The sequence below is a fragment of the Podarcis cretensis genome, assembly GCF_951804945.1.
Source record: "Podarcis cretensis genome assembly, chromosome: 12".
NCBI classification, from domain to species: domain Eukaryota; kingdom Metazoa; phylum Chordata; class Lepidosauria; order Squamata; family Lacertidae; genus Podarcis; species Podarcis cretensis.
In genome coordinates, this window is record NC_137181.1 from 59,554,163 (window position 1) to 59,808,338 (window position 254,176).

The window sequence follows — 254,176 nt, forward strand, 5'->3', positions numbered from 1 at the left end:
CCGGGGAATACCAATTAATCATGAAGTCCCACGTGTGTGAGAAACTACAAAAGGAAAGTGGCTGACTGCCTGAATTCCAAAAATACAGGTCTTGGTTCACTACCTAGTCAAAGGAGCCCCTGGCAGAGTTTAAAACTGCAATGTATGTAGCATTGGCAAAGCATGGAAAATATAGGCTGTTGGATATCCCCATATTAAGCGCTCACAGTGCGCTCCCTGCTTCTACCCCTCTCACAGTGAATAGACTACAATGTAAATTACTTACAGTAACCAGAGGTCTCATTGATGCACCATTTAATGCTACAGCAAAAGTAATACAGGTAAAAACTTCTTCAGTGTAAAATACAAAAATTATATTCAAACATGGAGCCTGGATCTCAGGAGCATCAGTCTCAAGCCTCTGGTCAAGAACATGGTTCAAAGAGGAAAGGGGGGAGAAGGGGAGGAACAGGAAACAAGCCTTCCTCCCTCCCTGAAGGTGAGATGGCGTGACCTAGCCAAACCTTCTCTAGCAATTTACAGCTCTGTGGTCCTTAACCCCTTCATGTACTAACTAGCATAGACATCCATTGTTAGGCTTAATTGCAAAATCTCCCACAGCATCAACAGGTAACATCCTCAGTCAGCTGCCTTTTCTGGCACTCTAATAATACCATGTGGCTCCACTGCATTGTGGGTAGTCAGAGTCAACCCCTCCATTAGTCATAGTGAGCCCTTTGTCTCAGAGGGTGGATAGGGAGAGGTGATAGTTCTGGATGCTATTTCACTCACTGCGGTCAAGCCCATCTGTCCTCACCCCATCCCCACCACCCACTGTGGAGTAACCAGAAGGGCAGCTGCCTAACACTCTTCAGTAACACTGGGTTGTCCTTCTGAGGAAGATATTCTGGGCTAGGTGAGGTGGCCCAAGAGAATGCCTGTGCCCACTTTGTTGCACTTTCAAGCTTAATGATCTGCTGTTGTCAAACTTTAGACAGCTTTTGCCACTGCTGGCAAACTTAGATAGCATCTGCCAATAACAACATGCAGAAGCCAACCATGCAATTAAATCCAGCTCCAGTCTATTCAGGTGCAGTGCAGGTACATGACACAGTGGAGGTCACTGTGCAAAAGTTAATAGAGTCAAGTTAGAGATGACAATCACCTGATGCTGGGTACTTCTCACTTCAACTTCTTGCTCATGTATTTATTCACACATACTTAATGAACCCCAATAAAGCAAAGTGCTTCTTCGCTGCAAAGCAGGATCAAGCCCTGAAGCATAGCTTGTGGCATGTTGTGAGCTACAGATGCTCTTCAAAGCCCTTTGCAAACTTCACAGAAATGAAGGCAGCTTATGCCAAGAAGATGCTTTGCGTTTCTCAGCCTATGACTGGATTCCTGTAATATGTTTTTCAGGTTTTAGAAATCGTCAGCAGCTTCGTTTAGCCCACCACCTTGCACCCCCCCCCCCATAGAGAACTAGTGATAAAGGGACACAGGAGGCAGTCCAGGTCTCCCACTAAGGGGCTTGCTTGTCTCTAATTGGGTTCAGAACAACTCATGAACTACCAAGAACCTTTCATGAAAAAAGGACTTTGGGAGCTGGAAATGAAGGACTCAGGGGAGAAATAAGGAAAGGAGGCTTGCATTTTGTCACCAGTCTTTATTGTTCTATTTTCACTCATGAGAATGAGCAAAAAGAAATTGATTACTGTAGCTCTTGTTACATAATTTATTGAGCTGAAGTGTGTTTGCATGTAGGGTACTCACCACTGCAACATTTGGTGACGTCCACTACTTTAGACACACACAATATTAGATGATTCTTAGATTGTTAATGTTGAGGGCAGGGACCTCTAATTTTTATTTGTCTATAAGAAATTCTGATCACTAGACAAATTCCTGGAGCTCAAGCCTATTAATGATTATTAACAGAACAACTAAATTAAACATCAAACAGCAACTTATTGCCTTTCTCTCAGAGGTGGGGGACTTTAATTACCGTATTATGCTCTTCTGCAGGCCACACACTTCTGCCTGGCTAAAATGCACCCCTGAACTGTGGCATTGCCTCATTTGCTTGGATGGAGAATGAAGAGAGATATAGGACAGTGTATGTGTACATAGAAATGTGCGTGGCTGGATGCTATGGCTATTTTTGCCTCTGGCCTCACACACCGCAGGCATATGGCTCCCGGAATATTGCCTATGAGGAGATATGGCCCTCAAGCTGGAAAAGGTTCTCCAACCTTTGTTTTGGAGCTTTCTGGAGGTGTCTGACTGCTATTGAAAACCGGATGTTTAGATGGACCTTCACCAGAACCAGCTTACAGTTTGTTTGCGGAGGGCAGATTTTAACCAATACTCATTCTACATGCAGTGCATAGCCAGACAATGGGATTTGCTCCCTCAGAAGGCAGGGATGGCCACCAACCTGGATCGCTTTAAAAGGGGATTAGATGAATGCATGGAGGAGAGGCTTGTTCATGGCTACCAGTCATGACGGCTCCTTCCACATTTGAAGGCACCCCTGCTTCTGAATACAGTTGCTGGGAGCCACAGGAAGGGAGAATGCGCTTGTGCGCATGTTCTGCTCGCTGGTTTCCCACAGGCATCTGGTTGGGCACTCTGAGACCAGGATGCTGGACTAGATGGGCCAATGGCAGGCTATTCTTATGTCCTTAGACTACAGCCTAAAATCTTACTCTTGTTAGATAGTAGCACTTTTCTTATACTTATCCAGAGCTGATTGTCTTCTTCCAAAATTCAGTAGGGGTATTGGCATTGGCAGCATTCCTTGCATAAGTGTTGAAATGAAAATGTATGAAGGCAGTAGGGGAAATTGTACTTGCAGCTATAAATTCAGTGCAGAAATACTTGCATATTTTGTGCATGCATTCTGAGCCTTCAACAGACACTGCCCATGGACTTTCAAACTTTTTTTTGGTATGCACCAGAGATTTAAAAAGAAATATACTAAGGAAAAAATAGAAGCTGGCACCCTCAGATAGAAGAATTCAACACCAGATTCTACAAACTACCAGCACTGGCGGAGGAAGGGGGTGCGGCGGGTGCGGCCTGCCCCGGCAGTGGCGGAGCTTCATGCAGGTGGGGGCGGAGAGCAGGTGGGGGCAGGGCTGGTGCGTGTCCTGGGGACGTGGCACACCACCTGCAGGTGCGCCCTGGGTGTCATCCCTGAGGCGGGTGACATCGCCATCTCCCTGGGACACTCATCATGGGCAGCGCCCCCACGGGTGGCTAGCCTGCCCCCAGGTGCACAGCATGTTGGTCCCCTAAATATTCCCCTTCCTAAAGTCTGGGAAGCTTCCACCCAGCTTAGGGAGGGAAGTGTGATGGTCATACATGTAACTCCCCCCCCCCCCCGTTGCCTTTGCAAGCTGGCACCTCTGGCTGTAACTGTTCCCCTCCAAAAAATTCAATGAATGCTACTGCAGCACATCATCTAAAGAAGCTGGGTTAACTGAAAGCGCGTCTTTAAAAAAAGGGATTTATCAATCTGGTTGAATGAATGAAGCGACAAGGGTAGAGTGAGATTTCTTATTGGGGATGGTGAGAAGGAATTTATGAAGTTATTCAGCACGAAACAATTTACACTGATCATATTAATATTGTAGTCTCTGAAGCAATTCTATTCCGGAGAGGAAAAAATATTCAATGATTGAATAAATTATGTGATGCTAATGTAGTTCAGGACACAGCTCCTTAATAGCAGCTGGCAGGGCTGTGGCTTCTGAAGCTGTTTTTTAATGTATTTACTACTGAATAAGTAATAGATTCTCCAACAAAAATCCACAACTCTTCTCAATTGAGACATTATATTTCATGAAGAGGCCTTAATTTATTGAAATTATCTGCTACCATCTCTTTCTCTCCCTTCCCCTCTACCTACCTCTCTCATATTAATTAGTATACTGTCTGTATGCGTGGAAGTGTTTCATCAAAGCCCCTGTGGAAATTAGAAAGATAATATCATTGAAATAATATGAGCTGCTGTTGTGAAATGCTGGAGGTTGTCAGCATTTTGAAAGGGAAATTTTTAGGTCAAATCTGTTCTCCCACCCCACCAACTGTACCTTAATTATATACTCTATTGATCCAATCTTGTATTATCATGGATGAGAAAAAAAATCCATTTCCATGATATTGTTTTCCCCCCAAATTTAACAATTTTAAAAAGAGAAAGAAATATACAAAATCCGAGCTCGCTGCCCCTGTCTGCTCCAGGATGGATCAATCTAGTTAAGTTTCCACAGTCGAATCTGTGATTTTGGTAGTTTCCATTCTTCAGGGTTATCAGAAAAGTATTATATAAAAGGATGCCATATTTCAACAAAACTGTCTACATCATTTGTATTATTCAACGTATGCAATCTCTTTGTTAATTTTCCTGATACAGCAATAGACCATACATTCCATTTTCCAACAAGAGATACAAAGATGTTCCAGTCCATTCCAATTCTGTGCCACTAGAGAACAGGGAACCAGACAGAGGGCCTTCTCGGCAGTGACGCCCGCCCTGTGGAACGCCCTCCCATCAGATGTCAAAGAGATAAACAACTACCTGACATTCAGAAGACATCTTAAGGCAGCCCTGTTCAGGGAAGTTTTTAATATGTAACGCCATACTGTTTTTAACACTTGGTTGGGAGCCATCCAGAGTGGCTGGGAAAACTCAGCCAGATGGGTGGGGTATAAATAATAAATAATTATTATTATTATTATTATTATTATTATTATTATTATTATTATTATTATTAGAAGGTGTGCTGCTATTAAAAGAAGAGTAGTTAGTTATTTGTGTGTGTTTGTGTGTTTCAAATTCATTTACTCAAGGCCAGCCCAAGACATTTTAGAACCTGAGATGAATCACAAAATGGTGTGTGTGTGTGTGTCCCCCACACAACCCAGGAAGTGGAGTGTGTGTGTGTAAAGATCTACATGGGGAACAGGAGGGCAATCAAATCAAATCAACCTTATCCAACTGTTGACCAGTGAACAAAGTCATTTGTTGGACATCTCTTCTGCCCTCTGTTCGTGAGCAACCTTGGCAGAAATGAGTTTCATACACATGTGTGACGGACAGCAGAGCCAGACCAGAGTCTGGTGATGCAGTGCCTCAGAATTCCACTAGTGGGCTGGAGCCTCTCTCTGATTGGCTACCAAGGCAGTCAGTCAGAGGGGGGCGGAGACAGCACTTTGGGCGGGAAAATAAAAGGAGCCGTTACTGACCAAGAGGTCACATAAGGAGATAGTTTGAGCAGGGAGCTTGAGAGAGGAGAGTTAGAGAATTGGTTCTGATCTGTGGGTGAAACACCCACTCTGAGGAAAACATCTACAGCTAGAGAAAGGAGTCTCTGAGCTTTGATAGAAAGACAATGTGTAGTGTCTAGGGGAAGTGTTCAGACAGGAGTGAACTGGAGGGCTGAGTTGGAGCAGGAGAAGTAGAAGCTGTGAGGATGAAGTCTCCTTGGGTCTCCTTCCAGTCAGGAGGAGAGAGATCTTTCAGAAAGAGAAGACTCTCAAGTCTCTTAAGAGGGGTGGGGGGATCCCCTGGGTCTGTTATACTGCTAGAAGTACCTCAGCAGAGTGAGTGAGAAAAGGTTGGGAAACTGACAGAGGAAGTACCGCCTTAAAAACCAAAGTATTAAGCTGTAACACTGCAGCAACTTGAACAATTTCAACAATAACTTGAAATAAGCTAAGCATTTACCATCCAGTCTAGAAACCTGCAATATCTAACTGAAGAGTAATAGCTGAAATTAAGCAACAGAAGTTTTAAAGCTGTACATTTACTACCTTGCTTAGAAGCCTGTACCATCCACTAGATTTAGCATAATTATAAAGAAGTTAACTGTTTCCTGAAAGAATCATCTCCTGACACATCTTTTGTTTTACCAACTTTTTCCTGTAAAATAAATCTTTCTTATTTGTTCAACTGTGTCTCCAAGAATCAAAGTTATACCTCGCACAAAAACCCTAAGCGAACCTGAGGTTATAGAGTTATAGAGAGGTGGGGTCTGCCGCAATTGGTGGCAGTAGGGGGATCCACCGCAACATGCAGAACTAGTTCTGCCCATGACTGGTGGGCCTCAGTAATTTTCAAGTGGGCCCAGAGGGTAGAACATTTCAGGGAGAAATTAATTTATAGGTTGCATGGGGCTGACACTTTAAAATTTGAACTTCTTATTTGGAAAGCTAGTGTGTGTTAACTCCTCTTGCTGCATGCATTCAGAGGATGAAAATAAAGCTTCCTCAATCCCATTCATATACACGGTCTATTGCTAACATAATGAATGATAGAAACAGTTCCATTAAAAGTAAGATTTGGGTCTCTCTGCTTCCATCCACAGTGTACTTAATGCTTGCTTATAATAGTGCAGCAATTCTAGTAAGGGTGTGTGTGTGTGTGTGTGTGTGTGTGTGTACGTGCCCCCCCCCCATCTCAAAATTCACTTTCATTGATACAAAACAAGAGCAAAGGAAGCGAAATGACACCAGGCATGTTAAGTGTTGTCATCATGTGTCACACTCTCCGAGGAGCACAGATGGGGCCATCAGCTGCGGCAGGTGCTGCGAAGACAGATCACAACTCAGGCACGGAATTATTGTGAATCATCTGTATGGGCCTATTGTCTGGGGGCCTCTAACTCAGTCACATGCGGCACGAGAGGGTGATGGCGCCAACAGGAGCTAATTGAATCGCTGCTTTTCATTAGGAAATGACAACGTTGGCTTTCCATTTCTGCCTCCCATGATGAGGACGACGTGGTGCTCACATATATAGCTCAAGCTGGCTCCATCTACAGTCAGACTTTGCTTGCGTACAAAGGCGTTAGGAGGAAAGAGTGTCAGGAATAGATCGATTGTTCTCCTCTCTATTATATTTGCTAACCTCCCCCTATGAGAGGATCACTGCACATTTACCGTATTTTCCGCTCTATAAGACGCACCAGACCACAAGAGGCACCTAGTTTTTGGAGGAGGAAAACAAGAAAAAAAATATTCTGAATCTCAGAAGCCAGAACAGCAAGAGGGATCGCTGTGCAGTGAAAGCAGCAATCCCTCTTGCTGTTCTGGCTTCTGGGATAGCTGCGCAGCCTGCATTCGCTCCATAAGACGCACACACATTTTCCCTTACTTTTTAGGAGGGAAAAAGCGAGTCTTATATGGCAAAAAATACAGTATATTGAAAGTGAGCCAGGGCTTGAGAGTAGCTGCTGTTATTTTGCTGGCTGTCATCCAAACACTGTTTGGGAGTATGATAATTAAATGTGGTTCTGACAAAATGTTGCAGAACTATTGTGTGCAGCAAAAACGCATGCAAAAAATGGACAGAAGAGTTCAAATGATAACGTGAGGCCAACTGTTACACGGGAAATGAATCTTATAAAGAAGGTCAAACCTGATGGATTTAATAGGCCTGAATTTATGGTTAAGGAGCTGTGCCTGTGAAAATACTCAAAAACTTCAGTGTAAAGAAATGAACTGTGGAGAGCAAAATACCAGATGCAAGGAGGTTTCAGCAGCCTTTATCTGCATGCTCTTTTGCTGTTAGGATGGCAGCTGCCCTACTTTACAGAGGACCGTCTCTTGTTTGAGGACAGACCTCGCTATTTGAAGGGTTGCTATTTGAAGGGAGTAAGTTTCAAAGGCAAGAAGCAAGAGCAGAGACCAGTTAATATCTGGAGAGTGGAAGGAGCAGGATCACAGATCATTTGGTGGCAATTTTCTCTATTATGGTGAGACATATGGTATTTCTAATTTATATTATAATAATTGTTTCTAAATTTGCATCTATACATATAAATTAGCATATATAATATTATGCTAAGATGTTGTTATTGTCGTTTAGTCGTGTCCAACTTCATATTATTGAGTGATGCATTTCTTCTTTTTGCATAAGTGGCCACCCTATTCACTGTTGAAATAAGATCAAACCCCCCCCCCCCCATTGCTAGTTCCAGGCTTAACCCTCTGTTGTGTTGTTGCTTTTGTATCTAACCTTGACTTGGAGACTCTGTAATCAGAGCCTTTCCCACATAGTTTCTTATTATATAATTAATTATACACCAATTTAAGAAGTATTCTGATGTTGAGGACTGCTTTGTGATAACCCTATTATATCATCAATCTAGTTGGCTAGGAAAATGAATTTTATTTAATTTTAAAGATTTCTATTCTGTCTTGCAAAAAAGCTTCCAAGACAGCTTGGAAAGATTCTAGATAGCCTCTGATGACTGGCAAACTCCACCTGAAAACATATTTGCAAGACATCTTTAAAAAGCTGATGTTAGCCTAACCTAATCTGAAAAGGATATTGGTTATATAGCTCGGAGGCATAAGGTTTTTGTTCTCTCTTAGTGGCAATGATTATTATAGTTGTGGATTGCTTGTGTATCAGTAATGGGGAGGTTAAGAATCCATCACTGAAAAAATACATTTTGAAAAGCTGGGTGACTTCTTGTTATAATCAATCCCTCATTATTTACAGCATCAGGGCTCCCTGGTTCACAGCTCAACCCCTTAGCCATTATAGAACACCAACTGTCAAGAATGAGGAACTTTGAAATTTATATGTTACATTTGCACCCACCTTTCTTCAGCTAACTTAAAGTGAGATACATAAAGTTTTCCAGGTGGACCCCTATTTTGAAACTAGACACTGGCTTATCTTCATCAACATCGCTGCAATTGTGCATCATGTGACTTCAGACCACAGCCGTGCCCCAATGTGGAAGGATAAGTGGGAATTGCCTAGTTAGAACACCTTGGTTTAAAAAGCCTGCCTCTGCAGTGAACTCACTGCCATGACTTGAGACAAGGTAAAGGTACCCCTGCCCGTACGGGCCAGTCGTGTCCGACTCTGGGGTTGCGCGCCCATCTCGCTTAAGAGGCCGGGGGCCAGTGCTGTCCGCAGACAGTTCCGGGTCACGTGGCCACCGTGACAAGCTGCATCTGGCGAGCCAGCGCAGCACACGGAAATGCCGTTTACCTTCCCGCTAGTAAGCGGTCCCTATTTATCTACTTGCACCCGGGGGTGCTTTCGAACTGCTAGGTTGGCAGGCGCTGGGACCGAGCAACGGGAGCGCACCCCGCCGCGGGGATTCGAACCGCCGACCTGATGATCGGCAAGTCCTAGGCTCTGAGGTTTTACCCACAGCGCCACCCGCACAACAGAAGTTAGGACATCATTTAAGTAATTTACAGTGGTAAATTACAGATGACCAATTACAGATGTGTGTGTGGGTGTTACACCTTTCCTGAAAAGCGGGATCACTGTATCACAGAAACCCACCATTTGTTTGCCAGCCTAAATGCCTGATGAGGAGTCAGCTAACAAGCTCTGCCTATCTGCAAGTCTTGAGAAAGGCAGCCAGGCATCCAGAGCTGTCCTCAGGGAATCAGTCAGTCAATCCAGCGTTTAGGCCATCCTGCGGGATCTGCCATTCATTCTCAGGAGATGCTATTAAAATTCCACTAATAATGAGGCAGCTTGTTAACATTCCTGTTGCTCACAATTTTTACTCATTTGCATGTTGGATAAAAATAAGTGTTAACAGAGAGATTCCCTGCAACATTTATTTTGTATTATTAATATTATTTACATAGTTGTATTTCGAAAAGGCTTAATTGAGATGTCCGTCAAGTGACATGTTGATCAAATGACATCATTTGAACTGTTAACAAGAAGCAAAGTGATAAAAGCACAGAAATCTTATAGAAATCTTTTATATATGGGGCGTAAGGCTGCAAGTAGCCACTTAACTGGCAGAGTTAGTTGACTAAAGCTTTAAATACAGGTTGTGTTCCATTTTTGTCACAGAACTAATGCTTATCATGCAGAAGATCCCAGGTTCAATAACTGTTGTGTCAAAGGGGCATCCTTCAGAGCTGCTGCCACTTTGTGTAAATGATTAAGCTCGATGGACCAATGGGCCACTTCAAATGTTCCCATCCAATTTAACAGGCTCAAAAAAGAAGCAAAAGGTCTGGAACTCAAGGCTGCTGTGCAGCGGCATGGGAGGGGGGCAGCAGAGGGATCACGGCCCCGGTTGTGAATTTTTGAGGGGGCACGAAGCAGGCACCCCCATACAGATACCCCCAGTGCAGCCCGGCCCGATGCTCCAATGCTCGTGGAGAGGAGCACCGGGTTCACGCCCACCAAGTGCCTCGTTGGCTGGCCAGGCTCCCCACTGCTCGACTCTTGTGTGGGGTGAGGTTGCTCCTCAATTGATTATTTAATAAGTGTCGAAACCAACCATAATACACACTCATCCATCTACTCAGACCACACATTATATTCTTTCATTGTAGGCTTTCTTTGTTTCTGGGAGGTCGAGACAATCCAGCTGTTAGACACATCTGCTTTTCATATGACAGTATTGGCATGTGTCCATCTCACAACAGACCTTCTCACACTGACTCTGTGTACTTTATGAGCAGAAGGTCAATCCCAAAGTTCCTTGATCTGCTCAGTGAAGCCAAGTGCAAACACTTTGTAGTGAGCAACATTAACATCTGGCATGAGTACCCAATTGCAATGGGCCAGATCTGCAGGCAGTTTAAATATGTGTGAGACAGACATCAATGGAACTGCACAGATGGCACTAACTGAGGATGTGGTTGATGGGATGTTATATCTTTACCACTCTTCAGTACAATATCATTGACTGTGATTTTGTGGCAGATGGAAGGTCTAATTTGAACCAGGGTTGTTTGCTCAGCTTTGGAATATGCAAAGTTGCAAAAGTGAATGCCTCTGGGTCACTATTCCTTTGTCACTAATTAAGCACACCCTCCTGGCTCATTTCCAGTCCCAAAACCCAGCTGAGAGAATAGTAATTGGGAGGGATGGCTGCTATGGGAAGTGTCCAGTACCACTTCATCCTCATAAATCACCTCTCCACCACTGTTTATCTTCTTTGTTTGGGAAATGGATTCTTCTGGATTGCTTCCTGCAACCCAACTACTGAATAATTTTCCAACTGACATGGATCATACCATTCATATTAGATACCCTTTTAAATTCAAAACACCACATAAAATGGCTTACTGAGTATTGCTTTCTGCTGAACAAGACAACTGAGAGAAAGAATCAGTGTGATCAAGAAGCAGAACTCAGAGCCATGCTATGAAGGGAAAAGCAGGCTTGATTCTTAGGAAAGTCAGTATTCCATGAAGCATCTGGAATGTCCTCATCTGCCTTGGTCATTCCGCAGTGCTTATTCTCCTCCTGTTCAACACCTGACCAACAGTGGTCAAATAATGTCAGGAACTGGCTAGATGAGGAGGAGTGGGGGAGACTACCTGGCCAAGAGGCGGGGAGAGATCATCAGGGGGGTTGGGCTGGGTGTTCACCAGTATGTGGATGATACCCAAATCTACCTCTCATTTATATCAGAACCAATGAAGGCAGTGAATGTCCTGTGTGAGTGTCTGGAGGCAGTTGGGGAGTGGATGGGGGTTAACAAACTGAGGTTGACAAGACAGAAGTACTGTTTCTAGGGGGCAGGGGGCAGGTGGGTGTGGGGGACTCCCTGGTCCTGAATGGGGTAATTGTGCCCCTGAAAGACCAGCCTGGGGTCATTTTGGGCTCACAGCTGTCCATGGTGGCACAGGTCAATTCTGTGCCCAGGGCAACTGTATACTAGCTCCATCTGGTATGCCAGCTAAGACCCTACTGTCTGCGCACTGTCTCACCAGAGTGGTACATGCTCTGGCTATCTTCTGCTTGGACTACTGCGATGTGCTTTACCTGGGACTACCTTTGAAGGTGACTCAGAAACTACAACTAATCCAGAATGCAGCTACCAGACTGGTGACTGGGAGCAGCTGTCAGGACCATATACCAGCGGTCCTAAAGGATGTACATTGGCTCCCAGTACATTTCCGTGCACAATTCAAAGTATTGGTGCTGACCTTTAAAGCCCTAAACAGCCTGGATACCTGAAGGAGCATCTCCACCCCCATTGTTCAGACTGAGATCCAGATCTGAGGGCCTTCTGGTGGTTCCCTCACTGAGAGAAGTGAGGTTACAAGGAACCAGGTAGAGGGCCTTATTGTTGTGGCATCCACCCTGTGGAAAGTCCTTCCATCACATGTCAAGGAAATAAACAAATATCTTACTTATAAAAGACATCTGAAGGCAGTCCTGTATAGGAAAGTTTTTAATTTTTAATTTTTGATGTTTTATTGTTTTTTATATTTTGCTGGAAGCTACCCAGAGTAGCTGGGGCAATCATTCAGATGGGCAGCATAATAATAATAACAATAGTTTTTATATACTAAGCAGTGCTGAAATGGTCTTAAATAAATAAACAAAACATTTTGGGCACCACTGTGTCTTACCAGACTTTAGACCTTATTTACCTGTTTGCCACTTTGTGAACTTTATTAAAGTTAGATTATCATTATGACTCAGAAGGTACCTCCTGGAATGCAAACTAATAAGCATCAGATGAAAACCAATATCCACTTCTAGTGCAGGCTGTAGTCCATTAATTGTCTTCTGCAGCATGACCGCAAAGCCTACAATAGCTCTTCAGATTCCAGTTAAGAGTTTTCCCTACTATGGTTTGACCTTGAATGAGGTGAACTGTTTGTTCTGTGGCTGCTGCAAGAGCAGCAGCAGCAGCATAGATTGCAATTCCTTAAAGTTGCCTACCCAGTGCTGAATTGAATGAAATATCAATGAAGTAAACATAGGTAAATGTTATCATTTTTATGGGGGTGGGGATCCAAAAAGGTAGTTTTGTGTTGTTGTCTTTTCTGATGCTATGGCAAAATATGTTTCCAACTTGGCTTGGTGCATCTCATTTCTGACTGCCTAAGCAATATTTGGGCAGCTTTGTCAGCAGCAAAACCAAGGAGAAGTTTAGCATTGACTATTATTGGTGGACACCTCTGGTTGAGAAAAGTAAACAGAATCTGTCTGTGACCTTGTGAATTAAAGGCAGTGCTCCTGATCTCTAAAACCAATCTTTACTTTCTGCACTGGAAGCTCTGCTTGCCATTGAGAGCAAAATGCAACACGCAAAAGCAAATCCTTTAATACGCTTCAGGTTACATACGCTTCAGGTTATAGACTCCACTAACCCAGAAATAATACCTCGGGTTAAGAACTTTGCTTCAGGATGAGAACAGAAATCACACGGTGGTGGCACGGCAGCAGCAGGAGGCCCCATTAGCTAAAGTGGTGCTTCAGGTTAAGAACAGTTTCAGGTTAAGAACGTAACCAGAGGTACCACTGTATTAGAACCAAATATTGGTAATGGTCAAAGAGTTAACAAAAGCTAGGTTCTCTTACAAACTGAGGAGATGGCATGTCTGCCTTTCCTGAAAGTTAAAGGTAAAGGTAAAGGTACCCCTGCCCGTACGGGCCAGTCTTGACAGACTCTGGGGTTGTGCGCCCATCTCACTTAAGAGGCCAGGGGCCAGCGCTGTCCGGAGACACTTCCGGGTCACGTGGCCAGCGTGACATCGCTGCTCTGGCCAGAGCCAGAGCCAGAGCCAGAGCCGCACACGGAAACGCCGTTTACCTTCCCGCTGGTAAGCAGTCCCTATTTATCTACTTGCACCCGGAGGTGCTTTCGAACTGCTAGGTTGGCAGGCGCTGGGACCGAGCAGCGGGAGCGCACCCCGCCGCAGGGATTCGAACCGCCGACCTTTTGATCGGCAAGCCCTAGGCGCTGAGGCTTTAACCCACAGCGCCACCTGCGTCCCTAACGCCACCTGCGTTAGGGTGTTAGTAACTCCTGAAAGTTACTTTGCTTTTATCTTGTGGGTTGTTAGATTGAATAATTTGTACCTAGTCATCCTGTCTAAAGGTGTTGCCCTAAGAAATGCATGGTTTTGGTCTGCTTCTTAGGTAAACACCCCCCCCCCCGCCGCCCCGCTGCCAAGTGAGCTTCATCTCTGAACAGCGATTTGAATGAAGTCTCCTTCATCCCAACCCTGACCCTCTGCATCCCCGGTGTGAATATTAACAAAACCTTTGACATCACACTCACTTTATTATGGAACAAGTTTTTTCATCCCCTCCTCGGTGTGAAAACACCAAGAATCTCTTTCAGAGTGCTCTCACTTATAACCGTCATCTGCTGATTTTGATGCAGCTTTAAAATGAGAGGGTGGAATAGGACGACTTTGCCACCTTCAGAAGGGCTGCTTTGAACTGTGTCACACTAGAGAAGCCTCTCAGTAGGAGGTGATCAAGCCGCAGAAGCATTTAAAGTATTTAGCTCCCTTCAGTCATTACCTCATAATTGTGCAAATACTATAATTGGGTCTTAGTTAACAATAACATTTTAAGGATTGGTCTACTGTAGACATTCCCAAATGGTGTGTCCTGAGAAATTAATTAATTGCCTTTGTAAGCACAAAATGCCCACAAAGGATGCTGCCTGCTGTAAATGTGCTGGTCTGGCTTTACCTCTTTCTTTTCAGCCTCTGCTGAAGGTGAATTATTCTACTGCATCTCTACACTGGATGCTACACTGTTCTGTATCCCACCAACCTACCCTGACCTTCATGAGACCTCAGCAGGACCCTCTTGCTGGCCCAAATACTGATGGGGTTGCAGAGACGTTAGCAAAGACCAATAACCCTTTGAAGACCTCCCCTGAGAAGATATTCCACTTGAGGAGGCCTCCGGTTTGGAGAAATCCCAACCCCCTGCTTCATTCTATTCCCTCCTATCAAACCCAGCAAGTTTACTCCCTGGGCTTCACGTGGCAGTGTGTGCAAAGCTGGAGTCAAAGTGCCCATCCAGTAGTTCAAGGACAGCTCCTTCTGAACACTCCTTGTAAGGAGGATGCCCAATTCCTCAAGTGCTGTGGGTCAGGGCAAACGAGGAAGCAGCATGAACTTGAAAGCTGCCAATTTTGAACCTAACTAGTGCTGAAGCAACCTCTAAACTTGTGGTGCTCCTTGTTGGACTGCTCTTGTAGTATCCAGAATCCCCTAATATTTGACTCACTAGACATGGCAAGATTTTGAGACTCATTGCCAGGGGCAGGATTGAGCATAAGAATAACTTTCAGAATGTATAGCAGTAAAGTGTGTGTCCTGCAGTAACAATTCTCAGGATTCATGTTTTCCTTAGTAAACCAACAGATAAACATTTTTTCTGGATGATTAAGGTTAAAACAATTTACACAGCTATGGACCAATTGCTCCAGGAAGAGTAATCCCTTTGGCAACTGCTTTCTCTGCTTGTCCTGTTCAGAGGCTTCTCTAGCATAGGCACCAATGCCTAGGGGCCATGGGGGCTTTGGCCCCCGCAATGAAATATTTGAGGGGGGCAGGCCCCTACAAAGTTGATGGGCATTTCCATTCAAATGGTGTATGTGCACTCCATCATGTGATCGATTATGCGGGGCAGAGCTTAACTGGGCCCCCATAATACTTTATTCAAATTGGCACCCTTGTTCTCTAGGATCACATAAAATGGTAACATATTTACGTACAACTTTTAAAGTTATTGTGCTATCTCAGTGTACCTTTAGATTTTAATTCAGAAAGGGAAAGGGCTTCGCCTGCCAGGTGTTTGGGAAATACTGATCTACAGAAATTTCTGTCCAGAGGGTGGTTCCTAAAATTATGTTGCAATCAAGCACTGACTTTCCATCTTTTCAAAAAGATTTCTCACTTTCGAACATAGGGCACTGTTGTAAAACCAGGATTCCGGATGAAACTAGATGTGACATTTTAGGTTATTTTGTTCTTGTTCTATTATGTATTTTGTGTTTTTATTTTGTATATTTATGCATCTAAAGATACCCCAAGATCTTCAGATGAAGAACGGTATACAAATTAAATAAATAAATAATTTAAATAGTAGTCACTCACTGGGAAGCCTGAGCCGTCTCAGAATCATGGGGCATAGGAGGTTGTAACTTCCTTCCCTGCTCCCAGAAAATTGCATCAGAATCTTTCATTTGCATTTTTCATCAATGGGAGCTTCCTTTAAACATAAGCCGTAGCTTATCAATAGACTGTGGCAGAGAGAAAAAGAGTTAAACCCCCCTCCCCTAATTGCAGTCACACAATTAACATCACATCTAGTTTGGCCGTTGGTTACGAGATATATATATATATAAATACATACATACATATATATATATATATATATATATATATATATATATATATATGATTTAGGAATGAGTGCATCTTTTTCTCAGATACTTCATTAACACAGTTCCTGCTCCTTTACACAAGTTGTAACAAAAAACCTATGCACCCTGTTTTAAAAGTTTTCACCCAAAGTGTTTTCCATGAACAGCAAAAACAGATGGTCACATGTGCCTCCAGTACTGTGCCTAACGCTCTTCCACTGAGCAGGTCTTACGTCTGTAGTGGCCTCACACTTTAGATGCATAATATATGGAAATACAGTTTATAAATGACATTGAAACTCCTAGGAATTGAGACTGCTTTTGGAGCAGTAACTGTGTCTTTGTAAAGGGGAGGGAATGTCTAGGCAGGAAAGAAGAGAAGGGGCATACATTGTGGAGAGGGAAGGAGCAATGTTTTTAAGGAGAAGGAAATGAGGCAGAAGTGGAAGGAGGAAGAGCTGTTCCCCTGTCCCTTCTACCGGCCCTCACATATATTAAATGCTGCCTTGGAAAATAATACGGCAGTTGTCTTAAAAATGCTGTGGATATTCCCATATAAACTGGGGAGCAGCTAAAATGGCTGTTGAGATAGGAGCAAATAATAATCAGAGAACTTTAGAGTTGGAAGGAACCCTGAGGATCATCTAGCCCAACCCCCCTGCAATGCAGGAATCAATATCAATCAAACCTTTATTGCATTAGCATACAGCCATAGTGTAGCACCCTGCTTGTGGTTAACGCTTAGCTGGAATGAAATATTCAACGCAGCAATAGAGAAATTAAAATAATAATTTATTTGTCAGACAAATAAATATGAGGCACAGTGGTATATGGTTACCAAGCTCTGGCCTGCCCTCCTGCCATTCTGGCCAGCACTTATATTTCCTTAATCCAGCCCCCTTGCTCCTCCTGTGGCTGCCTCTGTCCAATCAGCCTGGTTGAAATTCCTATTGGCTGTTTGCTAGAACCAATCACAAAAGATACACCCATTTCCTCTTGTCCTTTTATGGGAAACAAAAAGCTATATATTCTTCTATCTATAAATGACAAATAAGTAGTAATATATCTTACATGTGTCTCAACAAGGAACCTTAATTACCAGCTCACCTTGCCCTATTGCCCTCCAAAACAGATGGTTAATCTTAAATTTTTATCTTAAACAGATGTCAAGGATCATCATTGAAAGATCTCCTTCCTTGAAGGTCTTTTAAACAAAGGCCTGACAACCAGTGCTCTAATGATGTTTCCTGCTTGGCAAGGGGGGGCTAGGCTGGTGGCTGATGGCCCCTGTGATCTCTTCCAACTATATGAAATAAGAATCTAGCATAAGGATTTAACATTTCTTAGCTTCTAATTCCTTTGCATAATTACATTTAAGCTAATATATTTAATACATAACATAAATAGCTTTTTAGAAGAATAAACCTTTTCAAAGTAAAAAAGGAAGGAACAGTTTCCAGCCTCAAAAATAGAAAGAAAGAAAACCTCTCTTCTCCAGCCAAGCCAGTTGCCTTTTTCACTGCTCTTGACCTTTCAACCTTAGGAAAATATGGCTCAAGTTTAATGGGAGGCACATGGTTTTATTTTACTATTTACCCACTCTTAATTATGTTTTTCTCTGCTTTTTTATCTTCTGTAATATGTAGGGTCAGTGTAACCTTGGCTGTCAGCCTGTAATTCCCTTTTTACGACTTTGAGAATTGTTTTCTGCTATAAATCAGGGGGCCCCCTTATCCAGGAGAATAAACATCTTGCCAAGGTTCTTAGGCAGCTGGTCTTCTGCCTGGCATGAACATTTGAAAATCTTTAAGCTCATTTTAAGATACAGGCCCTGATCAAAATATAAGCTTGATAAAAATGCAGGCTTATGATTAGATGCCTCAATAGCAGGATAAAAAAATAAAAAAATAAATAAATAAAATGCTAGAGACAAACAACCAAACAAAATTCAAAGCGATATTACTGCGATATTACATACATTGCTGTTAATACAGAGATCTGCAAGATTCTTCAAACAGTTATGTGCAAATACCATACCTGGATCTTCCCTCAGCCTGCCTCCATCTCATACATATGGCAATAGGCTGAACCCCACCTCAACAATGGGAGCACTTACATCTCAGTCTGAAAACAGTCAAACAGATCAAGATCTTGGAGACAATAGCTGGAGCCTTGTGGGCAGGGGAGGTTCACCCAGAGGAAGCCTTTCACCACGGTCGCCTGTAAGTAATTTACAGGGAACAGCAATGTGGAGCATTTGCCCCCGGTACCAGTTACTATAGAGCAACTTCTGGAGAGGCAATGGAGTGAAGGGCAGCAGTTCTTGCTAGAACAGGGCACCCCTAGTGACATTTTAGGTATGCTGAAGTCATTGCACCAGCTTCAAGTTGAGAACCGACGCTTGGAAGAACAGATTAAAAACCTGACTGCTAAAAAGGAACGCCTCCAGCTACTAAATGCCCAGCTTTCAGTTCCTTTCCCAACAATAACCAATACAGGAATCTTTTGCCCAATATGGGGCTCAAACCCACAACCCTGAGATTTTGAGTCTCATGCTCTACCAACCTAGCTATCCCAGGTTGTTACCTCTCCATAATGCTTTGCCTCTGTGGAAATGAACAAGAAGCTATGCCCGTCTGTGTCGTGTCACTCCAAATAGATCTGGGTTTTAAATATTCCTACTCATTGACTATTTGGTAGCAAGAGATTCGATTTTCTGCTCTATTTACCAGTTAATAAGTATTATGAATTGCACCAAAATCTTGATGGTGAGAAGAAATTCAAAATGAAGTTGTTCATTAAAAAAAATAAAATGCAGGTTTTTTGAGCTGCTTTGGAACTGTTATTGTTACCCTATGTATTGCTTTGTGCTGCATTCTGTTTTATTGAATTTATATGTAGCCATTTTACTGCATTTTAATTAATTTTTTAAAAAAATGCAGGAGAGGAAAGGTCTCCCATTCAGTGCAATGGCCAGGAATAAACAGGTGCTATGATTTCCCTGTCGTTTGTTAATGTACATATAATTCTGAGGAGAAGTTTTAGGAGAGGTGAGTAACACTTGCAGCACTCCTAGTTACAACTTTAGGCAGCTGTGATAGTAGAAATTCTCAGTCTCTGATGTTGTAAGGGTGACCCATATATGTACAATTGGAGATAATTGTTGCATGTATCAGGCAATAATGTGATTTAAAAACCCCCCAAATTAAACCAAAAGAAGACAGCTGCCTTTGAAGTCACTGAAATAACTTGTAAGAGATACACTCAGCAAGCTGCCTAAATAGTATTTAAATTTTCCAAACTGAAAGGAGATTTAAATCCTATTTTTGAAGTGAGCTCCCCCCCCCCCCTTTCTTGTGATCTGGTTTAGATGGAGATACATGTCACATGTGTTTTTTGGACGGTTGTTTGGGACACATTCTGGAATCAAGACCCACACTCACTAATACCCATGAGGGAAGTCTGACCCTGAAAGTGTGGCCAAGTGACTTTTGGTTTCTTGATTAATAGAACTTATAATATTCCAATATATACTACATTCCTTGGTCTGCATCTGGAATAATACATGCGAAAGACTCTATGAGGCACACTGGAGGTGTTTGGAGGAATGTGTGTGATGAACTGTGTTGAGGTTATTTTTTTTTACAAATACACACACACACACACACACACACACACAATAAATAAATTTCAGTCAAGTGTGAGACTAGATTTTCTCTTAACTGTGGAAGTGTATACAGTGGTACCTTGGGTTATGAACTTAATTCGTTCCGTTCTTAACCTGAAACTGTTCTTAACTAGAAGTGTGCTTTCACTAATGGGGCCTGCCGCTGCTGCTGCACCGGTGGACCGTGATTTCCGTTCTCATCCTGGGGCAAAGTTCTCAACCTGAGGTACTCCTTCCAGGTTAGCGGAGTTTGTAACTCAAAGTGTTTGTAACCCAAAGCGTTTGTAACCCGAGGTACCACTGTAGACACATGCTATCCAATTACTTCTTCAAGGGATAACTCCTGATGCTAAAAAGCAAGGCAAATACTATATCTATTTTCTCCAATCATCTAATAGTTGAGCTATGCTTATTTTCCGAATTAAAATGAAATGCATTCTCTGTTCTTGCATTTGAAAAGGTTTACTTGGAGAGTATGAAATGGTAATAATTACCTCCTCTCAAGAAAATCCCACCCCATACAATTCTGTTTTAATTACTCTCCTGAACATGCCTCTGGATCAGAAGGAGGTAAGCCCAGAGCAAAAATATGAAAAATTCCTTCAGTACCTTAAAGACTAATGAATTTATTATGACATAAGCTATGTGGACAAAAATCTACATAAGCAGAAGCATGAAGAATTATTCCTAGTTAGTAGTTTTTTAAATATATGGGTATATTAAGTGTTGGTTTCTATTTCCCTCACTGAGCAGCAACTGCAGTCACAAGACATTGTTTTGCATTCCACAGTCAGAGTTACTGTTGGGTTCCCACGGGAATGGGAGACTGGATGTGACGTTCACTGGTTTCCTGTTTTTCACTGTTCTCTCAGTGTTCTTTGTTTCCGAGAGGAGTTGCTTCTCTGCTCTCACAGAGGCAAGATGCATGTTTGTATTCTCTCAGCATAGAACTGTAAATAAAGTTAAGAATGTGGGACATACTGCTTATCCTTCTGCTGTGTGGACTACTCTGTTTGGGCTCAAGATAAGTCGAGCCTGTATCAGCTTCAGATGGACAGAAGCTGGTCAAAATCTCACATTAAGAAGGGGGGTAATGCTATAACTAATGAGGCGAAATAGTAATGTGATACAAAAAGGTATAACCTGAAATTATACAATTAAAGAAAGCAAAATAAACATAGTGATTAAACTCATTTGATTAATCTCTTTTTTAATGGCTGCATGCTAGCACAGTGAGAGGTTCCCAGAAGTTCAACCTAGGGAAAGTGTTAAGTTGTGGGTGAACATATCAGACAACACAGCGATTCTTCAAACAGCTCTTGCTTATTCACAGGCCAGAACAGAACTGAACTGAAGGGTTCAGCCAGCCTGCTTATATAGAGCTCTACTAGAATGCAACAGTAACCATTTTCTGTAACTATCCAATCACTGAACGTCACTTTTGATCCCTTATTTGCATATGTGGACCTGAACTATCTACAGTATCCCCCTGCTGGCCCAGGGTGAGAACTTCAGTACATAACAGAAAGTCTCTATGTTTGGTTTATGAAGCCTCCAAAACAATTGTTCAGATGAGGAGGTGGGGTTTGGCAGAGGTGAGGTTTCCAAATTTCAAGCAGTTCTTACCTGTCACTAGCTGTAAAGGGCTGCACCTCTGCTAAGTGAAACACAGTAATGCTAAGGGCCTGTTTATATTACCAGCTCCTGGCTAATAATGCCATTTTGGGTGTTTAGTGGGAAACAAGCAATCACCCTCCTTCTGTTTCATACGGCACTTGATTATTCCTCAGGAGCATATTTATGTTCAACTAACTGAGCTTAATTAATTGGGCTTATGTACAGGGTAAGCATACCAAGGATATCCATTTCCTTTGCAATCCCTTTGCTTCACCAAAGAAGTGTCTGCTTATCTTGTACTGATATGACTATTGTTGTTACCATGCATGAAAAAGTAACCATAAGAGGAGCTCTCAAAATACTTTCCTTTTCTTTTTGTACACTTAAACCCCTCTACAATTTAGCCATCTAAGTGCACCCTTTGAACTTTTCTGAATTTCAACTTTCACAGACTTAGTCCTCTTCCCCGTATCTTCCCATTACTGCAACAAAAATCTGAAACAGGGCCCCGATCCGGAGATGGTGGTTGCTCGTCATGCTGAGGGCAAGATGCCAATACCATGAGTAGAAGTAGTTGCATGAGGGGTAATGGAGCACATAAGGCTGAGCACATTGAATTAAATAACCATGTGCAGGGGTGTGTTGACACCAGTGTGCACTAGGTTGTTGCCTCTCTCACACACATCTCCTTTATAGATAATTATCATTAGTGTTGCTAGCAGTGGCTGCCACTCTGAGAGCCTACAGAATATGGGCCTACAGGGTTGCATCCAAGCAGGTGGGTTTCATCAGGAGACTGTCCACCTCCAGCTCCAGACTGCTCACTTATGCATGCCACACTGGCTTCCCTTAGGCCAGGATTAAGAACTCTTGTCTCTCCAGAATACACTAGGATGGAAGAAAACATATGTAGAAAGATGAAAGAGCACAGTTTTCTTGGGCCTTTTATTGTTTTCTTTTTCCTCATGATGATCAACTACAACATTTTGCTGTGCCTATCTAGTGAAAGCAAGGAAGAAATGGATGCAATTTCCATAATAAATGCAGAAGGACCTGAAAAGATTAGAGTTCCCTGCTGTTTCAAAGATGTGGTGCCTTCGTATCATTTAGTCCACCTTGGGCAGTGACACAGACATGGTATTATTGAGAAAACAAGCATTCAAAGTGTATTGTTTAATTTCCATAGAAGGTAACTTAAATTGCTGGAAACTGAAGTACAGAATATTAAACTGTTGTATGCACTTCAACGGAGGAAGGTTTTATCCCAGGAGAATAGGGGGCTGTAAAGGCAAGCACAGATGCATGTGGGAGATAGGGAACAATGCAACATTTTAGCCAAAACAAAGATGGATGAGAGAAGCAAATTTAAAATACTTTATGTGTGAAGTTAGTGGTCTTTGTCATTGTTATGCTCAGTGTCTCTATAGCTTAAAAGCATAGATCACTGTCTCCATGTCATTATCTATAATTATTTTTCTGTTAACCCTGAAGAAGTGGCACATGGAAGGGAGTCATGGTGGTTGAAGTTGTACTTAAGCAGCTAAAAATAACAACCTTTATTCTGCAAAGTGGTTAATGTAAATGACTGAGGAATGATGTCATCGTATCTTGATGCAGTACTGGGGGTGCAATCTAAGGAGCTTGTTTCTCTTTTCCCACAGAAATCTGAAATACTGCCATTGCATGGTGATTTGCTAGTTAGCAGGAAAATAATATTTTTTTGCCTCCGCCCACCCACCAATGCTCTTATCATTAACTCAAAAATCCAGTTATTCAGACCAACCCAAACGTCACAACTCTTCATCAAGCAAAGCAGAGGGTGGGAGAATTGGTGGGGCCTGCGGGTGAAACACCTGCAGAAATTAGACTGGGTGTTGCAGCCATGATGCCAGCTTGCAGTCATGGTTTGAAGATGGAGATTGCAGAATGACTATGTCTTCCCAGTCCAAGGTGCCACAGATATAAAGTTACATACCTAAGGATCCTGGGATTAAGAAGCAAACAATGTTCTCCATTTCTGAGAAATTAAAGTCAGGTTTTTAAGCCAGATCTTATTATTAAGGGATAAAGATAAAGATTTCCCCTTCTTAAATCTCCCCTCCAGTCTCCAGAAAACCCCTACAACGTTGGTGGTTTCCTCAAGTGAGTCCTACCAGTCTTGTTTAGTAGGCAGTGTTGGGTTTGAAAATGAGAAAAAAAGATTTACATTCTTGCTCATCTTTTGAAGTTCACTAGGTTGCCTGGGGCAAATGACTCTGTCTCCACCTAGCCTACCTCTCAGAAATACAGTGGGGATAAGATTTGTTGGCACCAAGTGGAAAATCAATATGCAGCTTGAATTCCAACCATGCTGTGATTGCTAGCTCTCCTTCCTATGCAAAAGACCCATTTCCCTCCATGCCAGAATTTTGTAATCACCATCACCCCTTAAAACTACTCTTCATATCAGTAAATGTCAGCATATATTATATTCTTTCTTGCATGAAGCAACATTTGGCATAATCTTTCCAGAAACCAATTGTATAAGCACCCATGTAAATCTACCCTTTTATTAATCAATGCCATGTGCCTAAGAGATGGGTTACTATAAGAACAAGACCAGGAGCTGCAAAATAAAACCACTTCTTTCAAGTCTGCAGCAACTATCAACTCTGTGGATGTGGCAGAAAGTCATTTGATGCATGTCCAGCACTAAGGCCTTTCTCAGAATCATTGCTTTTATGGTGCTTTTCATAGCTTTCTTAAAAGAAGTAACCGCAACAGTAAACAGGCTAGTAATAACTTACAATTATGGTAACTAGTTTTATCTGCCCACAAACCCACTCTTGCATTGGGTCAGAGGCCGCCTGCTTTGCCCTTTCCCGGTGACTGTGCTCCTTTTGCATCCCTGCACATTCCGTTGCCAAACAATTATTTCAGTATTGTGGAGTGGATGCTTCTGAACGTTGGATGTGAATTGCACCAAGGATCTTGGCTGTGGCTAGTTGTTAGGGGGAAATAGTATCTGCTCAGCTTCCTGCTGCTGCACACCTGGTCTACAGGGGGCTTTTTCTCCTTCCCTCAGCTTCTCCTGACTCATTGTGTTTATTTCTTTGTCAAGGATATGAGCATGTGGCCAAGCAGTTTGATGTCCATTTTGGTCCTTCATCAAAAATGGTCATGCTTGTCATGTTGCATAAATGCCTTTATACAGTGGTAACTCGGGTTAAGTACTTAATTCGTTCCGGAGGTCCGTTCTTAACCGGAAACTGTTCTTAACCTGAAGCACCACTTTAGCTAATGGGGCCTCCTGCTGCTGCCGTGCGATTTCTGTTCTCATCCTGAAGCAAAGTTCTTAACCTGAGGTACTATTTCTGGGTTAGCGGAGTCTGTAACCTGAAGTGTATGTAACCCGAGGTACCACTGTACTTTTAAGACAGGGTGGGAAAGATTGTTTGACAGATTGGAAACAGAGAAGGGAATTAATCAGTAATTTCTTTAACTGATAGCACTCAAATTCATCATAAACAATAGGTTGACCACATGAAGCAGTGAGCGAATACCAACAATTTACTTCTGTATCATTCAGTGTAGGTCAGTCATATAGTATTTGAAAATATTTTGAGCAGTGACATTGGTGGGATCTGGCAATTTTGCAAAAAGGACAGCCCAGTCCTACTGCTCTGCCAAAATGGCTACTGCATGCACCTGTGTGTTATCCTGTCTTACACAGAAGCAACTCATAAAAACAAAAACGTCAGCTTTTCTAGTGCATGCAAAAGGGAGAGCAGGACTGCACTGATTACCCCACTCTAAGATGTGGCGCACTGTGTTGGCATCATCCCATCAGTGCCCACACATTTGTGGGCTGTGTGTGTGTGTGTGAGCAGCCAAAGATGCATAGGTGCGCCACACAGTTGGGAGCCCCAATCATGCAGGGCTTCTTATCATGCTTAGGCAACCCTTGCAATATGTGGCACTGAATGTGCCACAGGCTTTGAGGGAGGGGGCACCAGGGGGCATAACATCACGGGGTTCTAGCAATGTGGTTCCACTTCCCTCTTCTCCACACAAAAGTCATATGAATGGGGGCATACAAATACAGTAAGTGGAGCATCAGCAGCAACCATTCTCATGGCTACTATGCAGCTCAAGCCACAAATCCTGATGACACCTGTGTACAACACCTGCAGAAGCTGCATGAAAACCATTCTTCATGGCCACCCATTTCCTTTTCCCTCCCTCCAACCAGTCTGGGGTTCTACAACAGGGAACATGAGCCCTTCTCTCAGTGGTGCCCTGGGCTCATGCAGCTTCTCTGTTGATTGCTTTTATAACAATGTGTAAACAGCAGCATACAAAAGGTTTGCCTGGAAGCTAATGTACTTGCTCAGGAGTGTGAGGGAAGTTGTGACTTATTACAGCAGCTCTTGTCAGAATTTATGACTTGTGAATGCTGACCATTCACACATCCCATGCACAGTTGATGCAATGTAATTTGTTTTCTTTGGTGTAAAGGTGAAAAACTCCAGTTAGGTGTCTTCCCTTAACAGTGGTGGATTTACATTGCAGCACCAGAGAATGAAATCAAGCTCCAAGTGTTAGCACAGTATTCTGCCTTTCACCTTAAAAGATAATCCCTATATTTGTTTATCTGTTATATATAATAAATCACAGGGAGATGGTGTGAAAAGGCCTCAGCTTAGGTCAGTTCAAAGGAGACAGCTGTTTTTCAGTCTAAAGGACAGTAGTTATACAGTGACTTTATGCAGCAACACAAGTATACCACATTTACTCTTGGTACATTGCAACCCTTTTTCTTTTTTAAAGCTTTCCTTCCTCCTGATTAGGACCAATAATTTGAGGGGGAGGGATTATTTGTTTTGTGGTAATGGAGGCCCTACTAATTGGTAACCTTGGTGCTCTCCTGTGGTGTGGCAGGCACAACTGTTGTTCATGCTTTGAGCACCCCAAAATGGTCACAATATCCATAAAAAATAGAAGAATAGATATGGTAATTTACATATGTGAATGTAAATGGATAAATAATGACTATTACTTAAATAGAAATTCAATATGTCTTACCATAGTGTGGAAGACTGTGACCTGGTGACCTATGTAGTTGCTCAGTCAATTAATGTGATTCAGTTTCTCAGTACATTCAGAGTTACTGCTAAAAGAGGCCAGGAAGTTTTTGCTACAAGGCTGAGGGTAAAAGAAGCAAAAGAAAGCAAGGATCAGGAAGTTCCATTGAGGCATCTAATCATAAGCTTGCATTTTTATTAAAGCTTATATGTTTAATCAGGGCTTGTACTTTAAAAAATGAGCTTAAAGATCTTCAAATGTTTCATGCCAGGCAGAAGACCAGCTGCCTAAGAACCTTGGCAATGTTTTTCTCCTAGACAAAGGGGCCCCCTGATTTATAGCAGAAAACAATTCTCAAAGTCGTAAAAAGGGAATTACAGGCTGACAGCCAAGGTTACACTGACCCTACAAATTAAGGGTTGATAAATAGTAAAATGAGCCATATCTTCTTCCTAAGGTTAAGAAGGTCAAGAGCAGTGAAAAAGACAATTGGCTTGGCTGGAGAAAATAGGTTTTCTTTCTTTCTATTTTTGAGGCTGAGAAACAAGAGAAGAAGAGCTGGCAGAAAGAAAGAGAGCATTTTTGGGAAGTCTTTTCTAAAGCTGTTTCTTTCTTAAACTAAGATCCTTTTAAGATTTCTTTTCCTTTTAAAAGGTTATTTATGTATTAAATATATTAGCTTAAATATAATTATGCAAAGGATTTAAGAAATGCTAGATTCTTATTTCATATAGTTGTAAGAGTTGTAACTATCCTGAAATTAAGTCAGCCACCAGCCCCCCTTGTCAGATAGGAGACGCCATCGAGCACTCCTGATATATGGTTGTCAGGCCTTTTGTTTAGAAACCTTCAAATGAAGGAGATCTCTCAATGTTGATGTGAACTCAAAATCCTTGACATATGTTTAAGATAAAAATTCAAGATTAACCATCTGTTTTGGAAGGCAATAGGGCAAGGAGGGCAAGAGGTGAGCTGGTAATTAAGATTCCTTGTTGAGACACATGTAAGATATATTACTACTTATTTGTCATTTATAGATAGAAGAATATATAGCTTTTTGATTCCCATAAAAGGACAAGAAGAAATGGGTGTATCTTTTGTGATTGGTTCTAGCAAACAGCCAATAGGAATTTCAACCAGGCTGATTGGACAGAGGCAGCCACAGGAGGAGCAAGGGGGCTGGATTAAGGAAATATAAGTGCTGGCCAGAATGGCAAGAGGCCAGGCCAGAGCTTGGTAACCATATACCACTGTGCCTCATATTTATTTGTCTGACAAATAAATTATTATTTTAATTTCTCTATTGCTGCGTTGAATATTTCATTCCAGCTAAGCGTTAACCACAAGCAGGGTGCTACACCATAGTATCTTTAAACTCCTTTTGTGAACCAATCTGAACATTATAGAAAAAGGTTAATAATAAATGGTGCATGTAAATCAACATGCCTCTGAACATGCCACTTTGTTATGTGAAGGACCAGATGTGATGGCGGAAAACTCATTCTCAAATCATAGAAACATATTGTTGGAAGGGACCCCGATACAGGACTTGCAGCTAAAGAATCCCTGACGGATCGTCATTCAACCTCTGTTTAAAAACTTCCAGTGAAGGAGACTCCACCACCTTCTGAGCTAGTCTATTCCACTGTCAAATGGCTCTGACTGTTCAGGCACAATCTCCTTTCCTGTCATTTGAATCCATTGGTTTGGATTCTACCCTCTGGAGCAGCAAAAAACAAGTTTGCTCCATCTTCCATGTGTCAGCCCTTCAGATATTTGAAGATGGCCATTTCAGTATATCACCTCTCAGTCTTCTCCAGGCTAAACATTCCCAACTCCCTCAGCTGTTCATCATAAGGCTTTACATTGCTTTAGAAAACTTTAAATCTCCTGACACTAAATTTCTTGACATTGGGTCTTACTTCAACATGATCTTTCACTGTACCTGAGAACAGCAGGCTGTCTAAGAGATGCAGGCCAGGCCATGTGGCACAACAACATCTCACCACCTTTTAGCATCTGCCACCAGAGGCTGACACGTCACACTGTCTAATGGTTTTAAAGGGAGAATTAGACAAAATCATGAAGGCTAGATCTTTCATCGGCTATTAACAATGAAACCTCCATGTTAGACCAGGTGCTGAGGACCAACAACGTGGATGGGCCCTTCAAGCCCTGCTTGAGGGTATCCTATATATAGGCTCAAGCATTTCCTATATTTGTCCACTGTTGGACGAAAGATGATGGAGCACCTGCTGTGGTCTAGGAGGGCTTCCCTTGTATTCTTAGATAATTATTCTTTGTATTTTATAAGACCTAAAATCTCTTCTTACTTTCTTTACGTAATACATTTACCAACCCACCCTTGATACCTCCTTCTGAAGTTCTTCATCTTGATTACTGAGCACTTGCTCAAAAATAAATAATAGCTCTAGTCTTGTATCACAATGGGGCTCTTTTACATGGCAACAAATATTGTGCGAGCTTCAGTACATCATATCACACCATGAGCTTTGAGTTTGGTGAATTTGGACCAAGTCCTCTACAATGTAGAATTTTCTGTTCCAACAGGTCAGTAGGTGCTAATGCCTGCTTTGCTGCTTTGGAGAGCAGAAACTGGATCATAGCTTTCAAGGAGCTTACATCTGGTTAGCTAAGGCAGAATACAATTGCTTCCAACAACCATCTGCGTGCAATGCCTTTTGTAGAGCTGCAGCAGAGAGGCCATTAACACCCAAGGAAATGCAGTGTGCCTGTTGTTTGGCATGATTTCTAAAAGCATATTGCTTACAAAGACCATATATATCTATTCCCAATCTCTGTACGTCAGTGTAATTTGTGCAGTTCCCAATGGAGGGGCAGAAAGCAAGATCATTACCCCTTAGATTTTCAGTAATTCTTAGAGTAAGTCTGCCAGTTATGTTCGAGAAGTGGGCAAGCCTGTTAGAGTTCCATAGCCTTTCTGTGGTCTGCATGTCCTCCTGAAAGCTCTTAGTAATACAGTTGGTTCAAGATTCATTTACAGTCAAAAATAAGACGAGATGTTGTGGAAAGACTCTTCCCTGTCTGAAAACCTGGACAGCAACTGCCAGTCAGAACAGGCAATGCTGGACTAGATGGACAGGCTGTGCACACACCCAAATTTAAAGCACATGGCTACCACCACATAAACCTGGAAACTGTACTTCCCCCAGCCTCCCACAGTGCAAGAATTCCAAGCACCTTTAACAAACTAGGGATCCATGATTCTTGGAGGGAAATAATAATAATAATAATAATAATAATAATAATAATAATAATAATAATAATAATAAATTTATTATTTATACCCCGCCCATCTGGCTGGGTCTCCCCAGCCACTCTGGGCGGTTTCCAACTGAATATTAAAAACAGTACAGCATCAAACATTAAAAACTTCCCTAAAGAGGGCTGCCTTCAGTTGTCTTTTAAAAGTAAAATAGTTGTTTATTGCTTTGACATCTGCTGGGAGGGCGTTCCACAGGGCAGGTGCCACTACCGAGAAGGCCCTCTGCCTGGTTCCCTGTAGCTTTGCTTCTTGCAATGAGGGAACCGCCAGAAGGCCCTTGGTGCTGGATCTCAGTGTCCAGGCTGAACGATGGGGGTGGAGACGCTCCTTCAGGTATACTGGACCGAGGCCGTTTAGGGCTTTAAAGGTCAGCACCAACACTTTGAATTGTGCTCAGAAATGTATCATGTAGTTTAAACAGAGGCAGACTTTGGTATTTCAGCAGCACCCCGTATGAGGCCAAAATTCAGTGTGCCCCCCTCCTTGTCTTCTGTTCTGCTCAATTCACTACATCATCAGGGTGACACTATGCAGAACACCCTACGCTCGGTGCCCAGTGTGGGGAAGCTAGTTACACTGCTCTAAATCTGCCTCTGGCTTTAAATGACGGTGTGTATGCAGCCATAGTCTGTAGTGATTGTGTCACTACAATGGAGGCTACAAGTGGCAGATTTTCAATGAGGGTCTAGACCAGGGGATAGAGGGACTTTTTCTGCTTGTATTTCTGTGCATTTTAAAAACCAAATTGCCAGATGCTTTGGCTTAGGACCCTCAGAGTGGACTGAGGAAACCCAGCCAGATGGGCAGGGTAAAAATAATAAAATTCTTCTTCTTCTCTGTGAAATCAGCATGTGTATTCCACACCCATGCCCTGTCACTTCAAGCATTAGACTTCAGCTCCATTAAAGGTGTAATGTGGAGGTTTTCAACCTTTCTGAGTCCATGGCTCCCTTGACCAACTACATTCTTTCTGCAGCTCCCCTGTGGGGAAACACGCTCCAAGCCTCAGAAGCCCAGTTATGTCACCCCTTGCCTGCAGATCTGGCAACCCCTCACCCCTTTTCAAACACCCTTTCTTGTGATGTGTTCCGTCAGCCTTCTCTTCTCTCCCCTCTCCTTGGGAGTCCTCCAGGCAGCCCCCGCCACTGCCCCTGGTCTCTGAGCCACACCCTTCCCAAAGAGAGGTGCTTCGTTACACCACCCTACCATTGACCATTGTATCCTTCTGGAGTGGCTGTCCGAGTTAGGGGTGGGTGGCACCATTTTGCAGTGGTTCCAGTCTTATTTGGGCAGTTGTTTCCAGAAGGTGATGTGTGGGAGGAGGTCTTTGGCCAGGTGGAACCTTCAGTGTGGGGTTCTTCAGGGTTCAATTTTATCCCCTACGCTGTTTAACATCTGTGTGAAACCACTGAGTGGGGTTCTCCAAAATTTTGAAGTACATCGTCTGGAGGTGCTGGACTTGGTAATGGACTGGATGAGAGCCAACAAACTGAAGCTCAATCCAGATAAGACTGAGGCACTGTTAGATTACCTAAACCAGATGGATGGGAGGTGGCCTGCTCATGATGGAGTTACACTCCCTCTGAAGGAGCTAGTATGTGACTTGAGGGTGATTCTGAAACCTTTGCTGTTGGTTGAAGCTCAAGTGGCCTCAGTAGCAAGGAGTGCCTTCCATCTGCTTCAGCTGGCGTCCCACCTGCACCCCCATCAGGGCAAGGATAACCTAACTCTATGCTCTGGTAACCTCTAGGTTAGATTACTGCAATGTGTTATACTTAGGGCTGCCTCTGAAGACAGCTTGGAAACTTCAGCTGGTGCAGAATTTGGCCGCCAGGTTTCTCACGGGGCAAGTAAGTTTGAGCCTATTACACAGATCCTGGTCCGACTGCACTGGCTGCCAATTAGTTTCCGGGCCCAATTCAAATGGCTGGTTTTGACCTATAAAGCCCTAAATGGCTCTGGACCACCAAAGGTCAAGCACCTGTGATCTTTGGCTGAAGACCAGTATACAAAACAAATAAACAAGGCAAATATTTTCAGCTGTAAATCCTCCACTCTCAAAGCTGCTTTTCATTTTTAAAAATGGAAGAAGCAGTTCTACACCCATAAAGAGCACATGATTCCGCACCAGCCTTTGAAGTGCCTGGAGAACTCTGCTTGATCAGGGATGCTGTGGGTGCTTTGGCGTCAAGAAGGTCCTTTGAACTGAGGTGCAGATTATAATGTTTAGACATACGCCTTGGATTTCTCCTCTGCTCCCACTTACAGTGAACCTTGTTTATAAAAAGCAGTTGTTGTATTTATAGCAGCTTACTATGGTCCTATAGTAGCTTAAGATAGAAAATATGGGGACATGTTTACCCACATAGATTAATATTTTATGCAGATGGAAATGAGCTTGCTGCCAAGTATGGTAATTGCTAACCTCTGTCCGTTCTCCAGTGCATAGGTAGGCATCTCAGAAACAAAAGGAAGTTGGAGGGAAGGAGACTCAAGAGAGGGAAATGTAAAACTGGTGCATTTTCACATAGAAAGCCATTTTTAAAACTAGGCTATGCAAATTACTGTAGCCCTGGGGCTGGAATTAATTTGATCAAGATGGGGTACAGGCTGTCATAATTTAGCACTCTGATATTGCACCCATGCAGCCAAACACTATGTGGAATGAAACAAGGAGATGATATATGCTCCTCACATTGTATTATTTACAGTTCAGGGAAACAAAAAATATATAAGCTGCATTTTATTTTCATTTCCAACATGATAAATGCAGTGTTTCGTCCTTCTCATCCATTCTTTGCATTTCGGAGCCATAAGAAATTTACTGAGCATTGGATAACCTCAATTTCCTCCTTCTGTCTTCATAAATGTTTAATGCTATGTGACATCATGAGAAATGTGGGAATAAGCATTTATTGAATGTGGGAAGAAGTGCTTATTGTTGTTGCAGATATGCTTTCCATACTTATCTGTAGCCTCCAAGGACTGAATGCCACGACATCACGATACTTCCTACTCTTGGGGATGGACTGTGTCTCCATAACATCTCTAACATGCCCATATTTAAACTGTGTTAATCCTGCCATTCAAAAACGTCTCAACTTTGCAAAATAAAATGCAAAATTTGCAACCAGAATAAAATATTTAACTATGTATAATACAGTAGAAATGTGTTTACTAAGTGCAATTTATTCTCTCTTCTGAACTTGAGGTACCTGGGGGTGAGTTAGGAAAAATAGATTCTGTGACAATATTTGATGGGCTTGTTACCCTATATGTCAATGGTATGTGCTTAGAATATCTATTTTGCCTGTGTACCATGTCAAAGAGAGTGACACTTGAACCTTTGAACAGTTTTTACTGCATATCTGCAGTCAATAAGTGTGAAATTTGTGTCCCAGTTCTTTGCTCGAAACACTCCAATTTATTCGCATGCACTTGTTTACGCTCTATAACACATTTTTATTTGTTTCTCCTTCAGCTTTGTTTATCATTTCATTTAACCCTTTTACATGTTAGGGGCCTTAGCTGAGCACAAAGAAGTTTGTAAGATATAGTAAACTTCCTCATCTAACCTGCCACTTCTGAAATAGAACCAGCGTTCTGAGTTGTTTCATCCCAGCCAACCTTTGAATGATCAGCCTTCTCTACTGTACTCCTGGCGAGACAGGATTGACAGATCTTCCGAATTCGAATCTGGCTCTCTGTTGGCCAGTGATCCACATTTTATAACACATACCTCATTAATACTTCCACAGCCACAGATAGAACCAACAATCCTCCAATTAACCCAGGAGGGAGAGGGGGATTGACCGTTAATGAAACACCATGGGACTGTCCCCCCCGCTTGGGGTGCGGTTGGTTGGGTTTTATCTTCTAGGGATACTTACCCTATCAGACCTCCACCTCTTTCCCATACCATTTTGACCCAGGAGTCCTGGCCCAAGGATGACTTGTTATTGAGGGGATGTTACCCATCTATTGGGGAGGCTAGTATGGGGTCTGGGATTTCCACTATTGAAGGGCTAGGGAGGAATGGCGGTGGGGCTAGATATCTCTATTGGCGAAGGGTTTCGAAATGCAGTGATCCTCGAACCCCTTCCAATCTACGCCCCATCCCAAGGGATGAGGGTAGGGAGAGCAAGGATTACACACCTCCGTCATTGGTGCTGTGCAATGCCAGGTCCATAGACAACAAAACCGCCACCATGCGTGACTTTTTTGTCTCGCAGGGGATTGACCTGGCTTGCGTGACGGAGACCTGGGTACGGGAAGGCGAAGTAGTCTCCCTACATGAGATAACACCTCCATCAATCGCGGACTGTGGGTCAGGGGGGAGGAGTAGCGTTGTTATTCCGGGAGGATTGCTCCTTCAGAGCTCTGCCATCACCGGCGATCTCCGGCATTGAATGTGTTGGTCTTGTGTGGGGCACCAAGGAGAGCTTGGCTGTCTGGCTGGTGTACCGACCACCCAGCACACCTGCAGCCACCCTGTCAGACCTGCTGGAGGTGGTGGCAGGCTGGGCCTTGGAGTTCCCAAACCTACTAGTTTTGGGAGACTACAACGTCCATGCCGATGCCACTCCCTCCTCACAGGCTCTGGACCTAGTGACTTCCATGGCAACACTAGGGCTCTCCCAGGTTGTTTTGGGCCCCACTCATCAAGCAGGCCACACGCTGGATCTGATCTTTGGGGCTGGCATAGATGTGATCATGCTCCCTGCTGTGGAAGTGCCATGGTCTGATCACTACGCTCTGAAAGCCAAGATTGACTTCCCGCTCCTCCCCGGCTCGGGTGGCGAACCTATTTGGGCTCGTCCGCGAAAACTGATGGATCCTGATAGATTCCGACAAGCCTTGCGGAACCCTGCTCCTCCTGGCGACTCATTAGATGACCTTGTTGAGGACTGGAATAACCGGCTATTGGCAGCCATAGATGAGATCGCGCCTAAGCGCCCTCTGCGACCCTGTCGAAACCGGGCCCCTTGGTTTACTGAGGAGCTAGAGACGGCTAGAGCGAGTATGGCGACGGACTCGTGACGGAGCCTCAAGAACATCTTACAGGACGCTTATGAAAGTCTATGAGATGGCTATGAAAGCTGCTAAGAAATCTTACTTTGCAGCTTCCATTGCATCCGCTAGCTCTCGCCCGGCACAACTTTTTAGAATAATTAGGTCAATAACGTCCTTAGGAGGACAACCAAATTTAAGCACAAATTCGACCCACAGCTGTGAGGCATTCGCAAGGTTTTTTTTGCGGAGAAAGTCCTGTTGCTCCGCCGTGACCTCCCTGCCAATTTAGATACAGTGACTTAACTGGAGGCCCCTCGATTGACTTCAGATCCAGTGTTGGACCATTTTGATCGGATACTCCCTACTGATATGGATAGATTCCTCCAAGTTGGTAGGCCCACCACCTGCCTCCTTGATCCGTGCCCGTCTTGGCTGATTAGGGAGTGTCCAGATGTTGCGCGGACCCCCGTGGTTGAAATTATCAATTTGTCCCTTGACACGGGGACATTCCCAGGGGAACTGAAGGAAGCAGTGGTGTGTCCGCTCTTAAAAAAAACTTCATTAGATCCCTTAGACCTATCCAATTACCGCCCAGTTTCAAATCTTCCATACCTGGGTAAGGTAATTGAGAGAGCGGTTGCTGAACAGCTTGGTAGGTTTCTGGAGGAAACATCGGCATTAGATCCATTTCAGTCTGGTTTCCGTCCTGGTTTTGGGATGGTTGCCCTAACAGATGATCTTTGTAGACAACTGGATCGAGGCGGGTCAGGACTGCTGATCCTTTTAGATTTGTCAGCTGCCTTTGACATGGTTGATCATGATCTTCTGGACCACCACCTCGCAGACGTGGGGATACAGGGCATAGCCCGTAACTGGTTGTGCTCTTTTATCTCTGGTCGGGGACAGAGGGTGGCACTAGGGAGGGAAATGTCGTCGCGCCATGTGGAGTGCCGCAGGGCACAATTCTCTCCCCGATGCTTTTTAACATCTTTATGCGCCCCCTTGCCCAGATTATCCGGAGCTTTGGGCTGGGCTGTTACCAATATGCTGGTGACACTCAGCTCTATCTGCTGATGGATGGCCACACCGACTCGACCCTGAACACACTGACCAGATGCTTGGAAGCTGTGGCTGGATGGTTTCATGGGAGCCGATTGAAACTAAATCCTTCGAAGACAGAGGTCCTATGGCTAGGTCGGGATGGCATGGGGATGAGGGACCAACTCCCTTCTCTTGCGGGGGCCCAATTAGTGCCATTGCCATCCGTTAAGAGTTTGGGTGTAATCCTTGACGCCTCCCTTTCCATGGAGGCGCAGGTTACAGCAACAGCCAAGGCGACATTTTTCCACCTTCGCCGCATCAAGCAGTTGGTCCCTTACCTTTCCCGCCCTGACTTGGCCACAGTGATTCATGCGACGGTCATCTCCAGGCTTGACTACTGTAATTCGCTCTACGCGGGGCTGCCCTTGAAGCTGTCCCAGAAACTCCAGCGGGTGCAGAATGCTGCAGCGAGGCTCCTCACGGGGTCTCTGCCATGGGAGCATATTCACCCAGTGCTTTTCAAGCTGCACTGGCTCCCGGTGGAGTACAGGGTCAGATTTAAGGTGCTGCTTTTGACCTTTAAAGCCCTTCACGGCCTAGGACCCTCGTACCTACGGGACCGCCTCTCCCGGTATGCCCCACGGAGAGCCTCAAGGTCCATAAATAACAGCACCCTAGTGGTCCCGGGCCCTAAGGAAGTTAGATTGGCTTCGACCAGAGCCAGGGCCTTTTCAACTCTGGCTCCGGCCTGGTGGAACGCTCTGCCTCATGAGACCAGGGCCCTGCAGGATCTGATTTCTTTCCGCAGGGCCTGTAAGACAGAGTTGTTCCGCCTGGCCTTTGGCTTGGAGTCAATTTGATTCCCTCCCTCCCTCTCTCTCTTTTTTTTCTTTTCCTTCTCCTCCTGCAATGAGGCTACATTTTAATATTTTAATGTTCCATTATTTAAATGTTGTATTTTATTTTTGTTTTTAAGTTTGTAATCATTCATCTTGTTTTTATTATTGCTTGTAAGCCGCTCTGAGCCTGGCCTTGGCTGGGGAGGGCGGGGTATAAATAAAAAATTATTATTATTATTATTATTATTATTATTATTACTACTACTATTACTATTACTATTATTATTATTTTAAGTTTTAGGGTTTTTGTTAAATGGCATTGGGATCAGTTATCACCAACTAAATGAAGGAATTTGAAACCTTGTAAATGCAAGGATAGGGGCAGGGCTAAAAGACCCCAACATGATGCAAAGTCTCCCTTAACAGTGCAGTAACTAAAGTAATTAATGAATCCTTTAGTAAGGAGCAGGTTGCGGGGGGTGGGGGCGAAGCAAGGCCATGGGTGGGCCAGGGAGGAAGAGAAATCACTGTACAATCTCGCCAAAGAAAGCAGCGTATGATGCTTGGTGTCCCTTCCAACTCTACAATTATATGATGCTATGACCCTATGGTTTTCTCTTCGCCCTCCTCCTTGATGCCACAGGAGGCAGCTGCCTCACCCCACATCTTTGGTGGACTGGCTCTGTCAGGACACAGGATTTAGGATACAGCCACAGACAAATATGTGGGCATGGTGGACCTGTTATTATTCATATGTTCTGACATGCGCAGACCTCTTTCTACAGCACACACATTATGGGAACCAGGTTAATTGTGTGATGTTGAGTACGTTACTCCATTGCACTTTCTATGAGATGAGAAAATATTACACGACAATGTTGCTTCAATGTGTTATAAGATCCTTCATAACCATCTTGCACCCTTGCTCTTGCCTGGAATAAATACCTCTGCCACCCCATCCTGGTACATGACTGCAGATGGCCCTGTCCAGGAAACCTCACAGGATCCTGCCAGGACTTTACAAAATGGATGGCCTTTTCTCTTTCACCAAGTAGATACATACATACTACCCACTTTTTCTGCAGCAGATGGTTTCCATGCACTGCAAGTCCAGTCTCCAGTGGCAGTCCTCTCCCATTACATTTGGTCACTTGATTTATGAATGAGCCAGTCCACATGCAAAATCTATCGTATCTTTGTGCAGACAATTAGCTTTGGTTTGCAACATATAACTTAACTCCCTCCTGTTTCTATTGGGAGATCCCGGCATTTCTTTTGTTCAAAAATGACAAAATCTTGCGGAGAAAGCAACATCCACAATTGGATAGAAAAGAGGGTGGGTGGCGGTGCATTCTCCCAAGGGAGCAAAGTACAGCTGCGAAAGCGGTAGCAAGACCTTCCTAGACTGCCGTTTCAGAGAGGTCTCTTTGTGTGGGAGAAGAAAATTAATGGCACTGAAATAAAGGACTGGGAGAGAGTCAGTATTGACTGTCTGAAAATCACATAAGTCACACTGGGAGAAAGGAGCTGAAATTGGTGGGATCTCTCGTGATCCACTCTATATCAGTAAAATACCAGAGACTTAATAAATCATCTCTTTCACCACTAAAATTGAGAGGCCCAGAACCAATATAAACTGCAAGGAAAGAAAGAGGGAAATTCTGTTGCTGAACTGTATGCATTGTATTGATTTTCAGGTTTAAGGTTATAAACTCAAGAACAAATGGTTTGGGAGGCAGCAGAGGGGATATTGTGCCTGCAAAAACCGAGGGAAAGATTTTATCTGATATATGTGCCTATACTATATTTGCACTATATTGTCATCACACTGCTTCCTGAAGTTCTAAAAAAAGGGTGAGGACTATTTCCAAAGTACTAAAAAGTCCTGCATGTTTCACCCTATCCCCCTTCTCTCTGTGTGTTTTCTAACTCCTTCATGGCCCTTTTGTAGGCCCTGAAAGCTTTTATTTGAAAGCTGGGCGTAGGAGCAAAAAGCAGTGGGATCGCTTAGCCTGTTACTTCATGGTTGTAGGCCTTTGCAAGGTCCTTGAACAGATAAGAGAGGTCGAGGAGGATGTGTGATGGTGGGGAGAGATTATCCTGGGTAAAGAGAGAACTGTTCTGCTGGGGGGAATAAAATTTCCTGGGTACAGAGAGAGAGGGAAATCTGTGAGATGAGTGGGAGAAAAATATACTATTGGGTAGTGAGGTGGAGAAATGGATCTGTGAGGGTGGGAGAAAGAGATGCTCTTGGGTAAAGAGAAAGGGCTGTGGTGGGAGAAGGCAAGAGATGGAAAGAGAGAGAGATGGAGATGGATCTGTGGCTGAGGAGATGGTCTTGGGTAGAGAGAGAAAAGGAGAGAAGGATCAGTGGGGTGAGGAGAGGAAGTACTGAATGTATGAGTGAGAGGTAGAAGGTACATATTTATGTGTGGCTGTGGACATGTAAAGTGTAGGGGAGAGAGAGTTGTCTGGTCTGTTTGTGTGTGGTGAATGTGTGTGTATCCAATGTAGTGTGAGAGCGTGTGAAGAAGAGAAAATCCAGGTGGGAAAGGGGGGGGGGAGACAGTGGTGTAGCGTGGGTTGTCAGCACCCGGGGCAAGGCAAGTAATTTGCGCCCCCTAACTCGTGCTCTCTCTCCGCACCACACCGCACGCCTGGCACCCCCCCCCCCCCCCACAGTGGGCGGCGACCCGGCAGCTCGGATCGGATTCGCACAGCCAGCACTGCAGTGAGAGAGAGTGAGTGAACCAGGTAGGGGCAGAGAGCTGCGAGTGCGAGCGCGCGCCCCCCAGATGTTGCGCCCGGTGCGGCCGGCCCCCCTGCACCCCCCACGCTACGCCACTGGCGGCAGAGTCCCTCTAGTATCAGATATGTGCAGTCAGGGAAAGGATTCAACATGTGCTTGGGGCTGGGTCCAAATTTTATGCATATGTTTGAGTTGAAGTTTGTATTGAAATAGTTGATATGGCTTGCAAAATGTTATGGTGGGTAGGCATGTGGTCTTCATAGAACAGGGATTCTTCTCTTATGCTACCTTCTTCCTTGTTCCAAGCAAAAGCAGCTAGCTTAATCCACTGAGGCATGTTTATAAGGTTCCTGCTGCCTTTTGGCAGAAAAAAGCATAACACAAATTTTCATCAAACTGTTGGGAAATCTTTGACCTAAAAAACCCATCCCTTTTACTTTTTATACAAGGCATTTAAAGCCACGTTGTGAATCTGAAAATAGAAAGGTCCATGCTCCACTTCAGGGAGGGGAGCTGAAAACTGGAGGGAGGCGGGGGGGGGGGAATCTTCCACCAGATTTGTATTCATTGAAGCTAGACACCCCCCATCTCACACCATTTAATGAGGTACAGCAGTACTGCAAAATCTGTGGGAGGTGAAGACAAAACATAAGTATGGAATATTTTCTTTATTGGAAGATAGTTGGTTAATGTTTAGATGCATTGAACTATATCTTTCATATGTCAGTAGCAACCATTTATGCATGAAGAACTATTAACACAGGAGTTTTAAGAAATATGTTAGGTTACATTATCTTAACAATAAATGAATCCAAAGTGAAAATTATTCAAAGAGAAATGCCAGTATATGGATGGATTTGTGCTGTAGATTTTTTTTTAAAACCCATCTTAGATAAAACTAGTTCAAACATCCCTTCCACCCATTCCAGTACAGTGGTACCTCGGGTTAAGAACTTAATTCATTCTGGAGGTCCATTCTTAAACTGAAACTGTTCTTAACCTGAGGTACCACTTTAGCTAATGGGGCCTCCTGCTGCCGCCACATGATTTCTGTTCTCATCCTGAAGCAAAGTTCTTAACCTGAGGTACTATTTCTGGGTTAGCGGAGTCTGTAACCTGAAGTGTATGTAACTTGAAGAATCTGTAACCTGAGGTACCACTGTACTCAACAAATGTGCTTAGAAGATCAACTGATTTCAAAGATCTCGAGTAACCATGTTTATGTTTGCAGTCTTGGATACAACTAGAAGCAGCTGGTGTGTTCAATTCTAACGAAAGATTATTGTTGTTGTTTAGTCGTTTAGTCGTGTCCGACTCTTCGTGACCCCATGGACCAGAGAACGCCAGGCACTCCTGTCCTCCACTGCCCCCCGCAGCTTGGTCAGACTCATGCTGGTAACCTCGAAAACACTATCCAACCATCTCGTCCTCTGTCGCCCCCTTCTCCTTGTGCCCTCCATCTTTCCCAACATCAGGGTCTTCTCCAGGGAGTCTTCTCTTCTCATGAGGTGGCCAAAGTACTGGAGCCTCAGCTTCACAATCTGTCCTTCCAGTGAGCACTCAGGGCTGATTTCCTTCAGAATGGAGAGGTTTGATCTTCTTGCAGTCCATGGGACTCTCAAGAGTCTCCTCCAGCACCATAATTCAAAAGCATCAATTCTTCGGCGATCAGCCTTCTTTATGGTCCAGCTCTCACTTCCATACATCACTACTGGGAAAACCATAGCTTTAACTATACGGACCTTTGTTGGCAAGGTGATGTCTCTACTTGATTTCAAAGATCTCGAGTAACCATGTTTATGTTTGCAGTCTTGGATACAACTAGAAGCAGCTGGTGTGTTCAATTCTAATGAAAGATTATTACACTTGAGTAATAAAAGGACAAGAGCCTATTCCTTTGCTATAAAGGGGGGGGGGGTTTGCAGCAGAAAAACTGCTTCTCACCTTGGGGTGGGACATTTTTTGGGGAGGGGGGAATGAGGTTCAAGAAGAAAAGTGGTGAGCAAGAAAAGAATTACCGTGAGTCTCTTCTTCCCCTGATGCTTTTTTGTTCCCAACCATTCCTTTCCCATGCTGCTTTATTGGAGAAAAGTGTGTCATCAAGCCTTAATTACAAGTGGAATATGAAGTTAAATCCCACCTGCAATAAAACAATAAAAAATCCTGTAGCACCTAAAAGACACACTTACGGTCCAATCCTATAAAAGCCTACTAAGACGTAAGCCCCACTCTAAGTGGGACTTAAGTCTAGGTAAGTGTACATAGCACTACCGCCTTATTGTGACATACATTTCCCTCGGCTAGATGCCTGAAATTATATCCTTCAATTATATACACTTCAGTAGATGCCTGAAATTATATCCTAAGTCAATGTCTATTGGTTGGATCCAGACATAGCACATTGATTAAAACGGATCACAACTTCAACTAACTTCAGCCAAATCAAACCCTATAAATTCTTAACTGTCTCCCAATGAAATCATTGGCACTTAACTTTGGGTGGACCCACCCTGCAGACAGTAAACCTACAAGGAGACGGGAGAAGAACAAACTCGGGGCTTCATTTATGTCAGGGCTCAGGCCTTAAATCTATTCTCAGTGCTTGGACTCAGCTAAAATATGTGAAGAGTTGATGAAAGTGTTCCTGAGGAAGGACAGAGCCCCGTTCCTCACTGTGGAGTCACCGGAGGGATTCCCCACATGCCAGTGATTGAGAGAGAAACCAGGTTGCCAGAGTGTCACTTTTTAAAGGAAGTACTGCAGAAACAACTCTGTAGCAACAAAAACAAAATAAAGCAAGCTCTAAGCTAATTTTTGCCACCAGCATAAATGTCCCTAAAAAGGCTGAACACCTGGTCCCAGTGGCGTAGCGTGGGTTGTCAGCACCCGGGGCAAGGCAAGTAATTTGCGCCCCCTAACCCTGGATTTGCGCCCCCTAACCCTATCCCTAACCCTAACCCCCAGATGTTGCACCCGGTGCGGTCGGCCCCCCCTGCACCCCCCACGCTATGCCACTGCCTGGTCCATCTCCTCACTTGGCCCTACTTGACATCTCAGATACCAAAGATTTACCTTCTCACTGTGAACTGACTGCTGCTACAGCCATAAGGGCTATATTTTGGAAAGATCTAGGAGGAGCCAATCTTGTTGCATGGTATAATAAAACATTCTATTTAATCTGGTACTGTTTTATTAAACATGTTAATGATGATGCTATAATATGCTCATCCAGCATATTATAGTTTACGGATGATTCAATAAACCAATGCAATGCTATCTTATCTGTTTTCCTCCCCCTTCAATTCTAACTTAAACTTCTTGAAAATGTAATAAACACTCCCTGTCAGTGCCTTCACAGCCTTTGCTTTGCGTCTTGTGTTTTAAAACCTTGTTCACCCCATCTCCCTCCTGCCTCCCTCCAGCTATTTCTCCCACAGCTATTTCTAAGCTACCAGGGCCTGGCATTGGTTATTATGCAATTCTGCGTTTGATCTTTGTGCCAAAGTTATTGTTATTGTTGTATTATTACTACTACTACTACTACTACTACTACTGTATTATTATTTACAGTGCCTGTACAGTTCGCACTGTCCTTTATCCTTTGTTTAAAATAAATCAAAACGATTTACCAAAATGAATGAATGAATGAACGGCCCTTAACCAAAGCACAGGCGGCGAGGTTGCGCGAGATGCTCCGGGTCCCTTTGCGGAGTGAGTGCATCTGCGCCACGAGCGCGGAGAGGCCGTTGGGGAAAGGGCCTGGGCAGGCGAAGGCGGGCCGCCCCGCCCGCCCTGCCCGCCCTCCTCTCCCCTGCCAGCAGCAGCAGCAGCAGCGGCATCGGGTCCCACCCGCCCTGCGTGGGCGGGCGCGGGCGCGGGGCGAGGGGGGGGCCGCCGGGTGACGCTCCTGATTGGCTGGCTCCTGCCTGGTACCCAGAGAGGGCGGGGCGGGGGAGCCGCGGAGGCGTCCGCTTTCCTGCCGTATTCCGCTCCCTGGACCTACGTGGGGCTGCTGCTGCTGCTGCTGCTGCTGGTGCCGCCGCCGCCGCCGCCGCCTCTGCGCGGGGAATTGCCTCTCGAGCGCCGCTGCGAGGGAGGAGGCGGAGGCGCCCGGGCGGAGGAAGAAGGGGCAGCAGCCCGCGGCAGGCGAGGGGACCGAAGGAGCCGCTGCCGCCGCCGCTGCCGCCGCCGCCTCGGCCGAAGAGCATGCTCTGCACGCAGCCCCGCTTTCTCCAGGTGAGGCGCCTCCCCCCTCCTCGACCAGCACCCCAGGAAGCCTGGATTGGGCTTGGGGCATCCAAGTCTCGGGGTCTTCTTGGGGTCCCCTCCGGCCAGGCTCCTCTCGTGCTGGGGCGCCTCCTGGGTGTTGCGAAGTGTAGGCGGGAGGGGAAAGGCGGGGTGACCCCCTGTCAAGCAGAGGAAAAAAGGAACCGGGTTGCCTGTTAGGAGGGACTGCAAGGGGCCTTCCGCCTAGTGAGTTGCACTAATGGACCAGGCATTATCAAGCTATATCCCCCCCCCCCTGCCCAGCCTGCTTTCTTTCATTTCTTGCAGAGATGTATTTCTTCTTTTAAGGAAGGGGTGCAGACAATGGATGGGTGCAGAGTGACAGCAAATGTGTAGTTTTTACTCACCCGCTGGCACATGACTGAATGTGGGGGGGGTGTGTGTTTATGTGTACGATACAGTCTGAGCATCTCTAGACTGTGCACACATTCCCCTTCCTTTAGCCGGGTTGTTAAGGGAACTGGAAGCCCATCCACTATGCAGGATGAGAGTTCTGTTGCTGGGAGGATGGGGAAAGGGGATGTGCATGTTTTCTCTGGATTCAGCATCTAGGTTTGGCTTGGTGCATATATCAATTGGCCTGTTGGTACTAGCAAGAAAATAAGGGACAAAGGTGGGTAGCCTTGTGCTATCTGTAGTTCACATTAGTTTGACAGGGTTTCTGTAATCCCATATTGAGCTAAAAAAATTTTTTCTCTCTGATTTATTTTGCTTACAACAGCCTCTAACTCAATGCAGCAAATTCTTTAATGACAAGTTGTTTGCTTTCCTTTGCTGTCTCCTTGCCTCCTTTCAAGTTAAAGAAAGGCACGTTTCATTGACTCATGCTAAGGACCTTTTCTGTTTTGTTGTCATATGCGGTTGAGGGTTAAGATCAGTGATGCAACCATGAATAATGCAGCTTTTAAAATAATAATCCTTCTCTAGCTGCATAGCACAAGTGCACACACAAACACATAGCCTCCTGCGTTTCAGCTTGCCCATTTCAGCCATGTGTGGTATATCCTCAAATTAAAGCAATTCTTTATTTGGCTTGGGTCTGGCTGTTGACATCCTTCCTCTCTAGAACTGCAGAGGCACCCCTGTCATGCTGCACTCAGCAGAAGCACAGAGACGCGGTACAGCAGTCACTCAAGCTAGAAGGAGAACCCTTTCCCTTGCTCCCCTTCCCCCTTCCCTGTGTTTTTAGTAATCTGTCATATGATTCAGTGGGGCGCATCCCTGGTCTAAGGAGAACAGCATTTGAGAAATGGGAAAACTGCTGTCTGTAAGATGCAACATAGCAGGTGGTCAGCTGTGCCTTTGTTGAACAGCGAACATATGAGGATTCTGGTTATTACAGTAATTCATTTTAGCTTGGGGAGTCATTTGAAAATTTGGATTTTCCACTGAGAAGGGATTATCATTTTTCTGCTGTGTGTGTGTTTGTAAAGAAATAGAGTACAGTACAGTATGTGTCTTGGCTGCAGTCTATACTTGTCTTTTCAGTTTCCTCAGAAATACACACACAATTATTTCTAAAAAGTGTGGTGCTATTTTTATTACTATTCTGAATAGAATTATACTCAGTAAGTGGTACATTTTAGTTAAAATCCTAGCAATGGTTTGAAAAGCCACCAAAGAAATCTAGTTTGAAACAAGCTGAGTTTCCAAAGAGAACGTCTAGTCATTTTCCTTTCCTTTTTATTATGTCTTTTAAATGAATAGTTGATTGAGAAAAAACAACAACTATTTGATTGATGCAGACTGGTGCTAATCATAGCCTAGAAAGTTTGGTAAATGAAATGATTTATTTGGACTTTATATATAATGCAGTGCTTTGAAATGCTCTCACACACTGCAAAGGCATTGCTTTCTTCTTCAGTGATGCTTATGGGTACAATTAATTCTCCCAAGGTCTGTCAGAGCTTTTTCATTAAACATGTGAATTTTACAAAAGACACCACTAAATGCCATGTTCAGTTTTCATTTTCTCATGAACGTTTCCTACGAGCATAAGTGGACCCAGAGGGCAAGGTGAAATGGGTGCTGACTCTGGGTCTCTAGACCTCGCTGCTTACTTTGTGTCCAACAGCCAGAGAACCCCCTCCCTGAGCTCAAGGGCCTCCCTTCCCATCAAACCTGCTCTCCAGTACAGGCAGCGTGCCCAGCCTGAGGCCCTGCAGATGGGACAGAGAACTAGGCGCCAGGCTAGAGGACTGTCACTTTAAGGGGATGCTGCTGCTTGAGAGAGCTAGTTAGACTCAGGAAGTGTAATAAGGGCTCAGGTTGTTTTTTAAAAAATAATTTTTATTAAAGATTTTCTTAGGTTACAAAAGTATGTGCATTACCTCTTTTTCAGGTTGTAGGACCCCCCCCCCCCCAGATCAGTTACATTTGATGTGAGACATTTGTGTTGTATACAGTATAAGGTTGGGAGAGGAGAGAGGGAGGAAACGGGGCTGGTGAGCCCTTATTATTTGACCTCTCACTGCCAAGAAAAAGTAATAAGAGCTCAGTTGAGACCAAGGTCTTTTTAGAACATGCCAGGCTGCTCTTTGGGTTCTGTCCAGGGTTCTGAAAACAGCCACTGTTGTTTTCAGGAATCCTTATCTTTTCCCTTCCCAGACTACCTGCTGGACTTAGACCCTCCTGACCTGCTTGTGGGTTCTGCACCACCAGGATTTGGACACATGTAGGGTGTTGATGTTGGGCAACCCAGTCAGATGGGTGGCATGATGATGACTATGATGACCTCAGAATTTGCCCCAGAATCCTCTGCATTCTCAGATGTTCCTCAGCAGGCAAATTGATTTGGAAAGCATTCCTACAAAGTGTTTAAAATCAACTGTGCTAGATTCAGGAATGCATAACTACATCTGAAGAATCCACCATGTTCCTCAGGGTAAATAAAGTGTGACTGCTTCAGTCAGCTGCCTGATTATGATGCTGTGGCTCTTATAGTGCTAAGGCAGGGTTATTTTGTGCTCCACAAATCCTAAATTGCTGATCAGCAACAATTTTTTTTAACAAGGGCCATCTTTTGAACTGAACAAGGTCTAGAAGGCCAGCAAGCTTGGTGTCATTCATTTCTTACTCTTGTGGCCCATGTCAAAGTGCAGACAGGTGGCTTTTTACCGGCTTCAGCTCCTCTTTGCAAGCAGCAAAAAGAAGACTTTGATGGAGAGCTGCTCACACATATTATTTGCCTGCATCTTGGCTGTCATAAGGGGATTAGATCTGACATGTGTAATGGGAAAACTCTGCCAAAGCTTCTGTTGCTGCTGAAACGATATGGAGGGTGTTAAAGAGCCATTTGTGTGTGTCTCAGCTCATGATGGGGGAAATGGGTGAGGTGCATAATATAAGGAGGTCTTTTTTGGAGTAGGGTCTGTGCTAGATGATGCTTTGGATGCCCTCAGGGAAGTGGATTGAGCCAGTTGCCTATCTGTATTCTAAACCAGACCGAGGCTGGAATCCTAAGCGTATTTACTTATAGTAAGTTGAAATGGAATTAATGAGATTTATTTCAAGGTAAGTACGACTAGGATTTGGGTGTTTGAGTTGTGAGTCACGACATCCCCATTAGATTTTATGTGTGCTTTTTTTTTGTAAGCTAAGTGCATTATTTTAAAGAAAACTTGCTAACGCTGCTATCCCATATAATAGAGTTTTCTCTCAACATAGCAAATATCTTGCTGTCACAAGTATATGAATTTGCCACATATTTTATTAATCTTAGCACTATTTTTTTTTGTTATAGACTGATGTTATAGATAACTCTTGCTATTTCTGTTTTGTTACAATGTGTTTCTGTGGCCTTTTCAATAATAGTCTTTGCACCCATTAATATCTCAGTTCTCTCGTCTATGCCATATGCAATTTGTCAAGGCATTAATGGAACAAAAAAACAAGGAGTAGAAGATTTTGTTTGTTAAAACATTTGTCCCTATTGAAATTCATGTTGTCAATTTGGGGACAGTTCTCCAATCTGTTAAGGTCATATTGAATCCCAATTCTGTCTTCTGTAGCCTTAGCTACCCCTTCTAGCTTGGTGTAATCTGCTCCTTTAGTACCCTTGGGTACAGCTCCTGAGGCCCTGGAGATCATTTAAAGCAGCTAGGTGTTCCTGTACCACCTCTTTTCCTATCTTGGGCTGCAGCTCCCACCTTACAACATTTATTACGTTATCACCAGGTTGGGCATTGCTTTCCTTTCGGGTGAAGACAGAGGCAAAGGAGGTTTTGAGCTGTTCTGCCCTCTCTCTGTTATACAATAGCATTTCTATCTTCTCCACACAAAGGACCTACTACTTGTTTGTTCTTCCTTTTGCTTCAAACATAGCTCAATAAATCTATTATTATTATTATTATTATTATTATTATTAACCTCTCTTGCAAGCCTGAGTTCATTCTAAGCTTTGGTCCACTTGGCCTTATCCCGGCAAGTGTTGGCTACTTGTGTATATTTGTCCATCATGATTTTCCCCTTTCTTTTATTTCTTACACTTGCCCTTCTTAAATCTCAGCTCATCTGTAAGTAATAATAATAATAATAATAATAATAATAATAATGGTGTTATTTGAAAGACCCAATGCTATCTGAAAGACAGCATTACCTCATATGAACCTGCCTGGGTTCTGAGATCTTGAGGGGAGGCCCTTTTCTCAGTCCTGCTGCCCTCACAAGCTTGCTTGGTGGGGATGTGGGTGAGGGCCTTCTCAGTGGCTGCTTCCAGACTTTGGAACTTCCTCCCTAGAGAAGTTACACTGATTCCCTCCTTGTTGTGCTTCTGTCACCAGTTGAAGACCACCTTATTCCAACAGGTTTGGGAAACATTCTGTTTTTATTGTAATTATCTGTGTGTTTTTAATAGAAAACACACACACACACACAGAGAGAGAGAGAGAGAGAGAGAGAGAGAGAGTTTTCATTCTATACATGTTTAATTGTTTTTTTTTAATGAGTGAGGGTTTTTTCTATGTTTTTAGCTGTTCCTATTTTATCTGTACACTACCTCAAGTCCCTCAAAGTGAAGTACAAATAAATAAATCACCACCACCACCATCATCAGTGGATATAATAATAATCAGTGTTACATTCCAGTTTGTTAGTATCCTTAAACTGTGGTGCCCAGAATGGGACACAGTGCTCCAGGCAGAATAGAGTGGTACTATTACTTTCCTTGATCTGGATATTATACTTCTGTTGATGCAGCCTAGAATAGCATAGCTTCTTTTGCTGCTGCATCATACTGTTGACTCATGTTAAGCCAAGTGCCCCCCATCTTATATTTGTGGAGCTGGTTCTTCCTGCCTAAGTGTAGAACCTTCCAACTCTACAGCTGGGCTGGTGAGCATGACTTGACCAAAATGGGCCAAATGGGGAGGCCTGGTGGCCCTCATTAGGCATGCTGGTCGGAGATTCCCCACCTCTGATCTGCCTCTTTACAAGCAGGAGGAGCCATCACACATACATTTACTGGATGCACCTGGGAATGTTTGGAATGCTGGTGCTTATGGGATTTGTAGATCTTTCAAATATGTGCTTCTTATAATTATTCTTGACTGAAGATCTGAACCCTAACCAGTTAGAATAGGAAGGTGAAAACTATTACTTTCCCTTTGTCCTTATCAAAGAATGTATGTATATATGTATGTATGTTTGTTTGTTTTTGAAGTTTTCAGAATTCATTTGTTGTTGTTTAATCGTTTAGTCGTGTCCGACTCTTCGTTAGCAGACCACATTTTCCTACAGTGTTAAAACCAATATAAGGAGGAATTAATATGCTGGAGGACATACTAGGATGCCATTTTCCCCATTAAACAAAGCTTCAGTGTGGTGAAGCGGTTAAGAGCGGTGGACTCATAATCTGGTGAATCGGGTTCGTGTCTCCGCTCCTCCACATGCAACTGCTGGGTGACCTTAGGCCAGTCACACTTCTCTCTCTAGTCTCTCAGCCCCACTCACCTCACAGAGTGTTTGTTGTGGGGGAGGAAGGGAAAGGAGATTGTTAGCCACTTTGAGACTCCTTCGGGTAGTGATAAAGGGGGATATCAAATCCAAACTCTTCTTCTTCTTCACACAAACAAATTGTGAGTCAAATTGGACAGGAAGAATGTTCAATGTAAATCTAAGATGAAACATAGGTCGTCTCCTCCTCCCCTCCCTCATACTGAATACATAGTGTCCAAGAGGCTAAGTAATGGTTTTATGAGTCATTCTTAGAGTTTTGTAACCTTTCTGTGGTTAGGACATAATGCACTTGGACAATGTATTTGTTCCTGAGAGAAGTGTCTGATTTTGCCAATCTGCTATAAAGGCAAATAATCAACTGGCAAGAGTTGCTGCAATGAAAGATGGAGTTTTGTATTTGCTTCATCACCACCTTGAATGAAAGTGGAGACAGTGCTATTCAACACAGAGGACCACCCTGAGAAGAGGATGGAGGATTGTTGGTTTTTTGCACACCTTAACCTGCTCCATTCTTAAAGTGGACTACTGCAATGTCCCTTCCCACCCTGTCCACACACTTTCCTTGCATTTGGTTAGCAACTGGGGGAGGGGACTGTTAGTTGGCACTGGGTCCACTTCTCTCAGGAACAAATTTTAAAATATATACAAATAAACAGCCATGTAAAATATGTAATAATGAGGATTTGCATTGGAGTTTTTGTCTTCCCATAAGTGGACAAAGTTCCTTTCCTATACCAGGCAGTGGCCCATTACCTTCAGACTTGGGCCCAAGTCAAGAGCTCACTCTGTTCGCAGTCCTCTCCTCCTCCAAAGACCCCCAGAGACTGGCACATGATAAAGAGTGTTGGGAAACAGGCAGGGTATCAGCACAGCCCCCAACTTAGCCATTTGCTTTCCTGCTACCTCCAGTGCTCTAATATCCTGTCCCCTGTCAAACACTGACTTTCGCAATGCAGCTGCTGGCTACATTATGGGAGGAGCTAGGAAGGTGCACATTGGGGCTTGCATGTTGTGGTAGGGCTGTTCCAGATGAAACAGCTTTGAGAGTGACGGAGGGATGAGGTGGAAGCAGATGTACTGGAACAACTCCAGGTGCCCCCAAGGTGATGGGATGATCATGCTTACACTTCCACCTAGGTATGTGAGTGAATAAAAGGCGTAAACCCTCGCAGTGGGTGCCAAAAACATGAAAGGGTGAGATGGCAGTGATTTGCCAGCAAAAAGAAAAGGGAATGCAGAACCTGCTGGGGACATTGTTACTTCTATTTCCAGATTCCTCTAGTGTGTAAGAAAATAAAGGCATCACATTGGTTCTTCCTTTCGCAGCCTACTTAATTTCCAACTTCTCAGTATATTTGCACTTTGTAATGGGAATGGACTACTCAGAAATCACAACACAGACACACACATACACATTTTTAAAGGGGAGCAAGAGCATGTTAAAATGAACTCCCTGCTGTCTGACTTTGTGAAGGGTGAATTCCCACCCTCAACTTCCATACCATCCTAGGACAAGCAGCACACCAGTCTCAAAGTTTTAGCTTCATCCAGCTATGAATCTATGAGTCTGACATCAGAAAGGGAAGAAAATGAGAAGGGAAGAATGGGATCTGGACCCTAGACTGACTGCCCTTGGTTGACCTGCTGACCAGTCTAGTAGTGAGCTGTTTAATGATTACTTGCCATTTTCATATGTTGCAGCAGCTAATAAGGTTTATTTTGAACTGTTAAGTAGTTTTGGTCTAGACTATACAATGTCAGATAGCCTGATGATTGAGACCTTGAGTAGCCTTCATTAAAAAATGCTTCAGGCCTTCATTCCTTCACATCCACCAATTTCCTTTGCTTTCTGGAAGCAGAATGGTGCTAAAGGGCAGATGACACACTGCTCCACGTTGTATTATTTCAGCCATTCCACCCTTGAGATTTTCCTCGAAGCTGGCGCATCCTTCTCCGTTCTGTTAATAGCTTTGATACAGAAGGAAATAAGTGGGTAATTGCAAAGTGTCACAGTTATCTGCAACATAGTTCATTATAAATGCAGTAATTTCTAGGTCACAGAATTTTCTTTATGTCTCACACAATGGGAACATAGATTAATAATTTTCTTAGAGTAAGATGTAGTCCTTTTCAGAGCCTGCTAATTTGATGTGTAGGCAAAAAACATAATGTGTATATTTGGACACTATACTAAGACATTTCTAATTTCTGTCCCCCTACCCACAAAAAAAGGGGGGAAGATACTACAGCAAAATTAACTAAATGCTAAAATACTTCTGATTTTAGATTTGTGTTTCTACTTGGGTAAGAGAGAGAAGCAGATACAGAACTGAAAATATTGACTGCTTCACATCTCAGGAAGTGAAAAGTAAGGGATTTTAGTTTTCAGTAAGGTTTCCTTTCACTCATTGCAAGAGTAAGGTTGCCCAGGGAAATATAAATGGAATTTTAGTAAAGACAGAGGTAGTAAAGATAGAGGTAGTTTAGACAGATCTTTTAGTAAAGATCACAGTGCCTCACGCATTGCCCATCCTAAACAAAAAAAATGTAATAGTATTCTTTTTATTTCAGGAAAAATAAAAATTTGAACAGGAGACATTGGAAGAGAACATAAGTAGCTGGGATGCATGTGAGGCTTCCACTTTGACTTCTTTTGAGAGATTAGAGCAATGGCTTTGTCTTCACTATTATTGGCCAAATCCCTTTTGGAGTGTCTGTTATAGAGAAGGTAGTCTCTTCTGAACCTTTGCTTCTCTGAGTAGTCACTTTGCTAGATATATGAGCTTAAGGCCTTCTTCCTTTACTACACCCTTTCCACATTTGTCTTCTAGGGACCTCCTTTATTCCTGCCACAGAACCCATGTTCATTGCAGAGGATTCTGGGGAGTATTTTGAGATGCAGACTTAACACCCAAAAGCAACTGAATGCAGTTCCCTGGGACTCTCTGAACACTCCCCCATGCCTTTGCATCGCAGCAGATGGTTGATAGTGGTGAACAAGGACTTACCCACACCTCCATTTGTGCTGATGTTTTCCCCAGCGCTGAATCAGAACAATCAGCAATCAGGTTTTCCACTGATTTCTGCTTGTTCTGATTTAGTGCTAAAGAGCAGGTTCTCCAGAAGAAAGTGGCGGGCAAAGGCAAAACCACTCAGACCTGTGCCTAGAAAGTGTGGGACGAATGGAAAACTGCTTGGACTTGTGCTTTCTATGACAAGCCCTAAGCTGTGTTTCCGGGAAGTTTGTCTGCTGTTATTGATCATCATATTATGGAACCCCTGCTATAACTTCTGAGAAACCACAGGGTTGCTTGAAACACAGTTTGAAAACCATTGAGGAAGGTGATAATGTGGCTCATTGTGGCTATATGATCACTTCACAAGATCACCTTAAGCATTGAGTGATGTGGTCTAAAGTGACATGTGTGCATATGTGAGTGAACCTTTAAGGGCTAACTACATGTTACTCATGAAAGTAACTTGGCTCCATTGGGGGGAACAGCGTGCTCCGGTGGTGTCAGCGGCTTGCGCGCTCTGGGCACCAGCAACTCATGTTACACTGCTGGGTGGCCCTTGGGTTGTAGGTTGCCTAGACCTAGGTAGTGTTTCTAGGAGCACAGAGTGGAAAGCACTGGGTTAGAAAAAATTCTGTTTGGTGGCTATATATCCATTACTCAGCTTTAGGACTAGCTAATGTGTGAGATATTACGAGAGTGACAGTGCAATCCCATGCATGTTTACATGGAAGTAAGCCCTGTCAAGTACAGTGAGGTGTACTCCTAGGTACATCTGTGGGACATCTGTGATCCTGTGGGACTTCTTCTTCATCTTTTTTAAAGCTGAAGTTCTTTGTGTATATCTGAAATGGATTCAAGGACACTGTATTTAATTTGTATGAGTGTGTATAAAATACTGTTGTTAAAATAAACCTTGAGAGGTATATTTAGCATAGGATATTTTCATTTTTTAAAAGGCAAACTGACGTGGGCTAATTAAAGCTTTTTCAATTTAATAATCAAATTCAAGTGTTTGTTGCCTGTAACTTGAGAGAAATTTGCCTTTGATGTTAAAATATTTTAATTGACATTTATTTTCTTTTAATACATCCTTGCAAAAACAAGCCCTAGCTATTTGCTTGTTTACTGAAAAAGCTTGCTTTCAAGCAATTGTTCTGGTCGTCATTGTTTTGGGAGCTTTTGCTCTTTCTTACACACACACCACAAATTTCAAGCAAGGGAAATATGAAGTCTTAATCACAAGCGAACAATTTTTCCTTTATTTCCCCCAAAAAACCAGGTCGGGGAACAGCGGGATGGTGGTGCTGCGCCTCGCCGCTGTCCCCCGAGCTTGTGGGGCTGCGGGTGTCTTCCCGAAGCGCAGGGCACTCTGCTTCAGCGCCCCCCCCCGCTCCATTCAGCAGGCTGCTATCCGCAGCCTAGGGAGCCCTGCGGGAACTCCCGCGGGCTCCCCAGGCTTGCTGATAGCTTCCTGAAGCCTGGAGAGCGAGAGGGGTCGGTGCGCACCGACCCCTCTCGCTCTCCAAGCTTCAGCGAAAGCCTGCATTCGCCCCATAGGACGCACACAGATTTCCCCTTTGTTTTTGGAGGGGAAAAAGTGTGTCCTATAGGGCGAAAAATACGGTAAGTGAACAGCTCAATTGGGAGGGTAGTCTGGAACCTACTCCATAGTCCTGGTGGAGTACCTGGTAGCACTGCAGAGTGGGAAGTCTGCAAGACAGAAACAAGAACCTCCCAGTCCAGAAAAATACTACTGGGTATGCAAGACAGTAATATAGCTGGACTGACAGGCAATTGCTGGAGTTTAATGAAGCCAAGAAGTGGAACGTAGAGTTGGGCAAGGAAGTCTAGCTGTGGAGCTGGAGGCAGAGCTGGTTGAAACAAAGTTAAATTCTGGTAGAATCATTGTGGATACTCTGTTAGAAGATCACAGGGCTTCTAGTTGGAGGCTAGCCAGGCTCTGCAAAAATACAGTGGTACCTCAGTTTTTGAACGTGATCTGTTCTGGAAGACCATTTGAGGTCTGAAATGTTTCAAAATCAAAAACTCAATAGCCAACAGCTAGGCCTCAGGATTCTGCACTCAGCGGAAGCCGCATGGCATGTTCAACTTCCAAGGCGTGTTCAAAAAATGAAGCATTTACTTCCAGGTTTATGGCGTTTGAAAACTGAAATGTTCGTCAACAGAGATGTTCAAAAACTGAGGTACCACTGTATGTTCTTATTTCTTCACTTACTAGATTCCACTCACCTTCCTCCTCCACAGCCTGTATCAGTGATAGAAAACCTGTGGCCCACCAGATGTTGGATTAAAGCTCTTGTCATCCCTAACCATTCACTGTGCTGGCTGGGGCTGATGAGCGTTCAAGTCCAGCAGTGTCTGGAGGGGCCACAGCCTATCCCCTCCTGGTCTAGATCCCACTTGCATCTTTTTCCAGTAGTGTTCATTCACATTTCTTTCAACTGAGACAATACAGTGTAGCTACTTTCTCCTTTTTTATCGTACGCGTACCTCACAGTGAACCACACTTTCCAAAATGTTTGGTTTGGCTATTAGAATATCACTTTTGCCTTAGAACTGGACTGAACACTTTTTTTGGGGGGGTGAACTGATTTCTAAAATGATAGTATGTGGTTGCTCTATTCAACTGATAAACAAAGTAGAAGTAACTTATAAATTTGTTTGTATGTGTGTCAGGAGGCAAAGATGCCCGTGGTGGTACAGAAACGAAAGTTGGTTTTGAAAGTCTTTAAAGCGTATGCCAGCAAAAGTGCCCCACAGGAAGCTGCTTACTCACATTATTTAGACTCAGCCGAGACCCTATTCTTAGGCTTGAAGCAAGGAAACCATGATGTTATGTGGCTCATTTCTGTGCCCCAAAAGTCCTGGGCTGCCTGGGAGGAGCCCACACAATGGCTGTTCCTCATGCTGGTGTTGCCAATATTTGGCAAACCCTCACCGTGATCAAAGCCCACGTGAAAACTTATGTCACCTCTGTGGAAGGACGTGTGTATCCAGAACTGGCCTCCACAGCCACTCACGGACTCACTGTTAAGGCTGTGTTCATGTAAGGCAAAGAAGAAGCCCAAGCTTGCAGGAAGAATGATTCTGATACAACAGGATGTCTGCAGCTGGACCCTTCCAATGCAGCTCTGGCTTCTGACATTTACCTTTATGGCCCAGGAAGGAGTCATTGCAAATGTGAGAAAGGAGCCTTAGAGCTGTTCCTCTCACGATATAATAAAAGTTCTACTTCCTTCAGCCTGAGAAATGCTGGAATGTTGGAGACTGAAAGACACCTTGGTCTGCATCAAGGAGGGGGAAGCTGTGGCCTTCCAGATGTTGCTGCACTACAACTCCCATCATCCCTGAGCCATTAGCCTTGCTGGCTCGCTGATGGGCGTGAGTCCAAAAGGGTTTGGACAGCCATACATTTGCTGCCTGTGGCCTGCATGGTGAGATTTTGAACCCTTGTTAAGCAGGTATCTTGGGTTTGAAATCTCTCTTGCCTCTTGTCTTACTTGGCTGTAGCAATTCACAGCTGGCAATGGAAGTTGGTATAGCAAGTAGGGGAACAGACGGGAGAATGAAGTGCAGTTTCCCCTTCATCGTTTTGTCCTTTCTGACTGGGCACAGGAAGAACTTCATTGTTGGTGGTATTTTAAAATGTCTGCACTCCTCCCTTCTTTCTTTCTTTATTTACCCTAAGGTTTTTGCTTTTTTGTAACTAACAGTATCAGGAGCAGGTTTCTCAATTAAATACCGACTCACTGTCTTAATCTTTATCCACGGTGTGCCTTATTGTGCCCTTATTCGCCCTTGCTTTAAATTGATTAGTAAATGAAAATGTTATTGCTCCTTTTAAAAAATCTAGCTTTACTAATGTCAGGCAGAAAAGGCAAGCTATCTGCATTGGCGTGTTCAAAATGAATCTAATCAAGAGAGAAATGTACTATTTCGGCTTCTCATTTCCCTGGGAAGTGCAAGCCAGAATTCATTACTATGACAAAGAAAGTAATGGTCTTCACTTTTTTTTTTTTAAAAAAAAGGCCGTTTTAAAAGAGATTCTTTTTCTTTTATCTCTGAATGGTGTTTTTCTTACCTTGCCCCACAAGTCGTTCTTACTATATTATTTTGAGCAACTATTGACATTGCTGAATCTACTGAAATAGTGATGTTGTATGATGCATATTTTCCACAGAAGGCTCATTCATTCTTTCATTCATGCATGCAGTTAAGAGCTTGCTCTTAAGAAAACAATAGGTTGACAAAGTGCAGTTTTAACAGCTCATTGTCACTGAAGCAGAAAAAAATACATATCTGCATTTTGAAGGAAATGTATTAATTTTTTCTTTGAAAAGCAAAACTTCCAGTCACTGCAGTACTGCATGGACTTGACAAACGGATCATGAGGATTTGTTCCTTCCACTCCTTGATTCCAAGCAAATATTTTTAAAAATATTCCCTCTCTCCATCAATTTTTAAAAACATAGACTTGCGAATCCTTTCTAAGTGTGATTTTGATAACCTTTCAAAATCTGATGAGATGTTTTATTTTCTTGTTTCTTTGAAGATAAAGAGGATTTTGTCCCGATAGCCAAACACAATGGGATTGATAGACAAAGGAAGTGCCAGTGGGGTCCGGCTGAAATGAGAAGCAGAGATCATGCAAAAGGATGAATACAGACAAAGAGCCACACTCTCTTTCCCACTTCTCATTCCCACTTCTCATTCCCACTCCTACAGCTAGGAGCCTCACTGATTGCTTCCTGCTCTGCCTTTCCTTCTCTTTGACTTTTGTTGTTTTTAAGGTTTCTCTCATACTGAGTCCCTTTTTTTCTTTCTTAAAAAAATCATATATTGACGGATGGTCTTTCTGCAGGTATCTCTTTGCCTGGATGTTCAATCCACGCTTGTTTCAATGACCATTTTCTACCAGTTTCCTTTCTACATTTTAAACACTTGCATCTTTAATTGCCTTTCTGTTCATGGAAGTCATAATAGGTTAGGTAAGATACATTTGATGGTGAGCACAACTCTTTTTTTAGGTTTCTCTTTTCTCCCACCTGCAAACCACTGAGAAATGCAATAGCGTTCCACTTAGTATTGCACATTCCCAGTAGAAATGTACAAAGCTGTAGCAAAGGACCAAATTCACAATCTTAACAACTGCCCAGAAACCACCTCTTATTGTTCACTTGATATATCAACTCCATAAAATTCAATTTCCAAAAATAAATTCTACCACCAGTTAATGGATAACATGTCAAAACTGCTGTATCTAATTTCCCCCATTTTAGAGGCAAAAGCTGCAAACCCATGTACACTTTCCAAGAAGTAAGCCCTATTAAATGCAGTCCTACTTCTGAGTAAGCATTGATAGGATTGTGCTGTAATGCTTTTCTAACATTAAAAATGGCTACTGCAGCTCCAAGTTATCTATTTTATTAAAATGTGAAGCATATATAGAATGAATAGGATAAGCAGAAGTTATACATTTCCTAAAAAGTGAAACATTTATAGAATGAATAGAATAAGCAGAAGTATAAATTCATCTCCCTACTATGTCCTGGAGATCCCAGGCACAAGTATTCCAGAAAGTCAGCTGTCAAAAGGAATCAGTGGGGTTTTCTGTGCCAGATAGTAGTGGTAGGTAGTGATGAGTCAGGAAGGAACAAAATGTTACGAGGAAAACACAGGATTCCCCTACTGTAAATCCCTCCTCCCATAATGATGGAGTTGGGAGGGGGGAATTTGTGGGCAGCAAGGGAGCTTACCCTCCCCCTCTGATTTCTCCCTGCAAATGCTGTCTCTGGTAGTCAATCTCTCCCCACCCACCCCATCTGAGTTGTGAAAAAGGACGTAAGGGGGGGGGGCGGACGGACGGACGGACGGACGGGAGGCAGACTTTTGAAGGCGGAGTCTGCACATAAGGTTAATCTTCACTCTAGCTGCCCTCACCAATTACACCATGTATTCCTCTTATCTCTCAGCACATAAGCAAATGGGAGCCACATGCATTCACCTTGATAACATCTACTGTATTTTGTTCTTGCCCCCCTTTTTGCTATGGAGAGCAGTGGCTTTCTCCCCTGTAGATGGCTCAGTAGTGTGTGTTCCATGCAGTTACGGGTGTTGCCATGGGTCATACCAGAGCCCCTAGTAAGTCACTGGGTCTTGGGTTTGGAGACTCCTGCTCTTAACGGTGCTATAGCAGCAATTCTCCCTAGGGGTGCCATCTCAATCTCAGCATTGTAGGTGCCTGCTGCCACAACGCAGACGTGCGATGTCACATGAACATGCCTGTGACATCACACACATTACATACAGGCATGTGCATGTGAAGTCACACATCCAGGTTGCAGTGGCGGCTCCTCTTCCTCCTCCTCTCCGTGGGAAGGGGCTCAGACTCAAAGGCAGAGAGAATCTGCCTCTGTATCTGAGCCCCCCCCCCCAAAAAAAGGGTGCCTCGCTTGCTGGATGTGAAGGGTGGAACTGAAATGCCTTTCTCTTAGAAGCAGCGTCACTGCCGCCTGCCAGCTTTTCTCATTGACTGTGTGGGTGCCCAGCACCCACAATTATATTATTGTGGGTGCCCAAGCACCCATGGCCCCTGGAGTTGGCTCCTGCTTTTACATTAAATCAGAATAAATAAACTTTTTACCCCTTCCTTGTGGGGCCCTTTATTGCAGAAGGGAGAGGGCACCCTGATGCCTTTTGGTGAGTTACAACTCCATAACTCGGAAGGGTGAAAAATGAAGTTAAATTGTAAATTGTGCACCATTTCTCCACTTCTAGTTGCCCTCTTGCATAGTGGTTCTTGCGCAGAATGCTCAGTGTGTGCATTAAAATAATAAATTTGTTATCATTGTCTTTCTTCAAAGGCACTTTTTCTTTGAGGGTTAGGGCAACATGGTCCAACTCAGTCTACGCCAACCTGGTGCCCTCCAGATGTTGGCTGTGTTGGCTGGGACTGATGGTAAACATCTGGAGGACACCAGGTTGTCAAAGGCTGCTCTAGCTGATGGAAGAAAGAGTACGATGGTCTCATTTGCCTAGTCAGTCTGCTTCGAAATATACAATGAAATATTCAAATGGAAATAATCCCCCAGTGATGATGCCTCTGGGAAGAGTTAATTAAAAAGGATGAAATTGAATTAAAAATGACCTATTATGGACTGCCAGAAAGCCATCGCAAAACTTAGAAATATTATTCTAATAGCTTCCTTTTTGTGAGAAATTGCTCATTGCACTAAATAGGTCTATTTTGACAATGGGCAAATGACTGGCATTTCAGCTTTAATTATGTGGAACACCTAGGTGATTTCAAAACTACCCATTTTTGAGAATGAGTAGAGAGAGAAAGGGGTACATTATGCAGCTAAGTTTTGAAGTTGTCGTAAGTTTAGGATGACCAGAAATTTTGTATGGGTCAAGATTATAATACTTAAATGCTACTTAAATGCTAGATCACACTTCAAATAAAATCCCGTTCCATAGTTGTGTGTATCACAGATGGATCACAATGACAATAAAGCTTGTTTTCAGACATGTATTGAGTGGTGTGCTTTTCTACTTTTGTGAAGTGAGAGCATGCCCATTCCCCTGACTGTGACTTAGGTAGTATATTTGGAACTGGTGTGCTGGATGGTCCAGTCTGTGTGAGCTCCCCCCAGTTTCTTGAAGGGTGTGTGCGCACAATTTTAGCCTTTGTGAATCCAGGCCTCTATATGAAATTCAAAGTGTTGCTACTGACCTTTAAAGCCCTAAACGGCCTTGGCCTCGTATACCTAAAAGAGTGTCCCCACCTCCATTGTTCAGCCTGGACACTGAGGTCCATCACTCACCCAGGGCCTTCTGGTGGTTCCCTCACTGCAGGAAGTGAAGTTACAGGGAATCAAGCAGAGGGCCTTCTTGGTGGTGGCACCCACCCTGTGCAACACCCTCCCATCAGATGTCAAGAAGATGAGTAGCTACATATCCTTTAAAAGACATGTATATACTGTATATAACCTTTAGAAGTTTTTAATGTCTGATGTTTTATTATGTTTCTGTATGTGCTGGAAGCTGCTCAGAGTGGCTGGGGAGACCCAGTCAGATGGGCAGGGTACAAATAATAAAATGATGATGATGATGATGATGATGATGATGATGATGCATTACATGCTATCGGATGCTCATAGCAGAGAGGTGAGGTTCAGACTCCTCCATGATGCAAGTTGGAGCTCCAGTGTTTGGTAGGACTGAGGGCTGTTGGCGCACTGCCAGTACTAGCTATGCTAACAAGTATATTCAAAGAGACAGGTGTTTCAATAGCAGTGATCACTGCTGTAAAGGGGAGTTATTTTTTCTGCTGAGGAGTCGGGACTCTTGTCAGTTGGTAGTTTTATGTCTGAATTCTGTGTGTGCATTTTTCTTGCTCCTGCAACACTGTTAAGAAGGTGCTTGTCGTACTTTGATCTACCTATCACTTTTACTGGCTGTGGACATACAGCTAAGTGTGGGAATGCAGTGGAAGCAATTACTTTGTGATTGTTCTCTTTAGGTGATTGTTCTCTTTAGGTGTTCTCATTTTAGGTGATTGTAGTGGTTCCCTCTAGCAAACTCTTGGCACAATGGGTCAGTGCATCCGGCTGTTAACCAGAAGGTTGGTAGTTCAAATCCACCCAGGGACAGCTGTTTGCAGGATTCCTGCATTGCAGAGGCTTGGACCAGATGACTCTCAGAATCCCTTCCAACTCTACAATTCCATGATTCTATGATTCCATGGTGCTTTAACTTATACAAATAAGCAAAAAAGATCAAGTTATTTTCTTTTCATTTTTTTAAAGGCGAACACTGTTCTTCTCAAAGTGTCCCATCCTTGCATCTTTCGCAAGTGTAGTTGAGTAGGCATACACTTTTTAAAGTTTTAGTTGTATTTGTTGTATTGTCAGAAAGGGAGCAGGAGAGGTCCACAGTAGACAGCTGCACCCTTGCCTGCTTTCAAAGTCCATTACTGAGTTGGTGTCCTTGGGAGAATTGCTATCAGTTTGTCTCAGTCTGTCACTTGTGAAGTGGTAGCTCAGCTTGCTCTCTTGGTTTTCATTGCAAAAACATAGAAGGTTTGGGGTCCTGGGCAAGAGTTTAGATCAGCACTACTGAGACTTTACGAGAATACATCTGTGCCCCACAGAGCTGAATACCTGGGTCTTCCTCGCCCCTACACTTGTTCAGCTCTTTTGACTACTTCCCTTTGTGTTTTTTCACAGTCCTGCTTACAGTATCACATATGAACCATCCTGCAGTTATTACTTTAGTTCCTGTGTTCAACATGTGACTTTATCTCTGGTCTCAGATAACTGCACCTGCAGCAGTGCATGTCTTCCATCCTCTTTGTTTTGGTAATCCTAGTGGGCAGTGCTATTTTTCTAGAAAAATAGGTGCCAGAACTCACCATGAGCACCTCCCTCGTTCTCTTATCATGGCAATGGCGCCCACCAGAGAGGTGCCAGAACTGAGTTCTGGTGAGCCCTGCTAGTGGGGCCATGTGACCCACATCTTGGAAATCTGAACTACATCTGTTAATAGTTCCATCTCATTACCATTGCCAACAAGGTGTACAAAATTATTTGCATCATTGTTAGTGTGCCATGAACCCCAATCCACCTCCATGGCAAAGCACTGCATTTATTTAGACTGCAAAATCACATTTTAGAGGCTAGTGTGAAGTGGCAGCTGAAAGTACTGGAGTTTTCACTACCCTTTTGCCTTTGACCTGCCTCAATCTTAAGGTCCAACTTCACATGAGGGTGATAGATCCATGTCTTAAAGAGGGTTGCGGGCTGGTGGTGGAGGAGTGTAACTGAAAGCACGAAAGGGTCGTGTGGGTGAGGGCCATTGAATTATCCCCCTTCTGATGGCTCCCCAACCCTTGGCAGTGCATCCCCTGAAGCCATTTTCTCTGAAGTCATTTCCCCTATCTGGGCTTCAGTAATGGAAGTTAAGTCTGTAAGGAGAGAAGCAGCTGGAAGGGGGCGTGCGTCAAGGACATCACCCCTTGCCTGCGTATTCCTTACCCTCGGCTTTACATGTGATTGGGGGATACAGCGCTTGTGCTTGGTTGGGAACATATGTAGCTCTGTGGCTGAGTATCTGCTTTGCTTCCTATAATTCTAAATCATTGTCATGTGTAGTTTAGCACTCAGGTCCTTTATACCTAGGACATGTTTGTTGTTTGTTTGTTTGTTGTACTTCTTACCAGAAGGACCCGGAATGGATTGCAGCATTTAAAAACACAGTGCAACCAGAAAAATAAAAGAACACCCAATACGACCCATAAAATCCCAAAACAATAATTCCATATAGCTCATTACAGGGAGGACACCAAAATGAGTTCTTCAGTTTTCAAAGGCCAGGATAAAGAGATGAGTCTTTACTACCTTTTACTAAAATGAAGATACTGTATACTTTGCAAAGATAGTGTTATTATTGTTGTTATTATTTAAATTTGTATACCACTCTTCATCTGTAGATCTCAGGGTGGTTCACAGTATAAGAATACAAAAAACAACAACACAAAATACATAATAAAAACAACAAGGAGAACAAAACAAACCAATAACCCTCCTCCCCCAGGAGGCAAAATATTCACTTATGTGTATGTGCTTAGGCAGGGCCAGCCCAAGGCATTTGGGCACCTGAGGCAGACCTCCATATGATGCTCCCCTCGCTCCCTATCAGGGAAGAAAAGGTCAGGGAAGATCTACATCAGGAACAAGGTGGGCCAAGAAAGATTGGCATCGGGATTTGCAGCCCTGGTGGACCCTGCTGCCTGAGGCAGTCATTTCACCTTTCCTTGCGGGTGTGTCGGCTCTGTGCTCAGCCATACAAATTCTCCCCCCTCCCAGAGCCCCTTAGGTCATATGTGAAACAGCCCTTACTGGATTTGTTACTATGTCACTACAAAAATTTGTGCTTGGGTTGCTGTTTCTTTCCAGCCTCAGCCTCTGAAGATGCAGTACTGAATTGGACATAGCAATTTCCATGGCAACCCATGTTAGTTTCCATGGCAACTTAAGATTTTCACAACCAAGAGATTACAACTTCACACTATCAAACAGTGGGGAAGCTACGATAGAGGAGAGACTGTTCTAGTCACATGCATTATTTGACTGATGGGGAAAGACTAAAGAACTTAACTTTCCCCATTTAATTCCCTTTTAAAAGATCATGTTCATATTCAGGTTCTCGTTTAAAAGCCATTACATTGGAACAAGCTGCTTTGCTCTGTAATAATACCTTGCCCCACGTGTCCCTGTAAACTCAGCAGACACATAATCAAAGCAAGCTTCTTTGTTTTCAAGGTACATGGGTTAAAACTCATTTAGGTTGGTTTGAAAATAATGTTAGAGAAAACGTGGCTTGCATTGGAATTAAATGGTTTTAAGTTTCCACTCTATGATCCACTCACATATTTCACAGCATACAATTCTGTGGCCAGGCAAGCCAAATGCTCTGCTAAGAAAAGCTTAAATCGGTGACCTGCATTGAGCAAATTTGCATATTTTTCATACTGCAAAATTTATTTTGCAATTTGTGCTCTTTCTGCTTAATTTAATAGTGGGGAAGGGAAGGAAGTCATGGAGAACACCAAAGTCCCAACCCCAACCACTGCAAAAGCTTATCCAGCCCTCTTCCTGTCTCCCTGAGCTTTTAGCACACAATTTCAGTCATCTTGGAACTACAGGGGGCAAAGTCTTGAAGTGATGAATTGGATTCAAGTGCTTAATGTTGATATTTGGTACTGCTTGATACTATGAGCTTTTTTTATATACTGTGATTTACTTGTGGTTTTTGATGTGAGTTGGATCCAGAAGAAGTTAGTCACATTTTTAACTATCCATGAGCATCAGTGATGTCACTGTGGATAAATACTTCCTTTGGTTCCATTTCTGTGGATCTGTGTAACTGATGTTTTGGATATAAACCACATTGAGCAAGGTAGATTAAGAGAGAAAGGAATAAATTGAGAATTACATTTTGCTTTTTGAATTAGATCCTCAGGAAGCCTAATACCACATTCTGCATTTCTCATCCCCTTCTTTGGAACTGAGGCACACATGCAGCCCTCTGAGAAAGGAATATTTATCGAGCACCTAAATTCACAAAGCCTTATAACTGACATTAAGCACTGAGTGTTTAGGATAGGGGAAGGTTAACTGACAGCTGACAACACCATAAAAGAGAAAGATAGTTGTGACAGTTCAGGAAAGTCTGTAAGAAGAAATGGGTTTTGAGGGATGTGTGGGAGGGGTGGCTTGTGAAAGAAAGTGGGTTAGACTGTTCCAAATATGCAAGCCATATGGCAGAAGGCGTGGGGAGGCAAGTTGGAGAGCATCTGCCAACAGCACATGAATTAGGAGCAGACTGAACAAGAAAGGAAAGGTGATACGTGTGGGGCTACTCCTTTTTGAACTCCCCTCAGCCTTGCTAGGTAGGTTAGATGGAAAGGTATCAAGTCAAATCTTTATTACGCCCATAGGCCAGCATAAGGTAAAAGCACCTACAAACACAAGTAGAGACTAGGCAAGAGGGCAACTGTAAAAGTAAAAGGGGTACTCATACTCATTCTCTCAGTTATGATAGACCAGGATAAGATAAAAACACATAAGGTATCTAAGTCAAGCAGAATATAAATGTTTGCAGATGTAAACCTTCAGTTGTGTGGTACATACCATCCTCCGACGTATGTCCATCATAGCAGCACAATATCTGGCGACTGAATATGTTATATCAGGGTTTATATCTTGGAGCAATAAAGAGATATAGAATTGGTCTATGTGTCCTGGAAATTTGTGTATTATTGGCAGAATAAACATGACATGTATATTTGTATAATACTGGCAATGGGGAAAAAACCATGTTCAATTGTTTCTATGTATATGCTCAGAGCCACAGGGACATTTTCTCTCCTCATAAGGTTGTCTTCCTGAAATGACCTTCTGGATGGCTGAGGGGAGCCTTGCAACGAGCCAGGGTGAAAGATGTTTTGTTTCTTCAAGATTAGTTAAATATGCCATTGGTGAGATGAGATATCTACTCGTTTCAATGATAATGAAAACATGCAAAGGTAGTTTCTCCAGCTTCTGTTGAGTTTTATGATGTGTATCCAGGTTCCCCCCTGGGAACAAGTCCAAAATAACAAACTGGCATTTTTTGTTATCCTGTTCACCCACTTCTATATGCCTGTACATGTGTTCACTTGCACAGCTGAACATTGACTAACATGTCTGCCAGTTCATGAAATGTGTTTGCTTAGCCAGCATTTCTTCCTGACTGCCAAGTATTCATCACCAAAGAGCTCCTTACATAGAGGGGGCCATGTTCTGTCTGTAGCTCCACCCTCCATCCTCTTTGAATGAAGCCCCAGCTCACCTTGCTTTCACTGTTGCGCGTCAAGGCCCCACCCCCCACCCCATTTGATGAATAAAACACGTGGACGCCAGTATTTTAGGTTAATGGGCTAATACAGGCCACAACTTTCTTGGTTACAGAATGTGGTATTGGCTTAGGCATTGGACCCAAACCGACTATATCTGACTCCTGGTTACAGAATGTGGTATTGGCTTAGGCATTGGACCCAAACCAACTATATCTGACTCCTGCCCCCTATGCAGAGAGTCTCTCAAGGATTAACCATCAGCAGGGGGAGCCCTGTTGATGTACATCAACTCAGAGCTCCCCTCAGGGTCTACCGGAGAGGTCGTGTCTACCCAGGCTTTGGACAGGAACCACGACCCCTGGATTCCTTTAATGGAATACCCTTAAAGGGGAAGGGCAAGTGATGGCCACAACCTCCCCTCCTGTCCACCAAGCTTTTCCAGTGCCTAACCTCCAAACCTTACAAAGTTGTGACGATTAGCTACGAGGTAGGTGAAAACCAAGTGGCTGGTGCCAATCTGCCAAGTGGAAAAATTCCTACCAGGCCCCCTCAACAGGTGACCAACCAAGATCCGCGGGAGCAGGAAGCTGAAGGAAGAGTTCCCAGCTGTGCAGCTGCTTAAATGCGGCAAACCACGCCCCCCCAGCCAGCCAAATTGGCTGGCTGCAGCTGTGATGCGAGCCAGGACTCCCCAGTGACACGGGGGACTTGACATGCCCCCGCTAAGTGGGAGAGTGCAAGGCCAGCACGCAAGCCCGCCCTCCTGTGCTTTGCATGCAGTACAGGTGGTGCCATGATGAAATTGAAAAAAAATATGTAACAGTGATTATGGTACGTTGCACAGAAGAGCAGATGATAATCCTTTGCTTGATAATAAATGTCTTTAGCTTCAAGCCAAATAACCTCCAGCTAAAAGGATGTGAGGTGACAGGGCAAGGAAGAAGTGTTGGAGAATCTCTGTTGGGGATTGTGCTGGGCCAGGTGAAAAAATAGCCTGACTATGAAATGGTTTTTCTGTGTTCATATAAATGCCAACGCAGTTCAAACGCCCAATTTTTGTTTATGATTGACACCTGAACATGCCACTTACTATACAACTGTACAGTTAAGTTTGCTATTCTGTTCATGCACTGAGTGCGCTGGAAGAATAATACACTCCCCATTCTCTGCTTGTTTCCTTTTCTTCTTTTTCTGTAATTGCTGCTCTTCTCTGTGTTGACGTTTCATGTGGGTTGAGTGTTACAGACCAAGGAGTTGTCAATAGATCTGTTGGAACGAAAGCTGTGATTCAGTGTTTCCATGTGTTGTGAGATGGCAGAATCTCCAAGAAGATAGTAGGCCTGGGCGATATATCAGTATATGTGGGGGCAGACTGCAATGACAGCTTCACTCAGCGGTATATCGCTGGTGAAAACATCACTGCTCTTGAGTCCCTCTGCCTCCAGTGCCCAGTGTGCTGAGGGAGAAACAAACTAGCCGGGAGCTGGAGGCAGAGGGACTAAAGCGGTGGTGATCTCACCAGCAATATGCAGATGGTGAAACCGCCATGGCGCTCTGCCCCAGCAGAGGGAGAATCAAGCTGAATCGGTGAGGTGCCAATACAGCTTGTTCCTTCCTCCACTTCTTGAAACTGTTTGGCTGAGGAGCACGCTGCTGCCCTCACCTCAGCCAAGCATTTTTACGGAGCCCCCAACCCACCACCGACTTGCACAAGCCAGCGGCAGGATGGGGGCTCCATTAAAGTGCTGCCCCTCCCCAGCTGAGAGAGCCTTGACACTGCTCCTGCTTGCATGGGAGTAGGAAAGAGCCCGACCCCTCCTGGCTGCTTTCTCTGGGAGGGTGTGCTGAGCCTTTCCTCCCAGAAAGATGGAGCCCACCTTCCCAGTGGAAGGCAGCCAGGCAGTGTAGGGGCTATTTGATGCTGCTGACAGGCCCAGCACTCACCAGCAGCCTCCAGCAGCCCCCCCCCCACCTCTGCAAGACACGGATAGGTTGGGTTTGCACCCCGTGCTTTGCGGACTTTGCCCAGAAGGGTGGGCTGCATCATTCCTCCTGGGAAACGACCCCCCACTGGAGGAAAGAGCACACTCGCACGGGCGAAGGTGAAGGCAGTCAAACACACGGAGCCTGACAGTTTCTGTGCACTTGGCTACTGCTGCTTGGTCCATGGGGGTGGGGAGGTGCACAAGGCATCTCACCTGCTCCCCACACCAGCGATACACCACAATGTTGAAAACCCAACATTGCCTTGCTCTAGAAGATAGTAAAGTGAGTTATCTCATCTATATGTTTTTTAATAGCTGCTATGCTGCCACAGGGTGTCTGCTCCCACCCGACCTTTGTGTGGGCAGCTGAGGTCACTGCAGTGGAGGCACCGGAAGCAATAAATGACATGACAACATTTGGGGATCAAAAATGGCCACAAGTTTATTGATTACAGATGTCAGTAGGCATTGGCTACGTATCCTGAATCAATCAGCAAGATTGCTGGCTGATTACTTCATCAGGGTCAATCCTAAGATAAAGATTCCCATATGAGGCACATGAAATTCAGGCAACCCCTCCAGGATGCCATCTGGGGAGTTCTAGGGCCCATTGCCCCTGTCTGGGCATACAGACAGAATCCTTTCCCTTGGACCCCTTTACTGGGGTGTCCTGATACTTTGATCCAGAAGAAAAGGAAGGTAAAGCTCCTTCCATTCCACTCGGTTGCCGTATTTGGGGCCAGGGAAGAATTTGCCTGCAGACAAATTGGGCTGGTGTGGTGGTTTTGCCTACCTCATGGCAATTCTTACAACTTGCTGGTGGAAAAGGGCATTGGGTTGGATCCTTAGTCTAATCTGAGTGCGACTGGGCCTGCAACTGTTTAACCCAGGCATAGGCAAACTCGGCCCTCCAGATGTTTTGGAACTACAACTCCCATCACCCCTGACCACGAGTCCTGTCAGCTAGGGATGGTGGTAGTTGTAGTCCCAAAACATCTGGAGGGCCAAGTTTGCCTATGCCTGGTTTAACCTGCTTTGCAAGTGAAGTCAGTCTAATTTAGTGATTAGTCATGTAGTAGTCATTTGAAAAGCTATATTCTAGCCAAGGAATTATTTAGTTCTTGGCAAGGAACCTTCAGAACTTCATTCTGAGGATTCTTTCATATAGAGTTCAATTATATTGCTTATAATTCAACATAACATGTTCTATAAATTCAAGTAGGTAGCCATGTTGGTCTGACGCAGTTGAAATAAATAAAAATTTTAAAAAATTGTCCCGTAGCACCTTAGAGACCAACTAAGTTTGTTCTGGGTATAAGCTTTCTGAAGAAGTGTGCACTCACACGAAAGCTTATACCTAGAACAAACTTGGTCTCTAAGGTGCTACTGGAAATTTTTAAAATTTTTAAATTATGTTCTATAAATGTTCAGTAACACAAACTTCTGTTTCTCAGTTCTATCTCCTTTCTTCTTTCCTTATCTGTATGTACAACAGCAACCCTGTACATAACCCTTTCTTAATCTATTTACCATATAGAGTTCCTGTCTGCATTTTCAAGGGCTGTAATATACCAAAGGGAATATCTGTAATGTTGATCTTGTATTTTTGATGTGATTTTTCTTTGGAGCTTTCCACTAAAAGCCATTCATTGTTACATAATAAAACAATCAATGTTATACTTTTACCCTTCAATAGTGCTAACATAAAAAGTAACTCACTAAGGCAAAAATGTTGGATTGCACCATGGCTCCATATGCTCAGCGCACTCTTTCCTACAGCAACCAAACAAATGTCCATAGGATGCTGGACAAACAGAACAAGATGGAGGCAATTGGTTCCTGAGCACCTTCCACCACCACCCTCCGGCACAAATCCACACACACACACACACACACACATACATTTTTCCTACTAGCCTTAACTGCATTTGTTATACTGGAGCCTACGTTAACTGTTGTGAATCTACCCAGGGTTAGGTAACCCTGGTTTTGTATCCCAGGCAAGAAGGACTGCTACTTCGCATTAACGTAGGTGCCAATATAAATTTCTGTTAAGGCTCATGAGACAGGTGGGGATGGGGGTAGGGGTAGGGTGGGGGGGTGGAGGAATTTGCGAAAGAGAGGAGAGGGTATGGAGGATCCCATGGCCTGTTTGTTAGAGTGCTAGTATTAATACAGTATGAAGTAGAAATTCAACACTGATTTGTCTTGCTCATGAGTCTCATTTTCACAGGTTTGTGGGGAGGAAGGAGTCTTCTGGAGAGCTTTAGAAAAGAAATGGATGCCCTCTAACTAGAGTATCCATGCCCTTGAGCTGTGCTGTAGCCAGCTGGAGCTGGTATTGATTTTAGCCATTAGGTTTTGAAAATGTTCTCAAAATGTTTTCTTTTAGCCATGGGGATCCTCCCCAAAAGTTAATAATACCCCAGAGAGATATCATTGGTGCGTGTTTTGGAAAACAGCCAGTTAGAAAGATGATAAGACTCCCTGGAGGATAGTATGCTGTTTGTCAGCAATAAAATCACATCTAAAGCAGCAATTCTCAAACTTTATGATACACAATTTCACTAGTTCAAGAAAAGAGTCTTTCCAAATCCAGATAAAGATTCATCTGGCAATGATTATTATTGCCCCTGATTTACAGGATGATGTTGAGGAAATGTGCACCTTGCCCCATATAAAGTGCTAGAGCAAAAACAAAAACAACAAAAAAAGCACACACACAAAAAGTTTGGAAATTAAATTGGCAAAATCTGTGGTTGCTATAGTTGATTTTTTACTTTCTCCCAAAGGGTGACACTCTGGTTTTGGCTAATCAACAAAAGCAATTAGCTCTGGAAGAATGCGCACCTCACTTTTTATTTGTAATTTATTTTGCAAAGCTTTCATATTTTAATTAATTCAGATTTCATTCTTTCAATTTCCCCCAGATTATTTTGGGAAATGATTTATTTCAGTGAAGTTCTTAAACACACAAAGAAAGAAAGTCTGTAGCTCCTAAATCAGTGATTTGGATGGAGTCAACCCGCAAGAGGGAGCCTCTTGCCCCAAGTGCCCTTGGTGGGGAAGCAGGCTCCCCCTCCCCCACCATATTCGTGCAGATAGTCTTTCTTTCCCTGGATGCAAACCACTGAAGACTCTGCAGCCATTGTTTTATATTGGGGAGGGGAATCACAGTGCATTCACAAAATGACTAGAGGATGGGAGACCATCCTTGTCATGGACCCTTGGGGCAACAGGGTCTTTTCAGGGGGGGGGGACAGCTTCCCTTCACCAGCTGATTTCATGCATGTACCTTTTGTTTCCCCTAATGGAAAGCAATGGGGACTCTGCAACTTACTTTAAGAGCATTTGAAACATGGTTCCACTGGGCAAGAAGCAATGCAGTGCAAATTGCAAAGTCAGGCAGACTTCACCAAAATGGCACCTGCCTGCTTCCTCTCCAGTCTCATTCCCTCCCCAGTTTTTCCCAGATTTCTTTTCCCCATGAGAGGGATGAAAATGCATCTATTATGATAGCTTTGGGTAGCGGTGAAAGGGGCAAGGAGGCAGTAAAAAGTGAGTGGTTTATCTTTGAGGAGGGTCAGATTCCCTGATACCTCTGTTGCCTCTTGTGGCATAGCTTCCCCTTGTCTCTTTGCAGTCCTCCTGCTTGTGGCTTCACATAGGCATTTGGTTGGCCAGCTGGGCCTTTGGCCTAATCAAGCCGGGCTCTTCTGCTATCCAGCATGTCTCTGACCTACTGTGCATTATCTGCACAGTGTAAGGGATCTTGGAACACCTGGCTTCCTATACTACTTCAGGTGGCTCTTCCTGGCTCTAAGGCTAGGAGGAGAATAAGTGCTGCTTTTTACACCTACTGATAGTTGTAACTATGGCAACAACTTGAACACGTGGTAACCTCAGAGCAGTTGTGATACACTTCAGTCATAAAGATGGTAATTTAAGCACAAACTAGCGCAAAATACAAATAAATATTAGGCTGTGGACTTGCTAAATGTTGTTGGTTCTTTAACTGACATGCTGGAACAGATTACAGACAGTACTGAATGGAGGAATGAGATGCAAAGCGCATCTTCCATTTCAAATATAGACTTGAAACTCGGCTGACAAGTTGGTAGAACTGATGCTACATATTTTAAAGACTGCTTAATATTTACTTTTGGTTAAAGAAAAACCCTCAGGACTGTTTTAAGTCCACTTGGGCAGGATGTAAATGTAAAAAAATAAATATCTAAGATAAACAGAACTGCAGGTAGCTCTAAATACTTCAAAAAATGGGAGAAGGAGATGCTGTTGATGGCTTCTAATTGGCAAGCAGCCGCAGAGTTGCTGCCTTAATTTATTTCAGTTTCCCAGGAATATTAGCATTTTCACTTTAAGGTCTGTATGAAAAAGAAGCTGGATAATGAGACATATTTTTAGCATGAAGTTCTTTTTATCCAGGAATTTTTAATCCACTTTAATACTCAGCATAGTGCTACTTGTTTTTCACTCCTTCTGCACATCACAACGTTGTTTTGTGGCAGTTCAGCGTACTCTGAAGAACTGACACAAACTGCCTAGCAGCAAGGCTGCCGTGAATCTGTTTTTCATTCTGAATGCAACAGATACTTTGCGGCCACAAAAACAGTGTTTCATATGATTGGGAACATAAGCTGAAATGTTGAACCTTGTGAAGCATACCTGAAAGGTTCATCGCCAGTGGACATGGACAATATCAGGTGCACCATGTTCCATATCTCATTCTGCAATCCAGGAAGCCCAGGAGCAGGAAACATGCTCAGAATGTGCCAGGTTTTATTCATATTTAGTAAATCCATGCCGGTTCTGCTTTTGAGAATAAATGTTAGGAAATCTGTGTGAAGAGGTGTTTAACCATGCAGTCCTCTACATGTTAGTAATCATAGTGTGAACTTGCAATTGTGATTGCATTGCACAGAGACTGCAGTTTAAACAAAAGGCAGCAATTCAAGAGGTTAAAAAAAACCCACCCTGAAGAGTTGTACCATTAAAGCTAAAGGAACTTCTCCAATGTAAACAGACAGAAAATGGAGTTTGGAAGGACACATTACATTGTGTGAGAATGTAAGGAAATGAACAATTTTCAAGGTGAAAAATGAACTAAAAATAACTTTTTACAATTTTGTAAAGGATTATAGTACCTTAGTTTTAATTTCTTTTAATATGCCACTGACTGCTTTGGGAATAAACTCAAACTGGGACTGCAAATGCTGTCATTTGCTTTCCCCAGAGCCAGATTGTAATTATCTTATTCACTTGTGTTTGTGCAATCAAAGGTTTCTATTTGTATGCTTTACCAGCCATGCTAACAGGCACATCAGCATAAGATGGCACAAAAACGCTACAGTATTTTTGAGTACTGCCAATTGTAGTAAATGTTGAAAAGACTCAGTAGAGCATTTGCTTGTATCAATAGAAGCAAGGATAAGGAGAAACCTTCAGCATGTAAGCTCCTAGTGATGCTTCTCTAAGCTTAGCGGGACAGGTTTCATTCATTTTTTCTTCAAGGAGCATTACCAAAATAGCAATTACTGTGCTGTAAAGCTGTCCAAGTTCAAATCAAAGGAGTGATTGGAAAACTAAAAAATAGTTTTCGGATTTGTAGATGTACATGCTCCATTGTATTTGTCCCACAGCTCACACAACTCTGTATGCAATTATATAGAACCTCTCAAAGACCAAATATAAAAATAAGCCATTTATATTCCACCCAGTATCTGTTTCTTTAAATATAGCTTTATTAATTATAGCTGTATAATTCAGCATTCCATTGTGGGCCTCCGGGAGAAAAACATTCAAAACAGAGATTTGCACCTGGTGATCTCGTTGCTGGAGTCCTGCTTAGGATTTCACACAGCTGGGACACTGCCACTGCACTTTGAGTGATTGAGAACAAAGCTATAACACTCCCGGGGGTTTGTGGATAGGTTTTTTCCAGCCTGTGGATTATCCTTTAGCAACAAGTATACTTGTAGAAATTCTTTTCTCTTTACTGAACTGAGGAATATTTGGATGGAACTTTGGCTTTGAGACATCCTGTATTGCACTTGAATATGATTTTGGTATTGCATACATTATGTAAAAGCTGTATTTAAAGAAACAGACACTTGGTGGGATATAAATGACTTGTTTTTATTGTGGGATCACTCTTGTGAACTGAAAGAGACCTGCCCGAGTGCTGAAAGAAATAAGTTCAAGGCTCCAGTGAGCCTGAAGCAGTCACCAACAGAATAGGCTGCACGCTGCATCACTACTTTGCCCTTCCTTCCTTCCTTCCTTCCTTCCTTCCTTCCTTCCTTCCTTCCTGTTGTCTTCTGCTGGGAGTGGGTAATTCTGTAACATCTCTGCATCATGTGTGATTTGATCGTACAGCAACATTAAAAACATGTCTAGTTTCAAGGGAGACTGCTCATTGCATCTTTGCCTTAAATCTCAATGTGTCACAGCCCTGGGTTTCTCTCCATCCATTCAGGAGCCATAAAATATATATCTTTAAAATTTGAAATCGTAACATGTTGCCAAGGATCAGCAACAGTGCCCTAGTAGTGTATTCAAATTGATTCTGAAAAACAAACAAACAAACAAACAAACAGCAAGTGACATTGAGGATTTTAAATCTTCCACACCAGAAATATACTTTGTATTTATTGCTTTTGGTCTCTTAGTTTTAAATATAATCTGTTCTCACATTATGTTAAGAAAGCAATTCCCCCACTGTGCAACATGAAGAATTAAAACAAATAAAGGCTGATGAGTGTGCCCATTATAGTTCTGGTTGAGTCTGTGCTTGCCTTCTTCCATTCTGGAGGAATGCCCAGAGCAGCTGCTGACACACAAGCACAGGAGTAGGTTTCTCTGAGGGCAGATCATTTTCTTTTTTCACATTTGAAGGGCCAAACTATATGTGGTCTTTGTCCCTGCACACTTAGAATAACTGAATTGCAGAGCTGGAAGTAGCCCTGACGATCATCTAGTCACACTGCCCTGAGACCTCCGGGTATAGGGCGATATATAAATTCAATCAATCAATCAATCAATCAAATAATACTAATAACCAAACCCTGCAATGCAGGAATGTGCAGCTGTCCCATACAGGGATCGAACCTGCAACCTTGGTTTTATTCAGCACCACACTCTAACCAATGGAGCTTTAAATAAATAGACAGTGTTGGTTGGATGGGGGGAAAGAGAAAATGGATTAGGACCATAGAGTATGGGTGACCCTTTGCCCTTATCCTGATGCAAATTGAGCCCCCATCCCCAAATATCTGCTCTTCTCAACAGGAGGAAAGCTGGTCTGACCTGCGTTTGGAGCTATCCAAGTCCTCCAAGTACTGAGCTCCTTTTAATTCAGGATCTCCAGAATGAACCCCTGGGCCCAAGCTTGCTTCCCAACCTGGCCATGCTCTTTCCTGGAACAGAATATCTTGTCAGCTTCAAGCTTGCTCTGGGGGGCAGGTCTGTGAATACCTTAAAGAGAGCTCCGCCTCTCCACTGCTGGCTTCACTCACACAGGATACTCCCAGGTCTCATAATGACTCTCCTCCCTGGAAGAGAGGGGAGTGGTTGTGGGCGGGAGCCCGAGCACCGCGTTAGCCCCCTGCCTCCACCTCACCTGGCTGGCGCCCACGCCCCCCGGTAGGCATCCAACCAGGTGCCACAGAGGCGGCGTGTTCAGCAGCCTTTTGCTGCAGCGCCAGCCTCTCCCCGGCCTCATTCTTCGCCATCATCTCGTCGCGAGTCACCCACCCTCCACTCCCTTTGAGTTAGGGTTAGGTCATTGGCCTTGCTATGGACCTTAGGTTGGTCGCCCTGGTTGCCCAGGGGGCCTGGTAGGAGTTTTTCCATTTGGCATTAGGCTTTTTGGTTTTTTCGGGTAGGTTAGGCATTGGAATAATGTGTTGTGGTGTGTTGAAGTGCTAGGTGTGGCCATCGCCTATGCCTTCAATTTTTGGGTATTCCGTTAAAGGAATCTGGCGGTCGTGTATTCTGTCCGATGCCTGCTTGGCGGGAGGCCATGGCACGACCCTCGGTGACATCAGGGGTGAGCCTATAGTTGGATTAGCATCAACAGGCTCCACCTACTGATGAATAAACCCACTTGTTTTAGAGATCCAATGCCTAAGCCAATACCTTTTCACTGCTGTAATCAATAAAGTTGTGGCCTTTCCTTGCCCATTAACCTTATATCACATGTCCTTGTGTATTCATTTCACATTGCGGGGGTCGGGTCCTCGAACCACAATGTACTGTCCTCGCGCACCTTCTGCCCCGCCAAAACCATGATGACAGAGGCTTTTGCTTGGAGAGTAAGAAGAGATCTTTACTTTTTTGTTTGTTTGTTTCAGATGGGATTTTAATGGGCTTCGTAAAGCCAAAAACTCAGCACAGGAACTTCCTTATCCATTTCACATACAATGTCTCAAGAGACAGAAAGAAGCATGTATGTTGTGTAGTAGCACACGTATATAAAAATTACATTGGAAAAGGCACTTGTGTCAGTGTTTAGATATTGATTCTTGGTTTTTCTCCTTAAAAATAAAATAAAAATCTGTTATTCACAGACAGTGATGGCATAGATGCAAAATGTCCACCACTGCCATATAAATGAAGATGTTGCTCCCCATAGCATAATAATGAGTTAACACATTTTGCAAACCCAGCATTGCAAGTTTTCTTTTCAAAACATCTGCTATAGCAGAGGGTATTAGGGAAATGAAAGGTTTGTACATAAATCAATCTGTCATCAAGGCACTACCATTTGGAGAAATAAATTTATATTCTAAGAAGGAGGGGAAGGACTACAAATACCTGTTTCTTCTCCGTTATGTGCTCTTAAGTTCAGGGCAGTGCAATGGTGGTGGAAGAGAAGCATCCAAGGTGACAGCTGAGGAAGTCCAGTGGTTAACAGCCTTCAGGGGAAAGCTTTCATCTGCTGAGGAAGCCCCACCTCACTATGATCCCACATGATTTGGGAGTGTTACCTAGAACACACCCCTTATTTTCCTGATGCTGCAGGAGAAGATGGGTAATGATGAATAAGCTGTGTTTTTAGAGAAGATTGTTGTCCATACTACTTTTTCACATAGTTACCCCAGCATTTCCTAGTACACAGTCTGAACATCATGGTTAATTTTGTTTTTCTGATACCATAGCTACAAACTAGTCAGCAGCTAAATTTAGCTGACTGTAACATGTCTCACTTTCTGATCAATATGAACCACTTCAATTTATCCAAGTGCCCAAGCTTTTTTCAACCATTAAAAATTCCAAACTTGGTTCAGAATAAAGTGTTGGTGTGTGAATTTCCGTTTGATACTTTAAAGGTTATTGTAATTTTTAAAAACGGAGCTTTGATTTTTAATGCCCACTGCACAGAAAGAGAGGCACAATTTATACTTTGATATTACAGTGGTACCTTGGGTTACATACGCTTCAGGTTACAGACTCTGCTAACCCAGAAATAGTATCTCGGGTTAAGAACTTTGCTTCAGGATGAGAACAGAAATCGTGCTCTGGCGGCACAGCGGCAGCAGGAGACCCCATTAGCTAAAGTGGTGCTTCAGGTTAAGAACAGTTTCAGGTTGACCTCCGGAATGAATTAAGTACTTAACCCGAGGTACCACTGTAATTGGATATGATGTTTTATCATGAAGCACACTGCTAGAAGGTACAGTGCATTCTGGATCAGATTATCCAGTGTACCCGCTCCCCAGTATATAAAGGGGAAAATATGACAGGGGAGAGAGCAGCACACCAGAGATTAGAGTAATGGGGATTCTATTTACCTCTGCCATAAAGCAGAGTTTGGAGGAGACTTAGCTAGAACCGTGAATGAAATCAGGTGGTAATTTTATCTGGAGGACCCAGTGGCAATGCAGAACATTGACCCACAAGCAGGAAAACAGGTAACGGAGATCACAAGACAGGAATGTGGCGTGAGGTCGGATGTGCATGATAAATAGAAACAAAGTGTCTAGTGATGAGCTGATACCCCAACCTTCCTTAATAAGGAACAAGGGACTTGCCATACCTCCTCTGAAGGAGGATGGGGGCTCTGAGGGTTTCCTAGGTCCTTTATTTTTATTTTTTATGTCTGTGATTTTCAGATGACGAGCAGTATACACATTTAATCAATTATAATCATAATAATTTATTTTTACATTTGTATCCCACCTTTCCTCCAAGGACCTCAAGGTGGCATGCATAGTTCTCCTCCTTACTCTTTTACCTGCACAAGAACCCTGTGAGAGGTTGTAGCACCCTGCTTGTGGTTAACGCTTAGCTGGAATGAAATATTCAACGCAGCAATAGAGAAATTAAAATAGTAATTTATTTGTCAGACAAATAAATATGAGGCACAGTGGTATATGGTTACCAAGCTCTGGCCTGGCCTCCTGCCATTCTGGCCAGCACTTATATTTCCTTAATCCAGCCCCCTTGCTCCTCCTGTGGCTGCCTCTGTCCAATCAGCCTGGTTGAAATTCCTATTGGCTGTTGGCTAGAACCAATCACAAAAGATACACCCATTTCCTTCTTGCCCTTTTATGGAAATCAAAAAGCTATATATTCTTCTATCTATAAATGACAAATAAGTAGTAATATATCTTACATGTGTCTCAACAAGGAATCTTAATTACCAGCTCACCTCTTGCCCTCCTTGCCCTATTGCCTTCCAAAACAGATAATTAATCTTGAATTTTTATCTTATGCATATGTCAAGGATTGAGTTCACATCAACATTGAGAGATCTCCTTCATTTGAAGGTTTCTAAACAAAAGGCCTGACAACCATATATCAGGAGTGCTCGATTGGCGTCTTCTGTCTGGCAAGGGGCTTGGCTGGTGGCTGACTTAATTTCAGGATAGTTACAACTCTTACAACTATATGAAATAAGAATCTAGCATTTCTTAAATCCTTTGCATAATTATATTTAAACTAATATATTTAATACATAAACAACCTTTTAAAAGGAAAAGAAATCTTAAAAGGATCTTAGTTTAAGAAAGAAACAGCTTTAGAAAAGTCTTCCCAGAAAATGTTCTCTTTCTGCCAGCTAGATGCTTTTTCACTGCTCTTGACCTTCTTAACCTTAGGAAGAAGATATGGCTCATTTTACTATTTATCCACCCTTAATTTGTAGGGTCAGTGTAACCTTGGCTGTCAGCCTGTAATTCCCTTTTTACGACTTTGAGAATTGTTTTCTGCTATAAATCAGGGGGGCCCCTTGTCTAGGAGTAAAAATATCTTGCCAAGGTTTTTAGGCAACTGGTCTTCTGCCTGGCATGAAACAGAACATTTTTAAACTCATTCTTAAAATACAAGCCCTGATTAAACATATAAGCTTTAATAAAAATGCAAGCTTATGATTAGATGCCTCAAGGTTAGGCTAAGAGACCATGACTGGCTTAAGATCACCCTGTGAGGGATTTGAACCCTGGTCTCTCAGAGTTAGTCCAACATACTAACCACTACACCCCACAGATACACATAGTCCTTGCTTGATGATCACTTCAAAGGTATTTGGATTTGTCCCTCTCCATTCTCTATCTCCATTGTCTAAATTTAATCCAGTCTTTCCCCCAGTATTGTATGACATTCTGTATTATACAGTACATAAGGGTGGCGTGCTACTTTTTTCATGGTTCACCATTTCTCTAATTTCAGATAAGTACCAAAGCCTGCATTTGGGTGACAACTTTGGATTACATAACTAGTAGAGCGTAACTCCTTGGCATGGAAGACATATGGCAATATTGGCCCCTTTCATTTATATTTAGAGCGGGGGAAAGTACCTTAGAGTACTACCCTGAGAATTCACCTCCACCCCCAAATGGAAGCTTAAGTATGCATAATCATGGATTGAACCAATAAATTTATCTTAAATGAAAATGGTTCTTAATTCTTCTACATTTGCACCACCCTTTACCTGAGAAACAATAGCGTGTTTCCTGAGTTACCCCAATTTAATATGATGCTTGGAAATTTCTCTATGTCTATTAGGTATTAAAGCTCATCTTCATTGAATGGTGATTTATAATAGTGGCAGAACAACACTAGTGCCTACATATTAATTAGTTGGTGAATTAATAATTGAGTGGTGACTTGCATAAGCCATCATAGAGGAAATTCCACAGAGCTTTCAAGTCACCTCACCTGCTTTATTCACATCGTCAAGTGATTACAGGCCTAGACCAAGGCTGGACATAGCATCACCACAACTAGTTCTATTTAGAGGACTGTGGAGCAAGAGTCTGAACCACTGCCATGTTATAAGAGCAGAACAGCACTGACCACCTCTCCACAAAGCGTCACTGCCATCAAATGTGGGGAGATGGGGGGCTCTAGAAAGGTCAAGTCCCTTCACAAACCTGAAGCAGTGCAATCCTCAGGTCAGGCCTTAGCACACCAATCACTGTTCATAAAACGCAAAACTCCATTTGCTGCATTCAGGTCGCTTGCAGGTCTGCTGCCATGTGCAGAGTTCCCTCCAAAAAGTGTACCACTGAAGCTTAAACCTGGCCACCAAAGCAGCACCCCCAAACCACAAGTTGGTTTCACATCTTCTACTGTTAATTTGTACAAACTAGTCTGCCATGTTTGATTACAAAAGAGGACTATCACTGTCACCATACAGGGAAAATTAATTAAGAGAATTTATTCTGAAGTGCCTAATTGTGTGTTCTTCTTTTCTCATTTACACCAAGTTAATGTACATCAACAACCATGGGTGATAATTTTTCTCTTGCCAAAATAATTTGTCACTGACTATGTGTTTTTTGTGAAATTGATTGAAATTAGAGTTTTGCTGCTTCTTTTTTTAAGTGCATTGTGATTTCACATATAGGCCCAGGTGGAAGCAAACCTTATTTTGCCCTCCATCAGAACCAGCAAACCCTGCAGAAATCTGATCCTAGGAGCAAATTCCACTTTTTGATATTGATTTAGGGGACAAACATAAACCATAGTTTGTCGATTCAGATGAAATGGCAAAGTATGCTTTGCTTCCAAGCAGGAAAGGGGGATAGGTTATTGTTGTATGTGAAGAGTACAAGGACTTCACAAAACTCCAAGACGTGGTTTAGTGTTATGTATCAAATATCCGTTTGATACTGCAGTCTCCATAACTACCCATCCCAGTCTTTATTAATTTTCATCTTGGTCCACATTTCATGCACAGCTACATGGCTGGTGATACATCAAATATGCTTTGACAATAACAAGTAGATGGGTACCAGACAGTCACTTTCATTTATTTTCTGTACTCCAAGCCATATTAGGTTCAATCAGTGTTTTCAAAACTGGATTAACTAGGTGATGTGTAAAATTATCTCCTAGAAAAAGAAGAAACATTTCTAAGGGAACAGAAAATGGATTCTGTATAGTTAATGCAGTACCTCTTCAGAGAAGTGGCTATGTTCTCAGCGTCCTGTTGTTGTTGTTTTAAATGATTTAAATTGTATTACTTTGCCATGGAGTGGCATTGGTGATATTTTTTAAAAAATTACATCCTGCTCTTTTTTAGAAAGCTGAGAGTGCCTGATCACCCTCTTACACAGGCTTACATCCACCCAGGGTGAACCATTCAGTGTTTTGGCTATATGTTTGTCAGGATTCAGCTAATGCTTTACCTTAGCATAATGTTGAATTCCTCCCTCTATAAATGAGTGTTGAATAGGCCAAGTTACATTTTCTGTTGCCTTTTTATTTTGCCTTTTGAAGGTATTAGTAAACTATCTGCCAACTAAAAGAAGATGGTAATTACAATTTGCATCCCACTTCATAGTCAAAAGTCGGCTCTTAAAGTTTATCTTCAAAAATATTGTAAAATTAAGGATTGCTAGAAAGATGTTGGGAAAAGAAAATTATGTGGTTTTAGTAGAAATGACATAAAGGATTAAGTAAAAATGAATTGGTGAAAGAGAGAATGTAAAATTATAGTATATTAAGACAAATTATTAAGATAAAAACAAGGTTGGAAGGATTTGCTGAAATAACAATTTGAATTAGAATACAAAAATGGGAGGTTTGAGGAGGTCAAGGGAATAAGTAAAGGAAAGAAAGCTATGTAAAGGTTCGATTTGTTCTTTTTTATTTTTATTTTGTCTCTTTTTTCTTTTTGTAACCTTTAAAATTTGAATAAATATTATTTTTAAAAAATTAAAGTACTGTAAAATTACAACAAAACACAACAAATCATTATAAAATGCTTGAAACAAACAAAACAAAAGTCAACATCAACTTTAAAAAAATTACATTATCACCTGCAAGAGTAAATAGCATACTTTACAAAAGGAGTGGAGATATATATTTATTATTGCTAGTTTTATTAATATTATGAGTTTTATGGCAGCTGTATTATAATATATTTTATTGTAATTGGAAATGGTGTTATCTGTTACTGTGTGCTGGTCACCTTAAATGAGTTTTAACTCATAAAGGCAGCCTATAAATAAAAACCTGGTCCTCCAGATGTTATTGGACTCAAGCTCCCACCAGCCCCAGCCAAAATGGCCAATGGTCAGAGAAGATGAGAGATGCAGTCCAGTAGTTTCCATACCCTTGTTTAAAACATCTTCCTAACTGTCAGGAGAAAGCTAGCTAAGTGGCACCCCCCCCCCCCAGTGTTCCTTGAATTCCTTGAATTCTTCCTGGCCAGTGGTATACCAGTCTAGAAGTCACAGAAACCTGGTGGTCAAAGTTAAAATGAGCTGCTGTGATGTCACAGAATGTCTGCAAACATTCTGGCTGAATTAATAAAGCTTTCTGCAAATGTTCATGTACTTCCAGGTATACATTTTGAATTTTTTATTGTGATATGTGAGTATGGTATGAAACCTTGGGGTGTTGGGGAATCATTTTCATGAACTTTTTGTGTGTGACCTGTATATAATAGCAAGGGAGGTCTTGGTGACTACTTGAAATGTAACCTTCCCAATGGTAAAACTGCAGAGGAGCAGATCAGATCTAGTGGCATAAGTACTTCATGCAAGCTAAACAAGCATCCTGCCCTTAGAATCATAGAATTGTAGGTTTGAAAGGGACCCCCAGGGTCATCTAGTCCAACCCCCTGAAATGCAGGAATTGAAGCAGAATAATCCCTGAAAGACGTATCGACTGAATGGATCCAGCCAGTCAGTTATTTGCTGAACACTCATACCAATTACTATTATCTGAGGCTGGTGTAATTTTTCTTTGCCTCTCCCAGAAACATTGGGAGCAAATGCACATAAAATAGCAAATAGTATTATCATGCCAATTTTATTCCCTATATGGCATTGGCACATATTAACCAGCCCTGTAGATCTTTGCTGGATCAGTAGAGTTGCCAGCTGCTCTTGGGCCAATGCTAGGTCTGGGGTGGAGTCCAGCAATTAGCATAATGCTAGCAAGGAGACTATAGTGCCTGATTCAGTGACAGACCATTGTTTTATAGCACAAAGGCTAGAAAAATAGAGAGGCTCTATCTTTCCAACTCTGCAATTATTTTCTATACCACAGATAATGCACTGAATAGCATAGATGTCTAGTAATTAGGATTGATTTCACCAAAATGTAGATAAAAATTCAGTTGTAGTGGCATCCACTGTTTTGAGCTTTCATTTTTATTGTCTGTGGTGTTTTAGAGCTGTTAATATTTTATATATGAAATACATGCAGCAATTTCATTTGCTTATTGCTGTGTCCTATATTTTAGGACATGGCTCAGTCCTGAATTGAATAAAAGTTAGTGGCACTTGGCAGGCTTTTTTATTGTCTCAGTTGGCAGGTCAAAGGCTTCCAAATTCAGCTGCTTTATCAGACTGAAGGAAGACTGTGTGGAATATGGTTTATTTCACAAATACATATTGCTACTTCTCATAGGAAAAACTTAGGAATCCTCTGTGTGAACATGTGATAATTCTCTTTCTTACAAGAAAGGAGATTCCATCTAAATATCAGGATGAAGTTTCTGACAGTAAGAGCTGTTTGACATTGGGATGGTCTCCTCGGGAGGTGGTGGACCCCCCTTCCTTGGAGACTTTAAAGCAGAAGTTGGATGGCCGTCTGCCATGGATGTTTTAGCTGAGATTCATGCATTGTAAGGGGTTGGACTACATCAGGCATGTCTAGCTTCAAGTAGGCTGTGGTCTACTATCCAGTATCAAAAACTGGCAGTGATCTACCAAACTCTCCCATTGTCATTCTTCAGCAAGCGTTCCCTTCTCCCACCCTCCAAAGTCATTTAAGATATAGATAGATAGATAGATAGATAGATAGATAGATAGATAGATAGATAGATAAATGGATCTTTATTTCACAGATACAGTAGTTATGTTTAGATATCATGATGACAGATCTAAATAGTTACTATATGGACAAGTAACTAAACAAGTGAGAAAAATAAAACTATATTTTTATATTAGTTTACACAGATCTGAGGAGCCAGTTGGAGTGTGCAGGGCTTCTCCTCCCCCTCCCCCTCTCCCAATTGACCAAAATAAATCCCACGATTGACTGGTTGATCGCGATTGACTTGTTGGACATTCCTGGACTAGATGACCCTTGGGGTCCCTTCCAACTCGACAATTCTACAATTCTGTGATTCTGCAGTTCTGTCAATGGTATCAGAGACTCATTCTGAGCTGTTTTGCCAATTATTATCTATCTTGCATATTCATATTCCCTGTGGTGCTGTTTCTCAACCAGTGGCTTCATACTTCAAATGTTGATACCGAGGGCTGAGCCTTTTTTTATGTTTTGTAGAGATTTACCCCCTTTTTTGTGGTGGTTGGCTGTGGAAAGTGGAACTTAAGTTTCAACCAGGTGACTCCCTTTAGATAACTTTCAGGGTGATGACTGGGCCCCAAGGCTTGCTCTCTGGCCTATGGGCATGGGTAGAGCCAAGGGGGGCCAGGGATGGGCAGCTGCCCCCAATCAATAAAAATAAATAAAAATACATAGCTAACTGAGGTTCTGCCCCCCCACAACAAAAGGCCTGCCCCCCCCAACAAAAATCCTGGCTATACCCATGGCCCTGGGGCCCTGGTACAGGAAAGGATCTGCCTTTGAGGTGAATCTGCCTCATCTGCTTGGAGGTGGAGATACAGTCATACCTCAGGTTGAATGTGCTTCGGGTTGAGCGCGTTCGAGTTGTGCTCCGTGGCAACCCGGAAGTAACGGAGTGCATTACTTCCGGGTTTCACCACTCGCGCATGCACAGACGCTCAAAATGACGTTACACGCATGTGCGGAAACGGCAAAACACAACCAGCACACGCGCAGACGCGCCATCGCATCTTTCGTTGCATTCAGGATGCGAACAGGTCTCCGGAATGGATCCCGTTCGCATCCCGAGGTACCCCTGTACTGCATTTCTAACTGGTAGGGTTTTGGTTTCCCTAGTGGCTGCAGTTTCATTGTATGTTCCTACACCAATACAGTGGTACCTCAGGTTTCAGACGCTTCAGGTTACAGACGCTTCAGGTTACAGACTCCGCTAACCCAGAAATAGTACCTCGGGTTAAGAACTTTGCTTCAAGATAAGAACAGAAATCGGGCAGCGGCGGGAGGCCCCATTAGCTAAAGTGGTACTTCAGGTTAAGAACAATTTCAAGTTAAGAATGGACCCCCGGAACGAATTAAGTTCTTAACCCATGGTACCACTGTAGTTGTTTCCCTTGCAGGTGTTTTGATTGGTTTCAACTTAAACACAGTGTTCTAGTTCAACCCAGCCTATGTGACTGCATCAGGTCACAACCCAAAATTGCATACATGTGGTCTCCAAGTGCTGAACAGACTGAAACCTGCTTAGCTCTTTGACAACATTTGTTGGACTTTTATGAAAAAGAATCTCCAAGGGATGGGGGTAGGACAAAGTTTTGAAAACGGTATAGGTGCAATATACTCTCAACAAAAGGCCAAATTAATTGTAAACAACGTGGTAACAGAAGAAATACCTATAGAAAAAGGTACACGACAGGGATGCCCAATATCCCCTTTGCTTTTTATATCGGTCCTGGAGGTTTTGTTAAACATGATTAGAAAGGACCAGTTGGTTAAAGGAGTTCAGGTCGGAGTTAGACATTATAAATTAAGAGCATTTGCAGATGACCTAGTATTGACTTTGCAACAGCCAGACACTAGTACTAAAAGAGTATTAGAATTAATTGAAACATTTGGTCGAGTAGCAGGTTTTAAATTGAACAGACAAAAAACGAAAGTGTTGGAAAAAAATTTAACAATGGAAGAAAGAGAGAGTTTTCAGAATGAAACAGGTTTGGAAATTACAAAAAGGGTAAAATACCTGGGGGTAAATTTAACATCCAAGAATGTGAATTTATTTAAGGATAATTATGAAAAATGTTGGTCAGAAGTTAAAAAGGATTTGGAAATATGGTCAAGGTTGAAACTTTCCTTGTTAGGCCGAATTGCTACTATCAAGATGAATGTATTGCCTAGAATGCTGTTTTTATTCCAGACGTTGCAGATTGTGGACAAGATGGACTGTTTCAAGAAGTGGCAGAAAGACATATCAAAATTTGTCTGGCAGGGCAAAAAGCCCAGAATTAAATTTAAGATTTTAACTGATGCAAAGGATAGAGGGGGGTTTGCCCTGCCGGACTTAAGACTTTATTATGAATCAGCAGCTTTCTGCTGGTTGAAACACTGGCTACTTCTTGAGAATACTGACATTTTGGATCTGGAAGGGTATGACAATAGTTTTGGTTGGCATGCATATTTATGGTATGACAAGGTAAAGGTGTATAAAAGTTTTAAAAACCATATTGTAAGGAAAGCATTGTATAACGTTTGGATTAGATACAAAGACTTGTTGGAAAGTAAAACCCCTAGGTGGGTGTCACCAATGGAAGCTAGGGAAGTAAAAAAGCTTAATATGGATTCTAAATGGCCAAAATATCATGAGATCATAGATTATGATGGGGAAAGGGTGAAACTTCAGAGTTATGAGAAGCTAAAACCTAAGGTTCGAGATTGGTTGCATTACTATCAGATAAATGAGACGTTCAAACAGGACAGGAAAATAGGATTTCAGAAAGAGAAGTCAAAATTAGAAACAGAACTGTTGGAACCCAATACTAAGAATTTATCAAGAATGTATAACTTGCTGTTAAAATGGAATACACAGGATGAAACGGTGAAATCTGCTATGATTAAATGGGCACAAGATATAGGTCATGATATTATGTTTGCTGACTGGGAACAGTTATGGACCACCGGTATTAAATTTACTGCATGTAATGCTTTAAAAGAAAATATTATGAAAATGATCTACCGGTGGTACATGACCCCAGTCAAGCTAGCAAAAATTTATCATTTGCCTAATAATAAGTGTTGGAAATGTAATGAGACTGAAGGCACTTTCTACCACCTTTGGTGGACCTGCCCAAAGGTTAAAGCTTTCTGGGAAATGATCTATAATGAAATTAAGAAGGTCCTTAAGTGGACTTTTCCTAAGAAACCAGAGGCTTTCCTCTTGGGTATGGTGGGCCAAGTGGTGTTAAGGAAGGATAGGACTTTCTTTATGTATGCCACTACAGCAGCAAGAATTCTACTGGCAAAGTATTGGAAGACGCAAGAACTACCTACTCTGGAAGAATGGCAAACAAAGGTGATTGACTTTATGGGACTGGCTGAGATGACGGGCAGAATCCGGGACCAGGGGAAAGAGACAGTGGAAGAGGACTGGAAGAATTTTAAAATATATCTTAAAAATAACTGTAAAATTGAGGAATGCTAAGATGTCAGGGGGTAAGAAGCAAAGAATTGCAGCAGTAAACAAAAAAAAACTTAAGAAATATTTACGAAAAGGAACTAAGACAATGGACTTAAGGGTTGCTAAAGAATTTTTAAACAAGGATGCAGGGATGGGGAGGTATGGGGAAGTCAAAGAAAAAAGGCTATGAACCGATGAGTATGAAGTTATATTGTGTTATACTGTTCTTTATTTTATGTGTGGAAAATTAATAAAAATTATTTAAAAAAAAAAAAAAAAAAAAAAAAGAAACCTGCTTAGCTCTGAGCAGGGTGATAGTCCCATGTGCCTTTAGATCATTGATGGCCAAACTTAGCCCTCCAGCTGTTTTGGGACTACAACTCCTACCATCCCTAGCTAACAGGAGGACCAATGTTCAGGGATGATGGGAATAGTAGTCCCAAAACAGCTGGAGGGCCAGATTTGGCCATCACTGCTTTAGATCAATCGGGGGGGGGGGGCAGTGAATCTATACTTTGAAATGAAAAAAATATGAGAGATGTTAAAATAACAATTTTTAAAAAATAATGGTTCACAAAAAGGCAAAGCATTTCTTTAGGGAGAGTGGAAACATTGTTTGTGAATGGCAGAGCTTTAATTGGCCTACACAAGTCCTTGAGTGATGCAGCAGGGAAGCATTTAAGCTGCAGTCCTCCTATACAACGATGGTGTGGGATATAGATGCCCCCTAGATCCTAGTACAAAGCCATTTCTAATGTGTGACTTTGGGCCTTAATGGTAGGCTTGTTTAAAGGAGAAAAACTTTGTCAAGTCAGATTCTTTTTCAGCTTCAAATATTGTGATTGTTTTTTATTACTCTCAGCATCAGTTGACATCCTGAATCAGTTGCCCAAAGACTAGAACTTTCCAAATTGCCCATCTTTACAATCACTAGTTGGTTTTTCTGTCACATAGCTGCATTTAACACTGTGAATTTAATTCAGAAAATTCATCTTTTCTCTTGCTTATAACTTGCAGTGAGCTGCTTATATTAGCATGTAATTATGACTACATTCCATTTTATTTATTAATAGCCTATCTTAGTTAAACATTTGGTTTCCATATGTGTTACAAATACTCACAGGAGCACAAAAATCCTCAGGGGTTTCTCCCAGATTTTCAAGGATCTCAATCAATTGATTAGAACACAAAATTAGAAGGAAACAAAGTCCTCCTGGTCCAGTTCCCTCTCCCGTACGTTTGGATCAATGCACTGAGGACAGTGCTGGGCCGATGTGAGGTTTGCAGGGTCTTTTTTGTTTTTCCTAGAACCCTGTGACCCACCAACCAGAGATAGGTACAGAAAACATGCACTTAGAATTAAAAGGTTCTGAGCCCAGAGCTCTGTTGTCTGCTTTCCCCTGGCCTAGGCTATAGTGTGTTACAAGCAGAGAGCACAACCTCCTGCTTAGCAGGGGGTTGGACTCGATGGCCCTTGTGGTCTCTTCCAACTCTATCATTCTATGATTCTATGATTCCAGAAAATGCCTTGTGGACAAAAGCAGATCTTCCTGCACTGGACTTTGTCATTGAGAAAATGCATTTGATGCATTTCTTAGGTGATGCCCTACATTATGATGGCTTGAGGTAGGACTTGTTTATTGCAAGAAATTTTGTGTCATAAGATAATTAAGATAGTTACATAGGTCTGATCCATCCAGTGACATAGGTAGAGGGCAGGTTTGACTTCAGTGCAACAGTACTTCCAAGTTCATTGCTTGGAATGGAGTGAGAACCAGTTAATTACATGGAAAAATGTAAACTGGTACACATGTTTAGCATTAAGGGTGTACCAGCTCTTGATGACCCCAGCCATAGAAAATCAAGGCTGTATTCATTTGAGTAGCCCCGCCTCTTTAGCCTCTTTAGCTTCTTTTGTGGTTCTGTGTCTTGGTCACACACTCCTGTGTGACTGAATATTGGGAAATACATTTGGTTCAAAAAAAAATTAGTGGAGAGAGTAAAATGTACAATGTCTGTGTGTCATCTTTACCTGGAAGTCTAGAACCAATAACTTGTAAGCATTATATACCTGGTAATATTCTATGCATAAGAGGAGGAGGAGGGTCTCGTGACATAGAGAAGGCCCCCAACAGTTTTTGCTCTTTTGGTGTCATGGCTAACCCTTGCGGTCCTGTGTCTTGCTGTACCCAGCAGTTCCTGCAACAGTTTTCACTCCCCCTCTCCTGAACCACTTTCCTCCCGTACTTGTTACATCCCTATCCCTTATTCTGCTGCTGCTCTACTTCATTCTCCCTCTTCTCTCCATCCTCTCAGACTTTGCATCTCTCCTCAGTCCTCACCATTATTTTCTTATACTCTCTTCTGCCTTATCATCATAAGTCATTCACACATCCCATAGTTTTATTTCTATCCTACTTTTATTAAAGATTTTATTAAAGATGGGATAACAAAGAAACAGCAACTTGGGTTTTCAGAGGATCTCCTGGGCTTTGTGGCTTTCCCAGTTGCCAAGACCATGTTAAAAACTAGGCTGTGGGACACAGACCGCCAGGAACTAATCTCAGCTGCGGGAAAAACATGTCCCCCCTCCCCTTTATTTTCGACTCTCTTGGGCGCAGGAATTTAATCTTAATTATTTACAAGTTTTGTTCAATCCGCAAGAAAGAAGGGCCTTTTTGCTGGCTAGGTTCAATTCTAATCCTTTGGGGGTAGGTTTGCGGGTTTGGCAGAAGGAGACAGGATCTGCCCATGCGATGCCCACCTGATGGAAACTCTAGCTCACATGGCCCTTAAATGTAAAATGTATGATGATCTCCGCCAACAATTTCTAGACCATCTATGTATTCCAACATGGAAACCAGAAATGGGGGGTATGCACTTCTTATTACAGAGGAGAGACCAGGAGCTCACCAAGACAGTAGCTAAGTTCCTCTATTTTATTTTCTTTCGCTGAAGTATGCTACAGGATCCTGCCCTTGCTGGAAACCCACAGAGATGAGGCGGATTGCTTGCCTCTTCTGCCCTTTGGCAAGTGACTGTGCTGTTGGGGTGGCGACGAGATTGCACTGGCCTATCTATTCTGAATGTATTCTGAATGTTCTTATGTGATGCCAATAAAGGTTACTTGACTTGATTAAAGATTCCATAGAAAGTCCCTTTTTCAGCATGGCAGTTAGGGTTTATGATAAGAGCACATAGATAGACCTGCAACGTGCAATCACAGGTAGGCCCAGAGCTTAAATGCAGATTAAGGTTCACAGTGAGGCTTAAACACAGGAATCCATAATGAGCTGAACTGGTAGTGAAATTATGCTGCAGAAGTCTATCTTTCAAAGACAGTGCTGACTGATTTGTGGTCCTACAGATGTTGTTGGAATGCAGCTCACACGTTGTCTGGGTGTTGCACCTATTTTAGGATAAATGGTATTCTTTAATCTTCTCTTCACCAGTCTTTAAGTTTTCCTAGCATTTAGAAGTTTGGGCAAGGAGAACTGTGTGTGTGTGTGTGTGTGTGTGTGTGTGTGTGTACACACACACACACACACACACAATATATAGAGGCAGGCTTCCTCCAGAATCTACTGAATGTAGCTAAATGGAATTATTTACAGTATATAGCAGCATGTAGCAGAACATTTCAAGCCAGGTTTTCCCTCCACTCCTTTCTGTTTAGATATCACTGTTTTAATTTTATGATATGTTCAATAGCTTCAGCTTCAGTCCACTGGGCATGCTAAGACACTTTGAACCATACTGAGTCATTTTAATGATACAGAGGTGCCTCGCAAGACGAAAAGAATCCGTTCCGCGAGTCTCTTCGTCTAGCGGTTTTTTTGTCTTGCGAAGCAAGCCCATTGACGGCTTAGCGGATTAGCGCTATTAGCGGTTTAGCGGCTTTTAGCGGCTTAGAAAAAAGGGGGGAGGAAAAAAAACCCGCAGGAACTTGCAAGACATTTTTGTCTTGCGAAGCAAGCCCATAGGAAAATCGTTTTGCGAAGCACCTCCAAAACGGAAAACTCTTTCGTCTAGTGAGTTTTCCGTCTTGTGAGGCATTCGTCTTGCGGGGCACCACTGTACTAGCTAGCATTCATACATAATCAAATTCATTGTTTAACACTTAAAGCAGAAAATGAATATTGGATCGCATCCTGATATTTGGAGGAATCTTCACAGACTGAAACGAAATAGCTAGAGAAATCCCATATTCACAATAAGCCAGGACCAGGGACATGCTGCTGAGATGCTGACAGGCCGTCATATTAAATACATGCTCAGCCTGGGAGAGAAATATGAAAGCATCCAGTATGCTTTTAAATGTGTTGCGGATGAGTGTGTTATCAGTTTGTTTTTGTTTTTATTATGTATTTCGTGGTCCCTTGTGCTTTTGCGTTGTGAACCACCCTGGGAACTGTGGATGAAGGGAGGTATACTAAACAAACAAACAAACAAACAAGCAAGCAAGCACAGAACCAGAACCAGAACATTCCAAAAGAGTATGAAAATGGCAGTCGCACCCACAGCACCCCTGGAACTCTACCAACCTTCCCAATTAAGGCCATGCCAGCACCAACCCCTACATGCTGCTCACACCAGGGGTGGGTTTTGGCCTTTCATATTTCAGCAGTGCCCTGTGCAAAGCCCAAATTCAGCGTGCGCGCGCCCCGCCTCTCACCTTCCATGCTGCATGTGCACTATGTCATAGCTGTGACACCCTGCAATGCCTACATTGGCTCACTGCCCAGTGTAGGGGACATGGTTGCCCTGCTCTAAATAAGCCTCTGCTAGCACTTATATGGGGTCACCTCATGCAGGCAAAGCAAAGAGGTTGGTCATCACATTGCCATGCCCCCAATGTGCAAGAAACACAGAGAACCAGTCAGCTGCTGCAGGGGCCGTGAAGGTGCTTCTGTGGCACTGTCTGCTAAAGCAGTGACAGACACTCTCAGGAGTTTTCTGGTTCAAATCCTCCCCAACAGATTTTTATTTTTATTTTTTGCCTCCATCCCACCCTCCCTCCAATGGAAGAAAGGCACAAGCAAGAAACAAGGGAGCTCAGCCTTGCAGTCTGCAAAGCAGGTACAGACACAGGATCAGGCCGTGATGCCACGGCTCAGAAAGTTGCTGGTTCAATTCCACACAGGATTCCCTCCCTTTCCAAGTACCCTTCATTCATTGCAAATGGATAGTCAGTATAATTGCACACACAAAGGTTCCTCTCATGTTCTGGCTCATATACCCAAGCAGAATACATCCTGATATTGACTCGGAAGGTCCAGGACAATGGAAGGAAGTTGCAGGGTGGGGGTGGGGGGGTGGGGAAGCATGGTGGCAATTTATCTTCTTTCCCATCAGTATAGTGGAGCATCTGTTGAATTCTCAGCCAGCAGATCTTGAGTATAGGACTGTACCCTAAGCGGTTAATATCCATCCATTGTGAATGAAGTTTCCTGTAATTCTGCTTCTGTTTCTTGAGTAAGAAAATAAATAATTGCAACAAATCAGCCCTATTTAGATGGGAGAGTTGGTGTGGGTTACAATATATCAAGGTGAAGGTGGTCATCACCACCGTAATTTATGTTAATCTCTTGAAAGTTGTACTTATTTTTTTTGTTCAAATACTGTAATTCATAAATAAGAGTTTTCTAAAGTGTGTATACACAGGGTGATAATCAACTATGTTTTACTCAGAGGAGACCCCTTGCAGTTCATGAACATGACTAAATTAAGCTCATCAATTTCAGCGGGTCTGCTGTGAGTAAACCCGAGCAAACTATACCATAGGGATCAACCCCTTGTATTTGAATGCCTCACCTCACCCCCACCAGTTAATATCAGTGGGTGAAGACTTGCACTGAATTCCTTTAGTCTGAGAGGTTAAATTTAAGTTAGCATGTTACACTGCTACTCCAATTCTTAGCACACTTATTTGGATGTAAAACCCACAGGCATAAATGGAATTTAGGTATTTAAAGTAAAACACTGTTGTTCTTTGTGAATGTAGCATCCCACTCCAAAATATAAAGCACTGAAATGAGCTCCATGGATTTTACTGTAGTGTGCTACATCACAGTGGCTAAGATCCAAAGTTCTGTGGGGCTTCAACATACATCCGAGACCTTAGGTGAGCAGAGTTTGCCTTAATTTTGAGGGGGGGGGGCGGTGCAGCTTTCCTTGCTCAACAACTGTGCAGTTGCGCATGTTGAAATTGCAGTGTCCCAAGCACAGCGGAATGATGAGGAGTACGTGCCACATACTCTATATTACTTTATTTACACTTCAAAGCTGGTAGATTACAGAAAAACATCTTGCCTCTGCCGGAGCAGAGAAAGCATCCTCTCTCCTCTAAAGCACGGAGAGAAACACTGTGTGAACAGTGAAAAACAGGAAACCAGTGTACGTCACATCCAGTCTCCTTTCCCGTGAGAAACTCCAACAGCAACTCTGACTGGAATGTAAACATTGTCTTGTGACAAGCATTTCGCTGCACAGTGAAGAGAGCAGAAACCAACATCCTCCCCCTTTCTGTGAACATCACTGGGCAGCGTGTTCGTACAATATCAGTACAAACCCAACTTCTGCACATAGGTACAGTGTTGATCCCTTGATACAATCTTAGACAATACATCAGCAGGAATTTCATTACCTGGCATATAGGACACTGTTACGAGTCCCTTCTGAATACGTTCCCTAGCATGTTGCACCTTCAATTGCAAGTGCTTCGTGCTTTGCTTACAACCTTCAGAATTCAGCAAAGCCAAACATGCTTTGTTGTCCTGGTAAACCTGGATTGGACATTTGACAGGAATTTTCATGTCTTTGCACAATTGTAACAACCATTCACAATCTTTGAGTGAATAAGACAGTGCATTCAGTTCAGCTTCACAAGTACTTAAGCTAACTGTTGTTTGCTTCTTGCATGACCAATCAAATAGACCCTGATTGTACATGTAGCAAACTCCAGACGTGCTTTTCCTGTCTGTAGTGTCACTTCCCAAACTTGCATCTGCAAATATCTCAAGACCACCAGACTTCTGATTGTTAAATCTCAGTCTGTAATGCATAGTGCCTTTCAAATAGCGCGCTATACGTTTCAGAGCTTTCCAATCCTTAACAGTAGGATTGTTGACTTGTCCGCTTAGCAAATTACAGCTAACAGCAATGTCTGGTCTTGAACATCTGGCAATGAAGTTTAGCTTGCCTAGCACACTTCTGTACAGAGTAGTGTCAGAAAATGCTTCTTCAGTGTCATCTACCTGATAACCTGTTGTCATCGGTGTGTCTACAGGGTTAGCATCCATCAGGTTTAGTTTGCCTAACACATCAGCAATTTTCCGTGACTGGTGTACTAGAATGTTACCATCTTGATCTCTCTCTATTTCCAGAGATAGGTAGTTGTTTACCTCACCAAGATCTTTCATGTCAAAGTGCTTTTTCAGTTGAGCTAGGGCGTTATTGTACATTGTGACATCCTTCCAAAAGAATAAAAGATCATCAACATAAAACAAACAATACAGTTTCTTTTGCCCCTCCTCTTTGACAAATACACATGGATCAGCTTTCCCTTGCTTAAAACCTAGAGAAAACAATACTTCAGTGAGTTTTGTGTGCCAACACCGTGCACTTTGTTTGAGACCATAAAGGGACTTTTTCAGAGCACAAACAAATCCCTGTTTTACCTGTACGCCATCAGGTGGAAGCATATAAAGTGATTCATCTAGAGATCCGTACAGAAAAGCTGTATTCACATCATGGTGACTAATGTGTAGATTCTCCTCTGCAGCTAGCTTGAGCATAAGCCTAATGCTCTCATACCTCACTGTGGGTGAGTAGGTCTCGTGATAGTCTTCACCTGGTACCTGTGCAAAACCGCTGGCTACCAATCTGGCTTTGTGTCTGACTATCTTGCCATTTTGATCAGTCTTCGCTTTGAAGACCCATTTGCTTCCAAGCAGTTTCATTCCTGGAACTACTGGAACAAGTTCCCATGTTTTGTTCCTTTCCAAGGAATCAAGCTCAGCCTTCATGGCATTTAACCATGGCTCAGCTTCCTTTGAATCCAAATCCTGGATTTCTTGGAAACTTGAAGGTTCAAATACCTTCTTGGAGCTTTTAACAGCTGTTACTGCTATCTTGGCAAACTCATCAGCAAATCTCTTTGGAGGTCTGCCTTTTGTTGCTCTTTGTGACCTGCAAATCAGCCTTAAGTCTTCAACACTCTCCTCTTCCTTCTTGGGAGAAAAGTGACCTATTGTGAACAATGGTTCTTCCAATTCTTGATCAGAGCTTTCAGAGGGTCGCATAGAGGCTTTCGCACTCTTGAAATCCTCTGAATCACCCGATTCAGTTTCAGACTCAGAATCAGAACCTTCATCAGTGGGTGTGGGTTGCTGTGGCTGCTTTTGACTATCCTCAGTCTCATCACTGTCATCAGGATAACATTGGAAAATTCCCACATTCTCCCCCCACTTGGCATTGTACTCAACACTTCTTGTGAGCTTAATTGTCTTAGAGTCAGTCATCATTATTCTGTAAGAACCTTTCTGATAACCTAGAAAGATACCATGCAAACCACGCTTGTCTAACTTGGAGTTTTGTGGTGAGTGAACCCACATGTCAGAACCAAAAATCTTCATGTGTTTGATGTATGGTTTCTTGCCAAACATCTTCTCATAGGGGGTACAACCAATCGCTGAAGATAACCTGCGATTATAACTGTAAACAAAACACGAGAGAGATTCGGCCCAATAACTCTCTGGAAGATTGGCATCATGCAGCAAGGTTTTTAACCCTTGAAGCAATGTTTGATTTGCCCTCTCGCAAAGTCCATTCTGCCATGGCGAGCGAGGACTAGACAAATCGTGTTGAATTCCTTTCTCAGACAGAAAAGCTTCAAACTGCTGAGAAGTGAATTCCCCCCCGCGATCAGTGAAAAGAATTTTTATCTTCTTGCCATGCACATTTTCCAACCAAGCACAGAATTCCTTGAACCTTGGAAAAGCCTCTGATTTCTGCTTGAGATTATACACATAAACATACCTGGAAAATGCATCAATGAGAACCATGAAGTACCTGTTTCCACCCAAAGAGGGCGCTAGTGGTCCAACCAAATCAGCATGAACAATTTGGTATGGTTCTGTAGCTTGCCTACTAGACACCTTACCTTTCGCAGCCATTTTCACCTTGTTTGCTGCGCATGCCTTGCACTTCATGTGGTACCTGCAGGGTTTAATAGTCATACCTTCAACCAAGGCAGGCATTTTAGATACTGCCTCAAAATTCAAATGACCAAATTTTGGATGAAAATCATGAATACATTCTGCATGCAAACTTTTGTTAGAACCTGCAATGCAACAAGTGTCATCCTGCACAACATCATCATAATACAAAACATACAAACGATCAACATATTCAGCATGCAATACATAATCATTTTTCTTTGTGATGATGCACCTTTTGTTCTTAAAGGAAACGTCAATTTTCCGCTCATTCAGCTGTCCAACGCTGAGCAGATTATGTTTGGCATCTGGTACGTAAAGCACATCTTTTATCGATAAGTCCAAACTGTGAAGAACAACAGTTCCGTAGCCTTTACTGGGGATTGTGTGGTCATCTGCCTGGTGAATTGCACCTTCCTGTGGTGTAAAAGACACGAACAGTCGCTTATCGTTGCACATGTGATGGGTTGCAGCCGAATCAACAACGAAGAAAGATCTAGATGTCTTCTGGACCTTTGCAACCTTTGGAGTGAAGCGTGAGACCATTGCCTTGTGCTGCGTTGTCCTGGACACCGGACCTTTGCCTCTGCTTTGGCCTTTTCCACGCGATGAGCTTCCGCTGCGCTGCTCTGTCTTGGCCCTGGGATATCTGCATTCCCTCTTCATATGGCCTAGACGTCCACACAAATAGCATTTCACTGCCTTCAAAGCTTTGGCGCCATCTAGTGGTTCCACTGCACTCTGGGATGACGTCTGTGAAGACTCCCCCTTACCCATGCAGCTATCACCCTGGTGGTCTGCTTCATTCTGAATCATGGCAGTATCACAGGCTACTCTGAGCTGAGCATGTGGCTGATTGGCATCAGATTCCCCACGTGCATCAGCCAGCCTTCTGCAGCTAGCCATCATGACTCTGGCATTAGCCTTCTGCGTCATCTCTGCTGCTTTAAATCAAGCTGCTTTATACAAGCTGCGTCTCTGCTGCTTCAAGCCTCATTCCAAAGGCAAGTTCAAAAGTGCTTTCTCTCTGCTGCCTTAAATCAAGCTGCGTCACTGTTTTCTGCAGCTGCTTTATTCCAAAAGCACGTTTAAAAGTTACTTTCGGTTTTCCCCAGCATAGGAGCTTGTTCCTTTGAGCCTTTGCCCGTGCCCGGCAAAATGGCCATTAAAAGTTCAGAGTCCAGCCATAAAGCCATTAATTAGGAGCTGGCAGGCTGCCCGGAGCAAGAGCACATACCTCATCAATCATCTTGACGGCAGATACCGTCCGATCCGTCCCTCTGCATTCTGATCCTTTTGCCGGCATTCTGATTCGAATTCTAAATTCCATTCTCAAGATGACTGCGTTTTCTTCTGGGCCCATAACCAGGAATGTTGAAATTGCAGTGTCCCAAGCACAGCGGAATGATGAGGAGTACGTGCCACATACTCTATATTACTTTATTTACACTTCAAAGCTGGTAGATTACAGAAAAACATCTTGCCTCTGCCGGAGCAGAGAAAGCATCCTCTCTCCTCTAAAGCACGGAGAGAAACACTGTGTGAACAGTGAAAAACAGGAAACCAGTGTACGTCACATCCAGTCTCCTTTCCCGTGAGAAACTCCAACAGCAACTCTGACTGGAATGTAAACATTGTCTTGTGACAAGCATTTCGCTGCACAGTGAAGAGAGCAGAAACCAACAGCGCACTCCTGACTGCAGTGGCCTTGCCTCCACAACCTTCTTCTGATAATTGCTGATAAGCATTCCTCTCCCCTTTTACTGCCTTGTAGCAGATAGTTTCCATCACTGAGCCACCTTATGAATAGCAGTTTACTGTACAATCCTGGCGGGGGGGGGGGGAGAGATCTAAATCCCATTTGCTTCATCAAAGCTTAGAAACATCTAATTTTTAGTGTTTAATGGACTGCACCATCCATCAAGAGGCAAATCTTTAAGAATATAGATTTAAATGAAAAGGTTTTTCTGGTGGTACTTTCAGTTTGGTCATTGTTACAACAATGTTGATTTCGTTATAAGATTTTCTTAGACCAAATGAATAACTTTTAACTGCATTTTCCAATATGTTTTCAAGTTATTTCAAAGCTTTTCTGTTGTTTTTAACAGTGCAAGTTTCATTGGCTTAGCATCCAAGTCTACAGCAATATGTTAACAGGAAAATGATAAAAAGCAACATAAAACACACCAAACATAAATGAATACACATTGGAATGGAGGAGGTATATTTTGGGGCAAAACACAATGTTCTGTTTTCATAAATATATGTCTCTGTATTAATATGTCACTTTGGAATACATACTGAGTTAACCTCATTGAACTTTTCCCCAGGAATTGATGCACTTACAATTGAGGAGTCATTATGCTGCTCCACCTGTGTAGTGTTAAGGTCAGTGTGTTTTTCTGATTATAAAAGCCATCCATGTCATTCCATTATAAATCCACAACCAGTCACAATGGAATGTGCCATAGCCCAGGGCTGGTTGCAGGTGCCCTAGGTAAACACTGTTCAAAGGTCTGCCCAATTCAGATAGTGTGGGTCTGCTTAAGCAAGAGGGGGGAACTTTGGGCCTAGGGGCCAAACTGAACCCTCTCCTGGTTTTTGTCTGTTCCCGTGCAGTTTCCCAATGACTCCTGTTGAACTTTGGTTTTGTTCTGTCCTTGACTCATTTTTAACATCTAAGGGACATGGAAAAGACCTTGCAGTAATAGGCATCTAGGTAAGACATGTATCTAGTTAAGGAAGCCTCATTTATAGCAGGGGGTTACCACTTAAATCGTAGTTTGAAGCCAGCCACAAATTCAAAAGTGTGGTGAATTTGACATGCGTTTCCTGCTCGCTGAGGCATTTATTTCCACAGCAGACAATGACCCAGTGGCTTAGCTCACAGCACCAGAAGGACTGGAGGAGGAGCAAAGAAGCCACAGTCTCCTCTGTGGGAGCATCCATGCTAAGGCATGGTTTGGCTTAGTATTGTGTACAAGCTAAGCATTCATGTGCCTCCAGTATCTAAGCTATTTGTGAGTGCTTCCCCCACGAACATAGAGCACTCCTACATTAGGGAAGTGATATAACTGGTGCAGATATGCACAACCTCTTACCTTCTTATTTAAAATACTACTCCCACTAAATGGGGGGGGGCGTTCTGAGATTACATGCCCTACAAACATAAATTATTAAAACTGCATCAGTGCATGCATGTGTATGGGAGAGTGTGTGAAACATCATATAAAAATCCCTATGCAACTTTTTCTAAGGGCAGCCCAATTAACCAATTTTAAATTGGCTTTCCGGGTAGCCCTTACACTGAAAGATCAAAAGAGGGTAGAGCAGTGCTAACAGGTTACACTCCATTTGCACAAAAGTCACAGGCTTCTACCCTGCCTGCCCACAGAGGCAAGCAAATGGCATTATTTGAGGGTGCATTCGAGCCAGGCAAAGCCCCTTGAGGAGGGTGCAGAGCAAAACTGGTGAGGGGGTGATGCCTGGGAAGAGTCCCATAGGTGGGCTGGGGGGGGGTGGCTGCTTGATTTGGCCCTCAGGCTTGTGGTTCCTCACCACTGCATACGGAAGCCTAAAGAGTGTTCCTTTTGAAATGGCATCCTCAAAAGTCTACTTAGCTTAACTGCATGCATGTCCTTTTTTCAGTGTCTTCCCATAAATCCTATTTTTGAAATCTAGCTATGGCACTTATAAAACAAGGAGCAGTGTGCAGCTTGAGCATTGCAGCTGATCATATTCATAGTGAGCCAAACACAGACAGTGCACCTGCCACTCATGCATGTGGCGTTTCTCTAATTCATAGAATCGTTAACCTTGACTTGATTCAAAGTCATTACAGCGCATAAATCAGCCATCATCATGTGCACGACATATGAAACCTGAAGTATATAAAGCACCTCAGTAGTATATATTTGAGAATCTTAAAGATGCTGAGCATGCAGTAGATTCTTGTTCCTATATACACAATTTTGCTGAGCTTAGTCCTTCTAAATTACTATGTGTTTGTACAAAATCAGAACATGTGGCAGTGTTTTCCCTGGTGCTATTTCTGTCTCTGAAATAAATAAATAAAGTATTTTGGGATTTGCTTCTCACTCCATTCTACTTTGTTGCTGAATCATAGAACAATTTCATTGCCTACTAATACAGAGATTTCCAAGTGCTGCATGTGTTTTGTACATATGAAATTCCTGTTATGTTCTTTAATTTCATATGGGCTTTAAAAAAACCCTCGAAAGTTATTTCTGTTGTTGAGAAAATGTTTACAGCTAATTGTCTGAGGGAGGAAAACAGTGCTGCAAATTGTTGAAGAAATGCATGAAATCATTTTACGATTATTGTATTTATATGTTTCCTAAATTTTGCACTGTTCTCATCTTTGCTAAAATGAAAGGATGTCTGTTTGGTCTTTTGAAAGTACATAGAAATGAAAAAAACTACATAGGTGTAAAAGGTGCCCCAGTTTAAGTGCAAACCCTCCTCTTTCATTTTCCAGCAGTGGCCAATATGTGTGCTGGGAAGTAAAAGGTTGCTGCTCTTGCAAATTGACCTGAGGGTACTCTAAATTCTTACCATCAGTAGTGCAGGCATCATGTGCACTAAGCAGGCACACATCTACTTAATGAGTTGGTAGTGCCCAATATGGGTTCCTGACCTCGTGGCTCATGCTTACAAGATGCTAACCTAGCAGCTTCCTTGGGTCTCCCACAACCTTGTGATGTTCATTGGTAATCAACGTTGAGTCATCCTCCTCCTTAGTCACCACTCAGTAGTGATCTCTTCCATCCTAGAGTGCCATCTCAGTCACTACAACTGGTGTTCTCATCTTCTTTCCACCTTCAACATTTCTTACCTACCGCTTACTAACACAACAATACCTCCATTTTACCTGATACAGCCATCTGCTCCTAGTTTTGCCATATTTTGAAGAACAAAAAAGAGGACACATTTGCCAACTTCTATTTTTAACTCTGGATCTCTATGATGACTCTCATTTTTACATATCCATGAAAAAGAGAATGTGTCCTGGAAAAAGAGGACAAATGCCAAGCCTAGTCCTGCTTACCCACAAACTCCTTCCAGCTGCCCCTCTTTCCTTGGAAGATCTGCCCATCTCCAAAGAACTCCAAATACTCCACAGCTATTTCCTTATCTCTCCTCAAAGCCTCTCGTATCCTTGCAATTTTGATGTGCGCATTCTAATAGATCAGGGCCATCTTTCCTACATGTTCAAAGGTAGCCATGGGCTCAGAGAACAGTACACCTTCCGCAGCTTAGCCATGCCTTCCAGCACCACCCGCGTCCCTTTCCAGCTAATAACAGCTGGAAGTAAATGCCTCTAAAATCAGTGGAACTTGCTTCTGGTTGTGAAACTACTGCATTAGCTGGCTATAATATATTATAGACAAGAAATATTAAAGACAAGAAATTGTGTCATGGACTGGCTGGATACAGAGGAGTGGTGGGAGGCACCAGCTGGGGCATCCCCCAAGAGAAGAAGGTTCAAATTTGATAGTGGTTTACTGAACTGCCTTCAGTCGACGCTACCAATTCATACCAGTTACAAGTGACTTCAGCTACCGCGTCTCTCACACACTGAGCCCTAAGAGATTTTATTTCTGGGATGGGGTGGGGGCCTTGAGCAATGAATTCTTGGCATCTTCAGATAATTACCGTTCATAGAGTTTGAGATGAGGCAGACACAGCTGAGGCATTGGGGAAGAGAAGAGAAATGGATGTCCTAAGTTGTATTTCCCCCCAAGCAAATTAAACAAAGACCAAATACATAACAACAATCTGGACTTGCTTCCAGTGACATCCAGCTCTCCCCCCAGAATCCATGGAAGCCAGTGCAAGGAGAGGTCTACATGCGCAAGGCTTTTTTGCCTCAGACGTTCACACTAGCTCAGCTTCTGCTGTGCTTGCAGAAGGTCCAACCCTCAGTATATCTAGGCAGGCCTGGGAATGTCCCCTCCCTGAAACTAGCCTAGAGAGCTGCTGCAAGTCAGTGTAGACAATATTGAGCAAAGTGAAGCAATGGTCTGACTCAGTATAAAACAGCTGCCTATGTTCCATTAGCAGGTCAGTGGCAGCAGCTGGGCAGAATGGGTGCGGAGGAGCCACGCACTGCAGAGTCCTTTCACACAGCTAATGCGTAATGGGGGCGCCTGCCTAGTTCAAGGTCAGGGGGGAATGTGATTAAATACACAAGTTTTACTGTGTGTACTTGGCTGCCTTGATTCATAGTGCCCATCCAGATCTTAACATGCAGACAATAAGCCTTCTGTTTATAAAGCCAGTTAGAAGTTTAACAGTGTAGCTCCTTAGCATATAATTTAGGAAAACCCTAATGCAAGCATTTAAAGTGAGTAAACAAATAGCTAAGGACATCATAAATCTTTTACTGGCAGCGCAAAAAGCAAAAGTGTTGCTATTTATCAAGCATAAAGGGAAACATCTCCTTTATCACAATGGAACACGGCTCTTGAAAGAAGACGTTCTTTCTCACTGAACTGTCTGATGTAAATTGGGTTGCCACCCATCAAGATTATCCACATCAGCCCAGAAAGCACTGTGACGATCAAGAAAAGTACTGGGATTGTTATGCTGTACAAGAGCCACTTGCCGTCCCTCCCTTTTCCCTGCTCAGGAGAGCAAGTGAGCTAATTTGAATACTTGCTACTGCAGCCTATGAGCCGTAAGACACAGCTGGTGCACCCAGGGTGAGAAGGATCCGTCTCACCTTGCCCCTCCCTTGGCTCCGTCCTCCTTATAGCCTTGCGCTATCACACATTTTGTGGGGAAGGTGTGTGGACTGGCCATGACCTGTGCACCTTGAGGCATCTCTGCTGCCTTCTCTGAGAAGTTTTGAATTTTGGGGGACATTTTCTCCTTCCTCTGCATTAGAGTAGAACCCGTATGACATTTGTCTTGCTTCACGAATCAAAGACACTCTTGTACCAACCCAGCTTGCACCTGTTAGCTTTAAAGAATTCCAAAGGAGAACTTAGGATAGAACTATGTATTTGTGTCTTCAAATGTGAGCTTACTCCAAACAACCATAAAGTGGTGGAGTGAATGGTGCAGTTCTCATCAGAGAAGTAATGGACCAAAGAGGGTGAATCTTTCACCTGCCTGTGCCTTATTTCATTTGTAATCCTATCTCTCAGTCTAAGGGTTTCAAAGTGGCTAATGGAATTTTTAAACACAAAAGTCATTAAAATCACAGATGCTAATAAAACAATAAAATACAGTAACACACAGCAGAAGTAAATTAAATAAAATACAATTAAAAGCTAGAGAACATTTAAAATGTCTTAGAATCATAGAACCATAGAATTGTAGAGTTGGGAGGGATCCTGAGGGTCTTCTAGTCCAAGCCCCTGCACTGCAGGAACCTCAACTAAAACATACCGTACATTACAGTTAATCGTCTAACTTAAAGATGTATGTCCACCACCTTTTGAGGGAGTCCATTCCACTGTTGAACAGTTCTTAGTATCAGAAAGTTCTTCCGTATGTTTAGTTGGAATCTCCTTTCTTGTAACTTGAAGCCATTGGTTCGAGTCCTGTTCTCCAGAGCAGGAGAAAACAAGCTTACACGTTCTTCCATGTGACAGCTCTTTAGATATCTGAAGATGGCTGTCGTATCCCCTCTCAATCTCCTCTTTACCAGGCTAAAAACATACCCAAATCCTTCAACCATTCCTTTGGTGTTCAGACCCTCAATCACCTTGGTTGCTCTCCTCTGCACACAGTCCAGCTTGTCAATATCCTTAAATTGTGGTGCCCACAACTAGACACACAGTACACTGGGCACTCAGCTACACAGCTGCAATTATAATGTTATGTGTGTTATAAAAATGTGACACAGGGTGGCGCTGTAGAGCTCAAAGGCAAATTGCATATATATGTTTTATAGCATTTCTTTTATAGCATTTTCATAGTGTTTTTTATATATCTGTAGATCCAGCCCAGGTGTGGTCTGACCGAGGCAGAATAGAGTGGGACACTATACTTCTGTTGATGCAGCCTAGAATAGCATGGGCTTTTTTGCAGCTCCACCACACTGCTGACTCATGTTAAGCTTGTAGTCTACTAAAACCCCTAGATCCTTTTCACATGTAGTACTGGCAAGCCAAGTGTCCCCCATCCTATGGGTGGACTTTGGTAATCTTTTGTAATGTGGCATCCTATGCAAGGCCAAAATTTGGATCTTCTCAATTCTGTGCCCCCTTGGCTTGGTGCCCTCGGTGTTTTTTGCAGGAGGGAGAAGCAGCTGCTCATCTTATATTTGAGCAGCTGGTTCTTCTTGCCTATGTGTAGAACCTTACATTTGTCTGTGGATGTAGTTGTCTGATAATCCCAAGGGCAGAGAGTTCCAAAGATGAGGAGCCACAATCAAGAAGGCCGTGTTCTGCAAGATCACACTACTAGAGGGTATTAGTAGGAAACCTCTGTAAGGGTTAGCATTTGCATATTGAAGCATATTGAAGTCCTTCCACTCCATCAGGGCTTTAAAAGCCAGAAGCGGCATTTGAATTGTGGCTGGTAGCAAATTGGTAGTCAGTGAAGCTTTTAAAACACTGGGAGGCTGTAATCTCTCTATCAGTTAAAAGATGCTGTTTAATAACAACAATACTCTCCCCCCGCTTGCTCATGAGCTCCCCTGGGGTGCTGGGCAAACAGTCTTGGGCAGTGGATACTACAGAGGAAAGTCAACAGGCAGAGGAAGTGTTTAGCACCCAGTTGCCATAACCATACTGGACATTGTCCAGCAGCAATCTCAGCTGGTCTGTTACTATCATGTTCCAACTGTTGGTTTTGCAAAACCTGCCCTTTTGCCTGTCCACAGCAGTTGCAAACTGGCGGGAGGGGCCAGCAGGGTGGGGCAGCAGAGAGGTTTGGGTGGCAATGTGAATGCTTCTCACAATGTTCTCCCTAAATAGTTGAAAGACAAAGGTTTTTCACAAGAGGTAAAATGTTTACAAGGAGAACCCTCACATTTTGGCTTAGCCTAGTGTCAATAACTATAATCTGGAGAAGGCATATTATAGGACATATTTCCCAGAAAAACTGGGAATTTATGAGTCAGAAGTATCTGCTCTGTTCTAGGAAACCAATGTTCCATTTTGTGAGGTGATTCAGTTATTCCTGTAAAATTTGGTGATTCCTCATCTTAGAAATGATTTTCCACCTGATGGATCCTGCAGTATTTATTAACATAAACTGACTTTTTTTCCAAAGCCACTAGTGGAGAATACTGAATAAAAATGATTCCAAATTAATCCTGCTAGATGATTCAGTATACTTTAAAATTGACCTTTTAGCCAGTGGTGGCACACCCTGCTTCATCACCTGAGGTGAAACCTTAAAGGTAAAGGTAAAGGGACCCCTGACTATTAGGTCCAGTCGCGGACGACTCTGTGGTGGCAATAGTGGGTTCTGGCAAGATCTCATGAGATATTGCTGAAATGCACTCCATGAGATCTCACTTCTCTGCCACTGGAGATGCCTTCCTCACCCCACCTCACGGGGAAGCCAGCCCTGCTTTTAGCTAAAGTCTGCCCTCTTCCATTTTAACAAATTCTCTCTCTCTCTCTCTCTCTCTCTCTCTCTCGTAAATAATGTTTATTAATTTTCAATTAAAAACATCTCAATTAATGATAAATTCAATCAAATCAAATCGCAATACAGACATATAAAGCCAAATTACATTCCAAATTAAAATTTCAGGGAAGGACTTCCCATGTTCTGGAGGTCCAGAGCAATTGTCTCACACATTTTTTTTCCTGCTTTCTTCTCTATTGTTACGCCAGTTTCCAATTTCTGATGTTGACTTCTCAAAATCTCTTCAGTCGCCGGTACATAACTCTTATCGCTTTAAATAAGTCTGCATGTCTATTTGCCTGCCGGAACACAGTTTAATTCACGTTATTGTCCATCAGAAAGAATTCTCCATGCTGTTTCCCCACAACTCTGGGCTGTTGTCCAAATCTACCGTATTTTTCGCTCTATTGGACACACCAGACCACAGGACGCACCTAGTTTTCAGAGGGGGAAATCAAGGGAAAAAATATTATTCCCCCCCAGCCCCAAAGAGCAAGGGACAGGCTGCATGCAGCCTGTCCGTTTCTCCCAGAGCTTCTCGGGGCTGCGGGGGAAGCCTGGGTCCCCCCCCCCAGCCCCAAAGAGCAAAGAAGCCAAGACAGCGAGCGGCATCCATAGCCGCTCAACCTCTCCAGCCAGGAGCTAAACCTCTCCAGCGCAGCTAAAGAAGAAGACAAGGCAGCGAGCGCAATCCATCCCGCTCACTGCCTTGGCTTCCTCTTTAGCCTTGCACAGCATCTTTAGCCTTGCGCAACGGGATGGATCGTGCCCGCTGTCCACCGGGGCTGGACTAGATGACTCCTGGGGTTCCCTTCCAACCCTGCAATTCTATGACCTTGGAAGGTGTCGGGGGTCTCCACCACTGGAGGCTTTTAAGCAGCAGTTGGGGGACCATCTGCCTGGTGTTCTTTAGCTGTAATTCCTACATTGTGAGGGGGCTGGGCTAGATGACCCTCGGGTGGCCCTCCCAACTCTATACAGTCCTACATCTCTGCGGCAGGAGATCCACAGCCACTTCACACAATGCCCACTCCCAATTTTCATTGGAGAGACACTGGCTTCAGTGTCTAGGTAGGAACCCCCCTACCTGCCACTCTTCCCTCACCCCACTTAAGCCGAGGGAATTCCTGCCCAGAGAAGCTCCCAGGTGAGGCAAGGGTTAAGATCTACCTCTGGTAAATGGCTTTCCCTTTTCTCTTCTTCTTCTGTGCTATTTCCTTCTTTTGTGTTTTGTTTAATCTGTTTTTATTGTATACTAAAATTAAAGCTGCAAAGTTTCCTTTTTTATAATATGGCCCCCACAAACTAAAACGTTAATCTAGATAAAAACACTGATCCAGAGGAAAAGAAGGGGGTGGAGAAGACAAAAAAAGAAAAAGAGGTAGAGATAGAGATATTTTTTAAAAGTTGGCTTCTTTAGCCTTGCGCAGCCTCCCGCGACTGGAGAGGCGCAAGGCTAAGGAGGAAGCCCGGGCAGCGAGGGGATGGATCGCGCTCGCTGCCCGGGCTTCCTCTTTAGCCTTGCGCAGCCTCCCCGCAGCTGGAGAGATTGCGCAAGGCTTTTCTAGAGGAGGGAGAAGGGACTGACTGGCCGCGTCAGTCCCTTCTCCCTCCTGGGGAAAAGCCCGCAAGAGCGCACGAAGCTTGTGTGTGGCTCTTGGGGGCTTTTCCTGCCTGCCTCCCCCCCTGCATTCGCTCCATAGGACGCACACACATTTTCCCTTAGTTTTTAAGACGGAAAAACTGCGTCCTATGGTGCGAAAAATGCGGTACTTCATTTGAAGATTAATGACGGCGTAGGCTCTCGAGTTGTTATTCCAAAGCACTTTGTAGAAAATCAAAAGGATAAGATAGAATACGATATATTTCACTTATGCTTTCAGAAATCATTTGGTGATTTATCAGCTTTTCCTGGTATTGGCACTGCCCCCTCCCTGGGCTAAACACCAGTTTGCCTTCATTTTGCCTTCAACAATATTCTGTGGAATTGGATGCACTATTTTTTGTGAAATATTTTCCCAAATTGTAGTCTATATTATAGTCCAAAAAAAGATATTTCCCACTCCTCCAGAAGGAGGAGATTTTTCTTCTACGCCACAGCTAATGAGCGCCATTTTATGAGCGCTTTTGACTTTTGCCAAGTCCAATTACCAAGTCCAATTACAACTTCATACAAGGGTTGCGCGGCCAAATAACAAATTACAATTGAGACTTCACCTGTATTCCATTTAATGTTAATGTATCTGTAGATGTATAGAAGAAAAGAAATAGCCGCTCACCTCACATTAATGAAAACACGATAGGAGTCATTTTCAAAATCTTAGCATCCAGCGACTGTTTCATTTAGCTGATCTTTTGTCTCCTTCTTTCCAGAACACACCTGTTTATTGTCCAGATCTTTTTATTTTTAGCAAACAGGTATCCCCTGGACGAAGGAACGGCTTTCAGAGAGTTCCCAGTTGGCTCCGTGCCAGGCTTGGCACCCAGCATCCTCTGTCCTCGCATCTTGTTGCAAGTGACAGATAGCGGATGATCTGCGGGTGAGGCAGCCCCCCTCACCCTAGGGGGTTGGCAGAGCTAATTACCCTCATATTAACTCTGAATTTCTGGCACGACTGGGGGTCCGATCGCATGGGAGGCAGCCATTTCCCTCAGCAGGAAACAGGAAGTCCCCATTTTAACAAATTATCTTAACCATCTAAATGTGTTTCTAGTGCAAATAGTAATTTCCTGTTTGTTACTGATGAATATTGGCTGTCAGTGCTGGCTTTGCCTCAACCTCGGATGCTGTAACTTCCATTTCCTACACTGCCCAGAATGGGATCATTCTTGCTGGCCTCATCCAGATCTCAGTGCATTCAATGAATGGTAGAAAGGGTACCTCTATACACAGACCACAGCATACATGTAGAGGCTCTTTCCACTCAACCCACAAAGGTTGGGGGCAGCACCAGTGGGTGCAGTCATGCTCCTCTTCTCTATGTTCAGTATATCTGCAGAGGGAAACTTAAACGGGTCCCCACCTCTCTTGTTAGCAGTTAATTTCACCTAATAATTGGGAGGAGGGAATAATGGCTTTGGAAGGGGAACCATAAACAAAGGCATCTTCTCTTCTCCATAACTGTGAGTGTGATCTCTAAGGCGGAATCTACACACATATAAAAACCGTTCTGAAAATGCTTTTTTAAAAAGCGTTTTTAAAAATACATAGAATTTTCTATAAGGCTCACTAATGTCATCTAGCGTCACATTGTATATTGCACTTAAAACATTTTATTTGCAGCGGTACCTCCGGTTACGAACTTAATTCGTTCTGGAGGTCCAAACTTAAGTTGAAACCATTCTTAACATAAGGAGGCTTTTGCTAATGGCGCCTCCTGCTGCTGCCGCACTACTGGCGCGTGACTTCCACTTGCATCCCAGGGCAAACTTCACAACTAGGGGCATCTACTTCTGGGTTAGTGGAGCTCGTTACGCGAAGCATTCGTAAGGAGGATGGTATGTAACCCGAGATTCCACTGTACTAAGTGTTGTTTGCCTTTGGGTGAGGAAGTCTTCAGAATTACAACAGAATGCTCACTTATGCTATCTTTTTATCATTTGACGCCATATGATCAGATTGAAGTTTTCCTTGGCCTGTCTCTAGGGTTCCAGGGGAAGTAAACTATAAACTTGTTTCTGCTTCATGCATCTCTGTGAATATATTCAGCCAGGAAGCTTCATAGTAGCCAAGGATGTGAATTTGCCTCTGTTGGGGTCAAGGCAAATAATGGGTCACGTGTAAAGGCTGAAGCAGCCTTTGGTAAAGTCAGTATGAGTACAGACCACTTGCAGAATCACAGTTAAATACAAGTATCTAATCTGACATTAATTAAAAGAATTGGCTTTAAATGACATGAGAAAAATACAGTTGATTATCAAATGAACTTATCTTGATTTATATTGCAAAGACTGCTAGAAGAATTAATGAGAATGTTATTATCTCAAAGGATTATAGAACAGTGAATTTACCCTTAACATGTGCAAATTCCATAGGCTTGTTATTCTACAGAATCCCAAGATACATTGTTGTATTTATTAGGATTTCTTCTATTTGAGTGATTCCTGGTTACATTTCCTATAGCATTCAAATGTGTAAGAATCAAAAGTGAGATGGCAGGTGTGTCTGTGATCCGACTTTAATATGAACAAATACTTTGCTTGGTAGCTTGAGTTTGAGTTTTGGAGTTTGTGTCAGAATAACCTGCCTCTGCATAGGGAATGTTTTGTGACCAGAGAGGCAGAGATTTTTTAAAAGATAGAACAGGTAGCTTCTTCTGGAATGCATAATTCTGTATCATTAAAATTGACTGTATCATTTACTCACACCCAGTGCAAGAACACAGTACAGTTACCTACTCCCAAGTAAAGGCTAAATAGAGGGAAGCAAGAGTGGAACAGAGAAAGAGACATACTGAGCAACTGCCACGATGGATGGAGGGCGGGGGTCTCAGGAGCCTAACTATTAAAATATATCTATCTGTTTCTCAGAGTATCAAACTAGTTCACTTGTAGCAGACTAGTGTGGCCTCCTACACAGTTTGGGAAGTAATAGACTAAAAGGTGCTGCATTTTAATAGACATTATTATGAATTACTATTATTTATGATTAAAAAACAACGAATGAAATATAAACATGTGACACTCAAGGTTTTGCCCACCGACAGTGGAGATGGTGTCATAACATGTTTTGGTTACAGTATATATGAGACTGCTATGAAGATGAGAATATTAAATGATATCCTCTCCCTCTGCCTAATCTCTGTTGAAAAGTTACAAGGCTCTAGCAGCTTCAAAATTTATTATTTTGTTTGTTTATTATATTGGCATTGTATGGATAATTTTATAAATGATACATTATGTGGCTTATCAAAACCTTGCTAATTGTACTAATATTGGGACAATGGCCAACACTCCTGCTTGCGTGTTTTCAGTGCTTTAGGGAACTGAGTACTTTGGCTCTCAAGGCTTTGTAAAGCTTTTTATTTACCCAAATTTATACATATGAATCTGTGAAGAGTGTTTGTTGAGGAGGCTTCTGTGATGGACAGCAGAGCCAGACCAAAGTCTGGTGATGCAGTGCCTCGGAATTCCACCAGAGGGCTGGAGCCTCTCTCTGATTGGCTACCATGGCAGCTGGAGGAGTACTTTGGGCGGGAGAATAAAAGGAGCCGTTTCCGATGGAGTTTTTGGATAGGGAGAGATACCTGAGATGGGAGATATGGATTAGGATAGGGTTTATCTGAGGGAGAATCGGTTCAAATTTGAGTTTAACATCCATTCTGAAGAGAATATCTATAGCTAGAGGAAGGAGGCTTGTAGCTTAGCTAGGAAGACAGTGTTGAGTGAAAGCAGGCCTACGAATGCCAGGTATTTCTGATCACCTGAACGGAATAAGGATACATTTTATAGGCTGATCTCTGCCCTCCCCCCATTACACTTGATGAAAGGAATGAAAGAAAGAAGGGCAATAGTGGGTAGAAGCAATACTACACAGATGATGATGATGAGCCAAATAGGTCAGTTTCTGCTCTCATGTACACCCACGCAATTCTTCAGCTTCCAGGGATACGCTCTTCGTCTGTAGGGTTTTGATTAAAATTATTAATGTAGCTTTTGATATCTGTGCCGACTTTTTCCCTTCAGATTTAGAGCATTATAAATAATAAACGATGCCTGTGCATATCTTGCATGCTTATAACATCTCTATTCACACTGCAGGGCTTGCAGATTTGGAATGTGCAACACCCATCACTTGTGCTTTGTTCTTGATCAAGGAGGTTGTCGGGAAGAGAATTTAGAGTTTCAGAATCAACTTTGAAGTGTCAGAGGAATTACAATTAAGATTCTGCTACACTGACACCACCCATAATAAGCTTGTTTTCCCAGTTTATGAAAACGGAGAAGCTTGTCACTTTGGGCTAATTAAAAGCTATGGACTGGTGGAATTTGCTTCATCCTATATATTTTCTATTTTGCTTATTTTCAAACTTTATGCCTTCAGGGAACCCTTTCTGCATTTACTCAACTTCCAGGAACCTCTGCATGCCTGCCACAGAATCCCAGCACCTTCTTATTTTATGTACGGGGTCTGTTGTACGGGTTCACAGCTGCAGAGTGAGGCCAAGAACACATCCAACTTGCAGGTGTACACTGAAGGAGAAGATGAGTGCCAGTGGGAAGCATGTCCTCTGTTACTGATTTTCTCATTGAGCAAACCCTGATAAGCAGCCAAGGAATCCACAAGATTCCCTGGCACATAGTTTGAAAACCAATTCTTTATAGTTCAGGTGGCTAGTCCATGAGACAGACACCAAGCATTTGACATCTTTGGGCAGAAGTACACCTACTCAGTCGTATCCTAGATTCTGCAGACTAAACAACTTGTGACCCACCAAACCAAAAGCCCACAAGAGCTTTAATATTTCTTTTGCTTGCCAGGAATTGCAAAAATTCTTTTACAGGGGAGACTGTCAAGTACCTGGCAATCCTCAGTATATAGCTGTTGAGCTGCATTTGATACAGTGGAACACAAGCTGTCCTTATCCTTGATTAAATAAAGAAGACCCCTTAACAATGTAGAATGGGAAGATACAAGCAGGAGAGCTGGAAGGCTTGCCTAGGACATAGAGTCAAAGACACTCTTTCCTGCATCTGTAATGATGCCGCACTCCTTGGTAAACCACTTCAAGGTACCTGGAAGATGCACATGTAGAGTAATGAGCCTGACAATGGAGCTCTCATACTTTGGAATGAAATTTGTTGCATGCTTGTGAAAAAAGTTTTGCTTACCTTACTACTCTGTTTATTTTGAATGGGTACTTCAAAATAAACAGAGAGCAGTACATGTGAAAAGGATCTAGGAGTCTTGGTTGACCACAAACTTGACATGAGCCAACAGTGTGACGCAGCAGCTAAAAAAGCCAATGCAATTCTGGGCTGCATCAATAGGAGTATAGCATCTAGATCAAGGGAAGTAATAGTGCCACTGTATTCTGCTCTGGTCAGACCTCACCTGGAGTACTGTGTCCAGTTCTGGGCACCACAGTTCAAGAAGGACACTGACAAACTGGAACGTGTCCAGAGGAGGGCAACCAAAATGATCAAAGGCCTGGAAACGATGCCTTATGAGGAACGGCTAAGGGAGCTGGGCATGTTTAGCCTGGAGAAGAGGAGGTTAAGGGGTGATATGATAGCCATGTTCAAATATATAAAAGGATGTCACATAGAGGAGGGAGAAAGGTTGTTTTCTGCTGCTCCAAAGAAGCGGACACGGAGCAATGGTTCCAAACTACAAGAAAAAAGATTCCACCTAAACATTAGGAAGAACTTCCTGACAGTAAGAGCTGTTTGACAGTGGAATTTGCTGCCAAGGAGTGTGGTGGAGTCTCCTTCTTTGGAGGTCTTTAAGCAGAGGCTTGACAACCATATGTCAGGAGTGCTCTGATGGTGTTTCCTGCTTGGCAGGGGGTTGGACTGGATGGCCCTTGTGGTCTCTTCCAACTCTATGATTCTATGATTCTACTTTTTCAAGGCTTTCTACAAATTTATCCTGTAGCTAGATTAAGTTCTGGAATCCTGTACATATTTACCTGAGAGTAAGTCTTACTGAAGTCACATTAGTGTTTGTGTGAAGAATTGCACTGTAAGAGTATTTCAATACTTCTGCAGCTATGCAGAGAGGAACTACTCTCTCAATTTTGTCTCAGCCTGGAATTTGCACTTCAACTGCAAAAAAATTAATCCTGTAGTTTATTGTAATGCTTTGAAACTCAGGTGAGAGTTAAAAGCATCTACCACAATAATTCTACTGTGCGTATTCTCCAGGTGGATGTGGGTTGGGCTACTGAATGTTAACTTATAAGAAAAAGTTGCTCGTTCTATAGAATGGACTCCCTTTTTCATTCTGAAATATTGCCAAAATCAATATACAATTTTAAAATCCAAATATATTGCTTGCTTGAAGATTGGGAAAGTTGCCGCTAAGGGTTGGTTCCTGTTACAAGGTAGCAATGGCGTCCAGCGCCCGTGCTCAGCCTCCGATAACAAACAGTCCCCCAAGGAACTGTAAGAGCTCAGGGGAGCAGGCAAAACACGCTGCAGGCCCCCAAGGCCTTTCAATGGAAGGCAATGCCTGCATTCTTTCCCCTTTCCGCTTGCAGCAGCTGGATTGCTCAGAGCGAGTGATTCCAGCTCCCCGATCTCACTTGTGACAACCTGGATGTACCGAACATTTGATCTTTTCAACAGGTTTTACTATTCCAGATCTAATAACTTGCTCAGTGGAAAGAACATAGTGAAACAGTATTGTCCTGGACCTATGTTTAAAAGCAAGTGGCATTTTCTGTCTCAGAAAAAGCACGTACCTCATACGATGTTAATGAGCTCAGAAATGCTGAGTTTATATATGCATTCTCTCAGCACTTCTTGATTTATGTACCTGATGGAACGACTAGGGGACACTTATGCAGCTCTTCTCATATAGACGGGGACAGGTGTGCTAATTTCCTCCCACTCCCCAAGACATGAACATATACAGTAGGCCTGAAACTTACGTGAGGGTTATATTCCGCGGATTGCGCCTAAAGCCAAAATCGCGTATAGTCAGAGCACATTGGGTTCAGTCTTTCTGAGAAATACTGAGAAATACTTTTTCTTTTTGTCTCCTGTGCTATGCTGTGCTCTAATTGAAAAAGATGTGCAAAGTTTCGTTATGGGCATCATCACTTGACTGCCACAAATAGACTGGCTATTGGCTGGGTTTGATAGTTGGGTTACAATGTACTTTAAAGTGGTACACACTGGATTGAACTCATTTTAAGAAAGATCTACAAAAACGTATTGAGGCATTAGTATGTTCTCTATGTGTCAAAGCATGATAATATTTAAATATTTATTTTCCTGACAAAGAATAAGATTTAGTATTTTTTACCACATTTTCAAGTGTAGTCCAAGCCCAGCATTCTAATTATGTGTAACAATTTCTGCAGCATTTGGGCAGGGTGATCCTGGGCACCAATTACACAGTGGGGTTATGGGAGAGATATGCTATCACTATGCTAGCAGAACAGTGCATGCTATCCTATACATGCTTTGCCTTGTGGGAGGGGAAATATACGGTTCAGGAAGTCTCAAAATGGCAGTAAAATGGCAGACACCCCACATATCCATAGAAACATTCAAAGCCCACCAGTGAAAGACTGTGCCAGTGATACTGCCCACAGTGAGAGGGAACCATGGAACTCACAGTAGTGGGAACACACATGCAGCACATCTCCTTATGTTACAACACACAACACGCAAAATGACGCCATAGCTCCCCCATTCTACGAGCCTATCCCCTTATGCTGCTCACATGCAACATGCAAAGAGAAGGAGAGACCGTACAACACAATGGCCCAGTAGCTGCCTGGGCATGAGACCTACAAAGAGGACACACACAGGGACCTTGGGACAAGGCTTTAAGACCCAGACAGGGAAGAAGAGGGTGTTAATAAGCACTGAGAATTATGGGACAGCCTAAACTTAAATTGGCATCTGCCCAGCTCAGTAGTGGCCAGTATGGTGTGCAATAGCAATGGAGCTACCCTCCAAACATTGGTGCTGCCACAGCTTACCTGGGCAGTACTGGGATGGCTCAGGGCAGTAGTGAGCTGTGTGGTGCACCAGCGGGTAGCTCTGCCAGTGTGTCCATGCAGCTCTGACCATGTCCCTGTCCCAGCACTGCCCAGGTAAGCTGTAACGCTGGTGGCACTGGGAGGGCAGATTTGATGCACTGACTCATCACATTGGTGACTACTGAGCCAACAACAATCATGAAATGAGAGGAACCATGGAAAGGGAGGGATGGAGTGAATCAGTTCGTTTTGAGTTTCATTGACTTGTTGGCAAAATGTGGAGGCCACATGAAACTGCATTCTCCTGGAGACTACTGAGCAGTTTGTGTGCAGTGTTTGTCCCCCAATGCTGCTATGCAATCGCTCTGGCGTCATTTAGTTTCCTTCACGTTACTGCTGTGCCACTAACTGGAATCTTTTGCTGTGGTGTGAGAACAAGCCACATGGCCGAAATATGGGGTGCCTGCTGCACAGAAGCAGCTTGCTGTGGAGAGCAGCTGCAATACAAAGTAATTCCAGCCAACCTCTTTGCAAAGGAGTCTTCAAGCCTTGTTGCCCTGGCACCCATTCTGTTTCCCTCCCTCCCATCTGTGATGGTGCTTCGTGGCTGCTACACAGGAGCAGATGGTGTAGAGCCAACTGTGGCAATGTACTGTAGCTCAGCATTTGAGCACAATAAGGATTCAGCTGATACGCTTACCGCTGGCACAGTATTAATGTGGAGCACAATTTTTTTTACCATCAATATAACTGCAGCCTAGGAATACCAAGCCCAGGGAAAGAGCTCAGCTGGCAAACACCAGTAATTTATATGAAGGTGACTCTGCATCACTTTGCAGAAACAGATGGTGCAGTTGGGCCAGGCAATAAAAGGAAAGATGACTGCAATAGGAGACAGACTAAGACACTAGTTTAGCTGCCAAAGGCTGGTTATGGGCCAAATAAAAGAATTAAATGGAATGTTATTTTGCTGATGAAAATCCTGTGTTTCATTAATTCAGATTCAAAAGAGATGGGCAATATAAGTAACAGTCTTAATTATAACCAGCTAATGACAAATGGTTACCAATTATGTAATGTAGCTATCTGCAGTGTGCATTAAGGATGTAAGGAAAATTAAGGATGTAAGCTGCATTTTGTGAGGTGGTTTCTGCTATGTTGCAGTCATGCATGGAGGTTTGGTCACCTCCTCATTTTTATTTTCTAAAATGTTGATATATTGGATTCAACAAAAAAATGGATTGTACTTGTCAGTGACTCCCCTCTTTCCTTTTGACAGAATCTGTATCAGAACAGGTTCCTTGGCCTGGCTGCCATGGCATCGCCATCTAGGAACGCACAGAATCGGCGCCGGTGCAAAGAACCTCTGAGGTACAGCTACAACCCAGACCAGTTCCACAACATGGACATTGGGAATGGTCCCCATGAGGCAGTCACTATTCCACGCTCTACCAGTGACACAGACTTGGTCACCTCAGATAGCCGGTCTACACTCATGGTCAGCAGCTCCTATTATTCCATAGGACATTCGCAGGACCTCGTGATTTACTGGGATATAAAAGAAGAAGTGGATGCTGGGGATTGGATCGGCATGTATCTCATTGGTAAGTCAGTCCCAACCTTAGGATTTTAAAAAAATATATTTGCAAATATGAAGTGTATCTAAAGTGGGCCAGCACAGTTTTTTGACTCACTAATCTAAACCTAACTCATACCCCCATGTGTTTTGAACTATTCCACCCCCACACCTACCCAAACCTGCAAAACAAAGTTGGCCACAACAGGAGGTCTATTGAACTCCTGTAGGGCTCCCTTCAAACTGATCAGTGAATGACTTGTTCTAATTACCAAATAAGCATGTGTATTTGAATCCCATGGAATTCAATGGGACTTACTTAAATATGCTGTCCTTCATGCCATATTAATAGTGATTTTCTTTGAAGAGCCAACATAGCTCAGTGACTAAGGCAGGCTTGATAAGATGGGTTCAAATGTGAAGCCAAATATATACATTATGGAAGTTTCCCCCCCAAAAAATGTTTAGGGGTACTCTCATTTTCCTACTCATACTGAAATACTGCCCCTCAATGAGGCCAAACTTAGATTCACAAAATGTTTAGGGGTATGCGTACCCCTGGGTCCCCCCCAGAAAAAAGCACTGCATTATGGTCTTTCAAGATCTGCTTCCCCACCTGTAAAATGGAAGTAAGTGTGGCCTTATAAGAATGAATTGTAAGACAAGCACACTGTGTTCAAATGCTATAAAAAGAGTTAGCAATAAAAGGCTGCAAATGCTTGTTGGGCTCCCCTGTGCCACTGCTCTTCTCTTCTTTTGCAGAAACAGCCATGTGCAGTGCAATGTTCAATTCACAGTTGCTTATTTGTGACAGGGTGTTGTATCACACTCTAATGTCCACACTGAGCACATCCTGGCAGTTCCTTGGGGAGGCACCAGGGAGGTGTTACCTGAGGCCTTGCCCTGTGACCTGCCAGCCCATCAAGCTTCTTTCCATCACCACCTCCTTCCTGGCTTTGACTTTCCTTGATCTCCTGCCCAGCCCTCTCTTCCTCCACAGTTATAAAGAACCCTGAAGCCTCACTGTCTACAGCTGTGTCTTGTCAGGACCCACTGCAGGGAAGAGCATGTCTTGTCTGGCTACAGGCTTGTCTCACAGCCATTCTCTACCAGCAAGGCCTGTTGACCAGGGTCCTGATCTTGCATCCATACAGGAGGGAAGCACAGGGGGATAGTGGTGGTCCCTGGCAGTCCTTCACAAAGTCAAATACTACAGTGTTTGGGATTAATCTACCTGCTTCCTGTTTTCCAAACCAGAAGTGGGGAACAGGTTCTGTTCTTCTGGAGGTCAGTGAGGTCTAGAGATCCTTCTTAGCACTTAGGCATGTAAGGAGAAAATATCTGTGGCTCCTTGTCCTAATTGGGCTAAATCATAGTAAACAGAAAGAATGAGAATAAATCCTGTGGTGTGGTAAAATGGTGGAGTTTGTTTCCTTCCTGCTAGTGCAGAGGGTTGGGTGAGGAGTTAACTCTGCAGCTGTTTTGAGAAATCTGCTGCTATTCCTAGGTCACTTGCTTGCTTATATAGAGATTTGGCAGGCACCTTTGGTGCCAACTTTTAAATGCCTGCTGAAAACTTTCTATTCTGCTAGGCTGGTGCAGAAGGCATCCTTAAGAAGGCATCCTTCCACAATGGTTGGCTTCTCTTTTTAACTTTTATTAATGATTTGTATTTTATGATTTTATTGCTGTAAACAGATTTGATATCTCTTTATGACATAGTGGTATACAAATATTTTTATAAATATTATAAATATCCCACATTTCCATTCACTCCTCAGTCCTCAAGGTGGCTTAATAATGCAAAAATTCAATACCTCTTTTACATATAGTAAGGAAAACTCTTTAAAACTGATTCCAAACAATACCTAACCAAACAAGGGCTATCAGAGACCTAGCAATGCTACAAGAATGGGGTGCCAGCACTGAAAACCTCATCCTGCTTATGGCTGCTAACCTTTCTTCAACTAAGGAAGGTGCAAGACCCTGTCAGATTATTTAAGAGCCTGAGGAAGTTCACATTGTAATAACTATTATATATTCATTATTTTGATATAGTAAATTTCCAAGTCACCACACAAGACAACCTGTAGGTGATTTACCGTACTTTTCGGTGTATAAGACAAGCTTTTTTTTACTCTAAAATAATGTTAAAAAATGGGGGTTATCTTATACACGGATAGTGCACAGGGGGGGACGGGTGATTGGTGACTGCATCAAGGGCTGCTTTGGATTGGCTGCTTCTGTGATAATTTGGTGTGTGAATGGTTGCTGTGGCAAGGGCTGCTGTGGATTGGCTGCCACTGTGGCAATTGGTCATGCGATTCCCGGCTGCTGTTGGCGAGTGGGCAGGCACTTGTTGGCTTATCTGACACGAGCGATTGTCAGTGTTTGTTTGCTGGGTTTGTGAATTTCTACAATTCCCCCCAAAAGCTCTGGGCATTCCTCCCCCCGAAAAGCTCAACAACTTTGGCCATTTCCTCCCCCCCCCCTTTTCTTAAATAGTGTATAAAAATACAAAAGAGAAAAAGAAAGAGAAAGAGAAAGAGAAAGAAAGAAAGACTCTATAATTCTTGTCCAATACAAAACTATAAAAGTGAAATTATTATTCTACTACATATACATTTATTTATATATTGATATATTGTACTATATTCTTTATAAATGCATTCCAAATGTCATTATATTTGGTATACACCATCTGTGTCTATAAGCTGTCTGTATTTTGCAAGAGTTGTCATATCTTCTATCCATTGATTAAAGGGCACCACAAATTTATTTTTCCAGTGGATGAATATCAATATTTTAGTCACAGTGAGGGTGTGAATAAAGGTGTTTTCTTGGTGCTGAAAATATTGTAAAGTGGATGGGAGGAAGAGTACTAGAAGCAATTCTGGTCCCAAACTGTGTGTGTAGGGTTTAAAGATCAAAATCAGCACATTTAAATTCAGCTCAGAAACAAATCAGCAGTCAGTTTAACTCTCTAAGCACTAGTGTCTAAGCACTAAGCACTGGACAGGGGTAGCCTAAGTGGTGCCCTCCATATGTTGTCGGACTGCAACTCCCATCAGCTCTAGCCAGCATAGCTGATGACCAGGGATGGAGAGTTGTAGCCCAGCAATACCCAGAGGTGACTGCATTGACTGCCTCTGGCTTAGGCAAGTAACTCAGCTGCAATTTGGACCAACTGAAGTTTTCAAACTGCTTTCAAGGCAGCCAGTGCAGCGCATTATAGTAGCTGAAAGCTTGCTGTCACATATTCTGTTGTTAGGAAGGATATTGTGCAAGTTGGCCCTGAGTTTATTGCAGGATAAGACACAGTATGTAAGATAAAGCATATAAAAACCAGTACCCATTGCTGTATGTGGGATGGTTGTCTCATAGAGTGCTTCCTTGCCTTGTCTTTTGTTACATGGCACCACAACCTTCTTCAAAACAGGGGGAAATGTTTGAAGTGTAGATTGCCGTTGTGATTTGTCTTTTTGTGCCTTTAACTCTGGGTCTCGGATATCAGTGTGACGCTGTCAGCATTCCTTTATGCATCCCCAGAAGAGTTAGTGAGTCAGCCTGCAGCACATTTTCTTACTGTTAGCTGCTGCATCTACGCAAGTTTGCTCAAGAGTGAGTGTGGACTCTGGACTGACGTGTGTTAGGCTCTAAAGTCTCTTCTTACTTGAAAGAACTGAGGGATAATCAATGGCATGATATCTTGGAAACTGCAAACAATAGTGAAACTTGCCAGTTTATTTGATCCAGAGAACAAATGGAGAGTGTTCCTCATTAACTTATTGAAATCCTTCTAACAATATTGCAATATATCCTTCCCACTCCTGGTGAAATATGAGGCCTGTCTTTTTTCAATACAGGCAGGGTATAAATAAAGTCATATTTAATATTTGTTACTATTATATTTATTATTATTAATTTATACCCTCCCTTTTCCCTGACAGGCTGCTTAAATCTAAAAACAAGCACGGCAAAGAATATAGAAAAATCAATCATTAAAGTTAAACACTGAGAGAGAACAATAAACATATATGAAAATATACCAAGAATTACAATAAAACAGCATGGCACCAACCCTTTCATTCAAAGCAGTCAATTCCCAATAGCTTGTTGGAACAAGGACTTCACCTGCCAGCAGAAGGACAACAGGGAGCAAGCCAGTCTGGTTTTTCCAGGGCAGGATTTCCAGAGTCTGGGAGCAGCTCCTGAGAAGACCCTTTCCTGCAACAGCACCAAAGGGGCCTACGAGGTGGTAAGACCAAGAGAAGGGCCTCCCTTGAAGATCTCAAAACCTGGGCAGGTTCCTATGAGGGAATATGGTGTTGGCCTTTGTAGGTCATAACCAGCCATAGGCACCGACTCCATGGGGCCTGAGGGGGCCCGAGCCCCCCCAATAATTTAAGAAAATTATTACCGTAAATTTCGCTCTATAACACGCAGATTTTTTTCTCCTAAAAAGTAAGGGGAAATGTCTGTGCGTGTTATTGAGCGAATGTGTGGTCCCTGGAGCTGACTCGCCGGAGCGCAGGGGCAAAAATCAGGCAAAAATCAGGCAAAAAGAAGATCGGGCGGTCGGGCGGAGGGAAGGCGGAAGCTGCTGCTTACTGCCCACTCGCTTCTGTTGCTGCGTTTGCTCAAACTCAACAAAGAGCAGGGAATCCCCTGCCCTCCTGGCAAGCAGAGGCTTAAGGAAAGGATCGAGTCCTTCCTTCTAATTCTTTCCTAGTCACACTGCGCGCAGGCTCCAGCCCACCACCTCCTCCTCCTCTCCGTGCTCTAGGGACTCGCAGGTGGGAGAGAGAGAGAGAGGGCTGGCTGGGGGCAGGGGGGACACTTTTGCCTTCCTTTCCTCCCCCCCACCCCGTTAAACTCCTCCCCTGCATTCTTAGCCAGCTGCTTCTCCGCACACCCCTCTTGGGCTTCTTGTCCCTTCTGTGTTTTTCCTTCCCTCCTCATTTAAAACGTGGTGACAAAGCACGGATCCACATGGATCCTCAGGATTTTTGCATTGGGTCACCCCAAATTCACCATCAGATCACATAGCATGTTCATGGCTACATCTTGCACCAAAAAAATCACGCACCCACTGTTGCCTAGGGTCACAGTGGTGCAAAAACGTGGTTACAAAGCACGGATCCACATGGATCCTCAGGATCTTTGCATTGGGTCACCCCAAATTCACCATCAGATCACATAGCATGTCCATGGCTACATCTTGCACCAAAAAAATCACGCACCCACTGTTGCCTAGGGTCACAGTGGTGCAAAAACGTGGTTACAAAGCATGGATCCACATGGATCCTCAGGATCTTTGCATTGGGCTACTCTAAACTCACTGTCAGATATTTAAAATCTTCATAAAATAGAGAATTAAATACATACAGAATGTTAAATTTTCAGTTTCGAAATATTAGTACTAGTTTAGTACTGTATTTCTATATTACTATAGTACTGTATTAGTTATTTTCAAATACTTAAATATTTTTAGGGTGTAAGACCCAATTAAAGCCCGTTATTTACATACAGTATTACAGTATTTACATACAGTATTAGGCATACTGTATTAACTTTATTAACTGTATTAAAGCATTAACTTTGAGATATTATTTTTATTTAATGAACCCTCAGCCTTATTCAAAGTAAGCTTAAATTAGCTATTTCACTTATTAATCAAAGTGCTATTATTGTGCGACAGCAATATTTTATGTTTTATTCTTTTAATGATAGTTTAGGATTTATTTAAATATCATTTCAGTCTTTTCAGAGCTATATATTCACTGCTCTGTAATAGTCTATAAGCATAATTGTTACTGTAAATTAAATTAGCTTTTTACGAAAATACCGTGCGTGTTTATGTTTTGTTTCTTTTTTCAAAGCCAAAAAGTGTTTCAGGCTTGTCGAGTTTCCCGGAGTGTGGAGTTATAGAGAGTCGAGTTTTTGGGGGTTCTAATGTTGATCATATGACTCTAAAATACTTTAAAAAAAACTTTAAAACTCACTAATTTTCATCTAAAATTTAGAAAACTTCCCGGGGCAGGACCCCGGTATGGGCCCCCCCAATATTTTTTATAAGTCGGCGCCCCTATAACCAGCACTTTGAATTGTGCATGGAAACAGACCAATAGCCAGTGGAGCTGTTGTAGCAGCTGTAACCAATGACCAGCCCCAATACTGTAGGCCAATAACCAGCCCCAATCAACAGTTTAGCCCGTTGACGTTTCTGAGCACTTTTCAAAGGCAGCCCCATGTAGAGTGAATTACATTAAGCAGGGTGTAACTAAGGTATGTGTCACTGTGGCCAAATCAGACATCTCAAGGAACAGGTGTAGCTGGTGAACTAGCTTTAACTGCAAACACACTCCTGGCCACCACAGAGACCTGGATATCCAAACTCAGGACTGAATTCAGAAGTACACCTGCGAGCCTGTGTATTTGAGGGAGTGCTACACCATCCAGCACAGACTGAATCCCCATTCCCTGTTCTGCCTTTGTTTTATTTAAATGAGAAGATTTTGAATCTAAAGGGAAAGGGCTAAGCAATCATTCTGCTTTGCCATAATGCTCAAAATAGTAGCTGGTTCTGTTGGGCAGAACAAAACAAAAAAATGCCCACATTCCAGCTGTTGTTTTAAGTTCCACTCTACCTAAATGTACTCAGATAATTTAACTTGGGTCACAAAGGCCTTTACATGAAGTCCAGAACATAGGCTATCCTTTCATTGCCTGAGTCCTTGATTTCATGTGAGGGTAATATTGCACAGTGCTTATTGATATACATTAGGCTTTCTTCTTCCCTATCCTTCTGGGAAAACCAAAACATTTTAAAAAGTTGTCTGATAAAAGTTCATTATGCACAAAACCTCTAGGGTCCAATTTCTAGGCTGTATTTGTTCTTCTTCTTTATTATTCAACCATTTCTTTTAAGTTTATATCAAAAATATTTTTGACCTAATTAGCTGAAACTCTGCTTTAAAAGCCACATGCTTCTTTCTTTTCTCTTTTGCCTTTAATTTTATTTCCCCTCCTAAAAGGCAAAAAATCTCTAATGCTATGTGTAATTCCAGCAAGACTCTAATTAGTGAAGTTTCTCTCAATATACTTCTGAGTTTATCCTGACTTTCTGACTGCTTTAGTTTATTCCTTGCATGAGGATTTGATTCCAAGTCGACTGATTCACAATCAAAGCACATGACAAAAAGAATAGCTTTGGACCAAGCTGCATGTGTTGTGTGTAGGGGTACAGCATATACAATCCTATAGCTCTGGTATATAACTGCGATTTTTGACTAGCCTTCCCACATGAACATGGCTGCCTTGGAACAACTGTGCATTTTAGAGGATCTCGGAAGTATGCTCGGAAGTGCATCTTTGGCTCACATGCAGGATAGCCAGACCTATTGGGCTTGCCACTCTTCCACTTGAACTGAGAGTGGGCACTGGAACGTATCCAGCGTCCTCAGTATGGCTGCCCATTGTAGGAGAAGGTTGGTTGTGATTAGGGGAGGCCCATCCCATTTCTCTGCCTGAGGCAAAACGGGAAAGCCTTACTCACTGGGGTTGCATAGCTGCATCTTTTGGGTTCCAGCAAGATCTCACAGGAAGCTGGAAGCCACTTCTCCAGCGTTGGGATGGGGTGGGTGGCACCCACAGCAACTCCAGAGAAGTTAGAAGAAGCAGTGATGATGGCAAGATCTCACAAGAGCTCACTGGAAGCTGCTGTCACCGCTTCTCCTTGTTTGTCCAGTGGTAGGGGTGGGCTGCCCCTTGGGATTTCGCCTCTGTCCGCTTCGTGGTGGGCCAGCCTTGGTTCTGGTACCCAACCTAGCCCCTTTCATGCGTGAATCATGTCAAGGGACATAATGTGATTTCTGGGAAGTTGGGCTGCACTATTGGCCACAGCCCTGGGCATCAGGCATGCTTTTGGCCCCCACCCTCAGACCCCATAGGTTGTCATGGTCTGTCTGCAGTGAAGAAGTCTGGAAGCAGCTAGTTGTGCACAGGCTTCTATGCAATTGGTACTCTTCTGCCTTGCTCCTTTCTAAATGTATAACGCTGCCTTCATGCAGGTCATGCATGCAGGGGGTTACTGATTTTTATAGAAGCTTGTCTGCTATTAGTAATTTTCTCACTGAGTTACTCCTGAGAAACTTCCAAGGAAGTTTCTAGAGTTTCTCTGAAACACAGTTTGAAAACTACTGATGTGTAGCATTACCTTCATTCCTTATGCCTGTGTTCAGCCTCCATATAGATAAAGATTTGTGGGATGTTTTTGGCTTATTGGCTTATGATTGGGAGTAGAAAAATTAATGTACCTCAGCCCAGAAAATAGTGGGAATAGCACATGGCTGGACACACAATCTTGGAGGGTTGACTGTGGAGTGGCATATGAAGTGTTACTAGAAGCTGGGTCTGATCTTTTCCATAAGTGAAGGCTTTGCATGTTATTCTTATTTGCATAGTAATGATGATGATGATGATGATGATATACCACTTAATTGGCAAAGTGACTTTTAAGTGATTTAAGAATTTAAACACACATAATTAAAATATGCCGTAAAACAATTCAGTAAAAAGGTTGAAACAAACACCCACAGTGTTTAAATAAACGTAAAAAAGGTTAAGGACAAGGACCCTTGGATGGTTAAGTCCAGTCAAACTTGACCAAGGGGTGCGGCGCTCATCTTGCTTCAGGCTGAGGGAGCCGGTGTTTGTTCACAGGCAGCTTTCTGGGTCATGTGGCCAGCATGACTAAACTGCTTCTGGCACAATGGAACACCATGTCAAGTGCCACAGCGCACAGAAACGCCATTTACCTTCCTGCCACAGTGGTACCTATTTATCTACTTGCATTGGTATGCTTTCAAACTGCTAGGTTGGCAGGAGCTGGGACAGAGCAACGGGAGCTAACCTCTTCATGTGGATTCAAACCACCAACCTTCCAATCGGTAAGCCCCCAGAGGTTCAGTGGTGTAGATCACAGCGCCACCTGCTCCCACAAGTGATTAAGTAAACACATGTGCAATAAAGCATACCCAGAAGATCCAAATGTGGAAACCTTTTTTCTGCATATAATTCTGCTCTGGACTGGAGCATTAGGGCATCTATTTCCAAAGACTGTGCGCATAATCATTGAAGGCCTCCAGCTGCTTCATTTAATCAAAAAGAACTCAAGGTCAGAACCAGGGGACACCTTTTTGCTTCCTGTGCAAAACAAGTCAGAAGCTGGCACGACACATGTCAGTTCATCTTAACTTGTCAAGCTGGCAACACTGATCTGTGTAGCCAGGATTGCTTAATTCATGTGTACACTTTCAACACTGGTGCCCATTCAACAGTTTGTGTGTGAGGGATTGTGGCTGATATGAGTGGGATAAATCATTGATGCAAATCATGCATCAAAGCTGTGAAATGTTCAAATATATAAAAGGATGTCACATAGAGGAGGGAGAAAGGTTGTTTTCTGCTGCTCCAGAGAAGCGGACACGGAGCAATGGTTCCAAACTACAAGAAAAAAGATTCCACCTAAACATTAGGAAGAACTTCCTGACAGTAAGAGCTGTTCGACAGTGGAATTTGCTGCCAAGGAGTGTGGTGGAGTCTCCTTCTTTGGAGGTCTTTAAGCAGAGGCTTGACAACCATATGTCAGGAGTGCTCTGATGGTGTTTCCTGCTTGGCAGGGGGTTGGACTCGATGGCCCTTGTGGTCTGTTCCAACTCTATGATTCTATGATTCTATGATTCTATGATTCTATGATTCTATGAAATTTGCTACAAATGCACTTATTTGTTTGTTTGTTTGCTTATTTTAAAATAGGTTTTCAAACGTTGAACAAATGGAGGCGTGTACCAAAGATGCTTCTCACTGGGAATCAGTTTGGTCTGGGGCTACATTTTCTGGCTACGTTCTCATTTAAAAATAAAGAGAAAGAGCAGACTGAATTATGAGTCATCATTGGTGGTGGGATAAAGTCACTCTCTTAAGTTATTGTTGATAGGAAAGATAACAGCATGAACTCTTCTAGGACAAACTGAATTTTGCACCCTTCATCCTTTACTTTTGGGTTGCGTTTATTCAAAAAGACAATCCTTAGTAAGGGAAAGCAATTGGCAAGCAAAGTGAAGCTTAACTCCCAGTCTTAGGGACTCACACATCCTTCTTCCGTAAATCATGAGTCAGTGAGTAGCTGAAGTGCATGATAGGCAAAAGGTTATTCCAAAGTCTCTGTCAGTGTTTATACTGGAGAAAAGCAGATTGTAAAAAGCTCTTGGTGCTTTTGGCTCAGTTAGATCTAATGCCATTGACTATTTTGCCTTCCTCATCATCCTCAGCACCATATTTTAGTTGCTAGACTAGAAGCAGCTATGGTGCACAATATGTGACCTTGTGCCGGCCATCCTCTCTCTGCCTAATCAATCTCAATTAAAATGTCCTAAGGTCCATGGAGGAAGAGTGGAATAGAAACATTAATTAATGATCTATGATCGCCACCACCCTCAGAAGTTCATGCTTCACATTCCCCCAAACCAGTTAATTGTTTTCTTGCCAGAGGAAGGATAAAAGTGTGGTGTTGTATGTTCATTACTACATCTTTGTAGAGGTTAGCATTTACTAAAAGATTAGAAAACCATAATGAATCATTTTCCTCCTGATTTTAAATGTATCTATAACCACACTGGTATCCTCAAGCTGTGTGTCCATGCATTTTTCATGACACCAGTAGCTATTATTTTTCCCTACCAGAAGGTATCTTGTTTCTCTCAGAGACAGAAATTTTCTCTTCAAAAATTATTTTGTGTGGGCAAGATTCAATACCTGTCTTGCTAACACTAGTTCTGAAAATATGGCAGGTTTAAAGTTCACTGGAGCATATGTCTGCTATATAGCAAAATGATAGTTGCTGATTGTTCTGAGGGAACTCCCAGATTCCCTTGGGGGCAGAACCTTGTTCATCATGTAGCTTTCCTGAAATCAGTGGAACAATCTGTGGAGAAAATATTACTTGAGGAGAGTGTTGAAGCTTTAGATAATTGACTGGAATGTAATGGGGACCACAAAGTAGTAGTTCTTCTTCTTCTTCTTCTTCTTCTTCTTCTTCTTCTTCTTCTTCTTCTCCTCCTCCTCCTCCTCCTCCTCCTCCTCCTCCTTCTAGTATACCACCCTTCATCCAAATATCTCAGGATGGTTCACAGCATAAAAATACAAGATAAAAACACAAAATACATAATAAAAACAACAACAAAACAACACAATCTCCCACAATGGAGAAAGGGAACCTGTGCTTCTACAGAGGGATGCTGTGGACCCAAACAAGTTAAAAGATCCTGAGATCTTTTTACATTGTTACGAACAGAAGATAAGGAAGTAAAATTTTTTTCTTGATTGTACAGCTTCATACCATAGCTGATGGCTCACATGATGGTATGCTCCACATGGGCCTGGTTCACCCAACACGATAAACCAAACTACACAAATGTGCAGATACCTGGAGAGGAGCTTGCAATCACTTTACTTTTCCCAGGTATATTTTGGTTTACTATGTTATACAAACCAAGCCATGGAAAACTATTGTACCAGGGTTAGGAAAAGGCTAGGCTAGACCCTTTACTCTGATGTCTACGTTTATATGTGGAAGGTTTGGGGTTTTTTAAAAAATGGAGGAGTATCATGGAGGGTTTGCTGGTGAGAGATAGGACACTTTCCTGCCTTTCAGTGATAAATTATAAAAAAAGAAGCTGTGTTTTCAGCCCTTTCCTTTGCTCTGATTTCACTGGCTCTCTTTTGTTAATTTTGCAGATGAGGTTTTGTCTGAAAATTTCCTAGACTACAAAAATCGTGGGGTAAATGGCTCTCACCGAGGTCAGATTATCTGGAAGATTGATGCCAGCTCTTACTTCGTAGAACGTAAGTATTTCATAGTGCTATTACATCACACTTCAGTGAAAACAGGAAGAGCTGAGCTCCCACGGTACATGGGTGTTTTTGGGAAAATTTAATGTGTGTGGCAAAGAAAAATGATCAATTGCTTGTCCAGAAACTATGCTTCATGAATAACAGAAGCTACTACTGAAAGGATGCAGTGGGTGAAATTGCATCTATAACTCTGTATGTGTTGGTGTTATTAAGCACAAACATCTCATAACATGAGAGGTTTCAGAACAGGTGCCAAATACTTCTGTGTTTGGAGAAAAACTATTTTCAAGTTCATTTATATTTATTTAACATCAAAATTATTAAATCTGCTGGAGCTTTTATTCTTGTTTTAGTATTCTGTAGTTTGGATCAGTTTCTGGCAGAGCAAATCTTCAATCCCTTTCTTGGAGTTTTTGTGGTGTGTGTGTTATTCTGAATAACCATTTCCGGGCAATCTCAGGGAAGTATTTTTTTAAAAGGAAATTAATTCCATACTGCATTTGCTGAGCTCACTGCATAACATACTGTTGATGCTCAATAAACTATGTGCTCAAGCATAGTAAAGGTGAATCTTACATTGTTGCGTCTGTGCCTGATGGTGTCATACTTAACACGTGTTGCATGTGCTGCTGTAAGGAGTTCAAAATGTAGATTAATAAAGGCGCTCCAAACAGGTTGTGTTGTGTGACAACTGGCTGCAAAGGAAAACAATACATTGTTAAAACAAAGCACTGCTTGATAGGAAGTTAACTGGGATAACTGGAACAATTTTCTGGCAGACTTAAGGAAGGTTACTTTAAACCATTTGTGAACAATCTGTGACAGAGGTTTTGAATATTTAAAACTGTGGTTTCAAAATGGATTACAGAGCATACTGTGGGGTCCTTGGAAACTTATTGGGGGTTCCTCAATGAGGAAGTCTGCTGTGAAGGACAAGTTTCTTGGAAAGATTGATTTCTTGCCTCTACTGCTAGTCTTCCTCTGCAAGGGTCAGGACCAACAAGCTCTATGTACAGAGTGTGTCAACCAAAAAAATCCTCAGAATTATTGGCAGCATGCAGGGTTTTGATGGCTGACATGCAAAGCTTCCTTGGTAGACAATGGAAAATAGATTCCATTCACTGGCCTAAGCTAAATACGTAGTTTCACAGAATATGGACTATAAGAACCAAGTTGCAATGTGCCAGAAACTACAGTGAGATTTCTGTACCAGTTCTGTCTGCTTCTAACACAGCTGTATTCTAGTTGTGCCATCAGGGTGGGACAGCTACACAGCAGGAGGTATCTGCCTAGGGTGTCTGATTAGGGTGTGTGATTTTAGGGTACAAAACTTAATTTTTGCACATTTCTTTACTGAGGGGTCTTAAAAATGTGGTTTTGGGTGTCAGGAATTCAAATCTGCTTTTATTTTTGTAATTGGACAAAAAATTAGCTTGGAAGCCTACACACTTGACAAAGAAGCACATAAACTGTGTTTAAAAACCAAAGAATTTTAACTTTGCCTTCTGAAAATGTCAGGTAATAATAAAACAAAAGGCCTGTATTTAAAAACTGTGGGAATGTTAAGGGTAGTAAGAGAGGATATATTGATTTGTAAGATTTGTAGAAATTACACACACAAAATTGCAGAAACAAATGTGTGCATTGGGATAAAATCACACTACAATGTTAATAAAGGATTTGGGGGAAATTGCGAGCTGATGTGGAAATCTGGAGAACTGAAGATTGGAAAAATGAGAAACTGAAATTGACAGATTCACCCATCCCTAACTTGCATGGTAGAAGAGGCATTATCAAGTTTCAAAGTGATACAGATATGAAAGCTCTGGACTTTGGATGAACTAGGTTTTCTTTTTTGTTTACTCAGATATTCTCTTCTGTAATTGATTGTTAATTCGGTTAACTCTAAGGGGAGTTCTGCCATATGCTTTTCTTTCATCATATTATCAGTATGATTTCATTATCTACGTACTTTCTTAAATGAACCCCTCCTCTTTTTTTGTATGCTCTTCTGGCTTCAGAATCTGCTTCCAAGCAGCCTCTAATTCTTACTCAGGAGAGCAAGTCCTTCCATATTAATTGTCAGTTGGGGAGTGGTGCACTGGTATGGTACAGGTGGGGCTCTTTGGCCTGTGTTTATTATGCCCCCCCCAATTTATTGGGATAAAATCCGTTCTATAGCCATAACCATTTGAGATTTTGTACCATCTTTGTCTTTCTAACAGATACTCTCTGCCTCCAAGCAGCTCCACAAAAGGCAGAAACTCCAAAGCATAGCTTTCATAGAATTGTACAGTTGGAAGGGACCACAAGGGTCTTCTAGTCCAACCCGTTACAATGCAGGAATCTTTTGCCCAATGTGGGGCTCAAACCCACGACCCTGAGATGAAGAGTATCATGCTCTACTGACTGAGTTATTCCAGGTCATAAATAGTTCAATTTCCCTGCTAGGAGAAGCGACACCTGTTGAGCATGTGCTATCAAGAAACAGAAGGTGGTAGGCCTCTTTGTTTTCTCTAACCAGTGTGGTGTAGTGGTTAAGAGCAGTGGACTGGTGAACCGGGTTTGATTCCTTGCTCCTCCACATGCAGCTGCTGGGTGACCTTGGGCTAGTCACACTTCTTTGAAGTCCCTCAGCCTCACTCACCTCACAGAGTGTTTGTTGTGGGGGAGGAAGGGAAAGGAGGTTGTTAGCTGCTTTGAGACTCCTTAAAGGTAAAGTTAAAGGTACCCCTGACCATTAGGTCTAGTCGTGGACGACTCTGGGGTTGTGCACTCATCTCACTCTATAGGCGGAGGGAGCCGGAGTTTGTCCGCAGACAGCTTCCGGGTCACGTGGCCAGCAGGACTAAGCCGCTTCTGGCAAACCAGAGCAGTGCACGGAAACGCCGTTCACCTTCCCGCTGGAGCGGTATCTATTCATCTACTTGCACTTTGACGTGCTTTTGAACTGCTAGGTTGGCAGGAGCTGGGGACCAAACAACGGGAGCTCTCCCTGTCGCGGGGATTCGAACTGCTGACCTTCCAATCGGCAAGCCCTAGGCTCTGTGGTTTAACCCACAGCTCCACGCGTGTCCCTTGAGACTCCTTATGGTAGTGATAAAGCGGGATATCCAATCCAAACTCCTCCTCCTCTAACTGTATTCATGGTTCCTCTTGCCTCAACTCTTCCAGTGTAGATGTGGCTATCTTGGATTCCACTAGGACTGTGAAATACAGAATTCCCAACATAAAGGAAGCCTGCAATATTTGCATATCTTGCAGTCATGGCCTTGATTATCCATGTGGCAGTGTGGACTTGTAAGTAGGGATGCTTGAGGATTTCAGGCTTTGTGAATAAAATGATCCATTCTTCTCAAATTAACGCATAATTAGGAAATCCACCGGATTTTGCACTGATTTGAATGGTGCAAGGCAATTTTTGGCTCTTGTAACATCTCAGAATACTACATTGGAATTGAAGAAAGTGTACATCTTTGAATAAGCCTTGTAAATACGTATTTTGAAAGGATTAATGTCAATTTGCAAGAGTAATGTTAATACAAGAATGGAGGGGAATGGAATTATGGGTAAAAACATGCAAATGTTACATGAATCAGAAACAGAGTTGCCCATCCCTTGTATACTGTGGGGAGATGTATTAATCAGATACTTAGTGAACAGTGATACTCTGCCTGATCTATTCAGATCATAATTAAAATTCCACCAGCTGTTACATATGATACTTGAAAATAATTATTTTATACAAATTATACTATTTTCCATACTGGATTTACTGATAATTTACGGCAATGCAAATAAGTAGGAGAACTGAGCCCACTGTCTTCCAAAGAACAAAAAACCTGAGAATAAGAAAGTTTGTGCTGGATTTCAGTTGAGCTTTTAATAATCCATGAGTCGCATTTCCCTAGGTGTCAGGAAACAGGCAGCTGAAGGGCCAGGGCCGGCATGCTGGGAATTTTAAACTGCATATTTCTTTTAAGGTAATTCAACTTCTTCCACTCATGGGAAAGTATAAGAATTTGGAATTATCCCTTCTCTCTTTTGTACAACCATGACTTAGGCAGAGTAGGATAAAGATTCACAACATCTAAGAATACGGAAAATATATGCTTTCAAAGCATTTTCTTAAAAAATGCTGGCTTGAAAGTTTGAGCATGCATACTTTGTGACTGAGTTAGAAGGCCATGAAAACTGGGTTAATAAAGGGATCCTTGACAGTTGCAGACTCTTCCCCAATTACTTACTTACTCTGGATGCCATTATGATGTTCAGTTGAATTCAAACTTCTGTTGAATTCAACACTTCAGTTGAATTCAACACGGCTACCTATCTGTAACTCAAACTTCTGTGGTAGCCGGGAAATTTCATAAAGCACTTTTGAAAAATAGACATTGAAAATTCCACTTTAAACTATGCAATGGCTTCAGATGGACTTGGAATTAACCTTATTTGCTATGAAACTATAGTTTCATTTGCTATGAAACTATATGAAACCAACTTCTTCAGGCCTGGGGCCACATTCCCCCATGAGCTATTGGTGGGCAGGGGCAGAGGTTAAAGTGGATAAAGCGACAGTCATTGACTCCTACCTGTGTACAGTAGGCTGCATCCCAACCACACAAAGGTTAGAGGTTACCACAGATACACACACCTCTCTCCATCTTCCATCCAGGCAAACAAGAGATATTATCCCATTTCAGTGACGCATTTCAATGGAGAATCAGACTTACGATGGAAGGTGCTAGTCAACAATCTCCAGATCAGAGATTGTTACTTGGTTGATGAATGAATAGATGCAGCTTCCATGGTTACGGTGAGCTTTCATCTGCTTATGCCAGGACATTAATTTGATTCATTCAGTTTCTCATGGAGCTTTCCACCAGCTGGTAATTTCTATGTGGGAGGAAAAAATATGCTGTAGAAGAGTTCTATTTTCTGCTGTCTAATTAGTGCTAATAGGAGTTACACCAGTACAACGTCACCACACTATTCTCACACTCTTCAAATGCAATGTTCTGGGAACAATCGAAACACAACATTTCATGGAAACCAATAGTGTGATAATTACAGTACAGTGGTACCTCGGGTTACATACGCTTCAGGTTACATATGCTTCAGGTTACAGACTCCGCTAACCCAGAAATAGTACCTCAGGTTAAGAACTTCGCTTCAGGATGAGAACAGAAATTGGGCAGCAGCGGCGCGGCAGCAGCAGCGGGAGGCCCCATTAACTAAAATGGTGCTTCGGATTAAGAACAGTTTCAGGTTAAGAATGGACTTCCGGAACGAATTAAGTACTTAACCCGAGGTACCACTGTAGAGGCTTGTATGTATTTGGGTCAATTGGTTCCTGTCTTGAATAATGTGGTTTCTCTTTAACCTATGGTGGAGGTGTACAGAGGACTTCCAAACTATCCAGAAGTTAGTAATAGAATTATTTTTTAAAAGTCTGAGAGAACGGTCAGAAACACCAGAGGGAAGTGAAGGGAGACTCAAATGCAAAATGTACCTTGCATGTCCTAAATAAATGAGCACTTGTAGAAATAGTTGAACAATGTGAATAAGCTGTGGGAAGTTCTGTCTTTAGAGCTGCTATGGTTAAGCAGCCTAATTTCAAAGAACACAAAGGCCAGTTCACATAGGGCAAACCAACGCAGATGAGCTCCAGTACCAAGTGTTGGTTTGTATTAATGAATCATCACTGCACTAAGGTTACATATCAAATTTTCACTGTGCATAACTTACATAAAAAATGTAAGTCCACCTCTCCTTTTCAACTGCTAGCCACCAAATGTTGAGTAAGCAAGTGATAATAGGACACTGTCTTATACCAAGTCAGACCATTGGTCCATCTTGTCATTGGCATCCATCTGTCTCACAATGGACAGCACCTCCAGAGGTGAAGTCAAATTGCTTCATTAGCAGCGCTGAAATGATCTCCCCGGAGCACAAGCCTGGTCAGTGCGTATGGAGGTCCTGAGCTGTCCAGGCAACAAGACCCCACTCTTGGCCTTGCAGCCCAAAGGAAAGCAGAGCAAAACGTTTGGAATCAGCTTCATTGCAGGAGTTGTCAGAAGGAGGTGTACCAGGCGCCATCTAACCATGTTAGGATCTGTGTAGGGTTTACTCCTTAGTCTTTTCTTATCCCAAAGATATCCCGCAAGGCAGTAGAAGTTTAAGATCAGAGTTTTCCTTCTCCTAGGTGGGCTACCTTTCCAGGTTGATGAGCCCCATCTGCCCCTCACTTCCCCCTACAGCACATGCTGATACCACCTTCTTGATGTTGGACCCACTATTGGTCCCATCCATTCAATCCACTTGAGCCTATCTTCACATGCAGGGGAAGTCCCTAAGTCACCAAGGGTTTGAGACCCATCGTCTACCATCACTTGGTCTATTATCTTCATGGACTGGTAGCAGCTCACCAGAGTTTGTGGAAGGGGTACTTCCCAGGCCTACCTCAACATGTCACGGAATGAACCTCAGTATGCAAAATGTTAGCTCTACCACCGAGCTCCAGTGCGAGGTTGCGTAACTCTAATTGTTGGGTTGTTGTTTTTAACATTACTTTCCTCCCTGCCCCTGCAGTACTGTATGAGGCATTTCTGCTTTCTTAAGCCACCGTTTATTTCATATTATGCTGAAAATGCATGACAATTAAACAGTTTGATTGCTCCTTTTTAAAAAAAAACCAACCCCAAGAACATGACACCATAAATAACCATTTACACAGAGACCATTTTATCACCAGACACTTATAACTAGAATGAAGAACAGGGTACATATTTTTGCAGAAAGAAAGGAGCAACCCATGCATTGCACATTATTTATTAATATAAATATAGTTCTTTTCAGTGCTAAAAACTAAAGGCTCTTGATTCTCTTCTCTATTTTGCATCTAAAATGAAAAAAACCCAAGGTGTGCTTTAGCCATTTTACTACCAAACTCTAGGATCTGTCCTAAGTGTTTTTTCTTCCCTTGAGTGCTTGAGAAACCCTGAAGTAAATTGACTTGAGACATCCTGATAGAGATTGTCCAAAACAAGTGAATTGTTCACAAAACTAAGATGAGGTATTTTGTACTACTGATGTTCAATAGGGAAGTCAGAGCATTTATGTTCTCACAAGTTAGATTCAGATAATTCTAAGAATTCATTACTGTTATTGCCACAAGAGTATTTATCTGAACAAACAAACAAAAAAAACAACAACACAATATTGGTGGCTTTTTGACCACTCCAATGCAATCAGATTTAATCAGAAGCTATAAGAGTCAACAAATGACTCTATGATAAAAGACTGGAAGATGCAGTAAGTTCTGAAAAACTGTTTAGACCTCTTATTTGAATTCCCCAGCTACACAGCTCTGAAACATCTGTCTTCTCAAATGGAGCATTCCCTGTTGCCATGGAAATATTAGGCTAAAAATACCATAAGATGTGTAGTTGACATAAAAGAAATGCATGCATATTGATTCTGAATGTGGGATAAATATTCAGTGATTAATAGAGCTGGCCTCATTTTTGTGTATGTGTTTAAATTTTATTATCTGAGATTGCATAATGTTGAATTTAGTGAATGTGGCTTTTGATATGATTCATCAAGTCCAAAGCTACCCACCTTTCCTGAGAAATCTATCCAATATGCTAATCAATAAAATACATCATTCTTCTAGTATCAATACACAGGAGTAAAAGATTATGCCTGGAGCCAAATTAAGACTGTCTGCATGCACTCTAAATAGACCTCTGTTATTATACTGCATGTGTCACCAGTGTGGTGCCTGCAGGTATATACATGCTCATAGAGGCTTTCCTTCCTTGGTGCCCACAGAATCCCTTCCCAGCACTGAAATTAGGCTTGAGAGAAGCATGCTATTGTAGCCAGAATATTGTTGCCATGTGTGTTTGGTTGCTTGGTATGTGTGGTGTCCATGGCAGTTTTTTCAGTTTGCAAATGTGCCCAAAGGCCCCCAAACTCAGGGCCCCTGTACTACTTACCATTGTGGGGTAGGGGTGAGGATTAATCAGTGTTTGAACCAGGGCAGAGTTGAAACTATTCCCAGTTTTTCACACAGTATTTGAAAGGACCAAAAACTCATTCCCTTTTGGTCCTTCTTGCAAAAATGTTCATTTATTTGTTTTGGGTGCTCTGTGCTCATTTGCCCTCAGATGTCCTTTATGTAGCCCAAGCCAACCGATTCTGTTGATCAACATGATTTCATTGCCAATGTCTGGTGGCATCATCATGTCAGATATAGAGTTGTGGGATATCATTCTATTTATTTTGCAGTTCCTATTAAGATGTTATAGCCAGTGTGATGTTTTCAGAAATGGTGCCAAAGAAACAGCAACCAAACAAAACTGTGAAGTTAAACCACATTGAAATATTCACACACAACCTGTTTTTTATTAAAATGAGAAAAAAGTTAATCTACTGAAATGCACTGTTTATTTCAACCTTTAAAATCAAAACTGGTGAAAACTCTGTACTTCCTTGGTTTCCACCTATCTGGTGCTAGTGATTTGATTTATGACACACTTCTTTTAAAGCACCCTTTTAAAGGTGCTTCTTTTAAAGACATCTGAAGGCAGCCCTGATTAGGGAAGTTTTTAATGTGTGACATTTTAATGTATTTTTAATCTTTGTTGGAAGCCGCCCAGAGTGGCTGGGGAGACCCAGCCAGATGGGTGGGGTACAAATAATAAATTATTGTTATATTATGATTATTTCCCTAGGGGTCTCTTTTTCTTCCAGTTACAATATACATGATGAAAAACCAAATGCATCAGAGTTTATATGCTTAGAATGTGGGTTTCCAAGTGAGTGAGTGAGTGAATGTTTATTATTATGGCAAACAGCCAGCATACTTAATATAAGTGTGTTTTTAAGCATTGGTGAGACAGGTACTGGCCTCTGAAGTGAACTCCAGGTGGAGTTCCACACATGGTCCTTTAGATCTGAATAAATCTTAGCTCTGAAATATCCTAAGAAAATGATGAGCAGTTAAATAAGGGCTAAATGGAAAGAAAGAAGTAATTTAATCACACAGTAGTGATCAGTGTCAGTGTCCACTGTAATTAAGGAATGTGAAACAGTAATCTGATCATACTGTATTATCACAAGGTTGAGTACAGTGCTGATTTAATTTATGGGGCCTCTATATTGGGCAGTAATCAAGCCAAAATGCAGCGATTTTTCTTTTCAATTTAATTCCCTGTTTGCACAGATACACAAATTACTTCCCAATGGTTTTCCTGTCTTCAGTTTTTTAAAACCATTTGACCAATCAGTGTTTGCTAATAAATGCAAATGTAGCTTAATTTCCTTGTTTGACAAAATTGGTTATAAAGCAACTTTTTGTGGTTATATTTCATCTTTACATTATTTGCAAGGAAATGCTTAGCTAAGGATGAATCACCTTGTTTCGTAATTGAGCAGGCAATGCCATAAAGTAAATTTCAACCTTATTTTGATACTCTCCACTGTTCATCAAACCTTCCTTAACAGATTTGTAGGGAAACACTCAACAGTAAATATGTGGGGTATGTTTTCAGATAAAATCAGTTTTAGCTGTTCCATGAATAGAAGTTTGAGAGGATTTGATAATCCAGGATGGGAAACTGGCTTAATCTTGGCATTGCTGCTTTTTATATTGAAGATAATAAATCCACCCCTACTAGAGAAAGTTAAGCTTCTAAAGCCAAGCTAACCTTGAAGAGCAGAAAGGATTATAAAGAACAAGTGAAATTCAGAGTGAAAGGATATTTATCATGAAGAAGAGAGCTAAAAGAAAAAGGGGTAGTACAGTGGTACTTTGGTTCCCAAACGCTGAAAACCTGGAAGTAAGTTTTCCGGTTTTCAAACATTTTTCGAAGCTAAACATCCAGTGCGGCTGTCAGCTATTGTTTCCTGGGCACCTGCACCAATCAGAAGCCGTGCCTTGGTTTTCAAACATTTCGGAAGTCAAATGGACTTCCGGAACGGATTAAGTTTGAGAACCAAGGTACCACTGTATTTGGCGCTTTTGGTTTTGCTATTTTGCGCTTTTGTTTTTGAGGCTTTTTCGGTAATTTGTTTTTGTGACTGTGTGGAACCCAGTTCAGCTGATTGATTGATTGTGAGACTGCGGAAATGGATAAAGGTCCTCCCTCCAAACAATGACTATCATCAAAGCAAGTAAGAAAAAAAAAATACCGTATTTTTCGCTCCATCAGACACACTGTTTTCCTCTTAAAAAGTAAGGGGAAATGTGAGTGAATGGCGCTGCGCAGAGAGGTAGAGCTGCGCAGCGCCCCTTCAGCGAAGCGGGAGAAGGAACAGAGCCCCTTCTGTTTCTCCTCCGGCTTCGCAGCGACGCCCCTGTCCTGGAAGCCGGAGGAGGAAGAGAAGGGACTCCTTCTGTTCCTTCTCCAGCTTCGCTGAAGGGGCGCTGCGCAGTTCTCCCTCTCAGAGAGGGAGAACTGCGCAGCGCCCCTTCAGCAACGCGTCTGTCCTGGCTTCTGCCTTAGCCCTGCGCAGCCTCTTCGGCAGGGGGAGCCTTCGTCCTGCTGCCCTGAAGAGGCTTGGCGCGGTTATCCCAGAAGGCAGAACAGCCACATGGTATCCCAGAATCCCTCTTGCTGTTCTGGCTTCTGGGATTCAGAATAATTTTTTCTTGTTTTCCTCCTCCCAAAACTAGGTGCGCCTTATGGTCTGGTGCGTCTTTTGGAGCGAAAAATATGGTAATTTTAATTTTCATCATCTGCAATACTGTCTTATTTATTTTATAGTACAGTACATTGATTATTGTTTTCATTTTATAGATCAGTGGTCTTCTTAAAGAGTAAAATTCATGTTAAATTGCTGTTTTAGGGGTTGTTTTTAAAGTCTGGGATGGATTAATCCATTTGGCATTACTTTCTATGGGAAAGCGCACCTCGGTTTTGAAATGCTTTGGTTTTGGAATGGACTTCCGGAACAGATTAAGTTTGAGAACCAAGGTACTACTGTATATGAATAGTTCTAGGAACTGATTTTACCTGAATGTGGGAATTTTTTACCTAGTGCCATGGAAGAAGATCCCCAGTGAATCATTTTACATATTGTAGCTAGAGATCAGCCATTGTGTCCACATATGGACTTCCTGTTTTGCTTATATCTAGCAAAGAACAGCACTGGCAAAAAGGAATATATTCAGATTTGCACAGGAATGGGTCGTCATTTTGCCACCATCCATGTACGATACAGTTTCAGTAGTAAAAGAAGAAGAAGAAGCCAGATTTGCAGTGAGCCTAAAATATGAAGCTGAAACATCCCAGGCAAAGCAGTATTAAAGTGCCAACAAAACTTCTTTCACACACAGATTCCCTTCTTTTTTCCTTATTCTTTTTGCAATACTAAATGCATTGCAGGTTGTAAAATGACCTGAAATCCTCTTGATATTTTAGAAATTGTTGGGTTGGCATGATAACTGATATACACACAAGTGCTTTGACATTACATCATCTCTAGGGAGCTGGATGGATTTGCTAACACAACTTCTGTCAGCACTAATGGAAAAGAGAAAATGACCTTGGTTACCTGATCTAGTGAACTCTTACTGCCAAGAGAAAAATGGCAGCCATAAATTTTCCACAAGGAATTAAGCTACTCTGGGGTTTGAACCAAGAACTTCAGGAATGGAGGCTGGGATCAAGTTTGGTGAGCCACAATAGTGTAGCACACAAAGGAGAACTGACAACTGTGAGTGTTTGACAGTTTGAAGCCACTTGATTGGCCAAGCCTGATATGAAATACTAGGACCCGCGTCCTGAGTTTTGCTTGGCTAGCAGAGCAGTAATTTCTGCTTCCTCTTCTTCAGGTTCCTGCTCAGGCTTAGGGAACCTGAGCCAGAGAACATACTTGCTGTGTCTAGATTCAGGTATGGATTCCTTTGTCCAAACCCTTATAGTAGCCAACATTTATTTGGGACCTATAAATAGGGCACTCAGAATGAACAAAAACATACATTAGTCATTACTTGCATTCCAGAAGTTTCTAACCAACAATGTTTTTAACTGCATATAGTTCCCTTGATTAATTTACTGCACCCATTATCACAGGATAAGTTAGCAGATTCTCTCGTTCCAGCCTTAAATCAAACCCCTGCTGTTTTATAAGAGTAGAATTATAGAACTGCAGGGTCATCTAGTTCAATACCCAGCAAAGCAGGAATATGGCCATCTTCTGTGAAATTTCATGTAGGCTTCAGTTTTGTTTATTTTCCCTATCTGAAGCCTCTCTTTTGAGTTTTGTCTGGATTTTCTGGCTGCTTGTTTGAGCAGAAGATGTTTACACACTTTCTTTATAAGTCTTATCTTTTTTTATCAATATTCAAATGTCTCTTCAAATGTGTACACTTTATTTGTTATTTCTGTAGCACCTCATTAGCACTTTACAGTATTATGCCAGGATCAAAAAATTATGCCACTAGTTATTCATGCCTAATGGGAGCTGGATTTCTATTTCTGAAGTCTAGTGCAAGAGCCTATACTTCAAAGCATGTGGCACCCACAAGCTCTTGGGCTTGCCTAAGGTGGCTCTTTGGATCTAGGCCCTTAAGTTATTCATTCTCACAGTAGAAGGGCAAGAGGGAGGATTAGCAAAATCCTACCTCGCAGTGGCCTGGATCCAAAGGGCTTCCTGAGGTTTGCTCAAGGGCTTATGTGTGCCTGCAGGACTTTTCACTTTAATTATTTGATTTTACAGCAGAGTCATCTGCTAGATCTCAAAATGCTTTTTGAAGGTCCCTTTGGTTTCAAAAGAAATTTGTCACAGTGGAAAGAGAGCTGCTGTTTTAGCTATACACATCTTTGAACTTGAAATCACTTATTTGAAGAGAGGTCTTCCATGTTTACCATGAACGCTTTGTTATGTTGGATTAACCTGACTCTCCTGACAAAATCTAGAAAAGCAGTGTCATGCAGGACCTTTAGAATAAGGCTGAAATCCTAAGTGCACTTGCTTCCTAGTAAAGGTGCATAGGGTCATGTTGTAAAGTTTATATTTGGGCAACATTTACTTTTTAAGTCAGAGAAGACTGTGCACAAAAATGAATCCGCAGGGCTAAATTAATATTAGCTTTGTTAGGAGATATATTCTTTGGGCACAGAGAGAACTTCAGCAGGTCTATGTGTACTCATGTTGCCCTCCCTTTTTCTAAACTAAAAACTGTTCCTCATTGATGAGCTGTCCAGCCCCATGAACATTTTTGTTGTCCTTTTCTGAACCTTTTCCAGCTCTACAATACAGTGGTACCTCTGGTTGCGAATGGGATCCATTCCGGAGGTCCGGCCGCATCCCAAGGAATTCGCAACCGGAGGACCGCTTCTGCGCATGCGCACAACATGATTGAGCGCTTCTGAAGTTTACGTATCCAGAGGGTACGACTGTATCCTTTTTGTGACATGGCAACTTGAACTGTACACAAGTATTCCAAGTGTGATCTCGCCATAGATTTGTATAACAACAACACTGTGATGCTGGCAGGGTTCAAACCTTTTACTGATGATCTGTAGCATGGGATTTCTGTCATGCACTGGGTCAACATTTTCATCACCATGACCCCATGATCCCAGTTCACCAGTTCAGACTCCATAAGCATTTATGTGAAGGCAGGCTTACCTGCTCCAATGTGCATCACTTTTTACTAATTTATGTTGGAACCCATTAACCACATCATGCCCATTAACAAAGGTTGCAGAGATCTTTGTTTACTCTTACCACTTTTGTCATCCATAAACCTGGGCAACTCACTCCTCTGCCCGAACTGCAAGTCAATTATTAACAAGTTAAAAAGCACAGGACAGTTTAAAAGGACAGGAGAAACAATTGGAAGTTCACCAGTTTAATTCTTATTTCTTTATATACTCTGTATTCTTGAAAATAAATATGTTTATTAAAAATAAATGACTCCCAATAGTGATTCATTTGTTATATATCCTTCCATTGTCAAAACCATATATTTATTCTTCCTGTTCTTTAAATGATTACTAATCTATAATGGGACGTTTTCTCTTATCCCACAAGTGCTAAACTTACTCAGGAGCTGTTGGTGAGGAGATATGGTGATAACCTGGTGGTAACAGAATAAATGATGTTCCAGGTCATTTTGTGCATAAGCCTGCCCCACCCCATTCCACCCCTGTCCACAGTTGAAAATGGTGCCAGTGTTGGCAGCCATGCACTTATCAAATGCACATGAAATGGTCACCGCCTGTACATCATGAAGGAACACTAAATAGCAGTGAAGTCTTCTGGTGCCGATTTGCCACTGGTGACTTTGAGTTTGTGAGCCAGTTTTTTCAAATGAAGTGCAAAGCTTTCATAAACCATATGTCAAAGCATTGTTCAAACTCTGGCTGATTGTCAGCCAGGTCACGATCAATAAAATTTTAATCATGGGTTTAAACAGAAGGTCAGAGTTCTCTCCCGAAAAGATAGAAACCAGACATAATTTGGGGTCTTGTAGCAATCTCCTGCCTTGCAGATAACTTTTTAAAAGTCCAAACTCAAAGTGAAAACTAAAACCTGTATCAAAATGGTAAAAAGAAAAGGCTAACTAAGCATGCCTTAACACAGCATGTTTCAAATTCTCTGTGTTCAGATTCATAGGAATGTGATTGCTTAGGCACCCCTGAGCATCCATAGTGGAACCCTTCATGCTGCAGAAAATTGTGCAGCATGTTTAGAACAGACACTCTTCATTTGGGACCTCCCAGTTACCCTAAATCAGCTAAGGATGCATCCTGGAACCTGGCATGGAAAAGCTCCATTGCAGCAGTGGATTGCAGGGGGAAGATCAGTAGTGGAGAACAGGTGGACTTTCAGGGAAGCTTGTCCACTATTCCTAATCTTTGCATTGAGGAGCTCCCTGATCAGTTTCCAATAAATTCCTTGGAATGCTGTTACTAGCAGATTACATTGTTCGCCTTACTGATATACAGCAGCACCAGGAAATTGAAAAGTTTAGATTATTTGTCTTCAAGGCATCTGGTGGTTATGCAAGCAATTAACAATGCAATCCTATCCAGGTCTACTCAGAAGTAAGCCCCACTGAGTTCATTGGGACTGAGATAAGTGTCTATGATTACATCATAAAGGGATTTATTTGAGCCTGTAGAGAGGGGTATTTTCAAACTTTATTCCATTCCTGGTGTTCTGTATTACTGTTCAGGTAGAAAGAGTGCAAGTAAAAACTCAGTAATTTATAGAGATCAGTCTCATCCCTTTATTGTTTGTGATGCAGTTATTTTGATATCATCAGACTTTTATGATACATGGCAAATGAGTAAAAGGTTTTGCTGCTGAGCTGTTAAAATTCCTGCAGAGAAAATTGCTGAATAAAAATTCAACCTGAGCTTGCAGTTCAGCTGCTGTGATCACCCAACTTGATTGCATTCCAGAATAGACATGTACGTCCTCCTCACAATAGGGTTGAGAGTTCTGTACCTTAACAGCCACTGTTTGACTGCTGTTTCAATAGGGCTGAGCCTAAACTTCTTACTTCGTCCTTGTGTTCTTTCTCAACTGCATTGAAAAGTGCCTCTCACCACAAATTTACAAACATTTAAGCCTATTGGCTGTGATGGCATGCATTATTTTGTCCATGATGTTATGTCTTCAACACTTGAACGTGCAATGTCAAATTTGTGGGCAAATTAGTCTGATAAATATAAGAACAAAAAAAGAAGGAAAATGATTATGAGAAGCAATAGCTCATGGAATAAAGGGATGCTGACAATAATGTGGATGTTTGGTGGGGTGGGCATTTTTTGGCAGTCTGCGTCACATGCACTAGTATCTAAGCAAAAATTGTACAAGGTCCAGAAGAGCTCTCTCATTTTATGGCAAGGAGAAGCACTGCAATCTCAGAATAAATTTTTCTGCCCTATGATTGACTATACCTAATAGATGAAGACCAATAGCTACTTGTTGTTAATCCATGATGACTTTTTCTTTCAGCTGAAACAAAGATCTGCTTCAAATACTACCATGGAGTGAGTGGGGCACTGCGTGCAACAACCCCCAGTGTGACAGTGAAGAATAATGCAGCTCCTGTAAGTTATGTTTGCTTCTTTACAGTGCTCATCAAGTAACTTTGTGTTGCCTTTTGACTTTATCTTAAGCCCACCTACTTTGTTTTCAGTTCTAGCTGTGAGGTTGCAACACCTTTTAAAGAGGAACAAAGTGTTCGCTTTTAAGAGCGAAGAATCACATGGATCAGGACTCTGTATGATCAGGTCTCATGCAGTGGATTCTGCTCACACTGGGAGCTCCTCCACCACATTATTTTAGTGCCACTCACAGCTGAATGAACCTGGGGCACGGAAATCACATTGTAGGAAGGCAGTGGGTGGTGAGGAAGAGACGCACTCCCCCCTCTGACATAAGATCACTTCCTTCTTACATTCTGGGTAAATCAGGATCATGGACTTTGTAAAATCATAAACAGTTTTTAAAGATGAATGCAGATTTTGCTAGGTTCAACCAAGGTCCTACATTGGTTTATGCCAGCTCAGAGAGTTAGTTTTTATTTCAATATGACATCTCAACTGCATACATAAGTGCTCTCAAAAACTGTGGCACTTGGAATGGAATATACAAAGCAGGTAACAAAGAAGAAACTGGTGTGTGTGTGTACCGGTGCATACACACACACACACACACACACACACACACACACTTGTTCCTATGTGCATAGAGAATATCATTTTAAAGGCCATTTGTTTGTTAATGGCTTTGATGCACACATGATATCTCTTAGCCGTTGTACTGCCCAGATCATGTCTCCTGTTATGACCATATAATAGAAGCACTAATAGCTTATACATAATAACACTGTAATCTAATAAATTATATAGAGATATGTGATTGCAAAGTACATCCATAAACTTCCATGCTTCAGTGGCTCTTTTGAGCTCATTACACACATCAGGTAACAAATTCCCTTGTTTAGACAGCACTGGTCAGTTGCAAAAGCACCACAAATCTTAATATGGTTCTACTTTAATGGCTGGGGAGAAAATCAAGGCAAGATGAATGACTTGCTAAATGATAAGGGTACGGGATTGATTGTCACAAGGCTTTTAAAGGGCTGAGAAACAGGTGAGCTCACTTCTTGGGCTAAAATGAGGAAGGAAGAGAAGGGCTGTCCATCCTCCCCAATGTACATTTCCTGCAGCCTTAGAAGGCCCATTATCTGAACAGGATTTCATTTTCTAGGTTACTGCGTAATGACCTCATCACTCAACAGCCATTTTACATGTTCAAATGTCTAGCAACAATCTGGGTTTTCCCTCCCTGGGGTATTTCCTCCCTCCAGCTATTTACCTGCATGCATCTGCATGATCTGTTCTTCATGTACTTGGATATTCCATTGAGGCACAGAATTTTTTTTTAAAGGGGTGTTGTATAAAAGCTACATACCCTTTAGGGGGAAATGCCAAATCTGTTCCCCTGCCCTACAGGAGTATGCTACTGTTTTAGTCTTGGTTTCCAATGTATGGTGGCATTGAATCAGACTAGATGTAGCATGGCTTCCTCATGTTTGGGGCTCTCAGCACATTTTTCTTTCTAAAAATGAGTCATGGGGAAGGTGGCAATTTGGGTTAAAAGTGTTTCTCAGTCTAGTGAAGTGAATGGAAATTGCACCAGGGAAAGCTTACTGGAAAGGAAACATTTTTTTATTATCTTTAAACATACTCTTAATATCAGGTCTGTTAGGTAAGGTTTTGATTTTTTCATACAGGGAAGTTGTGTTATCTGAGCTTTAATTATTCATTGCTCTAGGCTGGACAGATGAGCAGTGCAAACCTATGCACACACTCTCAGATGTAAACCCTGTTGCATTTGGTGGAGCATATTTCCGGGGGGGGGGGGGGGAATGGAGGAGAAGTTTGATTCAGTACTGATTTGAAGCTGAATCCATCCAATTCCCACTTTCCAAAACAATGTTCAAACTGAAACACAGTTAGCCTTCAAATTTCACATTTTTTCCCCTGAATTTTGCAATGCAGATCTACAAACAAACAGTTCCAACAGAAATGCATATATTTGGGGAAAGTGAAAAGAATATATAAAACTGCATTGCTCAAAACAGCACATAAAAATGTGTTTATTAGGAGAAATTCATACCAAATGCTGGTGAATTTTCATGATTTAAAAAAATTGTGTATTATTACAAAATGTTGAGAACTGAATTTAAAACTGGAATAATGAGAAACTGAGAGAACTGAAACTGACAGATGCCTCCATCCCTACTTCTAGATAAGTATGCATATGATTGCACCCTAAGGGCTGGGTTCAACTAAATAGTTGGACTAGCAGGAGCTAGGGCAACAAGTACTGCTCGTGCAACAGGGCTTTCCTCCCTCTCCTCCCCCTGCATACTCCTTGAGTCCCCCAAATTGGCTCGGGGGGGGGGGGAAGCAGTTTGGAGAACACCCAGAACAGGATGCAGGGGGAGGAGAGGAGACACTGTTTCATTTGGCAAACAGAAATGCTTGACCTGGCAGAACAATTGCCTTAGCACAAGGTTGAATCTCACCCAAGATGTGTAGCCTCTCATCTAAGCCCTGATTAAATGGTGAATAACCCTGAAAATAATTTGGGTAAACAAAGTTGTGTTGCAGTATAGCAAACCACAACTTGGTATTAATTTAAAATGTAAATAATGAAAAAGGCTGTACTTGAAGAGCAAAATTCAGCAAAACCAACCAACAAGGTTTTGCAAGTTGTTCACTACGTAAAAACTCTTTCAGAGGAACATCTGGTCAATTTTTTAAAAATGCTGATTTTTCTGGCCTTGATTGTGCTTTGCTGGATATTTTAGGGAAGGAACTTGCTCATACAAGCAGCTCTACTAAAAGAGCAGCAAAAGGTCTAACTTAATGTGAATCAAGCAAAGCAGTTTGCTATGATTAGTGAGGAGTTTCCTATGCTAATCTCACTCTGCTGTACCTAGCCAGGATTGCTAGAATGGCAACTTGGAGACTGTTGAAGTTGTGTTGGGCTTGAGATTGTGCTTTGCTGCCATGATCTGAGTGGTGAATGAAAAGGTCCCTGCATCATTACTCGTGGGCACAGAGAGGTACCACTGGTAACAGAGGGAGTCTGGGTAAATATTTCTGAATGGCTAGTGGCACTCCGCAGGCACCTTCCCCTTGCTGATCAAACAGCTAAGTCTATATGCGTGTGCCCCCCTTTTCAGAGAGCTAAAATGCCACTACTACTCAGGAGCAGAGGGGATTGGATTCCATATTTTCCCGGCCAAACTTGCTGGTTTCATCTTTTTTCAAAAACAACTCTGAAAGTGCAGCTCTGTGATGTTGTACATGCAAAGGTATTTCATGTTGCCAGGATGCCACATATCAGCAATGGTGACGAAACACTTGAGGTGGTAGATGATTTTGTCTACCTGGGTTCCACCATAACCAGCAACCTCTCCATCAACACTGAGCTGGACAGGCATATTGGCAAGGCAGCTATGGCAATGGCTCATCTCTCCAAAAGAGTATGAGAGAATGTGATCTTAACATCCAATACCAATATGAAGGTCTACCAGGCTTCCATGCTGAACACACTGCTTTATGGATGTGAGTCATGGGCAACTTACAGCTGCCAGGAGTGACATCTCAACGTCTTGCACATGCGCTGCATCAGGAAGTTTTGGGCATCACATGGCAGGGCAGAGTCTCAAACAATAATGTGCTCTCCCAAGCCCATATTCCCAGCATGTTTACACTGGGAATAGTCATGTCCGTATAATGGAGGATGGCAGGATTCCCAAGGACATGCTCTGCAGTGAGCTGATTTCAGGCACCTGACCAGTTCTGTGCTACAGAGATGTCTGCAAATGTGACATCATCATCATTATAAATTTATATACTGCCCTTCACCCAAAGATCTTAGGGCAGTTCACAAGATAAAAATATAGGATAAAGGCACAAAATAGTTGAAAAGAAAAGAAAAACTCTTGGCAGCGTCAAAATCAACCCTGCCATGCGGGAATCCCTTGCAGACGACCATAGAGCATGGAGACAGACAGTCAAGTTTTGCATCTATAGCAGTGACTAGAGAAGCAATGACTGCTGGGAGGAGGACAGAGAGGAGAAATGACATGGTGCATCTGCAGCAGCAGCACCAGACACCTTCCTCTGTCCAAGATGCAACAGAGCATGTCTCTCCCTTATCGGTCTCTGCAGCCACAAGCAGATGCTGTGTGACAATGGCACACTCCTCCATTGCCTCCTGAGACAGACAGGTGCAAACCAACAACAGGAACCCATCTTTCCATTTGTTAGCACAAACAGTTACTTCCAAAATGAACAATGAGCAACCGTATTCTGGCAAATGCCTTATCCCACCCCCCCACCCCCCAGTAATAAGTGCTGTTTACAAACATTAGGATAAGAGAATGCTCTTTTTATGGGCATTTAAAAGATTACGGTAATCCGTTGCTTCATCTTTCCCTTCTCTGAGATGATGTTCTCCAGTAGCCTCTATTTCCCCTTTACTGGTATAGCATTAACTTGTCAAAAGAAGTGTTTTGATCAATAGATGCCGAATGAGTCCTTGTCATTGATTTGTTCTTGATTGCAACCATAGGAATAATAGTTATTAGGTAGCATTGTTGTTTTAAAAATAAAAGCAAAAATACTAATGCCAGCTCCCTTGCTATTTTTCTCCTTCCAGCAGATTTTTAAAAGTATCACCAATGAAGATGCAGTCCAGGGCCAGGGAAGCAGAAGACTGATCAGTTTTTCATTGTCAGGTATGCCTTGCTCTGATACACTTTTGTACAGAATGTTTCAGCAACCCCAAATCATTTGACCTGAATGCGTTTATCATGTTTCTACGCTGCCCTTGCTTCAATGAGATTAGGCCAGGCCACACAGAGAGACTTGCCGCATGTTATCATTGCAACACCACTCTGAGGTAGTATAGGATGAGAAATGGCAACTTGCCTCAGGCCTCCCAGGCCCCTCAGGCTGAGGGGACATTTGAAGCCAATCTCCCATTTCGCAAGTCTCCATGTTGATCAAATTTCAAAATTCATTGATTAAATCAAAGTCATGAACATTTCAACAATATTTTGGAATTCTAAAGAAATCACAATTACTGCAAAACTTTCAAACCTCAAAATTTCACAGCTTTATGTCTTTTATTCAAGATCGGAATAGCTGTCCATTACTGAGGTCTGGAAAGGTGAATGCTGTTGGGTTTTCCATGACACCTGTTCAGCTATGGGCCAGCCTCTTCCTGTTAACTAGTACATCATGCTACTTGAATGAGCTAAGAAGAGGCACAAATAGCACAGACATACTATCAAACCTGGGACTCTCAGGTACCTTGTGCAACTGATCTGCAACTGACTTTTCATCATTAGTAGATTTCATTACCAATTGCTAGCTCCTGTCGGTTCTTGATCTTGACAGTCATTTTATTGGCTCTCCTCAGTCTAATCTAAACTAGATCCATTTATCCAGTCTTCTATGCCTAGAAAGTTATAAGAACAAATCATAAAGGAATTTGCTCATGAGAATCCAACAGACCACACGATCTGTAGCTAGCATCTATGATAAACTAACTGCATACATTCCTTTCTCTGGCTAATAGGTTAGGTTTAAGAAAAATCTATTTTTAACACAGAGTTTAAAGGTGGCTTCAGGTTATTGGTAGCTATGTGGCAGCTACTTAAATGATTTTGTAATAGCACAAAGGAATTATTAGAGCAGTTAACTAAGCCTGAAAAGTCATCGTATCCAGCGATCAGTTTATGGAGCTCAGAGAAGTCATGTTGTATAATATCCATCATCTTGACTTTTCCAGCAACTCTAAGTCTGATTTATTTGTTTGTTTATTACATGTGCATCCTACCCTCCCACCAAGAAGTTCAGGGCAATGTATATGGATCTGCTCCTTTATCGCCACAGTAAATCTTTTGGGTAAGCTAGGCTAAAACAGTGGTTTTTTTGAACTTCTGTGCCATCAACTTGCCTTCCAAGAAACATGGAGCATATTCTGTATAGTAACACAGTAATCCTGTCTGAATTGAATATGCACCCCAGCATATAAACAGCACTCCTATACAGCTGAACTGAGGTGAGGGATAAGCGATCTTTCAAGGAAGCTTACCTGCCATTCCTGACTGTCTTATTAAGGAACTGCAGTGTTCCTGGAAGACAGGTTGATAACTACTGGGCTGAAAGAGTGAAGATCAACCAGTGAGCTTTGTACCTGAGAGGGTTCTTCAGCCTGAGTCTCCCTGCTCTAAGCCTAGCATTCTTTCCACTGTGCTGCACTGGCTGTCACTGGTTTATGCATACAAAGCCCACCAGAACATTAATTAACTACTCTTCTCTTCTATTGCATTCTCTTTGAAGACAATTAACAATTTATCCCTGCTAGCAATGTGTTAATAATTAATATTTTCTCATCTTTTTCTTGTGACCTAGGCTTTTTTTAAAAAAATCAACCGCCCTCCTAAGTTAATTTCTTGTGCTTTTTCACCCATGGCTTCAAATGTTTTCCCTGTAGACTTCCTCTGGCTTTCTTGTGAGCCTCTCGTTAGCAAAAGTGAAACCATATTACTTTAAATTCTTCTGTTGCATTTTCTTATCACTTTTCTGGGGGCAGCAGAGATTCTGTATGGCATTCTTGATTTGGAAAAATACCCCACCATGTTTTGCCACAGTGCCATACTTTCCTGTATCCCATGCCATATTGTACTAAAAACTTATTGTATTTTACTCCAGTCCCCTCAAACATCTTTCTACACCTCCACTGTTCCTTTCTATGTACCTGATGAAAGATATTGCTGTATTTTCCTACACTCAGAGGCATATTTTACTGAACTAGATAGCCTCAAACTTAAGATTTTGATAAAGGCAGAGAACACAAGCTATGTTGTCACATGGTGGTATGACTGAATGCCACAGTTACCTGGTAACACCATGATTGTAACACCATTCACAGCAGGTTCAGAATATGGCAGCCAGACTTTTGATCATGATTCTTTGATCAGAATCTATCATGCCAGTGTTAAAGATTTTCCAATAACTTCTCTTTTCGGATATAATTCAAAGGGCCACTTTTAACCTATAACACTCTTAACAACTGAAGGACTGCTCACTCCCATTTGAACCTATTTATCATTTGAGATCATTTTCAAAGACCCTGCCTTGCCAACATCCTCCATCCCGTTATTCTCCCACATTCTCTTTCCAGTGTTGTCATCTTCAGATCTTTTTTGCCTCCTATCTTTCATTCTTCTAGCGATAACTAAACTCCCTTGATTCAGAATGGTACCTGATAGGTTCAGGGCACCTAACTATCTATCTTCGCTTAAGTTGTCATCTGGATTGTGCAGAGAAATCATGACTTATGTGTTATGGCTCCTCCAAAGGTCATCTTTGCATCGAAACATAACCCCATTCACTGTAGCATACTGGCTTTCTTCAAATATTGTTTTGCCTCAATTATCCAGTGTCTGCTACTGCCCCAATTCTCTTATGTGCAACTAGTTGTATTATGGAAGTGTTTTTGTTATCTCCCAGACAAATATAGTTGCTTCCAAGTGATGCCTCCAAACTCCACTGCTGTTAATGGCTTTACTTCCACAAAATGACCCACTCCATCATTTTGTTATGGACTTTATTCTAGTTTTTTGAATGACTGAGAAAATGTACAGAAAAATATGCTTGCTTTGCCTTCTGTTTGTTCCATGCTCCACTGATCTGTTTCTGAGAAATTGCCTGACATTTTCAAACAGATTGATATGTGCCACTTGTTGTGGGGAGGGCAGTGATTTATGAGCAATCAGAAATGATGCATGGTATATGGTGTATTAATATCATTCGTCATTAGGTTTGACTTAAAATATATATACAGAGGCTGTTAACTGCTTTCTTGGTTTTCCTTCAATTTATGTGCACCCAAGAAATGCCTTGGGAAAACCAGAGTGTGCTGAACTCATTTTTAACAAAAACATTAGGCCTTCTGGAAGTCAGTAGCCTTGGTGAACACATTTTTCAGAGCCATTATGATGAGATGAAAATATATCCATATTTTCTCAGGAAATTCTGCTAGCAGTGGATTACAAATAGGAGTGGAAAGTGCTTGCCTGGAAACTCCTTGGTGGTGTCTTGATCTCCTGAACAGATAGCAAACTGACATTTAGGACATTCTGATTGTTCACTGTGTGAGCTGGCAGAGCAAGGAGATTTGCAGAGCCCAAGGAGCTCTAGAAACACTGGGTCTAAATCTCTTCCATGTTCCTTGCATGATTTTATTCACCCTTGTAACTCTCTGACCAGTTTCTGAATGCCTCCTACCCTCCCCATGTTTCTTGGTCCATAAGAAGGCCTTTGTCCATCACGCATGCAGCTACAGGCTTTAGCAACAGTCTTTAAACTATTTTCATGCAGCTAAGGATGCATACATACCATGTATTTGAAGCACATACCCACAAGAATCCTGAGAACTGTAGTTTGTTAAGAATGCCGGCCATGGTTGCTCTATGAGGGGCAAACTACAGTTCCCAAGATTCTTGGGGATGAAGGAAATGGGCTTTAAATGTATGGTATATACATTTCCCATGGCAATCACTGAGACTTGTCTCACTGGTTATGTCTGTTGCTTTGAGTGTCTTGATGACAGAGAATACAGTTCTCAAGATTAAAATTAGATAACATTTTTCAAAGAGGTTACAAAGGGGGGAAGCTAAAAATTATTAATGATTGAAGTGGATCCCACTCAACTTTCTGCAGATTTTCAAGCCTTTGGTCTGAAGAAAGGCATGTTCTTCAATCCAGACCCTTACCTAAAGATTTCAATCCAGCCTGGAAAGCACAGCATCTTCCCAGCTCTTCCTCACCATGGACAGGAGAAGAGATCCAAGATCATGTGTAACACAGTCAATCCCATCTGGCAAGGAGAGGTAAGCCATTAGCTTTTTTGAAAAATGAAATAAAGCTGCTATGCCCTTGGAGCAAATGTACAAATTTAGCCAAGGTGCAGACATTTTATAAAAGCTTGGAGGAACAGAGAGGATGTTTGAAGAGAGCCTTTTCTCACAGGTACAATGTAATCTCCACACACGCCCTGCCACCTCTGTGTCCCCAACGTCTACAAGTGCCTAAATGAAAAGGTACAGGGTTTAAGCTTACCTGAAGTCATAGCTTCTGACTTGAGAACCTCCCCTAGGAAGTGGATGCTCCTTGCAATGACTTACAGAGGAAGGGCAAAGCACCATGCATGGGCTCTCAGCCACACTGTGCACCTTCTGCCTGAGCTGTGATAGTCAATGAAATTTTGAAGCTGTGCCCTGGGAAGCCTAGGCTCACATTAAGTCCTGCTTCAAGCAGTGCCCATCAGAAGAAAAGGGTGTATAAAAATAGAAAAGGTGTAAAATATTGAGAGGAAATGAGAGTGAAAGAGTATGTGAATCTAAGAATCATGGAATCATAAAATCGTAGAATTGTAGAGTTGGAATGGACCCTGACGGTGATCTAGTCCAACCCCTCAATGCAGGAATCTCAGCAAGATCATACATGACAGAAGGAGAGGCCACCACCTTCTGAGAGAGTCCCTTCCACTGTTGAATGTCTCTTACTGTCAGAAAGTTCTTGTTTAATCGGAATCTCCTTTCTTGTAACATCAAGCCGTTGGTTTGGGTCCTTCCGTCAGACGGATGTGTACAAGAGAGAACAAAAAAGATACAGAGAATAAAGAATGGGGAGGGGCTGGGGGGAGGTCGCTGCAATCTTGGGGAAGCAGAAAACTGAATCCATCAAGCCAGGGGCTTGCCACCAGGCTTACTCTCTAAGTTGGGCTGCTGGAACTTAGATGAGTAACATGTATGATTTGATATATCCTCCTTGTCCAAATCATCATTTAATGGTTTGCACTTGAAATGCAAATTTCCTTAAATTTCAGCCACAACAGTGTAATTTGCTACTAAGACAAATGCTACTTTAGTCCTTTGGTAGACATTGTACTACAAAACTGTTATTTGTAGGGTTGGTAATTATTAAATAAAGGCACAGCTTGGCATTACAAGAACGTAATTAGAGGGTGGTTGGATGCCATTGTTAGGTGCCAGAAAGTCTTCGCAGTGTTACTGGAAAAGAAGAGAACAAGCAGCATGAGGGTACAAGAAATTTAGCAAGGAAATGAAAATGTATTTGTATCATTGAAAACTTTTAAATTAGCAACTGCTATATTTGGATGGCATCAGAATCCAAGCCCAGAGATTCTGCTGGAGGAGGGTTGCTTTCAAAGTCAGTTTGCATAGGAAGGACCCACCAAAGGTAGAAACTGTTAGCTACTGAATGAAATTGTTGCAGTAGGTTGAACACAGAGAATATTAAGGACCTACTGAAGTTTCACTTCACTTTGTGGTTTGCACTAAACAAGATATAACACTTTTTTTGATAAATTTACTGGATTCGATCCAGACCTACAGCGCAGTCCAAACCTAGCTTCTGTTAGAGTGAGAGAGTTTTGATTTGGCAAAACATGGCTTTCTTGGCTGAACTGGGGCTATGCCAGCATAAACCACTGACTCCAGCTGAGCTGGCGATACACTGGCTTAAGTCCTTTCACCCTGCCTCAGTTGGTGAAACTTGCGCCAGCAGAAGGAAAGGGGAGGGCTTCAGAGTGTGGCAGGGGCAAGATGGGGAAAGGAGAGACAGCTATTCCAAACCAGCTTGGTCATGTGACCTTGGGTCCAGTCTCCAAAACTAAGACCCATTCATTTGCCATCTCAGCTATCAGTAGCCCCTTCCACTTTCTGAACAGAGTTTGGAATAGAAGTAGCTTACAGTAATGTACATTGTGCAGGCCTACATTACACTGTCTCCCTATAGCTAGGTTTGATTGAAATCAGTGGGACAAGTCAGCTAAGTCTGGATCCAACCTGGACATTTATGGGCAAAATTATGACATGAGCCAACAGTGTGACGCGGCAGCTAAAAAAGCCAATGCAATTCTGGGCTGCATCAATAGGAGTATAGCATCTAGACCAAGGGAAGTAATAGTGCCACTGTATTCTGCTCTGGTCAGACCTCACCTGGAGTACTGTGTCCAGTTCTGGGCACCACAGTTCAAGAAGGACACTGACAAACTGGAACGTGTCCAGAGGAGGGCAACCAAAATGGTCAAAGGCCTGGAAACGATGCCTTATGAGGAACGGCTAAAGGAGCTGGGCATGTTTAGCCTGGAGAAGAGGAGGTTAAGGGGTGATATGATAGCCATGTTCAAATATATAAAAGGATGTCACATAGAGGAGGGAGAAAGGTTGTTTTCTGCTGCTCCAGAGAAGCGGACACGGAGCAATGGTTCCAAACTACAAGAAAGAAGATTCCACCTAAACATTAGGAGGAACTTCCTGACAGTGAGAGCTGTTTGACAGTGGAATTTGCTGCCAAGGAGTGTGGTGGAGTCTCCTTCTTTGGAGGTCTTTAAGCAGAGGCTTGACAACCATATGTCAGGAGTACTCTGATGGCGTTTCCTGCTTGGCAGGGGGTTGGACTCGATGGCCCTTGTGGTCTCTTCCAACTCTATGATTCTATGATTCTATGATTCTATGAAAATGAGACAATTTGTAAAAGGAAAAGATTTCCAGAAAGTCTCACTCTTGCTTGCCTTTTTTGTGTGTTGTTTGTAGCTGCTTATATTCTCAATCTGGATCCTCTGGGAGTTGGTTTGTTTGTTTTTACTACCACTGGGTTTTTATCATGGTGATCACAGTGGATCAGGGACCACAAAGGCAACAGGATGGCATCATATTAGCACACAGTGAATCCAACTGTGCTCTGAATGATACTGTAAAGCCAAATCAGAGAGAGAGCAGTGTCTCTGCCTTCACTTTGAATGAACATTTTCACATCATTTCACAATATTCACTGACATGAAGGCAGAGGGAATTGCTTTTGGCAGGGCACAAAATACAGCATTTCACTGAATGTGTTCTGGTTTAAGCTCAGTTCTCACTGTATTTAAATGTTCAGTTTGCTGATGTCTTGTGGCTGAGAAGCAATCTGCAAATGCCTGAAGGTTTTTCCATTAGTGAGCAACTTCATTCTGCGTACAATTGAGAATTTTCTCTCAGAAACACGGCGCTGTGCAACAAGCTGGTTGGCTTTAAACAGTATGGAAACCAGGTCACCATTATGACTGCACAGCTCAATTTCTTTTAAACTGAAAGGCCAGTTGACTGACAAGCTCTGATTTCCCCAGAACTCGTTGCCTATGCAAGAAGTATTCTATATAATGTTGTAAACAAGAGCAGTGTAGTCAGATATGCATTTTTAACTATGTTTAACTTGCTATAAAACAGAAAGTTGTACTTTTAATATATGTGTTTATATGTCAACTTCTTCAACACGTAATTTTGGCTGGAGACAGATCATTATGTTTAATTGCATGCTATTTTTCCACAAATGAACAACAGTAACTATTAGCAATTCAAAACAATGTATTTGAAACAATCAGTAATGTCAGTAAGCAAAACGATAATGTCAGTAAGAGAATGGGAAATGGTTTGAGAGAGAGGGAAAGGATTTGCTGAAACAACTAATGAACTAGAATACAAAAAAGGGAGGTGTGAGGAGGTCAAGGAAACAAGCAAATGATAGATAAGATATGGAAAGATGGATTTGTTCTTAATTGTTTTTTCCCCCCCTGTATTTTGTATTTTCTGTTTTCCTTTTTCTTTCTTTTTTATTCTTGTAACTTTTTGAAACACCAATAAATATTATTTAAAAAGAGAGAGAGAGAGAGAGAGAGAGAGAGACTTCAGTTATAGTGTGCATATATATTTCCTTTGCCTAGGGTTGGCCCTGATCAAACTGTTCGATGCAGGGCAGGCTCCACCCAGGCAGAGGAGGAAAGGCTGGCCTTTTCCTTCAGCTATGTGAAGGAGGACCACTTGGTCTCCTAGCACAAGGTTCTGAGATGTGAGGAGGCAGCATTTGTGGGCATGTGACAAGCATTTAAGCCCTGCCAGATGGTGGAGGCAGAAAACAATTTCTGCAGTGCCTCCATTTTTATCGAAAATTTCATTGCAGAGGTGAAATTGGGATGGATATGATATCATATGATATGTATTTATTTATACCCTGCCTTTTTCCTTGACAGAGACTCAAGGCAGCTTCCTATAGAGGAATAATTTAAAAACAATTAAACATTAATAGAACTAAAACTATCTTTAGCTACCTAGCTATATCTATCATCTATATTAAAAATATACAGAGAATTAGTAAAAACAGCACAGCACAAGCCCTTTCATCAAAAGCAGTCAGTTCCCTGTTGGAACAAGGTCTTCACCTGCTGGTGGAAGAACAACAAGGAGGGAGCCAGTCTGGCTTCTCTGGGGAGGGAGTCCCAGAGTCTGGGAGCAGCCACCATTGAGAAGACCCTCTCGCGCATCCCCATCAAGCAGGCCTGTGAGAGTGGCAGGACCAAGAAAAGGACATTCTCTGAAGATTTCAGAGTCTGGGCAAGTTGGTAAGAGGGAGTATGGTCTTTCAGATAGCTTGGACCTAAGCCGTATAGGGCTTTATAGGTCATAACCAGCACATAATATGCAGTGATCCCTCTTCCAAATTGCCTTTAGCACGCTCTCTCTCTCTCTCTCTCTCTCTCTCTCTCTCAACAAAAGCTGCCTCTTTCTGGCTTCTGGCTTCTTCCCTCTTTGAGTTGGGCAAGCATAATTCAAGACACAGTGTCCAAACATACATTATTAATAAAGATGCACACTGCAGGGATTTCACAACCATCTGCACAATAAATAGAGATTCAAATATATACAAATAGTATCTATATTTAACTAGCACCAATGATGAACAACATGGAAGTTTTTCAAAGATACACAGAATTCCACAATTACAAGGAATACTTTGAACTATGAGAGAATGGTAAAAAGTTTGCTTCAGCAATAAGTCTTCATCGTTCTTCAGGAAAAGTTCTTTGCCAATACACCCATAAAGAAGTCATGATACTGTGGTGCCAAAAAAAGGTGGGGGGGATTTAAGTTTTTTCAAATATAACAAAAGATCTGTAGAACAGCCTAATAAACAGAACTAGCTAAACCAAGACAGTCCAGGCAGGGAAGTTCCTTAATGAGGGAGGGATTAGTCTCCCTCCCCGCTCTGAGCACTTTCGCAGGTGCCACCGGTGGCCCTGCAGCAGAGGCTTGGAAGGAATTCTTATCTTGTCATATATTAAATAAGAACTTGCCAAACGGTACAGGAGTAACGCTGAGCAACAAGAAAGGGGATCTGTGTCAAAATGAAGTTATAAGAATGCCAACTGAGGCAAGGGCTGTTTAAGCAAAAACAGTGACATCAGCTGCAGCCACCCTGCAGTGCAGAAAATCCAAGCCTAAATAAGGACTTCACAGGGGCAAACATACAAACAAAACCAGAATAATATTAAGTGGCAAATTAAATTGTAATGATAGTATGCAACCTGTATTGTGCCCCGTGCCTGATGCCTTCCCTTCTCTAGCCAGAAGGAGGAAGAAGAGGAGTGCAGGGGGAGCACACCGCCTCTGGCAGAACCATCCCAGTGGGGTGCCATTGTGGCTGCCCCCCCCCGCCTGTGCTGGGCGCCACACCCCCCGCCTGCTCTCCGCCTGCCCCCTGCCCCCGGTGCTGGAGCATGAAGCTTGGCCACTGAGGAGGACTCTCATGTTGAAAGTGATGGTGTAGGATTGGGGGGGGGGATCTTCCCTTCAACGTCCCTACATTTGCTGTACTGCAAAGGAAGAACGGAGAAGGTTGTAGGTATGGAAGGTTCCCCTTTCCTATCACACACAAACACAAATATAGCTGCCAGAGAAGGCCCCAATCCAGGGAAATAGGCACTTATGCCTGGAGTAAGAGAAAGAACAGGTCCCAGACAACCAGCAGACACTGTCTATAGCAAGGTTCTGTACAGCTGAAACCTCCACAAAAACCAGGCCATACCATGTGCTCAAAGGTTTCTGCCTTGGTCTTTAAAGAGCAAATGCACATAGTTCTCCCCTCCTTCACCCGAAAAATGAATGAAGAGTTTGGAAAGGAGCCAATTTGTAAAACCTGCCTTCCTCCTCTCTCCAAATAGCTAATTGGCCACCACCAGCTCCATCCCGGGGTCAAACCAACAAGGGGTTTGGCAAATTCACCCTCACGTGTGGGTAGGAGTGGTATTATTAGAACACTGTTCTTCCTAGGGAACTTGTATGACAAGTACAATTCTTCAGTCTTTTTGAGAAAGTGGTTTCATTCTGAAAGTAAAAACACACTGCAGTTTGTTTCTGCATCATCCCACATTGTGTCTATTTGAAAATAGATGAAAACAGACATAGATGGTCCTGGCAATGGATGTTGGGAAGGGTATATCCTCACCTGCACAATGATGTTGTGAGTGGGTGTATACCAAGATTACAGGGATGCGGGTGGCACTGTGGTCTAAAGCACTGAGCCTCTTGGGCTTGCCAGTCAGAAGGTCAGTGGTTCGAATCCAGCTCCCGTTGCTTTGTCCCAGCTCCTGCCAACCTAGCAGTTCAAAAGCACGTCAAAGTGCAAGTAGATAAATAGGTACCGCTGTGGTGGGAAGGTAAACAGTGCTTTTGTGTGCTCTGGTTTCCATCACGGTGTTCTGTTACACCAGAAGCGGTTTACTCATGCTGGCCACATGACCCAAAAAGCTGTCTGTGGACAAATGCTGGCTCCCTCGGCCTTAAAGTGCCGCTACCCCATATTCACCTTTGACTGGACTTAAACCATCCAGGGGTCCTTTACCTTTTACCAAGATCACCACTTCCTTCTTCATTCACCTGGGTCATGTGCAGGGAGGAAAGGACATGGATAATCTGATCAAGGGAAGGGTTTTAAACTGCATATCAAATATGCAAAATCAGTTGTGGCCAGCAGAATCAAGAACTGATCTAGATTGAAAGCAACATATTGAGAATGAGCGTGAATAATTTTGGATTGAGAAAAGCTACATTTTTTGTGTGCTGCAAATGGGCCACAAAATGTGGCCACACCACAAAATTGTTACTGGTGAGCTCTAGTGGTAGTTCATAATAGAGATTTTGCGTGTATTTAAGAAACCTTTGTCAGCGCCTGTTGGATTCTGGGTTTTCTATGCCTTCAAAAGATCTAGAAGCTTGTGTGGTTTGAAAAAATGGCAACTAAAGATTATAAGAATGTCAAGCTGAACTGCTAAAATGTTGTTACAGATTACAGAATGACTTCTTCAGATAATGACAGCCATTCTTATTTTCTTTAGTAACTATATTAGTTTCCCTGAGCTGGCTTCTGTTACTCAATTTATTTCCTTCTCATTGAGTTTTATACCTTTGGGGAATGGGCCCATGGGAGCGTCAAAAATTGGCTGGTGCATCTAGTGTGCTTAAGTTTAAGGTCCTATCTATTACATGAGATGCACCGCGAGGGCCTGAAAAATTATTCTTTGTTGAAGGGCAGCTGAGCATTTTATACTGCCCAGATTTTGATGTCTCTGTGTACCATCGGGTAATCTGTATAGTTGCACTTGACCACTCTTGATTTCCTTTCTGTTTTGTCAACAGCCATTCCATTATGCTCCTGAGGCAGAAGGGTGTGTGTGTGTGTGTGGTCCTTTGAAGGTTGGATGCAAGTTTAGAATTGAGCATGTGGAAATAAAATGTGTGTTCAGTGGAAAGTATAGTAAATTGGTAGTGGGTCCCCTCTTCAGGCATGGGTATATTTAGGTGCCTGGTAATCCAGCCTCTGACACTGACCCATGGGTCTGGGTCTGAATGGGAAAATGATAAAATAAGCATCAACTTTAAATAAATAAATAAATAAATAAATAAATAAATAAATAAATAAAATAACAACAACAAAAAAAAAATATGTTTGCTGTGAAACTTGCAATCTTCTCTTGCAGCAGTCAGGGGAAATAAGGCTTCCAGAAATCTATATCTAACTTTTCTTACAGGATTTTGTTCATCAGGACCTCATTAAGCAATGTTTGGCTACAAACAGCTGTATAAAATTACAAAAGCCACCCTTTTATAATCAGTTGTACATGAAGAACTATTGTTTGCAGGGCTGAAGCTTCTAAATATTCAATGCTATTTAATCCTTAGTTTTAAAGGTAAAGGTAAAGGTACCCCTGCCCGTACGGGCCAGTCTTGCCAGACTCTAGGGTTGTGCGCTCATCTCACTCTATAGGCCGGGAGCCAGCGCTGTCCGCAGACACTTCCGGGTCACGTGGCCAGCGTGACAAGCTGCATCTGGCGAGCCAGCGCAGCACACTGAACGCCGTTTACCTTCCCGCTGGTAAGCGGTCCCTATTTATCTACTTGCACCCGGGGGTGCTTTCGAACTGCTAGGTTGGCAGGCACTGGGACCGAACGACGGGAGCGCACCCCGCCGCGGGGATTCAAACTGCCGACCATGCGATTGGCAAGTCCTAGGTGCTGAGGCTTTAACCCACAGCCCCACCCGCGTCCCTAATCCTTAGTTTTAGTAGCCTCCAATATCTGTTTAAGCCAGAAAATACCCATTTGTTGCAATGCTTTATTTTATATCAGCCCTTACCACAGTGGTGAATGGATGTTGCTAGCCTTAAATACCTTTACTGTCAATAGCTTCCAGTGTAGCATTTGTTATGTAGTGAAGTTTCACCCTGGGCCAGCAGGGGGATACTGTATATAGTTTTCACTCAGGTCTGTAGATAGTTTTCCCTCAGGTCCACGTCAGTTATTTTAGGCGGGAACTCTGGGCTGTTGTTGTTACAATGTTGACAGCCGGCTGCCTATAAAAGCAGGCCGGCTGAGCTGTTTGCAGGCAGTTCTATTCCAGCTTACAAGAATAAAGAGCTACTTGGAGAAATCGCTGTGTCGTCTGCTATGTTAACCCACAACTTAACAGCATTTAATCTGTGAAATAATAACAACTGTAAAGGAGTTGCTTAGAGGAATGGGAGACCCTTTATTTACTGAAGAAGCATTGCCATCACGCTGAAAGTGACTATAAATAAAGCAAGCAAATAGCTGTTAGACAAGCTTTTAAAAGGGCAAGATTTTCAGGAGTCTCTGAACAAGCTGAAACAGATTTTGCAAAAAAAGAAAAATAGGGTCACAATTATGGGAACGATCTGGGCTTTTTGGCACTACTGTGCCCATGGAGGGGTTCACCATAGAACCCCAGTGGGTTCCTGTCATTCTTTAAGGCACACAGGCATGGGCAACAGTGAACAAGGGAAAGTCAATGTACATGTGTCCTGCGAAGATATAACCTCCCCTCTCTTCCCCAGAACCCTATTCCTCAAGTTACTGCTGTTCCAGGATGGAGTAACTTGCAAACTAGGAACCATGACTATCAAATGCACAGAGGAGGGTGAGATGCTCTAGTTGGTGGCTTCTGCACCTCCAGCAAACAAGAACCTAATTCTGAAATATACTCAGAGTCGCAAAGTGATTTCATGCTCTTTATTCAGCTCATAGTGGTGAGGAGGAATGAATGAATGTCCCCTCAAAGTATCTGCTTTATATACATTATTTACACAATGGGCTGCACATGATTGGCTAATTCCGGAATTCTACTGTAAGCCAATCAGGTTGTGGATTCACTTCTATCTGGAGCATGATTGGGTGATCCTGCCAACCAATCATACTGCTGCATTGTTCTAGGACCAATCAGACTGCTGCATTCTGAATCCTATTGTTCTAGGACCAATCAGACTGCTGCCTTTTGGATCCTATTGTTCTAGGACCAATCAGACTGCTGCAGTTTGGATCCTATTCAACTCAGTACATAACAAATTCCAAATCCAGTGATGCAAAGGAGTGGTGGGAGGCATCAGCTGGGAAACCCCCAAGGGAACCCCCAAAGGAAGAAGGCTCACAGCCAGGGATTGGTGGTGGGGTGACAATGAGCGGTCAGAGGGAGAAGAGGGATCAGTCTGGGAGGAGGTGTGTCAGAAGCTGAAGAGGTAACAGAGTTTTGTGAGCAGGAAGAGGCTGGGGCAGAGAGCAGTCCAGAATCAGAGGTGGAAGCGGGAGGGTGCACTGGCATAACTAGTGGGTATGGGAGATGCAGACCGCCCAGGGTGGCACAGGGCAGCACAGCAAGAGGGGCGATGAAAGGCCCAGCTATACCACTGAGTGGGCAGGGAAGGGATGGTGCCAGAAAGTGAGTGGGGGCAGAGATAAGTTACGGAGAGAAGTGTGTGTGTGAATGTGTAGTCTTAATTGGTGGAAAGGTATTTGAACACTGGGCCATATTGAAATTTGGGGGTGGGGCAAAATCCCTAGCTGTGCCACTGGGAGAGGGGTCAAGAGACAGCAGTGAGTCAGGCTGTTGAGGAAGCCAGGCTGTCTCCCCCTTCTGCAGCAACCAGCTTCCCTCCCCCCTTGTCCCCCAGAACCCAAATAGGTATGAAGAGGGTGGAGCAGAGACAGGCAAGACAAAGTAGCCTCAGATTGCCAGGGGCGGGGAGACTTAGAAGCTGTGGGAAGGTGGGGACCTTCAGTCCTTGCAACTGTCTCAATGGACCAAGGTCTACTGCGAAGAGTTGCTGTGCTCACTAGGCCTAAGCTGTTTTGCTTCTTTGGATAAAGAGTTAACTTCACTGACACCTTGTGAGTTGTTGCTGACCTACTCCCAACATCTGCCCTGACTCCTGCAGACACCAACCAAGTGCCCCCCCCAACCAGGGCCAGGGAGCCAAGCACCTCCCAGTCAGCAGGGCCTTCTCAGTGGTGCATGGAGTGGCCCCTAGGGAGAACCACTTGCCTATAGCTGAGTTATCCATATAAGGCAGGGTGGAGAAACTCAGGCCTGAGAGCCAGAAGCATAGCTGTCAGCGTTTCCCTTTTTTAAAGGGAAATTCCCTTATTCTGAATAGGATTCCTCGCAAGAAAAGGGAAAAGTTGACAGCTATGGCCAGAAGCAACCCTGCATGCCTCTCTAGCTGCCCACCACAGGACTCTTCCTAGGCCATGCCCCCTCCCCAGGCACTGAGCACACCCTCCTTGAGTGTTTTTGCCTTGCTAGTGACAGCCCTTAGGATATTTGAAGATGTCTATCATATCTCCTTTCAGTCTCCTCTTTCCCAGGCTAAACATACCCAGCTCCTTCAACCATTCATGGCTTGGTTTCCAGACCCTTGATCATCTTTGTTGCCTTCCTTTGCACATGTTCCAGCTTGTCAACATCCTTCTTAAATTGTGGCGCCCAGAACTGGACACAGGACTCTACATGGGGGTCTAACCAAGGCAAAATAGAGCAATACTATTACTTCCCTTGATCGGAACACTAGACTTCTGTTGATGCAGCCTAGAATAGCATTAGCTTTTTTTGCTGCTGCATCACACTGTGGACTCATGTTAAGCTTGTGGTCAACTAAGACCTCCAAGATCCTTTTCAGATGTATTGTTAGTAAGCCAGGTATCCTCCATCTTATATTTGTGCAGCTGGTTCTTCCTGCCTAAATGCAAAACCTTACATTTGTCCCTACTGAAATTCATTTTGTTAGCTTGGACCCAGTTTTCAAATTGATTCTGTCTTCTGCAGCATTAGCTACCCCTCACAATTTGGTGTCATCTGCGAATTTGATGAGCATCCCCTAAATTCTGTATTTTCCATGCTGCACTTGCAGGTAAATTTACATCAGTCACAACAGTATTGAGCAGGAGATCAAGAGTCAGTTGTTTCTTTTATTAGCAAGTGCTGTAACTATAAATAGACCACTCAAGCTAGATTTAGCTCCCAGCACAAGCATCTTGGACAGCAAACCAAGTATCCCCCCCATCTTTTTCTTTCACTCTTAGCTTTTCTCTCACCATGAGCACACACCTGCATGCAAAGGCATTTAACATCTCTTCTAAGAAAACTGAAGGTGACATGAGTGTTGTATTGCTGTAGTATTGTAAGTAGGCCAGGTCAGGTAAGGACAGCAAGCTGAACAGTTACAGTTTCCCCGTTTTCCTCTGCTCATCATGTTTCCATTAACTCCCCAGAAATAAGAACTGAGTGATTTCTTCATTCCTGAAATCAGCTGGAATAAACAGGGAGCAGAACTTGTGCACTTCGCTTCATGTTGGGTTGGGCATCTGTTTTACCTCCTCCCCCATCATTCAGCAAACACTCAGAAACAGCCATTAACTTTTGGAAACAACACTAACATCTCTGAGCTCGGGGGGGGGGGTCTTTTTTAAGTGAAATCACAATAAAGAATTTGATTTTGTTATTGGATTTCTTAAACTGGGACTGTAGAAAGTGTCTAAAAATGGAAATAGAATGTCTTGAAAGGAATGGGGAACAGATAGTGTTGCTCACAATTAAATTTAAAATATTTTTAAAACCCTAGTCAGGACTGGCTGGGTGCAGAAGAGTGGTGGCAGGCACTAGCTGGGAAACCCCAAGAGAAGAAGGCTCTGAGCCAGGGGGGTGGTAGTGGGACAACAAAGAGTGGTCAGAGGGCGAAGAGGGAGCAAACTTGGTGATGGTGTCAGAAGCTGAAGAGGCAACAGGGTTTAGGGAGCAGGAAGAGGCTGTGGGCCGCCTGGAGTCAGAGGTGGGGGGGCAGGAATTGGGTTGAACAACCATTCTTGGGATGCAGAGATTACATGCTTTAAATGTGTGGTGTGTGCACAACCTGTTGCTTTAGTCAGCAAGGCTGTTCTTGAATATTCCACATAATTTAATGTTACATTTCTCTTTTAGTTTTGTCTCTGGAAGTACTTGTGTATATGTGACATAACTATGAGGCCTTTAAGGTTATATCTCAACAGCTTTAGCATAAATCCTGATCATTTGTGAAGTGATTTTTGAGCTATATACTTCTGTTCTCTAGTCTACTGTCTGGAGAATAGGATGGCCCCTAAAAATACATCTTGGTCATTCCTGTGCTAGGCTATTGATGTGTACGTGTTCACATCCTACCATTCATGCATGCAAAGTTTAGAACCAGCCCTTTCAAACATCAGTCACTTAGGATGATTAGTTTAAGGAGCTGAGATCCAAATTAAAAGGATGCTGCAACCTGAATAATTGAAAAGGCACAAGCAAGGAAATGGAAGAATTATAATCTAATGCTAGCTTCATGAAGTCAGGTTCCCCCCCCCCCCCCGCCCCCATAATCATGCACACACAAGCACACAGCAAGCTCTTAGTATGAATTATTCATTGCAACATACCTCTGTGCGCTCGAGGGTACCATATATTCTTAATTGGTTTTTTATATAAAAAGAATTTCATGGATATGCAGCCTAACTGCTACAGGGAGAAAAACTGGCTATTTGATCTGAATTGCCAAATAATAGGCAAACAAAAGAAGCAAGGTGTATTTTAGCCTGTGGCGTTAACTAGCTATTTACATTAGCTGATTGCAGCAGAAAAGTGAATGAGAGCCCCAAAACCTAGAGATATGTTAGCTGCTCTGGTTGGAATCAAAGGACTGGATTTCTGAGCTAATTAGGATGCAACAAAATAGGGTCCCTGGTAATATGGGGCAGGTAGGACATTTGCAGAGCAGTATTGGTGGGTGAGAGATGCTTCATCTTTCCTGTAGCCACCAGTTCTTTCCTGCAGATCTGTCCTTGACATTTTAATACAGATCTGGCTCCCTAGTTGGAAGAAACCTGGCATGGGATGGATGGGGGTAGAATAGGTGTCGGGGGTATTTGTAGGTGAGAGTAGGCAGGTGCATGAAAGGCTGAGGACCTCTGTTCCTTCCCATTATTCTCTCCTGCACAGGCTGTGATCATGCCATGAGGCAAACTTGTATTTGGGAAATGTGTGTTTACCAGCAAGCTATACAATCCTTTCTTTCCATGGTAAAGGGCAATGGATTTGGATGTGGTCAGTATGAGGGGCTGATGCTGCAAGCAGGAAAAGAAATTGAGCCTCAGACTTTTCTTGGATTGAATTTGCTATGCTGTTGTACATGGAGTCAGTTTTTCCAATGAATTTAATAAATGGACCTGAATTTTCAGAGTAACTAATGGTTTAGGCTTTTTCTTTTTATTTTGAAGTGACCAACATGGCCAGAGGTGCCACCTTGGGCCAAAGATTTGGAGAGACATTGTAGTATCATGCACACATGTGATGCACGCCAGGGACGTCACATGTGTGGGACGCAGCATCAGGAGGAGGCACATTAATGGGAAGAGGCCTTGCCCAGCTTCAGTGACTGTGGCTCCTCCTCTCGTGCTCAGAAGGAGCTTGCCTTTGATGCTGCACTGTGCTCGGCTCAGTGATTCAGCCTCCTCTGCCCCCTCAATATTGGGGGGCAAAGCCCCCTGCTAAGGAATACAGTGGTACCTCTGGTTACATACTTAATTCGTTCCGGAGATCCGTTCTTAACCTGAAGCACCACTTTAGCTAATGGGGCTTCCCGCTGCCGCTGCGCGATTTCTGTTCTCATCCTGAAGCAAATTTCTTAACCCGAGGTGCTATTTCTGGGTTAGCAGAGTCTGTAACCTGAAGCGTATGTAACCTGAAGCGTATGTAACCCGAGGTACCACTGTACTGAAGAAGCTGATGACGCCTCCACCCGCTAGATGTGGTATACCTGAACATGGTACACTCAGTGGACTGGATTTCTAACACTCCCCCCCCAAAGGTGTTGCTTCTCAGTTCCCAGTGCCTGTATGGTTTTTAGTCTCCTACCACAGTCTTTGTCCAGTTGATAGGCCAGTGTTAATTAGAAAATACATCAGATGGTTGCTCCATCATGCTTATGTAATTAATGTTGGGAGCATTAATCGATAACCTTGAGTGTATGACTGCATGGACAGCAAAACAAGAGGGACTGTGTTAGGGACCAGTTTGATGCGGAGGAATGGAGAGAGGAACCAGCTAGGAAACCACCAAGGGAAGAAGGCCCAGAGCGCAGGGAGTGGTGGTGGGTAGTCAGGGAGAAGGCTGGGCAGTGGAGGTGTTGGAAGCTGAAGAGGTAACAGGGCTTAGTGAGCTGGGAGAGTCTGTGGCTGAGTGATATCTAGAATCAGAGGCAGAAGCTGAAGCAGGAGGGTGGGAGGAGAGAGGCCAAGAGACACAGATGAGGCAGGCAGGCGTCTCCCATTTCTGCTACGACAAGCTCCCCTCCCCTCTTGTCTCTTGGAACCAGAAGAGGCAAGAAACAGGTGAAGTAGCAACAGGCTGCATGCAGATGCAGTTTCTGATTGCTTGGGGAAAGCCCTGGAGAAGAAGGGACATAGACAGCTGTGGGGAGGTGGGGCCTTTCAGTCTCAGCAACTGATTTTCATGGAATAAGACCAAGGATGAGCTGCTGTGTTCATTAGGCTTGATAGTCAACCAAATCTGTGGAGATTGTGTTTTTGCTCAAAATAAGAGAGTTAAATCTAACTTGGGACAGGATTGTTTTATTGCCGGCTTGCTCTTTGACACACTGGTACTCTATGCTGGTGAGTACTGTATTCTTCCAACTGACACCTCCACATGGCTGCTGTGATTCGGTATCTTGCCTCCATGGTTTACATAACCAGCCCCTTACAGAAGTACAAGGTGTCACAAATGGTAGGAAGCCTAACTCAGCCTAACTCAATACCACCTTCAGGGTTCCAGTCATGGATCTCTCTCAGCCTTGCCTGCAGATTCCAGAATTAGACTTGGTTCCTTTTACATGCCAAGTGTTGCCACTGAGTTCTGGCCTTTCTCAGAGATACCACCATGTGGGTTGTGGGCTGCCTAAAACAGTTTCTGATCATTCCTGGGGCACTTGTATGTGGGCAACATATATATATATGATCTGGCCTTAATTGTAACTTTATGAAATACAGCTTGTTTCCACAACAAGGATGCAAATCTGAAACACTCTGTGAAACACAAATCTTAAACACTTTGTGTGAGGCAGTGACCTCAAGCCTCTGCTTTTCAGACTTTTGGGAAATGTTCAATTGGATGGCGTGGTCTGTTTTCATAGTTTTTCCTGGGATTTATTAGATTGCTGGATATAGATAACTAGATATATGTGCCCCAGGGATAGTTGGGTCAGAACCAGCACAGCTCACCTCTAAGCTGTCTACCGTTTCTTGTGTTTTTTGTAGCTCTTCAGCTTTGTCTCCCTGCCCACTGATGTCTTGGAAATAGAGGTGAAGGACAAGTTTGCAAAGAGTCGGCCGATCATTAAGCGCTTCTTGGGGAAGCTTTCCATGCCAGTGCAACGGCTCCTGGAGAAACATGCCATTGGGTAACCCTCTGAGCACGGCTCTCTGCTCTTTAAGTGTTGATGAAAAGGAGAGCAACTATTGCTTTATGTCATAAAAAACATTGTGCTATTTTTGCTTTTGGAAAGCAGTTGCTCTACTTATGTATGCAGGTGCTTTTACCTTAGGCTGGCCTGTGGCTGTAATAAAGATTTGACTTGACTATATTAATGACCATTTATTGTCTGGGTTGTGATGTATTTTTTAAAAAAACCAGAATATATAATGCTGAAAATTTTGTTGTGGATGATGATGATGATTTATTAAATTTATATGCTGCCCTTCATCCAAGGGGGTTTACAGTATAAAAACACAAAAACACATAGTATGGGGCCAAAGTGGACATTACTTAAGGTGCATGTAATCATTTAACGTGCCTGTTTTTTGTGGGGGGTGGGGAGGTATTGAGCTAGGTTTGACTTAGAGTAAACCCATTGAAATTAATGAACATGAATAAGTTAAGTTCATAAATAATGCATATTATAAATAAATAAATAATACAAGTTAATTGTAGTGAATGAAAGTGCTGCAGTAATAAAATTCATCTAAGCATGGCCTTGTTTTCTTACAGTGACAGGGTTGTCAGCTACACTTTGGGACGAAGGCTGCCAACAGACCATGTCAGTGGCCAGCTACAGTTTCGATTTGAGATAACTTCTTCAATCCACCCAGGTATTCTTCCACAGTGTTGCTTTCTGTATTGCTTGACTTAACATATGCCTAGTTCAGGAAGTTACCTAAACCATTGTTCAGATGATTGGGAAGGAACCATGATAGGCTTACCTCTCTTTCTTCCCATTCATACACAAAAGAAGAAGAGAAAAAGCTTCTGTCTTCACTTAGAACAAACCACAGTTCCTCATTATTCATAGCTCAGGGAACTGTGGTTTGTTCTAATCAGAAGCTAACAAACCATGATCTGAAACCATGGCTTGAGCCTGGTTTGGTTGAAATAAGCTACAGTAACCTGAGTTTGTATGCAATGGGGAACTGTGGCTACCATTCTTTCATGCTTCTGGTATGTTAGGGACTGGCAGGATGCTGACAAGTGTGCACCCGGGGCAGGAGGGCTGGAGTTGGACTCAAGAAACGGGAGCAGTGATTTGTGGGGAACTGTACCAGCCAGGAGGCAAGAGTCAGAGGCAAGGGAAGCTTCAGAGCTGGAGGGTGAAGCACAGGATGGATCAGAAGAAGAGGAGGAAGAGGCAGGTCAGGCAAGTGAAGGTCCAGGTGCTTCCTCACCCTCGCCTGCACCACTGTCTCCCAGAACCAGGAGGGGAGTGAAGAAGAAAGAGCAGAGGCAGCTTCCACACAGGCGTAGTCTCCAGCTACATGCACACAGCCTGTTCGAGGAAGATACAAGCTGGGGGGGGGGGCATAGCCTCCTCTTGTTGCAACTGCTTCATAGAACACAGACCTGAGAATAACTGGGTATTTGGAGCTGGGGAAACTACTGTTAAATGTCAGGATTGACAATAACTACCTGCCATGTACATCCCTTTGACTGGGGAGAGCCCTTACATGGTGTGAGGAGGAGGAAAAGATGGTAGGGGGAGCATTCCTAGTCGCCTTTACCATTTGCATTTTATATATTTTCTAAACAAAAGGGCATAGTAATTGCTTGACATAATCATTTCAAATATTGACTTAGAAGTAAATGGAATCATTAAACCCACACAGGAGAATATACTTTAATAATATACCGTATGACATTTTAATTTTTAGAAATTGTGCATCACACAGCATATACTTATGGCTGTGTGAATATGCAAAAGGATAGTAACAAGAAGTTAACCTCATGCATAAAACAAACAGATAAATTGTCTTTTATTTCTTGTTTACTTTTCTTGCATGCAAAACCAGAAAGATGGACCATTCTTGCCTCAATAAATATGGTACAGGCAACAACTGTTTTGCGTGGGGGTTGTGGTTCTTACCCCCATGCGTGTCTGTGGAGTGCATATAATTTTAGGGTGTGGGGGAGTTTAATCTGGGTGTGGGGGAGTTTAACCACCCCGCTGTTAATGATATATGTGATGTGGCCTTTATTCCTGAGCATGCCTCAATTGAAAAGCATCTTCCCTGTTTCAGTTTAGGTTACGATAGCACAAGCCAATGTGATACTTATGCACATGATTCAGCAAATGGCTTTGCTTGCTTAAGTAACACCTTTCCTTCATGTTCCCAACAGATGATGAAGAGGTCTCTATTACTGCAGATCCTGAGTCAGCTGATTTCCAGGAAAGCACCATGAATATCTCAGCAGAGGAAATCCTTGGTGAGCCTCCGTGCACCAGCACAGTGAGCTCAGAAAGTGCAGTTCCAGAGAAGCTAAATGGATACCCAGTGATCTACATCAATGTTGATAGCTCTGGTGCTGGGGAGCTCACCCTGAACAGCTTCCTAAAAGAAGAGCTAGCAGGAAATGGGGAGGCTGATGCAGTGCCAGCAGACACGGCTGATCCCTTGGAATCCACCCCAGGGGAAATGCTGCCTTCCCTGAGTGCTATGGACCTCACTGAGCAACTGGCTCTGTTGGCATGCACACCCCCTGAATCTGAAGTTAGGGAAAACAATAAAGTCAATTCTGTTACCCAGGGAGACAACGACATCTTTGCCAGCATAGAAGCCTTGTCAATTGATGAGGTGAGTGGGGAAATGCAAGCTCTCAAGGATCTAGAGAAGAGTCAGGATGATGAAGGCGCTTCAGCCCAGGAGGAAGAAGAAGACAATGATGAGGAAAAGGAGAAGAACAAGCTGCAGCTGAGGACCACAGCGAAAAGGAAGAACAGGCCTTGCTCCTTGCCTGTGTCAGAACTTGAGACAGTCATAGCGTCTGCCTGTGGAGAGCCTGAGACCCCACGTACACACTACATAAGAATACACAATCTCCTACACAGCTTGCCTTCAGCCCAGATGAGCAGTGATGATGGAGAAGGGGAAGAGGAACAAGGCAGTGTGGTAGAGAATGATGAAGAGCTGACAGTCAGGGAAGTGTCAGAGAAAGACATGGCCAGTGAGACTGAGACAGTCTTAGCAGAAGCTCCCCATGAAAACAGAGTGGAAGAGGCCTCCATGGAGCACCTAGCTGACTTAAATGAACAACAGCTGGATGGTGAAGGGCCCAGAACGGAAAGTGAGAGTGAACTGAGTCCTAGGCCTAATGGTGATGCTGAGTGCGAAATGTGCGACACTTCCTGCTACAGCCCGTCTTGCTACAGCACTTCCTGCTACAGCACTTCCTGCTACAGCACTTCCTGCTACAGCACCTCTGGCCAGGACAGCGCCAACCGGTTCTCAAGCCATACCCGATTCTCTTCTGTGGACAGTGCAAAGATTTCTGAGAGCACAGTTTTTTCTTCACAGGATGATGAGGAAGAGGAGAACAGTGCTTTTGAGTCAGTGCCAGACTCGGTTCAAAGCCCTGAGCTTGACAGGGAGCAAGGGGATGGCTCTGCCCATTGGCCTGAGGAATTGGTAGCTCGTGGAGTGAATCTGCCAAGAACAGCAGAAAGCGTAGAGTCTCCAGTAGCAGGCCCAAGCAACAGAAGAGAAGGTTAGACTTGGAGGAGCAATACGTTGATTATCTATACTAGGCATTATGAGAGATAACTAATGACCAAGCTCTGGTCAGTTTTGTTGGGCAGTACTTAACACCCTGCTTGGGGGGAAAGAAACAGGAATTAAGTGTTCTTACATGGTCAGTTTATTATTGATGTGACACTGGTGGTAGGCACAAACGATGCGTCGGCTGGATTCTCTTGGTCACGTGCATAAATGAGTTCCTGAACACTTAACCTATATGTTGTGCATGTCACTGTAGGGAATCTTAGGATTGCCACTTTGCAACCTGGGCACCAAACACATAACTTTAAATCACCTGGTTCTGTGGGAGACAAAGCAGCCGTGCCTCTTCTCACCACTTCCCTCCTTGGTCGTGAGGTCCATCTCTTCTCCCTCACTGTTACGTGACACGCCTGCAGTCCTACCCCTACAGAAAATAAGAGCTGTGTGGGGAGTACAAGGCCAGAGAGGGAGGTGGTGGGAAGATTTGTGGTTTCTTCATTGCCTAGACCATCAGGAGATTTAAAAACATGTCTAGTTCAGAATCAGTAGTCCCTTCATAGCACTCCTTTTTTCAGTGGGGCTTTTTCCTGGTTTATATAAAAAATATTTCATTTCACCTCAGGTGTGTGTGTGTGTGTGTGTGTGTGTGTGGATGAGGAGAGAGAGTTCGTGCATGGGGAGGGCTACATCCTCATCTGGTGTATTAAGCTGCTGCAGTGTGCAACATGTGAGGATCTCGCTCAGTAGGACTTTGTATGCCAACATCTAAATCTCTCTTTGTATTTGAAGTAGTTTCAGACTCTACCAGTCATGTGACTTCTTGGCAAAACATATAAATTGTGGGGAGCAGTGTAAAAAGGGCTTCTTGTGGTGAATCAAGTCTGTGCCGTATCATTGTGGTGAAATGCTAATCTCCACAGTTAGATTAAAATGGCATGCTTATGCTTCACCTTTCAACCACTCCTTTCCTTCTGTCCCCTTTGCAGAAGCAAAAATAACCTCAAATTTCATTTGATTTAGGCATTCAAAGCAATTTGATTTGCATTGTACTTGTGCACTGAGCTTTTTTGATATTTTGTAAATTTTGTTTGCTGTCTTGACTTTGCTTTTGTTGGAGGGGAAGCAGGGCACACATTTTCAAAATAGTAAAAAAATAGCATAGATTGCAGTCTTTGCTTTTGGTTAGTTGAAAAAAAGAACATGGTGGATAATCTCTACAGCAGGCCCTCCAGATGTTTTGGAACTACAACTCCCATCATCTCTAGCTAACAGGACCAGTGCTCAGGGATGATGGGAATTGTAGTCCCAAATCATCTGGAGGGTCGAGTGTGCCTATGCCTGCTCTACAGGTTTTCATATATTGTGTAAAGCAGAGCTTTCCAAACTGTGTGTCACGACATGTCAGTGTGTCGGTGTGTCACCCGAATGCTCCCTGTGCTCCCCACAGGGCTGGAAAGGGGTTAGTTTAACCTCTGGTTTGCTAGTAAAACTAAATTACTGTGTCGCAAAATGATGCACGTCTAAAAAGTTTGTAACCAACATGAAAAGTTTGGGAAAGTTTGGTGTAGAACATGAGTCACACAAGGCATTTCTGAGCAACACAAGCTCTGTTGATGATCACATTATGTGAGCCAGGTAATCCCAGAGATGGACAGTCACAACTCCTGTGATTGTAGTAACAGTTAGATGCTGTAGAGAAGCTGGCTGCCACCAACTGCATGTGGCTGGTTATTGCTGGAAGAGAATCGTGAACTAGAAAGTCCATTCCTATTCCCTAATGTGCCAGCACAACCAGATCAGCACAACCACATGATCAGGTGATTCGTTCACCATGTTTTCTCCCCAGGAATGCGTACCCAGGAAAGTGTGGGGCTGCTTGTGTAGCATAAAATGTGTTTATGGGTTTGCTCTGAAACCATTGTGTGGCTACTCCCCACACAGGGCCGGCCCACCCATGATCCATAGGGCCTCCAAGCAATGCATCTCCCATGGTGGCAGCAATGGCTGTGGCATGCTCCTTGGAGGTCTTGAATCTTCTGCCTTCTCAGAAGCCACCCCTCTACAGCAGCCTCTTGGTGAATAGGAAGCGCAGCTGGTCTCCTCCCACCCCATGGAGGAAATTGCAGGGGCTGCCCTCTGGGGTCTTCTGGGCTCCACACCCACCCAGCTTTCCCCCACAATGACTTTTGATTCCCAGTTCAGCTGTTGGGCAAGGTTGATTTGATTTCCCCCATTGTTCCCAATGTAGATCTTCACTCTCTTCTTCTCTGGTGGGGAGGTGGTGCCGTTTTGTAGTTTGCCTTAAGGCACCAAAACATCTTGGGCCCAGACCATCATCAGCCCAATTTTCTGAAGGTTAATCCTAGGACAGGAAGGAGCTTGTAGCACAACTCCTCCTACAAGGCCCAGGAATTCTTACATTATCACAGTGGCTCCCAGGCCAACGTAGAGGCTTGCACCAAGATTCTCTCAAGTGTGCCTTTCTCCCCCATTCTGTGCTCAGCCCACACCGGAAAGTGGACATCTTCCTCCTTGATCATTCATGGCTCACTTACTTGAAAGGGCAGGTGAACAGGGAGGTTGAAGAGCAGGGCCAGGAGACTACAAGGACAGGCAGTGGACCACACCATTGTGGCACACCACCATTATGATGATGCTGACCCTTGACACTGGCCATCAAAGCAGTAAAATTAAAATCCAACCTAATATGATTAGATAGTTAGATGGAGGTTAGGTGGTAAGTAAAAGAGTAGCAGAAAAGAAGCCTGATTTTGGCGACCTAGCAGTAAACTTGAGTAAAGGTATTAGTTCTCTAGGAACATGCAGTAAGTTTTAAAATATCAAATTTTCCCAGCATGTAAAAAAGTGTGACTTATATACATTCATCAATGGCTTTTGCTTGGGACATTTCTTTTTGTGGTTGTGAGATCGCTGAAGATCAGAGAACTATTTTTATATTGTGGAGGGTTGTTTTTCTTAAATCTGGCTCATTTTTTTTCTGGACAGTGTATTCAAACTGATTTTTATTAGGAAACCAAAGCCAAATATTTTGTTAAATTCAAGCTTAAAATTATTTTTGCGTGGAATTAAGTGTGTACATTTTACTTATTCAAACTACGGTCATTTGAATTTTCCATTTTGTTTTGGCTGCAGTCCTAAAAGCCACCTAAAATTATTTGCAGAGTAATGCTGAGGCATCTAATCATAAGCCTGCATTTTTATCAAAGCTTATATGTTTAATCAGGGCTTGTATTTTAAAAATGAGCTTAAAGATCTTCAAATGTTTTATGCCAGGCAGAAGACCAGCTGCCTAAGAACCTTGGCAATGTTTTTACTCCTAGACAAGGGGGCCCCCTGATTTATAGCAGAAAACAATTCTCAAAGTCGTAAAAAGGGAATTACAGGCTGAGAGCCAAGGTTACACTGACCCTACAAATTAAGGGTGGATAAATAGTAAAATGAGCCATATCTTCTTCGTAAGGTTAAAAAGGTCAAGAGCAGTGAAAAAGCAACTGGTCTGGCTGGCAGAAACAGAACATTTTTGGGAAGTCTTTTCTAAAGCTGGTGCTGTTCCATCCAGCACTTGCCGGCATTAGGTCCCAAAATGGATTGTGAGGATAGAGCACAGGCAGCAATTGACCTGCTGGATCCTAAGCAGTGCCATCCCTCCGAGTTCCTGGGGCTCCCCCCATCTCCTGGGCGGCACAGCACAAAGTAAATTAACCTTCCCCACCATCTTCTGCCCTGGCCAGTGTGAGGCTTTGGGATGCAGCAGTTGCCCCACCACTGCACTTAGACCTGCTGCTTCCCAGCCAAGGTTTGGATTGCTGTTGAGTTTCTCTAACATCAGTTAGATGGCTGATAAATTATGGTTTTAAGAAGTATAACCTTATTTTCTGCGCACCCCACCCCCCAATAATCTCAGTCCTGTAGCTGGAAAGATTCTGACATTAAAAAATGTCCAAGCCAGTAATCAAGTGTCTCATTTAGGTTAAAAATGGTGTGATGACATTACAACTACCCTAAGTTTTATTATTATTATTATTATTATTATTATTATTATTATGTACCCCTGTTCTAAAACATGATAAAATGAGGGTAAATGACAAGCAATGGGATAAAACTGTTGATTCTGTACGGTTTGAAAAATGTTCACTGAACCCTTGAATCCAATAAGAACTTGGTTATGTGTTTTAAGTTCTCAAAATAAGAATGGTATATTACTACAAGATGGTTGCAGCATCTCAAAGAGACTCTAGTGATAGCAGAACTTTATGAGTGACAGTTTGCTCAGATTATGGAGGCAAGAATACCTGCACTGAATGTTAGTATTCAGAAAATACTTCCATTTTGCTTTGGGCTCTACACTTCATCTCTTCTCTATCTTATCTCAGGTCCCCCTATGTTCCTTTTGGCTATCTTTGTCTCAGCTCACTCCCTCTTGTTCACTTATCCTTCTCTCACTTTCTTCTCTCTCTCTCTCTCTCTCTCTCTCTCTCTCTCCCTCCCCCTCCCTCCCTCCCTCCCTCTCCTCTTATTTAATTTATAGCTGGAGAGGTCAGGGACTGAACCAAACCCATCAGTCCTTAGTTGGGTTTACATTGTAAGTCATCAATCCTTACTATGCAGTGACTCACAAAATCTTCCTTTTGACTTCATATTTCAATAGTTCTTTGCCTTGCACATTATTTTCAAAGAGGGCTTGAGGCAGCTAATACACCAGATTGCTGTTAGCCCTTATCTGAAGTTCTTCCAGTCATTTGTGTTTATAGCAGTGCATTTGTAACCACTATGTGGCATCCGTGAATGAACATGAACATCTTGACTGTCTTATCCATAGGTGATTGCCCTTTACTCCATAATTCTCAGCCAATCAACCAGCTTCCCTCCATGAGGTCTGACCACCATCACTACCCAGCCATTGATGAACCTCTTCCGCCAAGTAAGCTTTAGTTTCTTAAAAATATACTACTTTTTTCAACTCAAGTTTTCCTGTTTATCTGAAGGGTACATATAACTAGGCAGTGTGTAAAAAACCCTGAAGAAAGTTCACCTGTCGTTCTGAAATTCTTTTGATTCCTCCAGAATTACTGTATGAGGAATGAACCTCCAGATTTGTTTAAAATTTTGCTTTAAGCAATTGAAGTTGCTGAAACTGAGAAGCCAAGTCAGAGCCAACAGCTTTGTGAACTGAAAGAGGTAGACAGTTCAAACAGGTAATCGAGCAGCTGGTGCAAACTGCTGCTTCCTGTCCCCTATAAGCATATCCAACCAGTATTGTACTAACATAAGCATATCCAACCAGTATTGTACTAATTGGACTGCCTACCATGTACTTCCAGGCTCAATTCAAGGTTTTGGTTTTGATCCATAAAGTCCTTCACAGGATGGGGCCGACCCATCTGAAGGACGTTTTTTTCTGCAGAAGTCCACAGACTTGTTGTATTCAGGTGATCAAGTCCAGCATCATAGGCCATCGCTGCAGGCAGTTAGAAGTACATTAGCAAGGGGCAAGGTTTTCAGCAGAGTGACCCCCAGACTTTGCAATGATCAATGAGGTGGAGTACAAATTGGGCTGGTTTCTATAAAGCATCCAAGGTTTTGTTTGTTTTTTAAGCAGGCATTTGATTACAGTAAGCCTGCAACTTACACACATTTAACTTGTGTGCATTCAGCTTTAAAAGTGCATCAAAACTAAATAAATAAAAAGGGGCGGAAAGGAGGCAGGGTTGCAGGGAAAATAACTTTGGCAATCCCACTTGCCATTGAACCCAATAGGCTTGGACTATGTGCACTGCTCTGGTTCGCCAGAAGCAGCTTCATCATGCTGGCCACATGACCCGGAAGCTGTAGACCAGCTCCCTTGGCCAATAAAGTGAGATGAGTGCCGCAACCCCAGAGTTGTCCGCGACTGGACCTTGTGGTCAGGGGTCCCTTTACCAGTTTTGGCTTTATGCATGATCCCCAGAATGTAATACCCATGTAAGTTGCTGGCTTACTGTTTTTTATTGGCATGTGTCCTGTTTTTATCATTGTTGTTTGCTGTTTTGTTTTATGGTTTTTTTCTTGAACTGTGGCAGTTTACCGTTTTTACAAGGACAGGATTGATGGCCAGTATAGCAGAGGATTCAATAGGGTATACCTCTCTCCTGTGAAGGTGGAAGGAAGTGGAGCTCACACCATAAAAATTATCTTTTAAAACTCTCTATAATTTCATTTTAAATACTTTGCCTTCAGTCCATCAGTGTACAGTGGTGCCTCGCAAGACGAAAATAATCCGTTCCGCGATTCTCTTCGTCTAGAGGTTTTTTCGTCTTGCGAAGCAAGCCCATTGACAGCTTAGCGGATTAGTGCTATTAGCGGTCTAGCGGCTTTTAGCGATCAGCTGATAAGCGGCTTAGCGGCTTAGGAAAGGGGGGGGGGAGCGGAAAAAACCCGCAGGAACTCACAAGATTTTTTCGTCTTGCGAAGCAAGCCCATAGAGAAATTTGTTTAGCGAAGCGCCTCCAAAACGGAAAACCCTTTCGTCTAGCGGGTTTTCCGTCTTGCGAGGCGTTCGTCTTGCGGGGCACCACTGTATCCTGCACTTGATGCAAAACTTTCTGGAAAGTTCTCACAAACGTGCCTTGCAGAATTGAATCAGAGCTACTGTTCATTTCAGCTAGGTTTTTGCAGGAAGGCAGATTGTGGTCTTGATGTGTTTAATAAATCTTCAGCTGTTTAAAAAAAAAGAAAAAAGATGAGGGCAAATATCTGGAGATAATTAATGTCACACTGAATAGGGCTGGGTAATTTCTGGTTTTCAGCATTGTGATATATCACAAGCTAAACTGCTATATACCAATATATCATGATGTCTGAAATAAGGATGGAATAATGTAAAGGCAAATGGGGTAATGTCTAAAACTACTTAGGGGTCTAAAACTGATAACATTTACTTACCTGTAACATATAGTTACAAATGTTATTTTATAGTACAGATAATTTTTAAATTAGCACATTTTTTCTAAAATTAAAGCTGTAGCATATTAGTAGCATAGATATCAAAGGTAAAGTGAGAATGTTCCGTTAATTTTTAAAATAACATTATTTGACAGACAGAAGGTCTGAAGATCTCAAAACCTGGGCAATTTCCTTTGAGGGAATATACAGGTAGTCTGTCAGATCGCTTGGATCTAAGCCATAGAGGGTCTTACAGGTCACAACCAGCACTTTGAATTGTGCCCAGAAACAGATGGTTAGCAGGGGAGCTGTTATGTAGCTTGGGAACTGTTATGGATGCTCCCTATAGCAGCCCCAGTCAACAATCTGGCAGAAGCCCCTCAGGAAGGAACAGAGCCATTGTAAAACAGTGCCTCCAAGTCCCTCCCCAGCAGGAGACCATTGGCCCAGCAGGATACCATGGTCGATGCTACTGAAAGTCACTGAGAGGTCCAGCAGAACCAGCAGGGACACACTCCTCCATCCAGTTATCAAGAAATCCACCAAGGCGACCAAAGCCGTCTGTCTTATAACCAGGTCTGAAACAAGATTGAAGTGGATCTAGATAATCAGTGTCCTCCAGAAACCCCTGGAGCTGAGATGGGATCCCAAAAATGGGATATTGAGATTGCCAATGTGGGAGGGCTTTTTCAATAGAGGTCTTATAACGGCCTCCTTAAATGTGTGGTAGCTCTCACATTTTCTAGGATCCCGTACATCCTTGGGCTGTACAGACTGGAAAGTATTCATTAACAGATAGCATGTTAGTGGGGTAAAATTCCTGGAGTGGCAGTGACATTTCTGGAGCAGAACTTGAATATTTCTGTTTTGTCCTTCCGGGTTTATGCATTTTTCACCACTTTTAATATGCCTATTCTTCATAAGGAGTACCTAGCATCTTGCATTAACAAAAAATGTCCAGTAGATGGCATACTCTGACCTGTAACACTGTTGTAATCTTTCAGGTCTAAGATATTACTGCTTGGTTATAGAAAGTGCCCAGTGTGTTCAAAAACTATGTAAAGTTTGCAAAGAAAGCTTTATGTTTTTGTTTTTAATCCGGTTACTTTGTTTTTGGTGACCTTCCTCCACTGGGCTGTGGATGATCCCTAAACTTCATCACTGGATTTGATTCTTACTTTGTTGATGCAGTAAAGCCAAAGGAAGCCTTCAGTTGCCTGGAGCCTTAGCTGAAGTCTGCTGTAGATTAAGGGAGAAGAAGGAAATAAGAGAAGTTCATATAATAGGCAAATATGTCTCTCCTCCAAAATCTTTTCCAACCACTTTGCAAGTGAAGGCAAATTAGATTTCAGATTACAGCCAGATGGCCTACTGTTATTTAGGAAGAACGCTTATGTGGACTCTGTACCTAAATCTATGAAGATTCTATGGATTCCAGTTATTTTCAGTCCTAGGGGCCCTTTAATTCACCCTTCTACATTTTCATCTATATTTTACTGATAGGTTTATTGACAGTGTTTTTTGTGGAGATTAATTGATACGAAATCCCAAACATAGAAGCATAAACAACTAAAAGGTCTTTACTAATATATCCATTCGTATCACTGAATCTTTAGTAGCTATATATTCTATGTCCCTGAACATGTTTGTCTTTCATGTGCCATGCCAACTGAATAGTTGCTGCCAGAATTGAATTATTCAGTTTTCCATTTGATTTGAAAGCCACATAGGGACAATAATTCTCAGCGGCATGAATTTTTAAAGCACATTTTAAGTACACGCTGCAGCCTGATCTAAAGATTTTTCATTTTTTTCCTGGCATTTGTAATATGCCTTTATTGCTTCCTGAGTAACTCACCCTTAAGCAGGGAGAATCTATTTTATATCTGAAGGTGTAAACATGGATTATCGTATGCTTGACTTGATGGAGAAATATGTGCTTGTCTTAAAGTATTTTTCCAGTGAAAGCCAAGGAGGGATGGTTGGAATAAGATGAAATCTTCCTGAAAGGTCTAGGGTATGACCACTTGGGAGAATTCAAAGGACTACAGAATATTCACAACAGCTTTTCTGGGGCCTGAGAGGCAAGAACTTATGTGTACCTTTCAAAACAAACTAGCCCGATATAACCACTGACTCCATTCCAGTTAAAATTCAGTGCTGTTGAAACGAATAATTTTATTGCTGTCAGTGAGATTTAAGCTGTAATCCTAAACACACACTTATAGGGAACACGAACCATTGTACGTAGTGGAGTATGCATAGGATGTGACTGAATAGCTGCAGTCCTAAATACACCTACTTCAGAATCATGCGCGGCTCTTTGGGACAAACCTCTGAGAAGACATGCATACAGTCTGCTTGAAGTGATGCCTAACTGGATTGTTGCCACTTTCTGCCACTGTGTCCCCATCATCTTGGCAGGTGCCCACCATATTCTCCTTTTTAGCACTTGTACGTCAGCAAGCTCCTACTTCACTGGCTGGGCTGTTTCATATGCTATGTTTTTTCTACACCCAAACTCTATGTTAAACATGAAATGGCCCTAACTCAGAGACCTTCTTTCACAACTGTCTGTGTTCTTTGCAATACGTTGTCCATCTGCACTGTTGGACAGATCTTCAGTGTTCACCAATTATGTGGGTACATGTACCATAATGTCTAGTATTTGCAATCCTTCCCCACTGCTTGTCATGCCACTGTGGTGATTTCCAGTTAAACTGGCAAACCTCTAGCTCTGGGCTTTCAAGTGGGCATTAACCATTGTATGAGATTTGTGTGTGCTTTCTACATGATCCATTGCATTATTGCACATTGTGGCAGGCTTACTAGCCATAGTAATTCAAATATAACCTGGGCAGGAAATGGTGTCCCAAACACTGCATGTTTGTTTGTTATGTAAAGTAATTTAAGGTTGTTGATTTGGAGTCCAAACATTCCATAGTGTGGCTTTTTGTCCAGCAAAGCATACGTCTACTTTTCAGCTCCTTCTACGCATGCCCACAGTTATGGGTAAAATATACCCTTTACTTTTTTGGGATCGCCCTCATGAAACTTGGGACTATGAATAAGGCTAAATATGGGATAAAGGACAATTCCATAGATTTTCTAGCCCCCATCAGGGTCCTAAACCCTTTTTAAAAACCCATTTAAAAAATGCATGTGATTTTGAGATACTGGCCCTAATCCAGAAAGCCTTCTCTATGGGCAGGAGGGCCAAACACAATCTCATGTGTTTAAGAACCATTAATTTCAGTGGATGGGACAAGCACGATTTGGTTACAGCTTTAAGACTGGAGATTGATTAGGAAGCTCAGGAAGTAAAACTACAAAATTTGCATTAGGTAAGAGCCCCACTCTGCAGTGTTGGGATACACTGTCCAGTTCAGCTTCCCTCCACCAAAAACCTGGGCACCTCGTGGTCTTGGAATCTGAACCTGTGCTGGATCCATTTTTGCCTGTACTTTAGCTGGCAGAGCTAGTCCAGTTCAGGAAGTCCACATAATCCAAATGTGACTTGGGCACCGTATTTCCCCCACTTTTTTGCCAGGGTGGTGTTTCCTTTGCTTCTGGATTCCTTTGCTGTTAAGCATTAGAATGCTCCTATGCTGATGTTCTTAAACAGTGTGTTTTACAAGTTGTTGGTCACTTTTTAAATCTTGTATTTAATTTAGGAATGTGCTTTGATCAGAACCCTGTGCAGCAGTTGTTGCTGTTTTCTTTTTGGTAAATATGTTTGCATAATACATTTTGGGCAGGAATGTTTATATATCTGGATTACCCTAATAGTCTAGATTTCTGGATGTCCACAAATGACCTAATTTTTTGTCTTTTTCCAATTTCCTAAAAAAACATTTAATGCAAGACTGGGAAGCTCGGATAGATAGCCACGGTCGGGTATTCTATGTGGATCATGTGAATCGAACTACAACTTGGCAGCGTCCGACTGCAGCAGCTACTCTTGATGGAATACGCAGATCAGGGTCAATCCAACAAATGGAGCAACTCAATCGGCGGTGAGTTTATGCTAGACCAAATTTCTAAAAAAGTTCTAGCTGAAAACCATCCTATTTGCCTTCATCTCCCATGCCTATAGGATCTGGCACACTATGCAGACAAGAGACGGCAAGTGCAATCCTATACATGTCTGCTCAAAACTATGCCCTACTGACTTCAGTGGAGCTTAATCAGCGGCGTAGCGTGGGTTGTCAGCACCTGGGGCAAGGCAAGTAATCTGCGCCCCCTAACCCGGGGCAAGGCAAGTAATTTGCGCCCCCTAACCCAGGGCAAGGCAAGTAATTTGCGCCCCCTAACCCGGGGCAAGGCAAGTAATTTGCGCCCCCTAACCCGGGGCAAGGCAAGTAATTTGCGCCCCCTAACCCGGGGCAAGGCAAGTAATTTGCGCCCCTAACCCCTAACCTGCCGCCGCTGCCAGCTTCTTCTTGCTGCTGCCTGGGCTGGTCTGGTGTGGTTCTCTCCTGCGCTCAGCGCTGCGCTGGGTGGCTGCTGCACTGTCCCTCCCCCAGATAGTCCCTCCCTCCCTCTCTCTGCTCCGCACAGTGGGCGGCAACCCGGGCAGCTCAGATCGGATTCGCACAGCCAGCACTGTGAGAGAGAGAGAGTGAGCCAGGTAGGGGCAGAGAGCTGCGAGTGTGCCCCCAAAATGTTGCGCCTGGTGCGGCTGGCACCCCCTGCACCCCCACGCTATGCCACTGAGCTTAATTCAATGTAAGTGGGTATATAATTGCAGGCTGGGAGCATCATAAAAGGTGCTTACCAGATTAGAGGCAGATTGCAGTTTCCAAGAGATTTGAAAATCGTATAAAGGGAGACACAGAAAAAGATGTTCTCTCAAGGAGGGCAGAGTTAATATTACAGCATACACAGAGTGCTGCCCCCCCCCCCGAAAACCAAGCATTGTTAAGCTTCCCTTCTGAAACAGCTAATATAATTTTCTCAATGTCCTACTATCATGGTCCTTTTGTTTCCCTACTTCTGCTCAAAATCACTGGACAATACACAGCATAAATGCAATCAATACCAGCTTATTTTTGTGATTGTAAGTTGTTTTAAACTGTATTTAATATTGTATTTTAATGTAACCTGCCCTGGGATCTTTGAGTGAAAGGGAGATATTATTATTATTAGTAGTAGTAGTAGTAGTATTAGTATTTTAATATATTATGTTACATTACATTATGTTATGTTACCACCTGTAAGTTTTATATTGGTGGATGTCTGTGCGGTAGTTCGTTAATTTCTTTGTTGTTTTTGTTTTATATTATGTTTTTGCATTTTAATTAAGTGTGAGGTGCCTTTTAGGTTTTTGGACCAAAATGTGGGGTGAAATAAATGAAACTCTTACATTACATAGAGAAAACAGGGTATGCTTTGATAGATGTTAAGAAGAAGGAAGAGCTCAACGTAGTCTTCAGCAGGAACCCCGTGCTGCTTGTTTAATTTTGCTTTCAGAATCACAGCTGGATCTATGAATTCTCAAGCATGTGTGAGTTTTTTAAAGTAATAATCAGGGGTTACTAAGTGTTACTGGAAGGATATTTTGATACTCCTCATCCTGAAAGGTTACACATCATGGTCTCCCCATGTTCCCCCTGTCACCACCACATGCCTGCCCACTTGTTTACACAAGGGAAGCTCGGCGCTGCAGCTGAGCACACAAACAGGTGGTCCAGCTGAGCACATGAGTGAACAGGCAGCCAGGTGGGTCTGTGAATGGCAGCAGCGGTGGGATTGGGGGATTGGGATGAGTTGTGTGGTAATGGGGGGTTGGGGTCAGATTGTGAGGGGGAAGTTTGGGTGAACTCTGAGGGAGGGAGAGTTTGGAGCAAACAGAGGGTGGGAAAATGGGGTGGGGTGGGTAGGCTGCAATGGGGGGGTCGAAGGAGCTCTGGTGGGATGTGGTGTTGGGTGAGGTGTAAAGGGAGGTGGTTGACAAGGGTGGGTAGGATGGCAGGGGTGGGGGCAGGTGGGGCTGGTGAGCAAAGCAAGCAGGGGCAGCAGTCCTAGTATTCCAGTATAAGGCAGGTGAACGTCAGTTTACAAATCTGTCTGAGATGTTTATGGGCAGATTTATTTTAAATGTTTTTACTTGACCTAAACTCAGGTCACACCAAACAAAGTGGGTCAGTACATGAAGATGCATGCTTCTGTTTTTCTTGTTAAATAATTTATAATTTCACTTGACATTATATGACAGCAAAATCATTTTTCACTATAACCTCAGGAAATGTTTTTGTTTTTCCTCCTCTCTCAGTTTACCATAATGATATTGTTTTCCATTGAAAAAACCTGGGCCTGGAACATCTATCCTCTAATTACACACCTTAAAGCGAATAGGCAGGCTAGTTGGGGGGTTTGTTATACTTTAAAATGTGGGATAATTATCCTTGGTGTGCTAAGCGGGCAAATTCAAAGCTTCTTCCTTTCAAGACAGCCAAACAGGATGGGAGTTCTTCAGTCCGATTTACAGAAAGGAGGATTATAGAAATCAGCTGCCAAGTGGCTGCCACCAGGAATTTTAGTAGTTTCCCTAAAGGCTTTAATTCCTCTAAAAATATCTTTTGTGCATAAGAGAACATAACACCAGTGAGTCCCACAAAGTATTATCTCAAGCATACTAGTGTAGTAGGTCAGACTACTACAAATCCCAATTCGTCCACAAAACTCACTGGGTAACCATGGGCCAGTCACTCTTTCTCAGTGCAATCTACCTCACAGGGTTGTTGTGAGAACAAAAAAGTGTAACGTATGTGTGTGGGCCGGGGATATGTCATCCAGATCTCCTGCGAGGAAGGTGAAATAGAAATATGGTTGGGTGCCCTCAAGCTGCTGCGTTTGCTGTGATAAATGTGTGTGTAGGGAATACAACTACACCAAAGCCCATTCTTAGACATAGAACATTAGCATGTCAGAGAGGAGGCTAAGGTACAACCATTTCCACTAACATACCAGTTTTCTACCAGTTTTCTATTATTATTATTATTATTATTATTATTATTATTATTATGTCTGGAGGACAATTTAGCCATGGTACCATCAATCTACAGGTTTACCATCTCACTTGCTGTTTGCAAGAACTAGGCAATGAAAAAATACTTTTTTAGGGAGCAATGGCAAATTAAACCAGTTCCAGACCTTGCTAGAAGAGATCATTTGGTTTATTTTATAAAAATAACATTTAATTGAATCAATATTAGCTTGATGTAATTGAAATATTTGAAATATTTATTTTGAATGTGCTAGCTTGTGTGCCAGGTATGCTGTTAACACAACCTTCTTGCTCCCCTTTCTCTGTTAATTGTGCCATGCATGCTTCACTTCCTGCCCAAGATGCGCTCCTTTCTCTTTGCCCTACACACTTACGTAACACAGGCCTACGTGTTGCCAGAAGGCGGTGGTTCTTTTAAGATTCAGAGACAATGAATACAATAATAGGTGAAGGCTAGAAATTCTTCATGCAAAGAAAGACTAGTGCCCAAACTGCAACCCAAAACCCACTTATTTATCGCCAAGTGCCAACACGGCAATTGAACCTGAATACTGAGGTTTTGGTTTAGAAGGGGAGGTTGGCGCATCCATGTGGAGAGAGAGTGGAGCAACACAGTGGTGCCTCAGTTTTCAAACCGCTTAGTTCTCAAACTACTTGGAACCCATACACTTCAAACCCGGAAATGAGTGTTCTGGTTTTTGAACTTTTTTGGGAAGCAGAACATGCTCTGTTCTGAGTATAACTTCCGTTTTGATTGCCACACTTCTGTTTCCAGAATGAGGGAAGACGAGCTGGATGGCAAGCGAACAGGCCCCTGCCGCTCTCCAGCGCTGTGTCCCTCTGCCTCTGCAGCCACAACAGCAAACCGCCCCCCACCCCCCAGCTCCGGAGACGCTGAATGAGGGAAGGCTGGGCTGGCAAGCGAGCAGGCAAGGGATGTTGCCACCCCCCCACCCCTGCCTGCTCCTGCTTGCAGGCAAATAGGAGTGGGATCAGGCTGCTCCGCTAGGCAGTGTTGCTGCTTGCATGGGAACAGGAGCTGGATCAGGGCTGCTCAGCTGGGGAGGTGCAGGATCCCTCACACTTTCCACTGAAATGGTTCGTGACTGCACTCCCCTCAAGGAAGACGTTTAAGGAGCTCCCATCTCCGCATCAGAGCCCCTGCAACCCCATGAAGGCAGCCAGGCTGAATAGTTGCTGAGGTTGGGGAAGGTGGAGGCAGCCCAAAAGCTGCACCTGAGAGCCCCTGCACCACCTGAAGGCAGCCAGGCGCTCCTCAACTGAGCTGCTTGCTCCCGCTCCTACTTGTGAAGTGGAGGCTTCGTGCTTCCCAGCTGAAAGATCCCCATCCTGCTCCTGCACAAGTAGGAGCAAGAGCAGGAGCAGGCAGCTCAGCTGGGGAGCACGAACCCTCCACTCCACTTCTGACTCCGCTCCCATTGGCCCTGGCCGGAGGGTGTGTAAAGCCTCAACCTCGCAGCAGCAACAGCAGCAGCAGCAGCAGGAAGAAGGCAGCTGCTCGGAACTCTCGGCAGCCCACCAATGCGGCAGTGCGCCTCTGAGCGCGTGCACAGCGCTGTGCCCTCCCCACCCACAGCAGAAGCTCCCCAAGGGAAAGCGCGCACCCTGGAGGTTGTGGCTCCATTTTGCACACACACACACACACACCCTGACACCCCATCCGAGGCGCTTCTGCTTCGACACACGTTGAGCTGAGGACTCAATGCACCTGCCCTTACCTTCTGCCGGCTCTGTGCAGAGAGGGTTCTGAGTGCCCCCTCTGGCACGTGTGCCATAGGTTCGCCACCACTGGGCTATGGCATAAAGCTACAGAACAGATCCTTTCTCTGGTGGCCCCACTTGTGGAATGTTCTCCCCAGGGAAGCTGGCTTGGTGCTTTCCTTACATTTCTTTAGGTGTAAAAACATTCCTTTTCTCCTAGGCCTTTGACTAATGGAACAGTCTGTGGTCTTTTAAACTGTGTGTGGCAGGGTTAGTGTTTTTGTTTGCTACTATGGTATGTATTTTTGTGTTTTTATATCGAAAATCACCCTGTGATCCTTGGCTGAAAGGCAGTATAGAAATTAAATAAATAAATAAAGAATAAGAATAAGAATAGTAAACAAGGCAACAGTGCTTACGCCCATGGAAACAGCACATGGAATAATTAAACTTAATTAATAAAAGCCCACCTTTATAAAATTATGTGATAAACAATTGAATTGGCACCAAACTTCTCTGTGGTCCAGCAAGACTGATAGGGAGACGTCCTATGATCCACTTATTCCATAAGATTCCTTCAGCCAAATACATTGCAGGATCCATCCTTTAGAAAGCCACAATTACGTCATACCAGTAACATATAAATGAGACCTCCCTTGAGCCTCACCTTGCTTCCCTCTGGTGGTTGTGGCAGGTCCATGAAGGTCATTTTAAAGTATTCTATGTACTGCCTTTTATCTAGTTTAGAAAACATTCCTTCTGCATTAGGCTTAAATATTGAGATGAACTGGGCAGTATTTGTGCAGCTGCTAGGCTTTTCCTCAGATGAAAATGAACAAAATACTTTTGTTAGTTTGCAGTATTTATAGTCGGCTCTTCCTTGAATGTACAAAAACTACAAAATTAGGTCCAATAAAACACAATTCTAACCCAAGGTAAACAAGCAAAACTACAGCAGCAAAAATTAATATTTCCAATTTAACCAAATGACAAGGTAAAAATAAACAAAACATTCAAGCAGACAGAAACAGACGAAACAACCAAAGGTTTTAGCATCACTTCCCATCCGAATCCTCACTTAGGCGGTCTACTCCCTCCCTCTCCATCTCTCACACAAAGTCTGTGTGCCAACAGACCCTCAATCTGTGACTTTTGAGTAACTTAACAACTGCAAAACCCCCCCCCCCCATCATCCAGGATCTCACCCTGAGCAGTGTAAATGGTTGCCCGCAAGCATCCACAGCAAGAAACTCCCATCTCTTATCCACAATGACAACAGAAAAAAGAACACACCCAAAATAAAAACTAGGTAGTGATAAATCCCAGCCAGTTTTTCTCTCCCTTTCCCAGTCCTGAGAAAACCACAGGGTTGCCAGGTAGAGACATGCAGATGGGTTTGCTGGTGTCCCTCATCTCTCGTCTTCTTTTCAGCTGGCACAGACAGCGTTCAAGGTCCTTTAGGGTCTAGACTAGACTAAACAAAACTATGGTTTCGAAACTATTGAAAAGCATACTGGGGTTGTTCCAAGGGGTTTTCAGTGTAGGGCCGGCCTATTCATGAGGCTGGCTGAGTGAGGCAGCTGCCTTCGGTGGCGGGAGCCCAAGAAGCAGCACCCCTGAGAGCATGCCTCATGTTCCACTACTAGTGAAGGAGGGGTGCCGGCAGCAGCTCTGGTAGCTACTGGCAATATCTTGCCAAAATGTTGTGAGATCTAATGTACTCTGTGAGACCTTGTGTGAGATCTCACCGGAACCCACTGTTATTGCCACTGCTTTCTGGGTGTTGCCATGTAAGGAAGTCTTTGGTGGCGGCAGTGGCAGAGTGGCATCTTCCCATTTCGCCTCAGACGCACCGACTCATCTCAGTGAGATGCTTAATGATGGCCATCAAGGAAGCCCCCCCCCCCCCCGAAAGACTGATTGTTCACCTAACAAAAGCCAGTTACAGAAGAGGGAATCGGGCAGCGAGACACATCAGGCTGGCAGTGTGTCCCAGAGCACATATCCTGCAGAATGCTGTGGCAGTTCCTTGGAAAACCAGTCTTTAGGGGCTCCCTGAGGACAGAAAGTTTGAAAACCACCATTATAATGCATACACAGTAAATGTATCCACCATCACAATCATCATTTGAAAAAGTGCTGGATTTTTCAAATGCATCCACATAGCTGTTTCAAATTTTTTTCCACATATGTGGGCATTTTTTTCAGAATATCTTGAAGATTGCTTTACACAGTTTTGACTAAACTGCAGTAGTCTCTTGGTCCATTGCTTTGCTTCCTAGGCATTATTAGCCCGCAGGGGATTTTTCTACCATCTAATTAAATGGGAAGCTTATGCACTGTATATATCCCTCTAAATAGGTGAGCTACGTTTTTCTGTTCTGCTGTTGCATGAGGGGGGCATAAAACTCAGCCTGCACTGGAATGGAAAGTTTGTTCAGTCAGCCTGCTGTGAAGTGAATAAAAATGTTTATAGGTTCTTATAAAAGAGAGAGTGGGGGGAAATAGAGCTATGTTAATATGGTGTGAAGTCCAAATATAATAATTTGTTTGCAAAGGGCATATTTAAAGGCAAAACAACAAATCCTTAGTTCTTGTAGTGTTTTTTTAAAGCTAATTTTATTATGCTATTTAAAAAGGTAAAGGTAAAGGTACCCCTGCCCGTACGGGCCAGTCTTGACAGACTCTGGGGTTGTGCGCCCATCTCACTTAAGAGGCCAGGGGCCAGCGCTGTCCGGAGACACTTCCGGGTCACGTGGCCAGCGTGACATCGCTGCTCTGGCGAGCCAGAGCCGCACACGGAAACGCCCTTTACCTTCCCGCTGGTAAGCGGTCCCTATTTATCTACTTGCACCCGGAGGTGCTTTCGAACTGCTAGGTTGGCAGGCGCTGGGACCGAGCAGCGGGAGCGCACCCCGCCGCAGGGATTCGAACCGCCGACCTTTCGATCGGCAAGTCCTAGGCGCTGAGGCTTTAACCCACAGCGCCACCTGCGTGCCCATTATGCTATTTACCTTCTTGCTAATATGTGTATGTGCATGTAAAGTTAAATATAAAGAATTGATTATTGAGGAAATTAATGAAACAAAAGCAGTCTACTCTTTCAGCCAAGCATAAATCTTTATATTTTCACCTTCTCCCCAACTCAATTCAATTCAAGTATTTTATTAAAACTTCCAAGACTGTCAAATCATAAATCAAACCAAACCAAGAAATAACCTAAAAACAAAATTATTATTATTAATAATATTATTATTAGTACTATTATTAATTCCCTGCATCTTTACTAAGAATGAAATCATTTGGAGGCTTATATCATTTCCCCCCTGTAGAATACTCTCCTGGAGGATGTGAAAGAGTTAAACAACTATATAAATTTTAGTAGACATCTGAAGGCAGCCCTGTTTGGGGAAGCTTTTAATGTTTGATTTTTTTGTTGTTTGATTTGTATTCTTGTTGGAAGCCACCCAGAGTAGTTGGGGTAATCCAGTCAGATGAGCGGGGTATAAGAAATTATAAATTATTATTGTTGTTGTTGCTGTTGTTATTCCAATCCAAATGCCATAAACACTTGAGAAACCTAAAGCATAATTCTAATAAATATTAAATATAAACTACCTAATTATATTTAGCTAATAATATTGAACCAATACTCAAAATTTGCCAATCCAAGCCAGTAAGCCTACCTAATATCAAAGTTTCACATTTTCTTCAGTTTACCCATAAGATTGACTTACCCGATATGCTCCCACTTGACAGCTTTGATCGGCAGAATTTGCACTTTTACAGGTGCCGCATAATACCTGCACCACATCTATAAGAACTCAATTGTTTAGTTTGGAAGCCTCAACACTTTGGAGCTCCCTGCCTATTTTTATCAGGCCTTCGTGCCCGCTGAAGACATTTTTATTTAAACAAGTCTACCCAGATTTTTATTTAGTTTGTGTGAGTTTTAATTTGTTTTAATCTATTCTATTGTCATTAAAACTTTCTGTATGGTTTAAATTATGGTTGTAACTTTTTAGTAATAATTTTATTGTTCTATCTTTTTCATAAACTGCTTTGAGTTTTCTTTTACCATCAAGCAGTATATAAATTTTGTGAAATAAATAAATAATCTTTATTTATGGCAACCATAGCTGACTATAAGGTCAGGCCAAGAGACTTTCACTTTCTGTCTTTCTTTCCTGTTAGGCTGTACTTAAGGGGATCATGCATAGTTAATTCACTGTGCCCAAATACTTCAAAATAACAACAGGCGACACATAACACTAAGCCAAATCGTGGCTAAGCATGAAGGGGTAATGTGCATCTGACTAACATATTTTACTTCCTCCCCTTTTTCAAAATCAAGGTACCAAAATATTCAGCGAACTATTGCTACGGAAAGAACAGAGGAGGACACTGTGGTTAGCAGCAGGGTAGAGAGGCTTCCCGCTGGAGGAGGAGGAAGTGATTCTGAGGCAGACCCTTCGCAGCCAAATTCCGGTAAGACATTTACATGAGTCAGTGTCCTCCTCTGACTATGGTATTGTATGAGCTTTGTAGATGAGTGGGGGGGGGGGGGTAGCATCACGTTTCACAGATGCTTCTCAGTGAGGGTCTGGTTCTCACTGTTGTGATAAAGTCTATGTTGGGGCCGTAATTGGTGGGTCCCAAGCGTCATTGCGCTTCCATATTCCCTCCTGTTGGTTTATTTATTTCATAAAATTTATATGCAGCTTGACTGTAAAAAATCCCAGAGCGGTTAACAAAAAGCTAAAACCATAACATCAGGAAAAAGATTTAATATGTTAAATGCACAAGAAGTTAAGATACTTGAAAAGATACTTGTGGATGTCAGAGATAAAAAGAACTATTCACTTTTACACTGGATATTTGTTTATAAAACTAAGTTGGAAAGAACTTGTTGCCTAAAAGCCAAGTCTTAGCTAAAGGAATCGACAAATAAGGAATTGAAAACACAAGAAGCACAGGTTTGTTGGGGAGGGTTGTGCCATGGATTAACAAGTCCTTTCTGTAACTACCAGGAAGTTGGCCAGAAGCCGTGCTTTAGAGGGGGAAATCAGAAGAGGGGAGAATAGTCATTCAAAATTCAAATGTTCTCTTGCTGTGTATTACATGGAAGCCTTTTTATTTTCAGAAATTAGAAGAGAAGTACCTGTTTCACCTGTGAATTCTCAAAAAATCACTTTGTTGCTGCAGTCTCCAGCTGTAAAGTTCATCACCAACCCTGAGTTTTTCACGGTGCTGCATGCAAACTATGTAAGTGCTTGACCCTCATTTATCTTGCAAATTGCTGATATACTTTGATAGCAGCATCCAGGTGGCACTTCAGTTCTCTCTCTGCAATTGAGAATGTGTGAGAAAGAATGAAGGTGATCGGAGAAACTACGCAAAAGCCAGAATTGCGGGAAAAGAACTGAATTCTAGGGAAGAAAATACAATTATCCAAGTGATAAATTCATCCCCACTTGAATTTGTTCACCTGGATGGTCATGCAGAAGAAATTTGGCTTTGCAGCAATCCAGCAGCATGGTTTGCAAAAACCCCTCTACGTGTGCCTCCTTTTTGAAAAAGGAGCATTTGGTGGTTTGCAAATGTATGATATCAAACCTTATCACTGAACATAAACTACAATAAGATGTTTAGTCATTGATCCACAACAGAGTATTGTTGAGTCATGCGTGTTCAAGGGGAATCATAATGCATAAAGGTATCTCTTCTCACTGCTAAGATATTTCAGAAGATGTTGGACAATTACTGTGCTCATCTGTTTCTGCCTTAATAGACCTGGATCTACATTATAATCCTTATGCAACATTTTGGTTAGCAAGGCCACTAGCTTGTCATATGTACAACTCATACTCTTCCCATTTCTCCATGCTAGAACATCCCTAACACATTCACACACAATCACTAAATCAGTATTTTACCAAACTCTAACAAGTATCTCAGAACAGAGGTTTTCAGATCCTGGAATGCCTTTTGAAAGCTTCACATCCTCAAGGAGAAAATCAGTAGTAGGAGACATACCTCCCCAAGAGAGAACTTGTGTGGCATTACTGATCTCCCACCCACCCAAAATGGTTTTTAAAAGCATAGTTCCATTTAAGTTTCTATACTTCATGACAGTGAATGAGGCTTCCACCCATTGCAGTGTTGAAAAGCTAACCCCCCCCCCTTTTTTTTTTTGTTCTGAAGGAAGCTTCCAAGTGATGAGGAAGTATCCTTGCAATGCTATCAGGGAGTTACTGTGACTTTATTGAATTGCATTAATTGTTTTGATGAATTTGTTGTTGTTTGTTTTATATGCTTTTGTGTTTGATATTATAGCAGTTGCAGTGCTTGCTGCTTTTTAAATGGTGTTGTGATTATTGTGAACCACTTTGAACTCAACATTTGTTGTTGGAAAAGCAGAATACAAATATTAAATCAATACATCTCAGCCCCTAAAACATGCAGCCAAATGGGAATGTTGTGTGTATTCTAGGTTGCTTGTTCATTCATGCAAGGCATTGTGGGGTTCAGCAGCTGGTTCGTGCCATAGATGAACTGACTATATGCCCTAGAATGCATCTGAGAATAGTGTGCACTATCCTGGGGGGTTTCTTGGTAGGCAAGTTGATGCAAAGAAGTTCCCCAGGAAGTTGAAAACTTGAAAACTGCACTGTCACAAGGCAAGAAAGTACAGTATGTATCAATTATCTCCACTCTTTTGGCAAATGCACACTTTCCCCTCATAATTGGCTAAGCAGAAACAAAATACAGTTTTAAAAATCATTTCAAGCTTTCTCTGAGAAGTATGTTGGAATGACTGGTAGAGCATAAGCAGTTTTCTTAAGATCCAGTTTTGGTTTGGTCAGGGGAGTCAAATACTACTCAGAAAGAAAACGTCTAAGATTAATCTGAATATTCCTCTTTGAACTTTTTGTGGCTTTCACTTTATATTAGTAGATCTTACATCAAAGCAGGTATCAAATTAATTTGAACAGAGCAACACCTTTTCTGTTACAGCAATGATTTCGATTCTGCCAAAGAAACCAGAATGACCTGCTGAAACATCTGTTAAGGCAGTCATACAAACTCCACTTATGTAAAAATAATATGCTACATAAATTTGGGCTTAATGTCGTTATAATATTTTAACCACAAACTCCAATTAAAATTTAGAAGCATTAATTATGGCCATAAAAATTGAATTGGAAAATATTATCCAGCAGCTGGAGCCGAAATGGAAAACAGATCTCTTCTTTACTTGAAGGCTTTAAAAAAACCTATGAAATTTTTGGTCTCTTTTAAGGTTTCAGAGAGCTACTAAAATGGTCAATGAGCTGGTGGTGGAATTCCAGAGTTTGTACTACTAAGTTTCTGTAATCCCAACCCCAAGCTAAATAGCAAGAACATTATCATATATTTCCAGAAATTAACGATCATTCACTGTGTGTGATCATAAATACTTAGCAAGTTACATGCGTGCTGGAGCAATGTGAGAGCCTCTTCCATGTGGCTACATGATATTTCACTGCAGCAATATCTGTAGGAAGGAACTGGAAGGTTGAGGCAAATGATATGATTCCTTCCCATGCCAATATCATAGGCCCTCCGGCAATCACTGCTTAGTTACCAGAGCCACATGGCTCTTTCTTACAGATGTTGCTACAGGGGCAAGGGACCCACTGAATCACAGGAGGATGTAGTGTTATGCATTCTGGATGGCTATAGTCTGACAACTAAGACCAACCATGTCTCAATTTGATCTGGAATAATCTTGGTACAGTAGTGCCTCGCAAGACGAAAAGAATCCGTTCCACGAGTCTCTTCGTCTAGCGGTTTTTTCGTCTTGCGAAGCAAGCCCATTGACGGCTTAGCGGATTAGCGCTATTAGCAGTTTAGCGGCTTTTAGCGGCTTAGTGGCTTAGTGGATAAGCGGATAAGCAGCTTAGAAAAAGGGGGGAAAGGGGAAAAAACCCGCAGGAACTCGCAAGACATTTTCGTCTTGCGAAGCAAGCCCATAGGAAATTCGTTTTGCGAAGCACCTACAAAACGGAAAACTCTTTCGTCTAGCGAGTTTTCCGTCTTGCGAGGCGTTCGTCTTGCGGGGCACCACTGTATTTGTGAACTTTCTTGCTGAGCATCTAAAGGCTCTTAATGCGGGTGGCGCTGTGGGTTAAACCACAGAGCCTAGGGTTTGCCGATCAGATGGTCGGCGGTTCGAATCCCTGCGACGGGGTGAGCTTCCGTGGCTCGGTCTCAGCTCCTGCCAACCAGCAGTTCGAAAGCACGAAGTACAAGTAGATAAATAAGTACCGCTCCGGCAGGAAGGTAAATGGCATTTCCGTGCACTGCTCTGGTTCGCCAGAAGCGGCTTAGTCATGCTGGCCACATGACCTGGAAACTGTACGCCAGATCCCTCAGCCAGTAAAGCGAGATGAGTGCCGCAACCCCAGAGTTGTCTGTGACTGGACCTAACGGTCAGGGATCCCTTAACCTTTTAATGTGGGAGAAGACATACAGGCAGCAACCATTTTAGGTGTGTCCAATGACAAGCAGGTCCTTTTGGACCTGGAAGAGGGATGGAATGGGGACAGGAAGGAATGGAACCCGCACATGAAATTACCATTGCCTGTATTAAATGCATATTCTTTGGGCCCTTTATTAAAAGACAAGCCTACCCTTCTGTAAATAACCAGACTTTGGAGTCTAGCAGCTCACAAGTCTCTTAAAAACAGTTACATGATTTACTATTTCAGACAAGAGAGTTTGGGGGGAGGGGGTTGGCTGTATGAGTCATACATATTCTGGAAAAGGTCATTAGAGGTGACACATTTGCAGTCATGAAATCTTTGTTTTCCCCTCCTGCTTTTTGTATCCAGAGTGCCTATCGAGTGTTTACCAACAGCACCTGCTTGAAGCATATGATTCTAAAGATCCGCAGAGATGCTCGGAATTTTGAGCGGTATCAGCACAACAGGGACCTGGTAAATTTCATCAACATGTTTGCTGACACACGGCTGGAGCTTCCCCGCGGCTGGGAGATCAAAACTGATCAGCAAGGCAAGGTACAATAATTTATACAATATTGAGTTCTCTGCAAATTTATATGACTTATTTTATGAGGTTGACCAAGAATGCCCAAGGTGTTGAAATGTATTAGCTTTGAAGTTTGTGCCTTATTCTCAGATGTCTCCTCCTGAGTCATTCAGTGGCATACACATTAATAGGCTAAGTATATGAATTTGGGGACCTGAATACATTTACAGGACACAACTGCCAGTGCTGGCTGTCTACATGCAATCAGGCGGCTAAGCAGTCACAAAGGACATGTGGACCACAAGCACCTCAGTCGGTGGAGGTGGTCCAAAGGGCTACAGTAAATGTGATAAGGTGTACCCCTGTAAGCCCCTGCGTGTGCTGCTAATAGAAAAGTTCACCTTCCCCATTGGGGTAGAAAAACAGCTAACACATAAATCACAAGCCACAGCACAAAGCTAGAAGAAGAAACACAGCATATAATAGAACACAAATGACTACACGTAACTTGCTACACGTAACACAGGTTCCCAGCACACACAGGGGCTTTTGCAACAATGCAACGGCCATGGGTGGGAATCAAAGCTGCGTGCAAGTGCAACAACTTGAGATGTACTTTTATGCATATGTTTGGTCTAACAACTTGAATGAGGTAATGATGTACCGTATATGGCAGGTGGAAATTGAAATGCTTTGTAAAAACTTATATATACCCCCCTCTTGCCACTAGGAGGGGGTCCAGACTTTGCAGAACATATCCCACTGGATCAATAAAGGGCTGGACTTTATCTCCTCCCGGCTGCTGAGTCTTATTGACAAGAAACTTAGGGGGTTTTATAGGGTTTGACCGCTTGCAACAAGTCCACACCTGAACATCTAATTGCTCAAATGGAAGAGCCAGGCAAGATGCCTTAGAGGACCATGCAGAATCCTGCTGAATACATTGTTTACTCTGGTTGCTTTATCAGTATTATAATCATTGTTCTTTTCCAACATTATTTTATTACAGTCCTTCTTTGTTGACCACAACAGCCGTGCTACTACTTTCATTGATCCCAGGATCCCACTTCAAAATGGCCGCCTACCCAATCATTTGACTCACAGACAGCATCTTCAGCGACTCCGCAGCTACAGTGCTGGAGAGGTATGTTTTCTTGCTCTAATTCATTAGGATTTCTGGATAAATGGGTATATTCACAACAAAGCAATTTCTTCGTGTTCACCTTGCTAGCTTTATAATTTGTAGGAAGTGGCTGGATATGTAATAAATTATTATTATATTGTGGCCTGAAACCTGGGGGGGGGGGGAGAGAGAATGATGATGAATTAGAATTCAGATACGTATACCCTATGAACTGAACCCCTATTCAGCCCATTCAATACTTGGTAGATACCAGGGGCAGGGCTACACTCACAGTCTAGTAAGAAAAGAAAAATTCCAGAAGATTAAATGATACGGATTAAGCCATATTGGGGAGGGGCCAAGAAGGCATATCGTAGTGGTAAAGAAAGACAGAGCTTCGCCAGCTATAAGTTGCCAGTGTGGTACAAAAAATAAATGACCTTATAAACATCTGCAGATATTAGCTTCAGCACGGCTATCAATACCTCTCGCAGCCTTCATATCTTGTAAAGTGATTAGAACAGATTTATATCTGCTTGTTTCCAAGCAATTCATTTGCTGGCTGTCAACAGCAGATTGTATCTTGGCTGTGAATCCTGGAAGACTTGCCCCCTGCCTTGCAGGCCTTTCCCACGAGGCCTGGGGAGGAGGGGCCCTGACTGACTCCAGCTACAAAAGCTGAGGCTGAGACTCTGGGATTGCAGTATAGTTTAAGAGTTTTTGGGGGGTGGAGGGTTGCGGGGTGAGTTGTTGCTATTATTGATTTTTTTTTTTTGTATCTTTACTTTTAGATCTTCTTATGATTTACGTGGCAATTGTTTAATTTGGTTGTGTACCTTTTGATGTTTTATTTATTGTTTATGACTACTTTTGTTATATTTGTAATGTACTTTTTCCATGTTGTAAGCCACCTTTAGCATGGAAAGGCAGCATACAAATAAAATGATGCATGCATGCATGTTTTTATTTGCAGCTCCCTGTCTTTAGGGTTGGTGCTGCCAGTCCACAGATTATACAGTTGCCTAGGTTTTCTGTAGAATGCACAACTTCAAGATGTGGGTCCTCCCAAAGGTTGCGCAGAGCTGCCTGCGCTCCCAGGCTCGGGTTCTGGGGCTGGGGACGGGGACGGGGGAAGCTCGGGCTTCCCCTGCCCCCAGCCCCGCAAGCTCCCAGAGCGATGCCAAATGTGCACTCAGCTTCGGCATCGCTCTGGCTCCCGTTCTGGGGGCTGGGGTCGGGGGAAGCTCGGGCTTCCCCCGCCCCAGTCCTGCGCCTGTGGGGGGAAAATAAATTTTTCCCCCTTTATTTCCCCCCCCCAAAAAAAATCTAGGTGCGTCCTATGGGACGGTGTGTCCTATAGGGCGAAAAATACGGTAGCTACTTTTTATAAATAGATAATTAATAAGAACTGGTGCTTTACTGTAATACAGAAATTGAATAGGTACACCTGAAACCTTGAATTTAACACCAACTCCTTGAATATGTGCATTTTCTTTTTGCAATAATTCTCAAATGCCGTAGATAATTATTAATATTTTTGATTTTGAAAAATCAGCTGTCTGAGGCTGAAAACCTGCACACAGAATGAGTAGCCCTGATCCAAATGGGAAGTCTATAGCTATTGAGGCTGTGGCTCCGATCTGGTGGAATACTCTGTCACAAGAGACTAGGGCCCTGTGGGACATCTTTCCGCAGGGCCTGCAAGACAGAGCTGTTCCACCAGGCCTTTGGCCAGGGCACAGCCTGACTCCCTCCTTCGGCAATCTTTACGGAGCTCAGGCACAATGGTTGCCATTGGTTTGATTTGAATTAATTTTATAAGGAATGATTTTAGAGTGTTGTGTTGTGTTGTACAGTTGTACTGTTTTATTGTTGTTAGCCGCCCTGAGCCCGGCTTCGGCTGGGGAGGGCGGGATATAAATAAAATTTATTATTATTATTATTATACATCCTCTTCAGAAAGCAGTCATACTTAAACAGCTGTTGGCAAGAGGGAGGAGCAGCTAAATTCAGCCCCTCTCCCTTTACCTCCCAACAGATGTTTGGTGAGATTACAGTTCTTTGAAAAGAATTTACTGCATACAGTCTTGTCTACTGGATAAAGGATAAGAGGTGAATGTCTGGTTGTTATGTATGTAGGTGGCTGGGAACACATGCATATTGTGTCTGCCTGGATTAGTATATGACTGGGATTTATGGGCAAGTAAAGCATAAGAACATAAGAAGAGCCTGCTAGATCAGGCCAGTAGCCCATCTAGTCCAGCGTCCTCTTCTCACAGATGCCTGTGAGAAACCCACAAGCAGGACCTCAGCAGAAAGAGCATATGCCTGTCTTGTGGCAGATCGTAGGCCTCATGGCTAGGAGCCACTGATGTGTATAGTGCAGGAGTGCAGCTAAACTCCGGTCATTAGTAACATTATCTTTCAATTAATAACATAATGGTACTCTTCATGTTTTCCAAATCCATCCAAAACCATCAAACACTTTTTCCTGTTCTACCTATAGTCCGACAGATAAACATTACTTGCCTGTAAGTACACACACAGAAAAACACCAACAACTATTTATGAAATCACACAAAGTATTTTACTAGCAACCCCTCAGTCAGTAGAGTGTGAGACTCTTAATCTCAGGGCAAATCACACCTCCCTCCCCCACACCTTGGGCAAAAGATTGTACAGGGTTGGACTAGATGATCCTTGAGGTCCCTTCCAACACTACAATTCTATGGTTCTATCCCTCTAGGCGTCGGAGGTCTCTCGAAACAGAGGATTTTCTCTGTTGACCAGGCCAGGCAACAGTCTTGTAACCGCAATTCGAAATCAGCACCATCATGAGTCTTTACCTCTGGGTATGTATGGCTGCTTTTCAATGAGTTTACATTGTAGCTCTTTATAAGTCTCTCCCCACAGGAAGAAAACAGCATTTTGCGTATTTTTTGTGTATTCTTGTTTTTCCATTGTGATCCTATGCAGAGGAAGAGAGGATGAATGGCTGAAACAAGTCTCTCAGCTCCATTGGAGTGGGTGGGTGCATCACATCTAGGTTTGCAGAGCAAAAGTAGGGGGCAGGAGAAGGATTGAGTACCCCCTCCTGCCTGCTGCTTTTCCACTTCAAATCATAGCTTCCCTCCTTCTTTGTTGCAGCTTTTCAGCATTCACTCAGGATCCTAGATCTACACCTTTTGGTGAGCGTTTACTTCAAGCCCTTTATACGCAAGTCACTTCGAACACATGATGAAGTGGGATAAAAGGGCTTTGAATAAATAAACTGCTCCCTTAGGTGAGGTAGCCTGGATGGCTCTAGGAATTTCCAGGTGTTATGTACTGAAGTTCTCACCCTGGGCCAGCAGGGGGATACTGTAGATAGTTTCTACTCAGGTCCATATATGCAAATAAGGGATCGAAAGTGACGTTCAGTGATTGGATAGTTACAGAAAGTTGTTACAATTACGTTGTACTGGAGCTCTATATAAGCAGGCTGGTTGAACCCTTCAGTTCACTTCTGTTCTGACCTGTGAATAAACAAGAGCTGTTTGGAGAATCACTGTGTCATCTGATATGTTCACCCACAACTTAACACCAGGCGTATTTTAAAACCCACCTCCCAAGAAGCAGGCCTTCTTCAGCTGAGCTTTCATTGGCTTGTATCTCTCCACTCCTTTACCTGTTAAACCTGCTTTCCTTCTCCAAGTGTCTTGGAGAAGAGCGAAAGGTTGCAGGAGGGAAGAGTTTCCTGAAGCCTAGAAATTGCCAAGGGACTGCCTGGTGGGTGGCAAATGATGTCAAAAGCATCATTTATTTACACAAGGGAATCCTAGGTTGGATTATAAATCCCTTATTTCCTGGGCAGAATGTCCATACGTAAATATTCCTATAGGGAATACTATATGCACTAGGAAGTGACTATTCTATTACAGTGATATATATGTATCTGTATTGTACATGTGTACGTGAAGGAGCGTCTCCACCCCCGTCGTTCATCCCAGACACAGAGGTCCAGCTCTGAGGGCCTTCTGGTGGTTCCCTTACTGCAAGAAGTGAAGCTTGGTAGTCTCACCCACCCTGTGGATTGCCCTGCTGGCAGATGTCAAAGAGTTAAACAACCATATAATTTTTTGTAGACTTTTGAAGGCAGCCTTGCTTTAGGAAGTTTTTAATGTTTAATGTTTTATTATGCTTTTGTATATACTGGAAGCTGCCCAGAGTGGATGGGGCAACCCAGTCAGATGGGCGGGTTGATGGTGGTGGTGGTGGTGGGTGGGTGGGTGGGTGTTCTGCCTTGAATCCTGATAAGCAGTGTATCTTTTAAAATAGGTTTCATTATTTGTTAAACAAAATTTATTTACTTACTTTACATGTTACCTTTTCTACCAAGGCACCCAAGTGCTTTAATGTTTAAAAATGCAAAAACAACAGAATAAGTCTTTAACTGAAATTTCTATAATATTTGTGTTCTTTCCCCCGATCCAGCATACAATGATAAAATTGTTGCATTTCTACGCCAGCCCAACATCTTTGAAATGCTGCAGGAGCGTCAGCCAAGTTTGGCAAGAAATCATGCACTCAGGTACAGCTTTCTGTAGTTAAATTATTTAATTATTTTGTTGCATGTAAAATGCGAGGACCCATAGATTGGTGGTAGACTGTGCTTTACATGCACAAGGTCACAGATTCATTCACTGGCGTCTCCAGTTTAAGCAAGATCTCTGCTATATATAAAGTATCTATATGGAGAATATTGTTGACTACTAATACAGATATTTTAGCAGCAAAGCATTATGTGCTGAAAAGCAGATTGTAAGCAATGCTTATAACAGCAGAATAACCCCTAGTCATGCGTAGTCTAATAAACCTCTTGTTCCAGTGTATAAATATAATTAAAAAAACCCTGGATACTTGAGTCACAACCTGGATACTTGAGCCAAACACAGCCCAACAGCCACATATTATGGTTGGGGCAAGGTGATTAATTATTATCATTTTTATTATTTATTATATTTCTATACCACCCTTCATCCGAGGATCACAGGGCGGTTTACTGTATAAAAACAGAAAATACATAAAATAAAAACAAAACAGTAACTCCCCCCCCCCCAAGTTTAAAAGGCCATAGATTGTTTAATTAGCCAAAGGCCTGGGGAAAGAGGAGTGGCAGCTTCAGTTTGTTGGCTCTTATCCAGTCCATTACTAAGGCAAGACAATGGTCCAGCACATCTACTGCCACAGATGCAGATGAAAAGGAAAAGTAGAGCTTTGTGTCATCAGCATATTGCTGACAACATACTCCAACAACCCAGATGACTCCACTCAGTGTTTCATGAAGATGTTGAACAGATAGAGTTGAGCCCTGTGGAACCCCAGATTGAAGGCTCCATGGGGCTGAAAAGCACCCCCCAAGCATCACTCTCTGGAAACGACCATCCAAGTAGGACCAGAACCACCACAAAAGGGTGCCACCTACCCCTAACTCAGACAACCGCTCCAGAAGGATACTGTGGTTGATGGTATTGAATGCCATTGAGAAGTTGATGAGAATTAACAAGGACACATTTTCCCTGTCTCTCTCCTGACATAGATCATCCTACAGGGCAACCAAAGCAGTTTCTGTGCCAAAACCGGGCCTAAGCTCCCAACTGAAATGGATCTAGCAAACCAGTTTCCTCCAATAGAACCTTAACACACACACACAACCTCAGAAACTCCATTGTTGCTGTCCTAGACAGGCAGCAAAAGCAGGAGGTTTATTGAATGGGCTCTCACATGCACATGGTGGAATGAATTGCGATTTTCAGGGAGAACCTGAGCTGATGGAAGTAGCATTACTTAACTGTCACCTGTCAAGGATGTTAATTTTTGCAAACTCCACTGTGGTCTAGGCTATCAATAAATTCTGTTTTATTACGAATATAACAGAGAATATCCAGATTTTCGTAGTGAGATTTTTTCCCCACCCCTGCCCAATTTTCTTCACCACCACCCCAATCTCTCATTTTTTTTCTAGCCTTGCTTGCCAATTTGTCTTATTTAGTTCTGAAGACTAGTCAAAAGAGACAACAAGGAATTATGCTTCGCCTTTCTTCCACTCACTGCTCTTCCACTAGCTCATCCCCCACCACCACCACCATGGGGGAAAATGTATGTTAGACCCTTGTATCTCAGATAAACAAAGGTCTAGAAACCCAGTAGGAGTAAAAACTGTCGGCAGAGGGAGAGCTCTTGCAGGAGAGTTAGGCACTCTCTCTCTCCAATGCATGCTGCTTTCCCTCTGCAAATCACTCTTCCTATTTCAGAACTGGGAAATTGGCTGCTAAGCTAACATTACATGCAATTGCAACATTAAAAGGTGGACCCTCGGTGATTGCTATTTTGGATACACAATTTTGCTTCAGAAAAAGAAATGAGCCTTATCATCCCCTTGAGATTGCCAGGCTACAGGTGGCAGAGAAGGGGGAAAGCCATGACACACAGAAATATGCCTACTTTCCCCCATTTCTGTGCCCTCCTGTGTCTCCCTGCCACCACCAGTACTGTGAAATTCCATACACGACTTCCAGGTTTTGCAAAGCTTTCTACTCCTGTTGCCCCTTCTTTCCTTTTCCTCAAGTATCTTTCTTTTTCCTTTACACTTCCTTCAGATTCTTCTTTTTCAACCCCTTTCTCACTCTGTACCTCCTCTTTAGCCTTTGAGCATCTTGTCTCCTTACTTCCTTGGGTTTCCTCCCCATTCTTCAGCCTTCTTTGAAATGTTTCTCACATTTATCTCTAATACTCACGTGAGGTTTTAATTTCAGACAATCTGACATCATTCCCTTCTCTGACACATTCTGGACTGCAAAGAAAATCCAATGGAATATAAATTGATTTCACTCAAGACATTGATTATAGGAATCAGAGTATTTCCCAGCACTAGCTATTTTTATATTGGCTTTTTGGAGAGAAACAGAATTGGTGTTGCAGAAACAAGGTACATCTATGTTTCCCTTAGTCCCATTGCAACTTCCTTCTGTGTTGTTCACTTTACAGGGAAAAGATCCACTACATTCGGACAGAAGGTACACATGGGCTTGAGAAGTTGTCCTGTGATGCAGATTTAGTAATACTACTGAGGTAATAAAATTGGCAATAACTGTTATACTTTTCATCCTGCTTCTAAGCAGGTCCCTTCCAGCTGCTTCCCAGCAAGACACACCCCTAACCCGGGGGAATTTCTATGCATGTATCACGCACAATTGAGAGAATATCAATGCTGAGTTCCTTGTAAGAGAGGCAAGAACATCTCTAGAATTAATGCAACTTGTAAATTGGCTTTTAAAAAATCTAGTCCTACCTCAGATAAAATGAAAATATTGGCAAAAGTATGTCTGTATTTCATACTTCTAGGTTATTGTAGCCAATATTAGTCATACTCTGAGCAGTGCCGTTGAAATAAATAACATCTACTCTTGAGTATTACTCAGTTGGCTATCAACTGATGTCCTCCTTTGATAGTTTTCTGATATAAAAAGGCTTCTCTTGTCCAGTTTTTAGACCTAAGCAGGTGGCGCTGTGGGTTAAAGCCTCAGCGCCTAGGACTTGCCGATCGAAAGGTCGGCGGTTCGAATCCCTGCGGCGGGGTGCGCTCCCGCTGCTCGGTCCCAGCGCCTGCCAACCTAGCAGTTCGAAAGCACCTCCGGGTGCAAGTAGATAAATAGGGACCGCTTACCAGCGGGAAGGTAAACGGCGTTTCCGTGTGCGGCTCTGGCTCGCAAGAGCAGCGATGCCACGCTGGCCACGTGACCCAGAAGTGTCTCCGGACAGCGCTGGCCCCTGGCCTCTTAAGTGAGATGGGCGCACAACCCCAGAGTCTGTCAAGACTGGCCCGTATGGGCAGGGGTACCTTTACCTTTACCTTTATGGGGCAGCCTGGGACGCAGGTGGCGCTGTGGGTTAAAGCCTCAGCGCCTAGGGCTTGCCAATCGAAAGGTCGCGGTTCGAATCCCTGCGGCGGGGTGCGCTCCCGCTGCTCGGTCCCAGCGCCTGCCAACCTAGCAGTTCGAAAGCACCTCCGGGTGCAAGTAGATAAATAGGGACCGCTTACCAGCGGGAAGGTAAACGGCGTTTCCGTGTGCGGCTCTGGCTCTGGCCAGAGCAGCGATGTCACGCTGGCCACGTGACCCGGAAGTGTCTCCGGACAGCGCTGGCCCCTGGCCTCTTAAGTGAGATGGGCGCACAACCCCAGAGTCTGTCAAGACTGGCCCGTACGGGCAGGGGTACCTTTACCTTTTTATGGGGCAGCCTGGAGCCTATGCCCAACTCACGGAAAAGGATAGACTGAAAAAGCTAGGTCTAAGGGAACCTCAATCATCTCATGACAGTTCAGGGAATGGGGCTCTGGAATTATTTATTGTTTGTAGAGCTGACTGAGTAGGAGGAGGAAGTGTGGCAGCACCGACACTTTAGAACGCCCTGCCTACTGATATCAAGGCAGGTGTTTTCACTGTATTCTTTTTGATGCCTGCTGGAGACATTCTTATTTGGTTTAGAAAGTTTGTGTGCGTTTTAATCTGTATTGGTCTATTTTATTGTGGTTTTAACTGTATTTTTTAAATTGTATTTGTAATTTTTTTAAGTGATAATTTTATTGTTTAATCTTTTTTGAGGCTATTTCCTACAGATTGCGGTTGAATCCTGACAAGACAGAAGTACTGTTTTGGGGGGACAGGGGGGGACAGCTGTGGGGGACTCCATGGTCCTGAATGGGGTAACCGTGCCCCTAAAGGACCAGGTGCGCAGCCTGGGAGTCATTTTGGACTCACAGTTGTCCATGGAAGCGCAGGTCAATTCTGTGTCCAGGGCAGCTGTCTGCCAGCTCCATCTGGTACGCAGGCTAAGACCCTATCTGCCCACGGACTGTCTCGCCAGAGTGGTCTGCTTGTTTTGGGGAAGTGACTGCTCAGGGCTGGAGGGGATTTGAAACACTAACAACAGATTTTAATCAATAGAATGCTCCCTATTAAAACATAACAAAGTCGTGGACAAATTAATTATTGTAGTTCACAGATTGCCCAATCTCCATATCTGTGTGCATTTGTCACAAGCAAATGAACCAAGCTTCTCCTATTTCTCACCTTGTCAGCCTTTTTGAAGAAGACGTTATGTCTTACATCCCTCTTCAAGCAGCTTTCCATCCTGGCTACAGCTTTTCTCCTCGCTGTTCCCCCTGCTCATCACCTCAGAATTCTCCAGGTACAGCACTGGGAAATAATATTATCTGGTCAGATGCTTGTTTCTTGTTTCTCAAAATGTTTTGTGTGATAGAAGAAAGGGGAGGGGGCTACCATGTTGTCTCCCCCTCCCCTTAAGTGGCTATATTTTTATTTCAAGATATGTTGATAGAATTATGTAAACAGAGAATAAAAGTACTTTTGAAGCAATGGAGTGGGGGAGATTCAGCGGGCATTCCATTTCATGTGTCCCTTTGGGTGCAAAAAAGCAGATATTCCCCCCACCCACCCACCCACCCACTTTGTATCTCTACAGGGCAGATACATGAACGATAAATGTACTGCACCCCTCCCCAACCACATCTAGTTTGGCCCTAAAAATCTTAAGGAAACTAACATGGTGAGTATTCTGATGGAAAGAAATCCTTTTGAAGCCCTCCGACAGTCGCACATGCTCCCCTAGGCAATTGCGTGTCAGCTTCCAAACATTTGAAACAGGCCACATGTTGTCCCTGTGAAATAAATGTGTAAGGTGCCTTAGCAAATGTTCGTTGAAAACATTGCTTGTATGAAGTTGCAACGCTTCTTTAAATGCTGTCTTCTGTTTTCCCCTCCTAAGGCTTACAGCGGGCCAGTGCAAGAGCCCCCTCTCCTTACAGGAGAGATTTTGAAGCCAAGCTTCGCAACTTTTACCGAAAACTAGAAGCCAAAGGATTTGGTCAGGGACCAGGTAAAATTAAGTAAGTGTGTGTTATTGAACCCTTTCTATTATTTTCCTGAGGACAAGTAAAAAGGGGGGGAGGGGGCCCTGTTGGGAATGTTTACAGTTTATATGGCAGAGACAAATCAAGAACAGGAAACAAAGGAAAGCGCAAAATATGCAGCTTGTGATCTTTGAGAATTCAGAATGGGTAGGTTGGGGCATAGGAAGCAAGAAAAATCTCCCACTCATCATGTGTCATCTAGGGGGGAATACTAGTGGTGTGTTAATGGTATGTAGGTGATTTGTGGTCCATTGTTCTGAACGTAGGCAGTTCCTGATCACAAGAGATCACAGAGCCACTAGTTAACTGGGGTGAGGAAAGCAGGGAGGGCTTTCTAGCCCAACATACCAGACATCCTTCTTCCCTGGACAGTCCTGTTTCTGCAGCTGAAGCACATGTGCTAAGAGAAAATGCTGCTGCTGCTGCTGCTGCTGCTGCTGCTGCTGCCTTTTACTCAAAACATTCACTCAAAATTGTGCAACCGGGCAAGATTTCTAATCCATAAAAAGTCTAATAACAAGTCCAGAAGTTAAATACATGTTGTATATAGATGCTGTGTATGTTGACTTTCATCGCTGATACTTGGACTAAACTAAAACATTACATGTAAGTAAGGAAAATTGATTGTGTTTAAAGCTGTTTCTCCCTGGGAGTAGCTCTATCCATGGAGACAGGATTTTCAGCATAAGAACATAAGAATAGTCTTTCAGATCAGGCAGTTCCCACAGCATCCATTTCTCCCATGCTTTCTAAGCATATGTCCAAGCAGTTTTCTGTTTGCCCTGCTACTTTCCGCAGGCAAACCCTCTCTTTAATGCTGAATTAGAACAAACATCAATCTGCCGAAAACTCAACTGACGTTTGCTACAGTTGAGCAGTAAAAGGAGGGTTTCCCTGGGGGAAAGTGGTGGGACAAGCAGAAGTTTGGATGAACCATCCCTGCTCCTGGGGGAGTGAGTTCCACAGTTTTAGTATGCAGTGGCAGAGGAAGGGGGGAGGAGCGGTCCACCCTGGGTGTGAAGAAGAACCTTCTTTTATCTGTCCTGAATCTTCCATAGAAGTGGAAGGTCTCCTGCAAGGTGTCAGGCAGTGTTCAATAATAAATACATTCCAGAGCCCCATAGAGAACACCCTGTTGGGAAAATGTTTATCTGAGTGTTTCTTGTTCTTTTAATTTTGATTTTATGTAATTGTTGCATGTCATATGTTCTAATGTAAACAAAGATATATCTCAATGCAACCATGTTAAGCAGTATAAAGATTAAAATGAATAAAAACTATGTTACCAAAAGAAAGAAAGAAAGAAAGCTCTGCTGGGGAGGAATAGTACTCAAAAGATGATAGGCATGAAAAGATTTAAACTCTCCTTCTCCCCGATTATTCAGTACAAATTGCCCCTCTCAAATCTGCTTTTCCCTATGAGAAAGGAGCTTTTGTGGCTTAAAGACATGCATTGCTTAACATGCTTTCTGAATATTTTGAGATCTGACCTGTATAATTTTCTGATGCTGGGCTGTGCAATTCACATTCTGAGTGGTTTGGCAGCAGACTTGCCTATCTATACCCTTTTCCAAGGGATAGTCAGAAATATGCAATGCCTCAGCCTTGAAAGTTCAGCCTGGCTTCTGTCCCAAACCACTTTCATAGCTTTGAAAACTAAACAATTAAATCTAGATGAGTGTCATGGGCAGAATATGCTACCCTGAGCCAGGAGATGCCCTAGTTGCTGATTACTTGCTCATGCCATCGGATCTTGCTATGCAGGTTCAAGGGGAGAATCCAGAAAAGGGTAATGTTCCATTCCTAAAAGGGCTGCATTGATTGAAATATTATTGAACACTTGAGTGCTTCTATTGAAGGGGAGCTGAAAAGAATGTGAAATTAGACCATTCCAATTCTGTATTTTAAAATAAGCATTTCCTATACATGTCAAATTATTTGGATACTTTTCTAAAACCTTTCTCCTTATCTAATACATTTATATGTTGAAGGTTGTAGGCATACTATGGGACATGTTCAGGCATTGCAATCTGGGAAGACATTTCAGCTTGATATGATATGAATATTAAAGAATCTTGCATACCTCTGTTATCAGCTGAAACACTGTACTTATTCTGGAGCCATGGTGGTTTGAAAAGAGCCAGTGTGGTGTAGTGGTTAGAGTGCTGGACTAGGACCTGGCAGACCAGGGTTCAAATCACCCACTCGGCCATAAAGTTCACTGAGTGACCTTGACTCCAGTCACTGCCTCTTGGCTTAACCTACCTCACAGGGTTGTTGTTGTGATTAAATAATGAGGGGGGGGGCAACCATGTATGCCAGCTTGAGCTCCTTGGTCAAAAAAAGGTAGGATGCGAATGCAATAAATGATAAAATCAATATCAGTCGCCTAAAGGCCCCCTTCTACAGTAGGTGCTGGCACAGCCCCTCATAATCAGGTGGTCTAATGAAAAGCCCAACATACAAAGCCCATACGCCTCAACATTCCTCAGATGAAAATGGGGACACTTCTCAATCCCTCCTTGACCCCCTTGACCCCCACCCCTGAGCATTTCCTAGCAGAAGAAGGGTGGGTGTCACCACTACTACTCAAATGGGACACAGCACACACCCCACCATCCTGAGAAAATTCTTTAATCCCAATCTTATTTTATTATTTGGTAGATTTACAAAAAGAAAAACATACACCAATGAATAAAATTTAGAAAGCAGCAGGGTTAAATGCAGACACACAAAGCATAATAAAGACTCCTTATGCTCCGCTCTGCTCCCCCTTCTTTTCTTTAAAAAAATATATTTTAGGTTTCAAAAGTTTACAAATTTGATACATATTTTCCCAATTCACATTCATTTCAGATTTGACTTCCCCTCCACCGCTCCATTGTTTTCCCTTATTTTCTAAAATTGCTGCATATTATGATTATTCTATGTGATATATATTATCCAGCACATATTTTACTGCTGTACTTCATTCAGATCCGACCTGCATCTTTACATGTTTACAATAATTCTTTAAATATTCAACAAAGGGTTTCCAGTACTCCTTATAGTCTGCATCTTCTTGATCTCTATTTGTTATAGATTTGCTAAATAGGCATATTCAGTCAGTTTTGACTGCCACTCTTCTTTCGCTCTGCTCCCCCTTTCTTCCCACTCTGCTCTCTGCCTGCCCCTCAGAGCCAGAGCATCACCCAGGGCTGGGCCTTAGTGGTGGCAGCCTCTGCTTGGCAGCTCTCCTGCAGCCCCTGAGAGCTGCCCAAGGGAGGAGGCCAGCAGCAGCCATGGAGAGGCAACAGGATGCTCTCTCACAGCAGCTACTGCCACCATCGCTCAGGACAAGCGCTGGCTCATCCTCCTTCCCAAGCTTAGCACTGGTAGTGCTGGTAGGGGAATAGGGACATTCTGGCATTGAATCTGCAGCTGGGATGGCTTTCATAATTCCAGGAGTCTCCCTGGAAAATTGAGGCACTTGGAGGATATGGAGTCCCCCCCCCCAATGTCCTCATATGCCAATAAAACTAGGAATGAAACCAGCTGAAAATCTGTTCTGATATTTTGATCCCTGCTTCTGATGTTTACAGTTCTGTATGTTTTTTTAAGCCTCTTTAGGACCCAGATGTGGTGAAAAATGGGCCTTACTTTTTAAATATATAACATCAACCCAGGTGTGGTTATTAGCAGCTCTCTGGAGCAAGCACAGTGATATCAGTTTTATTTGGTCAGTGCTAATTTCCCCAAGCAAGACATACTCGCTTGTGAGCATAATTATACTAACTTTGTGGTATAATTCAAAATGGTCATAGCAGTGTGTCTGCATGCAATTATCTCCAGTAAATATCCTGATTAGTATTGATTATTCCCCACATTAGCATTTAGTATGTGTTTGTGTATGTGCGTGTAATTTGGTAAGCTTACCTTTAACTGTGAACTGAGTTGAATTTCTCCCCCACAATGAATTATGCAGAAAACTGCACACTTCTCACACACTTTACACATTGGTTCTCTGCAAAGAACTTTTGCTGTGACATCTGAATTGAGCCACTGTCTGCCCATTTTTATTCCCATGGAACTTTTTAATGATGAAAAATAATGGGTCAAATGGGTTTTTACTGTTTCATGTTTGTTGTTCACAAACTGATAAGGTATGATAATAACTATCTGTGACCAATGTTTACAAAATAATAATTTTAAAATTCCAGCAGTCCCAATTTTAACTTTTTGGCTGTCTTTCCTCTACCTCATTGTAGGTTAATAATAAGGCGCGACCACCTGCTGGAAGGCACTTTTAATCAGGTGATGGCTTATTCTCGGAAAGAGCTCCAAAGAAACAAACTCTACGTCACATTTGTTGGAGAGGAAGGGTAGGTCCTGAGAAGTCTGAACCCCTGATATGCTAAGCCCCATGGCTGAAACAAGTTTGTTTTCTGCAGTTCTGTATGCACTGAACTTCATATGAAATATGGCACCCAATACAGCTGGCACAGAATCAGAATTTTTTAAAAGTCCACTTTCTAGTGTTCATCATTCTAGACACATTGGAAGTAGTCAGCCCAATTCAGAAAACAGCAAAAGTGTTAGAGTTCCAGTGCATGCATGGTTCTTCTATGCCAGCAATAGCTCCCCTGTTTCTTCCTTTCCAATTACATAGTGGAAACAAACAAAATCTATACAGCTTTGTGGCAGTATCACTGCTTTAAACAAATTTTGGATTCAGGTTTTATGAATTGTGAAGCCATATAAATAGCCACAAATGGAAAGTTTACAGATTAATAGTTCTGAGTTCCCTGTTGTTTGTACTGTTTATTTAGAAACACAATGTTAAGTTGGATAGGGATACACTCCAGTACTTTATCTGAATAGATTTACAATCTACTCACAACACAGATTGAAAGTAATATGCACCTGCATAGGCTTGATTAGGAGACAACAGCACCCTGTGTCGTGAAACGTGTATGAATTGTAAAAGTGTTTGTCCTGTGTGGGTTTTTTCCAGCTTGGACTACAGCGGCCCGTCCCGAGAGTTCTTCTTCCTTTTGTCTCAGGAGCTCTTCAATCCATACTATGGCCTCTTTGAGTATTCAGCCAATGACACTTACACAGTACAGATCAGCCCCATGTCAGCATTTGTAGAAAACCACCTGGAATGGTAAGCCTCCTGTTTAGGTGCTATTTGTAAGAGTAATTTTAGTTTGTGGGGCATCGTATCCAATGAAATGGGTGTCGCAAGACACTAGACAGGTGCAAAGACTTGTGGGAAGCAGGCTGGACTCCCTCAGTTTTTCTTCCTGTCTAGACACAGACAGTACGTTCCTCCTGGCTCTCCTGTCTAAGCTAAGTTTTTTACTAGTTTCTGAACCCTCTTTTTTTCTTTAGATTTCCCTTTTCTTAAGCCATGGTTTCAGATCATGTTTTATTAACTTCTGCTTAGAACGAACCACAGTTCCCTGACCTATGAGTGTGTGTGTGTGTGTGTGTGTGTGTGTGTGTGTGTGTGTAATAGACATATAAAAATAACATGTACACCTAAACATCTTTGTATTTTCCACAAGCACCACAAGGTGGTGCTATGTTCAGGCCCTTTCCTTCCTGTTATACTTTTCAGTTCTTGTCATGGGTGAGGTTTCCTCTCCCCACAAAGTCTAAAAATCTTTCTGCAAAGCTCCTAAAAGCACCCCCCCAAAAAAAAAAAAAAAAGCTGCCCGATGAGGACTACCATGATTAGTGGGCAAAAAATGTTGACTGGCTGTTGTGGGGAGAAAGATGGGGTTTGCATTGAACCGAATGGCTAGAAACCAGAACAAGACATGGCAAGATTTTGTCGCAGGTCTCACTTGTTCCTTTTATTTCCAACGTTCAGGAGTGAGGGTTCATCCCTATGTACTGTAGCTGAAAAAGTACCATCTACTTACAAGAGGGAGATTTGCAGGGGGAGCCCAATATTTGCAGAAGTAGAAAAAAGCTTTAGGGGGAAACCCAAGGAGTGCCCCCCCCCCCAGGACTGAGTGTGCTCAGTGGCGATAGAGTGCTGACTGGCTGGGTGGGGGAGTGTCCCTCAAGCTGCTCTCATGCCCCATCAGTCCCTGCAATGTGTGTCTGCAGTGCCTAAACCACCAAAGTCGTAACGATTGCTATGAGATAGGCAAAGCCACAAGGCAAGAGCCAATTTTCCACATGACAAAATTTCTGCCTGGCCCCAAATACAGCGACCTACAATGTCCATAGCAAGGTCTAGAGCAGAATATAAGGGAGGGAGAAGTGGGAGATCCGGCAACAAAGTGGATGATAAGGTTGAGGGTGGCTCTTATATACCCCTGGAATGGACCCAAGCGAAACCTGCGGCCACAGTTGGGCCTGTGCCCTGGGCTTTGCCAGCCCCCTAGCCTGCTGGTGATAGCCTACCCACAAATTGGCCTATCAGCCACAGCCTTCAAGGTAGGCTGTAAGCCTCTGGTGGCCAATGGTTGCCGCCTGAAAGATGCCCTGTCGCCACATTGCATCAGGAGGGCAACACTGCTGGACGAGGTAAGGGCAAGCATACTTGTGGTGGTGGGGGGTCAGGACTAGAGGGGATCAAGGAATTCTGGACTGACTGCAGGTCCAGTCCTGCCAGTGACTCTCATTGCTCCCTCAACAATAGTAAGGCAACAGAAACAACCTTGCTCAACAATGCATAGCCATTGTGTAGGCACCTTTCTCAGTTCATGATAGGAAACTCCATGCAGGCACAACCGTGGAGCACAATTGTAAGCTATAGTGTATACATAATTTCAGGGCAAAGGGGCTTGTTCCACAATAAGAAGCTTTAGTGCAGGCAGGGAAAATTATTACGATCTGGTTAATGTTGAACATCAACAGTATTACTCATATGTAGGAAAGTGCCCTGGCCCTGCAAGCACAGAAGAACCCATAGCGTGCAGAAATCCGTTCTCTGCTTCCCTGTCACAGCCAATACTTGGTCCCATGCCAAGTGCTCACACGGCTACAGAAGGCTCAGGAGGGGTCTCCTTCTGTTCGTATCCTCACCCTACTTTTTGAGGTGATTCCTACTGCAATCCCACCTTCATTTTGGGGCAGGAAGGTCAAGAGGAATGGAGGACTTTGAGGGGCCCAGAAGGAAATCCCCTGGAGCCCATGAGATGGAGATTGTTGAACAGCAACCATGTGTTACAGAGCTGCAGGAGAGGTGGGGAGAGAGGAGGTGCTGCCAAGCAGCAATCTTCTTTCTTTTTAAAAAAGACTCAATTTTTTAAAAGCAGCCAGTGAGACAGAAATGAATATTTACAGAAAATTAACACCAGAAGCTAGCAGTGTTATCATTCTGGGACAGTATAACAGATTCATCCAGTGTTTTATCACAGTAGGCTATTAATCCTTCTCTGAACTTTATCATACTAGTCTGCTTTGTTGCAGAGATGAACAGGGAGCGCTTTTAAAAATAAAATTTTATTCCTGTTTACTGGCTGTACCTAAGAACTTTCCCAGGGAATTTACTATTTGTGGCATAAAAAGAATACAACATTGAATAACGTATCATTGAGAGAGTCTTTTGTCATTAAGGATGCAATGCTATGGCTGTTTTCCTGGGAGTAAGCTTTCAAAGTAGAGTTCTGTGGACTATTAAGGCCACAATACAAAGCACAGTTATCTGGGACCAAGTTCCACTGAATGTAATAAGATTCAGTTCTGATTAAACATGCATAGTACCAGGCTGTGCATCTGTGTAAACGGAATGGTCTGAAAGACTTGTGTACAATTGGCTGATGAAGGAGCACATAGGAAATTGTAAGTGCTGAAGGATTAGCATTATGGAAGAAAGGAAGCAGGTGTGAGCAGAGAACATTTTGGCTGGATTAAAGGTGTCAACAGGCAGTCACAGCTAAGTAGCATTTGTACTCATTAACCTTCCCTGCCCTTCGTTGCTCATTTTCCCTCTTGCCCCTGGTAGTTCAGGTGCTTGAGTAGTCAGCTTTTTAGTAGCTCTGCTCTTCTGCCTTTAAGAACAACCTTGCACACAGAAGCATTGCAGGGAAAGTTATTCCTCACTTGGTGATAAAATGATAGGGAAAACTTCACCTGCCGTATTTCTGCATGGCAGGCTGGATGTTGTTAGAGCTACTGTAGCAGAGCCACAGCGAGGGGCGGGCAGAGATTGGTAGTTGTCCTTGTAGGAGCTAGCAGGAGTGAAATACGAAGTAAGCCAGCAGCCAGAGAGCACCATGCCATCTATTTATTTTGCCTGGTGATAAAACTGCACTTTTGCCATTGACAGCAATAATAGTTGCAGAGTTTCTTCCTGCTTTAAGCAACACAACCTTTATGTATAAAGCTGCTAACTTACTGCAATTATGAACAGAAATAAGGGACGGGATCTACCTTAATACTGTAAACAGAAAGACCAGGATTGGTCCTCATAAATACATAAGAAGATCCCTCTTGGATCAGGTCAAGGGTTTCATTTAGTCCAGCCTCCTTTCCCCGCCCCACCCCCAACAGTGGTCATTCAGTTGCCCCAGGAAATCCTCAAACAAGATATGAAGGCAACAGCCATCCTGCATGGTTTGTCCAAAGTATCTGGTATTCAGGTATACTGCCTTTGGCCTTGGAGGTTTCATTTAGCTACAATATGTATTAGCCCCTGATAGACTTATCCTCTGTGAATTTTGCTTGTTATATGTGAGGATCATACATCTGGGTTTTTCACTGTGCATATATGTACCCAGGATATTATTCAACTTTCCAACATATATAGATGTACACACAGTGAAAATATAGATGCAGGATCGTCACTCATTGGGATTTACATATTATTATTATTATTATTATTATTATTATTATTTGATTACGTGTATCCCGCACATCTGGCAGCTCCCAACAGAATATTAAAAACACGATAAAATATCAAACATTAAAAACTTCCCTAAACAGGAGATTTATGTTTTCCTACAGTGCATCTGTAGGGAAATGCGGTAGTATGTGAACCAGTTCTTACATATCACATCCCTGCTCCCGATTTTCTTCTCCTTTTGCTAGAATTCACCTCCCCCAAACATTCCACTTGTATAGTTAGGAAGATAAACAAGAGTCAAGTTTAACTGAAGTATTTGCCCTCCAGGTAGGATTTGAATTAATTCTGTTTGCTCTTCTATATAAGTTTTATTTTACCTGAAAATCACACCTCACCAAACTATCTCATATTTCAATTCCTTGAGAGAAACATCTCATGTAGATTTTGTCAAAAATTCATTATCCTTTTTAAATAATGCAGTGCATTTTTAAACTATTTCTATTTTAAAACTCCCTTTCAAAAGGAAATGCTTTATTTTAAAGTTTGCACAGGGACAAAGGCCCTGGTTTTGTGTTACTGGAACATCCAGTGAAAGGGCTGCTACCTTCTTTTTTAAGATTCCTGTGTCTTTAACAGCAGCATGGTAGTGAAAAAAATCACTAGGTAAGAGCTAGTGTGGTGCAGTGGTTAGAATGTCAGACTAAGACTTGGGAGACCAGGGTTCAAATCTCCACTCTGCCAGAAACTCTCTTGGTGGCTTTGGGTCAGCCTAACCTACCTCATAGGGTTGTTGTGAGGGAAGAACCTTTCACACTGTTTCTGGCATAAACATACTTTCTTTGCTTGTTAAATTGCTGCTTTATCTTATATGCATACTATATAGAGCTCATTCATATGTTATCAGCAGTGGTCTGCTGTGATGAAGCTGCCCCCACACCACTGCTAAGATGGTTAGCAGTAACACGGTTGTATGCATGGCACCCTCCACGCAAGCATCACCCTACCCAAGGGAACAACAGCGCAGGCGTGAGAAGCAACCACATCACTTTGCATGTGGCAATAGTGTGGGAGTGGCCCTGTCCAAGCAGCTCCAGTCCCTCTATAGGCTAATGGGTGCTTTCCAGTGTTGGACTGGAATACTTCGAACAGACCCATTGAAACATCAGACTTCCGGTTGGCGCCGGCGCTAATGGCGGCTCGCTCTCCGTTCTCCGGAGAGAGAGCTGCTCCGCGAGTTCGGGTCTGACCGCTACGGCGAAGCGGGGACCCCTAAAATCACAGGCGCGGAAGCCTGTGAGCAAGGAGACTCGGTGGGCATCGTTTGCGCCCCCTTTTACTGCGAAAGAGCCTTTTTAAAGGCTCCGGAGGAGCATCGGGGGAGCGCAGAGCTGAGAGTCGCTACCCAGCTCGTGGAGTGAAGCCGCATCGCCATTAGCGGAGAGCGCCGACTTCTTCCTGTTATTCGGACTGAAAGAGATTCCCGTGAGTAGGATTGGCAACCCTTTCGGGACTTTAAATTCAACTTCTTTTAAAATTTGGCCGAAAGTGGGGACGGTAAACAAAGGAAGTCTGCCTTCCCCAGATTGCATGACTGCTAAAGCAACGGACTTAATAAGCTGCAATTGACATCTTTTAAGGGAAATTTTTAAAAAAAAGGATTAACCCCAGCATTGACTTAAGTCCTCCCCCCTAGGGAGCAGGAACGGGGGGGGGGGTGAAAAAGAAAGGAAACCTGCAGGAAAACTTTTTAAGGGACAATCTACCGCAGACTCTATCTCTGGGAACGGACTGCCTGAGTGATACACTTTGACAGGGAGCTGTCAAAGACATTGCAAAGAGGAGACTTTATTTGCTACAATTTATTGAGATTTTGTAAAAATTATATGGTTGCAACTAAAAGACTGAGAGAAGTTTTTTAGTAACTTTTCCCTCTGAGGGCTTTTGGATTCATTGTTTCCTTGCTATATTGAAGGTCCCAGCTCCCTCTAGAGGGCTGGAAGTAACAGTTGCAACACGATTGTTAGTCACTGGCTTTTTCCATTCAAACCTGTTCCTGTGAGAACGACCTTGGGACATGAGCGGCCCTGGAGACGAGATAGCAACAAGATCCAAGTCTAAGGCAGCACATAAGAAAAGGGGCTCTTTATCAGGACTATTGCCAACAGGCCCAGGTGGACAGGAAAAGGGAATAAGTGCATTCATGGAGTCAGTGACGCAGGCATTATTGAAGATAAATGAATCTTTAGAAAGATTGAATAAACAGAGTACAGAAAATACCAAGCAATTGGCAGATCTAACGGCAAAATTGGAATTGAACACGAAGAGCGTAACGTCTAATACACAGATTATACAACAGTTGGTAGAGGAGAACGCCACAATAAGGAAAATTGCAGAAGAGGCTAAATCTACTGCGGAATCTACACAGGAAAATTTAGTTCCTGTTTGTAGGAGGCTTGACCAGCATGAGGCGACCCTTTCTTTATGGGACATGCAGCGTAAGGAGAAGAACTTAAGACTTAGGTTGGTTCCTGAGAGTGAGGGGGACAACCTAGTGGACTTTCTCACAAAAGAAATTTCAGACTTTTGGCAGGAAAATCTAGAGGGAACAGAATTTGAGATTACAACCGCCTTCAGATTGGGTAGAAGGCAAGGCAGGAAGATTCCAAGGGACTGCCTGATTACATTGAGGTCGAAAGAGGAGAGAGACAAGATACTTAGTTTGCATTACCAGAAAACACTCCAGATTCAAAACGTCTCTGTGCAAATCTACAGGGATATCCCAAAATATATTTTGGAGGTGAGAACTCAGTTCAAGACTCTGGTGGACCTGCTGAAGAAGAACAACATACCTTTCAGGTGGGAATTTCCACAGGGTTTGTCTTTCAACTTCCAAGGAAAGAAAGTCAAGATAAAGACTGTACAAGATAAAGAACAGTTCCTACACAAACACGGAGAGGACCTGGTGAAAGGGGTCCTCAACTCAACTGCAGATACAGACTTGGGGAATTTGACATTTGGACTCAAATCACCAACGGACGAAGAACAGCTGCAGGGTGCAGTTGGAGGTAACTAATTAACAATGTCTCTGAGAATTTTAACTTGGAACTGTAATGGACTGAACCTTCCCAGGAAAAGGCGTGAGGTTTTTCATATTTTGAAGAAAGAACAATTGGATCTGATTTGCTTGCAAGAAACCCATGTGACAAGAGCACATAGAAGACTACTTATAAATAAAAGATTGGGACAAGAATTTATTTCATCAGATAAAGTTAAGAAAAGAGGAGTGGTGATATACGCAAAAGAGAAATTGGCTCCAAGACAGATTTTTAAAGATGAACAGGGCAGAATCTTGGCAATTGAGATACAGATCCAAGGAGAAAAAATTTTGATACTTGGAATCTATGCACCAAATGAAGGGAAGGCAGAATTTTATAAGAAATTACATGAGACATTAACAAATTATCTGGATTACAAGGTGGTTTTATTAGGCGATATGAATGGGGTTGTCTCTACAAATATGGACAAAGCGCAAAGACAGGTGATCTCCAAGGACGGGAGACTACCTAAGACTTTCTTTGAAATGACTGATAACTTGGACTTGATCGACATTTGGAGAATAAGAAACCCCCTTGAGAGGGAGGGAACATTCTTTTCAGAATCACAGATGACCTGGACAAGAATAGATCAAATATGGATTACTAGTGGGATGGCTCCTAAGATAAAGAAAGTGGAAATCTGCCCAAAGACATGCTCCGACCACAATGCAGTAAAGATGGAAATGAAAACAACAACAGCTGGCTCTTTCAGATGGAGAATGAATGACACCCTATTTAAAGATCCAGAGGTGTACCAAAAGGCCCAAAAGACTTTGAAGGACTATTTTGAGATAAATCTAAGGACAGAAGTGGAGAAACGAGTGATCTGGGACGCAAGCAAGGCCGTGATGAGGGGTTTCTTGATACAGCAGAACTCCTTGAAAAGGAGGAAACAACAGGAGAAGAAAGATAAAATTTTGGAAAGGATAAAAGACAGTGAAAAGAAATTGAGATCCAACCCAAAGTCACATGAGATCTTGAGACAAATCAAATTGTATCAGAAGCAATATATGGAATTGATGAACCAGGAGATTGAATGGAAAATTAAACGAATGAGACAAAAGACATTTGAATCGGCAGATAAATGTGGGAAACTCCTGTCATGGCAATTGAAGAAGAGACTGAAATTGAACACAGTTACAAGTTTGGAGGTAGATGGAAAGAATATTTCGAAACCAAATGAGATCAGCAACTGTTTTCAGAGCTATTTCAGAAGATTGTATGCACAAGGGCCGGAAAACGAAAGAGATATTGAAGAATTTCTTAAGAAATATGGATTACAAAAAATTTCGCAACAAAGTACAGCGTTTTTAAATGAGAAAATAACTGAACAAGAAATCGAGGGTGCCATTCAAAACATGCAACTGGGGAAATCTCCAGGGCCAGATGGACTAACCTCCAGATATTACAAAGCCTTGAAAGACTGGATAATTCAGCCACTTAAGGAGGTTTGCAACGAGATATTAGAGGGGAAAAGGGCACCTGAGACGTGGAAAGAAGCTTTCATCACACTTATACCAAAGACTGAGGTTGATAAAAAACAGATCAAGAACTACCGCCCTATATCACTACTTAATGTGGATTACAAAATTTTTGCAGACATTTTGGCAAGAAGACTAAAGAAGGTCCTGGTGGAGGAGATCCATAAAGACCAGGCAGGCTTTCTCCCGGGTAGGCATATATCTACCAATGTAAGGAATATAATTGACATTATAGAAATGCTGACAGTGAACATTAATACAAAAGCAGTTTTAATTTTTGTGGACGCGGAGAAAGCCTTTGACAATATATCTTGGAAATTTATGAAAAAGAATCTCCATGGGATGGGGGTAGGCCAAAGGTTTGAAAATGGTATAAGTGCAATTTATTCTGAGCAAAAGGCTAAGTTAATTGTAAATAATGTGGTTATGGATGAACTTCCTATAGAAAAAGGGACACGTCAGGGGTGCCCAATATCCCCATTACTCTTTATATCGGTCCTGGAGGTCCTGTTAAATATGATTAGGGGAGATCAGCTGGTAAAAGGGATTCAGGTCGGAGCCAGACATTACAAATTAAAGGCCTTTGCAGATGACTTAGTACTGACTTTGCAAGAGCCAGACACTAGTACTAAAAGAGCTTTGGAATTAATTCAAGTATTTGGCCAGGTCGCAGGATTCAAGTTGAATAAACAAAAAACCAAGGTATTGGAAAAGAACTTAACAAATGTTGAAAGGGATAGATTCCAAGAGGAAACTGGGCTAGTGGTGGCAAAGAGTGTAAAATACCTGGGGATTAACATGACATCTAAGAATGTGAACTTATTTAAGGACAACTATGATAAGTGCTGGACTGAGATAAAGAAAGATTTAGAAATATGGTCAAACCTGAAGCTTTCCTTGTTAGGTCGAATAGCAGTGATCAAAATGAATGTATTGCCTAGAATGTTATTTTTGTTTCAGACATTACAAATTGTTGATAAACTGGACTGTTTCAAGAAGTGGCAGAAAGACATATCTAAATTTGTCTGGCAGGGCAAAAAGCCCAGAATTAAGTTTAAGATACTTACTGATTCTAAAGAAAGAGGGGGGTTTGCCCTGCCGGACTTAAGACTTTACTATGAATCGGCAGCTTTCTGCTGGTTAAAAGATTGGCTACTTCTTGAGAATCCAGACATTCTAGATTTGGAAGGATTTGATAATAATTTTGGTTGGCATGCATACATCTGGTATGACAAGGTTAAAGTGTATAAGGGTTTTAAAAATCACATTGTCAGGAAAGCACTATATAATGTTTGGATACGGTACAAAGATTTATTGGAAAATAAAACTCCCAGGTGGCTCTCACCAATGGAGGCCAAGGAGGTAAAGAAACTTAATATGAGAACTAATTGGCCGAAATATTCTGAAATTTTAGAACAAGAAGGTGGTGAATTTAAACTACAAAGCTACGAGAAAATAAAGTCCAAGGTACGGGATTGGCTCCATTATTTTCAAATAATGGAGGCCTATAAACAAGACAGGAAAATTGGTTTCCAGGTGGAGAAATCGAAACTAGAAACAGAACTGTTAGAACCCAATACTAAGAATTTATCAAGAATGTATAACTTGCTGTTGAAGTGGAATACAATAGATGAGACAGTGAAGTCAGCTATGGTTAAATGGGCACAGGACATAGGTCATGACATTATGTTTGCTGACTGGGAGCAGTTATGGACCACAGGTATTAAATTTACGGCATGTAATGCCTTACGAGAAAACATTATGAAAATGATTTATAGGTGGTACATGACCCCAGTCAAGCTTGCGAAGATTTATCATCTGCCCAATAACAAATGTTGGAAATGCAAAGAGACTGAAGGGACCTTCTTCCATCTTTGGTGGACCTGCCCAAAGATTAAAGCCTTCTGGGAGATGATTTATAATGAAATTAAGAAAGTGCTTAAGTGCACCTTTAACAAGAAACCAGAGGCATTTCTCTTGGGTATGGTCGGCCAGCTGGTGCCGAAGAGGGACAAGAATTTCTTTCTGTACGCCACTACGGCAGCAAGGATCCTTCTAGCAAAGTATTGGAAGACACAAGAGTTACCCACGCTGGAGGAATGGCAGGCGAAAGTGATTGACTTTATGGGACTGGCAGAAATGACCGGCAGAATCCGCGACCAAGAGAGAGAGACTGTGGAAGAAGATTGGAAGAAATTTAAGATGTATCTTAAGAATTATTATAAAACTGAGGAGTGTTAAAATGCTGAGGGGAAAGAAGACGTAGAATTGCAGCGATAATTGGGTTTAAATTTTAGGGTGGAGTAGAAAAAGAGGATGAATTTATATTTAATTGGGCAAGAAAGGTTGCTGAATAATGGTACTAAATTAAGGATGCAAAAAGGGGAAGGTATGGGGAAGTCCGGGAAAAGAGGGTTATGAAAATAAGGTTAAGAAAATATGAGTTTGTTGTTTGTTTGTTTTTATGTTGTTTTTTTTTGTTTGTGATAAAAAATTGGAAATTAATAAAAATCATTTTTTAAAAAAAAAAAAGAAACATAATTCAGTGGGTCTTCTCTTTGACTTAATTGGCTAAGCCCCCGAGTCTCCATCAGCAGAAAAGACTGCAATCTCACAATAGCCATTCTTGTTTTTTGACAGACCTTCCAGATGTGATATTTAGATGGTGCAATCTAAGCTCAGCAAGGCATTATTTATTATCTGGTTTACATTGTCTTATTACAGAAAACACCCACCTAATACAAACAGAATCCAAGCATATAATTTGATTGGATTACATCCAACTGCATAGGAATCCATAATGGATTACTTGCATTAACTAATTTCTCTTTAATTTTCTCAACTATACATACAGATGAAAAAGCAAAAGCAAATTAAAAGAAACTATCACCTTATCTGAAAACATAGTTATTATTGTTACTATTATCAGAGCCGAAATTGGATAGAGTCTAACAGGCAAGAGATTTCAATATGCCCAAACCTCTTCTGCAGGAAGGCTGCTGATAAAGAAGGAACGTTGTTCCTTCAAGAACCATCAAATGGAGAGGATTAGAAGGCTGTCCATATGTCAGTTTTTAAAATAATCATGACTAATTTACTGGGAAGTCTTACGGAAACAAATAGGATCATGAGAGTGTACTTCCATTGCAGGCATCTGAGTTCTTTGAAAGTTGCTACAGCTTCTCTGTCTACCTCTGCCCTTGACCCATAGTAAAAGAGTGGGGTGTTTCTCATGGTTCTACATTGCTATAATACCTATCGTAATTACTGAGACAGATCTTTTACCCAATCTGATTTATATTTTTAACTTGTAGCATCTGGCTTTCATTGTGCAAGTTTCTAACCTTGCTCAGCCTCCTGCCATTCCTGTGTAATTCTCTCCCTCGGCTTCTCAACACATTGCACTGCCACAAAAATGAAATGAAGCAATTTTTCAAGCATACTGAACATTGGCCTTTTGTCTTGGGTGTGGAAACACCTGTAAGAGTCATATAACCCCATCATGCGTTAATGGTCACTGGAACAACATAAGCGCCTTCTCTGAAATGGAGAGAATTTAGAGTTAGCTCCAACTAGATTACAAAGGGCCGCAAGAGTCCAAAGCTTGACATTTGTCCCAAGTGCATAAACTGTGCTCCTGAGTTATCCCCACAAGGATACAGTTGCCTGATAGGGAGAAATGATGCTTTAATAAGATCAGTGTTTTTCTTCTTTTTTTTTTTTAAAAAAAAAGCTAGCTTGGCCTTCTCAATCATTCTCTATTTCAAATCCTTGGGGTGGGTCACACATGATACCCTCCATGTATGAATGAGCTATCACAGGTCTAGTAGCCACATATACAATTTTGATACCACTTCACATCCTTTTCTACACACTGCTTTTCAATAAAGTAAGTTCACACATATTGTGTTGACATCAAGTATTCTGGCAATGAAACTAGTACACCATACTTGTGTGGAGTGGATGCAAAGCAGGATCAGAACGAAGCTGCTCTGGGACCAAATTCCTTCAATTGTTTTCAAAATGGCTCAACCCAGTTTTGTGTTTGAGAAGGGAATTCATTTAGGTTGATTTTTTTTGGGGGGGGGGTTAAAAAAAGCTAAACCAAGCTGTGGATTAGCTCCTAATAGCACAGCAGCAACAGGAGCAGAGCAGCGAAATGACTACATTTCCTCGTGTGCCAGCATGCTTGCTTGTCCACGCCTAGCCATAATTTGACTTAGTTGTATGTGCGAATGAGACTACAGGAGAATATGCTCCATGTTCTTGTCTCCTGAAGAACACATCATTTACACACCATTTATTGTGCATTCTTCCTGTGGCAGGTTCCGCTTCAGTGGCCGTATCCTTGGCCTGGCTCTTATTCATCAGTACCTTCTTGACGCCTTCTTCACAAGGCCATTCTACAAAGCACTGTTGAGACTGTGAGTATTCTGCACATCATGGTAGATGCTGATCCAAAACTGCATCTCCCCCCTTTTGGGGGTGGATGGGGAATTAAATAATTTGGAAAGCATTTTTTTTAATCAAGCCTATTGTTAGCACTTGATAGAAAAATGCCCCATTGAATATTGCGAAGATGCATAGACTGGACTGGGACTGCATAACTGCAGTCCATTGTAAGGCACTGGATGATGCTCCCACCTGCAGTATTTCAGGTGAAGCAAGAGACAAGCAGTGCAGATGGGGGGGCAGGGCTTCAGCGTCCCAGAGTGCCCTCACCCTCATGCCTTGTAGCAGCCATGCAGGGGGCAGGGGCACGTGAGAGGGAGGAATGCCAACAGATAAGAGCAGAAACAAGCACAAGCCCAGCAACACTCACAACAAAATAGCTCTGTTGCTGCCTGCTATTTCAGTGCAACTGCTGATTTTGACTGTGGATACTGCTGATCTCCATTGCATACTTTTTAAAATCATATGTGCAATCCCTGTTGCTCCAAAATGTACTGTTGCAAATGCCATTGAAAAGCATTCAGATTGAGTTCAAGTAACACTGAGTCATTTGTAGCAGAGCTCCAAAAGGAGATTGCTTGCTGTTCAGTAGAAAATAGTTTGCTTGCCCTTGTAACAGTGGTGGGACCATATAGTACGTATCTAAGATTACATTTTTTTATGGGTAAGAACCAAACACAATTGTTTATCATGATAAACCTGAATTTGCTGTCCTTGCATAAACTTGCAAACCCTGGGCAGGTAAAAGGGTTTCAGTCACAATTATTATTATTATCATTTATTAAATTGTTATACTGCCCTATACCTGCAGATCTAAGGGTGGTTCACAGGATAAAATCACAATATAAAAACACAAAATACATAATCAAAATAAAAACAAGACTAACCCAATAACCCCCCAACACATTTTTAAAGGGCATTGAATGTCAGTCAGCCAAAGCTCTTGTTAAAGAGGAATGTTTTTGCCTGGCGCCTAAAGGTGTATAATGAAGGCATCAGGAGGAATTCCCTGGGGAGAGCATTCCACAGACAGGAAGCCACTGCAGAAAAGGCCCATTCTCATGTTGCCACCCTCTGGACCTCTTGCTGAGGAGGCACATGCAGAAGGGCCTCAGAAGATGATCTCAGGGTCCAGGTCGGTTCATATGGAAAGAGGCAGAACATCTATATTGTTCACTTTGTGGTTGAAGCACTTTGAATTTGCCTGTTTCAAAGAAAATCTATATAACAGAATTTGATGTAAGACCAAATAGCATTTGCTTTGTCAGAAAAGGGCAGTAGTAGCTGTGATCCAAAATGGTGGAATCAGGTGCACAAGCAAACATTCTCTATTGTCAGCATATTACAGGGAACAAACTATACATGTTTGTGGCACCCCATCCAGCATAACCAGAAAAACATAAAAGCCCTGCTAGGTCAAGCCATTGGCTGACATAGCCCAGCATCAGGTTTCCAAGAGTGGCCAGACTGTGGAAGAAGCCCAGAACAGATTTTCTCTGGCATCTGATATTTAAAAGTATACTGTCTCTGAAGACAGACGTTTTAGCTATTTTAGCTATCATGGCTAGTAGCCACTGATGAATCCATTCAGCTGGGAACTTGTTCATGCTAGACTTTGAACTGCAGCCACTTTGTGTTTTGTGCAATAAGCCATCTCTGTAGAAGCCAGATGGTGGTGGTATGATCTGTGTTCTATTGTACATTCAGGCCATGTGATCTAAGCGACTTGGAGTACCTGGATGAAGAGTTCCATCAAAGTTTACAGTGGATGAAGGACAACAACATCACTGATATTCTGGACCTCACTTTCACAGTTAATGAGGAAGTGTTTGGACAGGTAAGCAATTATATGTATGTGATAAACTACCAGAGATTTGGAAAATAGGGTGAAGCAGGTGTATTCAGGCTGGAAGACCACAATCACTTGGACAAAATGAGTCGCTGTTGGTGCAACATAAAAGGAATAAGAGACTGAGAGCTGAATAAGTGAGAGTTGGAAAATAAGAGAAGACACAAAACTGGTTGGTGACACATCAGTAGAGCTGGTGATATTGGAGGAAATAGGAAGTTCATAGAATTGCAGAGTTGGAAGAGACTCTCCAGGTCATCTAGTCCAATCCCCTTCAATTCAGTTGCCTGAGTTGAGCAAAAAGGCCATATTCAAACCAAAAGGGCAAAAGAAGGTTGAGAATCATGAGTTTCAATAAGGTACATTTGCACCACAGAGGTAGTTCAGAGCTATGTCAAGTGACAGAAAGTAGTACTGCTGCATTGACACCATTGACTTAAATGGATTTAAGAGTCCTTCTCTCCGCCCAGGGACCATAGCCTTCCTCCGGTTATGCTCCCCGTTTTTGAGTGAGTTCAGGATGGCATAAGTGGAAGTTACTGCACTTTTATCGTTATACTAGCCCTGTGAGGTAATTAAGTCATCCAGTGAATTTCATGGGGAAATGTGGACTTTCAAGCAATCAGCAGATATTTCAAAAACAAATTCAGGATGATGACCACAAATACAGAGATTACAGAGGGTTTGTTTTACAGTTGAAAGTTAACCATTGTCACACACACACCCTTTGTGGTGTAAAAGCACTGACTGTGATAACCCATATATGCAAATACCAATCTGGAATATTTTAAAAAATATTTATCATTTTGCAGGCACCCATTTGTATGCTAGGGATGCGGGTGGCGCTGTGGGTAAAACCTCAGTGCCTAGGACTTGCAGATCGTATGGTCAGCGGTTCGAATCCCTGCGGCGGGGTGAGCTCCCATTGTTCGGTCCCAGCTCCTGCCCACCTAGCAGTTCGAAAGCACGTCAAAGTGCAAGTAGATAAATAGGGACCGCTTTATAGCGGGAAGGTAAATGGTGTTTCCGTGTGCGGCACTGGTGCTGGCTCGCCAGTGCAGCTTCGTCACGCTTGCCACGTGACCCGGAAGTGTCTTCGGACGGCGTTGGCTCACGGCCTCTAGAGCGAGATGAGCACGCAACCCTAGAGTCGGACACGACTGGCCCGTACGGGCAGGGGTACCTTTACCTTTACCTTTATTTGTATGCTACCCTTCATCCCACTTTATCCTCACAACAAGTAGGCTAAACTGAATGACCCCCAGATCACCTAGTCAGTTTCATAGTTGAACAAGGATTTTAACCCTGGCCTTCTTAGTTCATGTCCATTACAACACTGTGGCAGCTGACAAAACAACACTGTTTGAAATTGTGTCATAAAAATACTAAGAAGTTAATATAAAACTGCATAATACAGAAAATAATAAAAAGAGGTATTAACCATACATTGATAGAAAACCCTTGTTCTGCAGTCTGTATTTGAATTTTGAAATGTGTTACTATGGTTACTTTTACTCTGCTGCTCAGTGTTTATTTTTGTTGATTAATTTGTTTGCTAGGTAACAGAAAGGGAGTTGAAATCAGGCGGTGCAAATACACAGGTGACTGAAAAGAATAAGAAGGAGTACATTGAAAGGATGGTGAAGTGGCGAGTGGAAAGAGGTGTGGTTCAGCAAACGGAGGCCCTGGTCCGTGGCTTCTATGAAGTAAGTACCAAAGAGGGGCAGCGTCCTTGTCAGTCACGGGCACAAGGGCAATCTGGCCGGAGAAATAAATAACAAAAATAGTGGCTTTCCTCATGGAATATTAATAGGGAACATCTGTATAAGTTGAATGTTCATGGTAATGACTAACCAGTATTTGAGCATGCACAGTGTTATTGCAAACTGCTGTTGACCGTAGCACAGTATTACAGAATGTCAGTTTGCGCAGATCGCAGATATAGCTTAAAAGGTAAACTGTATGGTGGCGGGATTTGTGGCTTTATCCATTTTTCATAGAATGATTAATATGTCTGAGGATTTATTAATTTTTCACTCCAAGGAATGTAATACTTGAACTGTTCCCTATGCTTTCAGTTGTAGGTGTGGGAATAATTGAAGCTACAGATATCGTGGGATAAAATTGCTTGCTGGTTAAGGTTGATCATTAATATTGCTTTGTAAAAGCAGAGTAGCAGGAAAAGTACATTTCAACACACTAGCCCTGACCTAGCCCAGATTTCACACAGCTAGTTGCACACAAGAACGTGTGACCCCTTCCACATCAAATGTTGCTGCCAGCTCAGTAATGCCCAAGTGGACATTTCAGTGTGGGTGTGCCCTGAGATGTCTTTCTTCCTATGCACATATATCTTTGTGCTGGAACATTGTATGACTATTCTCATTCTTTCTCTTCTATTTACATCTTATATTTTTACTGGTCAGCATTGTATATAGCGAAAAAAATCTGCAATATTTATTTAGCAATATCTGATCAGCATAACCACCCAGAGGACTTAGTTAATTGGCCATTATTACAAATGTTAAAAAGAATTAAATAGGCCTTTGTTGATGTAGCACATTAGGGGGGTTGGGAAATACTACATAAGTTGATAATGTTGTTGGGGGCGGGGCAGCTGTAGGTAACTTAGGTCACTTCAAATGATCTGTTTAATGAACATTCATCCTGACTTGTTTGTGGGGAGATTGGACAACCTTGCATCAATAAAGCATTGGCCCACACTTTCCAGACCATTTCCTCATTGATTTCCTTATTACAAAGCGTTTGATCTTTTGAGGAAGCAGTCTTGTTTCACAGGAGCTCCAAATCAACTCTAATTGTTCAGCCTGAATTTGTTAGTAAAGGGGAAGACTTGGTTCAAATCCTCATTGCCCATAATGTAGTTGGCAGATATCTGCCAACATGTTTTAGCCTGCCTAAGAGCAGTCATGCCTGCATGTGGTTTTTCACTTTGACAAGGCTTTGTATGTGTTGTACTGTCAGCTTCAACTGTGGTTTGTCTTTCAGGTTGTAGACTCAAGGCTTGTCTCTGTTTTCGACGCTAGAGAGCTGGAATTGGTGATAGCTGGCACTGCGGAAATAGACCTTAATGACTGGCGCAACAACACAGAATATCGGGGTGGTAAACTATGCAGTTGTTTTTCCTTCTCATCATCCATTTCATTATGCTTTTGCCCTCATCCTCTTGGTGGAAATTCTCACTGTCCTCTTATGAGTTGGCCCAGATGTCTAATAACACTACTGATCCACCCTCCACCCTCCAAAAAATCCACCCCATGGTCATACTTGGCTTGTTTGTACTTGTCCTCAGGCTTACACACACCTGCAATCACTTACAAATGCTATGAAGAAAGTATACATGTATACTAGGACTGCAGGGATTCATTTAAGCACAGGCAGTCCTTTATGGTCCTGTAGCAATTCCAAGAATTTTTCCAATCTCATGTACTAATATATAGGTCTACTTCTTGTTCTCATGGGATACAACTGAGGATGTGTCCAAGTTTTAAGATGAGGATGAGCAAATCTGATATGATCACAGATAGGACACAGAATAACAAGAGAAAAAGAATGTATAGCACTGCACAATTGTTCTTTTCCTGGGAATCCTTGTCATTTAAAACTGCAGCATTAGAGGGGAAATGCAGTCAACTTGCACGCATTTAACTTTCGCAATCACAGCTTTACATGTTAGGCAGCCAGCCAGCACACAGTTGCACAAAATAAATGCACACAAGGCAGAGAGCTTAAAAGCGCTTTCTGTACTGAGCTTTCCCAGCATGGAAAGAGCTTTTAAACTCTCTGCCTTGCTTACTGAGCTATGGGAAAGACTTGTGTGGGCTTAGAGAGGCTCCTGCAAGTTGGAGGAGTGCCAACTTGAATAAAATATTTGGGGGGCAGGTAAGCCCCGCAAAATCGATCCCAAGACACACCATTTGAATGGCAATGCCCATCAACTGGAGCAGGTATTGCCCCCTCAATTTTTTTATTGGGGGAGTGAAGGGCCCTCAGCCCCTAGGAGTTGGCTCCTTTGCTCAGATGGCTCCACGAGATATTGCGAGAACCTCCAGAGCCCACATGAGACCTTGCCAGAGTCTGGTAAGCAAGGCAGAGAGCTTAAAAGCTCCTTGCTTTGCATGGAGAGCAAGGCCCACTTAGAGCATGGGCTTTAGAAAAGTAGGGGTCGTCACCCAGGGAGTGATGGGAGTGGTTCTGAGTGACTATATATGATTTCAGCTTTACGCACAACCCCCAGGGATGTAACCCCTGCACGATTTGCAAGCCTACTGCATTGATATTTCTTATAATAATAATAATAATAATTTATTATTTGTACCCCGCCCATCTGGCTGGGTTTCCCCAGCCACTCTGGGCGGCTTCCATAAAAACCAAAAATACACTAAAATATCACAGATTAAAAACTTCCCTGAACAGGGCTGCCTTAAGATGTCTTCTGAATGTCAGGTAGTTATTTATTGCTTTGACATCTGATGGGAGGGCGTTCCACAGGGCAGGCGCCACGACCGAGAAGGCCCTCTGCCTGGTTCCCTGTAGCTTTGCTTCTCGCAATGAGGGAACCGCCAGAAGGCCCTCGGCACTGGACCTCAGCGTCCGGGCAGAACGATGGAGGTGGAGACGCTCCTTCAGGTATACTGGGCCGAGGCCGTTTAGGGCTTTAAAGGTCAACACCAGCACTTTGAATTGTGCTCGGAAACGTACTGGGAGCCAATGTAGGTCTTTCAAGACCGGTGTTATGTGGTCTCGGCGGCCGCCCCCAGTCACCAGTCTAGCTGCCGCATTCTGGATTAGTTGTAGTTTCCGAGTCACCTTCAAAGGTAGCCCCACGTAGAGCGCATTGCAGTAGTCCAAGCGGGAGATAACTAGAGCATGCACCACTCTGGCGAGACAGTCCGCAGGCAGGTAGGGTCTCAGCCTGCGTACCAGGTGGAGTTGGTAGACAGCTGCCCTGGATACAGAATTGACCTGCGCCTCCATGGACAGCTGTGAGTCCAAAATGACTCCCAGGCTGCGCACCTGGTCCTTCAGGGGCACAGTTACCCCATTCAGGACCAGGGAGTCCTCCACACCAGCCCGCCCCCTGTCCCCCAAAAACAGTACTTCTGTCTTGTCAGGATTCAACCTCAATCCATTAGCCGCCATCCATCCTCCAACCGCCTCCAGGCACTCACACAGGACCTTCACCGCCTTCACTGGTTCTGATTTGAAAGAGAGGTAGAGCTGGGTATCATCTGCATATTGATGAACACCCAGTCCAAACCCCCTGATGATCTCTCCCAGCGGCTTCATATAGATGTTAAAAAGCATGGGGGAGAGGACGGAACCCTGAGGCACCCCACAAGTGAGGGCCCAGGGGTCTGAACACTCATCCCCCACCACCACTTTCTGAACACGGCCCAGGAGGAAGGAGCGAAACCACTGTATAACAGTGCCCCCAGCTCCCAGCCCCTCTAGACGGTCCAGAAGGATGTTATGGTCGATTGTATCAAAGGCCGCTGAGAGATCCAGCAGAACTAGGAAACAACTCTCACCTTTGTCCCTAGCTCGCCGGAGGTCATCAACCAGCGCGACCAAGGCAGTTTCAGTCCCATGATGAGGCCTGAATCCCGATTGGAAGGGATCCAAATGGTCCGCATCCTCCAGGCGTGCCTGGAGTTGTTCAGCAACCACGCGCTCAATCACCTTGCCCAAGAAAGGAAGATTTGAGACTGGGCGATAGTTGGCCATACTGGCCGGGTCTAAAGATGGTTTTTTAAGAAGCGGTTTAATGACCGCCTCTTTCAGCGGATCTGGGAATGTTCCCTCACAGAGGGAAGCATTCACCACCCCGCAGAGCCCATCGCCCAGCCCTTCCCGGCTTGCTTTTATTAGCCAGGATGGGCAAGGATCCAGGAGACAGGTGGTTGGTTTCACGCGTCCAAGCAGCCTGTCCACATCCTCGGGGGTAACGGATTGAAATTGATTCCATGCAACTTGACCAGACAGAGCTCTAGCACTCTCCCGCCCCGGCACTGCTCCCACGGTGGTGTCTAGCTCCCTCCGAATATGAGTGATTTTATCTGCAAAAAACTTTGCAAAATCGTTGCAGGAGATCTTGGGGTCTTTACAAGGCCCCGGTGGTAAAGGTGGTTCCGTTAAATTACGAACCACCTGAAAGAGTCTCCTGCTACTATTTTCTGCAGATGCAATAGAGGCGGCGAAGAAAGTCTTCTTCGCCGTCGCTATCGCCACTTGGTAGGCTCGACGTTGAGCTTATAACTAGACTAGAGCATTGGGAGGAGTTGGCTATATACAAATACAGTTTGCCACATTAACTATTTTTTTCTGTGTACATTGCCACTCATTTAGTTCAGTGGTTTTCATTTTATATTTTTTTTTATAAATATTTTATTAAATTTCCAAAATACATAATACAAGATCCCTACACCAAAAAACCAGAACAAATACACCAAGAAACCATATAGAAAGAAAGAAATAAAAAATAAAAAAATAAAAAATAAAAAATAAAAAAGAGAAAAATATAACCAACCGTTCAATATAACTTTTCTTATATAACTAACTGGACTTCCTCGCATCTCCTTACCCTGCATTATTTATAATCAGAATGTCAGCAAATTATTACCTTATTTCATACCTTATTTTGTACTTTCCAAATATTATACTTCTAAATTTAAAATAATTTTTATCAATTGCTCATACCTTAAAATTAAACAAAATATTGCCTTAAATTTTGACCTTTTCTTACTTATAACTTAATTTTCTATTTTACAAAGCCTATTTGCTGGAGCTGGTATTTTCTAAATCGTGCAAATACTTAACATTCATACAACTTATAATATTTTTGTAGATAATCCTTAAACTTCTTCCAGTCCTCTTCCATTGTTTCTTCTCCCAAGTCTCGGATTCTGCCAGTCATTTCAGCCAATTCCATATAGTCTATCAATTGCGTCTGCCACTCTTCCAGTGTGGGCAAGTCTTGTGTCTTCCAGTACTTTGCAATGAGTATTCTTGCTGCTGATGTAGTTCAGTGGTTTTCAAACTGTTCCAGGGAATCCTGTGGTTCTTAGGAAGCCTATCAGAAGTTTTTACTTCAGAAGATTAGTAATGGCAGACAAGTTTTGCTGAATTACCACTGTTATGGTCCTGCCCCTGAAATGTGCCACATGAAAGTTGTTGGAAATGTTTTAGGGTGCACTTCCTATTCATTCAGGGACGCAGGTGGCGCTGTGGGTTAAAGCCTCAGCGCCTAGGACTTGCCGATCGAAAGGTCGGTGGTTCAAATCCCTGCGGCGGGGTGCGCTCCCACTGCTCGGTCCCAGCGCCTGCCAACCTAGCAGTTCGAAAGCACCTCCGGGTGCAAGTAGATAAATAGGGACTGCTTACCAGCGGGAAGGTAAACGGCGTTTCCGTGTGCGGCTCTGGCTCGCCAGATGCAGCTTTGTCACGCTGGCCACGTGACCCGGAAGTGTCTTCGGACAGCGCTGGCCCCTGGCCTCTTAAGTGAGATGGGCGCACAACCCCAGAGTCTGTCAAGACTGGCCCGTACGGGCAGGGGTACCTTTACCTTTTACCTCCTATTCATTCAGTAAGGCTCAACTAAGCTGCCCACATGGCATTAATATGCACCCATCTCAGAATCCTCTGTAAAGTGCAAGAATTCCATGGCAGGCCCAGAGGGGTTTCTTGGCAGACCAGCTGAGGTGAAAATTGTTCCCCAGAGGTACTTCTTTAGCTGTACCATTAGTGAGAGCCAAAACAAAAAAAGGAAGGCAGAAAAATCCTGCTGCTTTATTTCATCATCATAAGCAGTTGTGGCTTCTCTTTATATGTTTCTAACACATTTCTCATTTGCACACTTTCTGTTTTAGGTTACCATGATGGACATATCGTAATACGATGGTTCTGGGCAGCAGTAGAGAGGTTCAACAATGAGCAAAGGCTACGGTTGCTGCAGTTTGTCACTGGGACATCTAGTGTGCCGTATGAGGGCTTTGCAGCCCTTCGAGGGAGCAATGGATTGCGACGCTTCTGTATAGAGAAATGGGGTAAAATAACATCCCTCCCAAGGTATGCTTGCATTTTGAATAAGATCATACATGTTCTAAAACATTTCATGGCATTTCGTCATTTCCATTTATATCCTAGTAGCAGATAACTTTATATGATGTGCTCAGTAAAATAGAAAAAAAGTGTTATGTCTCGTTTAAAAAAGGCTCATTTTCCATTCTAAAAGTTTCATCTCTTCAGCAGAGGTTTGGGCTCTTACAAACATCTGACAGTGTCACTTAGATGTCCTAAGTTGTCATGCTAAGTTGGGTTTCTTTAAAGACACTTTCTCTAAATACCCTCCTGGATCACAGAAGATGCATATTGAAAACCAGATTGAAAGTGATCCAAAGAAGAAGGGGCAATTGGCAGTGAGGGCACAATTGAAGCAGTGGGATCCAAACTCAAATGACTGCAAGTGATTTTATCTGTAGCTATCACATTTTGCTCTCATCCATCTTCCAAGGAATTGAAGTATTCTCTTTTGCTCAGCCTAGCCTATGTCAGGGTGCTGCCATATATATAATAGAAAAAGTCTCTTGTTTGCACCCTGAGGCCTTTGGAGAACAAATAAAAATAAACTTAGAAGAACCTCTGCCCAGCTCTTTCCATTCCCACTTAGTCTTCCACTTTGTCATCTTTTCTTTTAGCATTTGTATATATTTATTAGGATAGCTTAAGAAGAAAATGGGCTACAGGAACTTGTAGCATTCTGATAATATTTATCAATTTTCCTTTTTCCCTGTTATCTGCTTATTGAGAAGCATACAGAATAGGCAGGTGAAGAACTATTTTGGTGCCTGTGGCAGAAAATTCAAACAGTATACCACAAAATGGTTATATATATATATATATATATATATATATATATATATATCTACTTCTTCATTTCCATTTCTCTCTCTCTCTCTCTCTCTCTCTGTGTGTGTGTGTGTGTGTGTGTGTACACACACACACACACACGGATATAAATGGAAATGAAGAAATATATATATACATACACAAAAGCTAAATCATTTAGAACTTGATGCCATTTAAAGGTACCCCAGAACCTGTCACTTGAGGTTGGCAGAGCTGGCTCTGCAAAACAATGATTTGCCCAGCACACTTGGTACCTGTACAACTTGTGGCAAACACATAATGTGGCTTTAGATTCTGGTAGGTGCTCACAACTATGGCGCCACACTTCACAACCTTTGTTTTAGTCCTATAATTAAAGGGAAAGACCAGCTATGCTACATGCCAGGAATATCTCCACCTGCGGTAGATTCACTATAATTAAGCTAAGGACATATTTGGGAGGAGGGGGAAGAGCTGGTACAGCTCCAGAGGGTGGCAAGACTGGGGATTTGCCAGACTCCAAGACCGACAATGGGCTTGATTTCCCAAAAGCAAAATGCCTTTCCCTTTCCATTCTCACAAAGCACCCAAGAAGGCTGGAGGTGGCATGAAAGAGTTCTCCATTTCTTCCATGTTCAGGGGGCCTTTATGTGTGTCTCAGTCAAGAGCCCTCAAAATCTTGAGAGTCAGAAATGGCCTCATTTCTGGAAACACCAGATTCAAGTAATGATTAATGTTCAGGCAAAAACTGCCCCGTATCTGTGTGTCCTTTATGGAGGAGGAGAGCCCGAGTATAACTGGAATCAGTCTGAATCCACCTGAGAGACTGGCTCAAACCTTTCCAAAGGAAGAAAGCCTTTCAATCAGCAACAGCCCAAACTGAGTTCCTTTCAGGACACTCTCCAAGGACTAACTATTCCCCTAAAGCTTTTGAGAAGTGCTCATATTTTTTCAGAAAATGTACTAATTACACATTGTTAAAGTTTCCTGTAGAAATCTACTGCAATTAACTTGCTGGGTAGAAGAAAGGAAAGATTTAGAGTTTTAGAAAGATGCCTCAGGCTTTTGGCCTGCCAAATACTAGAAAGGTAATTGGCCTCTTTCTGCTTGCCTAACTTGTTCTCCTAGATAAGATTTATGAATTTTATTCAGCTAGACTGAATATATTAATATTCACTATCTAATGTTCATCTGCTAAATAACTGAATTCTTTGCAAAATTAGCTTTCGCTACAAAATTAGATCTTTTAGGCTTTCCCACATATGTGGTTTAGCCACAGAAGCAAAGGGTGACTTTCTCATTCCTGAGTAGGAACATATTCCTGCAAGTTTCTTGTCAGATTCTTGTGAGGTGTTAGAGCACTACAGTTTTGCCCTGGGATGCTGGTGAAGCTCACTGAGGACAGCTCCAGATTTGGGCTTTGGGTGCTTGTAATACTTATTGCAAACAAGAGGTAATGAACTGGATGAGGGTGAATAAATTGAGTCTCAGTCCAGGCAAGACACAGATTCCATCGGTATGTGGTTCGTCCACCATGACTAGTGATTCAACCTCTTCTTAAGACCATGGGTGGCTCACCTGCGACTCTACAAAAGTTGTGGGATTCCAGCTCCCATCACCCCTCAGCTAACATGACTAGTAGTCAGGGATTATGCAAGGGGTTACATATTTCTATTCTTTAAAAACTGTACACACGGTGTTCTTTCACTTTCAGGGCACATACATGTTTCAATCGCCTGGATCTTCCTCCCTATCCATCCTATTCTATGCTATATGAAAAGCTGTTGACAGCTGTTGAAGAAACTAGCACCTTTGGACTTGAATGAGGACATTCAGACTTTTTGACTGTGTTCCTGGTCAGTAACATCACTACTTTCCCGGCTGCCATATGATTTTGGTTTTCTGTGTTTTATAATCTGGGAAAAAACATCGGGATTGACAAAAGCTGTGCATGAAGAACAGCCTTCCTTTAAGAACTAACCTTCATGCTTTCATCTTTGATTTCCAATGGACAACTCACCTGTATGCAATATAAAAAAAACCCTATCTCAAGGTCTCTGTATATCTCCACATACCTCCATTAGTAACAATGAAAATATGAATGCAAGTTATGCTACACTTGACCAAATGTTAATAAATGTTTACTCCCACCTACGTTGATTAAAAAACAACAACAAAACATCAAGCATTCCAAGCTTTTATATGCACATCTCTTCAGGATTAAACACACTGTTAATATTGCATCTTAACAGCTGTATCTGCTGATGGGAGATGGCCAAGAGTCTTGTCATTCATCTTTGATTTTCTTGTACATATCACACAAAGGTGAGATAGCACCTATGAGCAAAACTGTTTTTGTTTTGTTTTTTAATACAAGAACTCATAACCCAAATCAACTACATCAGCTGGAGCTGGGTCAGGCCTAAGGTGTAGATAAGACATTCACAACAAAACAAACCTGTAGTGCAAAGCAGAAGTGTGCCTGTGATTGTTGACAATTGTTGATTGCCAGAACAGGAAGGAACTTGCACTGCAGAGGCACTGATGGGAGGTAGTGTAATGACAACACCCATGAAGCACCCAAGGAGGATAGTTTATTATACAGCATAATAGACAACATCACCTTCCCTAATTAATGTACATAGCAAAAGTAACAGGAAGAATAACCCTCTTTCTTCCTAATATTTTCTGGTTCTGCTAATTGATTTCTTGTTTTTTGATGTTTAAATACTTCCTTACAGAAAAGAAATATAGACAATCTTGCACCCTGTAATGGAAGCAATTACTTATTTGAGGCATTTGATCGACACAGAATTGTGGTCTTTGTTTCATTTCTCTTTGATCTCAAATCCTCCATAATTGCAGAATTGGTTCTACGTAAAGGGATTTAGTTAGTGAAGCTGCAGAGAATGATGGTGCTGAGGCAATATGAATGACAGTATTGTCTGCATTGCTGTTGGGGTTCCTAATGCACCATTTGTCTACCAGGCACATTAGTTATTAGTGAATTGTAAAGTTTGGCCTCTTTTGTAACCAGATGGAAAAATTCATGGCTTAACTTTGAGAACTATGCCTTCCGTTGCCAAAATCAAGACAGCAAAACATGTTGGAACATGCATACTTTGATGGGTACTGCTGAAAGTAAGGGGATGGGGTGGGAAATCAGCCTTTTTTGAGCTGAGCCAGATCTGAGAATAAGGCTGGAATCCTGCATGCAATTACATGGGAGTAATGTCCAGTTAACTCAGTGGAAATTACTTCTGAGTAAGCATGTTTAGGATTGGGCTGCATGTGTATTTTGTCTCCATCAAGAGTAGTCCTTATTTCTATGCAGTCTTTTTTTAAAATTCAAGACAGTGTAAGTTGTTAAGCATGTATGTGATCACATCAACAAAGAGATCATAAGAAATGGTGCTTAGTTTTATGCTGTCTCTGAAAGGGACCGATCCTCCTCTTCTTTTGCCCTAGGGCAAAAGAATACAAGTATTGTGCTTGTATGCTGTCCTTTTCTCTCACTGTGGAAGAGATGCTAATACACATGGTCACTGCCCTTAACGTCTAAGTGTGGTAAGGATAATGGGATAAGTATGTGAATAGTTGGGGCTCCTGAACTCAAGTTATGCTCCCTCACTTATCCTAGATGTGATCCTCTGGTTATGTAACTGATGCATATGCCCAACAAATTCCAAAAATTGAGTGACACAGTACTGATACTCCAATATTTAGCAAAGTGATGTGGTAGTCACTTCAATAAGGTTGCTTTTCTGTTTAGAAACCTAAACCTATGCTTGGACAGGAAACATTCTCAGAATAGTTCCCCACCCAAATCAGGAAAATATAACTTTTAAGGTAAACCACAAAAAATTGACCTAATTTTTAAAAAATTATGGGCAATTTAGAATCCGAAGTTTCTAACTTTTAGGCTTGGGTAAGAGAAATTTAAGGACATTTGTACATCTCTCATTTGTGCTTAACTGTGGCTGGATCATGTATGTTCTTTTTGGGAACATTTACACTCTTCAAAGAGGACAAAATGGACAAAACAAAAGCCATGGGACCTGGGAACAAGTAGGTATATGAAGAACAGATATTCATTACTGGTTTGGGTGTTGAGCTGGGAAGTAAGTGGCCTGGTGAATGCCGGCTATTTTAGCTGATATGAAAACTAACCTAAACTAACCTGTGTTTGTGTGATGAATCCTTTATTAGGCAAACACCTGATAAAGGTTTGTTCATTCATCACTACCATATTGTGGCCTTATTCACATGAAACTTTAAACCATTGTTAAACTAAACTATGGTTTAAAGGTGAATGAGCAGCATCCTGCTGCATGCTGCTGAAACTGCAGCCACTTTACTCCTCCCCAAGGTGAAATCTTACCTTACATTAAATAATCCAATCTAGGATTTTAGATTGAAATGCCAGTTTCAGTAAAACCAATTAATTTGGAATCAGTTGACATCATTACATTTTTCATGTCCATATCAACTGCATTTAATATACATTTTACAAGCACACACTATATTGCGTATATTACTGGTTGGATACAGGCTTAGTCATGCTTATAACAGACTCATTAGAAATAATGGTAGTTAAAGTAGTCACCTCTAACAAGTCCCATTTATTTCAATCGGCCTATGCTACATACGACTAAGTTGGGATCCAACTCCATAATTGCTGTAGGAAGCCTCTAAATAGATGAGTGTTGAAGCAGCCTACCAAACAGAACTTGGAATGCGATTTCCACTCATTTCAATGGAGCTTCTTTGCATACCTCTCTAAAACAAATGGAGGTTCCTGAAATATTAACCTAAAAGCAGTTGTCCAATATACAGCCTCTGCAATCCCCTGTGCACAAAATCGTAGGGAAATCATTGTATCTTGAGCATGTGCACATGTATTTAAAATTACAGCCAATGTCACTACAAAGTCATATGTATGGTGTCGAAGATGAGGTATCATCTTTTTCAAGAAATGGAATGGAACTTAACTAGACAAGGCACAACCATCTGACTGGTTAGTTTGAGGCGGGCCAAATATAACAGTACTATATACCAAGAATTAAAACAACATCCTTTATTTATAATGCTGTATAGTCAGGATTTTTAAAACTATTTAAAAACTATATTTTATTAAAAAGTAAACTATTTTTTGTAGAGTGGTGGAAGAATTTGTATATGCAATGAAGGCATCTGAAGCAAGAGTGATGCTCAAAATGTCACTATACAGTTATGTACCAATGCCAGATATGGTCTGGAAACTGAAATAGGATATAGGTAACTTTGGATTTGGCCCCCAGAACGTTTGTGTGTTCCTTTCTAGGAAAACACATTGTAGATTTTGTTCTCTAAATCTCAGGCAAAGGCAGTGCTGTAAAGAATCCAGACAGGAAGCATTCTTCTTCATACCTTTCATTTTTCATGACACCTAAACAAATCCATTTTTCATCTGTTCCACAGTATGGGCTTCTGTCACCTCATTACAGTATTAAAAACTACTTATCTGTCCAATTTATCATCATCTATTTCTTTTTATACATTTATGCATTGGATCAGAGGTGCCGACTTGACGAAAATATTGGGGAGGCAGGTAAACACCACCACGGAAAATCAGTCACTTGACATGGCGCACGCAAACCATTTGAATGGCAATGCCCATCAACTTTGGGGGGGGCTACCCCCCTCAAATATTTTATGGGGGGGCAAAGACCCTTTGGCCCCTAGGAGTTGGATTTTTTTTTTCAAGTCAACATTGCATTGGGCAGCCTCTCGTATGCAAGAGACTAAACAGCAGAGGAGAAAGGCTGAGAAATTAGCTTGGTGAGGAAAATAAATTAATTTTAAGAAAAAGAGGAGGGCAATCTTTAAGATTCCATTTTGCAGGTGGACCTAGGACCCAGATTATCACAATCTGGAGAGATTGCATTGAAAAGTGCAGGTATATCATTCTGGGACCCATTAATAGTAGCATGTAAGCTGCTCCCCTGTGACACCTGTCTCATTCTAGGGGAGGGGCTGCATTAATGAAGTAACCACATGGGTGGAGCCAGTCTCATGAGTCTTGACCTACCATGGGAGTGTATCTGTCAAATTTTTTCCCAGCACCTTAGTTTTCTGTTTGTTTAATTTAAATCCCGCCACCCGACCAAAGTCTTGAATCAATTGTAACACTCTTTTCGTACTAGATTCTGGCTCCTGCAGGGTCAAAACTAGGTCATCTGCAAAAGCTTTAAGTTTGTATTGTTTGTATTGTTTCGCTCCGACCTGGATTCCTTCCACCAACCGGTCCCCTCTGATCATATTCAAGAGCACCTCCAGAACCGAAATAAATAGCAGAGGGGAAATGGGGCAGCCTTGTCGTGTTCCTTTTTCAATTTTAAACTCTTCTGTAACCACATTGTTAACTATCAATTTAGCTTTTTGTTCTGAATATATTGCATCAATCCCATTCTCAAAACCCCGTCCCACTCCCATTTCTTTTAAATTTCCCTTCATAAATTTCCAAGAGATATTGTCAAAGGCCTTCTCCGCATCTATAAAAATTAACACTGCTTTTGTATTTATGTCTGTTTGCAAAAGTTCCAAAATGTCAATGATATTCCTTGTGTTAGCAAACAGGTGTCTACCTGGGAGAAAGCCTGCCTGGTCTTTATGAATTACTTCATTTAATACTTTTTTGAGTCTACTTGCCAAAACGTCTGCAAATATTTTGTAATCCACATTTAAAAGGGAGATGGGACGATAGTTCTTAAGTTGTGTCTTTTCAGCTTCCGATTTTGGTATCAATGTGATAAAAGCTTCTTTCCACGATTCCGGCGCCTTCTTCCCCTCCATAATTTCATTGCTGACCTCCATCAGTGGTTGTATCAGATAGTCTTTTAATGTCTTGTAGTACTTGGAGGCCAGCCCATCTGGCCCTGGGGATTTGCCCAATTGCATGTTCTGAATGGCTTGTTCAATCTCTTTTTTTTATAATATTTATTAAATTTTAGTTTAACAATAAAATACATAGGTAATAACACAATCTTTTCCAAAATCCACATTTCATATTCATCTTTGGACTTCCTCACAACCCTTGTTCCTGCTTTCTAAACTCATAAATTTTACCAGCAAATTATTAACTTGGTTTAATTCATATAATATAATTTTTCAATATTAATATCTCAAATTTTAAGATTTAACATACTCTTATTGGAACTTAATTATAAAATGTTACTTATCCAAAATTTATCTTTTCATCTTCCAATTAAATTTAAATTTATATTCTTTATAACTAGCTTGTTGAAGCCATGTTTTTGCTAATCTTACATCTTTCTTAACAATCATACAATTTACAATATTTTTGTAGATAGTCCTTGAATTTCTTCCAATCTTCCTCCACCAGTTCTTCTCCCAGGTCTCGGATTCTGCCCGTCATCTCCGCCAATTCCATATAGTCTATCAGTTGCATCTGCCATTCTTCCAGTGTGGGTAATTCTTGAGTTTTCCAGCTTTTAGCGATGAGTATCCTTGCTGCTGTTGTAGCGTACATAAAAAAGGTTTGATCCTTCTTTTGCACACTCTGACCAACAATGCCCAAGAGAAAGGCCTCTGGTTTCTTAAGGAAGGTATACTTAAATACCTTTTTCAGTTCATTATAAATCATTTCCCAGAAAACCTTCACTCTAGGGCAAGTCCACCAGAGGTGAAAGAATGTTCCTTCAGCTTCTTTACTCTTCCAACATTTATTATCAATCTCTTGTCGTGTTATTTTGCAATTCAGGATTGATCTATTTTCTTGTGACAATTTTGTTAGTCCATTTTTTTCCAAAAATTGTTTAATCTCAACCTCATCTTGCAGCCCTTGAGTATATAATCTTTTGAAATATCTCTGGAAGCACTTTCTGATCTCCACAGGGTTCTGAATATTTCTTCCTTCAATTTCTAAATTTGTGACTGTATTTAGTTTTTGTCTCCTCTTCAACTGCCAAGCTAGCAGTTTCCCACATTTATTTGCCGATTCAAAAGTTTTTTGTTTCATTAATTTAATCTTCCACTCTATTTCCTGGTTTATCAATTTAGAATACTGTGCTTGATGAAGTTTGATTTCTCTCAGGGTCGGCTGTGACTTCGGATTTGATCTTAACTTCTTCTCCAATTCTTTGATTTTCTCCAATATCTTGTCTTTCCTCTCATTTTGTATCCTTTTCTTTACAGCATTCTGTTGTATCAAGAACCCCCTCATTACAGCCTTACTTGCGTCCCAGATAGTTCTTTTTTCCACCGTAGTGTTCATGTTTATCTCAAAATAGTCCTTCAAGGCTTTTTGGGCCTTCTCAACAATCTCCTGATCTCTAAACAAATTGTCATTCATCTTCCATCTAAAGGAGCCGGTTGGTAGTAGTGTCATGTCCATCTTCGTTGCATTATGGTCGGAGCAGGTCTTTGGGCAGATTTCCACCTTTCTGACCTTGGGTGCCAGACCTCTAGTTATCCATATTTGGTCGATTCTTGTCCAAGTCAGCTGGGCTTCAGAGAAAAATGTTCCCTCTCTTCCCAAGGGGTTCTTCGTTCTCCAAATGTCAATTAAGTCCATATTGTCTGTCATTTCAAAAAAAGTCTTTGGTAGTCTGCCGTCCTTTGTAACATTTTGGCTTTGTGACTTATCCATGTTAGTTGATACGACCCCGTTCATATCTCCCATCATAATGATGTTGTCATAGTCCAGATAATCCAGCATTGTCTCATGCAACTTCTTGTAAAATTCCGATTTCCCTTCATTTGGTGCATAGATTCCTAATAACAAAATCTTTTCTCCTTGATGTTGTATCTCAATTGCTAAAATTCTTCCATGTTCATCTTTAAATAAGAATTTGGGTGACAGGCTCTCTTTTGCATATATCACCACGCCTCTCTTCTTTACTCTGTCCGAAGATATAAATTCCTGGCCAAGTCTTTTGTTTATTAACACTTTTCTGTGGAGCCTAGTCACATGTGTTTCTTGTAGGCAAATGATATCCAATTGTTCCTTTTTTAATATGTGAAAAATTTTCCTCCTTTTTTCCGGGATGTTACAGCCATTTATATTCCAACTCAAGAGTTGCAGAGACATCCTGAATTAGTCTGATTATTTTCCTGGGGGTGGTGTCTTGTTCACTGGATCTTCAGGTTCCGAGGGTGCAGGTACCGCTGGTGCTCCAGGCCCAGAGGGTAATTCAATTCCCTTTTGAAGGTCCTCTCCGTATGCGGTCAAAAATTTATCTCTGTCTTCCAATGTTCTGATTTTAACCTTCTTCCCTCTAAAAGTGAAAGATACTCCTTAGGGAAATTCCCACCTGAAGATAATTGAGTTGCTCCTCAACAATTTGACCAGTTCAAGATAGTCAGATCTAAGATCCAACAGTTGTTTAGGGATGTCCTTGTAAATATCAATTCTTCTATCCGAAATGTCCAGTGACTTTCCGTAGTGTAGGCCCAAAATCTTATCCCTTTCCTCCTTTGATCTCAATGTTATCAAACAGTCTCTGGGCTTCTCTTTCTTTACAAGTCTTCCAAGCCTGAAGGCTGATACGATTTTAAAGTCCTTTTCCTCTAAATTCCAAACTTGGAAAACTCTTTAGTCAGGAACTCAGCTAAGTTGCCTTCTTCAGCTTCTGGTATCGACCTTATCCTAAGGTTACTCTCCCGGTTCCGCAGTTCTATCATGGAAAGGTAGGTCTGGTGTTCACCTACTTGTTTGCTGAGTGGTCTTACCTCTTGTTCCAAATTTCCCAGTCTTTGGCTAGTATCCTCAGCCAATTTCCGATTTTCTGCCGTGGCCTCCGTCAGTTCTCCAATTGCTTGTACGTTCTGTGATACTTGTCCAGTTAATCTATTTAAACATTCTGTGTTTTGATCAATTTTAGCTGTTTGCTCATCAGCTTTCTTATCCAGAGATTCTACTCTCTTGTCCAAAGATTCCAGTTTTTCGTAGATTTTCTCTAAAATAGAAGCAGTTGCTCCTGAGGCCATATCTTCCAGTTGTAATTGCTCAGTTTCTCCCTCCCCTGCTTGTGGCCGAGAAGCAGCTTCTTCTTCTGAAGGCAGAGTAGGTACAGATGATCTGCGTGCCTGAGAGGCTGCAGTTAAAGTTGTTAAAGTTGTTTGTCTAGTTTTTGGTCCCTTTTTTCTTGCGCCACTCATTCCAGAGTTATCTAAAAGTCAAGGTCAAGCTGAGTTGTTCCCATGAGAAAACAACAGCCCAGATGGTAACAGTCAAACAGGAGGCCGGGAAAGGAAAGTAAAATAATGTCACTGCTGTAAATCCCGAATCCTCTAGGGGGAGCATAAAATGTCTTTAGGGAAGAAATCAATTCTGGTAAAATTGCTAAAATCAAGTTTAAAGTCCCGGAACCTTCAATAGCAGGTTTTAAGCAGAGTTAGTATTAACAGCCACATTGTTTCAAACAGTGCAAACTGGTATTTCAAATGATACTTCAAAGTAGCAAGTCCAAACTCCCTCAGATTGTTGCAATTTTTAATTCAAAGTAACCAAATCTGCAGACTGACAGCTCAGTTACTCAGGCAGCTCCAGAACCTGGGTTTCTTACTCAAATTATATTTCCGATAGAAGAAAGGTATCACGATGCAAGTAAAGAACATAAAATCAAGTGCTTAAAGTCCTTATTCTGCTTACAAAAAAGTTCAGCGGTTGCTCAGATCGATTAAGTTAAAAATTCTTTCTTTGCCTCCACTCCTCCAGCTCTTTGCTTTGAAGTTCAGTGACAGCGGAAGACGGACTTCCTGTTTTACGTCGCTCCGCTTTCAGCCAAATTCAATAATTTTTAGTCTCAAATTTTGTAAAGTCCTCTTTACTCACGGATTGTTGCTTTTCCAAATCAGAAGTTTCAGGAAAAGAGGTCAGCGCTCACCGGCAGCAGCAGCGCGGCTTCACTCCGTAGCTTGCGAAACGACCCACAGCGCCGCTACCCCCTACCCGCTCCGGAGCCCCTTACGGGGTTCCTTCAACATTTCAGGGGTTGCTTCTGGCGCCCACCGGGTCCCGAGACCACAGGCTTTTGCTGCCTGTGGGTTTCCGACGTGGGTCTCCGCTTCGCCGTAGCGGACGACCCGTTTCCCACGGAGCTTCCTCTTCACAGAAGGAAGAGGACCGCCATTGCCGTTCACGCCGCCTCCGGAAGTCCTTAAATATATTTCTACTGTGTCAGACCAACACGGCTCCCTACCTGAATCTAATACCTTGTTATGTCATTCAATAGACTATTTACCATATTTTTTGCTCTATAAGGCTCACTTTTTCCCTCCTAAAAAGTAAGGGGAAATGTGTGTGCGTCTTATGGAGTGAATGCAGGCTGCGCAGCTATCCCAGAAGCCAGAACAGCAAGCGGGATTGCTGCTTTCACTGCACAGCGATCCCTCTTGCTGTTCTGGCTTCTGAGATTCAGAATATTTATTTTTCTTGTTTTCCTCCTCCAAAAACTAGGTGCATCTTGTGGTCTGGTGTGTGTTATAGAGCGAAAAATACAGTAATCCAAGCCCTTTCAAGTCTCAGACACCCGGCTAATTAAAACAAATGCCACTTTATATAGCAGTCCAGGTTCTGCTTGCAACACAAACTCAAACCCTGCTGTCCTTAGTACAATTGATAAGATTCATTTTCCTTTCTTGTAAACACTAGCTTCATTTCCCCACATTCCTGTCTGCATTTATTTTAAGTATACTGTAATTTCATGTTACTAAAACAATTTTTGTTTCTATTTAGCCATTTTCAAGTTTGCTTTGGTGTGATGATTCCACAAAGTGGATTTTGCCCAGTTTCCCTCTGCACGGTCATAGTTTCTGCATTAATTCATCGGGGGTGGGGGGAGGAAGGGATCAGCACCCCAACTTCATTCAAGTGCCAATGAAGTTTTAGTAATGGAGAGAAAATTTGGAGTTCACAACCAGGTTGATTCTTTGCTTTTCTACAGGTCTCATCACAACAAAGGCTTGGCATTGCTACAGTATGAGACTTGTTGTTTAATCCTAAATGCATTAATCTGAAATTCCCACATATTAATTTGAATAAAATCAACGCATATATGTTAAGATCATAATCTAAAGCCATGGACACACTTAACTGGCACTAAATTTACTGAAAACAATGGAATTCTTTCCACAATCATATAAGGTTGCTGGAAGGCAATCCCATTTCAGTTAAGAGAGTTATGGCTTTAGGATTCTATTATTCATTTTTCAGTGAACTATCTCTGCCCTAAGTTAAATCCTAGGCTTTTTGAAGTCAGCAGGACTACTGCCATTAATTTCAACAAACACATATCAGGAACGAATTCCCAGTGGAAATCGAACCTGTTCAGTCATACATATACCAACAAATCTTTCTACGCTAAAGATGGTGCTTTTTACGATTATTCCTCTTGCTGTACCTCAGTGCTTAAAAAATTGACTGCAATATGTCACAAATCTGGGATAGCATTTCCAAGTTATTATGTCCCAAAAGGTTGTATTATTTTCTCCCTAGTACACCATAGTTCCTTCGATCAAGTCAACAGGTGTCTGTAGATAGTAGACACTAGCTATAGTCAATATTGAAACATTAGCTGAATTCCCTGCAGCTTCCAATTTACCTAAAACCAAGTGTCTATTATGGTTTCATTAAAGACTTCATACAAGTCAATGGCAGGAAAGGTCCTCGTTACTGGGCTAATTTTGCTTATATTGACAGGAAAATGTCACATGATACTCAGGCTTCGCTTTCTATTCAATCATATCACTGTAAAGGAATGTCAATAAAAAAATCTCTTTGTTATGGCATCAGGTGGTGTGGTTATTAATAGTTTATCTCCTATGGCTTGCTTTGTTCTGTGCCCTCTTGTTTGATAGAATCTCATGCTTTAAAGCAGGTGTTACATTACCTAAAGCAGGAAAGTCTAACATTTTTTACCTGAGGGCTGCATTCAACTTTGCCAACTCCCTGGGGGACCGTAAGGCAGTGTGGGGTGTGTGTGCCCCACACTCTTGCATACACACACCCTGGACACACATCCTCTCTCCCCTTAGCAGATCTATGCTTTTCCATTAATCAGATGGCCAATCTGATGACAGAGAGGAAGCAATTAGCATCCCTATCAGTATGGATGGAGGTTAAGGCTGTGCCTGCTTTATGTTTTCCCCTCTTTATGGCTGTTACTGCCAAAACTGGTATGGTATTAGCAGCCATAAAAATTTTACTTGGGGGCCTGGTGAGGTTAGTCTGCTAGATGCTTTCAGTAAATGACTTATTGATGATGATGATGATGATGATATTTTATAACTGAATGTATTTTCCATTGTGGGGCATCAGTAATCAAACCAAACCACCAGCAGAAATCTATTGATTTAAATAGGAATTAGATCTGTTCTTTGAGAAAAGACTGTAGATGAAATCAGTGTTGCACTTCAGATGTAATATGGTTTGTTGCAATTTGAGTCAGGAAGGGGATTTCCTCCTCTGTGACAAATTATGTAAATCACCCAATCTGCAATACTAGAGGTTCAACAGAGGTTAATTCAGGGGTCAGCAACCTTTTTCAGCAGTGGGCCCGTCCACCGTCCCTCAGACCATATGGTGGGCCAGACTATATGGGGGGGATGAAAGACGTCCTATGCCCCACAAATAACCCAGAAATGCATTTTAAATAAAAGGACACATTCTACTCATGTAAAAACACGCTGATTCCCGGACCGTCAGTGGGCTGGATTGAGAAGGCGATTGGGCCTTAGGTTGCCTACCCCTGGGTTAATTTGTCCCTGAAACACCAGGTACTACCCATGCTTTGTACCTTAAAGAGACAGAGCTTTATACTTAGCAAACTGCACAGTCTCTCAAGGCCGACACAAAAATCAGGCTGTCATTTCAGTGCATACAGAACGTAAATCAGAAAGGACATTCTCCACAGCAAAACACTAGAGGCCATTGTCCTCCACTCCACAGCTTTCTGTACTGCTTGAAAGCCAAGTATGTATCACTGAGGATAATGCATTCAGAAACATCGGTCTACAACTGCAGGAAGCGAATGCAGTTAGTCCACATATCTGCCAACACTATTTGAATATGAACAATTCAGTATTCCTCTAAATTATAAGCAAACCACAAATGCAAGAAGGAAGATTAGCACCGTCACTGCATCGCAGGAATTCTCTACCTACTGGCTTCCAAGCAGGTAAAATTCTGCTTGCAAAGAGGAGCTAAATTCATAGTACATGGGAAAAATATGTACATAGTATGGTTTTCCAACATCTGAACTTCCCAAGAGCACCTGTACCATTTAACATTAAGAAGAAGGTGTCAATGCTTTTTCCTGTCGCTGCCACTGCTAAGAAACCATCTCCACTAAAGCTGCCTCGACACACAAGAGAGCAGTCCATAGGCACAGTGGCTGCTGGGCAATGTCTTCAAGTTTGTTTCTTTCACCAGCACATGCTCGAATTCTTTCTGTTTTTTTGTATTCTCATACTTTATTCTGCCCAATTGCCTATGTTTCTCACCAGCACATAAAGGGACAAGGCACAGAAGAAATCAAAGTGTCTAACTTACTTTTAATGAATCATGAAAGAGAATTTTGGCAGGTGGCGAGAAAAAGTGTACCTGCTGAAATGTTCTCTCCTGCACAACACTGAAAGGTACAGGAGCTCTTTATTCTTTGGGAATTATTCACCCTACAAGTATGTGTACAGTCACCTTTCATAAACACACCTTTCCATCCATTTCTCAGTACTGGCAAAAAGTCTGATTCATGACCATTCTTCCACTGCTGGGCAGTTTAGACAACTGTAGGCTCTATCTGCACCATACATTTAAAGCAGTGTAATATCACTTTAAGGAATCATAGCTTCCCTCAAAAAGTTCTGGAAACTGTAGTTTGTTGAGGATGATAAGAGTTGTTAGAAGACTTTTATCCTCGCAGAGTGGTTTAGCAGGCAATCCCTCTTCCTACAGAACTCTGGGAAATGTATCTCTGTGAGGGGAATAGGGCTCTTCTAACACCTCTCAGCACCTAATAAGCTACAGTTCCCAGGATTTGCATTGGCTTAGGCAACAGTGACAGTTTATTTTAATTATTATTAAATGTATATCCCACTTTTTCCTTCAAGGAGCTCAAGGTGACACCCATGGTTTCTCTCCCATCACATTCCATATTATCCTCACAACTGCTGAGGCAGTCTGTGAGACAATGA

The 254,176-nt window shown here is 42.6% G+C and overlaps 1 protein-coding gene and 1 long non-coding RNA gene across 8 annotated transcripts; one reads left to right on the top strand and one right to left on the bottom strand.

Moving 5' to 3' along the window:
* The first annotated feature begins 43,596 nt into the window (after positions 1–43,596).
* On the top strand, positions 43,597–242,675 carry HECW1 (HECT, C2 and WW domain containing E3 ubiquitin protein ligase 1). Of its 6 annotated transcripts, XM_079947509.1 has the most exons (29): positions 43,597–43,654; positions 99,375–99,432; positions 117,592–117,916; positions 129,688–129,795; positions 145,792–145,886; positions 150,523–150,601; positions 154,599–154,768; positions 170,888–171,030; positions 171,618–171,718; positions 173,238–174,602; positions 179,454–179,555; positions 185,421–185,571; positions 194,641–194,774; positions 195,430–195,551; positions 199,163–199,348; positions 200,329–200,463; positions 203,189–203,294; positions 204,916–205,012; positions 207,469–207,552; positions 209,561–209,670; positions 210,268–210,388; positions 214,660–214,773; positions 215,406–215,558; positions 228,099–228,197; positions 229,933–230,062; positions 231,634–231,780; positions 233,084–233,198; positions 237,964–238,162; positions 240,696–242,675. In XM_079947509.1, the coding sequence occupies exons 2-29, from the start codon at positions 99,406–99,408 to the stop codon at positions 240,805–240,807; spliced, it is 4,830 nt and encodes a 1,609-aa protein (XP_079803635.1). In that variant the 5' UTR covers positions 43,597–43,654; positions 99,375–99,405; the 3' UTR covers positions 240,808–242,675. The 6 variants fall into 6 exon arrangements, with proteins under 6 accessions (XP_079803635.1, XP_079803634.1, XP_079803637.1 ...); XM_079947508.1 differs by lacking the exon at positions 99,375–99,432 and having other exon boundaries at positions 43,600–43,654; XM_079947511.1 differs by lacking the exon at positions 99,375–99,432 and having other exon boundaries at positions 43,600–43,654; positions 233,084–233,195.
* LOC307200002 lies at positions 51,346–58,957 on the bottom strand. Of its 2 annotated transcripts, none has more exons than XR_013832290.1 (2): positions 58,703–58,957; positions 51,346–51,628 (listed from the first exon to the last, which is right to left on the bottom strand). It is a non-coding gene; the product is annotated as an uncharacterized lncRNA (long non-coding RNA). The 2 variants fall into 2 exon arrangements; XR_013832291.1 differs by lacking the exon at positions 58,703–58,957 and adding an exon at positions 55,848–55,928.
* Positions 242,676–254,176: the final 11,501 nt, after the last annotated feature.

Excerpts from the sequence above, each read along its gene's own strand:
- HECW1 (XM_079947508.1), top strand. The coding sequence starts at position 43,625 with ATGCTCTGCACGCAGCCCCGCTTTCTCCAG. Across the intron at positions 43,655-117,591 it reads CGCAGCCCCGCTTTCTCCAG|AATCTGTATCAGAACAGGTT; the intron begins GTGAGGCGCCTC and ends TCCTTTTGACAG. Across the intron at positions 199,349-200,328 it reads AAACTGATCAGCAAGGCAAG|TCCTTCTTTGTTGACCACAA; the intron begins GTACAATAATTT and ends ATTTTATTACAG.